This window comes from Panthera leo, chromosome B4 (genome assembly GCF_018350215.1).
Source record: "Panthera leo isolate Ple1 chromosome B4, P.leo_Ple1_pat1.1, whole genome shotgun sequence".
NCBI lineage: Eukaryota > Metazoa > Chordata > Mammalia > Carnivora > Felidae > Panthera > Panthera leo.
Genome location: NC_056685.1, coordinates 63,562,986 through 63,835,097, shown reverse-complemented (window position 1 = coordinate 63,835,097; position 272,112 = coordinate 63,562,986). Strand labels below are relative to the sequence as shown.

At 38.8% G+C, this 272,112-nt stretch overlaps 3 protein-coding genes and 1 long non-coding RNA gene across 22 annotated transcripts in view; 2 read left to right on the top strand and 2 right to left on the bottom strand.

Moving 5' to 3' along the window:
• Positions 1–35,143: 35,143 nt before the first annotated feature.
• Positions 35,144–127,873, bottom strand: LOC122224408. 6 transcript variants are annotated; one of them, XR_006204763.1, is made up of 9 exons: positions 127,319–127,873; positions 125,579–125,662; positions 123,934–124,084; positions 116,275–116,357; positions 111,193–111,261; positions 98,616–98,906; positions 82,239–82,342; positions 39,422–39,479; positions 35,144–35,380 (listed from the first exon to the last, which is right to left on the bottom strand). It is a non-coding gene; the product is annotated as an uncharacterized LOC122224408 (long non-coding RNA). The 6 variants fall into 6 exon arrangements; XR_006204766.1 differs by lacking the exon at positions 82,239–82,342 and having other exon boundaries at positions 98,616–98,725; positions 98,826–98,906; XR_006204762.1 differs by lacking the exon at positions 82,239–82,342.
• AMN1 (antagonist of mitotic exit network 1 homolog) lies at positions 127,846–183,533 on the top strand. Its single transcript, XM_042946214.1, has 7 exons — positions 127,846–127,958; positions 150,438–150,570; positions 154,105–154,249; positions 156,986–157,203; positions 157,528–157,584; positions 164,682–164,793; positions 183,318–183,533. The coding sequence occupies exons 1-7, from the start codon at positions 127,921–127,923 to the stop codon at positions 183,389–183,391; spliced, it is 777 nt and encodes a 258-aa protein (XP_042802148.1). The 5' UTR covers positions 127,846–127,920; the 3' UTR covers positions 183,392–183,533.
• A 4,092-nt stretch (positions 183,534–187,625) lies between these two features.
• ETFBKMT (electron transfer flavoprotein subunit beta lysine methyltransferase) lies at positions 187,626–193,969 on the bottom strand. Of its 10 annotated transcripts, XM_042946207.1 has the most exons (7): positions 193,837–193,969; positions 193,689–193,715; positions 193,407–193,559; positions 192,647–192,797; positions 191,883–192,325; positions 189,685–189,815; positions 187,626–188,878 (listed from the first exon to the last, which is right to left on the bottom strand). In XM_042946207.1, the coding sequence occupies exons 5-7, from the start codon at positions 192,206–192,208 to the stop codon at positions 188,535–188,537; spliced, it is 801 nt and encodes a 266-aa protein (XP_042802141.1). In that variant the 5' UTR covers positions 192,209–192,325; positions 192,647–192,797; positions 193,407–193,559; positions 193,689–193,715; positions 193,837–193,969; the 3' UTR covers positions 187,626–188,534. The 10 variants fall into 10 exon arrangements, with proteins under 10 accessions (XP_042802141.1, XP_042802137.1, XP_042802142.1 ...); XM_042946203.1 differs by having other exon boundaries at positions 193,689–193,969; XM_042946208.1 differs by having other exon boundaries at positions 193,407–193,544; positions 193,689–193,969.
• Positions 193,970–246,379: 52,410 nt separating this feature from the next.
• The window catches only part of DENND5B (DENN domain containing 5B), a 189,035-nt gene continuing 163,302 nt past the window's right edge, over positions 246,380–272,112 (top strand). For all 5 annotated transcript variants that reach the window (XR_006204761.1, XM_042946198.1, XM_042946197.1 and 2 more), the window contains exon 1: positions 246,380–246,778. Coding sequence is in view for 4 of the 5 variants with exons in the window: in XM_042946198.1 (XP_042802132.1) it covers positions 246,658–246,778 (121 nt within the window). In the remaining variant the exon portion in view is untranslated. The remainder of the gene's footprint in view (positions 246,779–272,112) is intronic.

Here is a 272,112-nt window from a genome sequence, read left to right as displayed (position 1 = left end):
TTTTTAATCATGGCTGAAGGACACTTCTCTAGAGACAGATTGCTTGGGATTACATCTCAGTTCTGTAACTTGATAACTGTGTGAACCTGGGCAATTTACATGAGCTTTCTCTTTCCTTATCTGTCCCTATTTCTTTACCTGTAAAATGGAGATAATAATTCTCATATTTTTTTGAATATTAAGTAAACTAATGCAAGAGTTGAAAAACATTAACCCACAGGCCAGATGTGGCTGTTGCTTGTTTTTATAAATAAGATTTTATTAGAACATAGTCACACTTGTTAGTTTATGTATTTTCTATAACTGGTGTCCTTCAGCAGGAGCAAAGATGGTGGTGTGGTAGGAGGACTGTAGACTTGCCTCATCCTTCAAACACAGCTAGATAACTACCAAATCATTATGAATATCCAAGAAATTGACCTGACCACTGACAGAACAAGCTGCACAACTAGAGGAAGAGAGGAGGCCACATTAAAGAAGATAGGAAGTATGGGGATGCGGTTTAGGAGAAAGGGATCAAGGGTGCTACTGAGGGGAGGGAGCCCTGGTCATGAAGAAAGGTAAGAGAGAGTGGAGCACGCAAGAATATAGACAAGAACACTTCTCCAAAGCCATTGGTGGGAAAATGAGAGGGGTTGCTTTTTGTGAGTTCTTGCAACCAGAGGGGTTTGAGGACTGGAGTTTTGGAGGTCCATGGGCTTGGCTGGGATAGAGACCTGAGGGTGTTGCCCTACTCCTTGAGAGAAAGAAAAGATTCTTTTATGAGAGAAAATCCATGCAAGGAGAGAAGACATGCAAGCCACCCCGGGCAGATGATGCAATCTGAGGATTGCCTAGAGCACATGGGTGAGATTTCCCTTCCTCTTAAATTTTTTTTATGTTTTATTTTTTATATTTGAGAGAGAGACAGAGAGACAGAGAGCGAGTAGGGGAGGGGCAGAGAGACAGAGTCAGAACCTAAAGCAGGCTCCAGGCTCTGAGCTGTCCACACAGAGCCCAACACAGGGCTTGAACTCACAAACTGTGAAATCATGACCTGAGCTGAAGTGGGACGCTTAACCAACTGAACCACCCAGGCACCCCTTCCTTCCTCTTGGAGCACATCTGTGAGAGGTTGCATTACCTCTCCATAGAAGAAGGAGCCAGGGGGCACCATTTCATTCCCTTGCCCCTCAGCATTGACAGAGAAACACGCTGCTGGGCGCAGCTAACTCAGACACTGGCTATTAAGCCTGCTTTCTCCAAATCCCAAGGCCCTGTGTTCTGGTGTGACCGCACTTCTGGCTCAAATCTGCATTGATCCTAGCACAGCAAAACCCTTAACCAGAAGACCAGTGCAGGTCCCCACCACAGCAGGTCCCTAAAGTTTGGAGTTTTAAAAGTCATCAGGCTTGGCTAGAATAGAACCCAGAATATACTGCACTGGTCCAAGCAGGCAAGCAACCTGGACACAGTGAGAAAACAGCAATTTGAAAAATGCCAAGGACACACGAGAGGAAATTATTTACTCTTCTGGGAGGGCTTCCCCAAGAGCAGCAGCATGGACTCCCCTCTACAGGGACAAAGGAGATAGCAGGCACCATTTCCCTCCCCACCCTTCAGCATAAACCAACTTCAGTAAACAGCACAGCAACCAACACTGGCTGCCTAAACTGGTTATACCAGGTCCTGCTCCCCTGTGCTCTGCTGGCTCTCCTTTTCTTGGGCAAGTGTGCTGTAGGACCAGTGCAGCAGGTCTCTTCCCCAGAAGATGAGCAGAAACCTCCACACACACCATATCCACTGACCACAGAGTTCTGCAAATCTTCAGGTTTTTATTTTTTTTTAATAAAATTTATTATTTATTTATTTATTTTTGAGAGAGACAGAGACAGAGACAGAGCACAAGTGGGGAAGGGAAAAGAGAGAGGGAGACACAGAATCTGAAGCAGGTTCTAAGCCATCAACACAGAGCCCAACCTGGGGCTCGAGCCCATGAACTGTGTGATCAGCCTAAGCCGAAGTTGGATGCTCAACCGACTGAGACACCCAGGCACCCCTGCAAAGCTTTAGGTCTAATGGAAATAGCATCAGGTCTCATTTAAATAGCAGACCAGAGCACATACAGTTAAAACTCACCACACCCTGGCCAAGGTCCAAACATTCTTCATTGCAGGCAAGGAGAGCCTCTGCAGATGAGCCTCTGACCTCAGGGGCAGAGCAGTCAAAATATAGAAGTAGAGTGCATGCAGCAAATACCGAGACACTTCCTGAAGTATCAGGCCCTAGACATTACATGACCTCTTCTTCATAAAGCAATTACTCACAGGAGCAAGAAACATAACAGGATTTTCTAACACAGACAGAGACCCACACAAAATACTAAGATGGAGGAATTCTTCCTAAAATGAACAAGAAAAGGTCATGGCCAGAGATCTAACTGAAACAGATACAATATGCCTGATACAGAATTTAAAGCAAAAGTCATACGGATACTCGCTGGGCTTGAGAAAAGCATGGAAGACTTCAGGGAGACACTTAATGCAGAAAAAAAGAGGTAAAAAACAATCAGGAAGAAATGAAAAATGCGATATCTGTGATTTGAAACCAACTGAAAGTAATGACCACAAGGATGGAAGAAGCAGAGGAATGAATAAGTTATATAGAAGATAGAATTATGTAAAATAATGAAGCTGAACAAAAGAGAGAAAGAACTGTGATCACAAGAATAGACTTAGAGAACTCACTGATTCCATCAAACATAATAACATTCATACATTGGAGTCTCAGAACAAGAAGAGGGAGAAAAGGGGGCAGAAGGTTTATTTGGGGAAATAACAGCTGAAAAGTTTCCGAATCTGGGGAAGGAAACAGACATCCAAATCCAGGAGGCACAGAGACCTCCATTCAAAATCAGAGAAGCAGGCAAACACCAAGACATATTGTGGTTAAATTTGCAAAATATAGTGATAAAGAAAAAATCCTAAAAGCAGCAAGAAAAAGTAAATTCCTAACTTACAAGGGAAGACTCATAAGGTTAGCAGCAGATCTCTTCACAGAAACTGGCAAGCCACCAGGGAGTGGCATGATATATTCAACGTTACTGAATGGGAAAAATAGGCATCCAAGAACACTCTATCCAGAAAGGCTATCATTCAGAATAGAAAGGTAGTTTTCCAGACAAACAAAAACTAAAGGAGTTCGTGAGCACTAAGCCAGCCCTGCAAGAAATATTAAAAGTGATTCTTTGAGTGGTAAGGAAAGACCAAAAGCGATAAAAACTAAAAAGGAACAAAGAAATAATGTTCCTTATTAAGGAACAGAAATAATTATAAAACAAGTAATAAAATGGCACTAAATATATATCAAAAATTACTTTGAATGTAAACAAACTAAATGTTCCAATCAAAAGACATAGATTGTCAGAATGTATTAAAAAAAGACCCATCTATATGCTGCCAATAAAAGAATCATTTTACACCTAAAGACACCTGCAGATTGAAAGTGAAGGGATGGAGAAACATTTATCATGCAAATAAATCAACATCAAATAAAGCCAGAGTAGCAATACTTATCAGACAAACCAGATTTTTTTTATTTGAGAGAGACAGAGAGAGAGCACGAGCTGTGGAGAGGGGCAGAAGTGTGTGTGTGGGAGAGAGAGAGAGAGAGAGAGAATCCAAGCAGGCTCCACATTCAGTACAGACCCCAACATGGGGATCAATCCTATGACCCTGGTATCATGACCTGAGTCAAAATCAAGGGTCAGATGCTTAACCAACTGAGGCATGCAGGCACACCAGACAAACTAGATTTTAAACCAAAGACTGTAACAAGAGATGAAGAAGGGCAATAATATCACAATAAAGGAGACTATCCAACAAGAAGATCTAACAATTGTAAACATTTATGTCCCTAACATAGAAATACCCAAATATATAAAACAATTAATAACAAACATAAAGGAACTCATTGATAATAATACAATAATAGTATGTGATTTTAAAACCCCCACTTATATCAGTGGACAGATCACTTCAGCAGAAAATCAACAAGGATACAATGGCTTTGAATGACACACTGCACCAGTTGGACTTAACAGATATATTCAGAACATTCCATCCTAAAGCAGCAGAATACACATTCTTTTTGAATGTATATGGAACATTCTCCAAAATAGATCACATACTAGATCACAAATCAGGGCTCAACAAATACCAAAAGACTGAGACCATACCATGCATATTTTCTGACCATGACACTATGAAAATTGAAGTCAACCACAAAAGAAAACATTTGGAAAGCCCACAAATACATGAAAGTTAAACAACATGCTACTAAAGAATGAATGGGTAAACCAGGAAATGAAAGAAGAAATTAAAAAAAAATACATGGAAACAAATGAAAATGAAAATAGGACAGTTCAAAACTTTTGGGAGGTAGCAAAAGTGGTCATACAAGGGAAGTATATAGGAATACAGGCCTACCTACAAAAAAAATCTCAAATAAACAACCTAACCTTACATATAAAGGAGCTAGAAAAAGAATAACAAATGAAGCCTAAATCCAACAGAAGAAGGGAAATAATAAAGATTCTAGCAGAAATAAATGATATAGAAACTAAAAAAAAAAAAAAAAAGTAGAAAAGATCAATGAAACTAGGAGCTGGTTGAATGAAAAAGTTAATAAAATTGATAAACCCCTAGCCAGACTTACCAAAAAGAAAAGAGAAAGGACCCAAATAAATAAAATCAGAAATGAGAGAGGAGGAATAACAACCAACACCACAGAAATACAAACAATTATATAAGATTATTATTAAAATTTATATGCCCCCAAATCAGAAAATATGAAAGAAATGGATAAATTCCTAGAAACATATAAACCACCAAAATGAAAACAGGAAGAAATAGAAAACTTGGGGCACCTGGGTGGCTCAGTAGGTTGGGCGTCCGACTTCGGCTCAGGTCATGATCTCACAGTCCGTGAGTTTGAGCCTCGCGTCGGGCTCTGTGCTGACAGCTCAGAGCCTGGAGCCTGCTTCGGATTCTGTGTCTCCCTCTCTCTCTGTTCCTCCCCTGCTCATGTTCTGTCTCTCCCTCTGTCTCAAAAATAAATAAAAACATTTAAAAAATTAAAAAAAGAAAAAGAAAAAAGAAAACTTGAACAGACTGATCACCAGCAAAGAAATTGAATCAGTAATCAAAAATCTCCCAACAAAAGTCCAGGGCCAGATGGCTTCACAGGCAAATTATACCAAACATTTAAGTAAGAGTTAGTACCTATTCTTCCCAAACTGCCCCCAAAAAATAGAACTGGAAGGAAAACTTCCAAATCATGGAAATGAGGCCAACATTCCCCTGATTCCACAACCAGACAAAGACTCCACTAAAAAGGAGAACTCCGGGGGCGCCTGGGTGGCTCAGTCAGTTGAGCCTCCAACTTCGGCTCAGGTCATGATCTCATGGTTCATGAGTTCAAGCCCCGCGTCGGGCTCTGTGCTGACAGCTCAGAGCCTGGAGCCTACTTCCAATTCTGTGTCTCCCTCTCTCTCTGACCCTCCCCCGTTCATGCTCTGTCTGTCTCTGTCTCAAAGATAAATAAACATTAAAAAAAAAAAGAGAACTCCAGTATCCCTGATGAATATGGATGCAAAAATTCTCAACAAGATACTAACAAATTGAATCCAACAGTATATTAAAAGAATCACTCACGGGTGCCTGAGTGGCTCAGTCGGTTAAGCATCCGACTTCGGCGCAGGTCATGATCTCACGGTTTGTGAGTTTGAGCCCTGCATCGGGCTCTGTGCTAACAGCTCAGAGCCTGGAGCCTGCTTTGGATTCTGTGTCTCGCTCTCTCACTCTCCCTCCCCTGCTTATGCTCTGTCTCAAAAATAAGTAAAACATTAAAAAAAAAATCACTCATCAGATCAAGGGGATTTATTCCTGGGTTACAAGGTTGTTCAGTATTAGCAAATCAATTGACATGACACACCACATTAATAAAAGAAAGGATAAGAATCATATGACCTTCTCAATAGATGCAGAAAAAGCATTTGACAAAGTACAGCATCCATTCTTGACAAAAACCCTCATCAAAGTAGGGATAAAGGGAACATAGCTCAACATAATAAAGGCCATATATGAAAGACCCACAGCTAATATCCTCAATGGGGAAAACCTAAGAGCTTTTCCTGTATGACCAGGAACAAGACAGGGATGTCCACTCTTATCATTATTAAGATCTTATCTTATCTTAACATTGTACTGGAAGTCCTAGCCTCAGCAATCAGACAACGAAAAGAAATAAAAGGCATCCAAATTGGCAAGGAAGAAGTCAAACTTTCATTATTTGCAGACAATCTGATACTCTATGTAGAAAACCCAAAAGACTCCACCAAAAAATTGCTGGAATTGACACACAAAGTTTCAGGTACAAAAATCAATGTACATAAATCTGTTGCATTTCTATATATCAATAATGAAGCAGCAGAAAGAGAAATCAAGGAGTCAGTCACATTTACAATTTCACCAAAAACCATAAGATACCTAGGAATAAAGCTAACAAAAGAGGTAAAAGATCTGTACACTGAAAACTACAGAAAGCTTATGAAAGAAATTGAAGAAGGCACAAAGAAATGGAAAAACAGGGGTGCCTGGGTGGCTCAGCTGGTTAAGTGTCCAACTTTGACTCAGGTCATGATCTCGCAGTCTATGAGTTTGAGCCCTGCGTTGGGCTCTGTGTTGACAGCTTATAGTCTGGAGCCTGCTTCTGATTCTTTCTCCCTCTTTCTCTACCCTTCCTCTGCTTGCGCTCTGTTTCTCTCTCTCTCTCAAAAATAAACATTAAAAAAAAAAGAAATGGAAAAACACTCCATGCTCATGGATTAGAAAAACAAACATTGTTTAAATGTCTGTACTACCCAAAGCAATCTACACATTTAATGTAATCCCTATCAAAATATCACCAGCATTTTTTCACAGAGCTAGAACAAACATTCCTAAAATTTGTATGGAACCACAAAAGACCCAAGCCAAAGCAATCTTGAAAAAGTAAAGCAAATCTGGGGACATCTTAATTCCAGACTTCAGGCTATATCACAAATCTGTACTGATCAAGACAGTAACAGTTTGGGGCTAGCACAAAAGGAGGCATATAGATCAATAGAACAACATAGACAATGCAGAAGTGGGGACACCTGGGTGGCTCATTCAGTTAAGGTTTAAACTCTTGGTTTCAGCTCAGGTCATGATCTCACAGGTTCATAAGTTTGAGCCCTGCACTGGGCTCCAGGCTGACAGTGTGGAGCCTGCCTGGGATTCTATCTCTCCCTCTCTCTCTGCCCCTCCCTCCCTCCCTCTTTCTCCTTCAAGATAAACAAACTTAAAAAAAAAGAAAAGAAAAGAAAACCCAGAAGTGAACTCACAACTGTATAGTCAGTTAATCTTTGACAAAGCAGGAAAAGAATACCCAATGGAAAAAAGACAGCCTCTTTAACAAATAGTGTTGAGAAAACTGGACAGCAACACTCAGAAAAATGAAACTAGACCATTTTCTTACACCATACATCAAAATACATTCAAAATGGATGACGACCTAAAGGAAACCATAAAAATCCTAGAGAAGAACACAAACAGTAACTTCTTTGACATCAGCTGTAGCAACTTCTTTCTAGATATGTCTTCTGAGGCAAGGGAAACAAAAGCAAAAATAAACTATTGGGACTTCATCAAGATAAAAAGCTTCTGCACAGTGAAGGAAACAATCAACAAAACTAAAAGGCAGCCTATGGAATAGGAGAAGATATTGGCAAATGACATAACTTATAAAGGGTTAATATCCAAAATCTATAAAGAAATTATCAAACTCAACACCCAAAAAACAAATAATCCAGTGAAGAAATGGGCAGAAGCCATGAATGACATTTTTCTAAAGAAGATGTCCAGATAGCTAAGAGACACATGAAAAGATGCTCAACATTATTCATCATTAGGTTAATACAAATCAAAACTACAATTAGACATCACCTCATACCACTCAGAATGATTAAAATTAACATCATGGGAAACAACTGATGTTGGCATGGATATGGAGAAAGGGGAAACCCCTTACACTGTTGGTGGGAATGCAAACTGGGGCAGCCAGTCTGGAAAACAGTATGGAGGTTCCTCAAACAGTTAAAAATAGGACTACTCTATCTTGCACTGCTAGGTGTTTACCCAAAGGATACAAAAATACTGATTCGAAGGGATATATTCACCCTGATGTTTATAGCAGCATTATCAACAATAGTCAAAGTATGGAAAGTGACCAACTGCCCATCAACTGATGAATGAATAAATAAGATGTGATATATATATATATATATATATGTGTGTGTGTGTGTGTGTGTGTGTGTGTGTGTGTGTGTGTATACATACATATATATGTGTATACATACATATATATGTGTATATATGTATATACACATATATATATGAAGAAAATACAGACAAATCAGAAAATAGACTTAACTATAGAGAACAAACTGAGGGTTACTGGAGGGGAGGTAGGCAGGAGCATGGGTTAAATGGGTGATGGGTATTAAGGACGCATTTGTTGTGATGAACACTTGGTGTTATATGTAAGTGATGAATCACTAAATTCTACCCTTGAAACTAATATTACACTGTATGCTAATGAATTGGAATATAAATAAATATTTTCTCTATAACTGCTTTCATTCTACAAGAGTTGAGTAGTTGCAACAGAGACTAAATGGCCCACAAAGCTTAAAACACTCTCTGACCTTCACAGAAAAGTTTTGCTGAGCCCTGAATTAAATTACCACCCAGCTGTAAGACAGGCATGATAAAAACTGCCTTACATTAATATGAGAGTTGAATGAAATAATGTGTCTAGATAGCAACTGGCCAGATATTATCAGTGTTATAGAATTTGAAATTACAGTTGACCCTGAACAATGCATGGGTTAGGAGCACCACTCTACCCTCGCACAGTCAAAAATCCAGATATAACTTTTGACTCCCCAAAACTTAACTACTAATAGCCTAGTGCTGACCAGAAACCTTACCAATGAACAGTCAATTAACACATATTTTGTATGTTATATGTATTACATACTGTATTCTTACAATAAAGTAAGTTAGAGAAAAGAAAATGTTATTAAGAAAATCATAAGGAAGAAAATATACAACACTGTACTATATTTATTTTAAAAATTCATCTATAAGTGAACCCATGCAGTTCAAACCTGTGTTATTCAATGGTCAACTGTAATGTTCTTTCACTTCAAGATAGGAAGGACTATTGGAGTCTCTGGGCTTCAGCATAAACACTAAAGTGTAGACGTTTTCATGTAATTAGTTTTGAAAGATACAAAGTTACTGGGGACACAGAGGCCCCTCTAGGATGGTTTGTCATATCCAGAGGTACATTTGAGGGCTGGTTCATTTGTAAGTTCATGGGAAGGCACAGATAACATGACTCAGCAGTTTTCCACAGCAACTTATCAAGGGTTTGTTTTTTTTTTTTTTTTCCTCCCATCTGTTTGGATGGGATACTTACAGCTCTATAGATGCTATTTAGAAGAATCTTACAAACAATGGGAAGAGAACCTTGCCTGGAAATCTTACTAAAATCATCTCTGTAGCCATTTTATTTATGCATTGCTGGATAATAAACTATCCCAAACTATTCATGGTTCTGTAGTCTGTACTGCAGGCAGGGTTTGACTACATGGTTGTTCTGCTCCATGTGGCCACAGCCATAGTCACTCACTAGGCTGATTCCAGCTAGCGGCTGGGCTAGGCTGGGAGGCACAGGAAGATGTCACTCTTATCTCTAGTGCCTCAGTGCTCCTCCACATTGCTTTTCTTTCTTCATGCGGTCTCTCCCTTCAATAGTCTTGCCTGACAAACCGTAATAGACTCTTAAATACAGAGAACAAACTGAGTGTTGATGGGGGAGGGAGGGGAAAATGGGTGATGGGCATTGAGGAGGGCACTTGGTGGGATGAGCACTGGGTGATGTATGTAAGCGATGAATCATGGGAATCTGTTCCTGAAGCCAAGGGCACACTGTATACACTGTATGTTAGCTAACTTCACAATAAATTATATTTAAAAAAAAATAGTCTTGCCTGAGCTTCTTTATACTGAAGGGGTTCAGGACAGGTTCTCCAAAATGTGCCACTTTGTCATGTGGACTATTTGAGCTGAAGGCAGTGAAGATGCTGTGGGTTCAAGATAAACTTTTCCCCTCCCTAACTACATAGAAGAATCTAAACTAGGGGTCTTACCCAGTATAAGGGTTATTGTCAGAGATAAATATTATCTGAGTGACCTACCTGTATGGCAGGGCAAACATCTAATTACCAAGCATCTGCTTTTCTTCTTACTGCCCTGTGAATTGCATCCCTTCCCTTTAAAGTCCCAGATCCCTACCACCTTCTACTTGGTTCAGGATGGCATATATACTTCATTTTGCTTGTCTTTGGAATTTCCATGTCTGTGTGAATTCCCTATAAGAATGAAATTAAATCTTATTTTCTCCTGGCATTTTGTCTCATGTCAATTTGATTCTTAGTCCAGCTAGAGAGACCTTGAAGGGGACAGGAAATGCTTTCTCTTTGACAATACCATGGAATGTATCTTCTTGAAAAAAAAAAATGGAAGCTTCTAGACTCCTGAAAAGCTAAGCCTAGAAATGGGCACAGCATCACTTTGTTGGAAGGAAAACTTTTCCTCTACCAGCTTAGATCTATTCATTGAGAGACTGCAAATTAATTGGCCATAGACAGATTAACAGGAAAAACAAAAACAAAAATAAGTTTTATTCACATGCATGCAGGAATGTCCAATAAAAGGGGCTCATTGAACAGTCAGGGGTAAAGGTGTATTAACAGGAGAATGATGAAGAGGTGTATATACAGGACTTCTATGGGAAAGAAATAGAATAAATGGAAGGTATTACAGTTTGTAATCATGATTCTTTATGCAATTTTTCATCCCAGAAGTCTCTGTATTAAGTCAGATAAGGGAAGCTCAGAGAAGGCTTCTTTCTGCATCTACTGTATCTCAAATGTCTTCATTTCAAAACAATATTTATATCATTTTGGTGGGTTGTGAGTCTCTTCAACTTCCACTTTATTCTACTAGTTAAGGCAAGTTACAGGTCAGACCAGTTGCTGGAAAAGGAAATAATCTCCACCTCCTAATGGCTAGAGCAGCACATGCATGCAGGGAGGAAGGGATTAATGGTGCTCATCTTTAAGAACTATCTGACACAGTATCTAAATCCAAAGGTCTTGAAAGGATGGTCCTGTATAGGCTTCCCTGACTGTGGCTCCAGGGACTGTTTTCTGCCTTAGACAGAAACAGGAAGCACCCAGAAAAGTAAAATGGCTGCTTCCCTGAGTCCCTCAAGTGCCACCCAACCATCACCCCACCAGCTACTCCAGATATATCATAAAGAGGCAAAAAGTCACAAAAACCCCAAATCAGAAGTCTCACCTCTGGCTCTTGTTAATGAATCAAGTTATTATTGAATGTGGACTGTTATGATGATGCAGCCAGCATGAAATAGAACTGGAGAAGATCCAAGAACAGTGGGCAGAGATTCATCAGAAAAATCTTTTTGAGAATGTAATAGGTATGTGCCATATTATTTAAGCTATATCATTCAATTCTACTATACAAAACTTAAGAAATACACAAGTGAGGATACACTGAATTGTTTAGAGGCAAGTAGTTTGTGAGACAGGTAGAATCTATAAGATGTGTTCATGAACATTGTATTCATGAACACTGAATATATATGAGGTATATGAAGCAACAAAAAACTGTAATGCATTAAATATACACAAGAAATACAAGTGCTCAGTGTCTGTAAAATCATAGATGAGCTGTTAGCAAGCCCTCTTGCTCAACTATAGGCCCCAACAGTTAAAACCAGAGACAAGACTATTTAACTCATGCTGGAACTAAAATCCATTGTTCTTGTTTCTTATTACACATTGAGACATTGATGAAGATGTTTTACAGTGCCCAGAACATTCCAACTGCCAGACCAGAAAAGCCCTGATAGCAAATAGAACACCCCACACAACCCCTTCCCTGACCACGACTCATGTGCTGAACACACCAACTCCTACCCATGATCACATGCTCCCTGTCTGCTCTCTTGCATGCACCACCCTCCCCCTGCAACCTCTCCTTATAGAACTTTAGGTGTCCATCTTTGGGACAGAGGTCACTTGGTAAGACTAGAGCCTGCCAGCTCCCTTGGCTGCCACCACCTGAAATAAATTTCTCTCTTTCTCTTTTCCAAACCCTGTCTCTTGAGTTACTGGCTTCTCTTGCAATGAGTTTATCTGACTGTTTTAGCAACAGTGTTGGCAAACCCAGCTGGGAGCTTCACTTTCAATTTGCCCAGCCTCTGAGGATTCACTGGAATAGAGCAGTAGGCCGTGTGCCAGGGCTCATGGATTAGTTTCTTGAGTTAGTGGCTCGGATAAATTGGTAACAGAGCCATCCCCATGCAAATAAAACGCAGGGTTGTTCAGCAGGCTAACTGGCAAATTACAATTGTGGCCAGGTACACTTACTCCTGGGTTTCTCCAATATGGAAAGTGTGTGTCATTGGACCCAAATACCTTTCCTCTAATTGAATCCTCTTGCTCATACTTCAAGTCTGGTCCCTGAAACCATGTGAGTAGCAGGGAAGGCTGCTGTAGCAGGGAAGGCTGCTGCAGCAGGGAGAGAGGCAGAACATACGGACATAATGTATCCTAGGATTCAGGTGATAAGGTCACTGTATCCTGTTTGCACCCTATCTTAATTGTATTAAACTTATGCTCTTTTCTCTTGCTACTTGTTTGTTTCAGATTTACATTAAACATGTGATTAGTGTACCTTAATTTGTCTGTAAGCCTTTCTGTACCATAGCCTTTGAGTTAGCTTTTTGTGTAGTATACTTGGCAATTATAACAGATAATGTCTCACCTAACAGAAATTTTCTCTTTTTTTTTTAATGTTCATTTATATTTGAGAGAGAGAGAGACAGAGACAGAGACAGAGTATAAGCAGGGGAGGGACAGAGAGACAGAGATAGAATCCAAAGCAGGTTCAAGGCTCTGAGCTGTCAGCACACAGCCTGACTTGGGGCTCAAACTCACAAGCATTGAGACCATGACCTGAGCTGAAGTCAGACGCTTAACTGACTGAGCCACCCAGGTGCCCCACAACAGAAAATTTCTTAAATTCAGATTGAGGGGTTGAGCTCCTGCTTCCATGATGTTAACATGCTAATAATCTTTTTCTTTTTTTAAGATTATGGGAATCAGTCTGGTGTTTGTTTTTTTCATTTATTCTGGGAACCTAAGGACCCAGGGTTTTATGAAGAGAGTCCTTGTAAGTTCTACAGTAGGTGTAAATGAAAAGCAGTGAGTGTTCCCTTGAAGAATTTATTTCTGGGATCTGCCCCTTTTATTCTTCTAGTATTTCCTTTTTTCTTTGTTAAACCTCTCAAGAGCAGTTTAAAATGTTGTTCTCTTTCTCCCCACCTACTCACCCTATAACCCACTGTGGTCTATCCTTCCCACTCACTAGCCACTGAAATTCATAAGTTGAATTTCCCAATGACTGTAATGAACAAATCCAAAAGTTCTCATTTCTTACTTACTTTGTCTTCATGTGTCATTTGACACTATTAATCACTCCCTACTTGACACACTATCTCTTTCTGGCTTCCCTGGTATTCCAAACCTTGTTTCTCACACTTTATCACCCCCCCCCCCTTTTTTCAATATATGAAATTTATTGTCAAATTGGTTTCCATACAACACCCAGTGCTCACGCCAAAAGATACCCTCTTCAATACCGATCACCCACCCTCCCCTCCCTCTCCCCCCCATCAGCCCTCAGTTTGTTCTCTTTTTTTTCTTTTGTTCTTTTTTTTGTTCTCATTTTTTAAGAGTCTCTTATGCTTTGGCTCTCTCTCACTCTAACCTCTCTCTCTCTCTCTCTTTTTTTTTTCCTTCTCCCCCAAGGGTTCCTGTTAAGTTTCTCAGGATCCACATAACCGTGAAAACATAAGATATCTGTCTCTCTCTGCATGGCTTATTTCACTTAGCATAACACTCTTCAGTTCCGTCCACGTTGCTACAAAGGGCCATGTTTCATTCTTTCTCATTGCCACGTAGTACTCCATTGTGTATATAAACCACAATTTCTTTATCCATTCATCAGTTGATGGACATTTAGGCTCTTTCCATAATTTCGCTATTGTTGAGAGTGCTGCTATAAACTTGGAGTACAGGTGCCCCTATGCATCAGAACTCCTGTATCCCTTGGGTAAATTCTTATCAGTTCTACTGCTGGGTCATAGGGTAGGTCTATTTTTAATTTTTTGAGGAACCTCCACACTATTTTCCAGAGTGGCTGCACCAGTTTGCATTCCCACCAACAGTGCAAGAGGGTTCCCGTTTCTCCACATCCTCTCCAGCATCTATAGTCTCCTGATTCGTTCATTTTGGCCACTCTGACTGGCGTGAGGTGATATCTCAGTGTGGTATGGATTTGTATTTCCCTGATGAGTGACATTGAGCATTTTTTCATGTGCCTATTGGCCATCCGGATGTCTTCTTTAGAGAGGTGTCTATTCATGCTTTCTGCCCATTTCTTCACTGGGTTGTTTGTTTTTCGGTGTGGAGTTTGGTGAGCTCTTTATAGATTTTGGATACTAGCCCTTTGTCCGATATGTCATTTGCAAATATCTTTTCGCATTCCGTTGGTTGCCTTTTAGTTTTGTTGATTGTTTCTTTTGCTGTGCAGAAGCTTCTTATCTTCATGAGGTCCCAATAGTTCATTTTTGCTTTTAATTCCCTTGCCTTTGGGGATGTGTCAAGTAAGACATTGCTGCGGCTGAGGTCAGAGAGGTCTTTTCCTGCTTTCTCCTCTAGGGTTTTGATGGTTTCCTGTCTCACATTCAGGTCCTTTATCCATTTTGAGTTTATTTTTGTGAATGGTGTGAGAAAGTGGTCTAGTTTCAACCTTTTGCATGTTGCTGTCCAGTTCTCCCAGCACCATTTGTTAAAGAGACTTTCTTTTTTCCATTGGATATTCTTTCCTGCTTTGCCAAAGATTAGTTGGCCATACTTTTGTGGGTCTAGTTCTGGGGTTTCTATTCTATGCCATTGGTCTATGTGTCTGTTTTTGTGCCAAGACCATGCTGTCTTGATGATGACAGCTTTGTAGTAGAGGCTAAAGTCTGGGATTGTGATGCCTCCTGCTTTGGTCTTCTTCTTCAAAATTACTTTGGCTATTTGGGGCCTTTTGTGGTTCCATATGAATTTTAGGATTGTTTGTTCTAGCTTCGAGAAGAATGCTGGTGCAATTTTGATTGGAAATGCATTGAATGTGTAGATAGCTTTGGGTGGTATTGACATTTTGACAATATTTATTCTTCCAACCCATGAGCACGGAATGTTTTTCCATTTCTTTATATCTTCAATTTCCTTCATAAGCTTTCTATGGTTTTCAGCATACAGATCTTTTACATCTTTGTTTAGATTTATCCCTAGGTATTTTATGCTTCTTGGTGCAATTGTGAATGGGATCAGTTTCTTTATTTGTCTTTCTGTTGCTTTGTTATTAGTGTATAAAAATGCAACTGGTTTCTGTACATTGATTTTGTATCCTACGACTTTGCTGAATTCATGTATCAGTTCTAGCAGACTTTTGGTGGAGTCTATCGGATTTTCCATGTATAATATCATGTCATCTGCAAAAAGCGAAAGCTTGACTTCATCTTTGCCAATTTGGATGCCTTTGATTTCCTTTTGTTGTCTGATTGCTAATGCTAGAACTTCCAGCACTATGTTAAACAACAGCAGTGAGAGTGGACATCCCTGTCGTGTTCCTGATCTCAGGGAGAAAGCTCTCAGTTTTTCCCCTTGGAGGATGATGTTAGCTGTGGGCTTTTCAGAAATGGCTTTTATGATGTTTAAGTATGTTCCTTCTATCCCAACTTTCTCGAGGGTTTTTATTAAGAAAGGATGCTGAATTTTGTCAAATGCCTTTTCTGCATCGATTGACAGGATCCTATGGTTCTTATCTTTTATTAATGTGATGTATCACGTTGATTGATTTGCGAATGTTGAACCAGCCCTGCATCCCAGGAATGGATCCCACTTGATCATGGTGAATAATTCTTTTTATATGCTGTTGAATTCAATTTGCTAGTATCTTACTGAGAATTTTTGCATCCATATTCATCAGGGATATTGGCCTGTAGTTCTTTTTTACTGGGTCTCTGTCTGGTTTAGGAATCAAAGTAATACTGGCTTCATAGAATGAGTCTGGAAGTTTTCCTTCCCTTTCTATTTTTTGAAACAGCTTGAGAAGGATAGGTATTATCTCTGCTTTAAACGTCTGGTAGAACTCCCCTGGGAAGCCATCTGGTCCTGGACTCTTATATGTTGGGAGGTTTTTGATAACTGATTCAACTTCTTCTCTGGTTATGGGTCTGTTCAAGCTATTTCCTCCTAATTGAGTTTGGGAAGTGTGTGGGTGTTTAGGAATTTGTCCATTTCTTCCAGGTTGTCCAGTTTGTTGGCATATAATGTTTCATAGTGTTCCCTGATAATTGCTTGTATCTCTGAGGGATTGGTTGTAATAATTCCATTTTCATTCATGATTGTATCTATTTGGGTCATCTCCCTTTTCTTTTTGAGAAGCCTGGCTAGAGGTTTGTCAATTTTGTTTATTTTCTCAAAAAACCAACTCTTGGTTTCATTGATCTGCTCTACAGTTTTTTTAGATTCTATATTGTTTATTTCTGCTCTGCTCTTTATTATTTCTCTTCTTCTGCTGGGTTTAAGGTGTCTTTGCTGTTCTGCTTTTATTTCCTTTAGGTGTTCTGTTAGATTTTGTATTTGGGCTTTTTCTTGTTTCTTGAGATAGGCCTGGATTGCAATGTATTTTCCTCTCAGGACAGCCTTCGCTGTATCCCAAAGTGTTTGGATTGTTGTATTTTCATTTTCGTTTGTTTCCATATATTTTTAAATTTCTTCTCTAATTGCCTGGTTGACCCATTCATTCTTTAGTAGGGTGTTCTTTAACCTCCATGCTTTTGGAGGATTTCCAGACTTTTTCCTGTGGTTGATTTCAAGTTTCATAGCATCGTGGTCTGAAAGTATGCATGGTATGATCTCAATTCTTGTATGCTTATGTAGGGCTGTTTTGTGACCCAGAATGTGATCTATCTTGGAGAATGTTCCATGTGCACTCAAGAAGAAAGTATATTCTGTTGCTTTGGGATGCAGAGTTCTAAATATATCTGTCAAGTCCATCTGATCCAATGTATCATTCAGGGCCCTTGTTTCTTTATTGACCTTGTGTCTAGATGATCTATCCATTGCTGTAAGTGGGGTGTTAAAGTCCCCTACAATTACCACATTCTTATCAATAAGGTTGCTTATGTTTGTGAGTAATTGTTTTATATATTTGGGGCTCCAGTATTTGGCGCATAGACATTTATAATTGTTAGCTCTTCCTGATGGATAGACCCTGTATTATTATATATTGCCCTTCTTCATCTCTTGTTACAGCCTTTAATTTAAAATCTAGTTTGTCTGATATAAGTATGGCTACTCCAGCTTTCTTTTGGGTTCCAGTAGCATGATAGATAGTTCTCCATCCCCTCACTTTCAATCTGAAGGTGTCCTCAGGTCTAAAATGAGTCTCTTGTAGACAGTTAATACATGGGTCTTGTTTTTTTATCCATTCTGATACCCTATGTCTTTTGGCTGGCGCATTTAGTCCATTTACATTCAGTGTTATTACTGAAAGATATGGGTTTAGAGTCATTGTGATGTCTGTAGGTTTCATGCTTGTAGTGGTGTCTCTGGTACTTTGTGGTCCTTGCAACATTTCACTCACAGAGTCCCCTTAGTATCTCTTGTAAGGCTGGTTTAGGGGTGATGAATTCCTTCAGTTTTTGTTTGTTTGGGAAAACCTTTATCTCTCATTCTACTCTGAATGACAGACTTGCTGGATAAAGGATTCTTGGCTGCATATTTTTTCTGTTCATCACATTGAAGATTTCTTGCCATTCCTTTATGGCTGGCCAAGTATCAGTAGATAGGTCTGCTATGACCTTTATGTGTCTACCTTTGTATGTTAGGGCCCATTTACCCCTAGCTGCTTTCAGAATTCTCTCTTTATCCTTGTATTTTGCCAGTTTCACTATGATATGTCGTACAGAAGATCGATTCAAGTTAGGTCTAAAGGGAGTTCTCTGTGCCTCTTGGATTTCAATGCCTTTTTCCTTCCCCAGATCAAGGAAGTTCTCAGCTATGATTAGTTCAAGTACACCTTCAGCCCCTTTCTCTCTCTCTTCTTCTGGAATTCCTATGATACGGATACTGTTCCATTTGATTGCATCACTTAGTTCTCTAATTCTCCCTTCATACTCCTGGATTTTTTTTTATCTTTTTCTCAGCTTCCTCTTTTTCCATAATTTTATCTTCTAATTCACCTATTCTCTCCTCTGCCTCTTCAGTCCGTGCTGTGGCTGCCTCCGTTTTTATTTTATACCTCATTTATAGCGTTTTTTAATTCATCATGACTACTTTTTAGTCCCTTGATCTCTGTAGCAATAGATTCTCTGCTAGCCTCTGCTTTTTTCAAGCCCAGTGATTAATTTTATGAATATTATTCTAAATTCTTATTCCATTATATTGCCTAAATCAGTTTTGTTCAATTTGTTAGCTGTCACTACTTCCTGGAGTTTCTTTTAAGGAGAATTCTTCTGTTTCATCATTTTGGCTAGTTTTCTGTTCCTTATGCATATTAAAAGCTTGTGTACTCTGCACCTGCGAGCACTGCTATATTAAAGGAGGGTCATACACTGTCCAGAGCCTGGCCCTGTTTTTTCAGGGATTGTTACTTGCTCTCTGTTGTTGTGACTTTAGTTATTTTATTACCCCACTCAAAGTAATACTTTGTACCCTCTATCAGGTGTGCTTTGATTTGTTCCTTGGAGTAGCCCTCTCTTTTTCCAACTTTCCCATTTTCTTCCTAGTAGATTCAGTCTCTTTTCCTCCCAGGCTCTGGTGTTCAAAGTCCTTTGGCTTCTACACTTCTTTGTTTGAGAGATGTGGGATGTATGGGCCACCCCCCCTACTTCTCTGCCATGTTGGTCCAGAATCAATTTTAACATTCCTTTATTCCACATAAATTTGTTGTTCTTTGATTTCTTTGAATAGATCATAACATCTTCTTGGTTTTTCTCATTTAATTAATGAAATAAGTAAAATCTTTAGCATTAACAACATAGATCTACACACTGAGATGTGATTTAGACTTTATGACTCTCCTACATCACTTCCTGTTAGTCTCTTCCAGCCACCAGAACAGACTGAGTATTTGTGATTCTTCTCCTTTTGCTTTTGTGGGTTTTTTTAGGCAGCTCTTGGGAACCCCAATAGATTGGATGGACACACACACACACACACACACACACACAAGGTCACAGAGAGAAAGGTCGCTGGCATGTTGATTTGGTCATTCACCCAGGAGCAGCTGGTAGCAATAATAAATCCTTATGGAATTCCAGCACTCAAATTTCCACTCTGAGGTTAAGGGCTCTGATTCTATTGTCAGCTTCTCATTTATATAAGATTGTCAGGTCTCTCTAAGACACAGAATGTGCTTTATTGACCATGCTACCATAACCCTGACCTCTCTTAAATACTCCAATCTCTGGGAGCATTTTGCTTAAAGGGTGGTAGTGTAGCAAGTCTGTTGGAGAGAGCACTTGGTGCTAGATCTTTGTTATATGTATCCTATCACTCCACATACACTGAGGTGCAGTTGCTGCCAGAAAACAAAAACCATTTACCAAGGGCCTCTCATCACCAGTGCCTACTTTGCCGGGCCTATTTCTATTCATTTACTCTATGGGACCAATGAAATGGAGATGGGAGGGATGCCAAGAGGAACAAGAAAAGGCACGACAGGGGAGGAAAACAAACTTTTCCTCTACCTTCCAAGGTTTTCTGCCTGGTGTCTTACAAATTAGGCTGATAAAAGACAAATTAATAAGAAATGAGCAACAGAATTTGTTAACATGCGCATTGTGCATATACACGAGAAGCTCAGTGATGAGTAATTCAAAGGGGGTAATTTGGACTTACATAACATCTTAACAAAGAACAATAAATTTGTAGAGAAGTGACAAGACAAGCAAGAAGGGTTTTAGGCTTCCAAGTGTTGCAAACTATGGGAAGGTAAATATATAGGGAGAAATAAGAAACATAAGGGTTATTTTAGTAAAGTTTATTGTGTAGATTCCTCTTGGTGCCATCTCTGGGCTAATAAAAAGCTCTAGTGATTACGAGTCTGAGAGTGTTTTCAGTGCTAGACCAAACAACTCTAAAATTTGCATGGAACCACAAAAGACCCTGATGCCAAAGCAACCTTGTAAAAGAAAAACAAAGCTGGAAGCATCACAATTATGGACTTCAAGTTATATCACAGAGCTGTAGTAATCAAAATAGTATGGTAGTGGCATAAAAATAGACACAGATCAATAGAACAGAATAAAAAATCCAGACATGAACCCACAATTATATGGTCAATTAATCTTCAACAAAACAGGAAAGAATATCCAATGGGAAAAAGACTGTCTCGTTTTTCCAAAGAAGACATACAGATGGCTAACAGACCCATGAAAATATGTTCAACATCACTCATCATCAGGGAAGTACAAATCATAACTAAAATGAGATATCAACTCACACCTGTCAGAATGGCTAAAATTAACAACATAGAAAACAACAGATGTTGGTGAGGATGTAGAGAAAGAGAAACGCTCTTGCATTATTGGTGGGAATGCACACTGGAACAGCTACTGTGTAAAACAGTGTGGGATTCCCCAAAAAGTTAAAAATAGAACTATCCTTCAATATAGCAAATGCACTACTAGGTATTTACCCAAAGAATGCAAAAATACTAATTCAAAAGGATACATGCACCCCAATGTTTATAGCAGCATTATCTACAATAGCCAAATTATGGAAACAGACCAAATGTCCATCAATTGATGAATGGATGAAGATGTGGTATATATATGTGTGTATATATATGTATATATGTATATACATATATATACACACATATATACATATGTATGTGTGTATATATACATATACATACACACACATATATGTATATGTATATACATATACATACATACATACATACAAATATGTATATACATATATATGTATATATATACATACAAATATGTATATACATATATATGTATATATATACATACATATATATGTGTATATATATACACACATATATATACACATATATATATACACACATATATGTATATGTATATATATGTATATATATATATATACATGTATATATAAATGATGTGATATTACTCAGCCATAAAAAAGAATGAAATCTTGCCCTTTATGACAACATGAATGGATCTAGAGAGTACTATGCTAAGTGAAATAAGTCAGTCAAAAAAAGACAAACAGCATATGATTTTACTCACATGTGTGATTTAAGAAACAAAACAAATGATCATGGAGAAAAAAAAGAAGAGAGAGAGGGAAACCGAGAAACAGATTCTAAACTACAGAGAGCCACAAGATGGTCACCATAGAGGAGGGAGATAGGAGGATAGGTTAAACAGATGATGGAGATTAAGGAGTGCACTTGTGATAAGCACCAAGTGTTGCATGGAAATGTTGAATCTCTATATTGTACACTGAAACTAGTACTACACTGTATGTTAACTAACTAGAATTTAAATGAAAACTTAGGGGTGCCTGCCTAGCTCAGTAGAGTGTGCAACTCTTGATCTCAGGGTCGTGAGTTCAAGCTCTACTTTGGGCATAGAGCTTACTCAAAAAAATAATAAAAAATAAAAACTTAAAAAAATAATCTAAGCATGTTTTTAGGCAAGGGGGGGTGGGCAGAGAACTTTTTTGGTATCTGATGTTTCTCAATTTTCTTCAGCTTAAAATAATTATTATGCCAAAGTAGTATATTTGGGAATGGCATATTTTGATCCTCTATACCACCCAATGAGATAGAGAAGGATTTTGAAAATATATCCCACAGTGGAGTAAAAGGGGTAAAGTGTGGTTTTGAGAAGAAGATGGCGGCGTAGGAGGACGCTGGGCTCACCGCGTCCTGCTAATCACTTAGATTCCACCTACACCTGCCTAAATAACCCAGAAAACCACCAGAAGTCTAGCAGAATGGAATCTCCAGAGCCAAATGTAGACAAGAGGCCCACGGGAGAGGGTAGGAAGGGCAGAGAGGCGGTGCGTGCTACGCGGACTGGCGGGAGGGAGCCGGGGCAGAGGGGCAGCCCGCTGGCCAAGCAGAGCCCCGAGTCTGGCTGGCAAAAGTGGAGGGGCCGGATAGAGTGTGTTCGGACAGCAAGCGGGACTTAACATCTGGAAGGTTATAAGCTAACAGCTCTGCTCAGAGAGCAGGAGGGCTGGAAGACAACGGGAGGGAGAGTGTTGAGCCCTGGACCACAGAGCTCAGCTTGGCGGGGAACAAAGGCACTGGTCAGCGCCATCTCCCTCACCCATTCCCCAGCCATACTCCCAAAGGGAACCAGTTTCTGCCAGGGAAATTACTTGCACTGCGCAAACACCCAACACTGTGCTTCTGCGGATCCATCCCTCCGGCAGTGGGTCTGACTCCCTCCTGGTGCCGCAGGGCCCCTCCTGAAGCAGATCACCGAAGGAAAAGCAAGCTGAGCCTGCCCCTCCTGCCCCTGTACACCTTGCCAATCCACCCCAGCTAATATGCCAGATCCCCAGCACAAGCCTGGCAGTGTGCAAGTAGCCCAGATGGGCCATGCCACCCCTCAGTGAATCCCGCTCTTAGGAGAGGGGAAGAGAAGGTACACACCAGTCTGACTGTGGCCCCGCCCACCCATGCAAGTTATTCAAGACAGCACAGGGGAGGTGCCCTGCAGTTCCACACCACTCCAGGGAATATCCAAAACGGCGAAACGGAAGAATTCCCCTCAAAAGAATCTCCAGGAAATAACAACAGCTAATGAAGTGATCAGAAAGGATTTAAATAATATAACAGAAAGTGAATTTAGAATAATAGTCATAAAATTAATCACTGGGCTTGAAAACAGTATAGAGGACAGCAGAGAATCTATTGCTACAGAGATCAAGGGACTAAGGAACAGCCAGGAGGAGCTAAAAAATGCTATAAATGAACTGCAAAATAAAATGGAGACAATCACAGATCGGATTGAAGAGGCAGAAGAGAGAATAGGTGAACTAGAAGACAAAATTATGCAAAAAGAAAAGCTGAGAAAAAGAGAGATAAAAAAAATCCAGGAGTATGAGGGGAAAATTAGAGAACTAAGTGATGCACTAAAGAGAAATAATCTACACATAATTGGTATTCCAGAGGAGGAAGAGAGAGGGAAAGGTACTGAAGGTGTACTTGAAGAAATAATAGCTGAGAACTTCCCTGATCTGGGGAAGGAAAAAGGCATTGAAATCCAAGAAGCACAGAGAACTCCCTTCAGATGTAACTTGAATCGATCTTCTGCACAACATATCACAGTGAAACTGGCAAAATACAAGGATAAAGAGAAAATTCTGAAAGCAGCTAGGGATAAACGTGCTCTAACATATAAAGGGACACTGATAAGACTCGTGACGGATCTTTCTACTGAAACTTGGCAGGCCAGAAAGGAATGGCATGAAATCTTCAATATGATGAACAGAAAAAATATGCACCCAAGAATCCTTTACCCAGCAAGTCTGTCATTCAGAGTAGAATGAGAGATAAAGGTTTTCCCAAACAAACAAAAACTGAAGGAATTCATCACCCCTAAACCAGCCCTACAAGATCCTAAAGGGGATCCTGTGAGACAAAGTACCAGAGACATCGCTACAAGCATGAAACGTACAGACATCACAATGACTCTAAACCCATATCTTTCTATAATAACACTGAATGTAAATGGACTAAATGCGCCAACCAAAAGACATAGGGTATCAGAATGGATAAAAAAAACAAGATGCATCTATTTGCTGTCTACAAGAGACTCATTTTAGACCTGAGGACACCTTCAGATTGAAAGTGAGGGGATGGAGAACTATTTATCATGCTACTGAAAGTCAAAAGAGAGCTGGAGTAGCCATACTTATATCAGACAAACTAGATTTTAAATTAAAGGCTGTAACAAGAGATGAAGAAGGGCATTACATAATAATTACAGGGTCTATCCATCAGGAAGAGCTAACAATTATAAATGTCTATGCGCCAAATACTGGAGCCCGCAAATATATAAAACAATTACTCACAAACATAAGCAACCGTATTGATAAGATGGGGGTAATTGCAGGGGACTTTAACACCCCACTTACAACAATGGACAGATCATCTAGACACACACGGTCAATAAAGAAACAAGGGCCCTGAATGATACATTGGATCAGATGGACTTGACAGATATATTTAGAACTTTGCATCCCAAAGCAACAGAATATACTTTCTTCTTGAGTGCACATGGAACATTCTCCAAGATAGATCACATTCTGGGTCACAAAACAGCCCTACATAAGTATACAAGAATTGAGATCATACCATGCATACTTTCAGACCACAATGCTATGAAGCTTGAAATCAACCACAGGAAAAAGTCTGGAAATCCTCCAAAAGCATGGAGGTTAAAGAACACCCTACTAAAGAATGAATGGGTCAACCAGGCAATTAGAGAAGAAATTAAAAAATATATGGAAACAAAAGAAAATGAAAATACAACAATCCAAACGCTTTGGGATACAGCGAAGGCAGTCCTGAGAGGAAAATACATTGCAATCCAGGCCTATCTCAAGAAACAAGAAATAGCCCAAATACAAAATCTAACAGAACACCTAAAGGAAATAAAAGCAGAACAGCAAAGACACCTTAAACCCAGCAGAAGAAGAGAAATAATAAAGATCAGAGCAGAAATAAACAATATAGAATCTAAAAAAACTGTAGAGCAGATCAATGAAACCAAGAGTTGGTTTTTTGAGAAAATAAACAAAATTGACAAACCTCTAGCCAGGCTTCTCAAAAAGAAAAGGGAGATGACCCAAATAGATACAATCATGAATGAAAATGGAATTATTACAACCAATCCCTCAGAGATACAAGCAATTATCAGGGAATACTATGAAAAACTATATGCCAACAAACTGGACAACCTGGAAGAAATGGACAAATTCCTAAGCACCCACACACTTCCAAAACTCAATCAGGAGGCAATAGAAAGCTTGAACAGACCCATGACAAGCAAAGAAATTGAATCAGTTATCAAAAATCTCCTGACAAATAAGAGTCCAGGACCAGATGGCTTCCCAGGGGAGTTCTACCAGACGTTTAAAGCAGAAATAATACCTATCCTTCTCAAGCTATTCCAAAAAATAGAAAGGGAAGGAAAACTTCCAGACTCATTCTATGAAGCCAGTATTACTTTGATTCCTAAACCAGACAGAGACCCAGTAAAAAAAGAGAACTACAGGCCAATATCCCTGATGAATATGGATGCAAAAATTCTCAATAAGGTACTAGCAAATCGAATTCAACAGCATACAAAAAGAATTATTCACCATGATTAAGTGGGATCCATTCCTGGGATGCAGGGCTGGTTCAACATTTGTAAATCAATCAACGTGATACATCACATTAATAAAAGAAAAGATAAGAACCATAGGATCCTGTCAATCGATTCAGAAAAGGTATTTGACAAAATTCAGCACCGTTTCTTAATAAAAACCCTCGAGAAAGTCGGGATAGAAGGAACATACTTAAACATCATAAAAGCCATTTCTGAAAAGCCCACAGCTAACATCACCCTCAGTGGGGAAAAACTGAGAGCTTTTTCCCTGAGATCAGGAACACGACAGGGATGCCCACTCTCACCGCTGTTGTTTAACATAGTGCTGGAAGTTCTAGCATCAGCAATCAGACAACAAAAGGAAATCAAAGGCATCAAATTGGCAAAGACGAAGTTAAGCTTTCACTTTTTGCAGATCACATGATATTATACATGGAAAGTCCGATAGACTCCACCAAAAGTCTGCTAGAACTGATACACGAATATAGCAAAATCGTAGGATACAAAATCAATGTACAGAAATCAGTTGTATTCTTATACACTAATAACGAAGCAACAGAAAGACAAAGAAACTGATCCCATTCACAATTGCACCAAGAAGCATAAAATACCTAGGGATAAATCTAAACAAAGATGTAAAAGATCTGTATGCTGAAAACCATAGAAAGCTTATGAAGGAAATTGAAGAAGATATTAAGAAATGGAAAAACATTCCGTGCTCATGGGTTGGAAGAATAAATATTGTCAAAATGTCAATACCACCCAAAGCTATCTACACATTCAATGCATTTCCAATCAAAATTGCACCAGCATTCTTCTCGAAGCTAGAACAAACAATCCTAAAATTCATATGGAACCACAAAAGGCCCCGAATAGCCAAAGTAATTTTGAAGAAGAAGACCAAAGCAGGAGGCATCACAATCCCAGACTTTAGCCTCTACTACAAAGCTGTCATCATCAAGACAGCATGGTCTTGGCACAAAAACAGACACATAGACCAATGGCATAGAATAGAAACCCCAGAACTAGACCCACAAAAGTATGGCCAACTAATCTTTGGCAAAGCAGGAAAGAATATCCAATGGAAAAAAGAAAGTCTCTTTAACAAATGGTGCTGGGAGAACTGGACAGCAACATGCAAAAAGTTGAAACTAGACCACTTTCTCACACCATTCACAAAAATAAACTCAAAATGGATGAAGGACCTGAATGTGAGACAGGAAGCCATCAAAACCCTAGAGGAGAAAGCAGGAAAAGACCTCTCTGACCTCTGCCACAGCAATTTCTTACTTGACACATCCCCAAAGGCAAGGGAATTAAAAGCAAAAATGAACTATTGGGACCTCATGAAGATAAAAAGTTTCTGCACAGCAAAGGAAACAATCAACAAAACTAAAAGGCAACCAACAGAATGCGAAAAGATATTTGCAAATGACATATCGGACAAAGGGCTAGTATCCAAAATCCATAAAGAACTCACCAAACTCCACACCCAAAAAACAAATAATCCAGTGAAGAAAAGGGCAGAAGACATGACTAGACACTTCTCTAAACAAGACATCCAGATGACCAACAGGCACATGAAAAGATGCTGAATGTCACTCCTAAACAGGGAAATACAAATCCAAACCATACTGAGATACCACCTCATGCTGGTGAGAGTGGCTAAAATGAACAAATCAGGAGACTATAGATGCTGGAGAGGATGTGGAGAAACGGGAACCCTCTTGCACTGTTGGTGGGAATGCAAATTGGTGCAGCCGCTCTGGAAAGCAGTGTGGAGGTTCCTCAAAAAATTAAAAATAGATCTATCCTATGACCCAGCAATAGCACTGCTAGGAATTTACCGAAGGTATACAGGAATGTTGATGCATAGGGGCACTTGTACCCCAATGTTTATAGTAGCACTCTCAACAATAGCCAAATTATGGAAAGAGCCTAAATGTCCAGCAACTGATGAATGGGTAAAGAAGTTGTGGTTTATATATACAATGGAATACTACTTGGCAATGAGAAAAAATGAAATCTGGACATTTGTAGCAACATGGATGAAACTGGAGAGTGTTATGCTAAGTGAAATAAGTCAGGCAGAGAAAGACAGACACCATATGTTTTCACTCTTATGTGGATCCTGAGAAACTTAACAGAAGTTAAGTGGGGGAGGGCAAGGGGGGAAAATGGTTACAGAGAGGGAAGGAGGCAAACCATAAGAGACTCTTAACAACTGAGAATAAACTGAGGGTTGATGTGGGGTGGGAGGGAGGGGAAAGTGGGTGATGGGCATTGAGACACCTTTTGGGATGAGCACTGGGTGTTGTATGGAAACCAATTTGACAATAAATTTCATATTTAAAAAAAAAGGAATGTTAAAATTAATGTGCAAATGAAAGCAAAATTGGTTTGGGGTGGAGCAAGTGGGTTGTCCTCCACTTGAACAGACTCCATTTGCATATCCACAGGCAAGCATTATTTTGCAATGTTTTTAATGCTTTGATGTATTAATCAATATTATTTAACATGGCTAACAAACTTACAGAGTTATAAAATAGCTCTCTTAGAATCAGCTAACCAAAGAAAGTGAGCTATAGATAATGGGGTTTTCCACTGAAGCAAAATTTTTGCTAAGTGTAAAGGTTTGGAAGGATACACAAGAAATATCTTTGCCCTACCAAAGGTTGAGAAGTGCTTCATGTTTTCTTTAAGACAGTTGTATACAATGGGGCTCTTTTATAAAAATGTATTGATGTAGAGTTTGTTCTAAAAAAAAGGGAAGTATTTAAAAGTTGACTTGAGTGCTATATAATTTAAAGGATAAATGCACAGCTCTGTAGTCAGTAACTGGGTTTGAATCCCAGATTCATCACTTATAGCTGTTTGATCTTGAACAAGGCACTTAGCCTCTCTATGTCAGTTTCTTAAGCTACAAAAAGAAATAACATTAATGCCACCCTTCATGGGATTATCCTGAAGGTTAAATGAGAAAATATATTTAAGGTACAACTATTAAACATCAATATTATTGCCTATTATTATTATTATTATTAATTGCTATGAAACTGAAGTAATGTGGAAGGGTAGGATCTGAAAAAGGGTACTCTGAGACCAAAAAATTTTAGAATCACTCTCTGAAAACCATCTTCAGAAGGGCCTTGATTTCAGACAATGTAAAGTTTAAATATATATTGGTAACTTTGGGGAAAGTTATGACTGGAACAGTTTGAAGTGTCTTGTATTAGCTAGCTCATAGAATCATAGAAATTTAGAGCTGGAAGTAATCTTAGTCCATTTTTTTTCTTTGCAGGCTAGGAAACAATTATGGACATGTTACTTGCTTTGATGTCACAGAAAAATGGAAAAGATGGTAATGGGAAGGCCCGAAGAAATGAAGGAGATCAGAATATGCTACCCAAAATACGCCAAAATATGTATTATTTCAAACTGAAGTAAATTGAGAATCAACAGATGCAGAAAAAAGTCTTCTTGGAGATTCCCTTATCTGATTAAAAGCAGAAACTTCTGAAAAATGATGACAGCCGTAAATCCCCTTTCCAGGAGAGTTCTAAGGCCATGAAGATGGAAAGTTGGCATTGAGAGGCGTCTATACAAAGAAATCTTGCTAAAAAAGTCCTTATCTTCCATAAATTTCCCCACATATTTACCTTCTCTAAAAGCCTCCTTTCCTTTATCTAGTACTTTCTACAATTTATTGACCTTTGTCAAAATGGTGTATAAGCTCTCCAGCTTGCCTTTTCAAGATTTCACTTCTTTTCTGTGAACTTGCTCTCATGCATGTAAAATTGAAAACATTAACATCAATAAGAATTTTTATGCTTTTCCTTCTGTTTTCTTTCTTTGCCAATTTAATTTGCATACTGTAGCTACAGAACTTAAGAGGGTAGAGGAAAGTTTTTCTTCTTCCACAGAAATAACTGGCAGTAAGACCAGATGCCACAATAATCTTAAAGGCCGAGGAATGGGAAAACTATCTGTGAAAAAACCTGAACAGCCAAGTTCCCTGTTCACCTCTCAACTACCCCACCCAACACTTTACTCTGATAAGCCATTTCCTATCTCTCTTCTCTTCTTTTTCCTTTCTCTTTGGCCTCACCTTGGAACAGACTGAAAATCAACCAAAGTTTAATGACTTTCTAGCAGAGACACTATGTTTTTACGAACATTTACTTCTTTGTCTTCTGATATGTAGCACAAATAGAATCCTTCCTTCAAAACCAAGCCAGTAAATAAAACAATAACTGACTTTAACCAATTTTAGACATATTTGGAGGATAATCTTTTTCTCTACTGACTTAGGTCTTATAGCCGTGGACCTGCAAATTAATTAATAATAGACAGATTAACAGAAGAAAACACATTTTATTCATACACCTGTAGGAGCATTCAGATGAAGAAGCTCCTTGAATAGCTAGGGATAAGGGTTTACATACCAATTTAATAAGGGAATGGGATAAGAGAGAGTTTCAAAGAGCAAATGGACTTTAATGGAAACAAATGGAAGGTAAGACAGTTTGTGATAATGTTTGTTTATGTAATTTCTCATCCCCCTGTGAGCAGTCAGTCTTCTCTCTAGAAGTGAGGCTTTCCTGAAGAGGGAATTTATGGCAGCTTCACTCTCTGCCTATTAGTCCGATAAGGGAAACTCTGAAAAGACTTCTTTCTCATCTGCTATATCTCAAATGTCTTCAGTTTAATCTTCATACCAACTCTGGGGATCTAAGTGGGTCTCCACAGAGAATTGTCTGATGTAAAGGTAAAGAAAGGCACTTCAAAGGAAATCACAGAAATTTAACAAATGTACGTATACATACAAAATTTCAGGCGACAACATTAAAACTTATTTTTTAGAAAAAATAATTAATATGAAAAATATAGTGATAATTATACTATAAGTTTCTATGAAAAGGGCTGCTGAACTCTGAATATTAAAGTCAGTGGCTGGTGTTATGAAGGGAAAGATAGGATAAAACAGGCAGAGAGGGAAAGGTTAGGACCTGAGGACCCTGGGTGGGGGAAAAACACATATTTTGGAACAACACTGGGAGTGGCTGACCACAGCAAACCCCCTCAGGTGTAAGGTTCCTCTTAGGAATGTAACAGACACCATTTACTCCCCCTCAGGTTCCCCTCAGGAATTTGACAAACAAAATACCTAACTAAAATAAGCAAACCATAAAACTTATGTTATATGAAGGATAGTACGACCATAGTCTGACTCCTCACATAGTGGAATTGAGCCAATCAGGAATGGACAACCCAGCACCTAGAGGTATCCAGTCAATAAGGGTAGAACCTGAGAAGGATCAAGGGAGAAGGGTAGGGGGCCAACCAAAACCCTAGAAAACAAAGTCCTTTGCCTATAGTTGGGGGTATTCAGTTTCGAATGCCCCCTCTCTGTAAAGAGAGCTTTCATACCATTCTTACTTTCTGATCTTATACTCTAATAAACCTTTGCCCGCTGCTCATTTTATTCTGTGTCCACCTCTTCTTCATTCTTCGAAGCAGTCAATGAACCCTGGGCCCTGAGATAAAGAATCCTAATACAGTGTGTTTAAAGAGCACAGAGCACATGTAATAATGACTTCCATACAACTGAACTTCCTATTCTACAGTGTGTAGTAAGTAGATAATTCAGTAGGTACCAAAACATTTAATTTCATTCAAATTTGTCACTTGTGATCCTAGGATAGGGGAGTAATGAGCACCTTGATATCCTGGGGATATGTCAGAAGTACCAATGTTTTGTGAGATTATTGAATATTTCATTTTTCCTCCATTGTGGCCACCCTAATGTTTAGGGCCACACTTTCCACGCCTCTATTTTGTGAGTTTGTTCCATATCTCAGTAATATGACATTTTCCAGTCTTAGGTACTGGGGCAATCTGATTATTTGGTGGTGTATAGTAGAACCACCAACCTACTCTCACAATATGTTTTTATTTGGCAATTGGCTGTCCCGAAACCCAGTGATTTAGGTTAAGTTTGTGGCATCATCAAGGCATATCTTCTGTCCTGACTTGCCCTGATCTCTCAAAGTCCCAGTGACTTTCTGAGGATTCTTTTTGGTAGATCCAAATCTATGTATTCCAATCAACAAATATGAGTTAAGCATTTATTATTTGCTAAGCAAGTTCCAGACATCTGGAAACATGAGAAAGAATATAATACATATGGGTTTTCATGGATCTCAGCCTAGTAAAAAAGAAAGACATATAAACAAAATCTTGAAATATAATGCAATACATGTTATAATAAAAGTGAGTACAAGAGAAACTTCTTTAAATGACTTCTTAACCTACTCCGTGAGTTAACCAATGCTCATGGTTCTTTTAGCAAGACTAAAAGAGGACTTGAACTACCTCCATTTTTACCTCCATCTGTACTTTCTATTCATTAAGTTCTACTTTCCAGCTTATCTCTGAAGCAAAAAACAAACAAACAAACAAACACAAAAAAACAAAAACCTACTCCCTCAAGCAATAGCAACTGCCCCAAGCCAGCAAGACCTCTGTAGTTGACTCCCAGACAACAATCAACCTGACCTTAATGCCTACCTGCAGGTACCCACCTACCTTCATCCCACATTTTCCTTATATAAACCTAGAAGTATTTTCAGCATTTCCGAGACAGTCTTTGAGAAGTTAGTCCATTGTCTTCCTGGTTTTGGCTTCACTGAAATAAATTTCTTGTGTTACTGACGCGCTTTGAAGTGCTGGTATGTGGAGCTGATGGCTAAGAAAGAATTCCTGAGATGGTTTTGGCACAAAAAAAGGTGGTTTTATTAAAGCATGGGGACAGGACTCAGGGGCAGAAAGAGCTGCACTGGGGTTGTGAGGAGTGACTGATCATATACTTGGGAATTGGGGGAGGTAAAAACAAAGGAAGTTTCCAAAAGGGCTTTCATATGCTAAAGAAGACTCACAAGATTCTAGAGGCCTGGTTATTGTCAAGCTAAGGCTGTTTTTCCCTCAAGCACATAGCATTAACATTAAGAGAGTTGGGAGTTCCTGGAAGAATGTCATACTCTGTCTATCTCAAGGATCTGTAAATGGTTGGGTTATATGTAGATTTAATATTATCTACAGTTCTTTCTGCCTTTGTTTCCCACATCATTATCACCTCTCTCTCTCTCTCTCTCTCTCTCTCCCTCTGCCTTTGGATATTGTCAGTGGTGACTGGTTGAACCTGTTTCGTTTGGAACCTGTTTTGTTTGTAGAGTCAGGTGCTTTTGCATTCCTGCACCCCAGTTGAGAAACATGGCTGATAGTTATAGCAGTTTGAACACTTTCAACCAGTGGGCTCATGTCTACAAACACAATCACTTCTGCTTTTAAACAGTCATATTGCATTCTTACTAATAATCAGACATTCAAGAAGAACAAAAGAGTGAAACTTGCTCAACTTCTATTTATTATAGAGATATAGTAATTAAAACAATGTGTGGTGTGTGGGGGTGGGAGAATTTTGATGTATGGAAGTGAAGCATGGTAAGTCAGTGGGGAAAAGAGGGACTATTCAAGTAATTGAGCTGGATAAATAATTATCCATAAAAAAAAAAAAAAAAAGGAGTTGGAGCACTAATTCACACCATGATAAAAATCAACCATAGAGAGATTAAGGGCTTGAAAATCAAAAGTAAAATTCTAAAACTTTTAGTAGAAAATATGGATAAGTATGTTTCTGGCTTTGGCGTAAATAAGTTCTTAAGACACAAACAAATATTAAACCTAGAGGGCATGAAAAGTCTGCCCATATAAAATTCAGAATGTGGGGCCACCTGGGTGGCTCAGTCAGTTAAGTGTCTGACTTTTGGTTTCAGCTCAAGTCATGATCTCACAATTTTGTGAGTTTGACCCCTGCATCTGGCTCTGTGCTGGCAGCACAAAGCCTGCTTGGGATTCTCTCTCTCCCTCTCTCTCTGCCCTTCCTCTGGTCATGGTGTCTCTATCTGTCTTGAAATAAATAAATAAAGTTAAAAAAATTTTTTTAAATTCATAATGTGTATTCATCAAAAACACCTTAAATAAAATGCAAAGTCAAGACATAAACTCAAAGAATATACATTCAACATACATAAGTGATCAAAGGATTAGTATCAAGACTATAAAAAGAACAACTATAAATGAAGGAAGGACCAACTCACTAGAAATAAACTGGACAAAGATCAAGAACAGGTTTATACCCAAAGAAATACCAGTTCAATAAAAATGAAGAGATATTCGACTTCAACAGTAATCAGGACCACAATCAAGACCATAATGGCATGCCATTTTCTACCAATCTGACTGTCAAATATAATGTCAAATATTGGAGAGGATATAAGTCAACAGATGTCTTAAACATAGAAAGGATAGAAGTCGATTTAGGCATTTTTGAGAGAAGTAACTCTACTCCCAGCTATATACCTAAAAGAATTATATATACCAGGACCCAAGTACAGGAATGCTTGCTATATTATTGCTTATCAGAGTAAAAACAAACACACAAAGCACCTAAATGCTCTTCAACAAGATAATGAATAGATAGAAAATATCATATAGTGGTGAAAATGAATAAATAAAATTGTACATATCAGGGCACCTGGGTGGTTCAGTCTCTTGATCTCGGCTGAGGTCATGATCTCATGGTTCATGAGTTTGAGCCCCACGTTGGCTCTGTGCTGATGGCCTGGAACCTGCTTGGGATTCTGTCTCTCCTTCTCTCTACCCTCAGAGTGCACACATGCACCTGCACACTCTCTCTCTCTCAAAATAAATAAATAAACTTAAAAAAAAAAAAACTTTAAAAAATGATAAATTCAAAAAATTGCACACATGAATATGGAAGAATCCTAGTAATGTTCCATTTGAATGAAAAAGCTGATACTGAAAACATTACATACAACGTGATATACATTTGTTAAAATTGATAAATTATAGAAGTTAAACAGCATATTTTGGGGCATCTCTCTCTCTCTCTCTCTCTCTCTCTCTATATATATATATATATATATATATATACACACACGTGTGTATATACATGTGTATATATATTCACACGTGTATATATATTGACAAAAACAACTTTAAATGATAAAGGGATACAATCAGACAAATGAATGTGAAATACTTTACAAGAAAAGTGTCTTGTATGGTCTTAAAGGATTAAACTAAATACTGCAGGGAGTAGAAAGTCATTTAAAGATAAGCAGAGGATAAACACTTTTAAATTTTCACTAAAAACTGGTAACTGTATGCAAATATATAGAGATAAATATATTTTACAAATATATAGAGACAAAAACCTCCCTGGTTAAAGTACAAGCATACCTCAGAAGTATTGTGGCTTTAGTTTTAGACTGTAACAATAACATGAATCAAATGAATTTTTTGGTTTCCTAGTACATATAAAGTTATATTTACATTATGCTACACCCCATTAAATGTGTAATAGCTTTGGGTCTAAAAAATGTACATGACATCAATAAAAAATACTTTATTGCTAAAAAATGCTAACCAACACTGAGATTTCAGTTATCACTTATCACAGATCACCACAACAAATACAGTAACAATAAAAAAGTTTGAAAGATTGTGAAAATTACCAAAATGTGACACAGAGACACAACATGAACAAATGCTACTGGAACAATGGCACCAATAGACTTGCTTGACTCAAAACTTGATGCAAAACTTCCATTTGTATAAAACGCAGTATCTGCAAAGCACAATAAAATGAGGTATGCCTGAATTAAACACAATTAAAGTATACAAATATATGCATGCACATTATTGAATATTTGACTATAATTGTGAAATATTGGAAATAACCTAAATGCCATACATGGGAGAGTGGTTGAATCAACCATTGCCACATCCACAAGATGGAGGACTATGCAACTGTACAAAAGAATGAGCAAGATCTCTATAAACCAGTATGGAGAGATTTCTAAAACATGTAGTTAAGTGACAAAAAGTCCGAAAGAATATCTATAGTATGCTCCCCTTAAAGTGAGAAAGAAGGGTATATAAGAAAACACACACATATCTGCTCCTTGACCAAAACAAATATAAGGAGGATGAACAAGAATCTAGACAAACTGGTTATAGGGGAGGAGTAGGAAGAGGTATAAGTAAATGAGGAGAATGAGACTATGTTAACACCGATGAAGAGGAAGTAAGAGAGCTAGGAGCATGACACTGGAGCCAGATGCCTAATCTTGGGCTCCAGCACCTACAATAGCAATGCATTGGTCTGGAACAGTACATCACACAAAGCAAATGCTCAACTAATGCTACTTACTACTAAATTTATCCCTAAATATTTTACAGTCTTTGTCAACTACTGGGACTAGACTATTTGCCCACTTTAATTTCTAGAAGTTTATTTCTGGAATTGTGAAAACATTGATTTTTGCAGCTTTTGTATATTTATCCTGAATCCAACTACCATATTAATACTTTCATTGATTCCAGTAGGTTTGTTTGTTTGTTTGTTTGTTTGTTTCTTACTAGAATCTTTGGGATCTCCAGGCATAAATCTTATAATCAGCCCAAACAGATAATTTTATCTTTTCTTTTCAGGCATATATGCCAGTTTCTTCACTTTTTAAAATCTTACTGAATTTATTAGATGATTTAAGATAATAAAAATTACAGTGATAGATAGCATCCCTATCTAGTTCTAAACTTTAATATTTCACCATTTAAAACAGGAAAAAGATAAAAATAATTTAAAGGAAAAGATCAATCAATTATATTATATTATAATTTTAAAACTCTGCTCACCAAAAAAACCCCATAAAGAAAATGAAAAATCAACCTACAAGCTGGAAGAAGATACTTGGCATGCACATATAATCCCAACAAAGGATCAGAAGGATTAGAATCCAGAAAATGTAAATAAGTAAAAAATACCTAACAACTCATGAGAAAAATGGAGGAAAGGTGTAGGGGGATGTTTTGACTTTGAGGGACAATAAATCATGCAAAAGTCTAGGAAAGCCAATGAAAGATAAGGGCTATCTTATTTTAGTAAGGGGTTTGTTTATGTAACCTCATCTTGGTGCTAGCTCTTCATCTCCATTGACAAGAGTTATTTTCCTCTTCCTGGTACAGGAGAAGTGGGGACACTTTCATAATGGGAAATTTACACCATGCTTTTAGGCAGTAAAGGGAAGGGCAGAGAACTGTTCCTGTATCTGTTGGTTTTCAGTTGCCTTTAGCTCAAAATATCTCTTATGCCAAACTGACATATTTTGGGGTGGCATATCCTGAACATCTTTGAAGGCATATAGACATGTCACAAATTAACAGCCAATAAGAAAATGAAAAGAAGCACAACCTCACTAGTAATCTGAGCAAGGTAAATTAAAACCGTAATGTAACATAATTTTGTACCTACCATACTGAAAAAAAAAAAAAGTAAGCACTGCCAAGGATGTGGAGCAATAAGCAATATTATACACTGCTGATGGGAGTCTGAATTGGTGTGTTCACTTTGAAATCAATTTGGCATCATCTGGAAAAGCTGTAATGGATGTGCCCTATGACTCAGCATTTCTACTTCCTGGCCATGTTCCCTGGAGATACTCTTGCATGTGGGCACAAGAAGACTATGAAAACGCTCATAGCAGGATTGCATATAATGGCAAAACATTAGAAACTGCCCATATGTCCTCAAATAGAATGAAAAAAAAAGTACAATATGATGATATAATAGAATATTCACATTATTGAAAGTAAACTACAGCTACATGAGTTAAAACACTCTATACATTTCATAGACATAATGTTAAGCAAGCTTCCTGTATATACACACAGTTGATTCTACTTATATTAAGTTAAAATGTAAAAGTAAAACTATATGTTTTTAGGATACATGCATATTTGGTTAACTATGAAGAAAATCAGGAGAATGAGGAAAACCATAATCAGGATGGAAATACTTTCAGGCAAAATGCAGTGGGATCCAGAAGGAGCCCATTCTGTATTTCTTAAAACCGAGTATTTTTTAAAGTGGGTGGTGGGTGCATTGGTATTCATTTGTCTGTTCATTCTCCGTAACATTGGCTATTAAACCCAGCTGCACATTGGGATCAGCAATGGAACTTTTAAGACACTGATACCCAGTTCCTACCTCAGGGATTCTTATTTAAGTAGTATGGGATCTGGAAAATATTATCCTAATGGAAACCTTATATTTTTCTTAAAATGTGTCACTGAAGATAATTGGTCTCATTCTTGATTTTTTTTAAATTTTATTTTGAAGTAATTTTAGATACCACAAAGCTAAAATAGCACAGAGTTCCCATATATTTTTTACTCAGCTTCCTCTAATGGTAACACCTTATATAACTATAGTAGAATGATCAAATCCAGGAAATTAACATTGATAAAATACTATGAACTATAATATAGCCCTTATTCAAATATTGCTAGCATACCCACTGATGTCCTTTCTGTGGTCCAGGATTTCATCCAGGATCCCACATTTTGTTTAGCTATCATATCTTCTTAGTCTGTTCTAATCTGTGACAGTTGCCCAGCTTTTCTTCGTTTTTCACAACTTTAATACTTCTGAGAGTGCTGAATTGGTTATTTTGTAAACTCAGTTTGGTGTGTCTGATATCTCTCATAATTAGACTGAGGTGATATATTTTTGGCAAGAATACCACAAAAGTTATGTCCTTCTTGGTGCATTACATGAGGGACTCCATAATGTCAAAATTTCTCATTACTGGTGATGTTAACTCAGATCACTTGATTAAGGTGATGTCTACCAATTCATCATGTTATCAAGCCTCTCTTTTTTCACTCTCAAAAAACTCATATATTATGAAGGATGCCTGACTATCACTCTAATGCACCAATAAAGAAGTGCTGGACCAAAATACGTAGCCATACAGATATGCAAGACACACACACATGCTAAATGAAAGATATATAAACCCCACTGCATTAGTCAATTATTATCACAATAATGCTGCCTAACACTCCTCCCTAAAATTCAGAGATTTATAACAAGCTTATGAGTCTGCATGGGCTGGAGCAATTTTGCCTTAAGCTGTAGGTTGCCTGGTCTTGGCTCTGTGCTTCTCCTTGGGTTCAGGTCTGTTTTACATGTTTCCTCAGTCTCTTTGGACCAGCATGGGTGCATGTCCTTCTTATAAAGAGATCACAGGAGCACACAGGGATGGTGTTATCTCTTGGAACAAGAACTGTCACACTGTCCCTTCAACTCACTTTATTAGTCAAAATAACTTTCAGATAATATAACCCATCTCTAGTGGGAAGAATTGCAAAGTCACACAGCAAAGAATGTAAAGGTAAAATTCAGGTACATGGAGGCATACAAAGAACTAAGAATAATGATCCCATCTACCTTACTGACTCTATGATTTTTTTTTTTTAAGTGGCATGATGTTCAACATACAATATTAGCCTGAACTAATTAGAGAAGACACATGTTAAATGTTTCTTCTGGATTAAATCATTACTATAGTTACTAGTAGTAAATAAGTTATGATAAAGAAGTAAATACATTGTGCTTTTTAAGAAGTAACTATTAACCATGGTATGAAAACAATTTTTCAGTAAATTGAAACATAATTAAAGATGGAACTAAGGGGCTATGACTGGATTGTAAGATTACCAAAATAACCCTCATATAATTAAATAGTGTTTGCATAATTCAGCCATCTCTTCCCTTCTCTCCATTGTACCAAGATAGTTAATATTAACTTGTGGGTGTTCTTACCTTTTCTTATTTGTGCCTAAAATGGTGTTGAAAAATAACTTCCTCAGCTACTTCTAACCTGTTTCAAAGAACATAATTTTGGACATAGTGTAAGTACTGATCTTTTAAAATAAAAATATGTATAACTTAATGCATCTAATGTTATCTAAATAAAATAGGATTTTGATATACACCATAGTCATCAAAAGCAAAGAAGAAGAAAGAGGAGAAGGAGGAAGAGGACAAGGAGGAGGAAGAGGAGGAGGAGGAGAAGGAGGAGGAGAAGGGGAAGAAGAAGAAGGAGAAGAAGGAGGAGGAGGAGATCTTCTTTAATGGACAGACATTTCATGTAATTTCTCTTTCCTCTTTGAACACATATTTCCATTCCTTTACCACACAAAATTTTATTCTAATATAACATATGTTTAAAAGTAATTTATTTATCATCCTATCATATTTTTCTGAATAAAAGTAATTTATTCATCATCCTGTTATATTTTTCTGAGCAAAAATATGTATATAAATTGAAATTTAACTTTTTATTTTCTATGATCTTAAAGTTCTAAGTGTTAAATGTTTCTTCTGGATTAAATCATTACTATAGTTACTAGTAATAAATAAGTGATGATAAAAAAAATAAATACATTGTGCTTTTTAAGAAATAATTCTGCTGGAAGCCGAGCTATCCAACCAGCCTGATGGCAGGGCCCAGGCGGTGGACGCATCGGGACTGCAGGGCAGCCCAACGACAGTGAAGCTTCTTGTACTCCCGCTTTTATGTAGTTTGGCTTTAATAAAAGTACCTGGGGAATTGTCTGTTGGGGAATTGCCCTCACCAGGCCCCCTGGGCAAAGAACCATTGGGGAAAGAAAATAAGGTTCCGCAAGGAAATTGTGCAGCCCTACATTAGCCCTTGCCACCCCCTATAAAGATTCCTCTACCTAAAGGAAGGATAGCCTCATACATTTGCCAGCAAAGGAGGAATAAATGGATTTGAAAGCCCCACTCCGGCGACAAAGGAGTGTATCTACGGGCACAAATTACTCCAAGCCCTAGGCCCACTTGGCCCCCAGGAGGCATTCCAGATGATGACTGAACCTAGTCGGTTAAGGTACAGAATGGTTCATTAGTTCCTAGATGCATTGTCTCTCTGGGAATGCATAAGGCGTGGGTCCCTAAGGCCCTCTTGGCCCCCTCCTGGCACCTCAGACCGAGGCGAACACTTTTGTTCCTCAAGCCACAAGTGGTTCAGGGAAACAACTAAGAGGTCATGTCCCTGTAACTGTTCCACTTGAGGTGTTGAGAGATAGATGAACTTTCATGAAAACGGCAAAGCAAATGCTCTATAGATTGTAGATAAACATAGATACATAATGAAAATAATGTAAGAAATTAATCAATAAGCAAAGGGCAGGAGGGAACGTTATGAGAAAATAACCATGTTATTCCTTAAAGGGTGGTTACACATAGGAACATTTTTAGAATTAGGTAATGCTAGAAAACGTAGATGACGTATGCTTGCTAACAAATATAATGCCACGTTTGCCACAATAAAGCGGCCAGTTCAACACACTGCTGTTGTCTGTGTCCATTTTTATTTTTGTTTTATTTTTTTTTTAACTTTTTCACCGACGCCGTTCATCCTTTGGGAACCCCTGGACCTGCTGGAGCTGGACTCAGGCATAATTCTTAAACATTGTATGAAAAAAATTGTCAGTAAATTGAAACTTGTTCTAGGCCCAGGAACACCTGGGGAAACTGACCCTGAATTTACCTTCTTGCAACATTAATTCTGGGAATGTTAAGATAAATATGGAATGGGGTACAGACTGCTTTTTCCACATGAAATGCATCTGGTTGTCCAGATTATTTGTTGTATAACCTATCGTTGATAAGATTCAACTGCCCTGAAGAATGTTAGTAAATTATACACACCTTGAGGGACAATATGACAAATAGGGTATAAAAAGTCAAGGAGCAGACAGTCGAATACCTTTCCCAGACCAACGTTGTCCACCCCACTTTACCTTCATCCCATACAATTTAGTATGACCCATGAAATTGGAGGTCTTGGAACCTGGCTGTGTCTGGGATATTGCAAAACTTTTTGCTAAAAGTGATGCTTGCTTGCCCGTTGAAGTATCCGTCCTGTTTCCTTTGAGTAAGATAAATAAACTGGCATTAGAAACACATTATGTTTTGTTAATCTTTCCATTAGTCCATATTTGTATCTGAAGTGACAAGTGATGTGAGGATCCCTAACTCCACATGGCAAAACTTTTATATAGTAAGAAATTAGACAGGGGATGAAGAATTTTGGTTATGTCAAATAACAAAGGAAACAATCAATAAAATGTAGCAGAATGGGAGAAATATTTGCAAACCATACATCTGCTATAGGGTAAATATCCAAAATTTAAGGAAATTCCTGCAGCTCAATAGTAAAAATAACCCAATTTTTAAAAATAGGCAAAGGAATTGAATAGACATTTCTCCAAAGAAGACAAATAGCTAACAAATATATGAAAAGGTGCACACATCATTAATCATCAGAAAATGCAAATTAAAACCACAATGAGATATCATCTCACAACTCTTAGGATGGCTTTATTAAAAAAAAAAAAAAAGTAACGTTGGAGAGGATACACAAAAGTTGGAATCCTAGTGCACTACTGGTGGGAATATAAATTGGAACAGTCATTATGGGAAACAGTAGGGAGGTCTTCAAATCACTAAAAATAGAGCTACCACATGGTCTAACAATCAGACTCCTGGGTATACATCCAAAGGAATTGAAATCAGGATCTCAAAAGAAATATCTGCACTGTCATATTCATTGCAGCATTATTCACAATATCAAAGACATGGAAGCAACCTAAATGCCCATCAACTGATGAATGGATAAAGAAAATGTGGTATATACATGCAATGGAAGATTATTCAGCTTTAAAAATGAAGGAAATCCTGCCATTTGTGACAACACAGATGAACCTGGAAGACATTATGCTAAATGAAATAAGCCAGACACAGAAAGACAAATACTGTATGATTTACTCACACGAGGAATCTAAAATAGACAAGCTCATGGAAGCAGAGTGGAATGGTGGTTGCCAGGGGTAGGGATAAGGGGAACAGGGAAGTATTAGTTAAAGGGTAATAAAAAGAAAAAAGAGATTTTTGATGCCTGAAAATTGATGACCCATCATGTTGTTTGATATGGGTACCATTTTATAATTCTGTCCAAGAATTGATATGATCAGTGGATGTAAAAACATTGACTCAAGTCACTAAGAACTGATGAAATGCCACCTGCTAGTGTTGACAAAGAGCAGCAGGTGGGGGGGCGGGGGGGGGGGGGAGGCTAAAAATAGCATCCCATAGTTGCTGCTTACAGCATTGTTGGATATGAAACCACTGACAGAGAGAAGGAAAAAGGAGAGCCAAGAACTCAAAAACCACTATTTGAAACAAAGGCTGACTCTTACAGCTTCCTTAAAGCCCTGTTGGGGGCATAAAAGGACACCACAATTATTTGCTTTGCCACCCCACAGAGATCCCTAACTAATCAAACTAACCAAGGTCTTTTTTTTTTTTAATTTTTTTAGTGTTTATTTTTGAGACAGAGAAAGACAGAGCATGAACGAGGGAAGGTCAGAGAGAGGGAGACACAGAATCCGAAGCAGGCTCCAGGCTCTGAGCTGTCAGCACAGAGCCCGACGTGGGGCTCAAACTCATGGAGTGTGAGATCATGACCTGAGCCCAAGTCAGACGCTTAACCGACTGAGCCACCCAGGCGCCCCTCAAACTAACCAAGGTCTTAATGGAGGTGTGCAATTCACTAGAGAAGCCCAGCATTGCACTATGAAGAAATTGGGCTATTTTGTCCGGGAAAAAAAACAAAAAACCAAAAACCAGCAACTGTTATCTTAGATCCTTAGATAAAATTATCAGGATGCCAACAATTTAATTCAGGATATTGCAGAATGGAGTAGTTTGCATGGAATAAGCTTTTATAATATGAGAACAAATTGAATCCAGAAAGTCTTTCTATCAGTGCTGAACCTAATACTCACCAATAGCTGAGTAAAGTAAAATTTTAATGGGAATGTATTAGTGAGATGGATGTTCTTTTGTTTCTTTGTTTTTCAGTTCATGTATCCATGGATGATTATGACTTAGTAAGAAAATGACTTAGGGTTCAGCATCAATTCTGTGTGAACCTTTGGCAATGTTGAACTTTACTTGAGTCTTGTCCTAGAAAACAGCTATAGTTTAAAAAGCCCCCCATTATTTTGGGTTTCAAGAAGTGGCCTACTTCCAAAAGCCAACCTGTCCTATATGACTTAGATAAGACTCATTGATGAGCCTGTCTACCTATGACAAAGCCAGGCATTTGTCCAAATTCCCATTCTCTGCCTCATAAATGATTAACTGAACTGTTTGCACTGACCAATCTAAACAAAATGCCACTAATCTGACTTGACCAAACTTTCATGAGGCTTCTCTCCTTCCCCCAGGCCCCCGAACTTTGGCCTACCCTTCTGCTTAAATGAGCACTGAAGTGTGGAACAACTTCTCTAATGGCCCTCACAGAAGTGCCTGGCCACAAAGAAAAACTGTCCACCATGCCAACTGCTCAGAGTGCCCTCTGCCAATCCCATTCCCCAGCACCCTGTTCCTTCTGACCTTGTTTACTACAATGACCTGTTCTCTTTTTTTGCAATATCTTCCTCCCCTTATCCCAATAGTCTTTTTGGGGGGAAAAAAATCTTCCTTCCTAAGTCTGGATTTGTTTTCATTTGACACTTTATAGCATAAAAAATTAGATGGGAATGGAAGGGGTTTTATTATAGTGATGTTCAATTGTATGAGCTTTTTCTCAGATATATGTCCCAAATTACATAGTTATCAATCATCAAATGCTCATTTTTAATGTAATTTTGGCTGTCATCTTCTTTAGATCTTCCTTCAATTTTGCTGAAAGCAAAGAACTGAGAAACATTTGACTTGCAAAGGATGTGTTACTATATCATTTGAGTCACTCACTTCCTCAGTAGCTGACACTGTGTTTCAAAGTATATCCATCCTGGGGTCCTGGAGTCTTCCTCTCCTCCAAGCATAGCAAGTTCATATAAGACAGTGGACACAAAAGGGGAGCTGGAAAGGAAGGACCTGTATAAAACCTGAAAACCAGCATGATGTCTTGACTATACAGCTGAATTCTTAGATCTGGTTTAAGAAAAAGTATATAGAAAAGTTGAAGATCTGGAAACTTATTTTCTTAAAACTAATTGCCCCCATTCTCTATCTTCACGAAAGCAGCCATTTTGCTATTGCCACCTGCTTGTATTGATGGAGTCTCTTGCTTCAGATTAAACAATAACATGAATCAAGAAAAGGTGGCCAGACTTAAAGGTCAGATCTGGAATGGAGACAGAGCTACACCTTACACTGCAGAAAGGTGATGTATAGAATAATAACAGCTGAAAACAAAAAAGCCTCTGAAGTTTCTTTTAAAAAAAAAATAGCAGTAAATAATATTACTGGGGTGGAGAGATAAACCTAATTAAAGATGAAGGGGGAATACCATGACCCAGCCTTTCCTCTCTAAAATCTTTATATACTTACTTATCGTGCAAGGCCAAAGCAGTTTCAGAAATGCTCCCTAGAATATGAAGGCAGCTGGGCACTGACAATGTTACACATCCTAGGATGTTAGCCAAACAGTCTTTCCCAGAGCGAGTGTTGAATAGCAAAAGATAAAAACTAGAAGATATTTCTGATGAAGATGGCAGAAACAAATGAAAACTACCCAAATGAGAATAAGGTAAGGCTTGTTTTCTCAGCTTGCTATAGCAAGAGAATCACCATCACTTGTGCTTGGCTTCAGTCAGGCAGAAGAGTAGAAAAGTTTCATAGTGGAGGAAAAGGGAAGGCTTTGGGTGGGGCTTAATTGAATTGGGTGGGGCTTTGTTGGTGTGGGGAAGCAGTAGGTGGACTGGGGAGAAGTGGAATATCCTATGTGATTGGTTACGTGATTTGGCTTTCTCTATTTGGCCCTACATTGGAATTGGGGAGGGAACTGGGAGGGGCAAAAATTAGAAAAGCTATCAGGTATTAACCAAGTCCTAGACATTTGGGGCTGATTATTACAGGGATTATTGTGTAACTGTTTGGCCTCCTGGACTGTTTGCTAGAGATGGTGGTCTGACTTCCTACAAGTCTGACTAATAGAGAGTGGGTTGACTTGTTGTGTTGGTTACTGTACATAATGGGTTAATTTCCTATGCTAGTTGCTGCAGATTGTGGGTCAGAGTTCTGTTTTTATGTACAGTCTGGCTATTGTCTGTTTGTATATTCAGCCTCTCAGTCTAAATACCCTAGAAATTTTTGATGTGACATCAAAGGATGACAGTAAAGTCTCATTGGTATTGGCACTCACATGGAGTATATTTAACAATCCAACTCTATAGTTCCAAAGTTGTAGAGAGGCAGGGAACATCATCCACTAATACTTATGTAATAGGAGTATTTTTGTATACTAATAATGCTGTTGATTCATCATCTTTCTTCCAATTAATTTGCATTTTGCATTTATTCCCAGGATCTTCATTTATTTGTTGAAATACAAACTGTAGATGTGGTTTGCAGCATTATTTCATGTTTCTTTTTTCTTTTCTCTCTTTTCCCCATTCCCACATGGCTACCCTTGTTATTAGTGTTTTAATTTTGATTTGGGGACTGAGCATATTTTTGGTTAGTGTGAGTTTGTGCAAGTGGGTATGTATGTGTATGCAGTGAGGAACAAATTAGAAAATATTTCCATCAATTGTCCTCCTTCCCCAGCAGAAACACATGTTCACATTTGTTATGTTTTTGCTGAACGATGCAGACAATTGCTGAAAAGTAAGTGCCTTATGTTTCAAATATGAAGACATTCAAGATTTGGTTTTAGTTTGCTCTGTTAACTTTTGTATTTGAGAAAATATTTTTCTTTAAGGTATCTTGCTGTCAGCTTTGTGCTCATACATGAATAGAATATCTTTGGTCCAATTGCCTTTGATTTAGTTATCCAGACAAAGAATTTCTCTCATTATTTTTCTTTATACTTTTCAACCTGTACATTGTCCTCTTCTTTTTGTTCTCAAAAAGCTTGGTCACCCTTTGGTAATTAATATGCTTTCCCAAGCAGGGAAGGGGTCTACAGACTTTTTTTTAATGTATAAAGAGCTAGATAGGGGGCGCCTGAGTGGCTCAGTCAGTTAAACATCCAACTCACGATTTTGGCTCAGGTCATGTTCTCACGATTCAGTAAGTTCGAGCCCTGCATCGGACTCTGTGCTGACAGCGTGCAGTCTGCTTGGGATTCTCTCTCTCCCTCTCTCTTTGCCCCTACCCTGCTTGCACTCTCTTTCTCTCTCTCAAAATAAATAAACATAAATAAATACATAAATAAATAGCTAGATAGTAAATACTTAGGCATGGGAGAACATATAGTCTCTGTTGCAACTACTCGGCTCTGTCCTTGTAGCATGAAAGCAGCCATAGAAATATGAATTAGTGTGGCATTGTCCCAATAAAACTATTTATGGACATTGAAATTTGATTTTCTTTTAATTTTCGTGTGTCACAAGGTATTATTCTTTTAATTTTTTCCAACTATTTAAAAAATGTAAAAACCTTTATCAGCTTATGAGTTGTACAAAAATAGGAAATGGACCAAATTTAGTTCACAGGCTGTAGTTTGCCAATCACTGCTCTAGACTAAGAAACAAATAGGGTGCAATGAATGCTTAGGCTTCTGTCTGTAACAATTGTTCACTTTTCCTGAGTAATAATTGAGACCACCTGCATCAACATAGTTTAAGTACTGGGACAGAGAACTAAAATATTTGCCTCAGGAAATCTTATCCAGAAAGATGGGATGATAAATCAATAACTTTACTATGCATTTGGGCAAATTTTTGCAAATCTGATTTTATCTAGGTAAGCAATTTGTTCATGTAGGCAAATGGCTTTTCTATTAGGACAATAGATCAACCATCTGGACCAAAAACCTACTTATCAAGTAATAGTTTACTTATCATGACTCACTTCAAGATCTTCATCTCACTATATCCACCAGTCCTCAACTTTTGTATCACAAACTTTGTCCAATCCCAACACTGAGAGACCCATCTAAGCCACTTGAACTCAAGGCTCTAAAACCCTACAAATAGCTTCCTCTGACTTCACTCTTCTGAAGCATTACTAAGACTCTATCAAAGTGGTTTTCTTCCTTACTGCAATTGGCCTAACAAAGTTTTGCCTGACGAACAGGGTTTTTTTAGTAGTGTGTTAGAAGATTTGACAACTGATCTGAGGAACAGCAGCTCTATCCTCAATTTCTAGTTCTGTATTTCCTTTTTTTTTTTTTTTTTTTTGGATTTCAAGATAGGCTAGCTTACATGCATTTATTAAACAATGATATGTCGGGGTGCCTGGGTGGTTCAGTCAGTTTAGTCTCCAGCTTCAGCTCAGGTCACCATCTTGCAATTCATGAGTTTGAGCCCCACATCGGGCTCACTACTGTCAGCCTTTCAGCCCAGAGCCCGCTTCAGATCCTCTGTCCCCCTCTCTCTGTCCCTCTCTTGTTTGCACTTTCCCCAAAATAAATAACTTAAAAAATAATAATAATAATGATATGTCAACCTTATCCTATGTGCAGACTGTTCTTACTAACATATACAGAGCTGTCTCTTTTTCAGTAAGTTTGAAATTGTGAATGCCCTTTTTTTTAAGGCAGATTTATTGGAGACAATTCACATACCATACAATTCACCTATTTATAAAATTCAGTGGCTTTTGGAATACTAAATTATTAATTTTTAAAAATGTTAGTTTGTATATGTAACATAAAATTTGCTATTTTAATCATTTTTAAGTATCATGGCATCAATCACATTCAAAATGTTGTTCTTTGGTTACCACTATCTATTTCCATAACTTTTTCATCACTTCAAACAGAAACTACAATGATTGAGTAGTAACTCTTCATCCCCATCCCTCCAGCCTCTGGTAACTTCTACTCTACTTTCTGTCCCTATGAATTTGCCCATTCTAGATATTTCATGTAACTAGAATCCTATAATATGTATCTTTTTGTGGTTGGCTTATTTTATTTATCATAATGTTTTCAAGGTTCATCCATGTTGTAGCATGTGTCAAAACACTATTCTCTTTTTATGGCTAAAAAATATTTAATTGCATGTATATGCCATATTTTGCTTGTCCATTCATCTGTTGATGGACATGTGGATTATTTCCACCTTTTGACTAATGTGAATAATGCTGTGGTGAAAACCAGCTTACAAGTATCTGGTTAAGTCCCTGCTTTCAGTTCCTTTGGGAATAGGCTTATTAGTGGAATTGCTGAGTCATATGGCAATTCTAGGTTTAACTTTTACAGGAATTGCCAGACTGGTTTTGTATTGCCTGCACTATTTTACATGCCCATCAGTAATATATAGTAATTTCTCCACAGTTTCACCAACACTTAATTTCAGGGTGGTTTTTTTCTTTTTTTTAAATCATAGCCAACCTAGTAAGTGTGAAGTAGTGTCATTTTGAACCCAAAAATAAAGTTTTAACTCATCTGTAGCACTAACTGGTGCAATTAATGAAAATGATTTTATTCTACCTTCACACTGCATTTTTCACTCAGCTAGGTACAGAATTTTATGTTGGAAATGAAATTCCCTCAGATTTTTGAAGACATCACCAAGATACTTCAAAAATATCCTTTTCACACTTGTACCCTCACTACTATCATCTTGGGTTCAAGAAAAGGAAGTGGAAAGACATGGATAAAAAGAAACCATTCAACAATATGAAAACTACCCTATCTCTATTCTGAATTATTTTAGCACATGTGCTTGACAGGATATATTTAAAATTTAAATAAATAAATATCTATTCACATGCTACAAAATGCAAAAATTACATTGATATCTATACACAAGAAATTGCATATGTATTCTTTCTTTACTCCCTTTTTAATAAAAATGGTACTATTCAATACAAATTCCTAATATCTAATATAATAGGCTATCTTTTAAACAAAATTTATTCAGTTTATTTATTTTGAGAGAGAGAGAAAGGTGGGAAGGAGCAGAGAGAGAGGGAGAGAGAGAGAATCCCAAGCAGGCTCTGCACTGTCAGCACAGAGCCTGACGTGGGGCCTGAAATCACAAACTGCAAGATCATGACTTGAGCTAAAATGAAGAGCTGGATGCTCAGCCAACTAAGCTACCCAGGCACCAGTATAATAGGCTATATTTAAAATAATTTGGCTTGGGGGCGCCTGGGTGGCTCAGTCAGTTGAGCATCCAACTTCAGCTCAGGTCATGATCTCACAGTTTGGAGTTTGAGCCCTGCATCAGGCTCTGTGCTGACAGCTCTGAGCCTGGAGCCTGCTTCAGATTCTGTGTCTCCCTCTCTCTGCCCCTCCTCTGCTTTCACTCTGTCTCTAAATAAATAAATACTTACATAAATAAAATAAGTAAAATAAATTTGGCTTGGAGTTTTCCTACCTCCTCTTTTAGCTCAAGATTATTGTCCCATACACCATTTATCATTGTGCTTTTTGCCAACATATTGTGATCAAACACTTTAAGTTTGTTGCCCACAGTGTTTTGATGATGAGGAAATTAGTAGCACTTAATTTAGGAGTCTTTGCAATTGAAATAGTTGGGAAAGGATGGGATTTTTTTTTTTTTTTTTTTTTAAGGCAAGTACAGTGGAATGTTCAAAAGCAGAACTTTGAAGGGGGCAATTTAAGAGATGTTAAAAGACAATTTTCCATAACCTGCAGCACTCCTACATGTTTAGCCCATGTGCTCCAGAACTAACTGTCTAGGAATGCTTGTACAGCCAGGCAACCCTGAAAAGGGAGAGACAGGGACTTACCCTGGAGCAAATGTAATTGCATTCCTAGATAAGTAAAGATCAAAATGGTGACTCCCTCTGTGAAATTTACAGATACCTTTCCCCTGGAACATTAACTTACATTCCAGGATAATAAAATAATGTCTTTCTCTAGAAGGTAGGACGGGTGGATTTGCCAGCAGCACTGTGTAAGATCAGAGTCTCCGAAGTTGGACGTCATCTTCTTTATTGTAACCAAAAGGCGTGTATAGGTACCATCTGGCCCTCTCTGTGTCACCCCACAAGGACCAGGGTTCAGGGAACTGAGCTATGATGTCACCTCGGCTGCTGCCTTTGCTGTGAGTACACAGTTTTTGTCTCTGACACAGAGGTTTCCTGTTTTCTGCCACTGTCTATATAAAAACCTATGGCAGGATCATTTATTAGCTTGCAAACAGCTTAAAATCTCATACCTTTCGTACTTTCTGACTTAGCAAGAAGAGGTTAGGAAAAGAAGAATCAGAAAAAAGTGAATATATGAGTGTCATTTAAATAAATGGGGTGTCGGTCATCAGTCCCCTCCTAGAGTGACAAGGTGACTTTCTTGATTTAAAAATAAGATTCATAGATATTGGTGCTGCTCATTAATATATGATTTTCCTCTTCTTTCTGACACATAGGATTAAATTGGAGTTGGGTTAGACCAAGTTAATATTCTGTCCAATGAGTTATGAACAAAAGTGACACATGTCTATTTTCTGCAGCTGTGTAAAGGCCAATCCTAAAATTTATATGGAATTGCAAGGGGCTGTGAAGAGGTAACACAGTATTCAAAAAGAACAAAGTTGGGGGACTCATGTTTCCCCATTTAAAAACTTACTACACAGAGATACAGTAATCAAAAGGGTGTGATACTGTCATAGAGATAGACATATTTACCAATGGAATAGAATTGAGAGTCCAGAAATAACCCATATATTTATGGCCAATCGATTTTCCACAAGGGTGCCAAGGCCATTCAATGGGGAAAAATGATCTCTTCAACAAATGGTTCTGGGACAGCTAGATATCCATTTGCAAAACAATGAAGCTGTAACCCCTACTACATGCCATATTTAAAACTTAACTTAAATTGGATCAATGACCTAAATATAAGAGCTAAATCTATAAAACTTAGAAGAAAACAGGGATAAATCTTCATGAACTCAAATTTGTCAGTGGATTCTTAGATCTGACACAAAAAGCCCAAATAACAAAAGAAAAATCAGATAAATTGTATTTCATTAAAAGTAAAAAAAAAAAAAAAAAAAAAAAAAAAACCAAAAACAAAACTTCTGTTCAGCAAAGGACATTATTCAATAAAGTGAAAAGACAACCCAGAGAATGGGAGAAAATGCTTGCAAATCATAAGGGTCTTATTCCCAGAATATATAAATAACTCTTACAACTCAACTACAAGAAGACAAACAATACAATTTAAACACGGGCAAAGGAATTGAATAGACATTTCTCCTCCAAAGATATACCAAATGGCCAGCGGCAAGCACAGTGAAAGATGCTCAACATCAGTAATCATTAGGGAAATGCAAATCAAAACCACAAAGAGATATCATACCATATCCATTAGGATGGCTATGATTTAAAAAGAAAGAAAGAAAAAAGAAAAATAACAAGTGTTGGTGAGGATGTGGAGAAATTGTAACCCTCATATATTGGTAGGAATATAAAATAGTTCAGCCATGTGGAAAACAGTTGGCAGTATCTGAAATAGTTGAACAGAGGATTATCATCTGATCCAGAAAGTCTACTCCTATATATATACTCAACAGAATTGAAGACAGAGATTCAATTACTTAGACACTAATGTTCATAGCAGCACTACTTACAATAGCCAAAATATCCAATCCAAATATCCATGAATGGATTTTAAAAAATGTGGCATACACATACAATGGGATATTACTCATCCACAAAGGGAAATGAATTATTATTACATTCTACAATCTGAATGAACCTTGAAAACATGCTAAGTGTAAGAAGCCAGACACAAAATGTCACATATTGCATGATTTCATTTCTATGAAATATCCAAAATAGGTAAACCCATAGAGACAGAAAGCAGATTGATGGTTACCAGAGACTAGAAGGTAGGAGAAATGCAGAGTAACTGCTTAATGGGTACATTAATGGGTACAGGGTTTTATTTTGGGGTATGAAAATTTTGGAACTAGATAGAGTTTGTGGTTGTACAACATTGTGAATGAGTTAAATGCCACTGAATTGTTCATTTTAAAATGGTTAAATTTATTTATGTGAATTTCTCTTCAATTTGTGAAAAAAGTGACATGGGTCATAGCCAGGATAAGTATTTAGGTGCCCAATGTGAGAAACTAAGGAGCTTTTCTCTCTAACATGGCAACTGCCAATGTTTAAGATGGTAAGTACATTGTCAGTACTAAATGACTAAGTGTCTAAAATGAACAAAATCTCTTGAAGAATCTTTGGGGACATGTGATTAGAAAGCAAAACCTTTGTTGTCGTAAACTACAGAGATTTGGGGATTATTTTTTCTGCAACATAATCTAACCTATCATAACTGATAAAGTGCTACGAAGAAGTATAGCATACTGTGGGGTTTATACAACAACGAGGGTTCTTTGAAAGGATTCCTTAGGGAAGTTATATTTGAGCTGAGTTGAGGCATCCATGTAAAAGACAAAGAAAACATTTCAAAAAGAGAGAACATTATGAGCCAAGTCTCTGAAGTGGATGAAAATGTGGCACATTAACAAATGTGGTTCATATTTTGAAAGCAAAAAGAAGAATGGTATGCAGTGAACATAATAAGGTAGAAAGGGAAAGACAGGGTCTTGCAGGCCTTATTAACAATTTTGGTTTACAGGTGCCTGGGTGGCTCAGTTGGTTGAGCATCCAACTCTCAGTTTTGGCTCAGGTCATGATCTCAAGGTTTCATGGGTTTGAGCTCCGTGTTGGGCTCTGCACTGACAGTGGGGAGCCTGCTTGGAATTCTCTGTCTCCCTCTCTCTCTGAGCCTCCCCTGCTCATGCTGTCTCTGTCTCTCTCAAAATAAATAAATAAATAAACTTTAAAAATAATTTAAAAAATAGATTTTGGTTTATATCATTTAAAAAAATTTTTAATGTTTATTTATTTTTGAGAGAGAGAGAGAAAGAGAAAGAGAGAGCATGCACACGAGCAGGAGAAGGGCAGAGGGAGTATCCACACTGACAGCAGAGAGCCCCATGTAGGGCTAGAACTCACAGAACCACAAGATCATGACCTGAGCCGAGGTCAGACACTTAACCAACTGAGCCACCCAAGTGCCCCAAGATTTTGGGTTTTATTATAATAACAATAGGAAGTCTGAATGGTGCTAATGAAAATAATGACAATACCTAATACCTCTACCTAATACCTAATACCTAATATCTCTTGAGCACTTATTCCATTAAACTCTATGAAGTATTATTATTATCTTCTATTTTACAGATTAAGATATTGAAACACAGAGAAGTTAGTGGGTTTTTTTGGCCTATTTTTCACAAAAATTAGCAAGTGGGAGAGTCATAATTTAAAACTAGGAAATCTAATCTCAGGGTCATAACAAGGTGTTCTATGCTTACGTTGTACTTCACTGCCTCAGATCTGGAATCACCCATTTTTTCAATTAAAAGCCAATGATTCCTTTTAGGGGGGAATAATATTTAGAAACTCTAATCTGGGCACTCAGTGTGTTCAATGCTACTGGAGTGTCATTGCTTCTTTAGTGAAGAAAATTAGCAAGTGATACAGTTTTAAAATAATGAGTTGATATTGATACTGTCAGATCAAATTTAACATTGCTGGTTTCTCTTCTTTTATTTTTGTATCTTATTTCTCTTATGGCTTACTCTTGATATATTTTCTAATTTGCTTTATCCTATGATATATGTAAAAATAGTTATGTATAGTTTCCAAAAGCCAATGTCATACAGAACAAAGAAAGAAGGTAGGGCCAATGTTCTAAGGTGAAAGTGACCCAAAGACCAGATGACCAAATTGAACCTTGATTGAATTTTGTGTAGAAGAGAAAAACAATCAAAGAACAAACAAACAAAAACCAGCAATAAAAGCCCATGTTGATGCTTGGAGAAATTTGAATATGGACTAGATGTCAGAAGGTATTATAGAATTATAGTTAATTATCTTGGGTGGGGTAACAGATTATAGTTATGAGAGAGGCTCCCCTTATTCCTAAAACATGCTTGTTGAGCTTTTTACAGGCGAAATGTCATGATATCTACAACCTCCTTTCAAATAGTTACTTTAAAAAAGCCTAAAACACACACAGAGACAATAAAAAAGTATACACTAAAAGGAATAATTTCCTTTTAAGTGGAAAAAACGGCAGATTCCAGGTCTGAGGCAGAGAAATGTCAAATAAAAACAAACCCAGACTTAGGTAGGAAGAGACTTTAATTAGAAATAAAGACTATTGTAGTAGGGAGAACATTCTTATCTCAGAAATCTGCAAGCATCTAAAAATCAAACAGAAAATGATTTTTCTTTTATAGGATAAAAGAAGAGAAACAGAGATGAGCAGAATCTTTTATGGAGAAACTGGATAAGCAAGAGGGGTCTGACAGGAAAAGGTCAGCCAACTTTCAGGAGAAGCTAATAAGGGGGTGCATGGTCAATTTTTTTTATGTGTATGCTGAAGCTTGGCACAAGCAGAGTTCAGAGGCCTTACGGGAAATCGAAGCCTGACTAGTTTGGTCAAGACAAAGCAGAAGGAAAGGAATAGGCAACTGTGAATACTTAGAAAACACAAAATTAGCTTAGAATGTCTTGATGTGACAATAAAATTAGATTTCCTAGTTTTAAATGATGACTTCACAAAGTTTGTGGAAATGGCACAACAAAACATTACACACACAGACATTAAATATGACAAAATTAACAGTGACTGAATCTAGGTGAAGGATATACAGATATTCATTATATTATTTCAATTTTCTTGTGTATTTGAAAGTTTTTCATAACAAAAATTTTGGGGAAATACCCCAAAAAAACACATTTTATAAAAATTTCAAGTGCTTAAGAATAAATTTGGGGGCATCTGGGTGGCTCAGCTGGCTAAGTGTCCAACTTTGGCTCAGGTCATGGTGTCACAGTTCATGAGCTCGAGCCCCACGTTGGGCTCTGTGCTGACAGCTTGGAGCCTGCAGGCTGCTTTGGATTCTGTGTCTCCCTCTCTCTCTGTCCCTCCCCCACTTGCACTCTGTCTCTCTCTCAAAAATAAATAAACATTAAAAAAAAAATAAATAAATTTAACAGTGCACAAAGCCTTTTGGGAGAAAATTATAAAACTTATTGAGATACAGTAAAGAAAACCTAAAAAGTAGTGATATATCATGCTTTTATATAAGAAGGATCAATATCTTAAACTCTCTAAGATTAATTTATAACTTGACAAACTGATTCTAAAGGTATTATTGAAGAACAAAGAGCCAACCATAGTCACATACTCCGGGTTTTTTTGTTTGTTTGTTTGTTTTTAATTTTTTTTTTTTTAACGTTTATTCATTTTTGAGACAGAGAGAGACAGAGCATGAACGGGGGAGGGGCAGAGAGAGAGAGGGAGACACAGAATCAGAAGCAGGCTCCAGGCTTTGAGCCACCAGCCCAGAGCCCCACGCGGGCTCGAACTCACAGACCAGGAGATCGTGACCTGAGTTGAAGTCGGACGCTTAACCGACTGAGCCACCCAGGTGCCCCAAATACTCCGTTTTTTAAAAAGGTATGTTAGCTTTGAGATTTTTTTAAATGGATCCATGGAGGGGCACCTGGGTAGCTCAGTTGGTTAAACATCTGACTTTGGCTCAGGTCATGATCTGGCTGTTCATGATTTCAAGCCCCTCATCGGGCTTTGTGCTGACAGCTCAGAGCCTGGAGTTTGCTTCAGATTCTGGCTCCCTCTCTCTCTGCCCCTCCCCCACTTGCAGTCTGTCTCTCCCTCTCTCAAAAATAAACATTAAAAAAATTTTTCAAATAATAATAAAATGGATCAATGAAATAAAAATAAGAACCCAGAAAAAGTTCCCTGCATATATAGAATCATTACTTATGAAAGAACAGCACTGCAAATCAGTGTAAAAAGCATGGCTCCTGAGAAAAGGGTGCTGAGACAAAAAAGAATTCTAAACAAATTATAGTCTTAAATATAAAAGGCAAAACTACAAAACTTTTGGAGGACAAAATAAGAAAATATTTTAAGAATTTAAAGTAAGCAAGTGTTTGTTAAACAACACAAACAACACTCAACAAAAATTGATTAATTGAATCACATTAGAATTAAGAACATCTATCAAAGCCATTATTAAGTGAAAGATAATGCATAAGGAAAAGGAAAATACCTGCAATCATACAACCGAAAGGATTAATACTCAGAATACATAAAGAATTTCTACAAATAAAAAAGAAAAATACACAGAAAAATGGGCAAAAAGCATTTCATAAAGTAGGAACCATAAACATATGAAAAAAATGTTCAACCTGTTTAGGAAAGAAGGAATGCAAATTAAAAACACAATGAGATAATATTTCCTAGGCACTGGATTTGCAAAAATGTTTTAATCTGATGATACCAAGTGTCGGTGAGGATATGGAATAAAAACATTCACACCGTGCTGGTGGGAATTGATATAACCACTTTGTAAAGTAGTTTTGCATCACAGAGTGAAGTTGAACATGCACATAACCTAAAGTCCTTGATCCACAGTTTGGCACATGAGCATCAGGACACAATCCCAAGAATATTCTAAACACTATAATAGCCCCCAACTAAAAACTGCCTTATGTCAACCAACTGAAAACTGCTTTATGTCAATCAACCACAGAATTGGTAAATTTTGTGTATTCATGAATGGAATACGGCAGAAAAATCTGAATGAACTACAGATATTTACATCACATGGATAAATCTCAAAAACACTGTCATATAAGAGAAACAAACACCAGAAAAATTTATGTGGTATGATTCAACTTATATTATGCTTAGAAACAGATAAAATGAAACAACCTTGTTTAGGAATACATACATACTATAAAGAAACAAAAATTAAGATAATATGAAATTCAGAGTAGAGGAGTATACAATTTGAGTGAGGCACACAGGAGGGCACAGGAGAGTGCCTGTGGTGACCATGTGTCCTGATTTGCCTGGGAGAGTACTGGTTTACACCTCTTGTCATTGCATCCTGACCATTTAGCACACCCTTTCACTCTTAAAAGTGAAAAGGTGAAAGTCACGCTTAGTTAAAGATACTGGTAATATTCTATTTCTTAAACAGAACGGTGGATATGTGGATGCTTTTTACTATTATGTATATGTTGTGTTTAAAGTTTTGTACAAATGATATTTCACAATAAAAAAAATTTTTTTAAACAACAGTGGGACAGAAATTCTATATCAAGATAAAGTAGAATTGCCAGGAAGTATGAAGCCCTCTTGGGTTTGCCAAACAGTCAAGTTTAGAGTTTATGAATTTAGAGGCACCCACCATACCTGGTTTCATTTTCTCCACCAGGGCTTGGAAAAAGCTAGCCAGGTATAAAAAAAGAGAAGGCAGAGGATCGGGTTTACCTCAAGTTAGAGCTAGTGAGATGCAATAAAACGAGCTTGATACTTGCAAGAAACCATTGCAGTAATTAATCATGGCATCTAATCTGGGCAGGTGTCAGTACAGTTAGGAGAGGACTGATGAATAGGGACAAAATATAGAATATTAGTGTCAGTAGAGTCTAGAGCCCTGTGAGTTTGGAAATTATTAAGAATGTTTATGTACTGGGGCACCTGGGTGGCTCAGTCGGTTGGTTGGGCGTCCGACTTCGGCTCAGGTTGTGATCTCGCAGTCCATGAGTTCGAGCCCCGCGTCGGGCTCTGTGCTGACAGCTCAGAGCCTGGAGCCTGCTTCAGATTCTGTGCCTCCTTCTTTCTCTGCCCCTCCTCCACTTGTGTTCTGTCTCACTCTGTCTCTCAAAAATAAATAAATGTAAAAAAAAAATTTTTTTTTAAGAATGTTTATGTACTTAAAATTTATCTTTTTGAATGTTTAGTATGGGCTAACTGCTTGGCTAGACACTGGGGAATTTCTGTTGGGTCAAAACATACAATTCACCCTCTTAGGGATTTTCCATTCTCTTGGAGGAACCAAACAACACTCAAATAATTGCACAAATAAATAAACAGAAAATTGTAACTATAACAAGGAAGAAGACAGAAAGAACTGAGTATACAATGTTTAAGGAATGCTATAATAGGGCCTGTGACCTAATCAGAGAAGTCAAGGAAGGCTTCTCTGAGGAAGTGACCATTAATTTGCCCCTAAATGATGAATAGGTGTTTATTAGGTGAACTGATGGATTGGGTGTCTCTGTGCATAAGTTGAGGAGCTGAGACCATTTTAGGAAAAATGCAAGGAAAGAGATTGTGTTTGGTGAGTGAGATGTTTGAGATTTTGAAGGCTAGAAAATTTCAGATAATGATAAGGTTCTGAGCAGCACTGTCCAGCAGAAATAGAATGTGAGCCACACGTGCAGTTTTCAATTTTCTAGTAATCACATCAAAGAAGATGAAAGAGCTGAAGTTAATTGAAATGAATTTTACTAATATATTTTACAGTCATATATGTCAAAATATTGTCACTTCAGCATGAAATCATGAGTAGATCTCAGAGATTGACAGCATGGTCTCTGGAATCTCATAAAACTGGGTTGAAATCCTTGTTCTACTATTCGCTTTGTTCTATCAAGTGCCAGCCAATATAAATAATCTAGTCCATATAACAATCCTAAGAGTAATATATTATTATCAACATTTCATAAATGAAGAAACTGAGGCACAAAAAGGTTAAATAACTTGCCCAGGGTTACAGAGTTAGGGTTACAGAGACTGGAATTAACCCAGTCAGTCTGGCTCCTGAGCCCCTACTAATGAACTAACATATATGGACTTTGTACAGTATCCCAGTGGAGATGCCCAGAAGGCTGTTGAGAATATAGAAATGGAGCTAGAAATGTGAATTTTAGAGTCATCAGCCAGTAAGCAGCTTATAAGAATCTCAATTCAGTGGGGTGCATATATGAAAAAAAATTTTTTTTCTCAAGTCAGTGCTTTCAATCATGCTCTGCTGAATTCCCTTTCTTTGTCTTGTAACAACATCATGGACAGAGTCCATGATCTCCATTTGGATTCCTCACTTTCAGTTATTAAAACTTAGTCCAGCCCACTTAAAAAATGCAATCATATATGTAATTCAAAACTTCCCTACCCTTCATTCTTCATTTCTTGCTAGAGTTTTGGCTTGAGGAACCGAAAGTAGCTGGGGGTGGGGGTGGGGTTGGGTCAGTAATATTCAGTTCCATGATTTCCTCCACTACACTGACATGAGATCAGGCTTTCACTTGACCTCTTCCACCTCATCCTACCCCTATTGCATTCCTCCAGCTTTTTACTGCTAGCGTCCCTTCACCTTACCAAAAGTGTTTTGGGACTAGCTAAAGGCCCAAGGAAACACATGTATTCCTGCCATTCCATCCAGTGAGAGTTGTGACGACTCCAAGGCTGTCTCTCACTATCCTGCTGACAACTCTAAGGTTCAACTGGAGAAGAAATGCCAGTCTCCGTGTTGTAGGCATCCCAAGCTCTCTCAGTATTTCTATTGGAGTCTTCTCCCTCATGTAGTTTTGTGAAGAAGCAAGGACCACTGGCTGTGGGCAACTCTGACCCTCACCCCTCCCTAGCCCTCTTCTGTAGATTGGAGTTGGAGACAGGGTGAAAGCTGGTTTGAGTAAAGCTCATCCTACTGTGTGTTGGTAAGCCCAGGGGTGGAATCTAGCCCCAAAATGGGTAACTCTCTTTATTTTTATTTATTTATTTTTTTAATATATGAAATTTATTGTCAAATTGGTTTCCATACAACACCCAGTGCTCATCCCAAAAGGTGCCCTCCTCAATACCCATCACCCACCCTCCCCTCCCTCCCACCCCCCATCAACCCTCACTTTGTTCTCAGTTTTTAAGAGTCTCTTATGCTTTGGCTCTCTCCCACTCTAACCTCTTTTTTTTTTTTTTTTCCTTCCCCTCCCCCATGGGTTTCTGTTAAGTTTCTCAGGATCCACATAAGAGTGAAACCATATGGTATCTGTCTTTCTCTGTATGGCTTATTTCACTTAGCATCACACTCTCCAGTTCCATCCACGTTGCTACAAAAGGCCATATTTCATTTTTTCTCATCGCCACGTAGTATTCCATTGTGTATATAAACCACAATTTCTTTATCCATTCATCAGTTGATGGACATTTAGGCTCTTTCCATAATTTGGCTATTGTTGAGAGTGCTGCTATAAACATTGGGGTACAAGTGCCCCTATGCATCAGTACTCCTGTATCCCTTGGGTAAATTCCTAGCAGTGCTATTGCTGGGTCATAGGGTAGGTCTATTTTTAGTTTTCTGAGGAACCTCCACACTGCTTTCCAGAGCGGCTGCACCAATTTGCATTCCCACCAACAGTGCAAGAGGGTTCCCGTTTCTCCACATCCTCTCCAGCATCTATAGTCTCCTGATTTGTTCATTTTGGCCACTCTGACTGGCGTGAGGTGATATCTGAGTGTGGTTTGGATTTGTATTTCCCTGATAAGGAGCGACGTTGAACATCTTTTCATGTGCCTGTTGGCCATCCGGATGTCTTCTTTAGAGAAGTGTCTATTCATGTTTTCTGCCCATTTCTTCACTGGATTATTTGTTTTTCGGGTGTGGAGTTTGGTGAGCTCTTTATAGATTTTGGATAGTAGCCCTTTGTCCGATATGTCATTTGCAAATATCTTTTCCCATTCTGTTGGTTGCCTTTTAGTTTTGTTGGTTGTTTCCTTTGCTGTGCAGAAGCTTTTTATCTTCATAAGGTCCCAGTAATTCACTTTTGCTTTTAATTCCCTTGCCTTTGGGGATGTGTCGAGTAAGAGATTGCTACGGCTGAGGTGAGAGAGGTCTTTTCCTGCTTTCTCCTCTAAGGTTTTGATGGTTTCCTGTCTCACATTCAGGTCCTTTATCCATTTTGAGTTTATTTTTGTGAATGGTGTGAGAAAGTGGTCTAGTTTCAACCTTCTGCATGTTGCTGTCCAGTTCTCCCAGCACCATTTGTTAAAGAGACTGTCTTTTTTCCATTGGATGTTCTTTCCTGCTTTGTCAAAGATGAGTTGGCCATACGTTTGTGGGTCTAGTTCTGGGGTTTCTATTCTGTTCCATTGGTCTATGTGTCTGTTTTTGTGCCAATACCATGCTGTCTTGATGATGACAGCTTTGTAGTAGAAAATGGGTAACTCTCTTTAAAACATCTCTCTTTTCTGGTTGTCTCAGCTTTCAACACCAGTCCCCAATTCTGATCTAGTGAAGAATCACTTTTAGCATCTTTGTTATAGATGCATAGATGGCAAGTGAAGCTATGAGAGTTGACCAAAACCTCAGGAACTGTAAAGATATCTGAGAATGAGTTCTACTTGTACCCTTTATTAAGAGTCGGCTTCCAAGTGGATTGAAGAGATTTTTTAAATGGTATAGTATATTTGAAACAATTTTTTTCCTTTTCCTTTTTTTTTTTTTTTGTATCTATGAGATGACGGGTGTTAATGTATTGTAGTGCTGTACGTCAATTATATCTCAAAAAAAAAACTAAAAAAAAGAAATTTTAAAAATGTGATTATGCACTGGCAGTGATAATAAAACATTAAATAGCTGGGGCGCCTGGGTGGCGCAGTCGGTTAAGCGTCCGACTTCAGCCAGGTCACGATCTTGCGGTCCGTGAGTTCGAGCCCCGCGTCAGGCTCTGGGCTGATGGCTCGGAGCCTGGAGCCTGTTTCCGATTCTGTGTCTCCCTCTCTCTCTGCCCCTCCCCCGTTCATGCTCTGTCTCTCTCTGTCCCAAAAATAAATAAAAAAAAAAAAAAAAAAAAAAAAACGTTGAAAAAAAAAAAAAACATTAAATAGCTATTGCAGAGTCATATTTGAAATGTCTTATGTTGGCTAAATGTATTGAGAGTTGCCATGCAAAACATACCATGAAGGGCAAAATATCCTATGTTGGGTAAATATGTATGAGGGAGAAAGAAACAATTAGAAGATCCACATTAACAAGCATAATAAAACAAAAGAATTCCAGGGGGAAAAAAGTTGTCAAAAACAACCAAGCAAGCTGACACCCATCTTCCATCTCTCAGAGAAAAAGAGCATCAAAGGCAGGGAGATGGATGGGGTGCCTGGGTGGCCCAATCGGATAAACGTCCAACTTTAGCTCAGGTCACGATCTTGTAGCTTGTGGGTTCCAGCCCCGCGTGCAGCTCTGTGCTGACAGCTCAGAGCCTGGGGCCTGTTTCAGATTCTGTGTCTCCCTCTCTCGCTACCCCTCCCTCACTTGCATTCTGTCTCTCTTTCTCTCAAAAATAAACACACATTGGAAAGAAAATTAAAAAAAAAAAAAAAAAGACAAGGAGATGGAGCCCATGCATAGATGTCTTCTATTGTCCCAGAAAACTCAACTGAGCCCAGATCCTGGTTTATGATGCCTTTCTAGATGTGATGATAGCTTGACAGTCAGCAACAGTGACCCACTGGAATCCTTTTCAAAAGTATTTATTTCATCACACTCACTGTTTCCTAGTATGGATTATTTCCCAACACAGCACAACATCTCCTCTTCAGTCTTCAAACTGGGATATGTTCCCTTTGGGGAATTTGAAGAATTTCCATGATGTGCATGAATATGAATAGCTTTAAAAGAACTAATTTCTGTCTCTCAGCTTCTATTTGCCCTCTCATAAAACCGATCTGCTTGGGAATGTGTTGTGGTGTACTAGTATTCCAATCACCCTTTTCCCAACTTAGAAAATAAGGCATACCTCTCACCCATTTCAAAATGTGTATAATGTGTGTAGTGTGTGGATGGGGAACTGCAAAAATGCTCTCTAAAGCAAGAAATAAAGATACTATTCATCACATTCAGCTTTATTTCATCCAGATACCCAAATGACCAACTCATGCCTTGATTAATTAGCTATTTATCTATTACTGTATAGAAATTACCTCAAAAGTTTAGTAGCTTAAAACAACAACAAAATAAAAAAGTTCCCCTGGTTCTTAAACTTAGGGAGGACTGAGGCTTTATCACCAATTTGAACCATAAAGATATGTGCAAGGAATCTTGGCTTCAGGAGAGGCTAGAACAGAAGTTTCCAGCAGGGTTTTTGTCCCTCTGGTCACATAATCAAACCAGGTAATCTAACTGGTTAGACTGGTTGAAAACCATTAGTAAAGAAAGTGACTTTGGGAGTTGCCGGGGGAGATTCAAATTTTAAATAGCACATCATAAATTCCACTGCCCTTACGTTAACCAAGAGTCAGAATCCAAACATCCAGGCTTCCCCAAAGCTATAAATCAATCTATTGTCTGTCCACACTTTCCCAGGAAAGGTCTTTCCTTTAAGAGCCCTCAGTGCAAATTCAACAAACCGAGGGGTTTAATGCACATTAGGAAAACATCTAGACACACGTGACTCAAGTTGATTTGAAAATCATTCATTCAGGGCACATTGTAAATTTTCTTCATGTTATACTACAGGTATTTTATAAATATTTGTTGAGAGAGAAGAGGAAGGAAGAAAAAGGAAGAGAAACAAAAAGCAACACTTGTGGTCCCATTTCCCTTCCTGCTTCTACTCTTTTCCCCTACTAAGCATTTTCACTTCCTCATCTACCCTGAAGTTTCACTTTTAGCTGTTTAAGCTTCCCTTTCCTAAAAGGGCCAGTGTGACCTTGCTATCTGGTCCAAACTTAACCTTCTGATACCCTGAATTTCTGTTTCCCCCTTCTGAAACGGATTATATGCTCTCTTATTCCTGCATGCCTACCTGCTGGACTCCTACTGAGCCATATTTCAGCTCATATCAAGATAGAAATTAGACTTCACGCTGTAGAAGGTAGAATAGACTTGATATGTCCATCCCAAGTTAAAAATAAATACCACATGTACACCTGAAACTAATACAACCCTGTATGTTAAATAACTGGAATTAAAGTAAAAATCTTAAAAAATAATAAAAAATTAATACCACAATGTTGATATCTAAGTTCTACTTACCAATCTTTTCTTTAAGCAAATATATTAAAACTGATTTATGTAATTGATTCTAGTCACTTCCTTATTATTTTCCTTGCAATCTAAGTTTTCTCCTCAATAAATTTGTTCCCCAGTCTTTGGGCATATTGGCTTTTTGTGTCTGAATCTTGTTAAAAAAGAATCTAGAATGATAAAAACTCTCTTTAAGAGACTATCCATGAGGAAAGCCAACACACCAGGTCTAGTCACTCAGTCCTCACATCTCTAAGGCAGGCTTGAACTATAGCTGACCCTTGGCCAGCCTCCAGCAATGTGGTCCTCAGAGTGTTTTTTACATCACTAATTAATTATTTTTATTATGTACATCCGAAGCAATGTACAATGCCATACCAGCTTGTCAATTTTCTTTGCACAAAATCCATACTGATGATATACACCTGGGCTCGCTGTTGAGGTCCTGAGTTGTGGTTGCTACCACTGGTAGCACAACAGCATGTGTCTGTGTGACAAGTCCTCCATAAAAACCTCATACTCTGAGTCCTGAATGGCCTTCTCTGAGTAAAGATATTCCTCCTATGTCCCTGTAATTTGCTTCTGGAGAGAAAGCATATCCTGTGTGGCTTCAGATAAGGCAGGATTTGTAATACGTATTAGACCTCTTTAGACACCACCTGATTCATGTCTTTTTCCTATTGCTTTTGCTCTGTAGCTTATGTTGTATAAAAAATCACCAATTGTGGGGTGATCTTGGGGTCCCCAAAACACCATCTATTCTAACCCATACTGCCTTTGTAATTAATGTCTCTGCTAACTAGTCATGCCGTATCTATTCAAATATGCCCAGTAATGGTGAATTCACCACTGTTTGGTGATATGTAAATTTAGAAATCATTTGACTTGAACAATTATATAACATAATATTCCCAACTAAAAACTGAACAGAAAAATTGAGTGATAAACAAGAAACTATTCTCTCAGAGCATTATCTTTTTTCAGAACTTAAGACAGTCTCAAGATGGTAATTATTGATTTTTCATCACAGATTATACCTGGAAGTATGAAAGAAAAAATCCACCTTGCATAGCAGTCATGAAAAGACAAATAATAAGTGTTGGGGAGGATGTGAAAAAATAGAAACCCTTATGCAATGCTGGAAGGAAGAGTTTAGAAGTTCCTCAAAACGTTAAACCTGGAACTCTCATATGACCCAGCAATTCCACTCCCAGCTATATATCCAAGAGAAATGAAAGTGTATGTTCAAATATAACCTGTACATGAATATTTTTTTTAGTTTTTTTAATGTTTATTTATTTTTGAGAGAGAAGGACAGAGTGTGAGCAGGCGAGGGGCAGAGAGAAAGGGAGACACAGAATCTGGAGCAGGCGCCAGGCTCTGAGCTGTCAGCACAAAGCCCAACGCGGGGCTCAAACTCATGAACCACAAGATCATGACCTGAGCCAAAGTCGGACATTTAACCAACTGAGCTCCCCCAGGCAACCCTGTACATGAGTGTTTATGGTAGCGCTATTCATCATAGCCAAAATGTAGAAACAAATTTCCATCAACTGATGAATGGATAAATTGAATGTGATATAGTTATACAAAGGAATATTATTCAACAATAAAAAGAAATGAAGTATTAATGCATGTTATAACATGAATGAATCTTGAAAGCATGCTAAGTCCAAACTCAACACCCAAAAAACAAATAATCCAGTGAAGAAATAGGCAAAAGACATGAATAGACACTTCTCCAAAAAAGACATCTAGATGGCCAACCGACACATGAAAAAATGCTCACATCACTCACCATCAGGAAAATACAAATCAAAACCACAGGGAGATACCACCTATACCTGTCAGAACGGCTAACATTAACAACTCAGGCAACAACAGATGTTGGCAAGGATGCAGAGAAAGAGGATCTCTTTTGCACTGTTGGTGGGAATGCAAACTGGTGCAGCCACTCTGGAAAACAGTATGGAGGTTCCTCAAAAAATTGAAAAAAGAACTACCCTACGACCCAGCAATTGCACTACTAGGTATTTATCCAAGGGATACAGGGATGCTGTTTTGAAGGGACACATACACCCCAATGTTTATAGCAGCACTGTCAACAATAGACAAAGCATGGAAAGAGTCCAAATGTCCATCGATGGATGAATGGATAAAGAAGAGATGGTATGGGGCGCCTGGGTGGCGCAGTCGGTTGAGCGTCCGACTTCAGCCAGGTCACGATCTTGCGGTCCGTGAGTTCGAGCCCCGCGTCAGGCTCTGGGCTGATGGCTCGGAGCCTGGAGCCTGTTTCCGATTCTGTGTCTCCCTCTCTCTCTGCCCCTCCCCCGTTCATGCTCTGTCTCTCTCTGTCCCAAAAATAAATAAAAAAAAAAAAAAAAAAAAAAAAAAAAAAAAACGTTGAAAAAAAAAAAAAAGAAGAGATGGTATATATATATATATATACACACACACACACACACACACACACACACACACACACTATGGAGTATTACTCAGCAATCAAAAAGAATGAAATCTTTCCATTTGCAACTACATGGATGGAACTAGAGGGTATTATGCTAAGCAAGATTATCCAGTCAGAGAAAGACAAATATCATATGACTTCACTCATGTGAGGACTTTAAGAGACAAAACAGATGAGAATAAGGGAAGGGAAGCAAAAATAATATAAAAACAGGGAGGGGGACAAAACATAAGAGACTCTTAAATATGGAGAACAAACAGAGGGTTGCTGGAGGGGTTGAGGGAGGGGGGATGGTTAAATGGGCAAGGGGCATTAAGGAATCTACTCCTGAAATCATTGTTGCACTATATGCTAACTAATTTGGATGTAAATTTAAACAATAAAATTAAAATAAAATACATAAATAAAAAGAAAAAAAAGAAAAGAAATACAGAGTTTCATTAAATAGAAAAAAATATATACTTTCCAGGACAGATTTATAATAACAAGAAATAAAACATGCTGAAAATAATTATGAATATTTACACTATCTCAATATTGTACAGAAAAAAATCGATATTTTTATGAATATGCACCATTTAACATTTTATAAAATCAAATATTTTGAACAAGGTTTATGTCACAGAAAGAGATCTCTTCCTCTGTGCTATAGGGAATGGGAGCATATCCTTTATAGCTTTCTGAGACATCTTTTATTCATTAGAAAGGTTTGCACTGATAAAACCAAGCTTTGTATTTTCACTAGTTAGCATTATAAGCTAAAAGCAGACCTATGGAGATCAATTTTAATGACATAAATACAGTTGAAAATGAGTAAGATCTTATAATAACAATTATATAAGGAACACATAGCATTACTTTTCCACACGGTATGGTCACATTTTTGTTGTTGTTGTTGTTGTTGTTGTTGTTGTTTATTTATTATTTATTTATTTATTTATTTATTTATTTATTTATTTATTTTTCAGAGAGACAGCATGAGAGTGGGCCAGGGGCAGAGAGAGAAGAGGACAGAGAATCCCAAAGCGGGGCTCTGCAGTTACAGCACAGAGCCTGACGTGGGGCTCAACTTACAGGCCTGGAGTTCATGACCTGCACCAAAGTCGGAGGCTCAACCAACTAAGCGACCAGTGCCCCAGTCACATATTTATAAATGTGACAATACAGGAAGTATCACTAGAATGTCACTTTATACAAATTTACAGCAACATAAGCAAATATACCCTAAATGCTGCTTTATTCTTTTTTACATATGCTTTTCTGTTAGGTCAAATTTTACTTTGATACAAAAGATAATATACCATTAGGTTAAAAGATAATAGATTTGGGTCATGGCCAGGGAATATAAACGTAAGTTGTTTTGTGTATATACAAAAAATATTTGTGTATATTATAACAGGACAAAAATTTCAGGTTACCCAGAATGCACAGTTATCTAAATTGTCTCTGAAATAGAAATTATTTAAATTTCTGAAAAAAAAATCCTTCTTTCTTGTCTAAACACAAATAAACAATAATAAATTAAAATAAGTGGCAGGTAAGTAAAATAAGAAGATTCCTGTGTTGTTTTCTTTTGCTTTAGTGTTAAAAATAAACCTTTCTGACAATCATCTCTCATGTAAGTATACCAGGTATGTATCTGAAACCTTATCACACAGAACAGAATAGCAACTCCCTGACTTCATGAAAATAAAACAAAACCAAAGCTAGTGAGACAATCCTCTATTATGAATCAGGAAATTGTTTCAAAGATCAGGAATGAGGAAGATTGTTTTTCTTCAAGTTCAAGTTTTTGATTTTTTATTATATTCAGGAACTCTTCCTATCTATCTATTCATTTATCTATCTATCTATCTATCTATCTTCCAGCTTTACTGAGATATAATTGACATGGGTTCTTACTATCTATATTGAAGTCATGTGTTTTGTTACCAGGTCAACTAGCCTACTCCTGTAGTGCTGACCCTGGGATAAAAGTTGGGGTTTTTTTTGTTTTTTGGGGTTTTTTTTGTTGTTTTTTTTTTTGCCTCCAACACCCAGAGGTATATCTCTGAGGACTCTGACCTCCTAAGTGTGACACAAAATCCCAAAGAGATCTTTTTACGTTTTTTTTTTTTAATTTTTTTTAACGTTTATTTATTTTTGAGACAGAGAGAGACAGAGCATGAATGGGGGAGGGTCAGAGAGAGAGGGAGACACAGAATCAGAAGCAGGCTCCAGGCTCTGAACTGTCAGCACAGAGCCCGACGCGGGGCTCGAACTCACGGAACGTGAGATCATGACCTGAGCCGAAGTCGGACGCTTAACCGACCAAGCCACCCAGGCGCCCCACCAAAGAGATCTTTTTAAATGACAAACTTGATTACTAAAAAAAAATTACACATGGCATAAGTCAAGAAAGTATTAACAAGGTCAAAAGGCAAATGAGAAACACCTATGATATAAGAATACCTAGAAACACACAAGATCCATTAAGGAGATTGGGATGTAAGACTATTGAGAAAGGACTAGAATGTGATTGTACCCAACATTGCCAAAATATCAATTTTACACTGTCCAAAGAAATTTTGCAGTAAAAGCAAAGTTTAGAGGAGATAATTGATGATAGCAAGAGAGCAAGATTTTGGCACTGATTACCTAATTACTAGAGTCCAGAGAAATTGACCATGGTGGACACATGTACTCTGTGCCATAGTTACAGACTCCTGGAGGATAAAGTTGGCTTACTTTACCTCATTATAATTTAGATCAAGAATTTCATAGTTTGGGGTGCCTGGGTGGCTCAGTCAGTTAAGCATCCAACTTCAGCTCAGGTCATGATTTCACAGTTCGTGAGTTTGAGCCCCGTGTTGAGCTCTGTGCCAACAGCTCAGAGCCTGGAGCCTGCTTCGGATTCTGTGTTTCCCTCTCTCTCTGCCCTTCCCCCACTCGTGCTCTCTCTCTCAAAAATAAATAAACATTAAAAACAAATTTAAAAAAAAAGAATTTCATAGTTTGGATAAACAATATACCTCCTATTGCTCTAATTCCATTTGCCTGTAAGTAAAGTGATTATATAAATGCTTTCCAGTCACCTAAACAGAGGAAATGAAAAAATATATAATTTTTACTATAATTTTTTCTGTTAGATGTCCTGGTTTATAAACCATTTCTTCTGAGTTTGGTTATCATCATATTCATGGAGTCTGATCAATGCTGGATTTATTAATGATTTTAAATTTGCACATCTGTGAGCTGAGAACCAGACTGTACATTGATGACTCTAATTAACAATTTCACCTCATGAGCCTTTACTCAAGCAGCCAATTGATCTCATATACACCTGTCTCAGTTAGCTTTTGTTGCATTACAAACCACCCCCAAAATTAGTAACCTAAAACAGCATCTATTTATTGCTCATAGTTTTGAGAATTGCAATTTGTTCAGCTGGGTGGTAGTTCTGCTGGTTTTCCCTGGAATTACTAATGTGGCTACAGTAATCTCTCCAAGATAGTCTCATACACACAAATGGCACTTGTGCTGGCTCTCAACTAGTGCTCCTTTGAAATAGAAATTGTTTACTTTCTGAAAAAAAAATCCTTCTTTCTTGTCTAGACACAAATAAACAATAATAAATTAAAGTTAAGTGGCACATAAGTAAAATAAGATGATTCTTATGTTTTCTTTTGCATTAAAAAAAAATTTTTTAACATATAGTTATTTTTTTTTAATTTTTTTATTAACATTTATTTATTTTTTGAGAGTCAGAAAGAGATAGAGCACAAGCAGGGGAGGTGAAGAGAGAGGGAGATACAGAATCAGAAGCAGGCTCCAGGCTCTGAGCTGTCAGCACAGAGCCCGATGTGGGGCTCGAACCTATGAACCATGAGATCATGACTTGAGCTGAAGTCAGATGCTTAACCAACTGAGCCACCCAGGCTCACAAAAAGGTGGGTTTTGTTGTTGTTGTTGTTGTTTTGGCTTTATGTGTAAAAATAAACCTTTCTGACAATCATCTCTCTTTTAACTATACCAGGTATGTATCTAAAACCTTAGCACACAGAATCACTCCCTGACTTCATGAAACTAAAACAATTTTAAATTTGTTTTATTTATTATTTATAGTCCAGTAACCTAGACTGAGCTTATTTACATGGTAGTCTCAGGGCAGCATTCTAAGAAAGCAAGAGCAAAAGCACAAGACCTTTGGAGGCCGAAATTCAGAAATCTATAATACTGTTTCTACTTTGACTGGGCAAAGTAAGTCATGAGACCAGCCCAAGATTCAAGAAGTAGGCATGATGGTTAATTTTATGTTGTCTGCTTAACTGAGATAAGGGATGCCCAGATAGCTGGTAAAACATGATTTCTGAGTGTGTCTGTGGGGATGTCTGCGGGAGGGATTAGCATTTGAAACAGCAGACTGAATAAAGAACAACACCCTCATCAGTGTGAGTGGGCGTCTTCCAGTCCTTCAAAGGCCTGAGTAGAACAAAAAGGAGGGACAAATTCACTCGGTCTGCTTGAACTCAGACATCCATCGCCTCCTGCCCTCAGACAATGGCACTCCTGGTTCTCAGGTGTTCAGACTCAGCTCAGGATACATGCCAACAATCCCAGATTCTCAGAACTTCAGACTTGGACTAACATACCACTGGCTATCTTGGTTCTTCAGCTTGCAGATGGCAGACATTGGGACTTCTTGGCCTCTGTAATCACATGAGCCAATCCTTCTTATCTATATATCTAGATCTGTTTTCATATCAATTCCATCGGTTCTCTTTTTCTAGAGAGCCCTGACTTATACAGTGGAGAAACAGTCTCCCCCTCTTTTCAGGAGAAGCTACAAACAAATCTGCACCTACATGTAATCCTCCACTATTTTTTTTTTAATGTTTCCTTATTTTTGAGAGAGAGTGTGTGCAAGCAGGGGAGGGGCAGAGAAGGAAGGAGAGAATCCCAGGCAGGCTCCATGCTATCAGACGAGACCCCAACACAGGGCTCAATCTCACAAACCATGAGATCACGACCTGAGTCGAAACCAAGAGTCAGATGCTCAACCAACTGAGCCACCCAGGCACCCCCTTCAATATTTCTAACATAAATTTATCAGCTGTTCCAATGATATCCTTTATCGACAAAGTAAAGATTCTCTATTCGAGGATCCAATTTGAGATCACACATTGCCTTTAGTTGTCATATCTCTTTAGTTTCCTTTAATTTGTAATAGTTCCTTAGCTTTTCTTCATCTATCATGACATCGACATTTTTGAATTTTGTTTTTTTAATTGATGTTTTGAAATTTTGAATTTTGCAGAATATCCCTCAATTTGTCTGATATTTCCTGGTAATTAGATTCAGATAATGTGTTTTGGGCATTAACATTGCATAACAGATGTTATGACCTTCTCATTATATTGCATCAGGAGGAAATAATATCAGTTTACCCCATTATTGGTGATGTTAACCTTGATCAACTGGTGTTTCCACTGCAAAGTTCTGTTTTTCTTTTATAATTAATTAGTAATTTGTGTAATAATATACTGTTCCTTATTAAACTTTTACTGACTAGTTTTAGTATCAATTAATTATTTCTAAATAAAATTTATAGAAGAAAAAAAATTTTTAACTTAGTTTCAAACTTTGGTTTGCTACATATCAGTTGTGTGATCTTAGGGCACTCACTGATGGCTCTGAGCTTCAGTTTCCTCATCTGTAAATTGTAGATAATACTAATTATTTCATAAAGTTGTAAAGAATAAAATATGATAATATATGCAAAGTACTTAGCAGAGTGATTACCATTCATTTATTTTAACTAGTTTTTATTGGAGTTCTTTAATTTTTAGTAGTGATCTAGGAAGACATAAGTAAAACAGATAGTATGCTTGCCTTAATAGAGATTATATTCTAGTCTACAGCAGATAATCAACAATTTTTTTCTGTAAAGAACCAGGATGTAAATATTTTAATTGTTTTTAAGTTTGTTTATTTATTTATCTTGAGAGAGAGTGAGAAAGCAGGGAGGGCAGACAGAGAATCCCAAGCAAGCTCTGCACTGTCAGCACGGAACCCAACGCGGGACTTGAACTCAAGAACTGCCAGATTATGACCTGAGCTGAAATCAAGAGTCGGCTACTTAACCTACTAAGCCACCCAGGCACCCAGAATGTAAATATTTTAGGAGCCATACAAGCAATACATAAATGAATAGGTGTTACAGTGTTCCAATAAATTTTATTTACAGAATAGGTTGTGGCTAGACTTGGCTCATTGGCCATAGCTTGCTGATCTCTAGTCTGTAGGAAACAGAGCAACAAATAAATATAATTACAAATTTTCATAAGTGCTATGAAGGAAAAATACAGGCATTAGGAGATTATATAACACTGACCTCATCTAGTCTAGAATATCAGGGATAATAAAGTTGAGGAAATAACATGTACAGTAAGACCTGAAAAACAGTAGCTGGTAACTAAAAATATGGTGGCAAGGAATTCTACAGGCAAAGCAAATAGGATGTGCTAAGGTGCTGAGGGAGAAAGTTGCCTGCATTTTTTTGAGAGCTCAAATAAAGCCAATGTGACCAGAGGACAAAAACATAAGAGTGATGTGAAAGTCTTTTAACAAATGTTTATTAATTTCTTCCTACATGCCAGACATTTTTCTAGATAAAAGGAATACAGTGGTGAATAAGACTGACAGGTCTCTGCCCTAATAGCGTGGACATGTGGGATAGAGGTGAATTTTAGAGACAGATAATAAACTCATAAATAAATACTGTATGTACGTATATGCATGTATAAATGAGTGTAACAACATATTGTGGTAAGTGCTATGAAGAAAATATAAAACAGCATGAAGGCACTTTAGATGCATAGTTAGAGAACAATTTTTGAGGAAGTAACACTTGATCTGAGACTTGAACACTGAGAAAAGGCCAAACACATGAAAGCACGAAAAATAACGTTAAAAACTTAAAACAACAAAAGTAGGTGAGACAATGAAGAGCCAGTATTGAGGACAGAACCCTGAGGGAGCCAAAGTGAGAATGCTTTGAAATGAGATTGAAGAGGTAGGCATAGCTCAGATCATGTTGTCTTGGAGTCCTTGGTGAGAAATTTAGATTTTATTTGAAACGCAATGAAAACCCATTGCAAAGTTTTATTGAAGGGAGGTACATTACATTGGATTGGATATGAGCATTAAAGGAGAAAGACAATCTCTAGTCTCCTGAAAGGAGAAATTGGGTCACTGGTGGTGCCATTCACTGGACATCCAAGAGGACATAGTAAATATGCATTTGAAAACAGGAGTTCAGGGGCGCCTGGGTGGCGCAGTCGGTTGGGCGTCCGACTTCAGCTCAGGTCACGATCTCGCGGTCTGTGAGTTCGAGCCCCGCGTCAGGCTCTGGGCGGATGGCTCGGAGCCTGGAGCCTGTTTCCGATTCTGTGTCTCCCTCTCTCTCTGCCCCTCCCCCGTTCATGCTCTGTCTCTCTCTGTCCCCAAAATAAATAAAAAACGTTGAAAAAAAAAATTTTTTTTTAAATAAATAAATAAATTAAAAAAAAAAAAAAGAAAGAAAACAGGAGTTCAGAGGAGATTTTATAAAATCAGGGATGCGTTTGTCCATAGATTGTCACTGAAGCCATGGATGTGGATAGTAATGCCTGAGAAAAGAGCACAAAGTAAGAAGGGAAGCCAGCCTAAGTCTGAGTCTTGAGAAATTTGGACATTTAAAGATGGCAGCAGCAGACAAACTGAGCAAGGAGGCTAGGAAGACATGGGTATAGTGTAGGCAGGATGCATATAGTGTATGCCAGGAGGCATAATGTCACAGAATGCTGTTGAGAGACAACAAAAATGAGGATTGAAAAACAGCTACTGGATTTAAAGACAAGGAGGTCATTGATAAGCTTATTAAGAGTTATCTTAGCAGAGAGGACAGACCTGTATGGTGACAGGATGTATATATGACTTTGAGAAATGCAGACATAAAAGGAGAAGACATAGGCCACAGAGTAATCTCTTAGTAAATAATAGTTTTCGTTACTACTATTTTATAGTCATTTAATAAATGTTACAGGTACTTGGGAGTTTTCACTTAAGTACCAAATTTACTTGCTTAGTCCACATTAATTTTTAATGTCAATTTTGCTTTATAAAATATTCAATACATCCAAATGGTTTCAAATTCAAAAGGAACAAACAGTACAGTGAAATGTTTACTTCTCACCCTGTTCCTCAACCCACAGTTTCTTTCCCAGAAGAACCAATATTACGAGTTTAGCTGCTTCATTCTTTTTAACCCTCGCATGGTAAGTATTCAATTATATATGTTACCATACTTTATTTAACCAGTATACTAATGATGGGCATTTAGCTTGTTAAGAGTCTTTTCCTATTACAAATAATAAAGCAATGGATAATCTTGTATGTGTCATTTCACATATGTGTGAGTGTCTTAGGTCTGTCTTTCCAGCTGCAGAGATTCTGGTGGAGATTCTTGTGCAAGTGTTTTATTAGAACACTCTCAGGAGTAAACCTAAGAGAATGAGGGAAGCAGAACAAGGAAGGAGAAGAAGTAAAGCAAGAATGTGGTTGCAGATGAAGTCTGGATTCAGTCTGTTCCTTCAGGGAGCTCTGAAGCATAAAGTACAAGCAGCTGCAGTCTGCCTTCAGACAAGGACCAGAACATTTGTACCCTCACTGTGGGAGTGCTGACAACACTGACTCCATCTTTGGCCCTCCACCTTGTTCATGCCTGCACAATGACCTCCCTCGGGACTATGTGTTCCAGACTATGTGTTCCCTGAACAGAATACAGGAAGGTTTGTTCTGACCTTCCCTAAATTGGCACGCAGAAGGCATCACTTTAGATAACCAGTAGAGATGACTGGCTCACAGATTGCACCCTTTTAGATAACTACTAGAGGTGACTTACAGACAAAAGTCACCACTTTAGATGACTACCCTTTGACCTCACCACAATGATCCCCTCGCTCTAAAAAAGCTGTAAGTTAAAGTCCAGACTGGGCAGAGAATAGCTGTGTGTTGCCTGGATCCTTGCCCACCTGATCTCCCCCATCAGTAGGTTGTTCACCCTAAAGAAATTCTGTGTATGGTATGGAGTGGCTTGCTCTGTTTTTTGGTCTCAAAGTGCGTTCTCAGTCTGGAGGATATTTTAGTGTCCCTCCCACCACCTTCCAACATCCAAATAGTCACTGGCTACTCCAGGATGGGGGTTGGGGGGGAGGTATGGGAAAACAGCACATAACTCCAGGCTCTTTAAGATTCAGGTGGCTCTAATCATCCAAGGGCAATCTTCTGGGGTTGTAGGTGGGAGCTATTCCCAGCAGCTCCCACAGCTGCTGGGGGGATGAGCACACCAAAATGGTAGCAGGGATGCCTGGGGCACCAACAGATTCTGCAACAGTGAGTAAAACTGTAGGATAAATTCCTAGAAGTAAAACTGTTATATGGGACTAACATTGCCAGTTGCCTATTCAAACAATACCCACCCCACCCCTGCCCAGTCCTTCTTCCTAATAGAGCACTGATTTTATTCAAAGTAGATGTGATTTAAAAAATACTCTTTCATCTTCCTTGGCATCTGGGCTGGTCAGGTGACAGTTTTCAAAATAAGATGAAGGTAGTGATGAGGGAGCATAAGGCAAACTGAGGGCAAATCACAAACTAGCACACACACCCCCACACTCTCCCCACCCCCACCCTTCACAACTCCCCCCACCATGGGATATGTGTGATATTCCTCAGGCATTCCTGGCTGCCCAAGAACAAAGGAAAGCAAAGCAAACAAATGGTTAACTGATAGAGATCACAGTCATGCCAGTCCTGAGTCTCCATCAGTTTACAAATATCTTAGTAAATTACAAGAAAAGGACAATCTTATCAATAGCCTAATCTCTAGAAACCTATAGACTCAGTTTCCTGGATCCCCTAATATCACCCTCTCCTTCATAGTGATATGGGAAACAAAGACAAGAAGGAAAGGGCAGGTATAATTAAATTTCTTTATAACCTGCAGCCCATTGACAAATACTTGAGGCAAATACAGAGTAGGAACCCCCTACTGTCATAATGTTAATGCCTTACTAGAGGGAAGACAACCTTAACTTGACAATAGCTAGAGCGCCAGTAATCTGAGTCTTCTTTAGCATATGGAAATCCCTTTAAGAAACTTCCTCTTGACTTTACCTCCCCCAACTCCATAATATATAACCAGACACTCTTCACAACCCCAGTGTAGTTCTTTCTGCCCACAGGTCCTGTCCCCGTGCTCTAATAAAATCATCTTTTTGCACCAAAGACATCTCCAAGAATTCTTTCTTGGCCGCCAGCTCCAAACCCCCACCACCACTTCAAAACCCCATCGGGTAGTAGTTTCTGGAGATAGTGTCTCTTTCTGAATAAAAAGACACAGCTTATTTTGTCCTCTTTGCTCTTTACTTCACATCCTTCTTTCTGCCAGGAATGTACACAAATGTGTCTGTAGATGCAGCAACCATCTTGTGGCCATGAGACGGAAAGCGGGAAAATGAATGCCTATGCACTAAAATGGCAGAAGTCAACACAAGCCATGAATGAAAATAGTGTCTTCTTGTACCCAGGCCTTAGTGCAGTAGCATTAGTAATTATTATTACACAAATTTGCGTTCATTTATATGGGATTTTACGAATCCCAAGTGTGCTTTCACAAAATTTACTTCATCTCATTCTTTCAATCCCTCCACCTCTACGTGATAGGTATCAGAACTCTGGGAGACAAAAATCCCCTGCAATATTGAGAGCACATGATTTGCTGATGGCTAATTTTGATGGTTAAACTTTAGCTTGCTCTCCTTCTAAGAAGCTAAGATCCACTACCCTAAAAGTATGGAACTTTTTAATTTGGGGACACAGGACAAAATAATCTTGTAGCATAGAGTATTTTGAAACGGATCTCATACCCCAAATTGAAGTGATAGGGTAGAGCCTCATGAGACTACCAAAGGTCAAAGGAAAGATGCACTAAATGAGAGGGAAAGAGTGCAGAAAGGACGTCCACGCATCACAAAATACAAATTTTGCCCATTCTGAAATTTTGCACTGTAGCCTAGGGAAGAGCAATTTTCCCTATATTCCTGTGTTTCTGCAGGACATTGAGCTATGGACATTGATCTACTATGAAGATGAGAATGTTTAAAGTCTTGCTTTCAAAGATGTTTGTTGCCCTTTAAAGGGTAATAAAACTTATCTTACCTGGAGTCAAAGCCTTACATTCCAGGACAGGGAACTTTCCCTCCTCCCCAGAGATGCCTAAGGAAGGATTTGGGGAACTATCTGCCTATGTGCTCACACATCAAAAGAACAGAAAACCCTGGCTGCAATCTCAAAGAGGCTGGTTTTATCTTCCCTCAGAGACAATTTAGATAATTTAGCTTCCAAAGGGTAACAATCCAAGAATTCTTCCCCTCTGTTCCTAAGGAGAATTAGTTTACACTAGAGGCAAAGACTTTTCTCCCTCTTTCAAGGAAGGGAAAGAAGAAAGGTTATTTCTCTTTCTATAAGGGAGCAGAGTCCCTCATCCCTCCCTACATGTAGGTCTAGCCACCTTGCTCTCATCAGTGTCTCCCTATGTGGGGTTTTAGGCCCGAGGGACTATGCAACAGTGTTAGTCCACCTGGCATTATTGCTGTGAGTAAATAAAAGTTCTAATCTCTCATCCAGAGACCTGTTTTTGCTAGCACCTCCCCCCAACCCCACCTTCCTATCTACCTATCTCTATGCAAACAGGGTAGCATCTAATATTCATCTTCGTTTCTGACTTGACATAATCTCCCTTTAAGAAATTAGTGAATTACTCTCTTTAATAATGATTCAACCAACATTGAGTTTCTAATATGTATACAATGTCACTTACACATTTTGCTGCCTAAAATGGAAGAAATCTAAACATGAAGAAACATTGGAAAAAATCTTAATTGGCTAACATTCTAAAAACATTGGTCTATGTGCTTCAAAAACATCAATGTCAAAAAAAGAAAAGTCAATGTCAAAGAAGACAAAGTCTGAGGAACTGTTCCAGATCAGAGGAGACTAAAGGGACACAGGAGCTGAATGAAAAGTGAGAAGGGGAAGGAGGGCATTACTGAAACAACTGGCAAAATTTGTACATGGATTGTATATTCACAGCAACAGTGTATTGATGTCAAAATTCCTGAATTTGGTAATTATACTGTGGTTTTGTATGACAATACCTTTTTCTTAAGGATGGATGCTAAATTACTTAGGTATGATACATCGTGATCTCTGTAACTTAGTTTCAAAGGGAGAAAGAAAAAGAATCAAATCTGGCAAAATGTTTACTAAACATTATTGACCTGGGTAAAGGGAGTTCCAGAGCTCATGATAGTATTCTTGTAACTTTTCTCTAATTTACAACTTTTTTCAAAATAAACAAAAGTAGGGGCACCTGGGTGGCTCAGTCAGTTAAGCGTCCAGCTTGAGCTCAGTTGATCTTACATTTCATGAGTTTGAGCCCTGAGTCAGGTTCTCTGCTGTCAGCACAGAGCCCACTTCAGATCTTCTGTCCCCCATTCTCTCTGCTCCTCCCGCACTGGTTCTCTCTGTCTCAAAAATAAATAAACGTTAAAAAAATTAAAAATTAAAAATAAATAAATAAATAAATAAATAAATACATGGAAAAGAAATCCCATCAAGAGAGTCTAATATGTGGAAGGCTCTGAGCTAACCAGAGCCCCAGAGAGAGAGTAATGGATGTGATAAATTCCCGGGCCTCAAAATCTGACATTTAGTGAAGAAGGCAAATGAGGAAACTGATATCATGTGATAAAATTAAAAAGCATATCATTTTAGAGTATGTTTATGACCATTTTCTTCATGTGGCTTATGTGATATTCCTCTGCCTTTCTTTAAAAGTTGATATATTTTGAGAGACAGAGAGAGAGCATGCAAGCGGGGGAAGACCTATCAGGGCAGACCCAGACTCAGGGCTTGATCCCACAAACCAGGAGATCATGATCTGAGCCAAAATCAAGAGTCAGCGGCTTAACCAACTGAGCCACCCATGCACCACATCACCCTTCTACCTCTTGATCCCCCTCCTATCTCCCTACTACGTGTCAGTATCCTTTGCTAATTCCTCTACATCTTCCCACAGAACTCACTCTTTGGAATTCTTCCCTTCTCTGTCTACTCTTGCTCAGGTGGACTTAACTAGTTACATGGCTTTAAAAACCATCTACAAGCTGATAACTCCCCAATTTATATATCTAGCCTGAGCCTCTCCTCTGAACTTCTACCTACTTCACACCCCCACTTGAATGTCAGGGATCACAAACTCAATTTCTCCAAAAACAAATTCCCGATTTTCTTTCAATCCTACCTTTCCTCAAAAATATTTGCAAACCATCTATCTGACAAAGGACTTGACTCCAGAATATGGAAAGAACTCTCAAAATGCAGAAATAAGAAAATAAATAGGCTTCTTTTTATTTTATTTTTTATTTTTTAAAAGTTTTATTTATTTATTTTGAGAGAGAGTGTGCATGCACACACATGAGCAGGGGAGGGGCAGAGAGAGACAGAGACAGAGACAGAGACAGAGACAGAGACAGATTTCCATGCAGGCTCCATGCTGTCAGCATGTCGGACTCAATTTCACAAACCATGAGATCGTGACCTGAGCTAAACCAAGAAATGGATGCTTAACCAACTGAGCCACCCAAATGCCCCAATAGCCTTCTTTTTAAAAGATTTAAACAATCACTTCACCAAATAGGATGTACGGATGGCAAATAAGCCTATGAAGAGATGTTCAACATCACTAGTCATTAGGGAAATGCAAATTAAAACTACAATGAAAATGAAATACTATGTACCTATTAACATGACTACACACACACAAAAACCTGACAATACCAAGTGCTGGTGAGGACTCAAAGTAACTGGCATCCTTATATTTTGCTGGTGAGACTGCAGAATAGGACAGCCAATTTAGAAAACTCTTTAGCAGTTTCTTTTAAAGTTAAACATACACTTTGCACATTTATCTGAAGGAATGAAAATCTATGTTCACACAAAAAACCTGTATGTGAATGTTTAAAGCAGCTTTATCAATAATCACCAAAACCTGGAAACAACCCAATATTCCCCAACTGGGAAAAACAAAAAAAAATCCTACCCTTCCTATAGCATTACCCAGCTCAGTGAAGAAAAACTTTTCTTGCATGTTTAGGGCAAAAATCTTGGAATCATCTTTAATGTCTTTCTCTCAAACTCTCCATGAATCCTTTAACAAATTACATCGGCTTTAAAATCAAAATGTACGATAACCATAACTGCCCATCCCATAGCACTTCACTGCTACCACCATGTTCCAAACCATCATCATTTCTTGCCCAGATTATTGCAATAACTTTCTAATTAATCTCTACATTTCTTTGTAGCTGTTCTTCATGCTGTTGAAAATTGACACCAGATCATGTCACATTTTGGCTCAAGGCCTCAATGACATTCTATCTCACTCATGATTTTACAAGCAACACCCAGCCCTCGCCTCCCTACTTCTCCTTTTATTCTTCCCATTGGTCCCTCAGCTCCAGCTACACTGGCTTCTTTTCGGTTTCCTGAACGCAAGCATGCTTCTATACCTCAGGACCTTGGCACTTACTTTTCCTTCTGTTTGGAAGACTATTTCATCGCATAACCATATGGCTTCCTCCCTTACATCCTTCAGGTCTCTATTTAGATGTCACCTTCACGGAGAAGCTCTCCCTGACCACCCTACAAACTATTTGGTATTTCTGCCACCCACCCCTAGAACAGCCTAACCCGCCTTGCTCTTATTTTTCTTCATAGCACCTATTACTATTTAATATATTATCTATTTATTTGTTGTTTTTGTGTTCCCCAATTGAACACAAACAAAAACTTCGTCTTCACACTGTATTATCTCTACACCTAAACCAATGCCTGTCATATACTAGGTGCCCAATAAACATTTGTTGAATGTACGAATAAATGAATCCTAACAGAATGCAAGAAACACACATAGAATTTACATAGAATTGTAAATAACTGTTATATTTGGTTAAAAGCCTTGGAAAATGGAAAACAAGGACATACAGATATGGGTATTTGGAGGGTTTTCAGTTCTATGGGAAAATTGCCCTGGTCAGCAATAAAGAAGAATGAAGTTGAATAGCTGGCTCTCAGACAAGAGATAAAAGAATGAAGATCAAATTGTGCTTCAGACTTGAGACAACCAGATCTTACTTACCGAGTAAGCCAAGAACACATTGGAAGCTGGCCCAGGGCGTAGGTAAAGGGCTCCACAAAGCAGGACTCCCCAGGCATGCACTGGTTACCAAAGAGATGAGCCTCCTCTTGAGGATAATATTATAATGAGAAATGAAGAAAATCATCACTAAGCATATTGATCTAATCAGTGCCACCTTGGAGGAAGACCTGGGGGAGATGTAACCATGGATCAAGGATAAGAATACCTGAGTACAGATTTTAGACTGTAAATAAAAATAAACTTGGGCTCAAGAACTTCATGGTTATTGAATATCCATGAACCTTTCTCCAGCTGGATTCACGACTGGGGTTTGTAGTTATAAATTTGACCTTTGAATCAACAACATTGATTCATATTATACTTCAATAAAAACAAGTTGGTTTTTTTGTTTTATTTTGTTTTGTTTTTCCTGAAATGAAACAGAACTTATTCCCCAGGTAGTTTGTGTGCCCTGGTAAGGAATGGATGCCTATGGCCTCTTACTGCTTGGTTTGCTTTCTCTGCCTCTTACTACAGTTACAAAGAGACTATCTAGACAGGGAGAGTATCAAAGAGAAAAGCAATGCAAATCAACATTTAATATACAGTGGATGATGTGCACTAGTCATTTTGCAATGTATATAAATAACAGATCATTAAATCATACACCTGAAACTAATATAATATTATATGTCAATTTTACCTCAATAAAAAATTATACATACATACATATGTATTCACATACTGTGTGATGGTGCAGGTAAGTAATATTAGTAATTATCATTATTAAAAGGTTATATTTATACAGTACTTTACAAAGTCAAGTGTGCGGTATACTCTTGTTTCATTCTCGCTACTGCCCCCTTGAGTTAGGTGTCAACACTCCCACTTACAGTGAAGAAATTGGGGCTCAAGCAGGCTAAGAGGCCTTGCTCAAAGTTATTCAGCTGTGACCTACACCTAGATGGAAGATATGTGCTGGCGTGTCCGGTATAGTCCCCATTTATGCCTGTTCTCCTAGTGTAATTATTAATAGCAACTCTTTCACCCTCCCAAGTCTCCTACTTGGACAATAAACTTTATGGTGACTCTGTCAAAACCTGCTTCTTTCATTCACTTAATTCCAATCTTTTATTTCATTATTGCTTTGTTTCTTCCACTTATAGCAGCTCAGGGTGGTTATAACATCCTAAAGAGCTGGCTTCAGACCATGGGATCACTTCTATGATAAGGATATTTCTATGAGAAAGGATATTTCAGGTTGCAAACAAATTCAACCAGTAACTTTTAAAATGGAGAATTATCAGTATAGTCTACTAAACGATCAGGGTCTAAATCCTAGCTCTACTACTTCCTAACTATGTGGCTTTGGGGAAAATAATATGGAAAAAATCAGTCAGAGCACCATTAGCATAAGACTTTATTTTAAAATATTGGTCCCAAGAAGTCTCTTGAAGGAGCTAGAGAACAGTTTATCTTCGGGAAGGAAGGGGCAAGAATCTCATAGAATTTTAGCTGGTGTTGAGTAGGAGACTATCAGCCAAAATTCAGCTAGTTTGGGGAATAGCTGGTCAGAAAAGTGTCTTGAAAGAAGAGGAAATTGTACTGCAGATTACCAGCCATTATTTGGGCAACTTGAATTTATCAACATAGATGGGAGAGACAGATAGGGACTAGGATCCTGTGCAAGAAGAATGGGAGAAACAATTCAGGCAAAGTAGACATACAGGGGCCACATGGAAAACTCTTGCATCCTCAGGGACTCTTACATAAATTTTCCTCTCTCCCAAACTCAAATGTCCTCACCACAAAACAAAAGGATATATAGTACATACCTCCCAAGTTGTTCAGAAGAGTAAATATGTTATTAAATATAAAGCAGGCAAAACAGTGACTGACACAATTCATTTGGAAGGGGGTCAGTAACAAAAGGAGGCTTGGATTGGCATTAGTGTCTACGTAATTTTTTTTTTTTTTTTTGAGAGAGAGAGAGAGGATGCAAGTGAGCAAGAGGCAGAGGAAGACAGAGAGAATCCCACGAGGGGCAGAGAGGGAGAGGGAGAGAAGCAGGGTTCATGTTCACCTGAAGCAGGGCTTGTGTTCACCCAAAAGGGGGCTTGTGGTCACCTGATGTGGGACTTAACTCACTAACTGTGAGATCATGACCTGAGCCAAAGTCAGATACATAACGACTGAGCCACCCAGGCGCCTGCTTCCATAATTTTAATAAACTCTTCCACATACATCCTCTGATGTGGAAAATGACTTGTTCTCAAAGAACTAGCTCAACACTAATCCCTATGACACTGTACCATTCGCCATCCTTCTCAACCCAACCAAGTTGCCATCTCTAAAAGCCAACATTCTGGATCTTTAAGGGAGAGCTAAGGGACTTTCCCAAGGCTTTCTTGTATTTGCATAATAAATTCATCATTTTCTACTTAGATTACATATTATAGGCCAATAAATAAAACACAATTTACTACAGAAGTTTTGATTCATAGTTTCCATAAGTTTGAGAAAAAATCAATTATTCATAATAAAGGATGAAAACTTCAAAAGCCATATGAGATGAGGGGTAGAGAGTATGCCTAGAGATTTTGGAGTCAGGGGACTTCCCAAGCTGTCGTTGGACCTCACCCACTCAATAGGTTGGAACACAGACCGGTGATTCATAGTAGTTTGAAGGTGTTTTATTTGGTACTCATTACTTAGAGGTTTTACTATATTTTCCTTGGGGGAAAGAAATTCCTTTTTTTCTTTCCTTTTTCCCTTTTTTTTTTTTTTTTGGCTCTTTGAAAATAAGGTAGATTTCTTCAGATGTCAAAAGTATTAATGACTAATCCAATAGCTTCTCTTTAGCACTAAGCCTAAAAGAATGGTGATTAATTCCCATCTGCTGTTTAGTAGTTTCATTCCCAGAAATCACAAATTTTCCATTATTTTCTTGCCAGAACTGTCCAAATTCTGTCCAGAACCAAAAGCTCTGGTGATATGAACAGTTTCTATTGTAAGTTTCAACATTCTACACATTTTTACCCTATCTGTACAACAGCACAAAGAGCTTTATAGAGATACATGCTGCTATTAATCAAGGTCTGAAAAGGCTGTCCATTTTTTCCTGTGTTCATGTAGAAAGGTAACTCTTTTACAAAGGAAATTATTGTTTCTAAATTCAAGGTTTATATTTTTGGCATCAGAATATCCCCATTTCATCCCAAGATTATACAAATATTCATTAGGGTTTCTTTTCCTTTGATATTTACTGTTTTATGACAAGTGTTTCATTTCATTTTGCTCCTTTATATTTTCTGTATTTTAAGTTGAACAAGTTTTACTTTTATAAGAAAAAAGATAGAAAATAATTTTAAGAAAAAAGATAAAAAATAATTTTTAAAAAATTCACATACATACAGGTTCACACAGCATCAAATAAATAAGGTTAAGACAATACGGGCATAAAGAGTTCCAAGAAAAACAGATGGAAACAAGAGCGGCAAAAGATGTTTCACAAAGGCAGTGGCATTGAAATGGCCTTAAGCAGAAGCAATGTAGGTTAAGAGAAGAAGGAAAGGAGGGCAGAGGATTAGGGGAAGGAGAAATGCAACAAAGCATTGTGAAGTTTATGTGAAGGGGGGAATTGGTTTGTCTCAAGTGTAATATTTATGCAAAAGAGAAAACTGTGGGGGATATAGGATCTACATTGTAAAGACTTTAGAATTAGGATTAAAGGAACTTTATTTTGCAAAACTCAGACACAAATTGAAGAACTGACTAGAGTTTTAACTTTCATTTGCAAAGGAGACAAGTTAATACAGAACTGGCTCACCTATTCAAGAAAATAGAAGTCTTTGAATTTTAAAAAATCGCAAGGTCAGGAGATAACTCCATTTGTTCCTTGGTAGTCAGTAATTCTGATTAGATAGCTTTGGGGTCCATTTTGATAAAAAAGAAAAACAAAATGTTTCTTTTGAATAAAAAATAACTTTATGGCTTATCTTAGAATTCAAGGCTTTTAGAATATTCCTGTTTTTTTAAGACTTGTCTTAGAGTGAAATGCTTTTAGAAATGTCAGCCTTTTTTAGGCTTTAGTACGTCATGGGCTTGATTAGTCGTTATTGTGGACAGGGTTAGACAACAGTTTTCTTTGCCATATTATATAAACTAGAGTGTAGAGCTTCAAACATCTGGAGGCTTCAAGATGGGCTGTGATCATATAGGTTGTGCACTGCACAACTGTAGGGGGTGCTATGTACATAGTGCCCCCTGGAATTATACAACGCAAAATCTGCTCAGCTATACTTGGAAACCTAGAAGCCAGGTGAGGAACATAAATCAGTGATGCATATGACCCACCTAAAGGATTCCAACTAATTAAACAATGTTCAGAACATTGGAGCAATAAAACAAATTTGCAGACTATATCCAGCCTTGGAGATCCACTTTGCCACCTCTGCTATAGAATGTAGAAACAGTCAATATTTTTGAGCAATGTAATGATGCATTAAAAAGGTCTATAAAATGAATTATAGAGCAAAAAGACTAGAAAGAAGGAGACCAGTAAGAAAACTTACTTCAATAATCTAGAATGGAGGAGAAAAGAGCCTGGCCTAGGGCTATGGTAATAGGATAGAAAGGAAAGAATTCTTAGGATTCAATGATAGAATTGATGACTTCCCACAAGGAAGAAAAAAAAAGGAGTCTGGAGTAATGCAAAGCTTTGAATGTAGGTCCTTAGGAAAATACTTGGAGAAAAAAATATTTACCTTTGAAATAATTTCAGATATTATTTTAAAAAGATTTTTAGGGGCGCCTGGGTGACTCAGTCTATTGAGTGAGCAACTCTTGGTTTCAGCTCAGGTCATGATCTCCCAATTCATGAGATCAAGCCCCATGTCTGGTTCTGCACTGAAGGCAAGGAGCCTGCTTGGGATTCTCTGCTGATTGTTCAGAGCCTGGAGCCTGCTTCAGATTCTGTGTCTCCCTCTCTCTCTGCCCCTCCCCAGCTCATGATCTCTCTTTCTCTTTTTCTCTCTCTCAAAAATAAACACTAAAAAAAAATTTTTTTTAATATGTGGAAAAGAAGCAGAAAAGAGGGAGAAAGGAATTGGAAAAACTATGCAAAAATGTTAACAGTGACTATCTTTAAGTAATGTGGTTACGAGTTATAATTCTCTTCTTCATACTTACATGCAGTTTCCAAATTTTCTTCAATGGATGTGTTACGTTTATAATTTTAAAAAAATTGTTTTAATACACTAAGGGTCTCACCTTTTATATAATCCCTAAATTAAATCTCCATTGTTTTCTTTTTGTGACAACTATTTGCAATAGCAAATGCTAACAGGTTAGCTTTTCAGTGTTGGGAAAACAGATCTTGTTCTAGGGTGCTAAATACAATCCTTGCAATCTCAAAGAACTAAATATGTGGGGTGCCTGGATGGCTCAGTCAGTTAAGCACCTGATTCAGCTCAGGTCATGATGTCACGGTTTGTGAGTTCAAGCCCTGCATCAGGCTCTGTGCTGACAGCTTGGAGCCTGGAGCCTGTGTCTCCCTCTTTGCCACTGCCCCACTCGCACTCTGTTCCTCTCTCACAAATAAATAAAACATAAAAAAAAAATTTAATAAAAGAAATAAATATTTAATATTTTCCAGTGATAAAGACTTGTTTTAGACGTTATTTTTTTACTCAAAAATTAATTTCAAATGTGTTAATAATTTTGTTTAAAAGACATGATTTTGTTTCCTTTTTTTTTTTAGCATTAGCTATTAGCCTTTCTCTAGTGCATTCAAGACTTAAAGACCATTCAAGCTTTTGCCAAGAACACAAAAATTCAAGGTAAGTAGAAACGATAATAGTATCAACAATAAAAATAATAATGTTTATAGATTTAAAAAATAGCTTCACAAATATTTCATACAGGGCTCATTTGACTTTTAAGAAAAAAATAGAATGTAATAATGGCAGGGTTTTTTTTAGCTCTACTTTGTGGGGGAGACACTGAGACTCAGAGAGGTGAATATCTTGCTCAGTATCATATAGCTACTAAATAGTAAAATCAGAATTCAAATCAAGATCTTCCATATCCAAGTACTGTAATTTTTCCTATAGAGTATTAATGGGAAACCATGAAAACTATGCCTTGTCCACCTTGTTAAACCCTTCTCTGTACTGACAGAAGGGCCGGTTAATCTTGTCACCTTTGCCTGGTCCCATGACCCGGCCAAGCTCCAGACTCTCACTGTGGTCCATCCTGCTCCAAACTAGGGAAACCCAAAATACAACAAAGGAGAATAGGTAGCAATAAAAAAATGAAAAACAAAAACAGAAACAAAAACAAAAAACACCTCTTTTGTTAAGGAAAAAACCCACTGTCTTTCATTTCTTTGAGGCATATTTGTCATTTTATTTTATTTTATTTTAATTTTATTTTTAAATTTTGTTAACTTTTTTTTTTTTTTTTTTTTTTTTTTTGAGACAGGGAGAGACAGAGCATGAATGGGGGAGGGTCAGAGAGAGGGAGACACAGAATCTGAAACAGGCTCCAGGCTCCGAGCTGTCAGCACAGAGCCCGACGCGGGGCTCGAACTCACGGACCGCGAGATCATGACCTGAGCCGAAGTGGGCTGCTCAACCGACTGAGCCACCCAGGCGCCCCCATATTTGTCATTTTAAAATTTGTACAATGGTTTGCATATAAATCCTTCCTAAAATGAATACAAGAGTAACGGTCTGAGACAAATAATGGAAATGACTGAAAATTCACAAGTTTATTAATGCAATAAGTCACATCCACCAGCAGAATAATTGTTTATGTATGAATCTTTTACTTAAAAGTTTTTTTAATGTTTATTTTTTTAATTTTTTTAATGTTTGTTTATTTTTGAGTGAGAGTAGGGGAGGGGAAAACAGAGAGGGAGACACAGAATCTGAAGCAGGCTCCAGACTGAGCTGTTAACACAGAGCCTGATGTGGGGCTGGAACCCACAAACTGTGAGATCATGCCTTGAGCCGAAGTCAGACGCTTAACCACTTAACTGACTGAGATACCCAGGCGCCCCTTTAATGTTTATTTTTGAGAGAGAGAGAGAGACTGAGCATGAGTAGGGGAGGGGCAGAGAGAGAGGGACACACAGAATCTAAAGCAGGCTCTAGGCTCCCAGCTGTCAACACAGAGCCCGACATGGGGCTCGAACTCACGATCCGTGAGATCATGACCTGAGCCGAAGTCTGATGCTTAACCAACTGAGCCACACAGGCGCTCCTGCATGAATCTTATACTTATCATTAATGGTTAAAAGCGGGGCACAACTCTCTTGGATGACCTGAAGCAGAACTTCAAGAATCAGCTTCAGTTCCACCTGGTTATATCCTCAAAATTAGTTTTCCCTTCATACTTCTTTTATATGATCCCATTTGGCAGTTACGCTCACTTGCTGGAAGAATTTCTCATTGTTCTGTGATCAAGGGTATCATTTGTCTTCACTGATACTCTACTGTTCGTCATGCAAACATGATTTTTGCTTTGAACACAACTTTGATTTGATACGTTCTCAGATTGTTCTTCAGGCATGCATGGGTTCTCTGTATGTATCATTTTTTTCTGCCTGAATTATTAACTTCGCAAATATACTATTTGGGTATTTGTTCATGCTTTTATGCTAACACCCATACCGCTTTGTTCAGTAAAGCCTTATTGTTGGATAATTTGGATATACTAGCAAATAGCTCATCTGTCACTCTACTATTTTAAAAGCAACCACTGCTTTCTCTAAAGTTTATAACATTATAACATTCTCTAAAGTTTAAACATTTTTCAGATGAATCATTAAATGGATACTAGCTAAGAGGTAGTATAGACAAATTCCAATGGGATGTTACAAAAAAGTAGGAGATTCTAATGTGGTTTTTTTGAGTAATAAAAATAGTTAAAGTCTAGTTGTAAGTTAGAATGTGAAATATTTTAAGATACCAAGTGTAAGCAATAAAAGATAAGCTTAAAGAATAAGAACTTGTAAAAATGACCAGACTTGATAACGTCTCAGAGAAAGCAAAGAACATCCTCCTGCCCAAAGCCAATCCCTCCTGTATTATTTATCTACTTATGCAGATGGGGTTCAGAACACGCCATCCCAAAATATGAGTCCTGAGTGTTTTAAGCTGAAGGAGTTTGAGAAAACAAGCAGAAGCAAGATCACTCTGACCTTCTTCCTACCCTTCTGCCTTGAAACGGGTCATAAAGCCCTCATGTGAGAGGCGCCTTCCCTAAATGTGGTGGAAAGGAGCATCTTTATCTCCAAAGACAAAAGGACACTAAGAAGAATCCGAGCAAACAGGCCTTGCTAAGTATGCTACTATAGTTACCTCATACTCCCTTCATCTATCGTATTCCTCCACAACAATCCACCCTCCAGCAAACCTAGCATCAAAATACTGAGGTCTGTTTCTTTGGGTCTTCATTTCCTTTTGAAGGCTCCTGTGTCACATAACACTTGTATTAAATTTGTATGCTTTTCTCTTGCTAATCTGTCTTTGCCGGTTTAATTTTCAGACCCAGGCAGGGACCTTAACAGGGTTGAAGAAAACTTTTTCCTCCCCTACACCGCATAGCAAATTACGGAGACTTAGCAGCTTAAAACAATAAACACTTATTATCTCACACCATTTCAAATGGTGAGGAATCTGGGAACAGCTTAGCTGAGTGTTGCTGCCTCAGAATATCTCATGAGGTTACAGCCAAACTGTCAGCCAGCGCCGCGGTCATATGAAGACTTAACGGAGCTGGAGGATCCCCTCCCAAGCCTGTCACTTGGTTGTCAGCAAGAAGCCTCAGCTTGTCACCATGTGTGCCCTCTCCATAGGACTGCTTATGCAATGGCAGCTGGCCTCCCCCAGAGCAAATGACAAGGGAGAGAGAAGGCACCAAGATGAAACTACAGTGTCTTTTATAACCTCATCTCAGAAGTGACATAGCACCATTTTTGTTGTATCCAATCGGTCACAAAGACCATCCCTGATACTATATGGGAGGAGGTGACACAAGGGTGTGAATGCGGGGATGCAGGGCTCAAGGGGGGACATCCTGGAACCTGGCTACCTCCCTTCCCTTGTATCCTTTATTCTCTTCTCCGGCTCCCATCACCCTTGTGCTCTTTCAACTTAAACTACTTTGTCCTTACTAGCTCTTCTTCTATCTTGGTTCTAGACACTCTGACACTATCCTCTGAAACTTCACTTGTATACCTTCTTGGGAAAAAAGAAAAAACAAAGTCCTTCCTAAACTGTTCTTCCTAGTTCAACTCTAGTTACCAGTCTCCATGGCTGAATTCCTGAAAGAGAAATCCACACACGCTTACACTTCTTCACCTGGTCCACAGAAATCTGACCTGCACCCCAACCTGTCCAATGGAACTGTAATCCCAGGTCACTGGAACATTGCTAGGAGTTCTTCATTTAAAATTCTAATACATTTGGGGCGCCTGGGTGGCTCAGTTGGTTAAGTATCTGACTTCGGCTCAGGCTGTGAATTCACTGCTCATGTGTTCAAGCCCTGCATCGGGCTCCGTGCTGACAGCTCAGAGCCTGGAGCCTGTTTCAGATTCTCTGTCTCCCTCTCTCTCTGCTCAAAAATAAATAAACATTTAAAAATGTAAATTCCAACACATTTTCAGTCCTTACTTAATCTCTGCGTCATTTGTTTTCCATGAATTTCTTTTCCCTTGGCTGCTGTGACACCATTCCTCCCTGGCTTTTGTTCTAATTTCATGACTATTTCTTACTTCCATGGCTGACCTTTTTCCTTTACCTCTCTGTAAGTATTGGTATTCTCTGCAATTCAACCCTCACCTCTTTTTCTTATTGTTTTAAACACTCTCCCTTTTTTCTATTCCAGTGGCTTTTGCTACCATCTGTATGCAGCTAACTGTCAAATCTAAATCTCCAGATTCCTTCTCTTTCTTGAACTTCACACCATTATAACCAACTCCTTGCTTAAGACTATGAAAGCCCCACAGGTTTCTCAATAGATAGATGTGTTGACTCAGTTTGAGGAGATCGGTTACTTCTGAGAACTTGTAATTGGGAGGGGAAACCTTAATAAAAAAAGAAAGTATTATATATATATATATATATATATATATATATATATATTTTTTTTTTTTTTTTTTTTTTTTTTTTTTTTTTGAGAGAGAGAGAGAGAGAGAGAGAGAGATGGAACACAAGTGGTGGAGGGGCACAGAGAGAAAGGGACAGAAGATTCAAAGCAGGCTCCCTGCTGACAGCAGCGACCCTGATGTGGGACTCGAACTCACAAACTGTGAGATCATGACCTGAGCTGAAGTCAGACACTCACCCAACTGAGTCACCCAGGCATCCAAAAAAAAGTATTCTAAAGGAAGCCTTATCTCCAAACAGAGTTTTATCCATTTGGCACAACCTTTAGTGCAAAGGCATGATGGAGTGTGATCCCAGCAAAGGGTTTCCCTGTCTTCCTAGGAGAAGCCACCAATTTATCCACCAAGCCATTATTCACCATTTTAGTTCAAGATAAAGAAGAGTCAGCAGCTCACTGTCAAAATCAGTTCATGCAGAGATTGGTAAAATCAAGAGCTGCATGCAGCTTCATAATCAACTCCTATTCGCCAGCACCACCTTCAGATACTTCACGGTGGCTGTGCCAAGGCTCCCAGGACCTTGCCACATTCTGTCCTCCTGGACAAATTGTCCAGCGAAGACCAGCTTCTCCCTGGAATTCTCAGGGTTTCAGACCTAAACTGCTCCCAAACTATTGTCACAAGACCACACTCTGAGTCACGTCCCACCGTGTGTTGTTAGCACAGACGCTGGGTCCACAACCCACAGCTGTTGTTACTGCAGCTACTCATGACGTCCTCACATCCTCACACTTCCACCATATAAATGTGCTGTGAGCAAGAGTTCATCATGTTCAATAACGTTGTGATGCCCAGACACATGGTCCCAGGCAGCAGCCTGCTGTTCATATGCCCACAGGGTCAGAAACATTGAACATTTCCACGTTGGTATGTGTTCCTCTCATGGGCAAAACTAGACGTCAGGTGCATAGGTGTTTCCTTTTATTCAAGCCACAAACCTTATTTTTGCCAGTGAAGTCACTGGCATTGAGACTGAGCACCCAGAATTTCTTCGTATCTTGGAGCCTCCAGAGCCTCATTCTAAGGCTAATGTAACCATCTCTGTGCTTTAAGCCCATCTAGTCAAGAGACTGCCAGAAACCAGCCAGCAAGTGCTACTGTGGTTCTAAGGTATAAAACTGATCAGGGATCACAAGAAAAACTCATGTTTCAGGGTGCCTGGGTGGCTCAGTCCATTAAGCATCCAACTCTTGAGTTTGGCTCAGGTCATGATCTCACAGTTCCTGAGTTCAAGCCCCACATCAGGCTCTGCACTGACAGCATGGATGGAGCTTGTTTGGGATTCTCTGTCTTCCTCTCTCTCTGACCCTCCCTGCTCATGTTCTTTCTCTCTCTCAAAAATAAATAAACATTTAAAAAAAGAAGAAAAATTATGTTTCATCCAGGGAAAAATATGAAAACATTGAAAAACTTTAGTAGTTGTGGGGGGAGAGAATTGTAAAATAAAACAAAATTTTAAATAGAAAAAATGTGATGGGGTGCCTGGTTGGCTCAATTTCAGCTCAGGTCATAATCCAGTGCCATGGGATCAAGCCCCATGTTTGGATCTATGCTCAGAATGAAGCATGCTTGATTCTATTCTCTCTCTCTCTCTCTCTCTCTTTCTCTCCCCGCCCCCCGCCCTTCTCCCCTGCTTGTGCATGCATACTCTCTCTCAAGTGGGAAAATAAATAAATAAATAAACAAACAAATAAATAGAATATTTGTAACATATGTACTGAGAAAATGCCATGTCTAACAAACTTAATGCTAGTCCTAGATTATTTACGGTGAAAAGGCAGAGAAGAAGAAAAGAAGGAAGGGAAGAGTAAGGAAAAGTGAGGGGGAAGGGAAGGAAAGAGAAAAGTATATACAAAAAGCTTCTTTATCTAGAAATTAATAAGAAAATACAAGGTTTGGCTCTAGATACTCTGAAACTACCTTTGGAAGTTAGTCGGGATTCCTTTCTCTTATAGCACTATTTTTTTACTTATTGAGATTGCATAAATTTATGGCTGATGTTATTTTACACTGATATGCTTGTATTTTTGTTATTTTGAGAATGCTTTATAGACTCTTGTAACCAAGACATAATTCACAGATGAAATATAAAATATGAAATATTAATAAGGGGATTAAGAGTATACTTATCTTGAGCACTGAGAAATGTACAGAACTGATGAATCATTATATTGTACACCTGAAACTAATACACCTCTGTATGTTAATTATACGTCAATTAAAAAAGACATAATTTGCGCCCTTTACTACATTAATTATTTAGAGCCACATGTAATCTTGATATTCTGATGTTTGGGAAAAAGGCACAAAAAGTTTCCAATAGTGTCTCTAGTACTGGAACAAACCAGGAGCATTCTGATCCTAACAGCTGTTCAAAGACTGAATAGTACTGACTTCCACACATACCAGAAGCCTACATTAGAAGGTAAGCTAGCAGATATGACCTTCAAGTCCACCATCATCAAATTAAGACAAAGAATTTCAACAGCAGAGCAACCCCACTCCATCCATCTGCCCAGTCTAAGTCTGCATATTGCACAGTGGTACCTATATGCCAAAGGAACCACTGAAGCGCTCCAAGTATTACTTATTATAGGATGTAGGTAATGGAAAGGAGACTCTTACCATTGTTGTCATCAACATTGTCAATCTGGGATGGCTTTGATCATATATGGTTTTTCAAAAGTTTATTCTCACGAGCTAGGTTTGAGACATCACAACACTGGCATGAATCACAAGATCAATAAAACCTTCCAAGATTCTGCAAACCTAGTACCTCTGTCTCCTTGACATTCTCCTGTTATGCTTAAGACAGGCTGTTGAGATTGAGTGGGAGGCTAAATGGGCAGCTTGAAGAAAATTATAAATGTTTGTAAAATCTGCTGAGGGAATTTTGGAGAAGCAGATGGCCCAGAACAAATAAAGATTGCCAAGCTCTGTTGGAGTTTCACCTGAATTTAGAGGTCACGGATTTATTGTGGCTCTTACATGCCAGAACCATTAGGTTTGTTTTCACATTTAATGCTCGTGACATCTATGTATGTATATGTAATTTGTCTTGATTTTACAGAATTTAAGGCACTAATATAAGCTTCTAAAGCTAGCACATTAGGGTCTCATGGTTGCAAACAACAGAAAATTACTCTGGCTAATAGAAGATAAAAAGCAATTTCATTGAAAGGATATGTGCAAGCTATCAAAACAAAGGGGAGGCTAATGAACCAGTATGTAAAGAACAAAATGTTTTCACAGGTCTTGGTAGTAGAAACAAATAGCTGTCTATGTGAATCACTTAATGCTTTGGATCACTCCATTCCAGAGTCCAGTTCCAGAGAGAGAGAAACTGTTTGTCCTAGCAAGGCTCATATGCTTAGGGGAGCTGCCTCCAAGCCTAGAGGGTTGGAAAGGTAATTCACTAAAGAATTGTGATGCTGTTGCCAAAAGAAAAGGGGTTGGATGATGGTGAGCAAAAATTAATAAATGTCTGCTGTAGATAAAAGAATAAAAGCTTCAGAATTAAGATCTGAATCTATATTTGTCACATGTAAAACCTAATACGGTATGTTCTTTGCCAAGTTGCCTCCTAACGGGAATGAAGAAGACAATTGTTTGGGGGTTACAGTACAGGTGGAACAGGAGAGTAAGAATGTGAGAGGGTCAGGAAGCCTGCAAATGATGATAGGTGGTAGGGCCTCCAAGCTAGGGATGAAAGTGAGGCCAGGGGTGCCTCGGTGGCTCAGTCAGTTAAGCATCTGACTTTTGATTTCGGCTCAGGTCATGATCTCACCATTCGTGGGTTCAAGCCACACATCGGACTCTCTGCTGGCAGCACGGAGCCTGCTTGGAATTTTCTCTCCCTCTCTCTCCCTTTCTCTCTGCCCCTCCCCTGCTCACATGGTTTCTCTCTCTCAAAATAAATAAATAAACTTAAAAAAAAAAAAAAAAAGAAAGAAATGTAAGGCCAGAAGGGGACTTCAAAACCAGGAGAACTGGAAGGACAGGGTGGTGAAACAGGTGAGGTGAGGGTATTTCTGGGAGTCTTCTGAAATGATTCCAGAAATTCTATGAAGTAAACCCAGTGAGAGACATGTCCTGAGAAACTGAGGTATGTCATGACAGGTCCACAAAGAACAAATAAAGTTCTAATTGTGTTTTAGTTTCTGATACAATCAAAGAACACTATTTAGCTATTGAAGACTTAAGCAGGAGGCAGACAGTTCATTTTCACAACCATCTTAAAAATAAAATCTGCTCCAGAGATTGAACAAAGGAAAAATGAAATCTATATTGATCATGGTATTTACAAACTTAGTGAAGAATGTCTGAAGGATATTTTATGAATGAACTTATTTTCCTACCCACACCTTTCCCCAGAGAAATGTTTTATGACTGTAGGTAATATGACTAGGTAATATGACTCTCAAACAAAAAGAGTGTTAACACAAGCCTAGAGGCAAAACGTTTTTGGTGACTAAAGATAGTCCTACTGATACAAAGAAATTGAAAGCAAGTGTCTTTATTTGCTGTGTATTAAAAGGAAGGAAAATACATCAGAGGAAATCTACCATTTATGAAAACAGTAGAGCGCATCAAACCAACCCTTTCTGGAGTGTGGGGGACAAGAAATGAGCATGGTTATAAAAGGGCAAAATGAAGGGTCCTTGTGTTGATGGAAATAATCTGTACCTTGACTGTATCAATGTCAATATGTTGGTTGTGATATTGTACTATGGTTTTGCAAAATGTTACCACCGGAGAAAGCTAGATGGGATCTCTCTGCATTATTTCTTACAACTGTATGTGAATCTACCATTATCTCAAAAAAAAAGTTTAATTAAAAAGAAAAACAACAGGGGCACCTGGGTGGCTCAGTCAGTTGAGCATCTTAGCTCAGGTCATGATCTCACAGTTCATGAGTTTGAGCCCTAAATCTGGCTCTCTGCTGTCAGCGAGGAACCAGCTTCAGATCTCAGATCCTCTGTCCCTCTTCTCTGCCCCTCCCCCACTCGTTCTCTCTCTCTCTCTCTCTCTCTCTCTCTCTCCTCTCTCTCTCCTCTCTCTCTCTCAGAAATAAACATTAGGAAAAAAGAAGAAAAACAACACACACACAAACACAAAATGAACTTTCCTAGCTATAGGGAAGAAGAGTTCTCTCCACCCCTTGTGTTTCCATATGCAGTAATTTGAACTAGACCAAAACGGTTTTCTAACCTGGCTGCTCATTTGTTCCCTGGTGACCTCAAACTTCCTGGAAAACTGAGAATTACTGAGCTTCTCTCCACCCCTCATTTACTCCTCCCTAGGGAAGCTGGGGAGAATAAACAGCTCAGCCCTTCCCCCACCCTCTCTAGTCCAGTGTTTTGCAGACAGCGTGTCAGCTTTCCTCTCCTGGGACTTTATTCCACTGGGAAGACCGTGTTGTTCAACTGCGCCAGTGACTACTGGATAACTCTGGGAAAAGTGTGAGAGTGCCCACTTGGCCGTGTCTTCCAGTCAGCTTTATGAAGCTGATAGTTTGACCTTCATTTGTCTGATTCTGTATCTCTTTCAACTGATTCTGAATTGGAAAGGAAGAAAGGGATGATTTTTTTTTTAGGTACTTGGTTCCTGCAAGAAAAGGAGTTTCAGCTGGTCTGAACTCCTACATCAGACCAAGGGACCCTGGGGATATGACCTTAGATTTGCCTTCTTGCCACTCAGCTCTCCAGAATGTAGCAAAGTAAGATAAACGTGGAATGTTACCAGGTCAGATTGCACCTGGTTTACAGAAGCATTCATTGTGAAATCTCACTGATGGGTTGCAGCTGCACTGGGAGGCATGTGACTTGGCATTTGCTCCTGAAGAGACTATGTAACAAGCAGGGATTACACACGGGTAACACGGGGAGGGAACAGATGGGGTGGCTGTCCTAAGGTGAAACTGTCTGCACCAGGTTTGCCCTCATCTCTTGTGACTCAGCCCTGAGGAGTGGAGGAGAGTGGAAGCCACACCTAACCTGTCACCAGGTATTACATAACACTTGTAGCAAGTCGTCCGCTAAAATTCTAGCACCTGGTCCCTGCCCTTCAGTAACCGGACAAAGTTCTTTGTTAAGTTCATCTAGTTCTTGCAGTCATTCTGGTAGGTTAGCGCATCTATCCCTTGTTCCAACACGGATCTCCATTTTCCTTCCCTTTTTAGAGATGTAAGAAAGCTAACTTACCTTCTCAGATGTCCTTGCCATTAGAGGTGGTCCTATAACTCAGTTCTGGCAAATGAAATGTAAGCTGAATACTATTTCTGGTACCGCCTCTTCCATTTCATGCTTCTTGCCTGGAACACATGCATGATTCTGGAGACTGACCGGTCATTGCCAAGTATGGTATACAGCAAGACAGAAGGGTCAGTTGGTGGTGGTGTTGAGCTACCATACCAGTCTTGGACCTCCCTTCAACCAGATTTGGGGAGAATGTCCTGGATTGTCCAGTTGGACGCAATGTGATCATAAAAGTCCCTATAAGGGAAAGAGAGAGGTAGAAGGAAGGATCAGAGAAATATGTGACAACAGAAGCAGAGTCAAAGGAATGCTATGTTGCTGGCTTTGGAGGAGGAGGAAGGGGGCGGTGAGGCAAGGAATGTAGGCAACCCCTAGAAGCTGGAAAACGAAACAGCATCTTCCCCTGAGACCAGAAGGAATGCAGCCTTTCCGACACCTTAGTTTTAGCCTAGTGAGGCCTGTGTCAGATTTCTAACCCACCGAACTATAAAACAGTAAATTCTTGTTGTTCAAACCACTAAATATGCAGTAATCTGTTACACTGGCAATAGGAAATGAATACACTATATTAAGACCTTTTAATAACAAATTATGGTTAGACTAAGGAAATTGTTTCCTTTTAGTGTAAGATAACCTCTAGTTTTTAAATCCAGGGCAGGTAAAAAGAGACATAACTTATTTTTTAAGAATAAAAAAATATCCCCAGGAACCTAGGAAAAGACGGATATTTTTATAGCCATGGTAACAAACACCAAAGCTGGTTTTAAAAACTATTTAACTGATAAGTGACAACTTCAGTAAACACACCTCAGGAACAGGAAACATGCTTCTATAACCCATGTCTCTAAGGCTGATTTTCAGCTACTCCTTCCTCAGTAACCAATACCTCCCCAAACAAAATTTCCCATAAAACCTGTATTTGCTTTGCTCAGTGAGACTGTGTCTGATCAGCATAGCCTTCCCTTACTTAAGTAAACAATAAATTCAGTGTCTAGGTTTCACATTTTGGTTGATGATCTCATCCGTTGAAATATTATACATTCTTCTTAAGACAAACTTATTCTTAATTTATCAAGGGTCAAGGAAAACACAAAGTGCCAAGTTTTGATACTGTTAAGTGAAGGTAGTTGGAAAAGCAGTATATAAGAATTTGTTTTCATTATGGGAAGAAATAATTTTATGTGTTTTTTTAATATTTATTTATTTTTGAGAGAGGGAGAGAGAGAGCAAGCACACGAATGCGGAAGGGGCAGACAGAGAGGAAGACAGAGGATCCAAAGTGGGCTTTGCAGAGAGCCCAATGTGGGACTTGAACCCACAAACCGCAAGATAATAACCTGAGCCAACATCAAGAGTTGGACTTTAAACTGACTGAGCCACCGAGGCACCCCTTCTATTTGTTTTTTTTAAAACTCTTGATTTGTTCCTATGTTTACATTTGAAAAACAAAAATCCTAAAACTAAATGAAATCACTCATGATCCCACCATCTTCATTTTCTTAATATTTAAAAACTTACAAGTCCTGATCTGCTTCCTACCCCCCCTAACCCCACCCAACAGAGGTAATTGCTAATAACAATTTTATGTATATCTTCTCAGATGTAAACTTAGGCACAGAGGTGTTATAAGAAGGCTATTTTAACCAGTTGCCATGGTGTTGCTAGGATCTTTGGAACGTATTTTATATGGCTAAGTATAGTTTGGTATTTTAGCACGGTTGTGGGCTTCTTAAGAATGGCAGCCATGATACATTCATCTCTCCATAACAAGTTACATTACATAATGGGTTTTCAACAAATATTTACTGAATTGAATTAAGAACTAAATTTCTCTAAATAAGATCCCATTTAATTTCTGGTATAAGAATATAATACTTAGTCCTAAGGCAATATAGACAGATCCTGAGTCCATCTGTGGTGGACTCTTTGGGATCTTAATGTTTAATGTTCTAGGACAGAATTGCTCAAAGAGTAGTCAACTAGTGGTGGTTTATCAAATATTCAAAAAAAGTTGGACATTTCAGGGGGAAAAAGCAAAGAGGTAATTTTGTTCACACATAGTTCATAAATGTGAGGTTAAGATTAATTACTTCTTGGGGGCACCTGGGTGGTTCAGTCAGTTAAGCGTCTGAGTTTGGCTCAGGTCATGATCTCATGGTTCGTGGGTTCTAGCCCCAAGTCAGGCTCCGTGCTAACAGCTTAGAGCCTGGAGCCTGACTGCTTCAGATTCTATGTCCCTCCCCACCCCACCTCTCCCCCTCCCCCATTCATGCTCTATCACACTCTCAAAAATGAACATTAAAAAAAATTTTTTTTAAAGATTCATTACTTATTTTTACAGAAATCCTCTTATATTCTTAGTTCATTATTTTAAAAATAGATTATGATTTTCATGATTCAAAATTGAAAACAGTTGGGGCACCTGGCTGGCTCAGTCGGTAGAGCACATGACCCTTGATCTCAGGGATTGTGAGTTTGAGACCCACCTTGGGTGTAGAGATTACTTAAAACATAAAATTGAAAAAGGTCAAAGGATAAACAGTAAAAAGTCTCACCACAACCACATCCCCTAGCCAATATTGGTCAGTTTGTTATGTATCCTTCCAGAGATACTTTATTTAAAAAAATTTTTTTTTTAATCTTTATCTATTTTTGAGAGAGAGATAGTGAGCAGGGGACGGGCAGAGAGAGGGAGACACAGAATCTGAAGCAGGCTCCAGGCTCTGAGCTGTCAGCACAGAGCCCAATGTGGAGCTCGAACTCATGAGCCACAAGATCATAACTTCAGCTGAAGTCAGACACTTAACCAACTGAGCCACCCAGGCGCCCCTATCTTACTTATTTTTATAACTGGAATATTGTGCTTCTTTTTCAAGATGTTTTAGCTCTATAAGGCCCCTTGCAATTGTATATGAACTTGAGGACCAGCTTCTCCATTTCTGCAAAAAGGCAATTGGAATTTTGACAGGCAATGTATTGTAGGTTAATGTGGGGGAGTAGTGTCATCTTAACATTAGGTATTCCAATCTATAAACATGACTGTTCAATTTCCAGTCTTCTTTAATTTCTTTCAATGATGTTTTATTTTTTAACTATGAGCCATTCACTTCTTTTGTTAAATTTATATTAACTTTCTTGTTCTTTTTAATACTATTGTAAATGGAAGTATTTTCTTCAATTTTGGATTGTTATTACTAATGCATAAAAATACAATTATCTTTGTATATTGATGCTGTATCTCTGAAACATTGCTATACTCATTTATTAGCCCCCATGGATTTGTAGATTCTCTAGGACTTTCTATATATATAAAACTATGTCATCTGCAGATAGAAATAGTTTTACTTCTTTTTTAATCTAGATGCCTTTTATTTTATTTTCTTGCCTAATTGCTTTGGCTGAAACCTCTAGTGCAATGTTGAATGGGAGCAGCATACTTATTTCCAATATTTTTTAACTTCTAAGTTTTCCCCAAATTATAAAGATAATTGCATTAGCTAGGAAAACGTTAGTGGAAATAGTAGTCATTATTTTTTAAACTTTTTGTTAATGGGAGTGCTTCTAATATTTTTCTATCAAACAGAAGCTGTCTTGGGCATTAAAATAGATTTATGTTAAGGTAGTATATTCTATTCTTATTCTTTTATAAACATTTTGATTCAAAAGTAGATTTTAAGTTTTTATCAAATCCTGTTTCAAAGTCTGTAGTTGATATTCTTTGTATCTATTCATAAAATGTATGTCCTAATATTTAATCACCTTTGTATTCCTGAAATAAACCCATTCTGTCATACTGTTCTTTTAAGATATTGCATGATTCCATGTCCTAATATTTTATTTAGTATTATTTCATCAATAAGTGAAATTAATGGGCATTTCCTTTCCTTATAGTCTTTGTCAGATTTAGTATCTAAATTATTGTTTCATATAAAGAACTTGGAAGGTTTCTTCTTTCTCTGTGTGCTGGAATACCTTAAATAATTTTGGAATTATCTATCCTTTAAGGTTGCAGTGTAACAGCCTATAAAAAGTGTTTTTTTGTGTGTGGGATAGCTCTTTATACTTTCTTTTAAGTAATTAATTTGTTTAGACTTTCAGTTTATTTTCAGATCAGTTTGGCATATTACAGCTACTTTCTTTTTTTTAAGGTTTATTTATTTATTTTGAGAGCAAGTGAGTGAGAGCATGGGGAGGGGCAGAGAGAGAGAGAGAGAGAGAGGACCCCAAGTAGGCTCCATGCTGTCAGTGCAGAGCCCAATGTGGGACTCAGTCTCATGAACCATGAGATGATAACCTGAGCCAAAACCAAGAGTCAGATGCTTAATTGATTGAGCCACTCAGGCACCCTGGGTATATTATAGTTTCTTAAAACAAACCCATTTTACCTAGAATTTCCAAATTATTGCATCATGTATATTTGTGCTTTTTTTCTTAATTAACATACTTAAAAGTTTTTTTTTTTCTTTTCAAGCAACCAGCTCTTGGGTTATTTAATTCTATCATTTTTATTTTATAATTAGGTAGTTGCTACTTTTATCTTTTTAATCTTCTCTGCTTTCTTAGATTTATTTTGCTGATCTTTAATTTCATTTGGATGCTTCATTCTTTCTTATTAGTTAATATGGTGAAATATTCTAGCTGCTTTGTAATTTAATGACCTGTGGATAAGACCTACTTTGGAACATTTATAGAGCTATAGTCTAGGATATGTTTGCATCCACATGACCTGATACATATGCAATTTATATCCACTTAAAAAACAAAATCATTTAAGCAGGCACTGATAGCCAGTGACAAAACTGGTCAAACTTAATGCTTGACATAACGTTAGTTTGCTAAAGGACAGTTAGACCCTGACCTTTATGCAAACTTTCTGCACTGTAATTGCTTGCTCCGTCTCAGATGTAAATTCCACCCCATGTGCCTAACCACCAACTAAAATTTCCTACCTTGATCTTTCTGCTTTTGCAATATTTGACACAGTTCATTAAGTTCAAGACCCACCCTCCTTGCAATTTTAGTGTCCCCCTTCCTCTTTCCACAGTCACCTGTCTCCTGGTCTGTGCATATAAAAGTTTTGCTTGCCCATGCCTTCTCAGAGATGTTTCTCGCTTAGGTTTTGAGTATCTCTCTATTGCAATAGTCCCCCTTAATAAATACTTGCCTTGTTAATATTTTTGTTTTGACCAGACCATATTTTTGTTTTGACATCATAAGAGTTTGAAAGACACTTTGATTTCTAGAACTCCATTGAGTTTTGGATTATAATTTTGTTGCCAGTGATTTTTGCTTATTAAATAGGATATTTATGTATGTAGTAGGTTTCTGAAATCCCCTAGTACAATCCCTAGCTATTCTAACCAAATTGTGATATACTATAAAAATATTTAAAATATTTTCCTCTGAACACTTGTTTAGCAGTAACACATAAATTCTGATATGTAATGTTTTTATTACTGTTTTATCCAAATAGTCTGCAATTCCATTTTTCCCTTGGGCCCAAGAGCTGTTTAACCCAAGATATTTTATTTTCCAAGTGGGGCTTTTGTTTCCTTGTTATGCTATTGCCTTCTAGTTTTATTTTATTGCTTCTAGAGAAAGTTGTCTGTACTGTTTGGCTTTTGTTTGTTTGTTTTTGGAATTTATTAAAGTTTCCTGTTTAATTGGGAAAATATGAGATATATTCTCTGTTTTCAGAATCACAAAATTGATTAATAACTCTACTATATTATGTTATTTAAGTCCATGATATCCTTATTTGTTTCTTTGTATATTTAATCTGTCATGGACTTGGGGGATGAATTGAAGTACCCTGCCATTAATGTGCTTCTGTCTACTTCTCTGTGTAGAACTTAACTTTTGCTTTAAGGACTATGCTTATACTGATGCTATGTCATATGTACATAGATATCCCTAACTCTTTTTTTTTTAATTTTTTTTAATCTTTATTTATTTTTGAGAGAGAGACGGAACATGAGCAGGAGAGGAGCAGAGAGAGAGAGGGAGACACAGAATCTGAAACAGGCTCCAGGCCCTGAGCTGTCAACACAGAGCCTGACATGAGGCTCGAACTCACGAACCGTGAGATCATGACCTGAGCTGAAGTCAGACGCCCAGCTGACTGAGCCACCCAGGCGCCCCTAGGTATCCCTAATTCTTATCTCTGTCAATTGCACCCTTTTGCATATGAAGTACACTTGTCTTATTTAATGCTTTTTTTCTTTCAGTTTTAAGTTTCTCTTTCTTTACAGTGGAGAATTACTTTTATTTTGTATCCAATCTGACTCTTCCCTTTTACTGGATGAGTTTAACTCATTTATAATTATTACAATTATTTACAATTATATTATAATTATAATTATCACAATTATTTAGTCATAAGAATGCCATGACTGTTTAGTTGTTATATTGTGATATCATTCATGCTTTTAAGGTTAAAAAATTATTTCCTGTGTGGTATTTTGCTTGGTTATACATGAAATTCTTCTTTTTTTTTTTCAATATATGAAGTTTATTGTCAAATTGGTTTCCATACAACATCCAGTGCTCATCCCAAAAGGTGCCCTCCTCAATACCCATCACCCACCCTTCCCTCCCTCCCACCCTCCATCAACCCTCAGTTTGTTCTCAGTTTTTAAGAGTCTCTTATGCTTTGGCTCTCTTCCACTCTAACCTCTTTTTTTTTTTCTTTCCCCTCCCCCATGGGTTTCTAAACACCCATTTCTAAACACCCTATTATGTTTAGTAAACATAATACCCATATTTGTTTTTTAGTTTTAATCCTATTTATCAGCATTCCTTAATGTTACCTACCTTATGCTTTCTAGTTATCTATTGTTTGATAAAAAATTGTTCACTGGCAGAATCTTCAAATGAGTCAACGGAAACATTATCCCTAGGATCTTGTGTTTTCAGAACTGTTTACCTTTATACTTCAGCAACAGTTTGACTGGATATATAATTCCTGGGTCACATCTCTTTCCTTGAGGATTTTGTCTGTATTGCTCTATCTACAATGTCTTCCAGGAATGAATATTGTGGAAAATGTGAAGTCAGCCTGTTTTCCTCATTATAAGTGATTTATTTTCTTTCACTTTCAAAGAATGCTAATTTTTGAAATCTAATAATTTTATGAGGACATATGTTGGTATTGACCATGTGGGACTATTTTTGTAAAATAGTATTTGCCCTTTTATATTTTCAGACTCCAGTATCTTTTTATTTCTGTGATTTTTTTCTTGAATTATATTTTTAATTTTTTCCCTTTGCTTTTAAGATCTGTGGATTTATGGTTTTTCATCAGTTCTAGAAAAAAATTCACAGCCATTATCTCTATATATTGCTTCTCCTCCTTTCTCATTCTTTCTATGTGGAACTCTAAATGTTAGATCTTATCATTCCATCTTCCATATCTTCTAACCTTTTTTTTTTTTTTTATTCACATTTTCCATTTCCTTGTTTCTCTTTACTACATTCAGGATCAGATCTTCAGACAGATCTTCTGGTTCATAAACTCCCACTTGAGTAATCTAGTTAATCTCTTCACAGTTTATTATTTGTTTGCTTATTTGTTTTTGCTGCCAACAACTGTATTTTTTATTTCTGGTTTCTTTTGAATTGTTCCCAAAATGTTTCTGTTCATTCCTGGATGTTTTTAATTGAATGATCACTTTTTAAATTACATGCTTTATTTAAACAGTTCACACAGCTGCTTTTTTAAAAATGTTTTATTTTTGAGAGAGCACGTGCACACAAGAACAAGGGAAGGGCAGAGAGAGGGGGACAGAGGATCTGAAACAGGCTCTGTGCTGACAGCAGAGAACCAATGCAGGGATCAAACTCATGACCGTGAGATCATGACCTGAGCTGAAGTCAGATGCTTAAAGGACTGAGCCACCCAGGTGCCCCTCAAAAATATACAAATACATATATTTTCTTTATACATATTTATATATATGTTTTATTTATACATATGTTTTATTTATACATTATATACATATATATATATATATATATATATATATATATATATATATATATATAACTATAATTCCAATACTTGAAATCTTCGGGGAATCTAAATTGATAGTTTGTTTCTGCTGACTCTTACTCATGGTTATTGCCTTCTTGTGTATTTGGTAATCTTGTTTCTGAGTTCAGTGCTTAGTCATAATCTGTGGGAGTCCTCTGAACTGAACTTGGAGAGCTCTCCTCCAGATAATGTTTGTTTCTATTTCTGTCAGTAGCCAAGACCACTTCAGCCTTCCTTGGGTTTTGGCTTAAGAGTGTCCCAGGTTCAGCTTGTCCACATAGCTGCCATTCCAAGGGTTGGTACGCACAACAATTGTGTTGCTATAGGAACACTTCCTCAGGCCTACACGGTTCTTCCTGACTTCCTGCCCATTCAGGCAGCTTCCTGTTACTCTGGCTTCCTGTTACTCTGTTTTCCAAACCAACAAGAATTTTGCTTATGACCCAGTATTTTGCTTGACCTTAACTTTTCCCCAGCAAATGGAGATAGGCTATATAGGGATGGATATTCACAGTGCAGTCTCTCTTCTCCCCAAGTGTCACAGACAAAGACTGTTTTCTGAAAGTACAACTTGTCTATGTGATACATATGTTGCTGCACTTTCTCTGATTCTTGAAGCCATGTGGATCCAGGGAAGCTCCTGCAACCAACCTGTGAATTGCATTCCTACCTTTGAAATGAAAGATTTAGGCTCTATACAAGAGATTTAAGCTATGTCCTTAACTTTTAAGTAGTATACTTTGCTATTTAACCCTAACCCTGACCCCAATCCAATCTGAAACCCTAAATCTAATAAAATCTTTCTAAAATCTGCACTCTTAACAACCTCCCATACTCTCACTCCCATCCACTTATTTTGTAACTTAAGGATTTGCCTCATAGTTTTTCTTATTCTGTTCTTTACTTTTGAGTGATTTACCCCCCAAAAGGAAAAATACTAACTTTATACTACTGTCTTCAAATAATAATAAGTCCTGCTACATTCTTTGTGATTATACCATTTTTGGCATACCACATGAACTATAAGAACTGTGTTTGGCAATTTGTCTCCACTAATATTCAGTTATCAGGTGCAGTTCATCTCGATTTAAAATATTTTCACACTTTAAGTTTTGTGTGGTTACTACTGTGTGGTCTGATATCGCCAATGTTTAAATAAATGTTATCAAGAACTCGGGAAGCACTAAAGCAAAAATTTAATGATGAAAATAGCAATGTAAATATTAAAGTTCATAATGGCATAAATATAAAAAATGAACAGGATGCCCATTTTTTAGAAGGACACCAATGTGGTAATTTCACAGAAACAAGTAAAAAAATATATGGATAGAAGTGTAAGGGTGAATATCTGAAAATCAGCAATGCAGTTATTTTTTTTGACACTGTGCTATCTATCTTCTAAGAAACTTTGTCAGGTTTTGGCATGAAGTAAATGATGCCTTCATTTCAATTTCTAGCATAACATTGTGACCTCCGCTTAACCAATTAAATTTTTTACTACTACAACAAAACAATTTAGTACAGAATTTAATAATTATTTTTGCTAAAGTCAGAAACAGACCAAAATTACCAATATTTCATTCAGAGCTGCATTCCTTATTTACTAAACCAGGTGGTTCTCACTGTTGTCAAAGGTTTGTAAAAGCCAGCTAGAAAGTTCTTGAAAATGTGCTCAGAGAAAGCAAAACAAGCTGCTGGCAAAATTCCATGTCAGTGCATTTGGCATCATATAATGTCAATGGCATTTAATGTGAAAGAGGAATTACTGCTCTGTGTTCATGCTAGCAAATATTCTATTTAGAGTTGTATGATGCCACTAATCACAAATGTCTAGAAAATGAGTCAGTTCTAGGCATATATGTGGTATAAGGAGAAGTACTAGAGGACTTTTTGTTCTGCTCATTATTAAAATCCAGTGCTTCAGGAGAACTCTTTTTTTTTTTTTTTTTTTTTTAGATTATCACTATTTTGTAACTCGGACTGGAAAGGGTATGATGGATTTAGTTCTGATACCAGCTAGCTACATGTAAGAAGGCATATGTGCACTGCATTATAAAGAATTGGTGGTCAACAATATGTCTCTTGATATTTTTTGAAACAAACCGTAAAAAAGAAGAAAGTGAACAAACTAATGGTGGCCCCTGAGCATTCAACTCCCCAGTGTGGCTGGGTAAAGTCAATCAGCTGCTTCCTCCACAAAACATCCCTTATCAAACCTGCCACCCATCTTCACCTTGCCAAATCTAATGATTTGTTCTCCATCTAAATCATAATTGATCTCTGAGCAGTATCTCTTTGAAACACTTTCCTCTCTAAGATTTCCTAAAGCCACACTCTTCTGTTCCCCTCCTTTCTCACTGGCTGCTCCTTCTCAATCTCCTTTTGAGGACCCACCCCTTCCTCTGTCTGGCTTTTAATTATGAACACTCTATCCTGAGTTCCTGGTGCTCTCCACGGTCTCCCTACATAATGTTTGCATTACTACTGTCAAAGCTCTTTGATAATATCAGATTCTTTTTTTCTACTTTTAACAATCTGGTGGCTTATATGGGTATTTGTGTGTGTGTGTGGTTTTAGCATATTTTCCTGGTTGATTAATGAGACTGAACATTTTTTACATGTTTATTGACCATCTGGATTTCCTCTTTGGGGAAACTGGTGACTCAGGTATTTTGCTGATTTTCCAATTGCATTTTTTGGCTTTTATCATATTTATCTTGTGGGAGTACTTTTTATACTCTAGATACTAGTCTTCTTCAGTTACTCATGTTGCAGGTATTTTACCCAAATTTATGGCTCTAAATAGATCTGTTTAAAATACCTTCCAGGTCTTGTCATGTCCTTGTTTCAAGACTTCCAGTGACTCCCAACTGCAGTTAGCTGTCAGGGCCCTAAATGATCCAGTCCCGCCTATCTCTTTGTCCCTGAACTCCAGCAACACTGGCCTTCTTTTTGTTCCTCAGTTATGTTTAGGAGATAGACTTGAGCTCCCTCTCTTGCACAGCTTTGGACAAATGCCAGTTCTTAGTAAATGCTCATTTGCACCTCTGCAGAGTGTTAGAAAAGGCCCAGCTGCAAGGTGCAAAGCACCGGCTCTGATAAAAATGCTTTCTTTTCGTATAGAATTGTTGAATCAGTGCGTTTTACACCTGAAACTAATACAACATTGTATGTCAACTATATTTCAATAATTTAAAAAAAAATTTTTTTTCAGATTCTCATGCTGCCATTTATTAAACACAAAGAACAGTTACATAACACTTGTATCAGCTTCCTCATCTGTACAAGGCACTGTACTCCTATCAATGGTGAGCACAGTGTTTTCAAAAAAAATTTTTTTTAACCTGTTTTATTTTTTTTAATTTACATCCAAATTTGTTAGCATATAGTGCAACAATGATTTCAGGAGTAGATTCCTTAGTGCCCCTTACCCATTTAGCCCATCCCCCCTCCCACAACCCCTCCCGTAACCCTCAGTTTGTTCTCCATATTTATGAGTCTCTTCTGTTTTGTCCCCCTCCCTGTTTTTATATTATTTTTGTTTCCCTTCCCTTTTATGTTCATCTGTTTTGTATCTTAAAGTCCTCATATGAGTGAAGTCAAACGATTTTTGTCTTTCTCTGACGGACTCATTTCACTTAGCATAATACCCTCCAGTTCCATCCACGTAGTTGCAAATGGCAAGACTTCATTCTTTTTGATTGCCAAGTAATACTCCATTGTGTACATATATATACCACATCTTCTTTATCCATTCATCCATCAGTGGACATTTGGGCTCTTTCCATACTTTGGCTATTGTCGATAGTGCTGCTATAAACATTGGGGTGCATGTGTCCCTTCGAAACAGCACACCTGTACCCCTTGGATAAATGCTTAGTAGTGCAATTGCTGGGTTGTAGGGTAGTTCTATTTTTAACTTTTTGAGGAACCTCCATACTGTTTTCCAGAATGGCTGTACCAGCTTGCATTCCGATTTAAAACTTTTTTTTTTAATGTTTATTTATTGTTGAGAGAAACAGAGCAGGAGTTGGGGAGGGGCAGAGAGAGAGAGGAAGACGCAGAATCAGAAGCAGGCTCCAGACTCTAAGCTGTCAGCACAGAGTCCAATGCGGGGCTCAAACTCACGAACCATGAGATCATGACCCAAGCCAAAGTCGGACACTCAACCGACTGAGCCACCCAGGCGTCCCTATATTTCAATAATGTTAAAGTGATTTTTTAAACATGTTTTCTTATAATTGTGTTAGGACCAAAAAAAACAAAAACAAAAACAAACAAACAAACAAAAACTAATCCCTGAACAGCAAAAATAATCTCAGCCACAAAAGAGAAAGACAGAAACTAAGCTGGGTAATATCTATCATTGAAGCTTGTATCCAATGGAAAATGATCATCTGAATTAGTAGACCAGATGTTACATGTAAGGAGAATGTAACATCTCCCTCTATAAGCCACAGAAGAAGCCCTTTGGATGAGACAAGATCCCACCTACTAGTGGCTGCAGGTCTGTTGGAGGCCATCCATGCTGAGTGGTTTGAAGCCTTGGAAAACTGCATTCTTGGGGAAAAACAAAAAATAAAAAACACCAACAGGGAATATCACATCTGAAAATACAGGGTATTTCTCTACCTTTTATTAAAAGTTCTGAGGCAGCTCTTCCAGCCCATGGGTCCTGTCCCCACGCTTTAATAAAATCACCTTTTCACACCAAAAAACATAATAATAATAAAATAAAAGTTCTGAAATTGAGTTTCATACCCTTTGTTAATGAATGAATTATAACTGAAGTTTGCTATGAGAATTCTCCACTGAATCTGGCCCAGTGAATCAAACAATTTTTGTGATTCATACCAAGTTTGTCTAGTCTCAAGGCATTGCATTTATTGTTCTTTTAGAAAATAACATCTTTGAGATATCATTCATAGGCCATATAATTCACCCACTTGAGGTATATAATTTAACACATTCTAGTATATTCACAGAATTGTGCAAAAATCACCACAATCAATTTCAGAACATTTTCATCACCCCAAAAAGAAACCCTATATTCAGTGCTAGTCCCCAGATTTCCTAAGACTAACAACTACTTCTTGACAAGACTCAAACAAGCATTACCATCTCTAGGGAGGTCACATTACCCTTTCTAATTATTCCCTGCCTCTTTGGATGACAGTGTTTGTTGCTTATGGTCATTCCCTCTCTCTTTAACAGAATCATCATTTTGTTCATGTATCCAATACCTACATGCTACAAGGGTGGTCAGGCCCATGTCCAACCCCAAGGGATAAATCATGACTGATCTACATCAAAGATGATGTCTCATTCCCCTTGGCAAGGATGGTTTAATAAGGATAGAGCTGGAGGGTTCTTCTAGGCAAAGATTTCTATGCCCTTAAAAGACAGATGTGAGAAAAAACAGATTTTCCCTGCCTACACCTTAGTGCGAGGAGGTATTGCTTAGACCTGTAGAATCATCTTACAAGCGTGAGAAGAAAACCTGAGAGTCACAGAGATGCTGAGCTGGAGCCATGATGTCATCGAGCCACCGAATAACCAACTGTGGAACAATCCTACTCTGAGTTTTCCCATGACATAAAACCCTTAACGTTCACGCCATTCTGAATTGGGTTTTCAGCCAAATATATCCTACCTAATAACCTGTTACATTGTCCTCTTTTGTCTTCTTAGCACTTAACATTCTTTGTAATATCTTGCTTGTTTATTGCTTGCCTCCATCAATCAGAACATGAGCTCTTTAACATCTTGTTTGCTCTGCACCTAAAGCATCTTAAATAGTACCTAGTATCTAGTCAATAGCCAATAATTATCAGTTGAAAATGAATGAATGAACAATGCCTTGATTTCTCTCTTTCCCTCATTTCCAATACTTCAGCAAGTCTATTGGTTAAACCCTCAAAATATATCCAAATTTGACTATTCTGACCATACCTGGGACTATCAACAGCGAGTGTCCAGGTTGAAAGTGTCTTACCCTTCTGTTCACCTGGTAATCTCCTTACTTCTTTTCCTGTTTTCATTGATTCCATGTTTACTGAGGTGCATGCAGGGCACTGGACTGCCCTCATGAACCCACAGTCTAGTGGAGGAAGTAGAGAGAGATCCTGTACAGGTCATAACTGCAAAAGAAATAAGGGATGCAGGGGTGCTGGGTGGCTCAGCCAGTTACACATCCGATTCTTGATTTCGGCTCAGACCACGGTCTCACCGTTCATGAGTTCAAGCTCTGCACTAACGGCGTGGAGCCTGCTTGGGATTCTCCCTCTCCCTCTCTCTCTGCCCTTCCCTCACTCGCATGTGCTCTCTCTCTCTCTCAAAATAAATAAATAAACAAACTTAAAAAAATATAGGCGATGCAAAGGTAGGTATGGTGATCTGAGCAGGTAGAGACCTGTAGTCCCCATTCACATTGCACAGAAGACTAGGCAAAAAACAAGGAGCCACTCCTCTGTGCTCTGCACAGGGATGAAGGTGAGGTTTTGTATTGGGGTTGGGAGCATTTCCTTTGTGTATATAAGAAAAGGTCAGGCACAACTTGCATATGTTCTTCCCCTTTCCAAATGACATTAAAAACAAAAATAATCCTTCAGTCTAAAGGACACTTGTCATACCTCTCCTCTCACATATTTAGGTGGGAGGGATCAGCTAGCCCCATCTGAGAGATCAAGAAATTGAGACTCAGGGGTGCCTGGGTGGCTCAGTTGGTTAGGTGTCCAACTCTTGATCTCAGTTCAGGTCTCCAAGTTCCTGAGATTGAGTCTGTATCAAGCTCTGTGCTGACAGTGGAGCCTGCTTGGGGTTCTCTCTCTACCTCTCTCTTCCCCTCCCCAACTCATGCACTCATGCACCTGCACACTCTCTCACTCTCAAAATAAAAAACTTAAAAAATAATAATAAAATTAAAAAAAAAAGAAATTGAGACTCAGCAAGAAGCCATTTCCCTAGGGTTGTGCACCTCTTCAGCAGTAAGGCCACAAGCAGACCCTATGTCTTTTCACTCACAAGCAATTCACATTATAGCTCGCTCAACACCCAGCCCAAACCTCCCCAGAACAGGGGCTCAATAAACAGAAGTTATTCCCCCAACTCTCTTTCTGGTCTCCGCTAAGAAGCCCTCCTGTTAGAAATGGGGAAACTTGAGAAGCAACTTGCAAGGAATAACAGCAGAGAGGCTGACCTGTCCCAGGAGCTCTGATTCTAATCATAATAATAGTCAATCATAGTTTATGGAATACTTCTTATGTGCTAAGTCCTGTTCCAAAACCCTTAACACAGTATTTTTTTCCATCGCCCAGCAACCCTATAAGGTTATATGGTACAAGTCTAAGATCTCTTATCTTAATTTGGAAGCCCAAAAGACCCTGAAAACCAACAGACTTTTCCTATATTTGCTGCCCAAACTCTCCTGGTAGCAAAATTTGTCCTGAACAGATGTGAGGCTATTTAGATTACTTATAATGTTTTTTATTTTAAAAATTAAAAATCAGGAAAAAAGTATGAATATCCATAACTTTATTAGTTTTCTATTGCTATGGAACAATATTACTACAAATTTAGTGACTTAGACCAACACATTTACTATCTCTAAGTTTTAAATTTTTTTTATTTTATTAAAAAAGTTTTTTTTTTTTTTTTACATTTATTTGTTTTTTGAGAGACAGAGAGAGAGAGAGAGCACAAGTTGGGGAGGGGCAAAGAGAGAAGAGACACAGAATCCGAAGCAGGCTCCAGGCTGCGAGCTGTCAGCACAGAGCCTGATGCAAGGGCTCGAACTCATAAACTGTGAGATCATGACCTGAGCTGAAGTCGGACGCTTAACCGACTGAGCGACCCAGGCGCCCCTAATTTTTTTTTTAATGTTTATTTATTTTTGAGAGATGGAGGAAGACAGAGTGTGAGTGGGGGAGGGTCAGAGAGAGAGGGAGTACCAGAATCTAAAGCAGGCTCCAGGCTCTGAGCTGTCAGCATAGAGACCCACACGGGGCTTAAACTCACCAACCGCGAGATCACGACCTGAGCCGAAGTTAGACACTTAACCGACTAAATCACCCAGGCGCCCCTACTATCTCTAAGTTTCCATTGGTCAGGAGTCCAAGCTGGGTTCTCTGCTGAGGATCTCACAAGGCTTCTATCAAGGTCAGCTGGGGCTGCAGTCTCTACTGGGTTCAAACAGGGAAGTAAACTTCCAAGTTTACTCATGTTATTGGCAGAATTCAGTTCCCTGAGGTGGTAGGACTGAGGGCTTCAGTTTGGTGTGTGTGTGTGTGTGTGTGTGTGTGTGTGTGTGTGTGTGTGTTTTGTTTTGTTTGCTGCCTGTAAGTCGGAGGCTGCCCTCAGCTTAGAAGTCATATTCATTGCTGTGTGGCATCCCGGGACTACCATGGCCATTTGCTTCCTCAAAGCCAGCAAGGATGAGTGGTAGGGAGAAGAAAAGACGGAGACTGACACTCCAGCAAGACGGATACTACAATCCTATGTAACGTAATCACATAATCATGCACTTGCAATCATATACATCTTATCATCTTTGCCATATTCTTTCAGTTAGAAGCAAGTCACAGGTCCTACCCACACTTGAAGGGACAGGATCATATAAGGGAGTAAACACCAGGAAGTGGAGAGTGTGGGGTCACTTTAAGAGTCTGTCCACCATAATACATTTCAATGCAGAAATATTAATGTTTGATTTGCCCTAGAGCCCCGTGAGGGTGTGTCATAATATCTGGTATATGTACCATGACAGCATTCTAAAATCTTAAAATTTAGAAATTCTCAGATATATCTGTCCTCATGGATTTTGGATAAGATACTATATTACTATCCTCATTTTAAAAGTGAAGAAACTGAATTACCAAGGAGTTAAGTGACTCAATTTAAGGAAAACTCACTTCCATGTGTTTCTCCTCTAGTCTCAATATTCTGCTACTATGTATCTTCCTTAACTTATGATGGAGTTACACCTTGATAAAGCTACATATGCTGAAAATACCATGTCAAAAATGAATTTAATACACCTAAACTACTGAGCATCATAGCTTAGCTTAGCCTACTTATTATTATTTTAATGTTTATTTATCTTGTGTGAGAGAGAGAATGCAGGGGAGGGGGGGAGAGGGAGAGGGAGAGGGAGAGGGAGAGGGAGAGGGAGGGAGAGAGGGAGAGAGAGAGAGAGAGAGGGGGGGGGGGGGGGAGAGGGAGAGGGAGAGGGAGAGGGAGAGGGAGGGAGAGAGGGAGAGAGAGAGAGAGAGAGAGAGAGAGAGAGAGAATCCCATGCAGGCTCTGTGCTGACAGCACAGAGCCTAATACAGGGCTCAATCCTATGAACTTTGAGATCATGACCTGAGCTGAAATCAAGAGTCAAACGCTCAACTGACTGAGCCACCCAGGCGCCCCCTAGCCTAGCCTACCTTAAACATGGTCAGATCACTTACATTGGGCAAATCATCTAACACAGAGCCTGTTCTATAATGAAGTGTTGAATATCTATGTAATTTATTGAATACTGTACTGAAAGTGAAAAACAGAATGGTTATAAGTGTATTGGTTGTTTACCTTTGCAATCATGGCTGGCTAGAAGCTGTGGCTCATTGCCACTACCCACATCACAAAAGAGGATCCTGCCACATACTGCTAGCCTGGGAAAAGAACAAAATTCAAAATTTGAAGTACAGTTTACAGTGAATGCATATTAATCTCATACCACCATAAAGTCAAAAAATCATCAGTTAAACACTGTAAGTTGGGGACCATCTGCACACTACTTTACTTCTGACAGCAGATGTGTGAGTTTTCTTCACATCAAGCAATTCTGCAGCACCAGCTGGGTGTCCTACAATTTCACTCAGATCTGACACTATCTACCTGGGGATAGCACAGGATCTCACAAGTTAAAGGCTCACAAATCCCCTCCCACACTCACATATGATGCCAGTCACAAGTCCAGGTTGTCACCTGTGTTTCTGACCTACTGGCTATAAATTGGAAATTCCACGAACCCCTTCTCCAGTTTAATTACTTTGCTAAAGCGGCTCACAGAAGTCAGGAAAACATTTTACTTATTAGATTACCAATTTATTATTAAGAAATGTAACTCAGGAACAGCCATATGTAAGAAATGCATAGGGCAGGTTTTGGGAGAAGGAGCATGGAGCTTCCATGTTCTCTCTGGGGTGCAACACCCTCCCCAAATCTCCGTGTGTTTGCCAACCCAGGAAGCTCTCCAAACCTGTTCTTTTGAGTTTTTATGGAGCCTTCATACACAGGCATGACAGACTAAATCATTGGCCACTGGTGACCTCCAGCCCTTCTCCCCTCCCCAGAGATGGGGGGTGGGACTAAAAATTCCAACCTTCTAATCCAGTAGCTTCCCCTGGCAACCAGCCCCCATCCTTAGAGCCTTTTCAAAAATTACCACATTAACATAAACTCAGGTGTGGTTGAAAGGGGCTTGTTATGAATAACAAGACACTCCTTTCACCTTTAAGGATCTGGAGCTATTTCAGGAACAAAGGACAAAAGACCAAATATTGTAACAAAGGCTACTCCCATTGCTCTTAAGAAATTCCAAGGGTTAGGGCATCTGGGTGGCTTAGCAGGTTAAGCACAGGACTCTTGATTTCTGCTCAGATCTCACAGTTCCTGAGTTTCAGCCCCAAATCAGGCTCTTCAGAGACTGCTTGGGATTCTCTCTCTCCCTCTTTCTCTGCCCCTCCCACATGCACGTACATTCTCTCTCTCTAAATAAATAAATGTAAAAAAAAAAAAATCCAAGGGTTTTAGGAGCTCTGCCAGAAACAAGATGAAGACCAAATATATGTGTCCTATTGATGAGGAAGCTTGAGGCAAACTGAGGGCAAAGTACAAGTTAGCCCACACCCCCTCCCGAGGTAGGAAATATATGATATTCCTTGGATACTCCCAGCCACACCAAAACAGGAAAGGACAAAAAAACAAAAACAAAAACAAATGGTTAAACTGATAAGAGTCTCCACCAGTTTACCAGAAAAAGGCAACCACATCACAGCCTAACGTCCAGGAACTCCCTACTGTCTTAATGTTAATGACTTGAGAGAGAGAAGAGGGGGGCGGGGAACCTTACCTTGCTAATAGCTAGGCCTCCAGTAAGTCTTTAGTATATGAAAGTCTCTTTGGAAACTCCCTCTTGACTTTATCTCCCCTCTTAACTTCATCTCCCCCAACTCCATAAAATGGTCACTCCCCACAACCCCAGGGCAGCTCTTCCTGCCCATGGGTCCTGTCCCCATGCTTTAATAATCACCTTTTTTGCCCCCTAAGATGTCTTCAAGAATTATTTCTGGGCCATTGGCTCCAGACCTCATGAATCGCCCATCACCCCAAAACTTCACCATTGTTACAAATCACATTACATTCACTGTGGAAAAAATAAGCGTTCCAACTCTGAGGTTACAGCCCAAGCTCTTCCCATGCAAGCTTCATGGCTCTGAGATTTAACAGTCTCAGATTCTAAATGCTCTCATCAACACCATGACCCCAACCCAGAATTGAAATCCCAGAAGTCCCAGGCATGAAGGTCCTATGGATGTACATGCTCACTATCACCACAGTTCTTCTCTTTCCCTGGGGCACCTTCCACCTGGCTCCTTCAATCCTTCGAACTTTACCGAGCACATTTTTTGCTTCAGAGCCTTTCTTTTCCTTCTGTCCCCAGATCCCTTCATGGTTAGCTCCTTTCATCCTTCAAGTCTGTTAAACTAATTAAACAAGGAGGCCATTAGACTGAGGTGGCTCTAATGCCATGGTGGCCTACGTATGCAAGCCAAAATCTAAGCCTGTAAATGCCTCAAGGTTCCAATATCAAAACACTAAGGATAACCAATCACAAAAAGCCAACTAGACTTTAATATATAGCCAATCAAATAATTTCCTTTCTTTGCTTCTGCACTTTCTCTATACAAGTCTTTCTTCTGAATTGTTGGCTCAGCACTCATAACTGCTTTTGGTTTGGCACTGCCCAATTCCAATCCATCTTTGCTCAAATAAAATTTTTAATACCCCTCAGTTTATCTTTTAACAAATCTCAGCAAAAATGTTACAGCCTTAAAGATGCCTTCCTTGACCACCAGAGTAAAACTAATCCCTCTCTTTCTGTCTCTCCCCCTTCTCCCCCATCTCTCCCCCATTCTATCTTTATAGTTCTTTATAGCCCTTATCTCCATATACTGCTTTGTTTGTGTGCCTGTTTTGTAGCTCTCACACTAATGTGTAAACTCCAAGAGAGACATTTGTTTACTGATAAACTGCCTGGCAAATAATAGGTATTAAACAGTTATTAGAATAAATGTAATTAATGGATTTGTAAAGTCTATCTGACAGAAATAACAGGCATTAGATTCTATTGCAAATGACTAATAAATGTAGTTACGAATTGTATAGTTTTATAAAAATAATGAAGCTAACTAGGAAAAGGCAAAACTTAAGCTGCTGTTGCACTGGCTCTCAGCATCATGATTAAAGACCACGATTGCCATCCCTCTCACTGTTATAAAACTACAACAATTATTACTTCGGCTCAGACTAAGCTATTACTTATTAATTTTCAAAATGTTTGTGATATTTAATTATTTTATATAAAAATCAGTGGCTTATGAATCCGTTATTTTCCACTCTATCCTTCTCTACTTTGGTCTCTAAGAGGCTGACTTTTGTAGACTGCACCTCTAATTTCTGGGTGTGTTGAAACTATGCACAGAAGCACCAGGAGATCTAAAGGGGGATGAAGAATGGGGTTAGAGCATTTACTCTTCCAGGATCCCTGCCAGCTGTGTTGCCATAGGCTGACTACATCCCTTTACTGGCCCAAAAGCCATAGCTGCTTCTAGATGGCCTCACCTATGGCCACTCTCTCTGGTTTTGGTAACTGTTCCCTTCCTGGCTTTCAGGACTAGGAGAGGTAAGGGCTTCCTGCTATTGCTAGTCTAGGTATTGAACCACCCTTATCCCTGCTTTCCCTACATTCTGCCCACATCTTTATAAACAGCCTCTTTATTAATATCTCCTTGCCTATCCTGTTTGAACTTCTGCAGCTGTTTCCTGCAAGAATCCTGAGTCATACATTTTATGCCTCAAACTCCTGAGAATTTGAAAGACCTGGGTCTATAGCCTATCTACAAATTAAATCAAGGGTTCAGTCAATGGAAAATTTTAACAATGCACAAGAATTCATGAGCATGGGCACTGTTGTTTCCAATTTAGAGTAAGACACAGTATGAGATACAAAAAGAAATTAAATACTTTCACATTGGCACCAATTAAGGACATTCCTACCTGGAAATAACCTGCACATGGTAGGATAATAAAGTAGTCACTCATCTGGCTTCTCTTTATTCTGTTTGTTTTCAGCCCCCTTTAGAGTTACAACCTAAAGATCTGAGAAATAGAAAATGTACTGGGCAAGGAATTAGCAAACATATTCTAGTTCCATCTTTGCTCAGAAATCTTGAGAAATCAGTCAACTTTCCTGAAACTACAAAATTAAGATGATGGAATGAGTTATAGCTAAGATACCTTTTAGTTCTAAATCTCTGATAACTATATTTTATAATTATGAAGAACTATCAAGAGTTTTTATTTTAAAGAGGTAGAGGCAACAATATAGTATTGTTTAAGAACCCAGCTCTGCAGCCTAATTGTTTGGCTTCAAATCCCAGCTCTACCACTGACTAGCCACATGGACTTGGGCATGTTTCTTAATCTCTTTGGGCCTCAGTTTCCTCAAGTGGAAAATCGGTATGATAACAGTAAAAATACCTGCCAATGAGGATTTCTTTGAGGGTCAAATGAGTTTGACCCTGTAAAATATTCACTGTGTGCAAGGCACTATTCTAGCCACCCAGTAAGTATTCACAATTATCACTGATACTGTTAACAGAGTTTTTTCCATAATTTAATGATCTAGTAGGCTTTTATTCAGCAACTCATACATGGGGCAACATCCAGTCTAGCAGATAGAAAGGAGCTCTAAAGAGCTGTACAAGGCAAGAAATATTTACAGACCAAAATGAGAAGGAACAAGGAAGCTGTACTAGGCATTTGCTGATTGGTTAAAGCAGGATTACTTCCCTTATATGGAGCAAAGGAGAGTCTTGGAGCCAGGTTAGATAACTTGTGTGGACAGGCAAGCACTGATTGGTTGGCCTAGGCCCACTTTTTCTGGGAGAGCCAAGCATAGAAATTTAGTTAAATTCCAGTTTGCTGATGTGGGCTTAGCATAAGTGGTTCCATCTTGCACCTGGTCTGGACACTAACACCCAACTGAAGATTTGGAGTTAACAGTGGATGATGAAGTATAGGTTATACTGAGCTGAAAATTAACTTTAGAAGAGCAATTGCTATTTTGAATCTATATATAAGCAATATGGGGCACCCGGGTGGTTCAGTCAGTTGAGCATCTGACTTCAGCTCAGGTCATGATCTCACCATTCGTGGGTTCGAGCCCCGCATTAGGCTCTGTGCTAACAGCTCAGAGCCTGGAGCCTGCTTTGGATTTTGTGTCTCCCTCTCTCTCTGCCCCTCACCTGCTCACACTCTGTGTGTGTCTCTCTCTCAAGGATGGATAAACATTAAAAAAAAATTTTAATTAAAAAAATAAATATAATATGGTTTAAGAGTGAAGACCCTAACTCATAGCCTGTTCTTATATTTTGATATGACATGTAAAGATGATTTGAACAACAATTTATTTCTATCTACTTGTATGCCTATACGTTCTTATAAATGACCCAAGATTTACTACATACATGCACACACATGCACACACACAAAAACACACATATACAGTTGACCCTTGAACAACGTGGGGGTTACATGCCCCTACCCATTATGCAGTCGAAAATCCACATATAACTTTTGACTCCCCCAAAACTCAATTACTAATAGTCTACTGTTGACCAGAAGGAAGGCTTACCAAAACATAAAGTCAATTAACACATATTTTATATGTTATATGTATTATATACTGTATTCTTATAATAAAGTAAGCTAGAGAGAAGAAAATATTATAAGTGAAGAAAAACATAAAGAAAATACATTTGCAGTACTGGAAAAAACCCACATATAAGTAGACTTGCATAGTTCGAATCCATGTTGTTCAAGGGTCAACTGTGTGTGTACATATATACACATACATACATAGCATAAGGTATACTTAATCATTTTATCTGTATACATTTATTATATATTTTTCTTTACATACACAAACACACTAGGAATAAATAGCATAATTTAAGGAAAGTAATGTTGCTTAGTATTCTTATATAACCTGCCCAGAGAAACATATAACCTGCCCAGAGAAACATATAAAGTTTTCTTTATATGGTAGCTAGGGTAGGAAATGGAAGAGGTTTCGAGCTAGAGGAAACTATAGCAAAGTGGGCACAGCAAGCAAAGAGGGGAGAATGGGAAAATGACATCCTGCCCTTAGCCTAGCACTGTCCACAAATCACTTACCATGCACCAGAAAAGACTTATTCCTAACAACCTTGCATTCCAAGATAAACCATGAATAACAGGAACCTCCCAAAAGCATTTACTAACAGGAAATCCTGAAATCTTTGCCTCTTGAGATAAGCCACAAAAATAAGAACATCCTGTTTTCCTTTCAAAAAGACAGGAACATCTTGTTCTTATCCAATCTGAACTGTCAACTGCCATATCTGAGCTATAAATATCCACCATATCATCAGAGCTATAAATTCCTCCTATTCTATGAGATGAGCCACTATTTCTGAAGGCCTGGTTCGCTTATTTATTAGCAAATAAAAGGCAAAATAGGTAAAGGGGATAAAGAGGTAGAAACCTGCAGTTATAAAACATAAAATAAAATAAGTCACAGGGATGAAAAGTACTGCATAGAGAATATAGTCAATAATATTATAATAACTTTGTATAATGACAACTTATGATGAGCATTGCGTAATGTACATAACTGTCAACTCACCATGTTGTACACCTGAAACTAATATGTCAACTGTACTTCAACTTTTTAAAGAAGTTTCCCTGTGTTCACATTTCTTTCTGAATTTTATTCTGACAAAGAGTTACTGGATAGACAGTAGTTGGAACTGATTTTCTTGGTAAGTACTGGATATACCAAGGCCAGCTTCATGGGCAAACTAATGATGCAGTCGTACAAGGCCCAGCCTTGGTTTAATGCTCTGCTGTCACCATCTTGAAATTCCTAATAACCTTTTGAAAAGGAGTTTTGCAAGTTATATTGATGGTATTGGATGCATCATAAACCTCTCTCCTGGGGTTCCTGGGTGGTTCAGTTGGTTAAGCGTCCGACTCAGGCTCAGGTCATGATCTCATGGTTTATAAGTTTGAGCCCCGCGTTGGGCTCTCCACTCTCAATGAAGAGCCTGCTTTAGATCCTCTGGCTCCCTCTCTCTCTGCCCCTCCCCAGTTTTCTCTCTCTGTCTCTCAAAAATAAAATAAACCTCTCCTGAGCACCCAAATAAAGTAGGAAGAGCATGGTCTTTGGAGTCTGACACGGCTATTTATTTAGGTAAGGCTCACCTTCATCTATAAGATAGCATGATATCTCAGACTTGGTTGATGACTGACTACATGAGATCATGTAAGTATTTACCATGTTTGACACCTAGAAGGTCCATAAATCATCCTGAATTATCCCATTTTACCTTCTTTGAAAAAGAGGTCTATGGGGCACCTGGGTGGCTCAGTTGGTTAAGCGTCCAACTTCGGCTCAGGTCATGATCTCATGGTTCGTGGGTTCGAGTCCTGCATCAGGCTCTGTGCTGACAGCTCAGAGCCTGGAGCCTGTTTCAGATTCTGTGTCTCCCTCTCTCTCTGCCCTTCCCCCACTCACGCTCTGTCTCCCTCTGTCTCAAAAATAAACATTAAAAAAAAATTCAAAGAGCTCTACCTTTATACAATCTCCTTTTCTTCTCAGCATGAGTCTTAATAGAAGCAGCAATTCATTTGAACAAGTATGTATTGTGAGAGCTGGGCTACTTGTGTGTTTATTTCTTCTCTTCCCCTTCATTCCTCCCATTACATCAGACTACATCCTTTACCATCACCTCAAGGACCCTCAATGACCTTCCTGTGGCTGAACTACCTTCAAGTGTTATTCCACTTGACATCTCTTCAGCATGTGACAATTTTGCTCATGTTTATCTTCTGTAGCACCCCACTGTTTTTTTCCCCTACCTTTTTGGCTGTTCCTTCTCAGTGTCAATTGCCAGTCAATGGCTGTTCTCAGCTGCCTCTCCAAGGACTTGTTGTTCTCACTCTATATACATCTGATAGGTGAGCTCATCAATTCCCATACCTTCAATTTCCATTTATATGCTGGTGACTCCTGTTATGGATACATAATTGTTAGGATGTTTTGGCAGCAAGAAACAGAAAATTCAACTCCACTAATTTTATCAACAACAAAGGGAATTAACTGAATTGTGTGACAGCACAAAATAAAGCCACCCCTGCCCAAGTTGCCACATCAGCAAAACAAAACTTGGATTCTAACTTTCATGTTTCTGTAAATGCTCTGCTTCACCAGAGTTTGGTATATCCAGTCAGCCAATCCCCAACTGCTAAGAATCTGCAATGATTTATTTGTTCTCAGATATGCAACTCCAGCCAATCAGCTTAAGCCAAATATTCTTTCTTTATTCCCTGATTAACATACTGGCCTTATAAGGAAATCCCTGACCCCCTAGCCAATCATTCCCTGTTTCCTTGTTGCTGCTTCAAACACTATAAACTCATTCTTGCCCAAACATCCCATGGGAAGAGTGCTCCACTGCTTGTGGGGCACTGATTCCCTCAATCTATGGATGTTTTTCCCTCGAGTAAAGAACATCAAACTTGATGCTAAATTGTTTTATTTTTGTCATTTCATAATAGAGAGGAAGGGTGGTGTTCAGGCACGGTTCAATCAGGACCCTAGCTGCTCTCCCTTGATTCTCTTAATCTGTCTTCCTCTATATAACTTCATTCAACGTGACAATGCTGAGAATGTTGATTCATGAAGCATTATCATAAATTTGAGAAAACTTCTTTCTCAAAAATCTGCAGCAAAAGTTTTCCTGCTTCTTATTGGTCCCAAATAGGTCACATGCCCCTGGGCCTATTTTTGAATCCAACTCTGTGGCTGAGGGAATATGGTGATTTCTTGATTAAGGTCTGCTTATCCCTGAATCAATTACTGCAGCAATCACTGATTAGCCTAATCTAGACCCACCTCTGAAGATGGGGTCAGTTCTCCAAACCACATGGCTGCCATAATAAAAAGAAGAAAAAGAAGAAGAAGAAGAAGAAGAAGAAGAAGAAGAAGAAGAAGAAGAAGGAGAAAAGAGAAAAGAAAAGAAAAGAAAAGAGGAAAGGATGAAATAAAACTGTCAAGGCAATCACAATGTATATCAGATCTATCTTATTCAGTGGAGACTCAAAATAAATTCTTGATACAGTATGCTAAATACCGGAGAGGCTGGTTTGTAGATACCACAGGTCCTAAAAGCTGCAGGAAATCATAATCAAAATAGTTCTAATAATTTTCATATCATGAGGGCTTACACATCTTTGACCTTTAAAATAACTGGCTAGAAACAACTAGAACTTTGTCATCCTATCTCATTATATAATTATTTTCTTAAAAGAAAAAAACAAAAAAACAGCTGTGATGACTTCCTTTGACCACTGAGAACAATTCAGGCACCCAAGGCTGAACATCTCATAATGATGGGGACGTGGCCTATATTTCCCTGGGCTTGAAGAATCAAGTAATCAGTGGGAAGACCTAGATGGACAGATGTGCAGCACTCAACAGACAGAAAAGACCATGAAGTCCTACCTTATCTGCTCTGTCAAGCTCTCCTATTGTCTTCCAAAGTGTAATTGGCTCCCAGAACAGCAGAGAATTCTTCCAAAAAAATTACTGTATTAATAAGTAAATGGATGTATTGTCATTGCTATTCAATCTCATCTTTATTTTGTTTTTAATTTTTTTCAACGTTTATTTATTTTTGACAGAGACAGAGCGTGAGTGGGGGAGGGGCAGAGAGAGAGAGAGGGAGACACAGAGTCCAAAGCAGGCTCCAGGCTGAGCTGTCAGCACTGAGCCCGACACAGGGCCCGAATCCACGGAACCATGAGATCATGATCTGAGCCGAAGTCAGAGGCTTAACCAATTGAGCCACCCAGGCACCCCTCAATCTCGTCTTTATAAGCAAACCAGCACAATTTGCAGACCTAAAGCTCCATGCCTACATTTTCCATAGATACTTCAAAATCCACATGTCCAACATTTAAATACCCTCCTCTTCAAAAAGCTCCTATAATCCTCTCAGCTCAATAAATAGCACCACCATATGCCACATAATTCTCCAATCCCAAAGCCTAGAAATTAGCCTTGAGTCTTCACTTTCCCTCATCCCCACCAATCTCTGTATCCTATCAGTTCTCCTTCTATTACCTTTCAAATCTGTCCATCCATTCCACTGTTACTACTTTAACTTAAGCTGTCATCAAAAGACTCCTATCTGGTCTCCACCTGTGACCTCTACAGTTCTTTTAATGCTTAACAGCTAGAGTTCTTTCTAAAACTCATTTTACCTATGCATGCCCTGTCCTTGCTTAAAACTTATCTATGACTCCACCCAAAGCCTAAATTGTTTAATATAACACAGATCATCAGGCCCCAGTTTAGCTTTCGGATCAGGAGAGGACATACTACCAACCAGCCAAATCCAGCCCACTGCCCATTTTTGTTTCCAATGTAAAGCCTTTACATTTTTTAACAGTTGGAAAAATCAAAATATGATGTGGCGGCTGAGTGGCTCAGTTGGTTAAGCATCTGACCCTCAGTTCTGGCTCAGGTAATGATCTCACAGTTTCTTGAGTTTCAAGCCCTGTGACCGGCTCCGCCCTGGCAGCGAGGAGCCTGTTTGGTATTATCTCTCTCCCCCTCTCTCTCTGCCTCTCCCCAACTCATGCTATCTCTGTCTCTCTCAAAATAAACAAAACTTTTATATATACATACATATATATATGAAAATTCAAAATATTAATATTTCATGACAGCGAAAACTACATGAAATTCAAACTTCAGCATCCATAAAAAAAACTTTACTGGAACACAACTCTACCCATTCATACTGTCTATGGCTTCTTTTCAGCTAAAAGTTGAGTAGCTGCGACCAAGGCAGTATGGCCCACAAAACCCTAAAATCTTTACTGTCTGGCCCTTAAAGTTTGCCAAACCCTGCTCTACTCATCTTTCACCACTCCCCTTCGTAGCTGCCACCCTGAACTGTCTGCAGTCCCTAACAGACCACCATTTTCCCTCCTACCTGCCTGTTCTCCCTACTCTTCCATGGGTGCTCATATAGAACCAACTTCATATCAGCGTTTAACAGTTATTCTGATTGTCCTTCTACTTGTGTGGTGCATATTTTCACCACTGAATCCTCAGCACCAACACGATCTCTACTCTCCTTCAGTGCTTGATAAATGAAGGGTGTCCCTCTGGAATTCCTTCTGATTTTAACATAAGCGCCCCCCCCCCCCCCAACCACCATGATGGAATTCTTACTGAGCTTTTTTGTTGGCCTGTAGTGTCATCTGTAAAATAAGACTAAATAATTCCGACTTCATAGGATTAAATGAATGTGGCTAATTATTGAGAGCACGTAGCGCAGTGCGTGCTTCAGAGAAAGTGCTCGGTAAACAGTGGTCACTCTTGGTTGCTCTAAAACTCTCCGTTTGACGTTAATGGTGTCCGTATCCAAGAGAGTCTCCAGGGTGTGTCGCCAAATGCATGGACCAGCATCAAACACATCCCTACAGTAACAGCAGCAACCTCCAAGCAAAGCGCCGCCGGAGGCGTACTAGGCCAGGCTGCACGCAGGGCTAAAACTACTGGGAAACCACCCGGAAACGGAGCCCGCGAGGTGGAAGAACTACAACTCCCGTCGTGCCTCACCGAGTTTAGGGCTACTCTACATTTTATCACCTCCAGCCACTTCTCTTCTTTCCCTCTGTAGTCCCGAGGGTGGCTGCGTCCTGGTCACCGGAAGAAGCCGTGTGACGTCACGAGGGCCTACGCGTCGCGCGGGTGGAAGGAGTTGACGGACGGTCTCTGGCTGCGTTTGGGCGGCCCCGGGACCACGGAAGAGGCTTCCCTGGTCGGCCGCGATGCCTAGCTCGCGGCGGGTCAGTCAGCTCCTGGATCTGTGAGTTCACCCGGTCCCCGCCTCCCCTTCGCCCCGCCCTGTGCTCGCTCTCCCTCCCCGCCCGCTTTCCACCTCTGGACCTCTGAAGAGGGCTCGCTGGTGTTTCTGTTGCTGGGTTCCTGACTTGTCGTCTCCTCGTAGATGACAGTTGTGCCAAGTGTGCTGCTGGGGAGGCTTGCCCCTCTGTCCTCCGCCCCGGGCGCCGCCAGATGGGTGGTGGTCCGAACTCTGTCAGCCTTGACCCTCGATGCTCTGGTAGTTGCTGGCAGTGACCTGTTTCTGAGGAGAGCTGAAAGCCTTGGTAGAACAATAACAACAAAAACACTACATGTGGCTCTCAAAAGCCTTCGGCAGAGTTCCCCCAGTTCCTGTAACTGGGATAGATATTGATTCTTTGAGGCAGCACGGCTCCGTGATTGCTTGACCGCGATTGCTGGGTTCAGCGCCCAGTCTGCCGTTCACCAGCTGCGTGACCACGGAGAGTAACTTAACCTCTGTGCCTGAGTTCTTGATTTATCGAATTAGTGTAACAGCAGTACGTATCTCATAGAATTGCAGTAAGGAATAAATTTAACGGATGTAAAGTCCTTTGAAGGATGCCTAGTGTCAAAAGAAATTTCAAAGAACTTTACTTGATAAAAATCTTTTAGTGAGGGAGAAACAATCTCAGAGGCATGTCGTTGCAGAATGACTTATACACTGAGAATGACTATATTGTTTATCCTTCGCAGTGATTGGTTATTACAATGGTTGGTTACTACAATTTAAAAAAACCTCAAGGGATTGGTTAAAAGTGGTCGTCTTACACTATTTTAGGGGGATGATTTAAACTTTGTTTATGATTGGGGTGCCTGGGTGGCTCAATCGGTTGAGCCTCCCGACTTCGGCTCAGGTCGTGATCTCACAGTTGGTGGGTTCCAGCCCTGCATCTTGATCTGTGCTGACCGCTTGCTCAGAGCCTGGAGCCTGCTTCAGATTCTGGGTCTCCTTCTCTCTCTGCCCCTCCCCTGCTCACACTTTGTCTCACTCTGTTTCTCAAAAATAAATGTTTAAAAAAAATTTTTTTTAAATAAACTTTGTTTATGATTATCAGAGGGATTTACAAGAAATAACCTGCTAAGTTTCACTTTGTTCGTGAAATAAACCAGATTTAGCTTCACTTATGTGACCTAACTGGTTGGGTCTGCTTAGGGGATTTTCAAGCATGGTCTCCATTTTATTTTATTTTAAAAATTATCCCCTTGGGGTCATTCCCTCAGAAAGCTGAAAGTGTGAGCCGATATACTGTTACTGTATACCCATTGATGTATACCCAATATACTGTATACCCATTGATGTAGTCATTGGGCTGTATGGTCATGTAGTTGCCATTACCAACAGTTGCATGGTCATTGAAGACATGGGCAGTGGGACTGTTGAGTTCTTTGAGTTGTGTAATCCTGATGGCTATCATTTGGTGTGTGAGTGGCTGCCGAAAGGCATTTAAAACTCTTGAGAGGATATAGTGCACTAGTGTTAAAAGGTGGGGGAGGGACAGTAAAGTATCCTCCAGACTGACTGGCACTTGGAAGCAGAAAAATGAAGCCAGCCTCTCCATTACTGTTTACACAGACCTTTATTCAGGATGACCTACTGACAAAGGGGAGCCAGTGGATAGATGATCCTGTGGTAGAGCCCCTCCCTAAGGAATGTGGTGAAAACCTCAAGGGAAGGCAACCTGGCTATGTGTGTGTACGTGACATTCCTCACGACTTTGTAACTTAGACCACCCAATCAGTCTGTATGTCTATGTCACCATTTATGGGAGACAAAGAAGTAGAAATTGCCTAAAAGTCTACCCCCCCGCTGTGCTCGGTGCTCAGTTTCTCAGGTACAAACCCATTGAGCCCATGCCGGCACAATGAATAAAGTTGCTCCCTGGAAAGAAAAGCCTGAGTGTCTTGACTCTCTCTGTGGACCTCGGTCCCATTACGCAGCTATTCTCCACCCAGTCCAAACCTTAACTTACAGCTTTCATAGAGCAAAGGGCATTATGGTGCAAAGTGTAGTTATCTAAAGTGGCGCCATCTATTCGCGGTCATCTCTCCTGGTTATCTAAAGTGGTGCCTTTTGTGCATCAGTCATCTCTACTAGTTATCTAAAGTGGTACCTTCTGTGCACCACTTTAGAGAAGATCAGAGCAAGCCTTTCTGCATTCCAGTCAGGGCATACTTTAACCTCCAAGGGGCTTGGAACTTACAGCTCCAAGGGAGGTCATTGCAAGAGCAGAAACAAGATGGAGGGCCAAAGATGGAGTCAGTGTTGTCAGCGCTGCTACAGCTAGGGATGTTAATATGATGACTATGAGATGGAAATTCAAAAATTCTGGGAGAGATTCCCAGGAGCCAAGGTTTAACCAACTAAGTAAATCAGTGGAAGAAGCATCACCTATCTGATGAAAGATTGACATCGGATCTTTAAGATCTTTTAAATTAGGGGTAATAATTCCTAATTTATTAACGTGGAAACGGGGCACCTGGATAGCTCAATCAGTTAAGTGTCCGACTCTTGATCTCAAGTCAGGTCTTGATCTTGGGGTTGTGAGTTGGAGTCCTGTGTTGGGCTCCACAGTAGGCACGAAGCCTACTTAAAAAAAATTTTTTTAATCCATGGAACCTTTTTTTTTTTTTTAACCAGTTACAGCATATGCATCTCCTTGTTAAGTGGTTAGGGTGTCTATGGCTGTGCAAGAGTTTACAGATTCTTGCTGTAATGGTAGGGATTTTGCAGAAGATAAGATCTCTCCTGAAGAGATTTAACTATAGTCTTTTGTGAGTATCCTTTCCAATAAACTAAGTCTCTAGGAATGTTTTCTTTTGGAATGGATCACATTTTAAAATCTGGTGGAAAGTACATTTCTTAATATTGCATTAGTGCCTTGCCCTATTGAATCATGTTATGATCACCAAAGATAAACATGAGGATGTCTTATTTCAGGAGTGTTATAGGTGCGCTTCCATCTAAGTTACGCCTCTGTATGGTGTGAGCAATTAGGCATTTCTATGGAAACTAAAAAAAGATACAAATTAACACTTGGAGCAAATTACAAACTCAGTTTCTGAATCTGGAGAGCAACCAGTCAAGAAAATTTCTAGATTTGAGCTCAAAACATCTTTATTTTATTTTGTTTTATTTTCATTTTTTTCAAAACGTCTTTAGATAATGGAGTCAGGAGGAAATTTCTATCTGTTGGATTTTCCTGGTTTACAGTTTGAATGATTTTGATGACATCATTGAGTATTTTGGTGAACTCTCTTGAGTGGCCTGAAATAGAAGTAGGCAGGAAGGTTGTCTGTACATGATCTGTTGTGATGATTTCTCTGAAGTTTATATCAAGTTGTCTGACTTTAGGTTGTAGGACTTGAGGAAAAGGGTAGTTTTAGTTTTTATTCCAAGTTAGAAGGGTAAGAGAAAATTGGAAAAGTTAGGTTGGAAAGTTGTAGCCAGATGTTGGAGGGAACTAGAAGAATTCAGGATCCAGTCCAGTTTATAGAAAGATAACAAAGCCTCAAAGATAATGAACAGGACTAGAATATAATAACAGGTACACTATAGTTTTCTATTGAAACATAATTTTTCTCTCTATAGCCACTTTGTTTTCACCAAAGATAATCATAATAAGACCAATTTATTTGTAAAATGAATCTGGTCCCATTAAATTCAGCTCATTATTTATATAAGTGCAGCAGAATAGTTACTTTATGCACCTTTTCAAAAATGATATTCAAGTCCAAGCTTTGGTAATCCAAGGGTCTTTGTTTGCTCCACAAATCCAATGTTAGTTTCTTAAAAACTGTCTGGTAATAAGAAATCTCATATTAGATCTTTAAACACCCCTTTAGGCCAAGAAGTCAAGCCAATGGGTTGTCCAATTGTGTTCTGTTACAAAGAGAGCAAATTCTGATTGAGTTTGTCCTAATACCTACACTGCCATGAAATTAAGAATACTCAATAAGAGTTATTTTGTCTTAACTCTGAAGGGATCAGGTAGAGAGAACAAGATAAATGTTTAATTTTTGTTCTCAAAAGTTTACCACATTGTTATGTTATATAGTTTTTATTTTATTTTATTTTATTTTGTTTTATTTTATTATTTTATTTTATTTATTTTATTTTATTATTTTATTTCATTTCATTTTATTTTATTTTATTTTATTTTATTATTTTATTTTATTTTATTTTTATTACTTTTTTTTTTTTTTTCATTTGAGAGAGGTAGAGGAAAAGAGAGAGAGAGAGAATCTTAGGTTCCATGCTCAGCAAAGAGCCTGACACAAGGCTCCCTCCCAAGACCCTGGGATCATGACCTGAGCCAAAATCAGGAATCAGATGCTCAACCACCTGAGCCACCCAGGCTCCCCAGTTATATAGTAGTTTAAAAGAAAACAGAAAGGGGGTTCTTTAAATTTGGAAAGCAAAACATTAAAGAACCAGTAATGCTTCAAACAATGTCATAAAAATGATAATCATCTCTATTAGTTGGTTTAGTCCCATGTAATCAATTATTCTTTTCTTGCTCTTGGATTAGCAGTTTTATGAATCAATCAGTTTCTCCATTAGCATGCTAGAAATTCTTACCCAGTTAAGTGGTATGATCTTAAAATTATCAGAAACTTGTATTCTAGAGTATTTGTCAGGGTCTTTTCCATGAATTTCCTTGAAGACAAAGCATTTTGGCCTGCAGTTGGTTATAAATGCTTTCATAGATGATTCAGTGTATAATAATAGCTGTTTCTAAATGACAAAAGATAAAAATAGCCTTTGTTACAGCTCACTACAAAAAAAAAATGATATGATTGACTGCTAAGTTTGGCTATTTTTGTGGTATACAACATTTAAAAATGATTAGAACTATGACTGATAACATTATATCAGGGCATATCAGATTCCTAGGAATTTCATGCAATTTCTGGAACACTTATATTAATAACATGTATCCATACAAATACAACCTAAGAAGGTTAAGCATCTGCTTTACTTGATAATGTTTTCCATGCAATTTCACATTTAAAAAGTCTATAGTTTAATGTCTCCCTTTTTATAAGAAGAGAAGAAAAACTTCAAGATCTTTAGGAACCCTGAAAGTTAGCTCAAAGTCAAAAAGACTTAATTTAGAATTTGATTTTGCGAAGTTTGTAAAAAATGCCAAAAGGTTTAAAACACTTGATTAAATAGGATCACAAGTCATTGTGAAATAATACTTAGTTATCTATTCAACCAAAGTGACAAAAAGATTTCAAAAGCAAATATAGAAAGTACATAGTTTTAAAAAAGTACCTTAGCTCTTTTAATATTGAAAAGACTGTTTTCCTAAGCAATCAAAAACCTGATAAAGACCAAATGAAACACAGGAAATTACTTTAATAAGACACAGAATCTTTGTTTCCTAGACAAAATACACAAAGGTAAAGAAAAACCTTTCATAATCCCTTATTAGGAGCAGACTAACAACCTAAGAAAATTTGTTCTTTTAACAGAGAAAATTAAACTGTGGTTTTGTGTCAGTATATTATTCAGCTCAGTTTTGGAAATCTTTGTAAATAAATCCATTGAATTTTAGCTAACTTTGACCATGCAACATGAAATTTCTTCACAAGCTTTTTGCAACTTTCTGTATTCATTTAGATTTTTGTTTTATTCCTTTTTTCTTTCTCATTTTACTTGAAGACAAAATTACTTTTTTTCCTAATAAAAACACATCCTATATTCTTTGCTTACTCTTATAAAAAACACATCCCATTCTCCTCTCATACTTTGTATACAAAGTTGTTTTCTTTCACTCTTGTTTTTAGGAGGCTTATTTTTATATATGGATTATAAGTTTTAACCATTATTAATCTTTATTTTCCAGTGAAAACTAGGACAGGCAGTTGTGAACTGTCTGGCGTATATCAGCATCCTGTAGTAGATTAGCAAATTTATCAATATTTAATTATAAAAAAATATACTTTTTAGAGACATGTGCTTCTTCATAGTACATTTTTTTAATGCAGCAAAAGGCCACATTAAAATAGTTCCAAATATATTTTGTCTCATAAAAATTAAGCAGCCAAAAGTAAATAAACTTAAACATATGTTTAGCAATTAATATTTCAGTATATTAGCTTGTTATTGAATGATCTACATATTTAACAAATACCCATCATCTAATGTAATCTACTTAATTTGTTTTTAATAATTATATTTGTATTAAACATTAAACACTTAACTAGCATCTTAAGTTTTTCTTGCTTACAAATTTAAAACTATTTTAAAGTTTGTTTATTTACTTTGAGAGAGAGAGAGAGCAAGGAAGGGACAGAGAGAGAGGGAAAGAGAGACAATCCCAAGCAGGCTCCTCACTCTCAGCCCAGAGCCCAACGTGGGGCTTGAACCCACAAACCATGAAATCTTGACCTGAGCCGAAATCAAGAGTCAAACCCTTAACCAACTGAGCCACCCAGGCACCCCTTGCTTACAAACTTTATACAGAGATAGCACCAGCGTATTTGACTAGTAAACTCAGGTAGAAAAGATTGTATATTTGCATTGTGTTTAATGTTGACTACTGTGAAGACATGCCTATTTTTATTAAACCAATACATTTAAATCATTTCTTTTTTTTTTAACTTTATTTATTTTGAGAGAAAGAGAGGGGGGAGGGGCAGAGAGTAGGGGGGAGAGAATTCCAAGGAGGCTCTACGCTATCAGTGCAGACCCAATGTGGGGCTTGATCCTACAAACTGTGAGATCATGACCTGAGCTGAAACCAAGAGTCAGATGCCTAACCAACTGAGCCACCCAGGCACCCCTAAACTATTTCTGAAGCTTTTATAATTCAAGATTCTCCAGATCATATGAACTTGAAAAGCATTTCAGTTAGTTTATATTTCTGAGAGTTTTAAGAATCCTTAAACTTATATAAGTACTTATTTTTCTTTAACCTTAATTAAATAGAGCTCTTTTTGAAATCACATATACATAACATACATACATATATATACATACATATACATTAGTATACAGACAGTTGTAAACAGATCTTGTAGCTTTCATTTAAAAATTTTAGCTGTATGTCAGGTACAACAATACAAAACTCAAAAGAATAGTTGGACCCAAATTGTGTTTCTGGCTGATGGGATAAGGTTATTTGCTACAATGACGTAAGCTTTTACCACACATTTTTCATTTGCTGTAAGAATTCTCTAGAGAAGCTATTTTTGGAATGATTTTGTCTTTTAGAAGCTTTGACATACCAACCAATGAATGCATTTATTGCCTTTAAGAAATTTGGGATCCTCTTTTTTTAAAGATGCCCCTAAGGTGGGCTATTTTATCTAAATTAAAGATTTTCCCAAAATGGTCACTGCAGTTCCAATTATTCTTCATAAAGTTTACCCATTTTTCTAAAAAGGTATAAGATCCTGATCTGAGCTTTGGACCAGATGGAACCCATCTTTGCCTTAGATTCCCTAAGAAAACTTAATTATCAGGGCTCCTGTTTTTCAACAGTTATTCCAAAGTAGAGGGAATCACACATTCCCCCCTCTTTTGAACAGAATATCATCACTTACTGAAAAGCTTCAACAAGCATTGCTCGGTAAAATCAGAGGAGTCAACACAAAGGGAGTGGAGTTTAGATCTGAGGAAGATTTGCCCTGGAATCCCGTGGTTGGTAAGAAAGCATTGTGCATTGGGCTCCATGGATGCTGGCACCTAGTTACTCACTGGCCTTGGAGCTCATCAGGAGTCATCTTTGGATCCCACTTTTGACACCAAAAACTTTCAAAAGAAAATTCAGAGATTTTTAGTTGATATGAATGTTTTACAGAGTGAGAAACAAACTGTTAGTGAACAGGGAGACTTAAAACCAAAAATGGTTAGAATCTCGAGATGTGGTCATAGGATGGCTCATAAAGTGAGAATGAGGAAGTTGTTTAATCTTTACAATGATTGGTTATTACAAGGGGAGTTTACACAGTATGGAGGTTTTTCAAAAAATTAAAAGCAGGATTGCTGGATGATCCAATAATTTCACTACTGAGTATTTCCCTGAAGAATACGAAAACGCTAATTCAAAAAGATATATACACCCCTATGTTTATTGCAGTACTATTTACAATAGCCAAATTATAGAAGCAACCCAAGTGTCTATTGAGAGGTGAATAGACAAAGAAGATGTGATACGCGCGCGCACACACACACACACACACACACACACACTGGAATATTATTCAGCCATAAAAATGAATGAAATCTTGCCATTTGCAACAACATGAGTGAAGCTAGAAAATATAATACTTAGTGAAAGAAGTCAGAGAAAGACAAATAACGTATCATTTCACTCACGTGTAATTTAATAAACAAAACAAGCAAAATAAGAGAGAGAGAGAGAAGGAGAGACAAACCAAGTATCAGACTCTTAACTATAGAGAACAAACTGATGATTACCAGAAGGGAGGTGGGTGTAGAGATGGGTGAAATAGGTAATGGAGATTAAAGAGTGCACTTAACATGATGAGCACTGAGCAATGCATAGAATTATTGAATCATTATATTATACACTTGAAGCTAATATTACACTGTATGTTATGTATACTGGAATTAAAATTTTTAAAAATGAGAGTTTACATATAGCAGGGGATTGGTTAAAAGTGATTCTTTATACCATTTTAGAAAGGTGATTTATTTATGATTATCAGAGACATTTACAAGAAATAACCTAGGTTAAGTTTCTCTTACATTCATGATATAAGCTGGATTAAGTTTCACTTATATGACCTGACTGGTTTTGTCTGCTTGAAGAATTTTTGAGCCTGGTCTGCATGTTATTTTAACCCTAGCAAGTAGTAAACACTACTAAGTGTTATTTATTGTTATTAATTATTTCACTGAAATATATGCTGGAAGTTGTAGTTACAATAGCAATTATTTCTCTCTGGGAGTTTTCAGTCTGTTAATATTACATAAAAAAATTGCCATGTAAAAATTAAGGCTGAGGAGAACAATTATCTTTATCTGCTGAATGCTTTTGAAATCAATGCTTTTGAATTGATATTTACATTACATCTCATAAACTTCTGTCCCTCAATCCACAGTCACTTTTTTTAAATGTTTTTTTAAATGTTTATTTATTTTTGAGAGAGACAGAGCATGAGAGGGGGAGGGGCAGACAGAGAAGGAGACACAGAATCCAAAGCAGGCTCCAGGCTCTGAGCTGTCAGCACAGAGTCCAACACAGGACCCAAACTCACAAACCATGAGATCATGATTTCAGCTGAAGTTGGACGCTTAACCAGCTAAGCCACACAAGCACCCCTCACAGTCACTTTTTGTAAAAGAGAAATCTGTTGACTCTCCTTTGTATAACTCAGGCTTGTGTAGAGTCCTGAGAAAAGTATTTTGCTTTCATTCTTGGCTTTAACTTTATACCTGATCCAAATAAGATTTTGTTTCTGTCAGTAAAGACAGAGAAATAGTTAAGAGTGCAAGTTACGAAGACAGATGAAAGCCTAGCTATCTTCCTGTCTTTTAATTCCTGCCTTTGTATTGAAGATTCCCTGAGGCATCCATATAAATGATCCTCTGAACTTCTGTGGCCAGAATCAAGTCTTTTATCTATTCACAGCCACAGTTCCTTATTTTTAGGAGTTGTTCAATATTCAGTTAAGCATGTATTTAGCATATGAAACACTATGCTGATGATTATGACAAATATCTAGCATAAAGGAGGTACAGTTTTATGGGGCAAGCATAAGGCAAGTATATAAATAACTATAATATTGGTAGAATAATAGCACAAAAGAGAGATTGACAAAGTATTTTGAAATTTCTGATGAGAAGAATATACAAGACTAGGAGAAGGCTTTGTAAAGAGGGTTGTATTTGAAGGTTGGTAGCATCTGACATTTGCAAATGGGAGGAAAAACATCTAAGGAGTGGAATAATAAGGGCAAAGGCTTGACAAGCAGGAGTTAGAAATATGTGAGAAGACCAGACAGTAGTATTTCAATTTGGCTAGAGAATACAATGTGAATAGCAGAGCAGTAAGACATAAAGCTGATAATTAGAAGTGGAACTTTGGGGATCAAAATGATATTATATTAGACTGTTTAATTTTGTAGCAGTAGGGGTCTATAAAAGGTTTTGTAACTGTAGTGGGTGTAAAGAGAGATTTGCATTAGGGAGAAGTTGGGAATAAAGAGACAATTAGGAAACTGTTGCAAAATCTTGGAAAGAGGTAAGGAGTGCCCAAACTAGGAGACATGTATGAAGATGTTCATTGCGGAATTCCATTGTGGAGAATTGGAATGTCCATTGCTGGGAGAGGTGCCTTCAAGTATTATGCAGCTGTTAGGAAAGTGAAGAATAGATGATATATATTCAAATGGATGGAGCTTTAAAATGTAGTGCTTAGTGAGCAAAGAGGAAACAATAAAACATGGTAAGAAAAACTATCTAGGGGCACCTGGGTGGCTCAGTTGGTTGAATGTCCGACTTCACCTCAGGTCATGATCTCACGGTTTGTGAGTTCACGCCCTGCATCAGGCTCTCAGCTGTCAGCACAGAGCCCGCCTCAGATCCTCTGTCCCCACCTCTCTCTCTTTCTCTCTAAATATAAAATACAAAAAGAAAAATCATCTAGAACTTGGAAGTAAAGTAAAAAGATGACCACATGACCTTCACTGTCATACTAGGGTGTTGTCCCCCATGTAAGGGTCCATATATGCCTTGAGAATCATATTTGCAAATCCTTTTGGGACAAGGTATGTTCAGGCTGGCACTTGGTCAGCAGTAAGCTATTTCTGGATTGTAACAAGGTAAGGAGCTTGATCCAGAATAGCAATCAACCCTTTTACTAAGTGCACTGTTTGTCCAGAGGATGGGACTTCTCCATGAAGGAAACTGCTTGGTTACATCCTTGCATGAGCTCCTAATCTCACTGACTAGCATTTTGAACAGCACTGCCTTAGAGAATCCTTTGGATCTGGGAAGTGGTGAATAATTTTGAATAGAAGGACCAAGAAAAAAGAAAAAGCAAAAATTACTCTAAAGTTTTCAGCTTTCTTGACCAGGAGAATCGTGATATCATTAGATAACTGTGGAGAAGTAGGTATCTTATGAGAAAAATGAATCCAAATATCCAGTAGAAATATCAAACAAGCAGACTGAAATATTAGGACTAAATTTCTAATAAATGGTAGATGAAGCCATATTAAATTTATGAGAGAGAATATGGGGAGAAGAAAAGGCTAAGGACCAAATTTTGTGCAACACTCATATCAGTAGACCATTTTGCTAAAAATCATTTCTTTGTTACATTACTTCACCATATAACTGATGGTTATATTAATAAGTTTCTTTTAAGTATAAAATTTAGAGCAATTCATATTGAATGAGAGATCTATCCACCGCCCCCCCCCCCCTTTTTGTCTATAACTTTTAAGGATTTTGTTAAGTTTTCGCTGGCCAGTTTTCATTTTGTCTTGAGAACTTAGACCACCTATGTCAACTGTTGGGACTGAGAACTGAGATCGCTTAATGTCAATATAACTTTTTGCTCCAGGAAATTTTTGCAATCAGTTTATCTAAACAAATGTTTGGTTATTAGGGCAAACATTTTGATCGTTAGAGCAAAGATTATATTTATCAGGATATATTGTTTCATCAGGGCTTACTTTGAGACCCTGTGTCGTGTCCATCAGTCTTATACTATTATGTTACAAATTTTGTCTCATCCTAACCCGTTCCCCATCTTGGAGGGAGAATCCCAAGTGTACTCTAACATAGCTTTCCCCTATTGAGACATTACCCAAACCCTGTTAAACCCTTGCTGCAGTAAATTTAATAAACTTTCTTTGTTTGACCAACAGACTTTTAGATAGTTTTTGTGAGCCATTTAGTAATTCTCATAGCAGCATTTTTCAAAATACTAAATTGTTTCTGTCCCAACTCCCTTATGTTGCTGCTGGAGGGAACTGGAGCAGAAAGAGTAAACCGTTTACTGTGGGGAATACATGGCACAGGCTGCACAGCTAAGCTCAAAGAAGAGGACCCTAAAGGCCAAGGTGACAAAGACTGAGGAAGAGACATGGGGGAGCAAAAAAGATGGCACCATGGAAAAAAGTAAACATTTAAAATATAGCTGAAATCTGCATAAAGGAAAATATAAGAGGAGTGACTGTCAGTGTAGAATTTGATTTTACGTGTCTTATATATAAACAAATACATTTTTAGCCTGGTCTTGTTTCGTGGATACTGGTAGAAGAACAAAGTCTCCTGGGTCAAAGGCACAAAGGACTTTATTATTCATTGCACAGCAAGCAACATGAGCATTCGCATGTTTATGTCACTTCCTCTTGACCTCCAAGACGCACAGATGCAACACGAAGGGCTCAGATGGATGCCAACACAAACAATGGGTTGCATTCCAGGAGAGAAACACAGCCCAGATGAATGTCTACTCAAGCAACGAGTTGCATTACAGAAAAGAAACACTGAATTTAGGGACTCTGCCAATGTATAGTAAGCAGTAAGCAACCTCTTTGTCCTGGAAGGAGACATTACTTTATGGCACAGGGCTGCTTATTATAAACACAACTCTGTGAATGGCCCGGATAAAGCATATCAGGGCTGTGTATTCTTGTCATTCCCAGCAAGACTGGTAAGATGATGAAAAACCCATAAAGAACTGCCTTTCCTAACATTCCACTTTTTGGTCCTACCATCTTGGCTTCTGACAAATTAATCACATGAGTATGATACTTTTTCAGCCACACTGATTAATTTGATCAGCAGAGGCTAGGACCAAATGTAATGAGTTTGTAAAATACAACATTTAACTGAGGCTATTAATAGAGCTCCAAGAAGCAGGGTGAGGTCAACCTGCAATATTGACCTCAACTGTGTTCCCAGGAGCCCAGACTCAGCTGTGAATAAATCCCAAGAGAAACCGGTAGGTCTTAGGCAAGAGGTAGTATAAGCCCAGGATAGTATCCATTATGACCTGCACAAGGAAATTGAAGCTTACCTGTTAATCTTTAGTGATATGGTCAGTAATTATCGGGATAGTAGATGGGCCAAAAAGAAACCCTCAACCCAACTGAGGGATATTCCATGGCCTTTTCTTCTCTACATACAACCATATAAACCAAAGAGACACAGGTCACTCTAGTCTGGATTTATTGTTAAACTCGATTTGGATCACTATGACATTGTTTTGCTTCTGCCATCTGGGCAGTGTCACTGAGTAACTGCAACCTTCCTTATAATACACAGAAGTTCAGGGCCACCCATATCCACAGACATTTTTCTGTTACTGCACATGGACAGAGATAAGAAACCCAGCAGCAGATCAAATTGACAGCTACAGCTGCTGCTTGCCTCAGGTGGATCATAAAATTGCTTTGGCTGGAGGTGGAGAAAGCAACAATTTTTTAAAAATATTATTTTGGGTGACAGCACAGATTGCTGTAAATGGGGAGAACATTTGCTACCAGATCGCAAGGAGTCTTCTCATATCTCCAGACCAGGCCCACAGAACCTTTCTTCTTCCTCTTCCATAAAACTATGTTTCCATCAGTATCCAATTCTCATCACAATATTGTTAGATCTAGGATTTGATTTTACTTGATTAGACTATTACTGTTTCGTGGATACTGGCAGAAGACCTACGATTTCTGGGCTAGAGACAAAGGACTGTGTTACAGCACAGCAAGCAGCACAAGCAGTTTGCCTCAGTTACCCTTCTCCCCCTAATCCCATGAGGATGACACAGAGGTCTCAGATGGATACCTGCACAGTGGGTGTATTACAGGAAGAAAAACACTGAGTGTTTTTTGTATCACACAAAAACAATTGTGTGATACAATTTTGTAACAAGCAGTAAGCAAGCTTTCCTTTGGGTTGGAGGGAGATGATACCTCATCTCTCAGTTTAGTTTGCTGCAAACACAACCCACTTGAGAAATGCTCCAAATAAAGAGCGGTTGGGACCTTACATTCATGGCATACCTATGGAAGTATGAAAGATTGAACTGTGAACACCAGCCACAAGTAGGAAAACTATCTCTCACCTCAATTTTTAACACAATTTAGCAAATTTATATATTTTTAAAAATACATGAATGTCTCTCTCTCTCTCTCTCTCTCTCTCTCTCTCTCTTGCACACACACACACCATTTCTTTCCAAGAATTGTTGTAGAATTAATGGAGATAGAAAGAACTTTTACTGAAAAGTAAGCAAACTTAAAGTGAACAGTTTATTTTAAAAGAACCCAAGTACATTTTTAAAAGAAAAGGAGTCACCATATTTCTTATTAATGGCATACAGGTATTTGTTAAATGGATGTGAACATTGATGATATTTGGAAGACTTACAAAAGGCAGCATGAGAAGCTCCAAGAATATGTCCCCCAGTAAAATAAGCATAAAAGTTGAAAATTATAAAAACAACTGCCTCAAGTCTCCAGACAGCTTCCTAAGGGTATACAGCAAATGAAGAAACATTCATTCAAGATAATCTTTTAAAACTCAGTAAGAACAAGAGTCTGGCATTGGAACTATAACTCCACTCCAGGTGGGTATGGCCAAGGTGATGGGGTTACCTCTCCCCCCAGCTCCTACTCAGAGGCCTCAGTGTTTTCCTGGGAAGGACAGGATGCCAGCATTTATCATCACACTCCACCCCAGATACTTGTGCACAGGCTAAATTATGGGTGAGTTTGGTCAGTGATTGGGGGATTGCTACCTCCACCTAGCCCCCACTTATCGGGCAGCTCATTTGTGGGTGGAGGTTCCATCCTAAATAAGACAAGCCAGGAAGACCAGAAGCTACTTCCCAGCACCCTGCTCCTAAAGTAGGGGTTTCACTCAGAGGAAAGCATATCATCATCCTTGTTCCCAGTTCTGAAATTCTGGCTTAAAGATTTTTCCCAGGAAGAAAGACAGACTGCAAAACACAGAACTCCAAAGCTGTCAAGAAAATGACTTTACTTGAAACAGAGGGTGGGGGGAGTTTAAATAAAAGTAATTACAAAGAGCCTGAGAGCTTCATGTGAGATGCAAGCTAAACCATAGGCCAGGAAGTTTACCAGAGAGAACCGGGGAAAGGAACATATAACAAGAGCCTTCCTGGGGTCAGAACAAGCCTTAAACACTGACCTCTGAAACTAATCCTACAAAGGAGTCCAAAATGAATTGGATGACATTATGGAGCAATTTATACCCCACGCATTGTTGAAAACATTAGAGCAATCGATCTGTAATGAGTGAAGGCTGACAGCGGGTGTGATACTAATACAGACTTAACAAAATAATCAGAGAAAGAGATAGTCAAAGAGACCCCTACTACAACCGCTGACATCCCAGGGTAACAATGCTTACGTCCAAGTCGTGCCCACTAAGGAGCAAATCAGAGGTTGCATACAGTCAGGAAAATAGCCTTAGTCCAGTCATGTCACTAAACAAACAAGTAAATAATCACAAATCTGTGGCATCAATATCCAGAGTTACTGTATTATAGTATCTAGACTATGCTGTTTTTGAAAAAAAAAAAAAAACTGCAAGACAAAGAAACAGAAACTGTGACCCATACACAGAGAAAAAAAATAGGCAAAAGAAACTGCCTTTGAGAGGACCCAGGTGTTGGACTTAGCGAGGGCTTCAGAGAAAGTATTATAAATGTGTTCAAAGAACTAAGGGAAGTCATGTTAAGGAGTAAAGGAGAAAACTACTTGGCAGTTCCTCAAGAAGTTAAACATAGAATTACCATATTACCCAGCTTCCACTCCTAGGTATATACCTAATAATACTGAAACTAGGTACTCAAACAAATACTTATACACATATATTCATAGTAGCAGTATTCACAATAGCCAAAAAGTGGAAACAACTAAATGTCCATCACCAATGAATCAATAAACAAAATGTGGGGATGCCTAGCTCATTCAGTAGGGCACAGGACTCTCAATCTTGGGACTGTAAATTCTCTACCCACGATGGTGTAGAGATTACTTAAAAATAAAATCTTAAAAAAAAAACAAACAAGCAATCCCTATCAAAATAACACCAGCATTCTTCACAGAGGTAGAACAAACAATCCTAAAGTTTGTATGGAACCAGAAAAGACCCCAAATAGCCAAAGCAATCTTGAAAAAGAAAACCAAAGCTGGAGGCATCACAATCCCAGACTTCACATTGTATTGCAAAGCTGTAATCATCAAGGCAGTATGGTATTGGCACAAAAATAGACACTCAGGTCAATGGAACAGAATAGAGAACCCAGAAATGGACCCACAAACATATGGCCAACTAATCTTTGACAAAGCAGGAAAGAATATCCAATGGAATAAGACAGTCTCTTCAAGTGGTGCTGGGAAAACCGGACAGTGACATGCAGAAGAATGAACCTGGACTACTTTCTCACACCATACACAAAAATAAACTCAAAATGGATGAAAGAACTAAATGTAAGACAGGAAGCCATCAAAATCCTCAAGGAGAAAGCAAGCAAAAACCTCTTTGATCTTGGCCAACTTCTTACTCAACATGTCTCCAGAAGCAAGGGAAACAAAAGCAAAAATGAACTATTGGGACCTCATCAAAATAAAAAACTGACAGCAAAGGAAACAATAAGCAAAAACAACAAACTAAAAGGCAAACAACGGAATGGGAGAAGATATTTGCAAACGACATATCCGATAAAGGGTCAGTATCCAAAATCTATAAAGAACTTATCCAACTCAACACCCAAAAAACAAATAATCCAGTGAAGAAATGGGCAAAAGACATGAATAGACACTTCTCCAAAGAAGACATCCAGATGGCCAACCGACACATGAAAACATGCTCAACCTCACTCATCATCAGGGAAATACAAATCAAAACCACAATGAGATACCACCTTACACCTGTCAGAATGGCTAACATTAACAACTCAGGGAACAACAGATATTGGTGAGGATGCAAAGAAAGAGGATCTCTTTTGCATTGCTGGTGGGAAGGCAAACTGGTGCAGCCACTCTGGAAAACAGTATGGAGGTTCCTCAAAAACTTAAAAGTAGAACTACCCTACAACCCAGCAATTTCACTGCTAGGCATTTATCCAAGGGATACAGGTGTGCTGTTTTGAAGGGGCACATGTGCCCCAATGTTTATAGCAGGTCTATCGACAATAGCCAAAATATGGAAAGAGCCCAAATGTCCATCGATGGATGAATGGGTAAAGAAGATGTGGTATATATATATATATATACCATGGAGTATTACTCAGCAATCAAAAAGAATGAGATCTTGTCATTTGCAACTACGTGGATGGAACTAGAGGGTATCATGCTAAGCAAAATTAGTCAGTCTGAGAAAGACAAATATCATATGACTTCACTCATATGAGGACTTTAAGATACAAAACAGATGGACGTAAGGGAAGGGAAGCAAAAATAAAAAAATAAAAAACAGGGAGGGGGACAAAACATAAGAGACTCTTAAATATAGAGAACAGAAGGTTGCTGGAGGGGTCGTGGGAGGGGGGATGGGCTAAATGGGTAAAGGGCATTAAGGAATCCTCAGATTGAATAACAATCTAAATTCCTTTTCATGTTTCATAATAGCTGATATATTGGACTACATCCTGTCTGTCTAAATGAGACTGACTAGTCCTCCTCCCCCCCCTCCATACTTATTGACAGTTAGCTGAGTCTGGGACTCTGGGGGGCACTGTTGAGGTCATTACTGCAGATTGGCCTTATCTTACTATTTAGAATACTATTGATAGTAGCCTTAATTAAATGCTTTAAGAGACAAATTGAACAGATTTGGTTTCTCCCTTTGTTGGTCAAATTAGAGTAGCTGACTGAGTGGTGTACTTAAATAAATATTTGAGTTCAGCCAAGAACATGTCGGGTGGATGTTGGGAGAGGCAATCTGCCATGAACCTACTGGTTATGCCAAGAATGTAAGGCTTTGACTACTCTTTACCTAGGGCATTTCTCAAATGTGTTTTTGCAGCAAATACTGTCTCCTTCCAAAAAAGAAAAGCAAACTTGCTTCAGTTTACCATAAAAGTTGTGAATCACCCAAGCTCGTTGTTTTTCTCAAGCATTCATCTGGGCCCTACCTATATTACACGGTAGGACTTAGAGGGCATGAAGAGCCAGCATAAATGTGAAGCTCTGACTACTGCTCTTGTCATGTATAATAAAGTCCTTCTTCTTTGACTCGGGAATCTATCTTCTGCTAGCATTCATGAAATGGTAGTAGGCTAACTTGCAAGCTTGTAAGTGGGAGAAATTCTCAGACTCTGCATAGTTCTTGACAACTGCAAAATTCAATTCCAGGTAGTTTTTAAGTCAAAAAGTGAAAAGCCGGGGTGCCTGGCTGGCTCACTCAGCAGAGCATGATCTCAGGGTTGTGAGTTCAAGCCCCACATTGGGCACAGAGATTATTTAATTAAAAAAAAATTTTTTAAGTGAAAGATAAAACAACACATTTAGTTAATTTTTCCTAGAAGAAAGCATAGCAGATTAGCTTCATGAACTTAGGACAGTGAAAGAGTTCATAAACAGAATGCAAAAGAAACTTGCCATAAAGAAAACATTAGACTATACTTCAACATAAGACATGGGAAAGAGAGTGAAAAGGCAGTCCACAGAATGGGAGAATATAATTGCCACATATATAACCAACAGAAAGCTCATGTCCAGAATAGAAGAGGAACTCCTACATGTCGGTAAGTAAAATGTAGACCCTAAAGAAAACTGGGCAGGCTACTTGAACAGATACTCCACAAGAGACTATCCAAATGAACAATAAAGAAATGAAAACATGCTCAAATTAATTCATAATAAGGGGTTGCAATTTTTTAAATGTTTTTTTATTTATTTTTGACCGAGAGAGAGAGAGAGAGAGCATGAGCAGGGGAGGGGCAGAGAGAGAGGGAGACACAGAATCCAAAGCAAACCCCAGGCTCTGAGCTGTCAGCACAGAGCCCAACGCAGGGCTCGAACTCAGACTGCGAGATCATGACTTGAGCCAAAGTTGGATGCTCAACCAACTGAGCCACCCAGGCGCCCCAATAAGGGGTTGCAATTTAAAGTCACATTGCATTGCTGCCATATATTCATAAATTGGCTACAATTAAAAAGACTGATAATGCCATGCTGACAAAGATATGGATTCCAGGAACTTTCACCAATTGAAGATAGGAATCAGTACAATCACTTCCGAAGACTGTTTGGCATGAAGCTAAACATATGCATACCCTATGAGCCAGCAATTCCACTTGTAGACATATACTTGATTAAAACAGGCACACGTGCACCAAAAGACCTGTCCAAGAGCATTCATATGAATATAATTTATAATAGTAAATTATAAACCACCCAAATGTTCGCTGACAATAGAAAAGACAAATTGTTCAAACAATGGAATATTATACAGTATTGAAAATGGACTTGAACAAACTCAAAATTAAAATCAACTTGGGACACCTGGGTGGCTCAGTCAGTTGAGCGTCCAACTTCAGCTCGGGTCATGATCTCACAGTCCATGAGTTCGAGCCCCACGTCGGGCTCTGTGCTGACAGCTCAGAGCCTGGAGCCTGTTTGAGATTCTGTGTCTCCCTCTCTCTGCCCCTTCGCCGCTCATGCTCTGTCTCTCTCTGTGTCTCAAAAATGAATAAACTTTAAGAAACAATTTTTTTACATCAACTATAGCTACCTGCAACAATGCAGATGAATCTTGTAAACTTGTTAGCCAAAGAAGCCAAAGAAAAATGGTAGAACAACGTTAAAACTAGACTGAATACAATCTAATGTGAAAAACATTAATGTGGATAGAGAAATTACTTACTGAGGAAAGGAATATTCTACAAGAAGAAATAATGATCATGAATTTGCAACTAACGCCAAAGTCTTATTAAAAGGAATGTTGTCACATACAAAGACAATTGACACATTCAGCCATGGTAGGAAATTTAATATACTACATTTTACAATTATAGAAAACAATATTCTGTTATTTACACACATATACTTTAGTAGTAAAAATATAATAAAATCATGGACAGAAACTGTTTTAAAAGCTGTTTAAAAAAAGAAAAAAAAACTTCATGGTTGTGGTTGCCTCTACCAAGGGCAATAAAGAGAGTAAACCTATGTAGGTGTACAAAGGAGGCTTTAATTTTATCTGAAATGTTTTATGTCTTAAAGATATTTGACACAATATGATAAATAATAAATTTTAAAATTCTAGATTTATGATGCAAGGATTTTATGTCATTCTATTTTAATTTTATGTATTTAAATTTTTTCATTATAAAATAGTAATGTACAAAAAGCAAAAACTAGTAGAAATGAAAGTAACTTCATAGGGGATTAATCACTGGATTCTATTCCTGAAATAGTTATTGTACTATATGCTAACTAACTTGGATGTAAATTACAAAATAAATAAATAAAATAAAATATTCCCCCCCCCAAAAAAAGAAATGAAAGTAACTTGATTTCAAAATACAAGTATTGTATTGTAAACTAAGAATTCTACAAATTTAGTAGAAAAAATAAGAACATAGATGAGTTGGGGTGGCTGGGTGGCTCAGTTGGTTAGGCGTCATGCTCGGCTCAGGTCATGATCTCATGGTTCGCGGGTTTCAGCCCCACATCGGGCTCCGTGCTGACAGCTCAGAGCCTGCATCCTGCTTCAGATTTTGTGTCTACCTCTCTCTCTGCTCCTCCCCCACTCATGCTCTGTTTCTCTCTGTCTTAAAAATAAAAATAAACATTAAAAAAAGAACATAGAAGAATTAATACTATCCATAAACAATCATATATATCCACATAATATATTTGTGTGCATACACATACATACATGGAGAGATATAGTTAGACAAACATGCATAATGGAGAGAACATTACATCTCTTAGAGAACATACATTCTCTAAATGTTTATAGAGCAAATACAAATTCAGTCATATATTTGGCCACAAAAACAACTCTTACAAATTTAAGTCAAAAAATAGTAAAATAGGCAAAGGATATGAATAGACAATTTAGAGAAATAGGCTATCCAGATAGCCAATAGGTTCATGAAAAGATGTCAAGTTTACAGTAAATAGAGAAATGCAAATTAAAGTAATAATGTACCACTTTTCACACATAAGATTTTCCAACATTCAAGAGTAGGTAGACTTTTAAAGCAGTGGTGAGTGAAAAACTAGATAAATCTATGACAAATACCACATATATAAATTAGAAATACAAGCATGTTAAAAGGACACATACATCAAAAGGGTACATACTAGACATTAGATTCCTGGATGATGGAGGATGTGATTGGGAAATGGAGATAATGGAAATGAAAAATTAAGTAAAATAAACCTATTGCCTGAGGGATGTAAAGAAATAGGGTAGATATAATAAATATGAAGTGTTATAGACTTTCTAGAAAACAATCTGACAGCATATGTTAACATGTCCTAGAAGCAGTGGAATATCATATATAGACTGACTAAATAAATCATCCACACTGTGAAATGTTATATAGCCATGAAAGGAGCATTAGAACTATACTTGATGCTTTGAAGAATTTTGTAAGATATTATTGAGTTAAAGAGGGTATAGAAAAGAGTACACAGTGATGCCATTTTAGGAAACAATGATCATCCACCCCCCACAACCCTTTAAATGTGTATGTGTGTATATTTGTGTGTGCGTATGTGTGTGTGTAAAAGCATAGAAAAAAATAAGAAAGAACATACACTAGATATTAGTGGGAGGAAGGAAGGAGAAAGGATCAGAGAGGGAAATTCATGAATGTAAAATTATATATATGTGGGGATATTTGTAGTCAGAAATTTAAGGAAGATTTATATTTATTTGTTTTAAGTATGAGGTTCTCAGTTGGAATTTCAGGCCACATATGAGATATGTTGGTCATATGGGTCTTGGTTATTGCCTGCTCTGATAACCCTACTCTAGGCATATACAACCCTGGTTGTTATCTCCATGATTTGTACTATTTGTGCAGTCTTTATGGTCATAGTTCTTTCATGATTTCATTACACAAATAATTTTTAAGAAAAATCATGAAAAGTTTGCTGCATGAATAGATAAAACTTGTCAATTAACAGGCCCTAGCTCACTGTTTATTTAGGAATATGTAACAGAAATGTTAGTAGTATGTCTTAGGAATTAGAGAAAAACTTAGGACTTAGGAAAAACTTTTTTTGACATTTAGAATGCATTTTAGTAAATGAGGTATGCTGAGAAAAAAAATGTGAGGGAAGAGCCTCTGGTCCACAACTGAGTACACGCTAGGCTTTTAAATCTTACCAAGCTTATGTTGCAAATATTTATATTAAATGTACACCCTATTTATGAAAGGACTAAGTGCTAACAAACAGCATCAAATATTAGGAATCAGTATAGGTACCATGTAATTTACTGTATTGTTTTGTATTTCAGATGCCTTTGGTGCTTCATGAAGAATATTTCCAGATATATCACAGACATTAAGCCTTTGCCTCCAAACATAAAAGACAGACTGATTAAAATAATGAGTACCCAGGGGCAGATAACAGATTCAAATATAAGTGAGGTAAGAGTATGTATATTTGTAAAGCAAGCATATTATATTTTACTATTTAGATATGGTTTCAGATTTTTAGAGCAATGGCATATAGTAGGTTTAGTAATAATGGTTTTTTTTAGGTTTAGTAATAATTTCAAAATATAATAAAACATTGGGGTTCTTTTTTTCTCTGCATATAACCAAATGTTTATGTGTAATAGTTACTTAAAAATCTTCTCCCACCATTCTTTCATCTGCTTCCCTTGTCTTCATTATACCAGCACCCTTGATCTCTACATTTTTTTAAAGTTTTAAGCTTTTTGAACTATTATAGCTCAATAAGTCTGGAAAAAATTTAAATGCAGAGTGAATACACAAATGGCAAAAAAAAAAAAAAAAAAAAAAAAAAAAAAACCACAGTAAGAAATATATGTTCTATTATGCCTCTGGTACACAAACCACATTTACATGTAACATACTGTGTGCAGTACACTTGGATATTTTCTATTTTGTTCTATTATGTCTTATTTCAATTTACAAAAATGTTGATCAGAGTCCACTAAGTTGATTTTATCCACTCATGGCTAACAATCAGCAGTTAAAAGCCACTCCTGTAAACTCATTCTTCCGGATACCTCCCTCCTGCTAACTAATACTCACTCTCCCTCCTTACAGCTAAGCTAAAATTGGCTATTCTATAAGGCAATAAGTATAGTAAAGGCCTCCAACCTGATTTGAAATCCTAGCTTTGCCACTCTCTAACATTGAGCGTCAGTGCCCTTAACTATAAAATGGGTTTGTAGCCATCATCACTGTCTTCAGAGACTCTAGTCTAGACTAGACTAGTCTACTATAGAAACTCTGGTTCTAACTACCAACTGCTGACTTTAGTACACATTCTGCCCAAAGCCCGGAATCAAAAGGGAACAAACTGTGGTGATAGCACTCCAGCATATGACTGTCCCTGTGACCTCTCTTTGTAATTGCACTTACATGTGCCATTAGTGTTTCTTTTAACAGCCTGAGGTACCTGTAGTGCTTTGATTTCTTCATGTTAGCTTGCACTGGAACATAGACATTTTAGTGTTGCAGTCTGCTTGACTCAATGGAGGTAGAATAATATCCCCAGGTTCTTACTGCCAGTGGTTCTGTGGATATATATGGTTTGTGTATGGCTCACAGAAGAAACATTATGAAACTACAGAAAATTGATGCTTTTCCTCATTTCCCCACTATCCCCATTTTGTTCTAACCCTTTAGCTTATATTGGAGTGGCTTAAATGTTCATTTTATGACAATCCTTAATATTCATTTAAACTTCATTTTACCTGAATAGGAAAGGGCTAAGGGGTGAATGAGATAGAGAAAAAACAGAAGTATGCTTTCTTTAGTGCTCTCTCTCAAATCCCTGTCCTATAAAATGGAGTCCTGCTTATGAAATTATTCAAAAAGCCAGATCTAACATCTGTTGCAAAGTTGAATGCATCATTGGATGGCTCTTTTTGAAATATTTCCTAAATCTTTTTATAGTTAGATGGAGGAGGCCTTTCTAAACATGACACCAAAGTTAGAAACCAAGAAGAAAACTATTGATGGATTTGATTACATAATAATATGAAATTTCTTACTGCAAGAAGAAAAAAAAAGAAAGTCAAGTAACAAACTAGGAAAAATATTTGCAATACACATGTAATTCTATAGGTTTGTTATCTTGATAACAAACCAATAAGAAAAATCAAAACAAATACTAAAACAGAAGAATCAGGAAATACTCAAAGGAAAAAATATAAATCACTATCAGTGTATAAAAGTATATTTATCCTCATTAGTAATAAAAGTCACAGTTTGTCTTTCAGTTTGGCATTGCCAGAGACTTAAAAAATAATAATACCCAGTGTTGACAATAGTGTGGGCAACAGTCACTTTTGTCTCCTGTTGGTGGGAGTGTGAATTTATAAAAACCTTTTAGGAGGACAGTCTGGCATTAACTATCAAAAGTCCTAAAAATGTACTTACTGTGGACTCAAAAATTTTAGTCCTAGTATTTTTTCCAGTTTTATTGAGATATGATTGACATATAACATTGTGTAGGTTTACAGCCTACAACATAATGTGATGATTTGATACATTTACATATTGCAAAATGATTACCACAATAGGGTTATTTAGCATCTGCATTTACCATTTACTTCTGACATGAATCCCAAGAAATAATAATCAGGAAAGTACATAGGTATGCTCATCATAATACCATTTATCATAATAGTTGACAGTTACATATAACACATAAGCGAGACACCTTTGTCACAAAATATTCTACCAATTTTAATAAAGAGGGTATTGAGGCACATACACACACACACACACACACACACACACACACACACACAAAAACCAGAATTGGATCACACTCAAAGGGTTCAAACTCAGGCAGTCTGCCTCCAGAGGACATGTTCTTAATCACTATACTATATTGCCTCCTAACTCAACCTAAATGTTCAACTGAAGTGTTTTTCAGTGTAGGATGCATTTAATACATTATGGTGCATTCATAAAATGGAATCATATGTAACCACAATAAGTTGTTTTTGTAAAAAGTGCTCATCTTATATATAATCTGATCCCATTTTTCTTCAAAGTTGTTGTTTTTTTTTTTTTTTAAGTCAAAAAACACCAAAACTAAAATGCTTTTCTCTGGGCATTGGTATGATGGGTAATTTTAGTTATAGTGGATAAAATCATAGCCTTTGGAATTGGAAAGACCTGGTTTTCAATCTTAGCTCTGCTTCTTTTTTGCTGTGTACTTTGTGTTACTATTTAAGCTCTGGATGCCTCAGTTCCCTCCTTTATAATATGGTAATGACGAATCTCTCAAGAGTGTTTGTGTGTTTGAGAAAGAGAGAATACTAAATGGCATCATGTATATAATGTACTTAGTACTCTTCTTATTTTTATAATTTTTCTATATTGTCTAAATCTTTTCAGTAATAATACATTACTTTTACATTCAGAAAAGTAAAGTTAGTTCTACTTTGGAAAAAATAAAGTAAAAAGAACGCCCAAGAAAAGAGCTCAAAACCCTTTGAAATTGATTTGCTATATTTCTTGCTTTCAAGTAAACATTCAGAAATACTGGGTCTGCTTGTACTAGCTCCCAATAAGAATGAAGGAGGTAAATGTTGTAGATAAGTAATATTCATATCCTATAACCATTCAGTGTCTAAGTGATTAAAGACTCATACCTGCTGAGCAGAGGCATGTAGCCAGGATCTCTAATAATAGTCAGGATCTACTGAAAAAAGATAAGCACATGCCACCACCTCGATCCTGCTTCTCAGGTCCCAGCAAAGACTTTGGGGATGCTAAAAGCTGCACCTCCAGTTAGATGTGGGCTTGTATTTTTCCTGCCTTACATATGTGTCTCCACACAGATATGTCTTTGTATTCTTTGCTACATTTTCCATCCACCATTTATCTGATGGGACCACCAAAACACTGAATATGGAATAAACATTTATATTCATAGGAAAAATTAATTTTTAAATCATGTATTTTTTATAGATTTTACATCCTGAAGTCCAAACTCTAGATCTACGGAGCTGTGATATTTCAGATACTGCTCTCCTGCACCTGTGCAACTGCAGAAAGCTGAGGAAATTAAATTTAAGTTCCTCAAAAGAAAACAGAATTTCCATAACTTCAAAAGGTCTGTTTGTTAACACTGAATAAATTGGTAGACTACTATTCCTCATCTAGTATAATTTTGGAACAAAGAACGGGAAGGAGGGGTAGTAAATTTGTCAAAAGTGAGTACAAAGATATCAAAGAAACAGAAACTGTATTTATCAATAAAAATATTCAACCTAAGGGTGCCTGGGTGGCTCAGTCAGTTATATGTCTGACTTCAGCTCGGGTCATGATCTCACGGCTCATGGATTCAAGCCCCATGTTGGACTCTGTGTTGGCAGCTCCGGGCCTGGACCTTGTTTCAGATTCTGTGTCTCCCTTGCTCTCTGCCCCTCCCCCACTCATGTATATATATGTCTGTGTGTGTGTGTGTGTGTATATATATATATATATGTATATATATATATATATATATATATATATATATACATATATATATATACACACTCTCTCTCTCTCTCAAAAATAAATAAACATTAAAAAAAATGTTTAATATTCAAACCAAGCGAAAGAATCCAAATTAGAGTTCCTGCTTATAATCTTTTCTGAAAGTTAAGAATACACTAAGTCACTACTTGCAATTTAAACATATTTTTTTTAATTTTTTTTTTTAACGTTTATTTTATTTTTGAAACAGAGCATGAATGGGGGAGGGGCAGAGAGAGAGGGAGACACAGAATCAGAAGCAGGCTCCAGGCTCTGAGCCATCAGCCCAGAGCCCGACACAGGGCTCGAACTCATGGACCGTGAGATCGTGACCTGAGCTGAAGTCGGACGCTTAACCGACTGAGCCACCCAGGCGCCCCTAAACATATATAAAATAAACATGGATGGACACCTCTGTATTTTAAATATTTTTCCTGGTATAATAGAATAAGAAATGACCAGTTCATACTTTAAGGCTTTCTTGAGGCTTACTTTAAGCCTTAAGGCTTAAGCCTTTAAGCCTTAAGGCTTACTTTAAGGCAAAATTACAACAGAAAGTTAAATCATCATCAGAGTAAGGTTACTAAGCACTCTGCTATCAGTCTGTACAATGCATAGTTTATTTTTTGTTTTTATGTCTTTTGATTAAAAAAATTTTTTTATTGGAGTAGGGTTGACATACAATGTTACAATAGTTTCAGTGGTACAAACTTAGTGATTAGACAAGCCTGTACATTATGCGAAGCTCACCACAAGTGTTGCTTCCCTCTGTCACCATGCAAGACCATTACAATACCATCAACTATATTCCCTACGCTGTACCTTTCATCCCCTACAATGGATAGTTTTTAATAGCCAGTCAGACTGCATTTTTCAGTGTCACTATTGCATGAATTACAGAGTTTTGGCCCTTTTTTTCTATCAATATAGAATTTTAACCTTTCCCTTCAATATAAGAAAGAGAGACTATCAATGGACGAATGGATAAAGAAGATGTGATACACACACACACACACACACACACACACACACACACACACAGTGGTATTACTCAGCAATCAAAAAGAATGAAATCTTGCCATTCACAGCTACGTGGATGGAGCTAGAGGGTATTATGCTAAGCAAAATTAGAGAAAAACAAATATCATGATTTCATTCATATGAGGACTTTAAGACACAGAACAGATGAACATAAGGGAAGGGAAGCAAAAATAATATAAAAACAGGGAGGGGATAAAAGCATAAGAGACTCTTAAATATGGAGAACAAACAGAAGGTTACTAGAGGGGTTGTGGGAGGGGGTAGGGGCATTAAGGAATCTATTCCTGAAATCATTGTTGCACTATATGCTAACTTGGATGTAAATTTTAAAAATAAATTAAATTAAAAAACAAAAAGAGGGACTGATTTGTCTAGCTAGGTTTCTGGAAAGTTTTGTGAGTAGTTGGCTATATTTTGCAGTCATCTTGGTTAGCAAGTTAGGCTACCTATAATATTACAAAGAAGCTTAAGTTTTTTAAATGTTTACACAAATAGTAACTCACTAAAAAGAACTTTCATGCTGGACACTGATAAATAAAATAAAAGTTCTTTTGGGGGGTAAAAAAAAGAAAAAATCAAAGATCTTAAGATACAGAGAACAGTAAAAATGACCTACATATGAATTTCCCATCTTCCCTTTTGTGTATTTTGATCATAAAGCTATCTTTTAACACTGTTGTAATGTGTGTGCATGATTAAAAGGCCCAGGATTCCCAAAGTACTCTCATTTATGTGGCTCATTATCATGTACCAGTCTCCAATGTGCATTTACATCAGTTTAATTGGATTTAAGAGTCAAAGGGGGAAGAGAGAGTGCAGAAACATATGTATGATTCCTAAGGATAACAATGAAAACTATTACCTAAGACATTGGGGCGATTTAACTTTTGATTTCCCTTCAGAGTCCACAAGAAAATTAACTTTATTACTTTAAAACTTTTGTTTTAACAAAAAGATTTATCTACTATTTAATTGCCTAATTTGGTTCTGAATAACTTTTGGCTGTTTCCTAAAGGCAAATCTACTTGTCAACAGTAAAGCCTTGCCATTCATTACAGATATTCTGAATGATATACTACAGACTCTGTAGAGAATTCCTGAAACTTTCCAAAAGAGTTTTAATAATGGCAGCATCACTGGAAAATAAGTGTATCCTCACAGACGCTTTGCAAAAGGCTAACATACAGTTGGATACATCAATACTGGTGACTGCTAAAATGAAAATCAGTCACATTTCTCATATATATGTATATATAGCTCATTGATACATAATTATGTTTCCCCTCAGGAATAAAAGCAGTGGCTTCCTCCTGTTCATACCTGCATGAAGCTTCTTTGAAAAGATGCTGCAATCTCACTGATGAAGGAGTCCTTGCTCTTGCACGTAACTGCCGGCTACTAAAGATCATTGATTTAGGTGGCTGTTTAGGTATTACTGATGTGTCCTTACATGCATTAGGAGAAAACTGCCCATTTTTGCAGTGTGTTGATTTCTCAGCTACGCAGGTAAATGAAATACAGACTTACTATATAGAGACTGTATGTGTTTGCCCAGTGAACTTCCATGACTCATCAGAAGAACATAATTAATTCTTTTGGTTGTTGTTGAATTTGTTGACTACCTCATGCTTCACTGTTTATATAATTGCAATATAATTTGGCACATTTCCCTCAATTATTTTAAGTAAGGGTCAAAAAGATAAGTGTGGCTAAAACACATGTTTGCTAAACGGGAGGCGATAAAACTATACATAAATGATTAATAATATTTAGAAAATTTAATTCCATCTTTCCCATTTGTGTGCTGTGTTGCTTTTTCTCTTTGCTTAGGTGTCAGATGATGGGGTGGTTGCACTTGTTAATGGACCTTGTGCCAAGAAATTAGAGGTAATTTTTGAATATCTATGAAGTTGGTGCTGACTAAATTCTTTATATTATCGTCAGAAATTATTTTTTGAATGTAGCAAACAACCAATGCCTTATAAATTAGGTGTTTCCATGGCATTATTTTGATTGGGTTTGCTTTGGGGTTTTGCCTCCACCTCTTTATTTCCAGAGTGAAGAAAAACAGTAAAGTTAGATAAAGCATGCTTCAAATAAAAACCCATTCTGCTTCTAACAAAAGGTCTCCTTTTCCATAAGTTTTAGTTTCTAACACATTTAAGGATACTCTTATTATGGGTAAAGATTATGAAAGTTTATCAGTGTAAAAATTACATTCTTTAGAATCTTCATTGCCAGGACTACTTAGTCCCGTACTATTCTATTTTCTTAATATACATGAAGGGATTCAGAATATGCCAGTCACATAAAACTTATTTTGAGCTAAAGATGTTTAAAAATCAACAGATGCAGGCGCCTGGGTGGCTTAGTCAGTTAAGCATCCGGCTCTAGATTTCGGTTCAGGTTGTGATCTCATGGTTAGTGAGTTCGAGCCTCACATCAGGCTCTGTGCTCGCGGTGTGGAGCCTGCTTGTGATTCTCTCTCTCTTTCTCTCTCTCTCTCTCTCTCTCTCTCTAACCCTCCCCAGCTTGCTCTCTTCTTTCTCTCAAAGTAAATAAACTTTAAAAAAATCTACAGATGCAAAAAGAGGCTTTGTCTGAAACACACACACACACACACACACACACACACACACACCCCATCTGCCTAAAAACAGAGACTTCCAAAAGCATTCAACTGCCTCGAACCCCTTTCAAGGAAGACTACCCAAAACCAGGAAGATTGCTTCCATCACTGGAGGAATCAAATGAGAAATTAATAAACAAACATTGTCACAAGACTATCATACCTCCTTTACTCTCTAAAGGCCCATTTTGTTTTCCCTAAAAGTCATCTATTTTTCTCTAAGTGTCCTATCTCCCCCTCCCTTTCTCCTGTTAAGATGATATATAAACTCAAAATCATAGCCATTTCTTTGAGCCACTTTCTTTGTGAGCTAGTGTGTGAATAAACTTTGTCTTTTCTCTTGTTAGTCTGTCTTTGTCAGTTTAATTCACAAGCTCCCAAAGATAGAACATAATAGAATAGAGAAAAAGTTTTCCTCCCCAACAGCTGCATTGTACAGCTATTTAAAAAACTCCTAAATTAATGTGCAGCCCTTCCATTCAGTGACTGATGTGGCACCTATAACCTGTTTCTAAATATATTAAGAAGCCTTTTATCCCAGGATTTTGGTTTCTGCCTTTCCCAGTTTATAGTGGGGGTTTTTAAGTCTTATTAATAAGCCACATCAAATGTTTTTTGGAAGTAAACAGGCTGTAAATGAATTATAAATGTTAATACTATCATAATAGAATAGCAGTGCCATGCTTTTGCCCAAATATTTCTCCTTGAGTTATTGCCCTGAGATAATTTTTTTGTTTTTATATCTGCATGCTGCTTGTATGTATGTGTGTTTGCATGTGTATGTGTATATATACATACATATAGCATATATATTTTTACAAATCCTTTGATTAGCAAATTACCATATTTTCTTATACCAAGTTCCAAATTCCAAATTGCATCCTAACTGTAGGGGTAATAAACTCTGCCATAACGTTTACTGTTTGAAATACTAACATTTGTTGAGCACTTACTATATATTACATACTGTTGCCTTATATTCATTAGGTTATCTAATTCTTATAACAACATTATCCTATAATCATCATAATTTTTTTTAAGTTTAGAGAGAGAGAGCATGAGCAGGGGAGGGGATAGAGGGGGGCGGGGAGGGAGAGAGAAAGGGAGAGAGAGAGAATCTCAGTCAGGCTCTATACTCAGCACAGAGCCTAATGCAGGGCTTGATCCCATGACCCGGGGATCATGACCTGAGCCACAATCAAGAGTCAACACTCAACCAACTGAGCTACCCAGGAGCCCCCATCATCATTTTTAATAAAGTTCCCAAACAGTTAACACAGTTTACCATTCCCAAATAAAACTACCAGGAAATTAGATGTTATGCAGTGATAGGAAACATACCGGCATATTTACTTCAGTGTTACAAAACTAGGAGCACCAACCTAAGCAGACTTAGGAAGAGATTCAGGAACCAATAAGTGTTGGCAATTATACTGCCATATCATTCAATTTTTCATATTTTCAATCTTACAAATCTTATTTCTTTAAGTGCCAAAATATTTCAATGGAAATATTTCTAAACTTCATTAGAAGTTGGGTCACCTGGGTGGCTCAGTCAGTTAAGCCTCTGACTGCAGCTCAGGTCATAATCTCACCGTTCAAGCCTCACATTGGGCTCTGTGCTGACAACTCAGAGCCTCGAACCCACTTCAGATTCTGTGTCTCCCTCTCTCTGCCTCACCCCGACTCACACTCTGTCTCTCTCTATCTCTTAAGAATGAATAAACATTAAAAAAAATTTTTTAAAGAAGGGGCACCTGGGTGGCTTAGTCGGTTAAGCATCCAACTTTGGCTCAGGTCATGATCTTGCAGTTCATGAGTTCGAGCTCTGAGTCGGGCTCTGTGCTGACAGCTCAGAGCCTGGAGCCTGCTTCAGATTCTGTGTCTCCCTCTCTCTCTGTTCCTCCCCTGCTCATGCTCTGTCTCTCTGTCTCTCTGTCTCTCTCTCTCTCAAAAATAAACATTGAAGAACTTAAGTCCTTCCTTAAAGTAAATATACTTTGACTTTTGTCTGATAGCATCTAGTATTTATGTGACCACAATTTCTGGCTCATTGAAACACAAACTTTTTCATCTTTTTTACTGATTTTTCTCTTGTGGGCAATATGTATTCCTACCTTTTATCACATGCTCTGTTTTAATCTCTTGCTTTTTATATGTTCTCTTCCTGGAAATTATATTATCAATGTTACTGAATTGTTTATAACTTGAAAATAAATTTGGGGATGCCTGGGTGGCTCAGTCAGTTGGGCATCCATCCTGCCCTTGATTTCAGCTCAGGTCATGATCTCATGGTTTGTGGGATTGAGCCCAGCATTGGGCTGTGGGCTGATAGCATGGCTCCTTCTTGGGATTCTCTTTCTCCCTCTCTCTCTCTGCCTCTCCCCTGCTCATGCTCTCTCTCTCTCTCGCTCTTAAAATAAATAAATAAGCTTTAAAAAAGAAATAAAGACAAGAAATTTGATTAAAAATCTAAGGACTTCAGGTACCTGGCTGGCTCAGTCAGTAGAGTATGCAACTCTTGATCTTAGTGTTATGAGTTCAAGCCCCACATTGGGAATAGAGCTTACTTGAAAGAAAGAAAGAAAGAAAGAAAGAAAGAAAGAAAGAAAGAAAGAAAAAAGTCTAACAACCTTTCCTAAAGACTGAGAAACAGTTATACAAACTTATGTTACAACATTTATTGAATGTCATGATTGTTTTTGAAATTTCCGTTGATTTAAGTTCCCAGTGGCAGAGACCATTTTGTTCATCATTTTATCATCATTTTATCCCTATGTATTACTGCAGTTCCAGGCACATGATAGTACCTCAATAAATGTTATCATATTGACTTTATATTACAGTCATTTTGTAAGTTTCTACAGTCTTCATTGTTAAAAGTTTTTTTCCTGTAAAATTTCATTTATTCAACAATTATTTATTAAGCACTTGCTATGTTCTAGGCATTGGTATATCAGAGAACAAAATCTGTTCATACAATGTATCATTCCTTAGTTTAATCATTTTTTTCTGTTATTGGTAATCCAGATTATTTCCAGTTTTTAACTGTTAGAAATAGTCATATGTTGGGGCTTACAAATTTTTTCTTCCATTGCTGTAACAAACTCCAAAAAATGGAATCAGTGGGTCAATAGGTATAGATATTTTAATGCTCCTAAATTCATATTGTAAGATTGTTTCCTATAAAGGTTATGTTGTGAATTCACAATTTTGCCAAGACCCCAGTTTGCAACATTGAATCTTTTTTTTTAAATGCCTTAATATATTTTAAATGGTACCTGGGTGGAGCGCTGTTCCTTCCATCTGTTCTCAAATTGTATTTCTTTGTCCGTATCCTTTGCCAATTTATATCATAGGCTACCTTTGCCAGTTTATAACAGAAAATGTTTTTTTTCCTCAATTTTATGAGTTTTCGGTATACGCAGGTTTCCTTTACTTACAAGATATGATTGATTATAATATGCACACCAACTTAATATCAACTTTTTGGAAGGAAAAAATATTAATGCCGTAAATAAATGTGTCAACCATTATATAACCTTACTTCCAAAATTCTTTTTTTTAAGTTTGTTTGTTTGTTTGTTTAGAAAGAGAGACAGCATGAATGAGGGAGGGCAGAGAGAGACAGAGGGAGAGAGAGAATCCCAAGCAGGCTCTGCACTGTCAGCGCAGAGCCCAATGAGGGGCTCAGACTCACAAACTGTGAGATCATGACCTGAGCGGAAATCCAGAGTCAGGCAGTCATCCGACTGAGCCACCAGGGTGCCCCCTTACTTCCAAAATTCTTAAAATATTTTTTGCTGTGGTCAAATATACACAATGCAAACTTTACCACTTTAACCATTTTTAGTGTACAATTCAGTGGAATTAAGCACATTCACATTATTGTGCTGCCAACACCACTATCCATTCCCAGATATTTTTCCTCATCCTACAGTGAAACTCGTTACCCATTAAAACAGTAATTCCCCATTACCCCTTACGCCCAGCCTCTAACTATCTCTATTCTACTTTCTGTCTCGATGAATTGCCTATTCCAGATAACTCATATATAAGTGGATCATACAATATGTGTCCTTTTGTGTCTGACTTATTTCATTTAGCACAATGTTTGCAAGGTTTATCTCTGTTGTTGCACATATCAGAATTTCGTTCCTTTTAAGACTGAATAATATTTCATTGTAGATATATGGTATATTCATATATATATGCAGAAACATGTGCATGCTTATATATGAATATATTTATATATGTATGCTTATGGGTGTGTATATATAAGTACATAAACATTTTGTTTATCCATTCACCTATCAATATTTGTTTCTACCTTTTCACTATTATGAATACTGCTGCTATGAGCATAGGTATACAAAAATATGTTCGAGTCTTTGCTTTCAATTCTTTGGGCATTTACCTAGAAGTGAAATAGCTGGATTATATGGTAATGCTATGTTTAATTTTTTTAACGAACTGTCATACTATTTTCATAGTGGCTGTACTATTTTATATTCCCACCACCAATGCAGAAGGATTCCAAATTAAAACATCAAACAAGGGGTATATAATATTTCAAACATATGAAAAAGTATAGAAAGTAATATAACATAAACCTGTGGACCAAACACTTGAATTTTAACATTTTTTTTTAATTTATTTATTTATTTTGGAAGAGAGAGCATGAGCAGGGGAGGGGCAGAGAGAGAGGGAGAGAAGAATCCCAAGCAGGCTTCATGCTGTCAGCACAGAGCCCGACGTGGGGATCGATCCCATGAACCATGAGATCATGACCTGGGCTAAAATCAAGAGCTGGATGCTTAACCGACTGAGCCACCCAGGCACTCCTTGAATTTTAACATTTTCTGCACTTACTTCAGTTCCTTGTTAAAAATTATACGTTACCTGTAAAGTTCCCATGACATTCATTCTCCCTTTCTTCCTGCAGAAGTAACCACTATTCTAAAGATGCCTGTGTATTTATCCTTGTGTGTTTGCATACTTTATCTATATATGGATAGAAACATATAGATATAGATCTATAAACAAGATAGAGTATTGTCTTATGTTATAAATTTTCAAATGATAGCTTCATAATATATGTGTTCTATTACAATTTGCTTTTTTATTCAAAATTGTTTAATTTTTCAAGCTTTATAATTTGCATACAATAAAATTTACCCATTTTAAGTGTAATGAAGTTTGATGAATTTTGGTAATTGTTATACAGCCTTGTAACCACCACAATTATATATAAAACATTCCATCATCCTAAAAGTTTTCTCCCATCCCTTTGTAATCGTTCCCTGCCATGCCTCCATCCCCAGGCAACCAGTGATTTACTTTGTCATTATAGTTTTGCCTTTCAAGAATTTTATATAAATGGAGTCATGAAATACTGTTCTTTGTTTTTTACCTTTTTATTTTACTTCTTTCACTTAGCATAATGTTTTTGAGATTCATCCGTGTTGTTGCATGTATTACTATTTCATTCCTTTTATTTATTCATTTTGCTGAGTAGTATTCCATAGTGTGGATATGACACAGTTTGTTCGGATATTCACCATTTGAGGGATATTTGGGTTGTTCTAATTTTGGACTGTTATGAATACTGCTATGAAGATTTGCATACAAATCTTTGTGTAGACATACATTTTCATTTTTCTTGGGTAAACACCTAGGAATGGAATTGCTAGATATAGAAAGTACACATTTGGCTTTAAAAAACACAACCATACAGGTTTCCAAAGTTTCTGAACTAACATTCTGTTTGAGATTTATGCCTATTAATACAAGGAGATATTTTTTATTTTAACTCTTTTTTCTGCTCCATTAATAAACCACCATTTGTTTATTCATTACTCACTTCTTTACTATTACAAATAATATTAAAATGAGCACATTTATAAGTTATTTCCTTGGGCACATATACAAGAGTAACTCTATGTATAATGGACACTTGCAGTTAGTACTGCTGGGTTCTGGGGTATACTTGTCTTCAGCCTTAACAGATTTTGCCATATTGATTTATAAAATGGTCGGGCACTTAACTTTTAAGTCGTCTATACTTTCCAAATTACTCCATACTTACATTAGTCCTTTCTATAGGATTTTTCTTGCAAGTAGATATTCCGTTCTTTTTGTTTGTTTGCTGTTTAAGTTTTATTTATTTGAGTAATCTCTACACCCAACATGGGGCTCAAACTCATGACCAAGAGATCAAGATGTGCATGCTCCTCCAACTGAGCCAGCCAGGCGCCCCTGGTTCTTTTTGTATCAGAGTATTTCCCACGCTTTTTCATACTGTCATCATAAATTTGTTTTTTCTTTTAACTGTCCTTTCTTTATTTTTAAATAGGAGATTCATATGGGACATTGTGTGAATCTGACTGATGAAGCTGTAGAAGCTGTCCTCACTTGCTGTCCTCAGATACGTATATTACTCTTCCATGGATGCCCCCTAATAACAGGTTAGTATGATAGACTGCTTGGGTTCAAATCCTGGCTTCATCTTTTAATAACTGTGACCTTGAATAAATTACTCAACTCATTCCATTATTCAGTTTCCTCATCTGTAAATGGACATGATAGTAGTAAACTTGATCGTGAAAATTATCTGACAGCACTTTATATGGTGGCTAGCACATAGTAAAGGCTCAATAAATGTTAGTCACGATGCTGGTGGTGCTGGTAATGCTAAGTGTCCAATAAATGTTAACTATGGGGGCGCCTGGGTGGCTCAGTCAGTTGAGCATCTGACTTCAGCTCAGGTCATGATCTCGCAGTGCATGGGATCGAGCCCCACATTGGGCTTTGTGCTGACCATGCTTTAGATTCTCTATCCCCCTCTCTGTCTGTCCCTCTACTGCTCACACTCTCTTTCTAAAATAAATAAACATTTTTAAAAATTAAAAAAATGTTAACTATGATGAGGATGATAATGGTGGTACTAGTGTTGACATTAAACATGATGTTTTATGTAGACACAAAAAATTCAAGCTTGTAATATTACGTCTATTAAATATGCTAAATGACCTGTTGACTATAATCTCATCAAACTATAGCCAATGAGATTCAGAGCAATTTGGACTCAGGCTAATGTGATAGATACTTCGCTGAAGGAGAACAAAGTAGTCACAGTCCATTTGGCCTGTGGCTGGAAGCCATGACACTGGAAATAAAAGGTACAGCATAGGGAATATAGCCAATGATGTTGTATGATGACAGATGGTAGCTGCACTTGTGGTGAGCAGAGCAGAGCATAACGTATTCAGAACAATTTGGATTCTTAGGCTAATGTGATACATCACTGAAGGAGAACAAAGTAGTCACAGCCCATTTGGCCTGTATAAGAGCCATGATACTGGAAATAAAAGGTATAGCACAGGGAATATAACCAATGATATTGTTGTGTGGTGACAGATGGTAGCCACATTTGTGGTGAGGATAGTATAACATGCAGAGATGTTGAATCACTATGTTGTACACCTGAAACTAATGTCACATTGTGTGTCAACTCCATTCAAATAAAAAAGAGATTTTTTAAGAAAAAAGAAATGACTACTAAAGATAGTAAAATATAAAGATTTTACCTTTAAGAATATTTTATTGTTTATAAAATATAATCACAATAATAGTAATATATAAGAACATAAATTTTTAAATGGCAAAATGTCATTTTGGTATCACAATTTATATAAAGTAATGAATAAAATATTTTGTTATTGTGAAAAAAAAAAAAGAGCCATGATAATATACATGACCATGTCTTGAAACCTTAGCACCTCAGCCATTTTGCATCACCTCTGCAATGGCCCACATACTACAATATAACCTGGACTTCACTTGTAAGTCAGCATTGATGCCCAGTCCTTCCACGTCATTTCTCTAGTTACAGTCTAAACAGTTATTCTCTGGGTTGAGTTATGATCCTAGAAATCCTTTTAGAAACTTCTGTTCTTATGTTTGGACTGTCAATGTAAACCTAGCCGACAACAGGTTGTATGTGGTATCAGTGACATCTATAATGAAGACTAAGTCTTTTTTTGGCCAAGACATTTGTCAAAAAACTAAGGCCAAAAAGGACATCGGGAAGTGTTAACAGGGGCACCTGGGTGACTGAATTGGTTGAGCATCTGACTCAGTTTCAGCTCAGGTCATGATCCCAGGGTTGTGGGATCTAGTCCCACATCAGGTTCTGTGCTGACAGCATGGAGCCTGCTTGGGATTCTCTCTGCCTCTGCCCTACTTCCCTGCTGACACTTGCTCTCTCTCTCTCTCTCTCTCTCCCAAATTAAAAAAAAGAAAGAAAGAAAGTGTTAACAGTGCTTACCTCCAGGGAAAGTTGTGGAGGGACAAGAGCAAGAAAAAGCCTAGGGGCGCCTGGGTGGCTTGGTCGGTTAAGCATCCGACTTCGGCTCAGGTCATGATCTCACGGTCCGTGAGTTCGAGCCCCGCGTCGGGCTCTGGGCTGATGGCTCGGAGCCTGGAGCCTGTTTCAGATTCTGTCTCTCCCTCTCTCTCTGCCCCTCCCCTGTTCATGCTCTGTCTCTCTCTGTCTCAAAAATAAATAAACGTTAAAAAAAAAGAAAAAGAAAAAGCCTATACTATATACCCTTTGTACCTTTTGAATTTTGTATCATGTGGATGGTTATATCTATTAAAATTAGTAATAATAATTTTTAAAAAATCACTTAGAACAAGAAAAACTCATGGGACTGAGTGCAGGGGATTGGTACCTGCGTACATTATCCTGGGGGTTGTGAGAAGGCAAACAGAGGTTCTCTGGTTATCAAATAAGGCAAAAAAATGTATTCTAACAAGTAGGCTCTTATTTTAAGGTAGAGAAGACCACAGAATATGGAATGTAATAACAGCAATCTTTGATAATCTTTCCAGAATAACAATCTAAGTGTGTAAATCTACCCCCTGAGCTATGTGTGCATTTGATCAATAGATTGAATAAGCAAGGGGTATTCAAAAATCTGCTCAAAAGAGCAGATTTTCCCTACTGCCAGATGAAATCCCAGGTGCCATTGACTTTTCTTATTCTCAGAGAGTTAAAATGCCTTGTCATTTCTTATCACTGAAACCTCTCATTTCGGTAACTAAAACGTCTTCAATCCATGCAGTACTCCAAACAAGTTCAAGTGAAAGCTTTTGCTCCTCTGGTCAACTCAGATTTGGCCTGCAGTGGATAAGCAGACATTGTTAGTTCCTCTCTTTTACCAGCCCTCAGTTTTCTTCCTACCCCCAGCTTGCCCACTGCAGTTTCTGATCCCACCAATGTTAGTACAGGGTGGGCCTGGGATAAGCAGGAACAGAGGGAAGGGAAAGAAAAGGCTTACTTATCAGTGCTACTGTGATTGAATATCAGCACTCCAGGCCTGTGGTGAGCTGATCTGTCCTCTGTCAACAGTGGGGCACTTTTGAGGTTCTGCAGGGCCCACTTCCTACTACCCACCCCCATCACTGCATATATCTTCTATCTGCAGTTCTCTTGATTCAAGCCATGGTGCCTCTTCTGGCTAGTAGCTACTGTTTTCTTTCTCTATCCCCAGGAATCCAGCATATACCTTCAGTCTTTCTCTGTTTCAGGTTTCCTAACTTATCTCAGTTGCTTTCATGAGCAGAATGCAAGGCAAACCCATGGCAGCCCACCTCTGTCCACAGGAAACACATACTTTCAGCAATGAGAGTGTGGGTACTTCCCAACCCAGTCTTCTCTTTAGCTGTATAGACTCTCACCATAGCTTTTTGTCCTTTATTTTTCTCAGATGTGGGTCTGATATTGGTGTTCTGTGTCCCCCAAGCTCCAAGGGACATATCAGACTCACCAACTGATCTCCTTAGAATTTCCTCTCACTAGGCTTGAAGGGAAAAGCAAGCACCTCCAGGCTTCTTTCTAGAACTCCAGTCACCGCTGTCTTCAAAGAAATCCTTTCTTCAATTTCCTACTCTCCATCCCTTCTAACTTTAACACTTTCGTATCTTGGAATGGATGAAGTGCCATGGATTCCAAAATCAGATTTTAGCCAAGCATTTTCAAGTCATGTATACGTGGTCTGGAATCTCACCAGAATCAGAGAGTAGCTGGTAACTCTAGTCCTGGAACATTAGCTGAAATAGTTCTATTTTAATGTTCTGTTATATTTGTCTCAGGATAACTTGGCTAGACAACATGTCATAAAATCAACTGTTGCTCATTTTACCCTCATTATCTTTCTGGTTACCCTGTGGATGCTCTTCTTTGATATTACCCCAAAACTCAGTAACTGGTAGTTTCTTAAAGGTTAATTGCAGTGTAGGAAATGAAAACATATTAATGAAATTTTTATATACTTACATTACAATCCATTGGTCTGTCTTGCATTTGATTAGATCTTTGGATCTTTTACCCATACATGATTTTGTAATGTCATGCATTGGCAGTTTAGACAATATTGGTTCTGTTAGTAATACAGATCTTCCAATGTTGACACATTTCATCAGACAAAAAAAGTCACATTTGTTAATATCACCATTGGGTGGTTGTCAAGATCATAGTGGCAGCTACAAATTTTCCAAAATTCACTTGGATGCTAAAATTTTTCATTGCCAACAAATTCTGTCACTTGTTTTCTTTGAAGTGACAGGTTCATTTTGCTCTTTTTCAAGAAATCGTCTGAGAAGCGCCCAAGTCTGAATAACCTTAGGCTAACAGTCATTCTTTCAAATAAAAATGGTGCGCCATGAATAAAATGACTAGTTTAGTTCACAACCCTAAAAAGGTCTGACTGGAGGATCTGCAGACCACACTTTGAGAACCATTGCTTTACAGTAAAAAAAACAGTTATCAGTTAACTTCAGCATTTGGAGCAGGAACAAATATCCCTTTCAAATCACTTCTTATATTTTCATGTGACTACTGGAAGTGAAAGTAGACATTAAAATGACAGAAGTTCAAAATACTTGGGATAAAATAACTATAGTTTGACCTGGAAGATTATCTAGGCCAGCATTTACCAACTATGTTACTGTTATGTAAATGAACCAAAGATGACTTCTATGTTGTTTACTTCTTCACATCAAATTGGGACTGTTAGTTCAAAAGCTCACCAGCACTGAATCTTTGTTTATCTAATGGTTTTAAATACAGGCTAAGAAAGCAGATCTTGGGGGGGCCTGGGTAGCTCAGTTGGTTGAGTGTCTGACTCTTGATTTCAGCTCAGGTCATGATCCCAGGGTCATAGGATCAAGCCCCTCATTGGGCTACACGCTGAATGAGGAGACTGCTTGGGATTCTTTCTCTCCCTCTGTCCTTCTCCCCAACTCACACACTCTCTCTAAAATAAAAAAAAATAAAGGGGTACATGGGTGGTGCAGTCAGTTAAGCATCTGACTTTTTTTTTTATTGTTTTAACATTTATTTATTTTTGAGAGAGATACAGAATGTGAGCAAGGGAGGGGCAGAGAGAGAGGGAGACACAGAATCTGAAGCAGGCTCCTGACTCTGAGCTGTCAGCACAGAGCCCAACGCAGGACTCAAATTCAGGCATTGTGAGATTGTGACCTGAGCCGAAGTTGGATGCCTAACTGACTGAGCCACACAGGCGCCCCAAGTGTGCCTCTTGATCTCAGCTCAGGTCATGATTTCACAGTTCGTGAGTTTAAGCCCCACATCAGATTCTGTGCTGATGGTGTAGAGCCTGCGTAGGATTCTGTCTCTCCTTCTCTCTTCCCCTTCCCCTGCTTGTGCTACCTAATCTTTCTCAAAATAAATAAATAAACTTAAATTTTAAAACAATTAAAAAATTAATAAATAAAATAAAATAAATTTTTAAAAGAAGAAGCAGATTTTTAGCCATCCAGAGCTTGCCTGCTTTGCATACCCTGAAAAACTTCATTCAACATCTACCACCATAGATAAGATGAAACCTAGGGGTGTGAAAGACCCCCTTGCCTTTTGGAGCTCTCTGACCCAGAGACTCCTTACCTTGATGCTGAGCAACATCATGAGACCTAAACCTCCTCTCCTGTCCTCTGAGAGTTGCCTTACCCTCCTTCCCTTCTCAGTAGTGCCCCCCCACCACCACACACACACACACACACACTGTTGTCTTTGGAAGGTCTCATGTTGTGAGGGACTTCTGCGAACAAATCTGTCAAAGCACTGCCCAAATAAAGCTCGTTGTGTCCTACTGCCACCGTGTGGTCATATCTTTTTCCTTGCTCTGCCCTGAAATCCCTTAAACTTACTACAGTGACCTGGTATAGTATGGTGTTCTAGAAAATACCATAAGTATAGTGTTGGGCTCAGGGCAGGCCACCCAAAAATATGCCCTGGAGTGTATTTATTATTTTGAATTAAAGTTACTTAAGAGGGGCACCTGGATGGCTCAGTCAGTTAAGTATTCAACTTCAGCTCAGGTCATGGTCTCACAGTTCATGACTTTGAGCCCTGCATCCGGCTCTCTGCTATCAGCACAGAGCCCACTTCACATCCTCTGATTCCCTGTCTCTCTGCCCCTCTACCCCTTGAGCTCTCTCTTTTTTTCTCTCTCTCTCTCAAAAATAAATAAAAGTTTTAAAAAATAAAAATAAAAAGTAAAGTTACTTAAGAAACAGCCCGTGCAAGAACACTCTGACCGTCTTTTGTCTCTAGAAAGCAGGAAACAAATCTCCCATGTGAAAGGTACCCTCCCTGTACCAGGAGATAGAAAGACATCCTTATCATCAGAGATGCGGAATTCAGGACCTAAGAAGCCTATGTAAACAAACCTTGTTTTTTTACTTATTTACTACCCCAGCCCAAATTCTGTTTAGAATTCCTTACTAATTCAAGCTCCCAAACAAAAGTTTTCTTTTTCCTGTCAGTTCCCCACAAATTTATTGTTTCTCTGTCAAAAAAGTATAAAAGCTGCCTGTCTTGGTCACTTGTTAGGTCCCATATCTATGAGACCTCCATACATGGAAATTAAATTTGATTTTCTCCTGTTAATCTATCTCATGTCAATTTAATTCATAGATCAGCCAGAAAAATCTTGAAGGGTAGAGGGAAATTTTTATTCTCCAACAATAGCATAGAACTAAAAGTGTTTATATGTCCAAAAAGTTTGAGAAATACAGTATGCCACTATAATGAATTTTAATTTATCAAAGACTCTGAGAAACAATATAGCTAAGAATCTTATTTAACTTTCTTTATCCAGGCATTTCCCAAGATTTTTTTAGCACAGAACATTTTTGTGGACCTCAGCTTTCCCTTGCATATAATTGTCAGACATAAAATTGGGAGATCTGATAATAATGCAAAAGATTTCATATACCATGGTTTTATTAATAAAGGTTTATAAAGAGAAGAAGCGAAGTTTTTCAGCTACCCAGATCATCTCTACTCTTCCCCCTTTCCTGTCAGCACTACAACCATTGTATATTTTTGCTGCTGTCATTGAATGAGAATAAACTGAGGTAATATTCACTTTATATTTAATTTTTATTTATTTTTTCTCCAAAGAATTTCTTGGCCTGGTAAATGAAAGTTTTTTGTCTTTCATGTGACACATTATATAACATTTTTTCTTCATGTTCATATATCTATGTGGTTGCTTATATATGAATATATAAGATAATATGATTTATTTTCCATAAAAACACATATGCACATGTATGTTCAATTATAATGTTAACCTCAAACTAAGCAGACCCCAAAATTGGCAGTGTCTGCTGTAGTTTCTCGTCAAATTCCCTCAATTAATAGGTTTATCTTCTCTACTACAATTCTTAGTATATTTAAATTTTCTTAATCTTACGGTCAGACTATAAACAGAACTCCACATTATAAATTGGGTCTTGAAACTTAGAAACACGCTGATTTTATCACTGCAGAAGAGAAAAGAAAAAAACTATGCTGTTATTTAAAATATCGTAAATTATGATTGTTAGAAAGCCACAGGCCAAAGGTAGAGTCACTTGCCCCAGTACAGCAAACTAAGACTTAACTGAAGTTTCAACTTGTCCAAGAGTGAAATTTTAAGCCGATCAATGTGAGTTTTCTGGTCAGCACCACTGAGGTAATCTGTCATATGGGCCCTCTTCATCCCCCAAAGAAGGATGAGATAATCCACCTAATAATACCCCTTCCTTGCCTTTCCTCCTATGAGAAGGTGAACTTGCCTGAACCAATCCTTTCTTTTCTTTTGTAATAAGTTCTTGCCTTACTCTCCTTCCTATAAAAATCTTCCATTTTGTACAACTCCTTAGAACTCCCCTCTACTTGCTAGATGAGATGCAGCCTGATTAATGAACCGATTAATAAAGCCAATAATTTACTCAGTTGAATTTTGTTCTTTCACATAATATATATATATATATATTTTTTTTTTTTTTTAACGTTTATTTATTTTTGAGACAGAGAGAGACAGAGCATGAACGGGGAGGGTCAGAGAGAGGGAGACACAGAATCTGAAACCGGCTCCAGGCTCTGAGCTGTCAGCACAGAGCCCGACGCGGGGCTCGAACTCATGGACCGCGAGATCATGACCTGAGCCGAAGTCGGCCGCTTAACCAACTGAGCCACCCAGGCGCCCCCACATATTTTTTATACATGTTATGGAGGCAGGAAAATAATTTTACAACTTATTAAACCATTTTTAATTCAATTATGTCTGCAATGATTATCAGTAAGTTCAACTCATACACCTTTACTAATCTACAACAGACATGCAATTCAGTTTCACAGTATTTGCAGGCATGGAGGTTTAGATTTTAGAAGGGCAATAAAGCAATGAGACGGCACTAGATTAATTTATGTATTACACTGAAAGACAGGAAAATCCAACAGGAAATCTGCCACTTTTTATTGAACTGACCCAAATTTTAGTCACATGTGAGAATATGTTTCATCCTGATTACTATGCAAGGAAGTTCTTTACTTCAATTCCTGGATCATAAATATGTCACGATTTACCACATAGAGCCCAAAACAAAAGTATTTTAAGGGGCACCTGTGTGGATCAGTCGGTTAAGCAACCAACTCTTGGTTTCAGCTCAGGTCATTATCTCCTAATTCATGAGTTCCAGCCTCTCATCAGACTCTGCTGACAGCATGGAGCCTGCTTGGGATTCTCTGTCTCCCTCTCTTTCGGCCCCTCCCCAGCTCATACTCGCTTGCCCTCTCTCTCTCTCAATCTCTCTAAAAATAAATAAACTTAAAAAAAATATATTTTAAGACCCAAGTGTTTTGCTTCAGAGTTTCCTTTAATTAAAGTTGATTCCTTGCTTAAAGGACAACTCTTTTTTTATTTTGTATTTTACTTTTTCTAAACCCTATATAATTGTTTCCTTCTCCTTATTTATTCATCCATTACCAATCCCACATGATAGAACTTTTTTTTTAATGTTTTTAAAATGTTTTTATTATTTATTTTGAAAGAGAGAGAGAGTGTGTGTGTGTGTGTGTGCAGGGGAGGGGCAGAGAGAGGGAGACACAGAATCCAAAGCAGGCTCCAGGCTGTCAGCACAGAGCCTGACAGGGGGTTTGAACTCCCTGAGATCACCTGAGCCTGAGTTCACCTGAGCTGAAGTCTGATGCTTAAGGGCTTAACTGACTGAGCCACCCGGGGCGATCCCCACCCGCCCCACGCATGACAGAACTTCTTGCTGCCAGACACAAATGAAGCGTTAGAACCTTGAAGCATTAGAACTATTGTTTGTAAAAATCTGCCAGCCTCACCTTTTTCACTGTGTATTCTACAAAAATATCTAAATTACATCTTCCTTGATCATTTGAAAACATTCATTAATTTATATTTCCCACAGTTTCTTCTTTTTCTTGGTGCTTTAAAAGCCCCTGCCATGCATCTCTTTCAAAAAGTGGCCTCCATCTATGTTAGTCATAGATTTTGAGATGGTAGAAGCTTCCTTAGACTTCATCTATACAACACCCTTGTTTTAAGGATAAGGGAACAGAGAATGAATTTAAGTGGAAACACTTGATAGTAGAACTGGGAGTAAAAACCTAGGTCACCTGATTCAGTCTCTAATTCTTTCCCCAACAGAGCAATTTCCTGAGCCGACAGTGTCAAGAGGCTTAACTGTTACTAGAAAGGGGAGGGAAATAGGAGAGTGACATCAAGCAACAGCAGTGGGATTGGTTTGATGACGTTTTGAGTCTTTTTCAATGTTGAGAGTTTGTGTTTTAAAGGGTGGCAGAACATGCCACCCCAAAATACGCTTCTTTAGGATAAGGATTTTTTTTTTTTTTTTTTGAGCTGATTGTGTCTGAGAAACAGCAGACAACCAGAGAGCTCTGAAAATGGAGAAGTTATCCTTTTGTAAGAGAAACTTGCATTTATAAAGGAAATCTCCATCTGTAAGGATCTCCCCCTCTACACCAGGAAGGAAAAGGGTAACTCTAAATCCAAGAGAATCTTACCAATGGAGGAGACACCAACCTAAATGTGTATAGCAAATCTTACCTTTTACTCCTTACTGTGCTTTTTCTAGTAACTTCCTATAATTGGCCTGCCCACTCCACCCCAATATCTTTCTTTTGTCTTTAGCTGAAGATGGGATTTGAGGTGGTGGCTAGGGCTGTCTCAGGGAGTTTACTTATTTTCCCTCGGTATCTCTCATGCATACATGAAATAAGTAAACATATTAATAAACTGGTTTTTTTTTCTGGTTAATTGCCTTTTTTTTTTTTACAAGAGTGTCTCAGCCAAGAACTTAGAGGATAGAGGGGAAATTGTTTTTCCTCCCCTACAGTTTCTACAGTGTTCTGGCAAGGGATCACTAAATACTTAGAGAATCCACAGTTTCTCCATATAGCATAATAAACTCATAGGCACCAAATACTCCTCCTGTTCAAACTCACAGTCCTAAATACTCTATTTTCTCAGGAAAAAGGTGCCTGGGGAGACTTTGAGTAATATAATACTGCCATCTAGCCTCAAAATCTTTAAATTACATAAAAATATATTGTATGGTTACTATTGGAGGGAAAAGTGTCCTCTTATTTATGTGCAGTAATAAATTTCTATAGAAGAATGACTCAAATAGAGTTAGAAAACAAATATGTATGTTTGATAACATATTCCTAACTAGTAAAAATGCCAAAATAATCCTAAAAACAACTAAAATGAAATTGGGAAGTATAGTTTCCAATTTTGTTCTTCTTTTCAAAATTGTACTGACTGTTCTGGGTCCCTTGAATTCCCATGTACATATTAGTGATGAAGTTTTAGGGTTTGGAGCTGACGGCCAAGAAAGAATTCTTGAAGACATCTTTGGTGCAAAAAGGTGATTTTATTAAAGCACAGGGACAGGACCCATGGGCAGAAAGAGCTGCACTGGGGTTGTGACCAGTAACTCATTATATACCCTCAGGTTGGGAGAGGGTCAGGGACAGTGTAAGTCTCTAAGAAATTTTGGAAGCAAGGTTTCCAGGACCTGGCAGGGGGGTGGCTAACTGTTGTTAGGAAAACACCATTTATTACCGTTTAGTAAAGCCTCAGTCATGAGACCCTTCAGATGTATATGAGGAGGCCATAATCTTTTTTTTTAATATATGAAATTTATTGTCAAATTGGTTTCCATACAACACCCAGTGCTCATCCCAAAAGGTGCCCTCCTCAATACCCATCACCCACCCTCCCCTCCCTCCCACCCCCCATCAACCCTCAGTTTGTTCTCAGTTTTTAACAGTCTCTTATGCTTTGGCTCTCTCCCACTCTAACCTCTTTTTTTTTTTTTTTTTCCCTTCCCCTCCCCCATGGGTTTCTGTTAAGTTTCTCAGGATCCACATAAGAGTGAAACCATATGGTATCTGTCTTTCTCTGTATGGCTTATTTCACTTAGCATCACACTCTCCAGTTCCATCCACGTTGCTACAAAAGGCCATATTTCATTCTTTCTCATTGCCACGTAGTATTCCATTGTGTATATAAACCACAATTTCTTTATCCATTCATCAGTTGATGGACATTTAGGCTCTTTCCATAATTTGGCTATTGTTGAGAGTGCTGCTATAAACATTGGGGTACAAGTGCCCCTATGCATCAGTACTCCTGTATCCCTTGGATAAATTCCTAGCAGTGCTATTGCTGGGTCATAGGGTAGGTCTATTTTTAGTTTTCTGAGGAACCTCCACACTGCTTTCCAGAGCAGCTGCACCAATTTGCATTCCCACCAACAGTGCAAGAGGGTTCCCGTTTCTCCACATCCTCTCCAGCATCTATAGTCTCCTGATTTGTTCATTTTGGCCACTCTGACTGGCGTGAGGTGATATCTGAGTGTGGTTTGGATTTGTATTTCCCTGATAAGGAGCGATGTTGAACATCTTTTCATGTGCCTGTTGGCCATCCGGATGTCTTCTTTAGAGAAGTGTCTGTTCATGTTTTCTGCCCATTTCTTCACTGGGTTATTTGTTTTTCAGGTGTGGAGTTTGGTGAGCTCTTTATAGATTTTGGATAGTAGCCCTTTGTCCGATATGTCATTTGCAAATATCTTTTCCCATTCTGTTGGTTGCCTTTTAGTTTTGTTGGTTGTTTCCTTTGCTGTGCAGAAGCTTTTTATCTTCATAAGGTCCCAGTAATTCACTTTTGCTTTTAATTCCCTTGCCTTTGGGGATGTGTCGAGTAAGAGATTGCTATGGCTGAGGTCAGAGAGGTCTTTTCCTGCTTTCTCCTCTAAGGTTTTGATGGTTTCCTGTCTCACATTCAGGTCCTTTATCCATTTTAGGTTTATTTTTGTGAATGGTGTGAGAAAGTGGTCTAGTTTCAACCTTCTGCATGTTGCTGTCCAGTTCTCCCAGCACCATTTGTTAAAGAGACTGTCTTTTTTCCATTGGATGTTCTTTCCTGCTTTGTCAAAGATGAGTTGGCCATACGTTTGTGGGTCTAGTTCTGGGGTTTCTATTCTATGTGTCTGTTTTTGTGCCAATACCATGCTGTCTTGATGATTACAGCTTTGTAGTAGAGGCTAAAGTCTGGGATTGTGATGCCTCCTGCTTTGGTCTTCTTCTTCAAAATTACTTTGGCTATTCGGGGCCTTTTGTGGTTCCATATGAATTTTAGGATTGCTTGTTCTAGTTTCGAGAAGAATGCTGGTGCAATTTTGATTGGGATTGCATTGAATGTGTAGATAGCTTTGGGTAGTATTGACATTTTGACAATATTTATTCTTCCAAACCATGAGCAGGGAATGTTTTTCCATTTCTTTATATCTTCTTCAATTACCTTCATAAGCTTTCTATAGTTTTCAGCATACCGATCTTTTACATCTTTGGTTAGATTTATTCCTAGGTATTTTATGCTTCTTGGTGCAATTGTGAATGGGATCAGTTTCTTTATTTGTCTTTCTGTTGCTTCATTGTTAGTGTATAAGAATGCAACTGATTTCTGTACATTGATTTTGTATCCTGCAACTTTGCTGAATTCATGTATCAGTTCTAGCAGACTTTTGGTGGAGTCTATCGGATTTTCCATGTATAATATCATGTCATCTGCAAAAAGCGAAAGCTTGACTTCATCTTTGCCAATTTGGATGCCTTTGATTTCCTTTTGTTGTCTGATTGCTGATGCTAGAACTTCCAGCACTATGTTAAACAACAGCGGTGAGAGTGGGCATCCCTGTCGTGTTCCTGATCTCAGGGAAAAAGCTCTCAGTTTTTCCCCATTGAGGATGATGTTAGCTGTGGGCTTTTCATAAATGGCTTTTATGATCTTTTAGTATGTTCCTTCTATCCCAACTTTCTCAAGGGTTTTTATTAAGAAAGGGTGCTGGATTTTGTCAAAGGCCTTTTCTGCATCGATTGACAGGATCATATGGTTCTTCTCTTTTCTTTTGTTAATGTGATGTATCACGTTGATTGATTTGCGAATGTTGAACCAGCCCTGCATCCCAGGAATGAATCCCCCTTGATCATGGTGAATAATTCTTTTTATATGCCGTTGAATTCGATTTGCTAGTATCTTATTGAGAATTTTTGCATCCATATTCATCAGGGATATTGGCCTGTAGTTCTCTTTTTTTACTGGGTCTCTGTCTGGTTTAGGAATCAAAGTTATACTGGCTTCATAGAATGAGTCTGGAAGTTTTCCTTCCCTTTCTATTTCTTGGAATAGCTTGAGAAGGATAGGTATTATCTCTGCTTTAAACGTCTGGTAGAACTCCCCTGGGAAGCCATCTGGTCCTGGACTCTTATTTGTTGGGAGATTTTTGATAACCGATTCAATTTCTTCGCTGGTTATGGGTCTGTTCAAGCTTTCTATTTCCTCCTGATTGAGTTTTGGAAGGGTGTGGGTGTTTAGGAATTTGTCCATTTCTTCCAAGTTGTCCAATTTGTTGGCATATAATTTTTCATAGTGTTCCCTGATAATTGCTTGTATCTCTGAGGGATTGGTTGTAATCATTCCATTTTCATTCATGATTTTATCTATTTGGGTCATCTCCCTTTTCTTTTTGAGAAGCCTGGCTAGAGGTTTGTCAATTTTGTTTATTTTTTCAAAAAACCAACTCTTGGTTTCGTTGATCTGCTCTACAGTTTTTTTAGATTCTATATTGTTTATTCCTGCTCTGCTCTTTATTATTTCTCTTCTTCTGCTGGGTTTAGGCTGCCTTTGCTGTTCTGCTTCTATTTCCTTTAGGTGTGCTGTTAGATTTTGTATTTGGGATTTTTCTTGTTTCTTGAGATAGGCCTGGATTGCAATGTATTTTCCTCTCAGGACTGAGGAGGCCATAATCTTGAAGTATGATTGACAGCATATATGTTCGGGCAGTTGAGATAAAGGAAGTAGACTTACAGGATCCTTGAGGTTGGGATAATGTTCAGCTAAGATTCTCTTTTGCCCCCAGCAAAGTGTCATCTTAGAGGCAGCTGAGCTCGTAGTGGGAGGTCACTCTGCTGGTTTCAAGGATTTGTCAGTGGGCTGTAGGCCGTAAGAGAGTTTAATTTTTCATTTGCCTCAGTTTCCCACATCACCATGGCAAGCACTTAAATCCCTTTCCTTTTGTTCTTGGATAGCCAGGAGTGTCCAAGGAATATCACACGTATTCCACCCCGGGGGGGGGGGGGGGGGGGCGGAGGGGGGGCAGAGTGTGCTGTTAGCCTATACCTTGCCCTCAGTGTGCCCCATGCTCCCTCATCTTCTTAATTTTTTTTAAAGATTTTATTATTTTTAAGTAATCTCTACATCCAACGTGGAGCTCAAACTTACAACCCTGAGATCAAGAGTCACATGCCCTACCTACTGAGCCAGCCAGGCATCCCTTGTCAATTTCTTAAAAAAAAAAAAAAAGGCAACCGGGATTCTGGGAGAGATTGCATTGAATCTGCAATCAGTTTAGGGAGTATTGCCGTGTTAATATTATCTTCTGATCTGTGAACACAGCTATCTTTCCATTTATTTAAATCTTGAATTTCTCTCAACAATGTTTTATAGTTCTCAGACTTTTTCACTTCTTTTGTTAAATTTATCTCTAAGTATTTTATTCTTTTTGATGGTAACATAAATGGAATTCTTAATTTCATTTTTGGATTGTTCCTTGCTAGTGTATATAAATCATTTGATTTTTGTATATTGATCTTGTATGTGGAGCCTTGTTGAACTCATTTACTAGTTCTAATTTTTTAGTGTATTCCTTAGGACATTCTGTATACAGTATTATATAATGTACAGGTAATGATAGTTTTACTTTCTTACCAATATGGATGCCTTTTATTTCTTTTTCTTCCCTAATTTCCTTGGCTAGAACCTCCACTGCAATGCTGAACAGAAGTGGAAAGAGCAGACATCCTTATCTTGTTTCTCATCTTAGTGGGGAAACATTAGTGTCTCATCATTAAGTATTAGCTTTTTCCTAGATGTTCTTTATCAGGTTGAGGAAGTTCCCTTCTATTCCCAGTTTGTTGAATGTTTTTACCATTAGTGTTGTAAAATGCTTTTTCTGCGTCTATTGAAATGATAATGTGGTTTTTGTCCTTTAGTCTATTGATATGGTGTATGTCATAGGCAGAATGATGCCCCCACCCAAAGATGTCCACATTTTAATGCACAGGACCTGAGTATGCTATGTTACATAAGATTGCAAATGGAACTAAAGTTGCTAATCAGTTGACCTTAAAATAGAGATTATCCTGGATTATCTAGGTGGGTTCAGTGTAATCATAAATCTTTATAAGTGGAAGAGGGAGGCAGAAGGAGAATCATAGAGGTGGCAGCATGAGGACTCTGTCCCATGTTGTTCCATTTGAATATGGAGGAATGCAAGGAATGTGGTGGCCTCTAGAAGCTGGAAAAGTCAAAGGTAAATCCTCTCCCTTGAGCCTCCAAAAAGGAATGCTGATCCATTTTAGCCCAATGAGACTTAATTTGGAATTCTGACTATATAATATAAATTTGTGTTGCTTTAAGCCAGTAAGGTTGTAGTAATTTATTATATTAGTAATAAGAAAATAATACAGTGTATTACATTAATTGATTTTCAGATGTTAAGCCAACCTTTCATTCCTGGGATAGATCCCAGTTGATCATGGCATATGAGCTTTTTTATATGTTGCTAGATTTGATTTGCTAGTGTATTGTTGAGGATTTTTGAGTACATATTTACTAGAGATATGGGTCTGTAGCTTTGTGTGTATGTGATATCTTTATTTGGCATCAGGGCATCAGGGTAATACTGGTCTTCAGAATGAGTTAGGAAGTATTCCCCATTTCGGCTCTTAGTAAAACCACTCCAGCTTTGTTAATAGTTACTGTTTTCATGATACAGCCTTGTCCATCTTTTTGCTTTCAAACTATTTAAAGCCTGCCTTTAATCTAGATTTCCTCTATAATAAATGATATTTTTAAAATTTACATTAGGGGTGCCTGGGTGGCTCAGTTGTTTGGGCATCTGACTTCAGCTGAGGTCATAATCTCACGGTTTGTGGGTTTGAGCCCTGCATCAGGCTCTGTGCTGACAGCTTGGAGCCTGGAATCTGCTTCAGATTCTGTGTCTCTGCCCCTCCCTCACTCACATTCTGCCTTTCTCGCTCTCTCTCTCAAAAAATAAATAAACGTTGGGGCACCTGGCTGGCTCAGTTGGTTAAGTGTCGGACTTTGGCTCTGGTCATGATCTCACAGTTCATGGGTTCAAGCCCCATGTCGGGCTCTATGCTGATAGCTCAGAGCCTGGAGACTGCTTCAGATTCTGTGTCTCCCTCTCTCTGTGCCCCTCTCACACTCGCACACGCTCTCTCTCTAAAAAAAAATAATAGTAATTAAAAATAAATAAATAAACGTTGAAAATTTTTTTTTCTAAATTTACATTAGAGAGAGCAAGGGGAAGAGGCAGAGGAAGAGAGAGAGAGAGGAAGAATCTCACTCTGAGCATGGAGCCTGACATGGGGCTTGATCCCACCACCCTGAGATCATGACCTGAGCTGAAATCAAGAAGAGCTGGACATACCTGAGCCAGCCACCCAGGCGCCCTGATACATTTTTTAAATGTTTATTTAGTTTTGAGAGAGAGAGAGAGAGGGAAAGAGAGAGCACAAGTGGGGGAGGAGCAGACAGAGAGGGAGACATAGAATCTGAAGCAGACTCTGAGCTGTCAGCACAGAGCCCGACGCAGGGCTCAAACTCAGGAATGTGAGATCAGGACCTGAGCTGAAGTTGGTCGCTTAACTGACTGAGCCACCTAGGACCCCCACCCCTGATATTTATATGACAAAATAACTACATTTGTTCACTTACAAGCTGCTTTTAATTTTTTTTTTTTTTTAACGTTTTATTTATTTTTGAGACAGAGAGAGACAGAGCATGAACGGGGGAGGGGCAGAGAGAGAGGGAGACACAGAATCGGAAGCAGGCTCCAGGCTCTGAGCCATCAGCCCAGCGCCCGACGCGGGGCTCGAACTCACGGACCGCGAGATCGTGACCCGAGCCGAAGTCGGACGCCCAACCGACTGAGCCACCCAGGCGCCCCTACAAGCTGCTTTTAAAAAAAAATAGCTGCTGATATAAACCTTTGTTTTTTGAACTATAATTCTCATTTCATACAATCTGATTCTCTTGCTTGCACTAAATCTTGGCATTTTGGCTTATTTTTGTATTGCTTAAAATCAAATTTAGGGACCATATATTGGGCCCAATTTTTTTTCTATTGGTTTGTGAAATCTGTAACTAACAACCACTAACCTAGAAACTTTCCAAGACTAGTTTGGAGATCTGTTGTATATACAACATAGGCTGTATCTATGGAACAAGTTTGGTAAACTTGTGAATAATTTTTAAAGCAGTAACATTTTATCAGTATTTTTGCTTTAATTCATATTTTTAAAAGATCTTATAAAATCAATTTTGCAAAAGAAATGTAAACCATATTAAAACTGCTGCTATACATTATGAATAACTGAGAACATCTAAATGTCCAATAATATAGATTGGTTAAATCATAATGAATTCATATAATAGTTATCGATTAAAAATCATGCTTTATAATAATATTGTATGATGTGGAAAATGTTTACCTACCGGTCAAATTGTTCTAGTAACTGCTCCTTCCCCTAACCATTTATATTGCAGCTTTCCAAGGTGCTTTACCACACCTATAGGTTTTCTTTAATCCTGCTCACTCCTTTGTAAATAGTTGTTTCGTTAAACCCTGTTCAAGCACACCACTTTAGTATGTCTGTTTCCCACCAGGACCCTGGGAAAGTTCAAACACAGACTAATGGTGAAATTATACCATTACTCTCTGGTTGGTGAAATTAAGATGAAATTACAGAGAAAATAATGAATACCCATTTTTAAAAAGTATTACTATGACATGTGCACTGCAGCTAATAAATGAAGGTTACCATTAATTAAATGTTTTTAGTTGTATGCTATTCTTTGTATATCATGCCCTTTAATCTTTTAAATACCCCTATGAGATATAATAGTTATTATCACCCCTAGTTTATATTGAGGACATAATAAATATTTCTGATTATTGTGAGTTAATATATTGTCATTGTTTTCTTTTGTAGATCATTCACGAGAAGTCCTGGAGCAATTAGTAGGCCCAAACAAACTAAAGCAAGTGACTTGGACTGTTTATTGATGCTTATTGAAGCTTATCAAAGCAATGATCTTCATACTACATTCCCAGGAAACAATGGTTTTTGAGATTGGCTTTCCAATAATGTGGTTTTTGCTTTGAAGTTAACCAGACTCTTAAACATTTTAATAGTGGTATTATTCTATGTTTGTTTGAGGAGTCATTGTTTTTGACATGGTAAGCCTAGCATGCCCTCTGATGTATTCGGGGTCGGGGTGGGGGAGTATTGTGTTTGTTTCTTAAATAACAAAGTTTTAAATTACCAGTTTTCCCTGGAGATTTCCTTCTCCTACTGACATATTTGAGCCATTATAAGAGAAATTTTACCAATATGAATAACCATTAGAATTCTAAGTATCTCTAAAGGCATAATTACCTTCCTAACTATTTTCTGGCCCCTACCTTCCTGAAGTATTTAAGTGCTCATTGGCTAAAAGGAAAGCTGAACATCAGGCCTTTAAATCTTCCCAGAATTCAATATTTCAATAAAACAAAGAAATAGTTTAATGCCATAAACCCATGACATCATACACCTCAGCCATTCAGCATATGAATGTTACTGAGGCCCTTGCCCAGCCACTTACTTTTTATGGCTACTTTTTCCAAATACGTGCTATGCATCTATGAAATTTCTTCCTTAAAAACTGCATTCAGGAATGTGTAAGAATGAGTAGCTACAACATATCATTATAGAGGCTGTTTCTAAAGCTCTGTTGGTTTCACATTGTGAAACAAATAGCACAGGTCTTAGTTTTCAAACGAATTGCTCTTTTATGATCACACATATACAGTGAAATATAGTGTTTAAACTACCCCCAAATTCAGAATATTCCCTGTGCCATGAGCCTGTCTCAGTGGGACTTTCCTAAAGATTTTCTATTTTAACTCTGATGTAGTGCAAAAGAAGGGAAGTATAGCATAGGCAAAATTCTTCTACATGTTTAGAAGGAGGGTTTACACAGTCAACTCTATTTCTTGACCTTACTATTAATTACTTTATAAATATGGTATGTTTATAGTATGGATATATATATTGCCCCTCAAAGGTGGTACATATGTATATGTGTAAAATGGGTAAAGCCTGTTTTACCTGTGAATTTTCTTTTAAGTAGGTTCCACCAATGTGGGGCTTGAACTCATAACTCTAAAATTAAGACTCACCTCCTCTACGAACTGAGCCGGCCAGTTACCCCTAAAGACAAATTCAATAAAATTTAATAGTAAACATCAAACAAAGTAGCTTTTTCCTCTCTTGGGGAAACAAGTTTTAAGATCTAAAGATCAGCTTTTTAGGGTCTGTAAAGGATTATCTTCCTAAAGCACTTTGCAGTTTAATATTCTTGACTTTTTATATTGCTGGTTGTATTAGCTATTTCTATTTAAAATTTCAGGGCCCCATGCCTATCTATCTCTATCATCCTCACCTGTTACCTTTATCTCTATTTTTCTCCTTACCATCTATCACCATCTGATATCTTGTCTATTTTTTGTTTACTCTCTGTCTCCCCACCCTAGAATATAAGCTTCACGAAGGCAGAAAAAATTTTTTTGCCGTTGCTGTATTCCCAGTATCTAGAACAGTATCTGGTACATAACAAGCACCCAATATTTGTTGAATTGATGGACACAGAAAAAAATAAAGGACAAAAATAAATAAATAAAAATAATACCCGTACTTCCAGTTTCCAGTCCGATGTTATAAAGAGATTGGAAGTCATCACTCCTGTCCTCAAAAGATAAAAGCTGAACAAACTGAAAGTCATTAAGTGCTACAATACTGCTTGTACTATAAGTGGACTCGGCCTAGTTATAAATGTATACCACTAAAAAAAATTTTTTTTAGTATGTATAATTGATATCCTAAGGGAAGAGAGAGAATCATAGAAAATGCTCAGTTAAAAGCAGAGAAGGCACAGGGCACCTGGGTGGCTCAGTCAGTTAAGCGTCTGACTTTGGGTCAGGTCATTATCTTGCAGTTTGTGAGTTTGAGCCCCACTTCACGTTCTGTGCTCACAACTCAGAGCCTGGAGCCTGCTTCGGATTCTTTGTCTCCCTCTCTCTCTGCCCCTCCCCTCCTCTCTCTCTCTCTCTCTCTCTCTCAAAAATAAACATTTAAAAAAATTTTTTTTTTTAAAGCAGAGAAGGCAGGGGGCACCTGGGTGGCTCAGTCAGTTACGCGCCCGGCTTCGGCTCAGGTCATGATCTCACAGTACATGAGTTCGAGCCCTGCATCAGGCTCTGTGCTGACAGCGCAAAGCCTGAAACCTGCTTCAGAGTCTGTGTTTCCCTCTCTCTGCCCCTCCCCTGCTCACACTCTGTCTCTCGCTCCATCTCTCTCTCAAAAATAAATAAACATTAAACAAAAAAAACTTTAAAGCAGAGAAGGCAGGACAAGAGTAGAACACCAAAAGGAAACCAGGAACTCGGGCAACAAATAGGAGACAGTTACAAATATGGAAGATATTAATCCAACTATATCAATAACCATTTTAAAATTGAATGGTCCTTTTTTATTATTATTTTTAATGTTTATTTTTGGGGCACCTGGGTGGCTCAGTTGGTTAGGTGTCCAACTTCAGCTCAGGTCATGACCTCACAGCTCGTGGGTTTGAGCCCCGCATCCGGCTCTGCACTGACAGCTCAGAGGCTGGAGCCTGCTTCGGATTCTGTGTCTCCCTCTGTGTCTGTCCCTCCCCTGCTCATGCTCAGTCTCTCTCTCTCTCTCTCTCAAAAATAAACATTAAAAAACATTTTAAAAATTTAAAAATAAATGTTTATTTTTGAGAGAGAGTACACGCAAGCAGGGGAGGGGCAGAAAGAGGGAGACACAGAATCTGAAGCAGGCTCCAGGCTCTGAGCTGTCAGCACAGAGCCCGATGCGGGGCTTGAACCCATGAACCGTGAAATCATGACCTGAGCCGAAGTTGGACACTTAACCGACTGAGCCACCCAGGCGCTCCCTGAATGGTCCTTTTTTAAAAAAAAGGATTTTTTTAAGTAATGTCTACACTCAACGTGGGGTGAGATCAAGAGTCCCATGCTCCACTAATTGAGCCAGCCAGGCACCACTAAATGTGAATAGTCTTAATACAAACCTGTTTGTTAAACTATGAAGTCATTCACGGCTCACCATTATATACATGGGAGATTTTAAAATAAGTAACATTTGGATACCTCAACGACCTTCTTGTGCCCTCCAAATAAATCATCAAGAGAGGATAATAGAAGCAGGGTTCGTAGATATTTAAGCTTAAATCTTCTCTTTGTCTCAGGTTAATTTCCACAGTGCTCCAGAGTGTAATTTTCTCCAATTTTCTCTTTCTTATCTTGCTAAGAAGGGCAATAACCAGCAGAATACTCTGAATCTTCAAAGGATATGTCAACAAAACTCTTTCCTCTCAAATATCATCCTATGCCATTGTAGCCTATAATTTCTATTAATTTTAACCAAGGCTGAATAAAAATGTACAGTTGATAATGTTTGAGACCCAGTAAACCAGCAGGAATTAGATGCACAAGAGTTGTTTCAGTAGGCTGGAATAAACTCTAACATCCAAGTTCAAGAATCCCAAGTTCCTCTGCAGCCCCAGCTCCAAAATTCCCATCTAATTATCCTATTTTCCTATCTAAGCAACAACTTGTTCTTTACTGCTTTCTGCACATTTCTGCTGTATGACTATAACTGATCACATCTCCTTGGTACCCTAATCCCAGTGGCATGCATGTATTATTAGAAAGCTTACATATAATGCGTATGTTATAAACAATTCCTAAGCAGTGTATAAGAATGTGAGAGCACATTAGAAAGGCTGCATCTTCTACTTCACTTGTAACATATATGATGCTGGTGTTTAGTTTTAAATTAGAGAATAGAAAATATAGTACATAGGGGCACCTGGGAGGCTCAGTAGGTTGAGCGTCCGATATCAGTTCAGGTCATGATCTCATAGTTCATGAGTTCAAGCCCTGCGTTGCCTTGCTGCTGTCAGGGTGGAGCCTGCTTCAGATTTTCTGTCCCCCTCTCTCTGCCCTTTCCCCGCTCGTGCTCACTGTCTCAAAACTAAACATTTAAAAAAAAGTAAAAAAAAAAAAAAAAAAAAGGAAAAGAAAGAAAATGTAGTACATATAATTAGTACAAAATTATAAGACCCAAAGGTAAAACCTAGGTCTCCCTCCCACCCCAGTCTACCAGCTATCTGGTACCCTACCCCGAACGCAACCACTGTTACCAGTTACTTATTTATCTTTTCAGGGATAGTCTATGTATGTTGCAAGCAAATACGTATTTTATATGTGAACATATATGTAAGTACATATGTATATCTTTTCTATATAAATAGTGGTATACTGTACATATTCTTCTTTACATTCTCACTTATGTCATAGGGTTTTTTCTGATTTATCAGATCCTGACAACCTGGGACATGTAGTGGTAGCATAACCAATTTCTAGCTAACCTTAGAGAGACATAAAGAGGCATCATAAGGTGTCACAGTACAGAGTATGTAGGAAATTCTAGAATCCTTATTTTTATGCATGACTGTCCATTGAGATCCTATTATATATTATGTACTTTATGCTTTCATTTAATATAATAGCCTTTGAGGTGAGGTTTACCAAGTTTTGTTACAATTTTATAGATGAGGAAATTAGAGCTCAGAGAGCTTAACTACCTGAAAATCCCAACTAGAAAGTGACAGAGTTGCCTGACTCCAAAGCCCGTGTACTCTGTACCATACTAACTGCATCTTTGATCTTTACAGGTAATTTTTTGGAAATACAGCATTCTTATATATTTTGTATTGTGTTTAATTCAAAGATATATCATATAGTTGTCCTCAACTACACGAACAGACTTTGCCACACTTTCTCATTTCTCTCCACTACTTAAATTACATGTTGCTACCATTTTGGTACTGTCTTTTATAGTTCTATCCCTACAGCAGTAAAACTAGAAAATTGTAGGTAGAGATTTGTACATTTGGCATAATGCAGAACTACGTGACAACGGCTGACAAAACTTTAAGCCTTCACATTTTGGAAACAAGATTTGCCATTTAACAGGAACTGCATGCTCTAAACTGGCAGGTCTCTTAGGAGTAAACCCAAACATAGCTATGTCCATCTTAGAAGCACTTGGGACAACTCAAGGCCGAAAATCCCATACTGTGCTTGTTGTCAATCCATTGTTTTCCTTCCTAGTAGGCTCTGGAAGTGAATATTCTACCACTTTGTGCAGCTGATGTTGAATGCTATGTCCACTGAACTGGGGTCGCCCAGGGTCACCAATCAGTACTCGAGTTCTGTGAGCCCAAAAGCAATTCTTCAGCCATTGATGAAGACTGTCTGCAAGGTCTTCATCATAAAACATGTCTCCAAGCACAACAAGGTCCCACTTATCTTGTTCCAAATCCAAAATGTTTTTAGTTAAAACTGGAAAAGGATTCAGTTGGTTCAATTCACAATTCAGTGTGATAGCCATTCCTGCAACTTTAAAAAGAACATAATGCATTGGTATATGCTGGGCAGTTTTAATTCCCTATTGATTAATTTAAGTGATTCAGAAAATCTCCTAACAATATTTTTTCCCTTTTGTTGTAAGTTGTTTTTTAGGTAAAGCAGTTTATACCAATAGAAACCATTTACTGCTTCAGATATATGAATGGATATCCTGAAAACAAAACAAAACAACACAAAACACCTAAAACTGTGGAGGTTTTAACGAACATTTGCTGACCTAGAAACCAAGAGGTTTGGTTTGTTAGTCTAGGAGACAGGGAAACAAACCTTGGGCTTGAGCAACGTGGCAAGTTAGAACTGAGACCCCTGTATAAAACAGGATCTTCAAGAGCTAAATCCTCGGTAAAACTGAAAACTAAAAGAAACTCAGATGAAATTAAAACTTACCTGTCTCATCTTGGGTTTTAATGGACTAAAATCTCCCTTAAGAACCCAAGGCCTCTCCTCACTTCGGTTTGGGGTCAAATACACACAACCTACATATTTCAGGAAATTCGCAGCCCAGAAATTAACAGTGAGTACTCCCAGGCTCCCAAGTGGTATCGCCTTGGGATATCTGACAGACATAAATATAAATCCTGTTAAGAAAAATTTACTTCAGTTTAGGCCTCACAGGATCCTCACAGATAATATCAATATCCCACTGAACATAAGTTCACGATATCAGATTACAAAATACGCATGGAAATAAGCTATCACATTGAGGCATCTATAGATATTTATCCTGAAAGAAAATAAAGTTGAGTTTTAAATAATTTTAAATATGAAATCCTTACTAGGGTCTATGTCGTTGGCCAAGATCTTCGATGCCCCGCCCATCTTAGCAGCAATAGCTGTAGCTCCACATCCACTCCCAAGATCCAATACAGACCTTCCTCTGACAACATCAGGATTATCCAAAAGATACCTAAATAGAAAGAAAGAAAAAAACACTAAGATGGGAGAAGGTCAGTAAGAAGTAGAAAAGAAAAAGCCTTTTTTTTTTTTTTTTAAGCTCTACACCAACATGGGGCTTGAACTCATGACCCTAAGATGAAAAGTCACATGCTCTACTAACTGAGCCAGCCAAGCACCCACCAAAAATGTGTCGTTTTAAAGTACTGAGCACTTTACTAGGATCCAGAAACTGTTACGCACCAAGAATATAAGCAGACAAAATACTGCTACAATCAGGACTCAGTAAGTGAGATCCGAAATTCACAGTCTCCTCTTGATTGTTCATCCTAGAATGGTTTTACCTACTGCTAACATTATAATGACCTCTCTGGTAAGGCACAAAGTCCAGTTCAACTAAAGAATTTGGACCAGGGGTAAATAGTTATCAAACAATGAAGATGGATGAGAAACCCTGAAATAATAAATATCAACTGACACTCGACCTTACTAGTGGAAAGTGAAGAACAGCAGGGACTATGGCAAAGTAGGGGTGTCCATGGCCAGGCTAAAGGGAGAGCTGCTACCCCATCTTCAGCTCACTGTTGCCACACAAAATCCCATGTTATCACATAGTCCTGTTTTTCAAGTCAGAGTAGATTTTTACATGAAGTTTTCCAAGTTTTAAAATGTTAGCAACTGATTTTTTGTTTTAAGCTTACAAGGCCAAACAAAACACATCTGTGGGTGCACCGATGTACAGCCTCTGATTCAGTCTGTTAAGGAATTCGTATTTGAAGTTGATAAACAATCACTTTAATAGATGTCATTTAAAATGTCAATATTTTTAAGGTAGGATGTAAGTGAAGAAAGCTTGAAAATTTGCCAACAATGACCAGAAAATCAGAATTGTTTAACACCTAGAAAGCTTTCCAATCTTCATTCTCTGAAAAGCCCTATATTTACATTTATTTAATTTACATTTAAAACTATAAGCAACATTAATTCTGTTAGGCCATATGATACCTGTGAATGAGAAGTCCTTATCCTTTTCATTTCAGAGCTCTAGAACCTCAAGACATAAACAGGTTTAATCACTTACCAATCCAAGAGCAAAGACCAGATTGAAATGCTCCAAGGTCTTGCCTTTGTTTCAGCAGCTGTGTTTTAATAAAAAGCATAGTGTGAATGTGTGAGAAAATGTTCTAAAGAACACCTTTGTGGGTGCCTGGGTGGCTCAGTCGGTTAAGCCTCCGACTCTAGATTTTGGTTCCCGTCATGATATTGAGGTTCATTCATGATCTTGAGGTTCGTGGGATGGAGCCCCAGGACTTGAGCTGACAGCACAGAGCCTGCTTGGGATTTTTTCTCTCCCTCTTTCTCTGCCCCTCTTCTGCTCGAATGTGCTCTCTCACTCTAAAAATAAATAAATACACTTAAAAAAAAAAAAGAACACTTTTGCAGTCTGGGGAATTAGGAGACCTTAAAAAATGCAGATTCAGGGGCGCCTGTCTGGTTCAGTCAGTAGAGGTGCAACCCTTGGTCTTGGGGACATGAGTTTAAGCCCCACAATGGGCATATGGCTTACTTTAAAAAAAAAAAAAAAAAGCTGATTCAAGTCCAGAGTTCACTTGAGGCATCAATAAGCCACTACAGAAGAGGGAACCTTTGTGGGGCCCACTCATATCTCTTGTTCTTTGAGAGACTGAGAAGATGCAATGATGGAGGGAGTGTGAGGCTCGAGGAGCAATATTTATGAAATTAAACGGAAAGCTGAAGGACTGGGGCTTTAGTTTCCATCTAGGAACTCTGCACTGGCCATATAATATGAACCATGAACCTGAGAATAGTGTGAAATTTCCAGATCATTTATAGCTGGCAATGGTTTTGACAGCTGACCCTAGGGTTTCTCTTGGAGAGAGAACTGTATATGGGGAATTACCTTGATAAGCCTGAAGTAAACTGTTCCAAATTAAACAAACAAGAATTTAGGGATTTGCTCTGGTTTTTTGTGAGAAGGAGAATGCAGAAAAAAGGATCTGTAGAAAACAGAAAGGATCTGAATGGTCCTTAAAGATTCCCATTTCAATTAGGGCAGTACCTAGACACGGCTTGGCCTCCTGGCCAGTAGACTGCCCAGTAAGGATCGCTGTAGGGCCACAGGTCTGCTCTTTGCCACCAGAACTTGCATCTTGGCGTCAAAAGCCGCAACCGGATTTCAGGAGTGAGGCTGCCTCTGTTGGTGACTTCAGTGTTCTCTTCCAGGAAAGCTTTCATCTCAGGATCCAAAACGTTTCCAGTTCTTCTCCAGGGGCTGTGTCTCCAGGGAAACAAGGGAAGACCATTGCTTCTCACAGCTTTCAGAAAGACACCAGAGTGGTTCACAGGAAATGGTGCAAATGTTCTCCCACCCAGGCTCAAAGCCATCAGTCCTTTTCCAAAACACAGGTTCTGTCAGTGATGCTGTTGACAAGAGCTGCTGCTCCTCATGAGGAAGGAAGGGTCTGGCTGCCACACTGATCTCAACTGGAAATCTGTGCGTCTCTAAAAACAGAAATAAAGCTGAAAATTCCAAGGCTCACTGACACATCCAAATCCCATTACACAGTGAGAAAATATTACAGTGTAAGCTCTGTAGCAGATGATTCACAAGTGTAAGTTCATTTCAGATGGAAGTGTTGGTGCATCAATTTAGGAAAATACAACCTTTCAAAAAGGAAGCCTTTTCACAACAAAAGCCTTTTAATAATTTAGAACAACAAATATACATGCATTTGAATCTGAGAGAAATCCTTGGGAACATGCCTGTTACATAAAGTAAGGTTTACCTTTAAAGTGATTTCACACATTGAATAAATCCCTTACCTTTAAGCACGCACCCTGAACAAAATAAAAGTCTGCGGCTTCAGGAAGCTTAGATTCTAGTGGGTGAGGCAGAGTTATTACCAGGGCAAACACTGGTCTTGCTTTTATGAAGCCTTGCCAAGAGTTGTGGAGGTTAACAAACTATAACTGCCTGTGGACAAAGACATATAAATCATACTGAGTACACTCTATTTCAATAAAAATTGTTGTAGCATAAAACATCAATGTAATCAAGATTCAGATGTTTTCCTTAAAAGAAAACTTTGTGGATTTAATTGTCACAAAAGAATATCAACTCCCAAATATCTTTCTGTAAATATCTCTGATGACTCATCTTTCACAAGCCTGGGCCAAAAACGCTTGTTCCAACAGAAAAACACCTTGAATGAGAATAAGCGAGAGTAAGGAACAGCAGTTTAAACACGAACTATACACCCAGTTACTTGGGACCTCTGATCTGTTCTACATAAATGTTTTAAATAGTCATATATCCATCCACTCCAGTATTTAGAGGAGGGGCCCCAAACTCAAACCCTTACTAGGGTCCAGACTGGTGATGAGTGATGCCAATGGTTGTAACAGAAAGACTGTAGCGAACTGGAGATCGTTTCTCAATAGTCCAAAGAGGCCAGCAAACTGGTTCCAGGGAAGAACACTGCCAGATCTTCCCAAGATAATAACCCAGATATTTACACATAAACTCCCACTTGTAAATGCAAGCGATCAATTAAAATATCAAAACACATGCAGGCTAAAATACCTGTCAGGCCACTTGTGTGAACTCGGGACAGACTTCCAGCGGGTGTTAATCATCTCCGGATCGTGCCCTCGGGATCCCAGGGTCTCTAACAGCCTGCCTTCTCACTGGACTCCTTCTATTAGAAGTATCGGGTCAGCCCTTGAATCGCACAAGCTTAAGATTAAAAATACAGCAGAACAAGCGTAAAACTGATTTTGGTTTGGGACACCATGTCTTTTAGACCGACGCTTCCCCCTCCCACTCCAGCACCAATGAAGCATCTGTTATGAACACGCGACTTACGTAGAGGACACTTGGTACCTGTATGCACTGTTAAGGAAAGAAGGGGAAGTTCAAAAGGGTAAGTCCCAACTGTGTGTGTGACCACGTTATTTCCCTCCAAGGAGAACAGGAGTCAGCCTTAAAGGGACAGGCACAGTCCTCTTCTTACCAGGCTGGGCTAACAGGGCCCAAGGAAGCTAAGCCCCCGGACCCAGTGCGTCTTTTCCTGCGTGTTTTAGAAGCGCCCCTGGCGCTTGCGAGCCCCCGCGTGGAGGTTGACGCGCTGCTCCGGGTGGCAGAGGGCCCGCCCTCCTTCCCAGCAGCCTCTCTCTCCCTTTTCCTACCTTTCTTAAAGGGACAGGGCTTCCGGAGGAGGTGGCGCTCGACCTCCCTCTGGGAACAGGGGACAGCCAAACCCTGATTTCTACAAAATCCAGTCAGACTGGAGCATCTGCTTTGTGCCGGGCACGTGTTGGAGAGGAAACAGGTTTCTCTTCGTTTCCTCTACCCTTCAAAGCTTCTTCCAGCTGATCTTAGTCTTAAATTGACATTAAATACATTAACAGAAGAAGACCAAATTGAATTTTGTACCTATGGGGAATGCCAGGTACAGGAGAAATGAAAAGGCAGGAAGATAAAATGAGGATATATGTCATCCTGAACTGAGGAGAAGGGAGTTTGGGACTTCAAAGGGACGGAAAGCAATTCACAGAAGATGAAAAGGAGTAAATGTTTCGTAAACAAATGTTTGCTGCCCCATAGGAAACAATGGGACGTAGAGAGGAATTTTAAGACTGCTAAATTCCTCCCTAATCACATCTAATTCATCTTATACTATAGTCATCTATGGTGATAGCTCTCTTCTGGAGCAGGTTCTCTTTTTAAATTCTTTTAGGCAGTTAGGGGAGGTCAGTTTCTTCCTGAGTCTTTTTTGTACCTTGATTGTTTTCAGCTCAGAAATAATCTGCAGGCCAAAGTGGCATACCTTGGGGCAATTCCTTCTGAGCCCCTTCACACACTTCTAGGCACCCTGCATAGAATGGTGAGCAAAATAGACACAGTATAAGCCTTTTATGACACTTACCTTCAACTGAGATTAAATCATGATGTATGTCTTCCCTTTTACAATAATTTTCATAAATGTACAATGTAAATCTGTTTGCAACCTATATCACTCGAGTTCTGGACCCATATGTCCATCTTCCAACCTTCAACTAAATATAGTCCAAAATCAACTCACCATCCCTCCTGACAACAATTAAAACCTGCTCTGGTGTGCCAAAGGAAAGGAAAATTGACCCCAAATGAAAAAACAGGCAAACCATGTTTCTTCGTCTTAGTTTGCAGTATCTGGCAGCCACCTTTCAAAATTAGAGCTCGTTGCTTCTGTTTTCCATTTCTGCCCTCGGTTTATGGGGTTTCCCATTTTCCCTGTAAACTGGAACTTCTAGGATCTACTAGAAGGGAATGAAACTGTTACCCCAGTTAACAACCCCAGATGCATCCTTATCGTTTCCTTCTTGCGTGAATAGCTATACTTATTTTAAATTGGTAGGCTACACACCTAGCATTTCTGAGTCATTCTGCCCTAGATTTCCTCTATAAAACTAATGACTGTGAATAAAACTCTATTTATTAACTAGCTACTTTTTTAAAAATTAGCTGTTGATGTAAACCTTTGTTTTCTCAACTATAACTTCTTATTTCCACATGCTCTCCCATTCCCTCACTGGCAATAAACCTTAATACATGTTCAAGATCAATTTGTCAAAGAATTATTTTTAACTAGCTTCTGTGTTCTATCCCAGTGAATAGCATGAACAACCCAATTGTTGCCCAAGACACCAGGGAGAAGAAGCAAGCCTAATGTTGCTACAAAAGAGGATTTGTAGTAAAAATCTAAGTGCTCAAGGGGCGCGTGGGTGGCTCAGTCAGTTTAGCATCAGATTCTTGGTTTCAGCTCAGGTCACCATCTCCCGGTTTCAAGAGTTTGAGCTCTGCGTAGGGCTCTGAACTGACAGTGCCGAGGAAACTGCTTGGGATTCTCTCTCTCCCTGTCTCTCTGCCCCTCCCCAACTCATGTTGTCCCTGTCTCTCTCAAAAATAAATAAATAAACTTTAAAGAGAAAATCTAAGTGCTCATCACTGAAGATGCATTTAGTAATGTGAAGCTACTTTAACCAACACTTGGAACTAGGTAAAGGGACTGCTCAATGTCCTTTTCCCACCTTAATATTTTTTTTAAATGTTTATTTATTTTTGAGAGAGCTAGCGCATGCGAGTGGGGGAGGGGAAATGACAGGGAGACAGAGGATCCAAAACTGGCTCCGTGCTGACAGCAGAGAGCCTGATGTGGGGCTCCCAACTCATGAACCCTGAGATCATGACCTGAGCCGAAATCAAGAGCTGGTAGCTTAACCCACTTAGCCACCCAGCTGCCCCAGCCCACCTTAATAATTTTAAAATTGATCCACTTTCTATTCTTAGAACTAGTCTCTCTCCAATCCTGCCTTCCTCTCTTTCTCTATAGTACAACTTAAATGTTTTTTCCTGGGCTATTGTATATTCTATAGTCCAGAAAAGGCCTTACATTCCTGTAAGATAAGATAGACCAGATAAGTCATGAAAAACAGACATGAATTTTTCTTTCTGTTGTTGCTTGGTGTTGATGTATTATTATTTCTTGGTTAAAAGAAAGAACTGTCTTGTTTTTATTAAAATTGACCCAAATGCTACCAAGCAGACTTGCCAAGTGTCTAATAACAATTGAGCTGTCATTTGACTTTATGATATTTACCTCTAAATATCTGCCTACATTTTTCTTTTTCTTCAGAGAGCCAGCTCTCTAATAAGCGACTCTCTTGCAAGTGCAAGTAAAAAATCTTGTTCTGTACTGAAATTTGTCTTCAAGGGTTTTTTTAGTCAATTATACTTATTAGCTAAATGACCTCAGGTACGTTAAAAACCTCCTTAATGAGGAGAACCAGGATATGCCACCCCAAAATATGCTACTTCAGCATAAGAATTCTTTTGAGCTGAAGGGATCTGACTTCCCGAAACCCCTTATCTGTCCGAAGCAGAACATCCCAAAAGAACTCAACTGTCATAAACCCCTTCCTGGGAGCAACTAATCCTCTTACACTTGAGAAATCAATACCACACCCAAACAGACATTGTCTCAAAATTATCTCCTACCTATTCTCCTAAAGAACCACTGATGTTTCCAAAAAGTCATTCCTGTCAGTGCCCTCTCTACTCTTGCCCATCACCTACTGAGTTAGATGTAGGAGTGCCAAATTCTAACCACCCCCTTTGAGTTACTCATGAGTGAGTTCTGTATGTGTTGCATGTTTACGTTCTATTTTTTTCCGTTCATTTATCTTCTCTCAGTTAAATATGAAGATCCCATAAGAGGTAGAGGAAAGCTTTCCCTCCCCTACACTAAGAATCAGTTTTCTCAGCTGTAAAACAGTGATGATGATAATAATAATAATGAATTGGGAGGATTTAATGCAAAAAAGTAAAGTGCTTAGCACAGTTCTTGGCATATTGTAAATGCTTGATAAGTACACTGAAACTGATTATCGTTGGAAATGTGGAGATAGTGTTGGGAAGGCGCAAGACTGGAGGCTGAAGATCAGGTTTTCAGTTAAGACTGAGAGGATCAGATTGAGTTTCAGAACAATGTTTTAAGCTTCAGGTAGAGCATAGAGGCAGGACAGGGGACAAGGAGACCCCTATCGGAGGATGTAGTGGTAATCCAAGCAAGCAATAATGAGGACAGAACTAAGGCAGTTGTGCCAAGGATGGAATTGGACACATCTGAACAGATTCAGGAAAAGTTCCTAGCAGGACTTGGAGGCTAGTTAAATATACTTGTGTAACCATAATGATGGAAAAACCTGAGGGCAAGAATGTTGGTGTTTCTTTCTCAGCTTGACCTGTCCATGTTCTTTAACCCATGCTATTTGATCATGTTCTCCCTTGCTTAAAATCCTCCCTGACTCCCCAGACCTTCCCTATCAGAGTCCAGTTCCTGCTCACAGCTTCCCAGGGTCTTAGGGATCAGTCCCTATCTCTCTATCCTGCCTGGTTTCAAAACGCTCCTTCTCTCTCCTACAGTTTGCTCCCCTGCCTCTGGGCCTTGTCTTCTCACCCTAAGCCTTGATGAAGACAGCAAGCTAGGGCCACCCCCACATAGACAACCCATCTTCACTGTCTCTAACCACCTCCTCATCCTTCAGAACTCAGCTCAGGGTCGAGGCCCTTTGAAATGCCTTCCCCAACACACATACACACTAATCTGGACATTTTCTTAGCTTCTTACGGGTCTATCCGACAAGAATATCATGCAGCACTGTCACTGCCTGGCTCCTCTACTAGACTGAGAGGCAGACCATCTCTTTCCTCTTTTATCTTTTGGCACGGTTAAGATAGTCAATAAATTCTGCTACATGAAAGAGAAAGCAAATAAATGAGTAAATTAACAAACATTACACATCGGTGTCTCATTTTTAAATTTTAACAATTTTACTGAGGTATAATTAACATGCAATAAACTTTACATATTTCAAGTGTACAATTTGATGTTTTGATGTATGTATACACTCATGAAACCATCACCAAAATCAAGATAGTGAACATATTCGGTGTCCCTGTGTTCTCTCACCCCCCACCCCGTCCCTGCCCACATCCCCTCCTCCATCCCCATGAAGCCACTGATCTGCTTTCTGTCACCATAGATTAATTTGTATTTTCTAGATTTTTATATGAAAGCAATCATACAGTATGTACTCTTTTTCATCTTTATTTTCACTCAACATGATTATTTTGAGATTCATCTATGTTGTTTGAGCATCTTTTCATATGCTTATTTGCCATCCATTCATCTTCTATTCAAATCGTCTCATTTTATTTTTTAAATAGTTTTAAAGTTTATTTATTTATTTTGACGGGGGGGGGGGGGGGAGCAGAAAGAGAGGGAGAGAGAGGATCAGTACAGAGCCCAGTCAGTACAGAGCCCAACGTGGAGCTCCATCTCATGAACTGTGAGATCATGACCTGAGCCAAAACCAAGAGGTGGATGCTTAACTGATTGAGCCTTGTGGCTTATTTTAAATCGAAATTGTTGCATTGTTTTCTGTTCTTACACAATTCAGGTACACCAAAAATAGGGGCTTTCTATCTTTGTTTTTCCTCAGTGCCGGGAGAACAATAAAGCTAATGGAATTATATGGAATGATAAGAAAAACATAACTTCTTTTGCCACATTGGGAGAATATTGTTTATAAGTATAATATAATTTTTAAAATTTTTTTAAGTTTATTTATTTATTTGAGAGATAGTGTGAGTGGGGGAGGGGGAGAGAGAGAGAGAGAGAGAGAGAGAGAGAGAGAATCCCAAGCAAGCTCTGCACTGCCAGTATAGAGCCTGATGCAGGGCTCAAACTCACGAAACTGTGAGATCATGACCTGAGCTGAAACCAAGAGTTGGACTCTTAACCTACTGAGCCACCCAGGTGCCCCAACATAACATAATTTTTAAGTGTTTATAAATACAAATTAGAAATAAGTTTGTAAATATATTTCTAATAAAATATTGACACTTCAGTTTTGTTCTAAAAACAGCCTCAAGATGCAAAGAACATAAATTGCACCCAAGGAGGGGTGCCTGGCTGGCTCAGTCTGTAGGGCATGTGACTCTTGATATCAGGGTCTTGAGTTCAAGCCCCATGTTGGGTGTAAAGCTTACTTGCAAAAAAAATTGCATGCAAGGAAGTGTGATTTGCCTCTGCCATCCCAGAATGTGCTTCTCCCCAGACGTTTGAAGTGTGAAGTTAGGGGGTTTCTAGAGCTTAAGCTTCCTTCTAGGTTCTCTCCACCAAACTATCCTTGCAACCATTGTGTAGGACCATGTCGGTGTGAATGTGTAGGTTTTTTCTTTTCAGTTCCTCATCTGAGGTTGCTGCTCCTTCAGGAGGCAAACTTACAAACCCAGGTCACTTAGTCACGCCTAAAAATCCTGACAGCTGGCCCTTTAAAACCAGTTTGCAATGAAAGGGATTGAGCTGTTACTGAAACATGCAATCTTCTGCCAACTAAAGCTACGGTGCCATCTAGTGATAAGCAAGCTTAACATCAGCCAGGTGTGTCAGCTAAATGGTCAAAGAAAAACAAAAGCCAACAAACCCTGCAACTGTGACATAGGCTTAATTCTGTGTAAAGAGCAGATTCTCACTCACAATGTTACCATACACTCGTTCAGTTGTAAAATACGGCAGAAACACTTATCACCGATGATAGCTAAATCCTAAAGTTTAAGAAAGATTTGGTGTCACCCATGACACATTCTCTGCCTGCTTTCTCTCTCACTGCTCTCTTCTCTCCTGCTTTCTCCTTCTCTCCCTCCCTCTCCCTCTCCATCTGTCTCCCTCTCTCCCTCTCAGCATCACCTCTCTCTCTCTCTCTCTCTCTCTCTCACACACACACACACACACACACACACACACACTCCCCACAACTAATCCACCACCAAATCCTACAGACTCTACCTTCAAAAATATACCCAGAATCAGGGACACCTGGGTGCCTCAGCGGTTAAACCTCCAACTTTGGCTCAGGTCATGATCTTGTGAGTTCGTGAGTTCGAATTCTGTGACGGTCTCTGTGCTGACAGCTCAGAGCCTGGAGCCTGCTTCAGATTCTGTGCCTCCCTGTCCCTCTGCCCCTCCCCACTGACAACTCTGTCTCTCTGAAAAATAAATACACATTAAAAACTTTTTACATAAATAAACATTAAAAAATATATGCCCAGAATCTTACCACTTCTCACCACCGGCACTGCTTCTCTCTAGTACAAGTCGCCATCACCTACCATCTGGATTATTGCACTAGCCCTCCTAACCTCTCCATTTCCACCCTTGCTCCTTGTGGTCTGTTCCCAACAGAAAAAGCCAGAGGGATCCTTTGAAAAGGAAGTCAGATCATGTGAATGCCCCCCTGTATGCCCTCCAGTAGCACTGCACCCACCGTGCCTTCCCATCACACAAGCCTGGCCCCTTCTCTGACTTCCACTCCTATCATCTGCCCCCTTCAACACCTTTTCAAATATGCCAGACCCATCATCTTGCTGTTTTCAAATACATTTGCTGTTTCCTGCTTCAGGGTCCTTACACTTGCTATACCACAAATGGTCTTCCATTGGACCACGTGGAATGGTCTTCCCTCGGACCACAAGCACAACTAACCCCTCAGTTGTCAAATGCTTTTTCTGTATCAATTAAGATGATTGAGTGGTTTTCCCCCCTCATTCTGTTAATGTGGTGTATGACATCGATCAATTTTTGTATGTTGAAGCTTTCCAGCAATGACTACCTGCCCAGGAGAACACGCTCCTCACGAAGGACCTCCCGCACCCGTCCCCAGAAGAGGAGAAGAGAAAGCACAAGAAGGAGCACCTGGCGCAGAGCCCCAGCTCCTACATCATGGACAGTGGTTTTGTATGTGGGCTGCTCCACTGTCCTGTACCAACCCACAGGAGGAACAGCAAAGCTTACAGAAGGATGCTCCTTTAGTACCAAAATCACCCCGAATCATCATGCATGGAAACTATTCCAATAAACAGATTTTATATTAAAAAAAATTTTTTTGTATGTTGAATCATCCTTGTATTGCAGGGGTAAATCATGCCTAGTCATGGTGCATGATCCTTTTACTATGCTGTCCAATTCAGTTCTCTAGTATTTTGTTGGAGATTTTTACCCCTCCTCTCTTTTAAGTCTGCTCAAATGCTACCATCTCCATAAGGTCTTACCAGTCTACTTAAAATTGCAATCCTTCCTAAATAAATAAATACATAAATCATAAAATAAAACAGTAATCCTTCCTTTCCCTGTTTTGCTTTTCTCCATAGGTATTCATCCCTTATTTTGCTTATTGAACTGAGGACAGGGACTTGCCATGAGGACGAGGATTTGTTTCCCTTTTCTCCCCCTCTGGTTGAGGCCTAATTCACATTCTCTGAAATGCACAAATCTTAAGCGAACAGTCTGATGAGAGATCTTTTTTTTTTAAGATTTTATTTTTAAGTAATCTTCACAACTGACGTGGAGCTTGAACTTACAACCCCGAGATCAAGACTCACATGCTCACCGACTGAGCCAGCCAGGCACCCCTGATGAGAGTTTTAATAAATATATGCATGCATGTAACCCACGCCTGTCAAATATAAAACATTCCCATTGCCCCGGAAAGTTCCTCCTGCCCCTTCTCATCCAATCTCATCCATCCACCCACCCACTTCTAGGCAGCCACTGTTTTGATATCTATCACCATAGGTAACTATTACTTGTTCTAAAGTTTCACATAAATGGAATTACGCCGTGTGTAGGCTTTTGCATCTGGCTTCTTTTACTCAGCATAACTTTGAGATTTGCCATGTTGTCACTGATATTGGTACTCCGTTCCTTTTGTCACCCAGTAGCATTCCATTGTATGAACATACTTTATCACTTTCTCTGTTTATTGACATTTGTGTTGTTTCCAGTTTGAGATCATTACCGATAAAGCAGCTGCTCTGAATATTCCTATAGGACTCTTCTTGTGGACATGTGTTTTCATTTCTCAGGTAAATACCTAGGAGTGGAGTTGCTAGACTATAGGTTAAGTGATAGGGTTCAGGGCAAGCCGCCTCAAAAGGTGCCTCTTTGGCACGTAGATTATTTCCAGCTGAAGACAACTGAGGCCCAACAGACTCAAAAAAGAGCTTTTAACCTCCCCGCTTAACTGCCTAAAAGAATTTAGATAGGGGGCCTGTACCAGAAAGAGAGCTATTACCAGAGAGAATTTTTACATCGGAAAGACTTCTCTGCGTAGCATGGCAACATTTATTTGCTAAACATTTGATCTTCCCTTTTCCCTGTGAATTGTCTTCCTTCTCCTTGAAACCTGGACCCCAGACTGATATGAAATCCAACAGAAAAGCTTTAGGACAGCCAACAAGAGAGTTGAATTTTTTTTTTATGTTTATTTATTTTGGGGAGACAGGGGTGGCAAAGGGAGATGGAGACACAGAATGCGAAGCAGGCTCCAGGCTCTGAGCTGGCAACCCACAGCCTGACACGGGGCTCGAACTCACAAACCATGAGATCATGACCTGAGCCAAAGTAGGATGCTTAACCGACTGAGCCACCCAGGCACCCTGAGTCGAATTCTGAGACCAGTCTTTTTTGTTTTAAATAATAGTATTACAAACGAAACATTAAACGTGAACTGTTTTTAATGTTCAGTACGGGAAAACAAGTCTCTTCTTCCCAGTTTCTCAATCATAAAGCTGAAAGGAATTTGTCCCTTGCCAAAGTCCTCATTGCTCAGCAGAAGTTCAAATTCAGATCTTAAGAAGATAAAGTGGTCTTCCTGAGAGTGGTGGGGTCCCCAGGGCTAACCTGAGTCTCTTCAGCCATGAACCCCTCCCAGCAGCCTCACATTAACATATACCCTAAGAAGAAAGTTTGCAAATGCACTTTCGACACAGCCCCCAGCATTCCTTCTCACCATATTGTAACTCCTACACTCTGAACCCCAAGCCTCGCTCACACACAACCCCGTTTCTTCCACAGCAGCACTTCCCTTTGCCTATTTCCAATTTCCTCATCAGCAAAACCTGTTTTCAAAACAAATATTACCCAGAACCCAAAAGGTATGCTGGGCTCCTTCTCACACGTGGCTTGGTGGCTCCTCTCTGGACGGAGGCCTGTGCTGTCCCACATAAAGTTGGGAATGAAATACCTGCCCCTCCAAGTACCCCAGGGCAGTGCTTCTCAAACCTCGATATGCATACCAACCACCTAGGAATCTTGTTAAAGGTCAGATGCTGGCTCACCACGGAGGCACCTGAAAGTCTGCATTTCTAACAAGTTCCCAGGGAAGACAGCACCATCAGTGGGTATCACCTAAAACGAATTTTAAATTACACACGCACTCTTCTCCTCACTATACATTTAGGTGCAAAATCCTCAGAATGGAATCTGGGAGCTGCAACTTTTAAAGCTCCCAAAGCCAATTCTATTTACAAACACAATTCTAAAACAATGTATTTCAAACTCCCTCATGATAAGACCCACCTGAGACACTTTATTAAATTCCAGTCCCCAGACTCTGGCCCAGAGATGCTGACTTAGCAGGTTTGGGGTAGAATTCAGAAATCTATTTTATAACAGACACAAATGATTAGGAGGCCAGAAGTTTGGCAGACAGTGGGCCTCAAACATGATTTTAAAACCATTCAATTCTGGGGGCTCCTGGGTGGCTTAGTCGGTTAAGTGATTGCCTTCCGCTCAGGTCATGATCTCACAGCTCCTGGGTTCAAGCTCTCATCAGGCTCTGTCGTGACAGATCAGAGCCTAGAGCCTGCTTCGGATTCTGTGTCTCCCTCTCTCTCTGCCCCCCTCCACTTGCTCTCTGACTCAAAAATATAAACGTTAAAAAAAAAATTTTTTTTTAATAAAACCATTCTGTGTTCTAGTTCTCAGATTTCTCCATTCTTTCATTGTCATTGTTAACTTCTGAATTATCTCCTACAGGTGTTGATAAGCTGCTCCCTTTCTTTATATTTACCTTAATCAGACTTTCCAATGCTGAGTCTAAAAGGAGCCCAAGCATTCCCAGAGGGCAGTTTAGAACGTTTAATTATTGTTTATGTAGGAAAAAAAATAACCCAAACATTTCAGCATGAGCTTTTATTAGAGAATGCCTGGCATGAGAAATCTCAAGAGGAGCAGTCAATTTAGAAGAAAAGAGTAGAATGCTTTATAGGACTTGAGCAAGAGGGGTCTGTCAACGCTCAGATTGTTTTGGGAATGGAGAGGAATTGTTCTAGAGACTTAGCAGCCATACCTTGAGCAATCTGGATTTTACCTGGAGTGATGGAGAGGATCAAAAGCGGCTAAAGTCCTGTACAAGAAGGCAGAAGAGCTGCAGAACAGACACCTGCCAGGTCCTCAAGGGAAAATGTACAGTCTTTCAGTGTCTCGAAAGCTCTCGTCTTGGTCAACAGGGACACCAAGTTTCATATCTTGGTCTGACCACATCTAAGTTTGCTTAGTTCACGAGGTCTACACTACTCCTAAAGACTGCTATCTCAGACTCTGGTAAGAATGAGCATCAAGGCTCCCCATGACTTTTACCTTTGTGGTGAAATTCTAATCATTTGTCAAGTGAGTGGTTGCCCAAAGGAGAAAATAGAGAATGACTGTGGAGACAAATATTAGCATGAGACTTATCTGAAGGTCTTGAACAGTGCCTCTAAGTCACGTTAGTACTGACTGTATGGTTTGCATGTTTATATCCCCCCAAAATTCATATAGTGAAACCCTAATTCCCCATGTGATGGTATTTGAAGATGGTGCCCTTGGGAGGTAATTATGTCATCAGGGTGGAGGCCTCATGATGGAATTAGCGCCCTTATAAGAAGAGATAGGAGACAGCTTGCTTCTCTTTCTATTTACCACCATGTGAAGATAAAGCAAGACGGTGGTCATGTGTAAAACAGGAAGAGGGACTTCACCAAGAACCCAACCATGAGGCTCCCTGCTCTTAGACTTCCAGTCTCCAAAACTGTGAGAAACATGTGTTTGTTGTTTAAGCCATCCAGTCAATGGTATTCTGTTAATTCTGAACTAGCCCACCTGGGGTTAGGAGGGAAACTAAATCTCATTCCCATCCTAAGTCTGTAGAGAAATGAAATTTGATATTAACAGTTTTGTGTAACCCTTTCTTTATCTTCCATATTTACCCAAAGTACCGTATATTAGGGAAGGAAACCTTAAGTATTTAATTTTAACAATAAAAGCTCTAAACTAACAGAGAGAAAAGAAAGCCAAGAAATGGAAGGGAAAGAGACTAAGAAGGATGTGACAGTCAATGACTCCCGGTTTGCCTAGGCCCTGTTTTCACGATCTTGGGTAGAATTTGTTCATGTCTAGCCACTTGCTGTGTAGTCTCAGGCTCTTGGAAAAACCATCTCCTTCATGATGTTTTCTGTTTCTGATAAAGTTCCTCCTGGTGCTGTTAGAGAACAGTCTTACATTGATATGCTTTTCAATATGCCCAAGTCTCTGGGATGAAGGTTTATGAAGGGATTCTTGTGGTTTATCTTTTGGATTTGATTAGAGAACATACCGGGGCACTTGGGTGGCTCAGTCGGTTCAACGCCTGACTTTGGCTTAGGTCATGATCTCACGGCTCGTGAGTTTGGCTCATGAGTTTGAGCCCTGCATCATGCTCTGTGCTGACAGCTCAGAGCCTGGAGCCTGCTTCAGACTCTGTCTCTGTCTCTCTCTCTCAAAAATCAGTAAACATTAAAAAGAGTCTCTGATTACAGAACTTAATTTGTATGATTTTAATACTTTTAAACCTATCAAGACTTATTTTTTCCCTTAGCATATTGTCTATCCTGGAGAATGTTCCATGTGTATTTGATAGGAATGTATATTCTGCTGTCACTGGACGTAGTGTTCTATCACTACCTGTTAGATGTAGTTGGTTTGTACTGTAGTTTGTCTTCTGTTTTCTTGTTGATCTTCCATCCAGTTGTTTTATTATCAAAAGTGGGGTATTAAAGTCTCCATTTATTAAATTTTCTATATCTCCTTTCAATGCTGTCAGTTTTTGCTTTATGTATTTTGTGGCTTCATTGTTAAGTGTGTATAAGTTTATAATTATAATACATTCTTGATGGATTGGCCCTTTTGTGATTATGTAATATCCTTCTTTGTTGCTCATAACTATTTTTGTCTTCATTGTCTGTTTTGTCTAATACTGTTTTAGCCACTCCAGCTCTCTTCTGTTTACTCTTTTCATGACAATTTTCTGTTGTTTACTTTCAGTTGATTTATGTCTTTGAATCTAAAGTGAGTTTCTTGTAAACAGCATGTACTTAGATCATGTTTTTTTTTTTAATCCATTCTATCCATCTCTGCCTTTTAATTGGAGTTTTAATCAATTTATATTGCATATATACTGATAAGGAAGGACCTCTACCATTTTGCTACTTTTTTTCTGTCTCGTGTCTCTTTTGTTCTTTCATTCTTCCATTGCTGCCTTCCTTTGTGTAAAGTAAATATTTTAATTCCCTATCATTTGTAATAGTATATATTTTTTGAGTAACAGCAGTCCCCCCATTATCCAGGATTTCATTTTCCATGGTTTCAGTTACCTGTGGTCAATCTTGGCACCTATTTTGAGAACAAAATCTTTGTCCTAATTGAGTCTTCTTTTTTCATGGAGTACACAGATAAAATAAATAAAGGCATATAATAGCTATTGATAATTTCTAAAGGGAAAAAAACAGAATAAAGGGATTAGGGAAAAATAGGTCGAGGTCAATAATGTTTTATATGGAGTGTCAAAGGAGGCCTCACTGGTAAAATGATGTCACTGAGGAAACGCATGGTAAGTGGCACAGGATGGAAAAGGAAGGAGAGAAAGGTGAGAAAAAAATCAGAAACAGTCATGTCCTAGAAACTAAGGAGAAAGAGAATTAATAGTTGCAAATGCTGCAGAGCGGCCAAGGAAGAGAAATGTTTTAAAGTGTCTAATGATGACCTTGACCAGGGCAGTTTCAGCAGAGCTGTGTGGGAGAAGCCATCCTGCTGATGCCAGACCCAGGCAGCATTTTACCATAAGTTTTCAAGGCCCTTGCTGTGCAAATCGAAGGGCAAAATAGTGTGACTGCTGGATGAGGAATACAAACCAGAGGACAACATTCTCAAATTGGTAACTGCACTTTAATTTGTTTCAAATTGAGGAGAAGTGAAGAACAGCATAGACAGGAAAGCTAAAGTTACAGGGATTGACTGATGGAGATAGTACCCAGGACAAAAAGACATGTCTGTAGGAATTACTTTTCTTCTCAGAAAAAAGCCAAAGTCCTTACAATGGGTTTTAAGGGCCGTCCCTGATGTCACCCCCAACCCCCTTGCCCTTACCCTGTTGAGGATTTAGTCACCCTGGGCTTCTTTAGTCTCCCTTCACCCTGGCTGCTCCTCACATGAGCTAAGCCAGCATTTCCACTGCCCTTTCGCTCCCCACCCCAGACAGCTGAGACTCTCCCTTGCTTCCATCAGGGCTCGGCTTACCTTTTCATGGAGTGTCCTTGAACACCCTCGATAATGTAGCAACACCACCATGCCCACCCCAGCATACCCAACCCCTCCCCTAATTTTTCCCCTTGTATTTATTACCATCTGACAAACTCTATGTCTTGCTTATTTCATTGTCCACTGCTTATGTCCCCTCACTAGAATATAAGCTCCACGAAGACACGGACTTCGCCTTGTTTACAACACTGAGGACATTGTGTGGCACATAATAGGCACCCCACAAATATTTGTGGAATTAATGAATGTGCAAAGAAGCAGCAGAGACAATATATGAATTTAGAAAAAAGAGTCGTCATTGTGAAAAGGCTCAGGTCAGAGAAGGCAACATGGATAACAGCTGAGCGGACATGCTTTGGTCACACTAACCAGTGGATAATGGTCTAAGTACTTTACTCGAATCGTCTCCTTTAAGCTTCAAAATAAGTCTAGACTTACTTGACTTCTGCTTTACAGGTAATGGAATGGAGTTACGGGGAAATTAAGTACCACGCTCCCTCGAGGTCTCATAACTAATTCGCAGGGGAGCTAGGATGACCGACCCAGCCAGTCTGGTTTTGGAGCTGGGCCCGTGTAGCTGTGCACCAGGCTTTATCCCCTCAGCCTTCTAGGATCTAGACTTGGTAACGAGAAAGAAGAAAGGTGTTTTAAGCACTGAGTGAAGGGCAAGAATTTACATGTTTGTTTGTTTGTTTTCTGGAGAGAATAAAAGCTCAGGCCAGCTAGAAGGGAGCATCCCTGCACCAGGGACTAGGAGATGAAATGAGGAGAAGGTGGGGGCCAGCTGGTGGAGGGTCTCAATGGCTGGGCTTAGAAGCTTGGATTCCATCAGAAATTTTAACTGGGAATCCCGGTAGGTGTGTGATCAGAGGAGTAATAAAATGAAGACGGCAGCTTTGTACCTTGTCAACCTGTTAATGGCCTCGGAAGATAAAGTACACAAAATAAGGAACGTTGGGAAGGTGAAGGAAAAGCTTTCTCATCACCAAGCTCAAACTACTCTGTATTTTAATTACGCATTATAAAAAGACGGAAATATAGCCAGGTGTCCTTACCAACTTTCCCTGTCTCTAAAAGACAGACTCAGACGTACAAGTCAATAGCCAGTGTTAATGGTGGTGACGGAGTCGTGACCTGGCATCACCCATGTTACTTCATTTCACGTCCTTTACATCAAGTATTTCATTTAATCTGTGCAGCAGTCGGTTCAGAAGAGGAACACAATGCTCAGTTCTAGAATCTCAGGCTGTTAGAACAGAAAAGAAACTTTCATGTCACCCACACTAATGCTCAGGTTTTTTTTCTGCAACATCTGAAGATCAGTAGAGTCACTATGATGGAGCTTTGGCATGGTGGGGGTGCGGAGCCAATGGCCAAGGAAGAATTCTTGAGACATCTCCGGTGCAAAAAAAGTGATTTTATTAAAGCAGGAGGACAGGACCTGTGGGCAGAAAGAGCTGCACTGGGGTTGTGAAGAGTGACTGGTTATATACCATGGAGCTGGGGGAGGTAAAGTCAAAAGGGAGGCTTCCAGAAGGACTTTCATATGTTAAAGGAGACTCCTAAGATACCTGAGGCCTAGCTATTGTCAAGCTAAGGTTGTTTTCCCTCTAGTAAAGCATTAACATTATGACAGTAGGGGGTTCCTGGAAAAAACTCTACACTCTGTATTTGCCTCAAATAGCTATCAATGGGCTGCAGGTTATAAGGAAATTTAATTTTATCTGCCATCTCCTTCTCGCTTTGTTTACCACATCACTAGGGAGGGGAGGGTGATGTTGGGGCTCCAACATCCTTAGTCCAAGAAACTAAGTCTCTAGGTTTCTGGAGACTAGGTTATTGATAAGATTGCCTTCTTATAATTTACTAAGATATGTGTAAACTGATAGAGACTCCTGTCTTGCACGATTGTGATCTCTATCAGTTAACCATATGTTTTCGCTCCTTTTTTTTGTTCTTGGGCAGCCAGGCGTGACTGAGGAATGTCACACACATCCCACCTGGGGTGGGGGAGGGGGGCGGGTGTTGTTAGCTTGTGCTTTGTCCTCCATTGCCCTATGCTCCCTCATCAACTAGACTCTAGTGTTCTGCCTAGTGAGCCATGTCTGCCTTCTGAGGCAGCATTTCACAGACTGTCCCCAACCCTCAGCCTGCAGTGATCCTCAGAAGCTGAGGGTTGGGGACAGTGCCCGTTCCCCTTTGATTAAATCAACATGTATGGCACTGAGTAGGGCATGTCCTTCAGGTGCATATGGCAAACATAGAAACCTTGTGTATGATGGCTAATAATAACCATTAGAGAGATGCCCCAGCTAGCTCAGTTGTCAAAACTCTACTGAGAATCTGCTAGGGGTAGACACTGTAGGAGAAGCAAAATGGATGAGACTTGGTCCCTGCCTTCAAGGAGCTTTAATATGAATCTCAGAAGTAAACTGAGATTTTGAAATATGCCTATGTTCCAAAACAAGTTCTGTAAAAAAGCAGAGCACAGCAGCTCTAAAGTCAAACTAGTCCACCACCTAATAGCTCTGTGAGCTTATGATGAAGTGACTTGGCCTCTCTCTGTTCCAACATTCTTGTCCATAAAATGAGACAGTGAGAGGTAGGTACCTGTGTCGTAGGATTGAGGTGCAGATTGAATGAGTCAATGCATACAAACTTTTGAAAGCAGGGCTTGCCCATAGAAAACATTCAGTAAATGTTTATGATTATTATTATTATTTAAACTACCAATGAGTATTCTATCCCTGCATGAGTCAAATGAGCTAGAATTTTTATGAACTCAGCACAAGAAGTCCTTGTCTGTTTGTTATTTCAGGAGTCGGAGTATATCTTTACACAGAAACATTGTAATAGATGATGCTTAATTCCCAGGCCCTGAACAAAAGGCTCATTAACCCCACGCTATCACTTAAGACTTGCGTGGTTGTAGCTTAAAAACAAATTTAAGACCATTCTGTTGTAATAGCAGAAAATAAATGGAACAATGATTAAAAATATAAACTGTCGCTTTTTATTTATCTTGTAAGTTGGCACTTGAAGAAAATCAGGGTAGAATTTTAAAAGGATGAAAAGTGTGGAAATTTGTGACATGAGGAAAAGAAATATCTGAGTACTTGAAAGGTTTTAGAGGTTGACACTCTAGTTTTTTAGAAAGTCTTATTTTATTCACTAGTTCTATGGCTTTTGTTTTTCACCACGATTAGAAGTGGTTTTGCACCTGTACATGGAATTTAAAAGGACAGAAGAGGACTAAAAGAAGTTATATTTCCCTTATACCTATGTGTATACACATGGGAGAAAAAAAACCTATCTGGAATGGAATTAAGAAATAGGGCAGGCAGGAACCTGGGTGGCTCAGTGGGTTGACCTTCTGGCTTTGGCTCAGGTCATGATCTCAAGGTTCCTGAGTTTGAGCCCCGCGTTAGGCTCACTGCTGTCAGCGCAGAGCAGGCTTCAGATCCTTTGTCCCTCTCTCTGCCCCTCCCCCATTTGTGCTCCCTCTCTCTCTCCCTCAAAAATAAATAAACATTAGAAAGAAAGAAAGGAAGGAAGGAAGGAAGATGGGCTAGAGTTCCCCAAAAGAAAACATATATATCAGCAGCTCTTGTCTTTCATAATTTCAACCACTGCATGTTTCAAACCTGTACTTTTACGTTGTAAATATTGGGACCCAGCAAATGATGGAGTTAAGCCCTTCTGCAGAGGTTTCTGCTGGTCAACAGTACAGTCGCCATCTTTGTTTGGCATTGTTTGCCATGTGATTTCATACCCTATTTTGTTTTCCCTTGTTTGAATTTTAAAAATGTGAAGAAAACATTAAAAAATGTGAGAACACTTAAAAATAAAGAAAATATGTAGACCACATAAGTAGAACACAATTGAGATAGAGAGGACTCTCAAAGGAACAAATCCTAAGTCTCAGTCAAATATCCACTGATCTACCTGTGAAGGAAAAGAAAAAAAATTAAAGAACATGTGCCCACTAGTAGAAATATATATTTGAAGATTGTGAAATAAAAGTGAGAATTCGACTACCATTTGGCTCTCTGGAAATCAAAACTCCCATAACATATAAATTGATACAGATTACATAAATCCAACTTTTTTTACTCTTAATTATAAGAAATGCTGCGTATAGGCACAAGAGTAAAGAGATTACAAACACAAAGCGAGGAGGCGCGCTCTGCCCGGTGATTCCCTGTGCTGGCCACCAGGGGGCTCCATCAGCTCAGAACTGCCTGGCACTGGGAGCTATGAGTGGGAAGGGCTGTTTCCAGGGCAGTTAAAGAAGGAAAAAAATCAACTTGCTTTTCATGCATTCATTCAGCTGAGATTTTTACAAATTAGCATTTGTAACCTAGAGACTGCCAAAGATTTGGGATGTAATTAGGTTTTTGCTGTGTCACTAAGATACCTTGTATACATGTTTTTAAATGTAGTCTTGGGGGTAACTGACTTCATTTCTCCGTTCTCTCCAGAGCCTGTAGAAATATTCCAGTTCTGACATGGCCCGGTAGCTTTTATCTGCCAGAGTAGATAATCTCATCTCTATGAACTCTGAAACACCAAATCTAAGTAAGAATCTGACCTTAGATTTGTATGTCTTTAAATTAGATAAATTAGTGAGTAAGTACTATTTATGTCAAGAAGGGAGTTAGATTCTAGACCAAACCAAACCTCCAGTCAAGAAAATGGCAGCCATCCAGCCCCACTCCGTTTCCATGGCTCTGCTCCTCATGAAGATACGTACTGTTACTGCACAATAGGTATGGGGACCCCTTTTCTTGCATTAATGCTGTTCAGTAGTTTGCTTTTGCCTTTCAGCTGTTTCCTCTTGCTGATGATCTGCCTTTTTAAGGCCTAAGTTCCTTTAAACCACTTAAAAGACAACTGGGCTGCATGAGAAATTGTAGCTGGTAAGCCTCGCTGGCTGCTAACGTAGGACGTGCTGGAAAGCAGAAAGCTGGTGGGGACCTCACATTCCAGGGTCTGGCCCTCCTTGACACACAGTCTAAAAATCAACTTAGACAGGGCATGATGGTTGAGTCTTACACTACCACATTCTCAAGAGATTGTTACACAAAAAACAATAAGTTGCAATTTATTAAGTCATCATGAACAACTAGGGCATAGGAATAATGACAGAGGCACAGAGTTTAATGGAAAGAGCTCTTGGGTTATTAAAGTTGGGTTGCTGAAGTTACTTTAACAGATGGCAGTTTAATCTATTAAATGTGAGTTTTGTTGGTTGATTTCCCAGTGGGTACATTATTTACAAGTATGGGGAATACATTTACCTGTAATATACCATATATACTACAATATGAATGTGTCTTATTTTATAGTCACTTACCACACTGTATATCCCTGAACTTTCAGGATCTTAACACCATAAAGGTTTATTTCTCATGCATGTTGGTGTTCTGGGTCAGAGGGTTCACCAGGCAGCTGTTCTCTAAGCAGCAAATTAAGGGACTGATGCTTCTCTATCATGTGCCTCCGCCATCCTGGAACCTTCACTTCCAGCCATGCACAAGGAAAGAAAGCCAGCCTGAGAGATTGAGAGGTGTTTTATGCAAGTGGTGCTGGGAAATGTAGTCTTCCTCAGAGCTCAAAAGGACAATGAAATGGTTCCATGAACACATGGAACTGCCTTTGCCACAATTGTTAATCATTATTTTTTAACAAAGGAATTTCCTATAAACATCAATTTCATCTTTCTGTGTCAATTCCACCTTCCGGATTCTGCAAAATTTCTAGTGACTTTTTTTTTTTAATTCCTTTTTTTTTTTTTTTTTTAAGATTTAAGATTTAAGACATTTTTAATTTTTATCTTTTTACAGATTGTATTTTTAAGTAATCTCTGTACCCAATGTGGAGCTCAAACTCACCTCCCCAAGATCAAGAGTCTCTCACTATTCTGACTGAGCCAACCAGGCACCCCCTTGGATTCTGTAAAATTTCTAATTAACAGAGAGAAGTTAAATAAAACTTTCATGTTCTTGTGACATTATCAAAGACATGTTAACCTACATACTTAACCTGGAGGAACATTTTAATTATAAACCACTCTCCATAGACAGAAGAACCCTCCCCCACCATTCTTACCTTTAGGCTTCAGGCCATGTTACGGTTAGAACCTAGAAATCACTGGTAAGTTCTTGCTTCTCTGCAGTTGTAAAGCCTTAACCCTCCTACACATAGCTAAGAACATTAAACTAGAGTCATGTTTCCAAATTCCTGACAGATACTGTCTTTGGGATTCAGGCATGAGAAATCAGAGTTCCCAGGAATTCCAGAAACCTTAAGTTCTTCTTAAAGTACTGCCAACATTCTTCCTATTCTTTATGCATTGTTATGGATATCTGACAAAATTTAATAATTAATAGACAATAAGTTTACTAATATTACGAAGAATTGCAGCCTATAGCAAAGAGTCAAACACTGAAGAACGATGAGCGAACATTAGTATTTGCATAATGTGACATCAAGACCTGTAATAGCAGTACCCAGGCACCTGGCTGGCTCAGTCGGTAAAGCATGTGACTCTTCATCTCAGGGTTGTGAGTCCGTGCCCCACATTTGGTGTAGAAATTACCGAAAAATAAAATCTAATAGCACTACCCAAATCACATGTGGAAATTGTCAACTTAAACATTTATTTTGCTTCCTAAATGTGTTATTTCTGTGACACCACTCATAGGATTTGCGTAAGGTATACCATGCACATAAACATGTTAATATTTACTTTATATGCAAGGATGACTTCCTGTTAGCAGCAGATAGGGTCATGAATATGCACAATAACATGGAAAGAGCTACAAGCAACACCGAGTGGTTCCATGGAGACCACCTCTAAGTGCTGACGTCAACCGTTGGCTCCATGTGTCAGCAAAACCTTCCCAAGCAAAGCTGGAAAGGAATTCTGACTCAGACACAGTAAATCGGGGCAAGGGCAGCTAACACCTGCACCAGGACTAGCAATGGTAACCCGGTTGCCAGTTCACTCCCATTGACTGCCAGGCTCCTGCACTGAGGCTGATCTTTTGAAGAGTTCTTTGCCTCTCATCCTCTTCCCTGTATTTATTAAGTAGTTCCTATTCACTTTCTGAGTCTCCCAGCTCCGAATGCTCTTCCAAGTCAGGTTCTCTACTTGTTCCTTCTCACGCTTCATACACACTTCTCCCTGCCCTACATAAGGAGCCTTGGTTCCCCCCACCTACCTCCCAGACCTGAGGACTGCCAGCTCCCATCGACACACTCATGTTGACAATTCACCTTACTTGTGTGGCCCTTAATGGGAAATACATATATAAAAATATCTTAGGGGCCCTTGGCTGGCTCAGTCAGTAGAGCATGAGACTCTTGATCTTGGGGTTGTGAGTTTGAGCTCCACATTGGGTGTAGGGATTACTTAAAATTACAATCTTTAAAAATAAATAAATAAAAATTAAAAATGTCTTAAATCCGGAGCACCTGGGTGGCTCAGTAGGTTAAGCCGACTTCATCTCAGGTTACGCTCTCGTGGTCAGTGAGTTTGAGCCCCGTGTCGAGGTCTGTGCTGACAGCTTGGGGCCCGGAGCCTGCTTTGGATTCTGTGTCTCCCTCTGTCTCTGCCCCTCCCCCACTCACACTCTGTCTCTCAAAAATGAATAAGTGTTAAAAAAAAATTTTTTTAATGTCTTAAATCTATACATTGAGATAAAATACCTAATATATGATCTTAGTCTCATGACATCTCTGAGAGGCTGAAAAGAGGGGGGACGCTATTCTCTCTTAAGATGAGAAAAACACGCATACGGGAAGTGTGATAAGTTTAAATAAATGTCTCAACGTGTAACAGAGCTGGACTGGGACTAATGTTTCCTTTTTATTCTTTGAATAGGTATTTGAATGCCTACTGTGTGCCAGGCACCTAATGCAGCTTTTACTTTACTGCTCTGCACTCCTTAGAAGGGAATGCACTCAGAGTAGCAGAGAAGCATAGCATTCTACCATTACAGTATTTCAGCCAGATATTCATAACAAGAGGTTACAGAGGTAGCGTCTGTGATGTTTGAATGTTCCGTAGAAAGCACTGATCATCTCTGATCACTTTCATTCATTATTTCATAATAATTGAAGCACAGAGCTAATTCATCCATCTTCACAGCCCGAGAGGAATTCACAGGGGCACAAGTCAGAGATAGTGGCTTGGAGTTCTTCCCAGTTGATAAAGTGCCTTCAATTAAATGTCCTCTAATATCATCTTCACAATTTTCTGAAGGAACAGGGCCAGGATGATTCTCACCACATAGATGAAACCGGGATGTGGCTGCTAAAAGGATTCGAAGACAAATCTACTCTTTCACTCTTGATGAATTGGAACAGTATCTGAAGAACCCAGTTGGGTGTCAGGAATGCGGCAAGAAAGTGGTTGTGATGAACTATTCCCAAATTTAATTTTACCCAACCGACAAATTGTGACAGTTAAATAAATCTTGCAGTTTCATTCAGAAAGTCACCGAGTTTTTGATAACACATACAGGCTTAGATTGGCTGCATTTGTAGCTTCAAGCTAGCAGCACTTTATTATTTTTTTTTAATTCCAGTATAGTGAACAGTGTTACATTAGTTTCAGGTGTACAATATAGTGATTCAACAATTCCATATATTCCTCAGTGCCCATCAAAACAAGTATTCTCCCAATCCCCATCACCTATTTCTCTCATCCCCCCTACCCATCTCCCCTCCAGTAACCCTCTGTTGGCTCTAAAGTTAAAGTCTAGTTTTTGGTTTGTTTCATTTTTTCCTCTTTTGCTCATTTGTTTTGTTTCTTAATTCCACATATGAGTGAAATCATATGGTATTTGTCTTTCTCTGACTGACTTATTTCTCTTAACATGGTATTCTCTAGCTCTATCCATGCTGTTGCAAATGGAAAGATCCCATTATTTTTTCTTTATCTATTTATTTATTACTAGACACTTGGGCTGTTCCCATAATTTGGCTATTGTAAATAATCCTGCAATGAACATAGGGGTCCATATATCCCTTCGAATTACTGTTTTTGTGTTCTTTGGATAAATACCCAGTAGTGTGATTACTGGATCATAACATAGTTCTATTTCTAACTTTTTGAGGAACCTCCCTACTGTCTTCTATGGTGACTATACCAGTTTGCATTCCCACCAAGAGGGCATGAGGGTTCCTTTTTCCCACATCCTCACCAACATCTGTTGTTTCTTTTTGATTTTAACTTATTCTGTCAGGTGTGAGTGGTATCTCATTGTGGTTTTGATCTGCATTTCCCTGATGAGTAGTGATGTTAAGCATATTTTCATGTGTCTGTTGGCCATCTGGATGTCTTCTTTGGAAAAATGTCTGTTTATGTCTTCTGCCCATTTTTTAATTGGATTATTTGGTGTTTTGGGTGTTGACTTGTATAAGTTCTTTATATGTTTTGGATACTAACCCTTTATCACATATGTCATTTGCAAATATCTTCTTCCATTCCATAGATTGTCTTTTAGTTTTGCTGGTTGTTTCCTTTGTTGTGCAGGTTTTTATTTTTTATGTAATCCCAATAGTTAACTTTTGCTTTTGTTTCTCTTACTTTAGGAGATAGATCTAGAAAAATGTTGCTATGGCTGATGTCAGAGAAATTACTGCCTGTGCTCTCTTCTAGGATTTTTATGGTTTTAGTCCTTAATCCATTTAGTCTAATGGATAGACTAATCCTGAATTTAGTCCTTAATCCATTCTGAGTTTATTTGTGTGTGTGGCGTAAAAAGTGGTCTAGTTTCATTCTTTTGCATGTAGCTGTCCAGTTTGCCCAACACCATTTGTTGAAGAGACTCTTTTTCCAATTGCATATTCTTATCTCCTTTGTCAAAGCTTAATAGACCATGTATAATTGTGGTTTTTTTCTGCATTTTTTTATTACGTTTCACTGATCTATGTGTCTATTCTTGTGCTGGTACCATACTGTTTTCATTGCCGTAGCTTTGTAATATAACTCGAAGTCTGGGATTGTGATGCCTCCAGTTTTGTTTTTCTTTTTCAGGATTGCTTTGGCTATTTGGGGTCTTTTGTGGTTCCACACAAATTTTAGGATTGTTTGTTCTAGCTCTGTGAAAAATTTCTCTTGGTATTTTGATAGAGATTGCATTAAATGTGTAGATTGCTTTGGGTAGCAGACATTTTAACAATATTTGTTCTTTTAGCCCATGAGCATGGAATGTCTTTCCATTTGTTTGTGTCTTCTTCAGTTTATTTCAGTTTTATGGTTTTCAGGGTACAGATCTTTTGCCTCATTGGTTAAGTTTATTGCCAGGTATTTTATTCTTTTTGGTGCAATTGTAGCTAGCAGCACTTGCAAAATAGTTCCTCTTGTGTTTATTACTGCAGGGAAGTGTCCCAACAGTTCTGATTCAGCTGCACGAAGTTGCCCAGTAGTTACCAGTGCACTGAATATCTACACAGAACTTGCCTATAGTCAACTCAACTCCTCTGACTAGCAAACCAAACAGTAGCTGGGATGATACTGAACTTGCCATTGGGAGGCAGCACAATGTAGTGGTTGAGAGTTTGTGACACTGAACAGACAGCTTGATTTCAACATCTGGCTTCATTATTTACAGTGGTACAACTTGAACAATGTAGTTACCTCCTCTGTGATTTGAGCTCCTCAGCTGTAAATGAATAAACAATGGCCCCGGCCTCAAGGTTGTTGCAAAGATGAAGGGTGTTATGGAGATGAAGCGTGGCATAATATGCCACCCCAAAATAGGCCACTTTGGCATAAAGATTATTTTGAGCTAAAGGCACTTAAAACCAAGGTGGGTGCAAGGATCGCTGTCTCTCCTTTTTCTTCCTAATGGCAGAAGATAAAACCCCCATGTGGATGATGTCCTCCTTATACCGCAGAAAGTTGAAAGCAAAAGAATTTTGTACAGACCTTGTTCAAATAATTCTATCTTCATTTAACCTCCTGTATATTTAGTTGCTTTTCCACAATTGCTTCTTTTTGTCCAACTTGGTATAAACGCATTTAGGTCTTGCCACTTCTTTGGGTCTTCATTTCCTTATGAGGGCTCCCATGTCACATAAACCTTCTATTAAATAAATGTGTGCTTTTCCCCTGTTAATGTCTTTGTCTAGTTAATTCTCAGGCCCAGGTGAACACTCTAAGAGGAGAGAGGTAAAATTTTGCCTCCCCAACATGGATTAAATAAGATAACAATGTATCTGAAACAATAGTACAGAAGAAATGTTTACTATTGTTACCTACCAAATATGTGCATATACATGGATATAAATGCAAAACACATGATCTGGAAGGAAGCATGCAAAACTAGAAATAGTGGTGATTCTAGGGAAGTGAGATTTTGGGGGAAGGGGTCCAGAATGATGACTGACTTTAACCATTTACTCCATATATTTCTGAATTTTACTTTTTTACAATGAGAATTTATTTATCAATGAATTATTTGTGGAACTTTAAAAGTGATGTGTAGATATGCATGGTCATTGCAACACTGTTAGAAAACATCACATCACATACTAAAAATATCCATCATTTCATTAAGTAATACAGGTTTTCTATTTTCTAAAATTACCTGAAAATATCTGGAAAAAAATACAAATGCGTTTAAAAATTGTATTGATTCAGGGGCACCTGAGTGGTTCAGTCGGTTAAGTGTCTCACTTTGGCTCAGGTCATGATCTCATTGCTTGTGAATTTGGGCCCCACATTGGGCTCTGTGCTGACAGCTCAGAGCCTGGAGCCTGCTTCAGATTCTGTGTCTCCCTTGCTCTCTGCCCCTCCCCCACTCACACCCTCTCTTTCTCTCTCTCTCAAAAATAAATAAATATTTTAAAAAATCATACTGGGGTCGCCTGGGTGGCTCAGTCGGTTAAGCGTCCGACTTCGGCTCAGGTCATGATCTCACAGTTCGTGAGTTTGAGCCCCACATTGGGCTCTGTGCCGACAGCTCAGAGCCTGGAGCCTGCTTCAGATTCTGTGTCTCCCTCTCTCTCTGCCCCTTCCCTGCTCATGCTCTGTCTCTCTCTGTCTCAAAAATAAATAAACATTAAAAAAAATTAAAAAAAAATCATACTGATTTTACCATAAGGGATTGCTTTAGGAAATATCTAAAGCAGTGTCATAGAAACCTGCATTAACATGTTCAATCACATCACTTTAGAATTCTCATGTAGTATAATTATAACAGAAGCCAAGTGCATGACAATGTTATCCATTTTCCTTACCATGTTCCTGCATAAAGTCTTCAGTCTACTACAGCCATACCATGTGTATTTGAGTTTCGGCGTCATAAACTTACATTCATGTGATACAAAGCGTTATAGATATGTGTTTCTGTCATTATTTCGTATGGGCCACAGCTATGAGTTTTTACATAGGACATTATCTACAGATAATAAAAGAGTTTCAACAAAAATAAAACGTTTTAATTTAGAGCCAATGTCCTGCCCCTTAAACAAAAAATTTTTGTGATTCTTATGATCAGTATTTGGGAATATTAGTAAGAACAATAATTGAGGTGTTCAAATGGTTTTCTCCCTCACCTCAAGGGCCCAACTTAATTTAAGTTACATAATTCAAGAAGTAAACTGGGAAGCGATGCTTCTGGAGTTCCTATTGCACAGATGGAATCTGAATACACCAACAGAGGTCTCTGTTGACGCCTCTCCTTCATTTTCGGATGTGTCAAGAAACCGCAGGGAGACTTAGCGTTCTCCAGCTGGCAAAAGTGAGTTGAAGATAACCAAGTTAGACCTCTTCAGTATGGTAAACCATTTGCAGGATCTCAAAGGAAATAAAGCCTTTTCCGGAGGTAGCTGAAGGGGAAGATGGCGGGGGTGGTGTTGGAGGGGATGGTTAAGAAAAAAAGAGAAGAGGAGGAGTGCTAAGCAGAAAGGAGCAAGCAACCCCAGGGGTGGCCTTTCCGGAACCAGCCCAGGTAGAAGCTCCTGCCATTACAAGATGTAACCACCAGGTGGAGCCTAGGGAAACATCAAATCTGAGCCCTTACAGAACTCCAGGTTTGTGCTAAAGCCCACCAGCCTACCAGGTTCACACCTGCAATCACATAAAGTAGGGTTTATTACTTGCTGTAGCAAAGATAATTATAAATCTTGGGGCCTGAGCAGCATCTAGATAAGAGGGAATTAGGAGGGGTTTATATTAGGACTTGGGTTTCTGTTAGATGGTTTGGGGGATGATTCAGGAGAGTGAAGTTTGTTCTGAATTGGGAGCTGTCAGAAAATAGGGGTACTATCGAGATTGAGTATCTTGATTTTTATCAAGGAGGTGGCAGGAGTGGGATCAAGATAACACTGACATTGATAAAGAAGTAGCAGGTGCTCATGTTAGCCAGGAGAGTGAGATGTTTTGTTGTTTCTATGGTTCACACAAGGATCTTGTTTTTGTGCTAAAGGCATGATTGTGGAGTGGGCTGTTTTGTGTCACTCTATGACAGCCACAGAGGGACCTTACTAGACATGCTGCTATGTGAAATGGTTTGTGTTTGCTAAGTATTGAACCAGTTCCCAGCTGTTGATGCCAGGCCAGTTCCCAGCTTACACTTGTCAGGACTCTTTTTTTTTTCTTTTCACATGCTTTCTATCCACAGATAGAAAGGAGCAACCATGAGAAGGAGCATCCCCATGAGTCCATCCCTGAGGAAAGCTGGGGACGTGGTGGTTAAATGCCAAGCTGTGGCCTTGGACCAACCTGACTTTGTGTCCCAGCTCTGCCACTCATTGGCTATGTGACCTTGAGTAAGTTATTTAACTTCTCTGTGCCTCAGTTTCTGCTTTTGTTTTTTTTTTTTTCTTTTAAGACTTATTTTATTTTTAAAGAGAGAGAAAGAGAGCATGTGAGCAAGGGAGACGGGCAAAGGGAGAGAGAGAAAGAGAAAGAGAATCTTAAAGCAGATTCCATACTCCACACAGAGCTTGATGTGAAGCTCAACCCCATGACCCTCAGATCATGACCTGAGCTGAAATGAGGAGTCAGTCACTCAATGGACTGAGCCACCCAGGCACCCCCCACCCCCGCCCCGCTTTTAAAGAGTTTCTGCTTTTGTAAACAGAACTAAAAACAATACCTAACTCTTATGGAATTTGGGAAAATTAAGTGAGATAACACATATAAGCACTTAAAACAAGTGCCCAGCACATGAAAAGCATTTAACTTAGATTATTTACCCTTTTCATCATTTGTCAGAGGTCACCTTCCCTTGGTAAGGCACAGTCACTCTGGAAACCCATTCAGGTGGCTGAAGAACCAAAGAATATTAGGTTTCTATAAACTTCTATAGATAGAAGGAGCTCAGAAAGGGAGTTGATGGGTTGTCTTCCACATCTGGTTTAACAAATTAAAAAAAAAAAATTGCCTGACTTAGTAAGAGATTGTATCCAAAAAGACTATTGCAAAACAACAACAGCAACCAAAAACCAAAAGGATTTGCAAGAGGGGAGGAGGAAAGGGACCACTGCAATAGGAGAATGCTGTGAACATGTCTGCCAGCAGCTTAAGAGTCAGGTAAAAAGAGTTTTTCTGTTATAGAGAAGAGTAAACAAGGCTAAGAAGAATCCATGCGGAAGTGAGATGTAAGAGTGGCATGATTGGATAGTAAGCCAGAGAGTGTTTGATCCTAAGGCCTACCCGTTCTCACAAGGGGCTGTGTGCGGGGGCTCAGGCTGACAGTGGGCCAAAGTTCAAGCGCCCAGAGGTAGAGAAGCTTAACCAAAATTTGGTTAACAGCATTTAGTTGCAATTGATCAGAGAGGACAAACAGTTCAGCTAATCATTTATGAAGCAAACAAAGGGAATTTAAAATCCGTGTCCAGCCTTGTCACAGATAAACAAGGGGACATTAGTGACTCTTATTTAAGTCATATGGGGAAGGGTGGTTCTTTGCAGTAGGCCCTTTTCCAGAACATAAAGGGTTGGGGATTTCTTAATCCCCATTACTCTTTTCCAGGAACACAGGGCTCAGGTCAAATTCAACATGTTTCCTAATTCTCAACGTGTTCTATTCCAGATAAAAGACAACATTTGGGCTTTGATATGACCTGAGACATTCTGGGTCCTTATGCAGAGGCACAGTTCTGTAAGCGAGAGGGCTTGGAGAGAGGACTTGTTTATTTGTGATGCCCTTGGCAAACTAAACTGTTTGGAACATACTCGCTTGTTGCACAGCTTGTGTGGCTCTGCACTTCTTCTGACCCCCCAGAGGATCCATGGGAAATAAAACTTCAAATGAGGCAACATCAGCACAAGTGCTGAAACTGTACTTGAGTTCAACCCATATTGAGGGAACAGCTCTCTCTCCGTCGCTTTAACCCATTCTCTGCCTGTAACTCAGCATTGAAATGCTGCTCACCGGCAGACTTCCCCTGCACTCCCTCTGCCTCTGCCACATGGCTGAATGTTTTCCTGTGTTGCTTACTGTGCTTCCCTTGTAGGAATGCAAACATTTCACTTGCAAGTTGGGGCTTTCTCGACCACTTTGCCCCTATAACTTCTCCCCTCTCACTCTTTCCTTTTCATTGCTTTTGTTAAAAGTGACACGGCTTGAGGGCTGATCATTCATTCTGCAGTAGAGCCTGGCCATCTTGCAATTCCTACAACTTGCTGTATTTTTCTGGAAGCCAGCCTGGATGGGAAGTAGGGCCTGAGAGATGACTGCAGATCCTCAAGCCTGCCCCCACCTCCCATGAACATCTTTATTAAGATTTCCAGTCAGGTTCTGAGCAGTCAAGCTCTGATTTACTTTCCCCTTCAAGAGCCAAGGGAATAAAGCTGTCAAGTAAGCAGCTGATGATTTGAACTAATTCTGAGGATTTGTGGAAAGGCTCAAAATCCATGTAGGAGGGAGGAGCAGCCTGACAGCTACAAATGGAAAATGGGTCAAGTGTGTCTATCTGCACTCACCCTTCCCTTCCTGCCCCTTCCCTCTTTCCTGAAGAGACTCCTTCCTCTCCACCAGTCTCCACTTCAGGAGCCAATGCCCTCTACCTTTCTTCTTCTCCTTCTTTTTTCTTTTTATTTAAAGTAGACTCCACACCCATGGTGGGGCTTGAACTCACCACCTCCCAGATCAAGAGTCCCATGCTCTCTGGACTGAGCCAGCTAGGTGCTCCCGCCTTTTCCCCTTCTTAAAAACAATACCCCCAAACTGACTGTTCTGAAAGAAGGGCTGTGAATCATAGACCCCTATCCGGAGGAGGAACTCTAGAGAGTTGTCTAATCCAACGCCTTCCTTTTGTAAAATACTTCTCACTCCACATTCGGAAATCTAGCTGTACCCTTTTTCTTCACATCTTGGAAAATTTTAATTATGTATTTTCCTGGGAGCGGAAGGAAAGTAGCTTTTCATCCGCTGGCTTCCTTCCTTCCCCTGGAGGCTGCTTCTCCTAGGAAAGAAGGGCATTTTGTGGCACCTCAAAGGAGAAGTGGCTGAACTTTTAGAACTATCCTTGCATCAGTACACTAAAACAAAGCTGAGGCACTGTGAATCCCTGGTCCAGAGATAGCACTTTTAGAGACATTGATTAAACTGGGGCTGGGGGTAGTATTTAATCAAACAAGGTTGGAAGTCAATGCTCAGTGACACCATAGTGTCTGCAGAAAACTCCTGTATAAGAGGAAGAGAAGCCAGATGTGTTCTTCTGCAGCTACATCCGGGACCTCTTACTCCCTCTTACTTCCCCTCTCCCGCTCTCAGTAAGAAAGTTTGGGAAGAGGGGCGCCTGGGTGGCTCAGTCAGTTGAGCCACCGACTTCGGCTCAGGTCATGATCTCACGGTCCGTGAGTTCAAGCCCCGCGTCGGGCTCTGTGCTGACAGCTCAGAGCCTGGAGCCTGTTTCGGATTCTGTGTCTCCCTCTCTCTGACCCTCCCCCGTTCACGCTCTGTCTCTCTCTGTCTCAAAAATAAATAAACGTTAAAAAAAAAAAAAAAAAAAAAAAAAAAAAAAAAAAAGAAAGTTCGGGAAGAGGAGGACTCAGGGCCAGGATGGAACATGTGGCCCAGCCTAAGCCAATCAGTGCATCCTGAACCACGTTCCCCACACCCCCACCCCCCATGTGGCTGTCAGACGTGGGCGTAGGATCTGAGATGTTAACAATCCTTGAATGCCAGGGCATGTGCAGCAGCTCCATGGAAGAATCTCTCTCTCTTTCACTGAACTGGAGCCCACGAGGCTGTGCGTTGGAGCTGCTGTCTGAAGCAACCACTCAGAGCCTGAGAAAAGCACCAGCGCACAGAGGGGAGCAGAGTCAGCCACGAAACGGAGAAATCCGTTTTGCTTGAGCCCCGAGTCAGGCTTCTCCTGAAACCAGTCCTCAATTCCCTGTGCCAATCAATTCCCACTCGCCTTAATCTGGTTTAAAGTAGTTTCTATCACTAGATACTCAGAGTCCTACCTGAGAGAATCAATGTGCTTGACACATAGTAGCTGCTCCAAGAGGTTTTGGAATGAGTTTATGAATCAAGCATATGTTTGCCTTTAATGTACTGTACTGGTATCCACACCCACTTCAGCCCTTCTTGGTTTCTTTCTTAAAGGAAGTTCAAATTGCTTTATATGTTTCAATTCAAACTGGGTGAGTGGCAGGTATTATTTGGGGGGGCGGGGGATGAGCAGAACTTAAAATGGGGGGGGGGGGGCGGTGTGGACAAGAAGGAAGAAGGACATAAACCAGAGATGGTGAGGGTGAGATAATCAGCGGAGGGCTTCCAAAGAGAGCAGTTAGTTGCCTTCTCAGAATAGAGACAAAAATAAAATCCCTTCCGAAGAGTTTAATGCTATTGCTCTCCCTTAAATGAAGTAATTCCAAAACAGGGCAGACAACAAAATCCTTCTAAGGCTTGCACCTTGAAAAGTATAGACTTTTTAAGGCATTATTCATTGTATAAACTGGTTCAGTCCCGTTAGAAATGCTTTTGCCAGCATTTGTATTTTTTTTTTTTTTTTTTAATCTTTTGACCCATGTCAGGAAGGAAGAATTTCCTCTGCCCTTCAAGGTCCTCCTAGCTGGACTAAGAATTAAATTGACATGAGACAGATTAACAGGAGAAAATCAAATTTAATTTCATGTGTAGAAGGAATCCATACAGAAGACAGACAAAAAAAGGTATGCGTGTCATTCTGAATTAAGGAAAAGTGGGTGAGGATCTTGGACTTCGAAGGGAAGGAATACAATTCACAGGAAGGTGAAACGGAGTAAATATTTGGTAAACAAATATTTGCTGGGCCCCTCAGCAACAATGCAATATAGGAGACTTTGATCTAACCCATCTTGCTAGGTTCCTCCCTGTCTGCCGTAGTAGACCCTCTCAAAACGTAATTATCTACGGTGATAACTCTCTTCCTAGAGCAGGTTGCCCATCTAAATTCTTTTTAGGCAATTGAGGCAGAAGAAAAGAACTTTTCCCGGATCTGCTGGGTTTTAATTGCTTTGCTTTTTAAATCAAAATAATCATGCCAAAGTGGCCCATCTTCAGACAGCCTGCCCTTGGCCCATACACTCATGTTTCAAATACCTATGACTAAGTAACTATCGCAAAATTTAGTAGCTTAATACAACCATTTATTTTGCATGCAGGTCTGTGGGAAGGGCTCTGCTGGGAAGTTTGCCTGGCTCCAGTTTGTGAGGTCTGTATGATACATTTCCAAGGTTGTATCTTTGTCCACATGTCTGATGTCTCACTGCTGCTGGGATTTTCTTATTGTCACCTGGCATCTCAGAAACCAGGGATTCTTCATGTCACTTGGGTCTCTCACATCATGGTACTGTCAGGATAATTGTACTTTCTAGAAGCAGGAAATAGATGTTAGGGGGCCAATTAAGGGCTACACTTGAAACAGGTGCAGTGTTACTAATACATTTTTTTTTAAGCTAGGGGGAACCTTTTATTTTTTTCTCTTTACAAATATATATATACATATATGTATATATATATATATATATATATATATATATATATATATATTTTTTTTTTTTTTTTTTTTTTTTTTAAATTTACATCCAAGTTAGCATATAGTGCAACAATGATGTCAGGAGTAAATTCCTAACACCCTTTACCCAATCCCCTCCCACCCACAACCCCTCCAACAACCCTCAGTTTGTTCTCCATATTTAAGAGTCTCTTATGTTTTGTCCTCCTCCCTGTTTTTATATTATTTTTGCTTCCCTTCCCTTATGTTCATCTGTTTTGTATCTTAAAGTCCTCCTATGAGTGAAGTCATATGATATTTGTCTTTCTCTGACTAATTTTGCTTAGCATAATACCCTCCAGTTCCATCCACGTAGTTGCCAATGACAAGACTTCATTCTTTTTCATTGCTGAGTAATACTCCAGTGACAGACATGGTATTCTATTGGTCAAAGCAGTCACAGAGCCCACCCATGTTAAACGGGGAGTGTCAAGGTTGCATTGTGGAAGAGCAATGGGATTGGGAGATATTGTTGTGGCCATCTATAGAACATAAAATCTGCCACAACTTATAATCTTAGGAATTTATCACATGGAGAATATGCCAAAGAAGGTATAAAAACAGAGATGTTCATTATAACTTTTGTATCCCAAAAAAGTGAAAACAACATACTTGTCTACTAATAGATTAATGACTAAGTAAATTATCACACATCATCTGATAGGAAAATGAAGCCATGATAATTAAGAAGATTATGAAACAACATGGACAAATGTTGCTATAAAAGGAGAAAAGTAAAAAATGAAAAGCATGTGCACTATGATGGTAATTATATAAAAACCGGCATGTGTCTGGACAAAGTCTGTAAGAAAATATGTAGAATTGAAAATAATTGCATTGAGGTGGTAAGATTATACATGCCTTGCATTTCCTCCTTTATTGTTATAGCTTCAAAAATGAGAAGAAAAGAAGAGGATTAAAGCTTTAATTGTCAGTGCTCAGAACTTGAAAAGTACATGGAGGTCCAGGAAAGACAAAGGGAACCCACTGTCTCCACACATATTCTTACTTATACCCTTCTGCATTGACCTCTCATCCTTGGAATGCTGATTGTCACGAAAGCAATAATTATTATATTAGTCTTGCTATGTTTCCTCAGCTGTTTATGATATAAGACTGAAAATGCTTTAAAAAGCTTCTATGACACATAAACCTAAGGTAATATTTTCATCTTTCTCATAAATGAATCCATCTTATCTAGGGTTTCTAAAATAGTTAGTGGCAATTTGGCCTGCACATTTACCCTAGAATGCTCTGGTGAGAACTAGATTAACTCTAGTCCCCCTTTTTACAGCTTTTGTTGGCTTGGGGACTCAAGGAAGAGGCTGTGGAGTCTGGAATATTCTATGCTAATGAAGCTGTAAGCGAAATTCCTGGAGTGGCCCTGAATTAACCTGAGTCTCAAGAGACCAGGGACCAGCTCTCCTGGGACTATGACACTCATAGCTATGAGTGACTTCCAACCCTGCACAATCAAAACCGACCTTTGAACGAGCACTGCTGTCCAATATTACTTCAATTTGCCAGTCATTATTGTGGGGTTTTTTTTTGAAGGCCTTTAAAAAGAGTTATTAAGGAAGGTGAAAGAAAATGCAACAAAGGTCAAAGTCTTAAAGTCTGATTAAGTATTGCAAAAACATATTTTAAAAAAGAACTGATTAGTTGGCATGTGTTTATATAGTTAATGATTGGAGAAAACTTGGAGGAGAGAAGGGTTTCTATTACATCCTGGTAAACTATTTTGATTTAGTTCAATTGCCTTTTGGAAAGTAAAAAAAAAAAAAAAAAAGATTATCTACTGTTTGATTAATGTAAGTACTGATGTTCTTAGAATTCACATTTTAGGGTTTTTTTTTCCTGAAATTTGTGTTCCATTTAACAAATGCTTACATACCAGTCACTACGTGGCATTATCCTGTACTTTACAGATAGTAACCAACTTAATTCTCAATAACCCATAATGTAGTTACTATTATTACTATCCTCATTTTACAGATAAGGAAACTGAAACATGAAGAGGTTAAGAAACTCGTGTGAGATCACCAGCTAGTAAGCTGTCTAGCCAGGACCCAAATCCAGGCAGTCAGGCCCCAGAGACCTGTACTGAACTATTACGCTATGCTCCTTAGATAAGGATTCCATTAGAATTCCATTTTAACGATATAACTACAAAGTGTCTATAATAAAACACATCCATCTCCAGGTGTGTGCTTTCTGACCAAGTTGTAGCAAAGACTCCTAAACTCGAAATAGTTAATCATCTTTCTCTTATTCTTATTCATATAGGAAATATGCTCTTATTCATATAGGAAAGATGCTCTAATATGCAATGCAGGCAACTCTTCAGGGAATTTCCTCCTTCAGCTACTGGGTAGTTATAATAACAATAAGTAAAATATACTGAGCCTTTGCATAGAGTGCTTGCCAATTTCATTGGCTACCCCCCTGCCCAACCATCCCCATGAAACATTCCTGGTGTTCATGTCCCCGTGTAATCCCTTGAATCTGGGCTGTCTTTGTTGACTCTGTTAGCCAACAGAATATGGCAGAAGTGATGCTGTGCTAGTTTCCAGGCTTAAGTCTTGAAAGGACAGCAGCTTCCACTTTTTCCCTCTTGGGAACCCTGAAGTGCTATGTAGGAAATCCAACTACCTTGATGTAGAGACCATATGCAGAGGCCATGTGGTGAGGGTGGGGGAGGGGGAGGTCCAGCTGAGCCCAGCCTCCAGTCAATCTGTTGCAGCTACACAAGTGACTATTGGCAAGACCAATAGAAAAATCACTCAGCTGAGTCTAACCAAAATAAACAGTTGTTTTAAATCACTAAGTTTTGGGATAGTTTGTTTTGCAGTGATAAATAACTGGAACACTCGGTGCCTTTGCCTTTTATTGCACTCATACAAATATTGAATCTCTAGGAACTGGATATAATGTTGAAAATTAAACAGATAAGTCAACGATGTAAGTACTCTGAATAAGATATAGTCAGATAAAAGGATAAAGAGTGATTGGTAGGAGTGGTTATTTTAGATGGGGAGGCCAAGGAAGGCTCTTCCAAGGACATTACTTTCAAGTAGAGATCTGAATGTAGATTAGAAGGACCAACCACACAAAGATTAGTAGGAAGCAAGTTCCAGATGAAGGGGGTAAGTTAAAAGGCACTGAGGTGGGAGGGGCTTGGCCTGTTTGAAAAGCAGAAGTCCTGGGGCGCCTGGGTGGCTTGGTCGGTTGAGCGTCCGACTTCAGCTCAGGTCATGATCTCACGGTCCGTGAGTTCGAGCCCCACGTCGGGCTCTGTGCTGACAGCTCAGAGCCTGGAGCCTGTTTCAGATTCTTTGTCTCCCTCTCTCTCTGCCCCTCCCTTGTTCATGCTCTGTCTCTGTCTCAAAAATAAATAAACATTAAAAAAAAAAAAAAAAAGAAAAGCAGAAGTCCCTGGGCTGGCCCACAGTGAGTGAGGGTGGAGTGGTGGGGGGACACAAAGAGGTGAAGTGGGACTAGATCATGTTCCAGTTCTGGTAGAGTTGGGATTCTATTCCACGTGTAAAAGACCATGGGAGGTTTTTACACAGTAAAGTGATATGCTCTAATGTGAGCTCTCAGAAACATGGCTCTGGCAGCTGTGTGAAATAAAAACTTCAAGGACACCAGGCGGGAGCAGGGAAATTAGTTAGGCAAGTCTTGCAATAGTCCAGACATAAGTGAGAGTGGCAGAGACGAGGGAAGTGGTTCTCAGACTGTGGCGTCTAGTTTGGTGGTTCCTCAAAAAGTTAAGTGTAGGGTTGCCATGTGACGTAGCAGCTCTGCCTCCAGGTATGTACCCAAGAGAATTGAAAACATGTCTACACAAAAAATTGTACACTAATGTTCATAGCAACGTTACTGATAATAGCCAAAAAGCAGAAGCAAAACCAAATGCCCATCAAACGATGAATGATTAAGATGTAATATATCCAGAAGCACCTGGGTGTCTCAGTTGGTGAAGCACCCAACTCTTGATCTTGGCTCAGGTCATGATCTCACAGTTTGTGGGTTCGAGCCCCATGTCTGGCTCTGTGCTGAGCATGGAGCCTGCTTGGGATTCTCTCTCTCCCTCTCTGCCCCTCCCCTGCTGTCTCTCTTTTTCTCTCAAAATAAATAAATAAAGTTAAAAAAAAAAATAGAGGCACCTGGGTAACTCGGTTGAGTGTCTGACTTCAGCTCAGGTCATGATCTTGTGGTTTGTGAGTTCAAGCCCCACATCAGGTTCACCGGTGTCAGCCTATTAGCACAGAGACTGCTTTGGATCCTCTGTCCCCCTCTCTGTGCCCCTCCCCCACTTTCATTCTCCAAAAATAAATAAATATTTTTTAAAATTAAAAATAAATAAATACATACATAAATAAATAAAATAGAATGGGCTATATCCATACAATGGAATAGTATTCAGCCTTACAAAGAATTAAGTATGATAAATGCTACAACATGGATGAACTTTGAAAATATTATGTTCAGTAAAAGAAACCAGAAAGAAAAGATCATATATTATATATGGGTTAAACTTTTGTGATGTGTCTAGAATTAGCAAATTCATAGAAACAGAAAAATTAGTGGTTACTAGGTAGTAACAGGTGATGGTATTGGGGGAATGGGCAATGACTGCTAATGGAATGATGAAAACGTTCTGGAATAAGATAATAGTGATTGTCGTACAACTTTGTGAATATACTGAAAACCGTTAAACTGTATAGCTTATAAGGGTGAAGTTTATGGTATGTAAATTATTTTTCAAGTTAAAAAAATATTAAAAAGTGTAGCCTGAGGACCTCTAGGAATCCCTGAGACATACTAATGGGTCTGCTATTTTCAGGTCAAAACTATTTTCATAATAACACTAAGACATTATTAGCCTTTCCTATTCTCATTCTTTCATGAATATAGTTTTCCAGAGGCTATATGACATGATATTGAAGCAGAAGTTATTGAATGCAGAAGTAGATATGAAAATCCCCCCCCCCCTTTTTTTAAACTAGATATTAAGGGGATTGGCAAAAAACTAAAGCAATGCCACTCTTCTCACTTAATTTTTTTGGAAAATATGGATGCATTACATACACATATATAATTTATATTAACATGATATGGACTTTTTATATTTTATTTTATTTTTATTTTTTAATAGATTTTTTAAATGTTTATTTTATTTATTTTTAAGAGTGTGAGCAGGGAGGGGCAGAGAAAGAGGGGCAGAGAAAGAGGGAGACAGAGAATCCCAAGCAGGCTCTGCACTGTCAGCACAGAGCCCAATGTGGGGCTCAAACCCATGAACTGTGAGATCATGACCTGAGCTGAAATCAAGAGTCTGACACTCAACTGACTTGAGCCACCAGCCTCTTCTTTTTAAGAAGAATTTTAGTATTTTATTTATTTATTATTATTATTTACAGTTATTTCTTTTTGAGAGACAGAGAGAGACTGTGAGCGGGGGAGGTACAGAGAAAGAGGGAGACACAGAATCAGAAGCAGGCTCCAGGCTCCGAGCTGTCAGCACAGAGCCCAACGCAGGGCTCAAACCCACGAACTATGAGATCATGACCTGAGCTGAAGTCAGACGCTTAACCAACTGAGCCACCCAGGCACCCCAAGAATTTTAGCATTTTAAAGCTGAGTGCAACATAGCAGTGTAAACAAACTGAAAGTCAGCCATGGCATTAGGAAAGATGTCAAGATATTTCTCTTTCCATTCTGGACTCAGAGAAATTATTTTCAAAAGCAGAGAGGTTGGATTTCAGTTTTGCTCTGTTTGTTTTGTCTTACAAATAATCAACTTTCTCCATTTCTAGTTCTTGTATAAAATAAATCAACCAACCAATCTATCAAATACAGGAATGTGATTTATAAGATATATTCATTTAACATACTTTCAACACAACAAAACAATGCAAGTATTGCATAGAAATTCTTAAACTCAAAAATTCAGATTCCTATAAAGTTCAATCTGAAAAAAATGTTGTATTACTACTAAATATTATTGAAATTAGATGACTATAAGTAAAACTTGACATTACTGACTGTATATTATTTATAATAAGGTGTTCATTTTTTTAATGTTTGAAAATGGCAGTATGATGATGCTTTTAAAGAAGTCTTTATCTCTTAGATATATATACTACAGTATTTTCTGGTGAAATAATATGCTACCTGACAGTTTATTTCATTTTATTGTTGAGGGCTTTTTTTTTTTTAATTGAAATATAGTTGGCACACAATGTTACACTACCTTCAGTTCTGACAGTTGCTGTTAAATAATCTAGTGTGGTTGGGGTCAGGGGACAGCAGGGTTATAAACAAAATTGGTCATATGCTGATAAATGTTGAATCCAGGTAATAGATACATGAGGACTCATTATCCTATTCTTTCTACTTTGTGTATGTTTGGAAATTTCCATAACAAAAAGTTTAAGAAAAGAGCTCAATATTTATCCAATGTTTGGAGACTGTGGCTGCTGTTCAAAAAAGAACACACAAGATCCGAGACTGTAAATTGTTCTATATTTTACTCACTTGAAGTTTTTTTTTCTTGAAAGGATTTTGTGCAATTGTACGTTTCAAGACAAATATAAAAAGTAGTGTGTATTTATCCATAACCTCCTTTATAGTAAATCCTGGTACCTCCTATACACTTCCAAGCATAGCAATGAGAGTAAATAATTCCCCCTAATTTGGTCTTCTCACTCAACTGCTGTCACATTAATTGCTACTTTTGTGTAGCTACTGCCTGCCTGTAGCCACTGATAACATTTTAAAATATATCACTAGACAAGACAGATATTTTAGTGTCCAAATTCACATGTTAATTTAGCAAGCTTTCCATTTTTCAGTAATTATCTTTAAGTTAGAATTTTTAAATTCTGTTATTGACTTAGTTCTTTATTATAATCCAATCGTATTTTGCCTTAGAGGAGTCTTCAAAACTCACTTTTTACCCACCAGTGTTGAAAAGGTCACTCCATAATATTTTAACATTCCTATATATAAATTATATAATATACACGTATGTCAGTAAATAAGATATTCTGAACCCTTTACACTGCTTCTCCACCCCCTCGTGAGGACATAATGCAAAGATGGCCGACTGCAAACCAGGAAGAGGGCTCTCTCCAGACACGCAATCTGTTGGCACCATAATCTTGGAATTCCCAGATTTCAGAATAGTCAGAAATAAATTTCTATTGTTTAAGCCACCCAGTCTATGGTAATTTGTGACAGCAGCCCAAACTAAGACAAAGAATTTCTGTTTTATAAGCCTGGATAGTCAACAATTTTGTGTAATGATAAAGAGGTAAGCAAAACCAAATTTAAGGACAGAGCAGCTAAATACAAGGAGTTGAAGTTATTTAATTCAACTCAAACCTTGAAGAAATGAGAATATACATTTTAAAAGGTTTCAAGCTCCTGTTTTTTCACTACTAGATAATGCTCTTTCCTACTCTTAGTTAATAACATGCATGTCTAAAATTAAGCCTCTTGTGTTGCCTTGGATTCTGTTACTTTAAATAGGCACCCACCAGATTATAATTTTTACTTGTTTGAAGATTGTTGGAGTCTGATATTAATTTTTTTCCTGCCAAAAAAAAAAAAATATCACAATGGGCAAGCTGGAAGTCAGAAACAATTATTCAGCATAGTACAATTAAATTGGCTTTTCTCCCGGCATCTTTCTTGCTACCTTTAATTATTGTTTGAGTCTGAAGTTCAAGGAAATCGTCATAGGACAAGAATTCTTTAAAAGAGAGAGAGAGACCATTGTTTTTCTAAGACAGAATAGATACTTTTCACAGTGTATTCCAAAAAAACTATTATGTAAGCTAAAATTGCTCCCTGGAAATGATGCCTACTGAGGGGGCTATCAGCTTGAAGGGTAACAGTTGCTTCGATGTGAGCTAGGGTGAATAAACATCCTGACATTTCTCTCTAGGACCTGAAGCCTAATTCAATGATGGGATTATGTCTAAATTGCTAAACTGAAAATAATTACCTCAGGAATAGTTATATTGATTATGACTGAAAAGCACAGAGGATCCGCCTTCTATTTTTAGTTTAAATGTACATTCTTTGTTGAGGAAGCTGAGGGATGCATTTAGTCAACCAAATTTCTGAAAGAATAAACTGTGGTGTATGATTGTGAGGAAAGAGAAAACAGTTTGTGACCTCCAGAAGCTCTCAGCTACACAAGTTAGAAAGAAAAGATTTATATACCTGAATTAATTAATATTGGAATACTAAATTGTATGGGACTAATTACAAGTGCCTCTGAATTCAGAGTGGGAGCAAATGAATGAGTATGATAACCATGATTTAAAAGAGGTGTTAGAAATTGTATGTTAAGTCTGGAACTGAAAACTCAGTTTCAAATTCTGGCATGTGGTAAGGGTCTAAAGATACTGCATCCAAAATATTCTAGTTAGCTATCCAATTCAGTGCTTTCAACTATAAAGTTTATAGATGAAATTGGGAAAGATTACAAATTTATAACAGGAAATCAAGTTCATCATTGATTAACCAAATTAAATGTTTCTGATAATTGAAAATTACACATACATAAACGTACATATTTTGCTTCATTTCAATATTTATTTACATTCTTGAGACTATTTTGGACCTACATATGTGCAGAACAATATATCTATAGGACTTTTACTCGTTTATAGTAAGCACACAGTAAGAATTGTTGAATAATGATCATGCATACATGTGTATATATGCATATATGAATAGATATAGTCATTTGAATTAGTCTCAATAAGTCAATAAAATAATTACAAGTTTGAGTTATTTATATACAATGGCCATGATTCACAATATTGATGATCTTTTCTCACAGAAAAATACATACATACACTTTAAAAAGAAAGGTTTTGAATTAAAAAAGCGATAGATACCTTTTGTATCTATTGTAAAAATTTTCAACAATACTGAAATATGAGAAAAAAGGTGGAAGACTTTCATGTTTTTCTAAAGCGCAGACATGTATACAGCTTATTTTCAACACAATAAGATCATACTATATGTTTTTCTTTCTTGATTTTTCCATTCAATTATATATTACATAATTGTTTCCTATCAGGGCAACCTCATCGCTAGATTGCATTGTATAGATATACCAGAATTTTTTTAGAATGTTTATTTATTTTTGATAGAACGCACACGAGAGCAGGGGAGGGGCAGAGAGAGAGGGACACAGAGGATCCGAAGGGGGCTCTGTGCTCACAGCAGAGAGCCAGATGTGGAGCTCTGGCCTATGAACCGTGAGATCATGGCCTGAGCTGAAGTTGGACACTTAACCTACTGAGCCACTCAGACGCCCCTAGATATACCAGAATTTATGCAACCATTTCCTCCTGGTGGATATAGAATTGTCTCTCCTTTTTAAATATCACGAATAGCGTTTCAGGGAATATCACTGCACGTATATCGTTTGTGTGTTTTTATAGGAGAGATTCTGAGAAGCAGAATTGATGAATCAGAAGGTATGAGTGCTCTAAATTTTGATAAAAACTACACATTTGAATTCTTGTATTCTTGTATTCTCAACCTTCGGTTAGTAAGAAGGAATACAGCCAACCAAGGAAAATGTTTTCTATAGAAAACATCTTACTAAAATATCTTACTCATCCAATGGACCCTGATTCTAGGGGACAGCCTGCCTTGCCCCCCTGAGGCTCTAGTGGCATAACACTGTCACCTCCTTAAGAGACGGCCCTGGGATTTTTTCCAGAATATGGAATTATATATTTCTTTCCTATTAAATTTAGGATATGGTTTGTGTTTTTTTTAAGTGAAAGGGAACTTAGAGATTAATCCCCTAATACTTGGGGCATACTTTTATTTGCAAGTAAAAGAAATAACTCCAACTGGCTAAAACAATAAAAGGAGTGTAATTGGCTTACATTCACTGACAAATGACAGATATTGGGCAGGCTTCCTGTGTGATTTGATCCAGGGTTCACGATATGATTTGCTTTTTAGAATTTCTCTTGGCTCTGCCCTATTCTGTATGTTGGCTTCATCCTTGGCCTGGCCTTCCTTACAGGGAGGGCGACCAGCAATTCTAGGGACTGAATACTTCCTTATTTCTATCCTGAATCCCACACTAATTAGACCAACTTGGGATAACTGTCCATCCCCGAATCAATATCTCTTACAAGGGAAATAGGTCCACAAACCCTCAACCTAGAACTAAGTGTAAGGCCAATCCCACCCAAACAATATGAATGCTACGTAGTAAGGGAGGAGGGGAATGGATGCTGATTAAACAACCACTTCTTAGGGAGGAACTTCCTTTCCTCTTGCCTCAGGTTTCTACAGAGAGGAACTTCTAAAGAAGTAACCCCTTCCTTACTCCTCCCCTGACTGGTGGATACTAAATTCTGGCATTCATGTTCATTTCTCCACTGGATAGAGCTAATCTAATGAAAGGTTGCAAGCACTGGAGATTTAGCTATTTTTTTTTCTTCCTGGAGTTTAAATGGGACAGCAATACTGGGATAAATGTGGATCCTTTGCAGGCTCAAATATCCCCTGCTGTGTGCTGTGCTAGGGTCTGGCATAGGGGAGGAGGAGGTTAGAGGGACAGGGAGTAAATTAGCAGCAAGGCTTTTTGTCCACAGGTCTAAATTTCTCTCTTCTAATCAGCTTTATTGATAATAGAGTCTGTATTTTGTTCTCTACCTCTTGGTGTCCTGTGTCTTTACTTCTCAATTGGTTCTGATCTTGAGGCAGAGAGACAAAGTTGCTTATTGACCTTTTAAAACCCAATATTGCACCATTTCAGGTTCTGGTCTTTTCGAGGCTTTTCCTTCCCATGGATGGAAACACCTGAATGTGATTTTCCAGGCCTATTCTTACCCCATTTTCTGCTTCAAATCTAGACCTTCTACCCAATCTAGTCCCTGCATTTTCTATGTAGAATTTGTTATTATGCTTATGTTATTGGAATTGGGCTTCTGTCTTATATGCGAAGTCACTCTCTCTTGATGAGCCCTAGGTCCCATGTATGTTGGGTCCAACTTTGGTAACCTAGGTCTCCAGTTCCTTTTTCAGACTGGACCTTGGCCAGTTCCCCTCTATGTTATTTTCCTAGGGCTGCTGCAACAGATTACCGTAAACTTGGTTACTTAAAAGAACAGAAATTGATTTCCTCAGTTCTTGAGGCCAGAAGGTCAAAATTAAGGTACCAGCAGTGTTGGTCCTTTTGGGAGGCTGTGAGGGAGAATCCAGTTCATGACTCTCTCCTGGCTTCAGGGGTCTCCAGGGAAATCTTGGCATTCCTTGGTTTGTGGCAATATCACTCCAATCTCTGCCTCTGACTTCACATGGTCTTCCCTTCTGTGTCTATAAGGACATCAGAATTGGATTTAGGGTCTACACTGAATCCAGAAGCCCTCATCTTGAATCCTTAACTTTTTTTTTTTTTTTTAAGAGAGCTCCATGCCCAATGTGGGGTGGGGCCTGAATTTACAACCCTGAGATTAAGAGTCAGATGCTTCAGGGCACCTGGCTGGCTCAGTCAGAAGAGCATGCAACTTTTGACCTTGAGGTCGTGTCCCCATGTTGGATATAAAGATGACTCAAATAAATAAAAACTTAAAAAAAGAAAAAGGTGCTTGTGGATCGGTTGGTTAAGTGTCTGACTCTTGGTTTTGGCTCAGGTCATGATCTCTCAGTTTGTGAGACTGAGCCCCATGTCAGGCTCCACGCTGATAGTACAGAGCCTGCTTGGAATTCTCTCTCTCCCAATCTCTCTGCCCCGCCCTCCTCACTTGCAGTCTCTTTCCTTCTCCCTCTCAAAATAAATAAATAAACTTAAAAAAAAAAAAAAAAGAGTCAGATACTCCACTGACTGGGCCAGCCAGGCACCCTGAGATCTTTGAATTCATTACATCAGCAAAGACCCTATCTCCAAATAAGGTTATACTCACAAGTAACAGAGATTAGGACTTGGACATATCTTTTGGGAAGACACAATTCAACCCATACACCCTCTTCACTTTTTAGTCCACCTGGAGAAACTGACTCCTGTGACTTCCTGAAGCTCACTGCTTGCACAGACTTCTGAATGCTGCCTGCATTGGAGCCTCCCTTCCGCTCTCCTTTTCAACAACTAAATCTTATGACCCCTTTTGTTTACTGTCTAGACACCATCTAGGGATGTGGCTCACCTTGAATGCCAAGTTTGACGGCCAAACTCCAACTATCCTATTATCTGAGCACAGACTCATGGTCCACCCCACCCCATCACTCCGCTATTTATCATACATCACTGAGTGTGTCCATGGCTAGGGTCTAAAATCCCCACTGCTGCATATGATTATAATTGGTCATGTCCTGCTGTATTCTGAGGTGCTACCCAAGAAGCACTAGACCTCTTAGAAATCTCATTAAGAATTTCAAATATTTAGTGGGGTGCCTGGGTAGCTCAGTCAGATAAATGTCCAACTTTGGCTCAGGTCATGATCTCACAGTTTGTGGGTTCGAGCCCCGTGTTGGGCTCTGTGCTGACAGCTCAGAGCATGGAGCCTGCTTCAGATTCTGTGTCTTCCTCTCTCTCTGCCCTTCCCCCACGCATGCTCTGTCTCTGTCTCTGTCTCTGTCTCTCTCTCTCTCAAAAAATAAGCATTAAAAAAGTAAAAAAAAAAAAGAAAAAGAGAAAAAAGAATTTCAAATATTTACAATAATATCCAAGCACTAGTTTTCTGATGCCATAAATTCTGTTGAAGTAAACTAATGAGGTATTGTACATTAAAATATTTAGCTCAATGCCTGGCACATAGAAACACCTTCCATCTATTCTATAGTTTCTGTGTACCATGCACGAGGCTAAGCATGTATCTTATCTCCTTTAAACTTTACAACAACCCTATTTTGATCTCTATTGTACAAATAAGAAAATTAAAACTTAATAACCTTAAGCAAGTTGTCTTACAGGCAAGGAAGGAAGAAGTGAGATCGGAACACAGGCAGTGTGACTCTGGAGGCTGTCCCCTTCACCAGCACACCTAACTGCCTCAAAAAAAGCCAGCTGAAAAATGAAAATTGAACAAGATTTTTGCAAGAGTTTAAATCAGTTCTTGTCAGTCAACTAAAATGATTGGAGCTTTGGAATTGCAACATTTTGAAACATAGAATGCAATTAAAAATTGCCATATATATTTTGGCTATTTTTTCTTTTTAAATAGACTTTATTGAAGTATAATTTACATATATGAAAATGCACCCATCTTAAGAGGATAATTCAATGAGTTTTGACAAATGTATGTATCTGTGAAATGACCACCATAATCAAGATATAAGATTTTTCCTGGGTGCCTGGGTGGCTCAGTAGGTTAAGCGTCTGACTTCAGCACAGGTCATGATCTCATGGTTCGTGGGTTCCAGCCCTGCATCGGGCTCTGTGCTGATAGCTTGGAGCTTGGAGCCTGCTTCAGATTCTGTCTCCTTCTCTCTCTGCCCCTCCCCCGCTTGTACTCTGTCTCTCTCTCTCAAAAATAAACATTAAACACATATATATTATATGTATATGTCTATATATATATAGACATATACATATAATATATATAGACATATACATATAATATATATATAAGATTTTTGCATCCTCCAAAAACTTCCCTTGTGCTCTTTTGTGGTCAATTCCCTACCCCACCCTACCCCTGACCCCAGGCTGCCATTGATCTGCTTTCTGCCCATTTTAGAACTTCATATAAATTCACGAATGCACTATGGACTCGTCTGGATCTGGCACCTTTTGTTCAGCATATTTTTGACAATCGGCACCTGGTTGCATGTACCAGTAGTTCATTCCTCGTTACTAATGAGTAGTAACTAATGGTGTGAGTATATCACACCATATTTATCCATTCACCTGATGATGGACATCTGGATTATACATCTGTCAAAAGACAAAAACCAGTCATTTGAGCAGGAAAATGTAATATAATTGTTGACTAGTAAAAGGTGGTTAATGATGTAAAGGGGTAAAAGAGGAACTAGAAGTAGTAAGCAGGGTGAAGGACAGCAGACTCAGGAGAAGCCAAAAACTTACAAGAGGATGTCCTGCCCCTCACAAGGCTTTGATTCTGACCTCTTTGAAAACAGGGTGCCTGATTCTTCCTATTGATATTCCCCCAAATCACATTTACATATATGCTCTTTTGGCTGCAAGTGCCAGAATTCTAATTTAAATTAGCTTAGGCAAAAAAGTCAAATTCATGATAACAATACAGGATGCTTGCTCTGTCTTCTGTGTTCTGGCAGCCTCATTCTTCTCTCTTACCATCTTTCTTCATATAATAGAAATGTGACCACTGATACCTCCTGAGATGTTCAGCTTACAACATTGGTCACCTGCAGAGAGACCACTTCAACTCTCTGGGCCCCAAGCCCAAGATCAATGGCAAATGGCTCATTGGCCCAGGTTAGGCCACAAGCCTTCTAGATCAGTAAGCTGTTGTAGAGAGGAGGGAGAAATGTGTATGTGAAGTTATATCATATCATTGTAGCTTCTGAGAGAACAATTTGGATGGAATGAAGGAAAAGGGCTCTCGGAAGAAGAAGGCAATCCTGAGGAAACAATTACATATAAATCTACTATCGTATTATTGGGGGAAAAAAGTGTGAAAATACGACTAGATGATGAATAGGAACTAATGTTGTATATTTTATGTGAGGTAAAGGGAGAAAAGAAGTTCTGGCGATTTCACCGAGAAAGTAAGGAGACATTCATGTGAAACTTCAGATAAACAGACATAATCAAAATGTCAACAAATATGCCTCATTTACTTTCAGTACTTCAGTAAAAAAAAATAAATGAAGCAAAATGACAATGTTAATATTAAAACTAGGTGATAAGTATATAGAAGTTCATTATTCTCAGGGCGCCTGGGTGGCTCAGTCAGTTAAGCGGCCGACTTCAGCTCAGGTCACGATCTCGCGGTCCGTGAGTTCGAACCCCGCATCGGGCTCTGTGCTGACCGCTCAGAGCCTGGAGCCTGTTTCAGATTCTGTGTCTCCCTCTCTCTCTGACCCTCCCCCGTCCATGTTCTGTCTCTCTCTGTCTCAAAAATAAATAAACGTTAAAAAAAATTTTTTTTTAAAGAAGTTCATTATTCTAGTCTGGTTATATTTGAAAATTTTTCATTATATAAAAAGAAGAAAAAATTATCAAATTCCAAAGTGGATCACTAAAAAGAAGTAAGCAGCATACAAGAGAAAGATTAGTCAACTCAGATAAAGAGATTTCAGAGCACTATAGATATTAGAAGTGAAAAGGCCTTTAAGATCCTACAGCGCAGTCTTTCAGGCTTCGCTCCTAGTTCTGCCACTAACAATGTATGTTTTGGGTAAATCACCAAAATTCTGTAAGAGTCACATATTTTTATTCGTAAAATGAGAAGACTGGCTTAGCTGATCTCAAATATTCTGTGTCAAACCCACTCAAAGCTAGGTAAACTAGCATTCAGGCATCAATCCATGTGGTAACTAGAAGAGTGTAAAAACGTGAATCAACCCTACTCCCCTGGCATTCAGGGTTCTTCATGCTCTGGAGCCAAGTGAACTACGGTCCTCTAGACACTCCCTCCCCCCCTTAACATACTTACACATTTTTTACCCCAGTCATTTCTTCTGTGCCTGGAATGTCCCCCTTCCCATCTCTAACTCATAACATCCTATTGCTTTTGTAAGACCCATCTCAAATATTATCACTTTCATAATAATATCTTATTGAATTCCTTAATAAGATTTGACATTTCTGCTCAGTAAATCCTATGTTGCTTCTTGAACTTGTCATGTGGAATATACCATATTTTACTTTTTATCTATTTTTGGTTATTTATTTGAGAGAGAGAAAGAGAGAGCATGGTGGGGGGAGGGGGGGACAGAGAGGGGCAGAGAGAGAGGGTGAGAGAGAATTTTAAGCAGACTCCACACTGTCAGCTCAGAGCCCAATGGGGGGCTCAATCTCACCACTGTGAGATCAGGACCTGAGTGGAAATCAAGAGTCGGAGACTTAACTCACTGAGTCACTCAGGTACTCCTCTATTTTTGGTCTTTTAATTATTTTTGAAAATTATTTTCCTTTCTACTAGACTATAAACTCCTGAAGAGGAGGGATTATGTCTTTTTAAATTTCATATTCTCAAAGCATTAGCACAATAACTTACACAAAAGGAAAATTAATAATATCGAATTCATTATAAAAGGTAAAAACAGATTTATGCAAAATTGTGAGTCAGCTATTTTCCTACCAAGCTCTTATTGGCATAAACTACCCTTTTTCTAAAACTATGATGAGAGAATATGATTACCAATTTTCCAAATCAACTTCTGCAGTGATAAGATTTTCCCAGAAAGCAAAAACCCCGACAGAAGAAAATGGCACTCAGGATTTCCTTTTGTTGGAATTGTGATTATTTGGCATGTTTTGTGCTACTTAAAGGTTAAAGTTGGGATTATTGCCTCTACTGCAGGTTCTTAATTCAGGCAGCAAATACGCAAGAGACAATGGCAGAATGGAAGGCAATGCTCTAAGTATCTGGGTAATGATTTGTTATCTCCGATGGATTCTGGTAATTCCTTAAATGGAGGGCATGATTTATGCTTGGAGTAGCTGAACTCCACTAAGGTCCGCTGTCCGCAGAAAGCTAAAGAATGAGTAATTGAGCACTGCTAACCTGGTGGTGTAGAGTGATTCTGGTTATTAGTAAAATGCGGTCCAATGAATGTCTGCGGCTCTGAAGTTACTTTAGCAATTCCTTCTGTTTTGGTTTTGTGTATGTGTGGATGGCCTGGTGGAGGTGAAGAAAGGTACTGACAAGGGTTGTCTCAGCATGGGAAGAGGTATACGATCCCTCTCCTCCTCAATACAACTTAAATATTTTGGATGACTTATTTCAAGTCATTTTTATTTGTTTAGTGAAATTATATCTATGTCATTATTTTACAGGAAAATATGTATGCAATGATATATAGTTATTCTTGATTATCCTTTTATTTCATTGCAAGTTAATGCAGAATATACCTACACAGTGTAATTCTGAAGTGGTAATTAGGAATGCATGCAGGTAGGGGCACCTGGGTGGCCTAGTTGGTTAAGCGCCTGACTTTGCTCAGGTCATGATCTCACAGTTCATGGGTTCCAGCCCCCGTCAGGCTCTGTGCTGACAGCTTGGAACCTGGAGCCTGCTTCGGATTCTGTCTCCCTCCCTCTCTGCCCCTCGTCTGCTCACACTATGTCTCTCTCTCTCAAAAATAAACATTAAAAAAAATGTCTTAAGAAAGGAATGCATGCAGGTATTTTCAAATTAGAGTTTAATTTTGTAATGTGTGACTCTTGGAAGCTTTGGGAAAGATTTTAGAGATTTTGTCTATTTTGATGGGATCTATATATCATAATTGAATAAATTCTGTTCGGATTTCTATTTTTTCATCTTAAAGATATTAATGCAGGGCTTACAAGCTCCTAAATCCATTGCTTTTCTTTCTTTTTTTTTTTTTCTAAGCAGGCTTCACACCCAGCCTGTAGCCTAACATGGGGCTTGAACTCACCACCCTGAGATCAAGAGCTGGGTTAAGATCAAGTCCGATATTTAACCAAATGAGCCACTCAGGTGCCCCTACTTGCTTTTCAAGTGAACAAAAAATGACATCTCTCTTGGCTAGTGGAAATGGTAAATTCGTTTTCTCTCTTTCTTTCTTTTTTAATGTTTATTTATTTATTGTTGAAAGAGAACGGGGGAGGGGCAGAGAGAGAGGGAGAGAGGATCCCAAGCAGGTTCTATGCTGTCAGTGCAAAGCCCAATGCAAGGCTTGAACTCACGAACTGGGAGATCATGACCTGAGCAGAAATCAAGAGTCGGATGCTTAACTGAGCCATCCAAGTGCCCCGGTAAATTAATTTTCTATTGTGCTTTGTTTGATTAGTCTAGAATCTAATATTCTGTAAGAAGCTATCACCAAAAATAGGAGAAACACACATCCCAGTGACTCCCTCTCTTTCTTATTAGTGAAATTGTTTTATGTATTTCAGTACTCTCTGTAGGAGGAAAAGCAATAATTGTATAACACCAAATTAGCATATGTTCACAAATGTTACAGATACTAAAGTTTGTATATTTTCTCATAGCATCAACAAGTTTTTTACTATCTGAATAACCTTTCTTTCATTCATTCATTTAATAAAAATAAATTAAGGGGCTTAATGGGACCAGGGTTCTTCTAGATACCAGAAATACGATGAAACACAGAGCATGACTTCTGCTCTCTGGAGCTTACAATCCAGCTAAGAAACAGAAAAAGTCATTACAAGTGCTTTGAAGAAAGTACAGGGTGCATTAGGAGCAAAAGGTCAATTACCCAGGCTGTGGTTCATTCTGATTTCTTGATTTTTCTTACATTTAAAAATTGAACAGAGAAAGTGAAGATACAGGAAAGTGAAGAAAGAAGCTATAGTAAATGATGGTATTCATGCATACATATCTTTCAGAAAAAACATTAGTCAGTCAAATAATTGAGGTCCATTCTCTCAGTCTACCTCCCTGGAAGGGAGTGGTATTCATGATGCCCCCCACCTCTCACTATGCCCACCTTATACCCAAACCCTTAGAGTAGGGATTGGTACGGAAGGAATGACAATGTGGAAATGGAATCCACTGGGTTTTTCACCTTTCAAAGGAATAAAACCCGGTTAGTGAACTCCTGAGTGGAAAATCAGAGGGAAGAGCAGGGTAAGAAAGCCATGGCCTTGTGAGGAGCAGAGTTCAGGGTCTAATTCTTGTTGCCTTATCAGTCGCTGATTATACCTGCAGGGAGAGCTGATTATATCAACTGAGTACAGCGCTGGGGAACTGGAGTGCCTTGGCTACTTTACATTGACCTGGAAAATGTCAGGGTAAATTACAGAAGGGGAGCGGAGAGTAGGTAATCGTCCTTTTAGAAGTCTCAACGCTTTGTGGATATTAAGTTGTCACCAATTCACTAAGGATGGCTTGTGGATGGGGTGAGAGCTGAGGGAAAGATTCAAGGATTAAGGTCTTAAAACGAGACAGGCATCTGCACACGCCGCAGTTTAAAAGATGTTAATGGTCCAGGCCGTTGTGGGAAATGATCTCAGACCAGCTGGAACCTTCCCCAAAGCCGCATTGTTTTTTTCTTTTTAATTAGGATAGGTAGCATCTCCTTTAGAAGACAGAATCCTGCTCTGCGGCTAACCCCTCCAGTTGGCGGGCGGAGGCCAGCAGGCGTGTGTGCGGCCGCCCCCAGCGCCGCGGCCCCGGCTGGCGGGCATGAATCCTGCGCGCGCCAAGCGCTCCCTTGGAGTCCACGGGGCGCGCGCGCGCACACGGCCGAAGCGCGCGCTCCTGCACCTCGCGAGCGCGCTCCCCCCTCCTTCCCTTCCCCCCCCACGCGCAGGTCTTCGGCGCCCCCGCCCTCCCCGCGCTCCCACAGCCAGAACGCCGCTCAGCTGACCGGCGGGCGCCAGACGCCTCGGCTTCCAGTTCGCAAGCGCAGCTACGGCGGCGCGAGCCTCTCACGCCGACACTCCCCCTGCGCGCCCCTCCCCCACCCTGGACCGGCTTCGGGACCGACTGAGCGCGAGCTCGCGGCCGCTTCTCGGGCGCCGAGCGTGGAGCGAGGCTGCGGTGACGAGCGGCGGCTGCGCGGCCATGGGCGCGCCGGTGTCGCCCTAGGACAGGCGCGCGGAGACCGCAGCCTAGGCAGCGAGCCTTCCCGAGCGGCGGCGGCGGCGGCAGCAGCGGTAGCGGCAGGAGCAGCTCGGCCGGGATGAGCGGCGCGGCGCCCGGCCCCGGCTCGGGCTCCTCCCCGGCCGCCTGCCGCTTCGCGCACTACTTCGTGCTCTGCGGGATCGACGCAGACAGTGGGCTGGAGCCCGACGAGCTGGCGGGTAAGGCCGGGCTGCGGCGGCGCGGGGGTCCCCTCAGGGACGCGAGGGACGCTGCGGGGACGCGCGGGAGGCGGGTTCTAGACAAAGTCGGCTCCCGGCGGCGCCCGCTCTCCATCCGGACTGGCGCTCGGGCGGCGATTTAATGACATTGTTATTTATTCCTCGTGCAGGGTGCGCTGCTGAGCCCGCGGGCGTCCTGCTGCTGAGGGCGCTCGCCTAGGGCTTTCGCCTCCCAGGCGCGGGGTTATTAATAACGGGGGCGGGGGCGGCCCCTAGGGCACGGCCCCCACCCCGCACGCAGGCCCCCTCACCCGCAGCTGCTCGCGGAGGCGGCGGGTGAGTCACCGGGCGCACTAACTCCCCGGCCTTGCTGCGATCCCGTGCATCCTACCTCCCTCCGCCTGGCTGCGAAGTTTCAGCCCTGGCACGTGACGCGGCGCTCAGACCCCTTCGGGGGAGGCGGCGACAGAGACCGCTGGGCGGCGGGCGTCGCGTCCACTGAGGCGGTGATGGCCCGCTGGGCGAGTGCAGGCAGGAGGCTGGTTGGACTTAACATCCTTGACTGTGCCGGGTCTGCGCCGCTTCCCGCCTCGCGTTCTGCGATGACGGTCGACTCACCTTTTGGAATCCTGTCTATTTGGCAGTGTCACGGGAGCTGGCGAGGACCTTTGGACGCTCGGGACTCGGCACGACGCTTTGTTGACACTGCCTACGCTGTTTCTGAGTTTAGTAGTTGGACATTCTCCCCTCAGTTGGGTGCACCGTGTGTTACTGCCTGGCTTTTCTTGGAGGAGCACCGTTGCCTTCTTTTTACTTATTTGATGGCGCAGTGCAGGGCTGAGCTGGGAACCGATGCTGGGAAAGGGGCCGTTAAAGGATGATTGTGTTGAGGGGGGGCGGGAGGGATGAGTGCGCAGTGTTGAGAGGAGGCTGTGGAGGAATGACCGATTTCATTTTTCACGCTCCTTTATGCTTGCCTTCTTGGGATCTAAATCTTGGTTTTTTGTTGTTGTTGTTGCTAATGGGTGACACAAGTGACATCTATCGCCTGAACTTTATCTGTGTCAGTGTCAAACACTTAGCTCATAGCCTTTCAGAACAGCTTGCTTTGGACATAGCATGCCTTATTGATTGCACTAATGTGTATTTTTGTTTTCTCTTTTACTTTTTTGGGAGTAGGAGAGGGGATTCAGAACAATGTATTAAATAATAAACAAACTAGACAAAAGTGTTCAGCTGTAAGGTCCACTACTGATCAACTCGTGTCTTAGCTAAGACAGTATCTTTTAAAGCCAGGCTCACAACAAAACATTTTCAACAAAAACTCTAAGTCTAGTTTTAGTTAAAGATATTTTGGAAAAGAGGGATGAGTACCAGGTTTTTCTGTATGTGTAATTATATAGTCATGTTGTTTCTTCAATTAAAATTTCATGTACATATTAAGAATGGCTTTGTTAAGTGATAATGAAGTTAGAAAACATGTCTGCAGAGAGATTTGGAGAGATTCCTCTTTTGGGATTGAAGGGATTATTTTATTTTTCTAGAATCTTTTCTTCCCTAAACTTCGTAATCGTTTGTGGTACTGGATCACTTGGAGGCCTTTTGTCAGTAGTGATGATGAAAGGAAAAAGCCTGTATTTTTTCCTTATCTGTTTCCAATCTATATGCCTAGTAAAGCTAAAACACCTGTAGATGGGGCCTGGGACTCTTCAGGCACAGTGCAGACGGCTTTAATAAAATTAAGTAGTAAAAAATTAATTTTTAATTCATTTTTTAGACACCAACTGGCTTCTCATTTTGGAGTATTATTCATGAGTGTGGATGATTGAGATTTCTGCCCCTCATAATATTTGGCGTTTTGAAGTACTAATCACTTCTGCCTGATAATATTTCAGTACAATGATTCATTCACCAAATAGTTTTGAAAGCCTTAAGGTGTGGATTGTGTTATAGGCACTGGGGACAGCTATGAACAAAGCAGTCAAAAATCCCTGCCGTCATAGTGCTTACATTCTAGTGTAAACAAAGAATGAAAATACAGAGTGCCAGATGTCAGTGAGTGCTATGAGGAAAAATACAGCAGGGAAGTGAGACTAGGGTAGTGCCAGCACAATGGTGGGATGGTGGGGTTGCAGACTTTAAATAAGATGGTTAGGGAAGGCCTCAGAAAAGGTGATCTTAGAACAGAGCCATGAGGGAGATGAGGAAGCAAGCCATGAGGATTGTCTTGGGGAACAGCATTGCAGACAGTACATGCAAAGATGAGGTGGGAGAGTGCCTAGTTTGTGCAGGTAACTGTAGGGATGCCAGGGTGGTTGGAGCTAAGTGGGGAGGAAAGTAGTAGATATGATCATAGAGAAAGGGTAGGGAGATTGTGTAGGGTCTAACAGACAATTGTTGAGCTTTTACTCTGAGATGGAAAACTACCAGGAGGTTTTGAGCAGTGGAAAGATAAGATTGGAAAGATTTGATGCACTCTCTGAAAGGATTGCGATGGCTCTCTTGTTGATTAGACTATGTCAAGGGCAAGGTTAGAAGCAGACCAGTTAGGAGGCTCTTTTTCATTATTTGAGGTGGGAGGTGTTGGTGGCTTGGATCAAAGCAGTAGCAGTGAAGTGGTAAGAAACTGGATATATTTTGGAGGTAGAGCCAGCAGGACTTGCTGATGAATTGGATATGGTATTCATAGTCAAAGAAAGAGATCAAAGATGATTCTAAGATTTTTGGCCTAAACAATTTTAAACATCTCTATTTACTGAAATAGAAAGATGGATGGAGAAGCAGGCTGGAGATTAGCTCAGTTTTGGACGTGTTAAGTTTGAGGTACCCATTAGACATTCAAATGGAGATGTCAGGTAGGCAAGGCATCTCTCCCGCAGTCAAAATTTATATATAGACATGAGCTGAAAGCCATGAAATTGGATGACCCAAGGAGTGAGTATAGATAGAAAAGAGAAGAGGCTCAAGGACTGAATCCTGGAGATACTCCAACATTCAGAGGTGAGGAGGATGAAGAGGAAACAACCAAAAAGTGCGGCCAGTAAGATGAGAGGTAAACAAGAGAAGGTAGTATCATGTTCTCAACTAACAATCTTCTTGACTGTTTCCACAGAGCTGCATTTGAGGATGAGGAAACAAGGCCAGTGAGTTAGGCAAATTAGTCAGGAGGTTATTTTCTGTTTTGCTGCATTAATTTCAAAGTTAAATATAGTTAAGTTTCTATTTTACTTTTATGGAACTGATCTATTTTTATCACACTGTTTCTTAGCAAGTTGTCACCCTGCCTGTAGAAGGTCTAAGTTGACTTCTATTAAACATAAATTTTACTCATTGCTTTACAGATTTTTTTTCTTAACATATACATGTCCCTAGGATTCATGCTTTGCAGGTGGTGGGGCATTGAAATAAAATTAAGAACACAAATCATATGATGAAGTAATAGATAAAGACCTTATGATAGAGTTATCAGGGCTTTAGATCGATTTTTAGACACTCCTCCCAGTAAAGGTTAGCTTTACCGACAGTGGGAAAGATTTCTTATATATATATGTGTGTGTATACATATATACATATACACACACACACATATATATAATTATATATATACGTATATACACACATACAGATATACTGGTATTTCCTATTGTCCTTTCTTTAGCTCATCGTAGCTGTTGTGCTTTTCCTATTCACTGCATATTTTTAAAATGCACTGTATCCATAAAAAAGTCCTTTTGATATTAAAGTAGAAATATTTAAATTTTATTTAAGTATTAAATATATGAAAAGGATTTCAAATTGGTTATTGCATAAGACGAAAGGAGGTGTAAATAGAAGTTGTTAGAATTAGTTGACATGAAGGCAGACGACATTTTGAAATTTTCTTTTATGTCTCTTACTCCCTCTAAGACCTAGCTGTAGGAATTTACATGGCTTGATTTACAGCAACAAATCTTTTAGGCAATTAGAAAAATGAAGGACCTTTATTTGAGTAACATAAATACGCAAGCCCCCGGAGGGGCCTTACGGTCTTTGCCCTCTCTCTTTCATAGAACCGTATACACAGTGTTTAATAAGTGAATGAGTATAAAGTTTACATATGAGTCCACAAATTGTGTGGTGACCAGAATATTTTAAAGCATTTCAGCGGTGGGGCGCCTGGGTGGCTCAGTCGGTTGAGTGTCCAACTTTGGCTCAGGTCAGGAGCTCACAGTCTGTGAGTTTGAGTCCTGCGTCGGGCTCTGTGCTGACAGCTCAGAGCCTGGAGCCTGTTTCAGATGCTGTGTCTCCCTCTCTCTCTGCGCCTTCCCTGCTCACACTCTCTGTCTCGCTCTCTCTCTCGCTCTCTCTCTCTCTCTCAAAAATAAATAAACGTTAAAAAAAATAAAACATTCCAATGGTAGCATAGATTCAGTTCTGCTGAGGGATACTGAAGTATGACGGGTGCAATCCCTGTCACAGGCCTTTGTTTAGATATCTTCCTTGGTGCCTCTATTTATTTTTAGCTTTGGTTGTCTTGGGTGTGGTTTCCAGAAGAGCTTTGAGGCAGTGAAGACTATGGTCTAAATTCAAATACAGTTAACCCTTGGTTAGGAGGGCTGAACCCCCCTACACAGTTGAAAACCCACATATTATCTTTTGACTCCTCTAAAACTCGAGAAAACTTACCGATAACATAGTCAACACACATTTTGTACATTACATATATTATGTAGTGTATTCTAACAATAAAATAAGAAAGAAAAAATGTTATTAAGAAATGTTATTGTAAGGAAGAGAAAATACATTTGCAGTACTATGCTGTATTTGTTTTTTAAAATCTGCACGTAAGTGGACCTTCACAGTTCAATCATGTGTTGTTCAAAGGTCAACTGTACAAAATTTAGTTGAGACTGACAGTATGATGCCATAATAGTCCTGGAAGGGACCTCGGACATCATTTATCAGGGAAGAAACCAAGGCTAAGAGATTAAGGACCCTCTCAAAGAACACATTTGACTGGCAGCAGACAGACAACTAGAGCCTGGTTCTTGTAGTACACTACTAGGCTCCATAGTTATTTTATTTAAGTTCAGAAAAAAGATGAGCTTGACTTGAGTTTAGCAAGCATTTCAGGCTTGCCTTTATTCCAGACTACATGTCATAGTTAAGACTGCTAAAGTATGACTTTAAAAGCAATGGCCTCATGTACAGGCTTGGGTGGGTTAGAGCTGCCCTGATATGACCACCATTGGAGGTATCTTGGTTGTTATCTGTGTTGACATTATTAATCTTAAAAATAAAGCCGCCAAGTTATTTTACCAGGAAAAATGGGTTTATTCAGGAATAGCAGAGAATTGCAATTCAGGACATGCAAGCCACAGCAAAACCATAGGCAAGTCTGGAGAAGAAAGTAGAGTACTCCTCTTTTACAAAGGAAAGAGGGGAGTCGGGGAGGGCCTCTTATAAACACAAAGTCCATTGGAGTAAACTGGGAATTCAAAATGTGGTGGCTTTGCAGTGTCACTGAATTGTAACAGTCTCTTATTGGGTGGGCTGTTGCCAGGCGAGGAGAAAACCTTTCTTCCTTCTGCTGAGGCAGTATTTTAGACTTGCAAGATCTCTTTCTGTTGGTTCTGCAATCGAAAAAGTGTGGACAAAGGAAGGTATGATTGTTTGTGAAACCATAATTAGAGCTGGATGCACAGGCAGAAGCCAGAGTCCAATCCTGGCCTGATACTTAGGACATCTGTGGGCTTCAGTGTTTTCATCTATTTTGAATGGGTAAATGAAGTGACTGATTTCTGAACGTACCACCCCTCTCTTTCATGAGCCTGAACTTGTTTTTGAGTGAAAAAACTAAATATATCTATTTAAAAAAAATTAATTCTAGATGACATAGAGTAGACTTCACATAGTCAGTGAAGCAACTGCCTTCAGATCAGGTCATGATCTCATGGTCCATGAGTTTGAGCCCAGCATTGGGCTCTGTGCTGACAGCTCAGAGCCTGGAGCTGCATCGGATTCTCTGTGTCTCCTTCTCTCTCAGCCCCTCCCCTGCTCCCACTCTGTCTCTCTCAAAAATAAATAAACATTAAAAAAAATTTTTTTTAATGGCATAGTGTACAAGAACTGATATATACCACATATGCCACATGAGGACCGATTGAGAAATTAAAATTTCAGCCACAGGGGTGCCTGGGTGGCTCATTCGGTTAAGCACCAGACTTCAGCTCAGGTCATGATCTCACGGTTTGTGGGTTTGATCCCCTCGTGGGGTTCTGTGCTGACAGCTCAGAGCCTGGAGCCTGCTTCAGATTTTGTGTCTCCCTCTCTCTCTGCCCCTCTGCCATTTGCACGTGCATGTGTGTGTGCTCTCTCTCAAAAATAAACATTAAAGAAAAATTTTAAAAATTTCAGCCACAAGGAAAGGGAAAAAAAGGTCTATGCAGTTCCCTTTATAGGAAAGATGCAGTTTTTTTTTTAATTTTTTTTAACGTTTATTTATTTTTGAGACAGAGACAGAGCATGAATGGGGGAGGGGCAGAGAGAGAGAGGGAGACACAGAATCGGAAGCGGGCGCCATCAGCACAGAGCCCGACGCGGGGCTCGAACTCACGGACCGTGAGATCGTGACCTGAGCTGAAGGCGGACGCTTAACCGACTGAGCCACCCAGGCGCCCTGGAAAGGTGCAGTTCTTAATAAGCTTTTTGAAATATTATATCAGTTCACAGACTCTCAATTACTATCTATATTGGTTCTTAGGGAGCCAGGGACCCCTGTTTGAAATCACTGTATTAGATAATCTCTAGAAGTCTGTACTAGTAGTATACGTGACACTGCCAGTTATCCACAAAATAGGCAGTGGGATCTAAGAATAATTTTTTCGGCTTAAAATTCTTCAGTAGCTTCCTTTGTATTTGGATTAAGATTCAAACTCTTTACCCTGTGTCTCAGTTTGTTCAGGCTGCTATAACAATACTATAGACTGGGTGGCTTGTAAATAACAGACATTTATATCTCACAGTTCTGGAGGCTGGGAGTCCAAGTTCAAGGTGCTAACAGATCCTGTGTCTGGGGAGGGCCCTCTTCCTGGTTCATAGATGGCCCTCTTATGTGGAAGGGCTGAGAGAGCTCTCTGGGATCTCTTTTATAAGGGCATGAGTCCCATTCATGGGGGCTCCACCCTCATGACCTAACCATTTCTCACAGGCCCCATCTCCAGATACCATCACATTGGTATTAAATTTCAACACACGAATTTTGGGAGACACACAGATATACAGCACCCTGGTTTGCAAAGCTCTTCATGATCTGGTCTTTACCTACCTTTCCAGCTTTTTCTGACTGGATCATTCTTCCTGCTGTGTTGTTTTTCTTGAAGGTCCTTAAAAACAGCAAGCTGTTCTTGTCTCATGGCCTGTTCATCTTCTCTCCTCTCCCAGGAATCCTCTTCCCCTAGACCAGTATTGTCCATTATAAATATAATATGAGACACATATGTAGTTTAAAATTTTTAATAGCCACATTCAAAAAAAGGTAAAAAGAAACAGGTGATATTAATTTTAATGGTGTATTTTATTTATCTATCTAGGATATTATTTGAGCATATAATCAACATGAAAATTATTGAGATATTTAACATTCTTTTTTTTCTTACTAAATCTTAAAAATCTCAAAATCCAGTGTATATTTTACCTCATATCTCAGTTTGGACTAGCCATGTTTCAAGTGTTTAATAGCCACTAGTGGCTGGCTACCCTCTTGGACAGTGTAGCCCGACATCTTGGCAAGATGTGCTGCTTCTCCTCATTCAGGTCTCTGCACAAGTATTACCTCCTCAGAGTTGCCTTCTCAGGCCATCCTGTATAAGATAGTGTCCTCCTTTCCCCTGCTTGCCCCACTCTTGCCAGTAACCCTGCTTTATTTTCCTCATAGCACTAATGGTTCCTGGCAATATATTGTAAATGCATTTATTTACTTCACCTTCTTTCTCCTTTTGATGTTTTTATTTTTGAGAGCAAGAGAGACAGAGCGTGAGCGGGGAGGGGCAGAGAGAGAGGGAGACACAGGATCCCAAGCAGGCTCCATGCTGTCAGGGCAGAGGCTGACCTGGGGCTCGAACTCAAGGACTGTGAGATCATGACCTAACCTGAAATGAAAAGTTGGATGCTTAACTGACAGCCACCCGGGTGCCCCATGATTAATTCTTCAAAAAGGTATTTTTCAGTTTTGGGGTGAGCTACTAAAGTTTCTTCTTTTTTAAACAATATTTATTTAGGGTACCTGGGTGGCTCAGTCAAACATCTGACTTCAGCTCAGGTCATGATCTTGGGGTTCGGGAGTTCGAGCCCCACATTGGGCTCTGTGCTGACAGCTCAGAGCCTGAAGCCTGCTTCAGATTCTGTGTCTCCCTCTCTCTCTCTCTCTCTGCCCCTCCCCCACTCACACTCTGTCTCTTTCTCTCTCTCTCTTTCAAGAAAATGAATGAACATTAAAAACAATTTTTTTTAAATTTTTTTTTTAACGTTTATTTATTTTTGAGACAGAGAGAGACAGAGCATGAACAGGGGAGGGGCAGAGAGAGAGGGAGACACAGAATCTGAAACAGGCTCCTCCAGGCTCTGAGCTGTCAGCACAGAGCCCGACGCGGGGCTCGAACCCACGGACCGTGAGATCATGACCTGAGCCGAAGTTGGACGCTTAACCGACCAAGCCACCCAGGCGCCCCCAAAAAAATTTTTTTTAAAGTATTTATTTATTTTGAGAGAGAAGGAGCTCAAGCAGGGGGAGGAGCAGAGAGAGAGGGGAGAGAGAATCCCAAGCAGGCTCCAGGCTCTGAGCTTTCAGCACAGAGTCCAGTATGGGGTTTAGTCCCTCAAATCATGAGATCATGACCTGAGCTGAAATCAAGAGTCAGATGCTTAACTGACTGAGCTACCCAGGCGCCCCTAGAATTTGTTAGCCTATTACTTCTCTCTTGACATAAACTGTGATGAATAAATGAATAACCTTTTTTTAAAAAACAGCTTTATACAAACAAGTATGCAGGTATTAGCAAGGTTTTTTTGCTCGTTTTTGTTTTTTAAGCATATAACATGTCTTATTTATTTAAAAACTAATGCCAGGTGATGAGCACATAAATGGTGGCTAGTGTTTATGAAATTTTAGAAAGTGGTTGTACTAAAGATCAGTTGTAGCTTCCATTGTGATTTTAGAGGAATATCTTAGGAAATTGCATTCATAGTTTCCTTCTTCACGAGCATCCCATATCAGTTTTGGATATGGTCAGCCAGGACAGTTTCTTTGTTTCTCTAAAGTTTTTGTCTTTATTGTAACCTGCATAATGTTCTGTTCCATCTAAGACTTGACTTGTTGAAATGGCACCATGTAATGACCAAAAACTTTCAGTAAGACTGTCTTTTCCTCTTTACTTTTCAAACAAAATGAGTGTAAGGAGCTAAGAAGTGAGAATTCTAGGAATAAAAGTGGAAGTATTTTATATGCTGCTGGAATAGCACATCATGAGGATAAAAACATGAAGCAGTTGCTTTCTTAGACATCCCTGAGCCTTTTCCAAGAATCCGTGACTTCGACTAACTTTATTCTAAATTAAATATTATAACTGTTCTAGTTAACATGAACATTTTGAGTTAATACCTTACATTTTTTTTTATAAACTTCTATATGTCACTGGTACAAAGCTATTTTTGAAATAATGTTTTCTCTAAATGACTTTCAAAGATATGTGTTAGCATTAAGTCAGAAGGCGCTCTAGGAAGTCACCTTTATACAATGAAGCTATGAAAATAGCTAACATTTATGGAGTCATGAATTGTGGTTGGTGATTTCTAAGCATTATTTTTAGTCTTCGTGATAACCTGAAGGTATCATTTCCCTCATTTTATAGATGAGGAGGCTGAGGTTCAGTGAGGTGTTCCCCAAACTCCCAGAGACCAAAAACTGGGATTGTATCCCAGCCTCTCTGACTCCAGCATATGCCTCTTCCACTGTGCCTTGCTGCTTCTCCAAATCATCTAGACCAGCTATCCTCAACTCCTAGGTGGTGACATATTAGTGGGCCTGTCTTTTCTGAGCTGAGTCACAGTAATTATTAACAGTAGTTGAAATACTGAGGCTGTAAATGATACGTTTAAAAATAAGTGGAATGAAAAAAAAATAAGTGGAATGGATTCAAGGTCTTCCCTCTAATGACGCCATTCTCTCTCAGTTCCATTCTTATGTGCTTTTTTGGCTGGAAGAGAAAGAGGTGGCATTTTATGCACCACGACAGTCATTGTGTATAGCCAACACATAATGGGAAATATGTGTAGTTAATGCTGCTGCTAAGCTACTGTTACTGATGAGCTGTGAATAGTTTTCACATGTTCGTACTCTCTTAGGAATACCACTACAAAAGTATTCTTACTTGCTTCCCTTCCCTGTAGATTAAAAAAAATTTTTTTTGTTCATAATCTGAGGACATACATGGGAGTATGTTTTTCAACACTTAGGCTGATCTAGACTACTAGATACTTGTAATTTCAGCTCTGCTGTGAGGACCAGCATGCTGAATACTTCGGTATTGGTCTAAACTGTGAAACCCAGTTTAAAGATATTTTTCAGTAGTCTGTCTAGATCTCAGAGGCCTTGTGATGTCAATCCATCTGTTTTATGTAATTTTCTCCTGGTCAAACCTGGAGAATCGGGTTTCTGCTTTGAAGAGCATGTTTTCTTGCCCTTTCCTGTCGTCCTTTTTTCTGAGTACAGTACATTCTTATAGTCATTTATTAACACAGGGAATTTTTCTATAGTTTGAGGAAACATGGTAGAAGTGATACATAAGGTTCTGAGAGTCTTAATTCTTCTGTACAGTTTGGCATAAATTTGCTCAGACCAGGCTTTTTGTACCTTCCCCGCACACCCCCCCCCCCCCCCCCCCCCGTCCTTTCTACAAAGATCGCCCTTTCACCTTAGTCCTTATGAAGTCACTACCTATTGCTTTTTTGGTTGTCTCTTTATATGAAGAAGAAGAAATATTCTTTTTTTTTTTTTAATTTTAATGTTTTTAAAAAATTTTTTTTAATTTTTAATTTTTTAATTTTTTTTTATTTTTGAGACAGAGAGAGACAGAGCATGAGCAGGGGAGGGGAAGAGAGAGGGAGACACAGAATCCGAAGCAGGCTCCAGGCTCTGAGCTGTCAGCACAGAGCCTGACGCGGGGCTTGAACTCACAGACCGTGAGATCATGACCTGAGCCAAAGTCAGACGCTCAACGGATTGAGCCACCCAGGCACCCCAGAAATATTCTTTTGATCAAAATCTCCAGTGTCATCTTGGTGAAGAGTTGTTAATGTCTAAGTAGATCTTCCAGTTACTTCATCCCAGCAGAAACTGGGCAGAGTTTCTGATTTCCCCTGGCTTTTCAGGTTTAATACTTTGTTTCTAGTATACCTTTAGTTTCTTTCCTTTGTCTTTTCTCATCCTTCTTTGAGGAAACAGGGACAATTTGCTAAACAGTATTCTTTCTGTATGCTAAATTTATATCATTCTTTTTTTTTTTTTTTCCCTTTTTGCTGTAGTTTGGGACTAAAATAGCAAGGAGGGATTATTACCTCCTAGGCAGATAAGACAGGAATTGTTTTGAAGGGGAGTGAGCATCTTGGACTCCTGTATGATTCCGTGACATGGAAGTCTTCCCTGTCACAAGACTTGGCATTAGCGTGTCAAATGGAATTTGATGAGAATCAGCTACAGACTTGGGTTGGAATAATTTGAGCAGCAGAAATTTAGGACCAGTTATAGGCTTAAAGTTTATGGATGATTCGCTTCCAGGACCACAGTGTTTTGTTTTATTTTCTAGGTTACTTTCTCTTCACTTCAACTTTAACCCTAACCTTTGAAGAAATTTAAATGGCTGGGGTAATAAGATAACAGATTGTTTAAGAATGTTCCCCATCTCCTGTCTCAAGTGTATTCTTTTTCTTAATAAACTTTTGTCTGGCTTTTAAAATGTTCTGGCTGAGCTCCAGGGAAATGAGCTTTCCAACTTGACTTCATTTGCTTTGTGCCATTGTTCACAAGAACAATGACTGATTTCACAGTTTATTAAAACACAAGCATTGGTACCATTGAGGTGAGTATGCCAAAATAGGTTATTTTGTTTAGTTGTTCTCACTCCTGTCTGGCAGTGCTTATTTTTTCCATTGGCAGTTCTAGCTACCATTTGATTTAAAATAAATATAAGAAAGCTGTGTGTGCTCAAATGTAATATTTTGTGTACTCCTCACAGTGAAGGATGGACGGGCTTCAATGTACTGTGAACCACTTGTAAACTAACCACTTGTAAACTGTCTTGTCCCTGGTGGAAGGGGTCAGTGGGGAGAGAGTATGGGAGGGTGGAAGGCCGTCGAAAACCCCACCTCTTATTCCAAAAGTCCTCTTTTCCTGATCTTTTGATCTCTCTCTCTCTCTCTCTCTCTCTCTCTCTCTCTCTCTTTTGTACTTGGAACACAGATTTTATGGTTAGAGTGTGAGAAATTGTGCAGAGATATCCAGACAAATGTCCTAGAACTTGGAGCCCTCAGATTTAATAGCCTGCTGGAGGAGTCAGTATAAAGTCTCCAGCACAAATGCTGCACTGACTGAAAGTTTAACAAAATCACATTCATTCTTCCCTGGAAGAGTGAAAATTTAGATTTTTCTGAATGTGGCCTAGGACCACAAGAAGTAGACATACTTTGTTGAATCATTAGGGGGCAGAGGCCTTGATGTGAAATGTCTGTTGACATGTATGCACATTTAGTATTTATTTCTCTGCCCCATTGAACTCCGTTGAATTCGTCAGGTGACAGCTTTTAACTGAAAGTCAGTCTTTGATGGACAGCTGAAGCATTGGTGTATGTGTGTGAGAGATTTGGGTTTTTTTTTCTTTTTTAATATGTAGGGGAAAGAAGTAACTTCTTAAATTCCTTGCTTTTAAAAATAAGAAATTCTTTTTGAAATACAGATTCGCTTTGGGACTTAAAGGAGAATGTAAATGGTTGTATTATTTTAGTAAATACAACTGAATAGCTTTTGACCATCTCCTGAAATGAGATATAGTCTCCTCTCAAGTGTGGGAACTGTTTTTCACCCTGTTCCCCTGTTCCCTGACCTCTGCCTTTTGACCCTGCTGCTTTGTGATGAGATTATGGGCCTTTGAGCTTTTCCTCAATGTACCCAAGTTTCCTTACACAGCAACATTAAACCTTTATGCTTTCTTAAAAGATGTTCTTAGAATTGAGGAGAACATTCAGATTTAGTTGTAGACATGCGTTTTTTCTTTAAATTTTTTTCTTTAAGAAGTCTATTTTTTTCTTAACATTTTCCAGAGTATCTATATATTCTCTAATATATAGAACTTTGAAGTTTTGTGGGTGTGTGTATGACTAAATATGTTTTTTATTTGGAATAAAACTTTGTAAAGTAATGTTGCTTATTTAGGGAGAGGCCAAAAATTACAGCTTTCTAGGATAAGGAAACCCAAGAGAGACCCTATTTACTCCCCATTGTTGTCTGTTTGGAATGAAAAGTTAAAATCTGGATTCAGAGGGTATCATGCAAGAATAACAAATTGAATATTTTCAGAGAAAATCAACCCTTTAACCTGCTTATTTGATACTAAATGCTTTTTAGACACCTTATTAGATGCCTAAAATAGAGTAGGAAGAGCATCAGGGATAGACAAAAGGAGATCATTTGATTTTGCTACTTGTTGGTAGAGCATATAAGTTTGTTTGTTTTTTGTTTGCTTTTTTAGACAGGATAAAATTAGTGTCAAAAATAAAATGTTGGGGATGATCTATTTTATTATTGTTTTGCATACTATCTTTAGGTTTACCCAGAAAACTAAGCATTTGCTGTTTCAGACATTTTAGTAGAACTTTCTGAGGAATGTCTGTTTTACACACTGAAATGTTCCACCAGAGGTGAAGATAAATAAAATAATTGGTTTGAATTAATAAAAGGCAGTAAGTGCTTTTTAAAAAGTTGTGGCATTAGAGGGCGCCTGGGTCGCTCAGTCAGTTGAATATCTGACTCTTGATTTTGACTCATGATCTCACAGTCGTGGGATCAAGCCCATGTCAGGCTGAGCATGGAGCCTGCTTGGGATTCTCTTTCTCCTTTTCTCTCTGCCCCTACCCCACTCGCACTCCCTCTCTCTCAAAATAAATAAATACACCTTTAAAAAAATTAAAAAGTTGTGGCTTTTAAATTATAGAAGTAATATATGCTCATTTTAATGAGAACAATAAAAACAAAAATAAATAAAAACTAGAGAATACAGGATTACATTAAAGAAAACAATGAACACCTGTTATCCCAGAGGGGTAGAATTTAAAATAAAAATAGAAGTTCTGATTTCTGGTCACTAATTAGATGCCAGAGTGACCATTTAACTGAAGTGATGTGGCTAAATGAGCTGAGCAATAATCCGAGAAACACAGTAGCATTTTTTTAGGTTGAAGTCATTGCAGCTGATTTAGTATATGACATCTTTAAAGATCTCTGTAAATAATTATTGATTGAAAGAGTGAATAAATAAATGAAATGGAGTTCTCTACCTCAGGTGTTTAATTTGAGGGATAAACATTAAATCCTTAGTACTTGACAACGCTTTCTTTTAACCAAAATGCTTTATACCACCAGGAATTAAAGTGAAATGGGAAAAGAAAGTAGCTTTGAACCCCAGGAGTTTAATGCTAAAATAATCTATTTTTTTTTCCTTTATGGAAAAGAAAGGGGAAAGTGCCGATGACAAATGAGATGGGAAGACAGAGGAAAGAAGCTAATAAGAAAAAGAGGCAGTTAGTTCAGTGACAGATAAGATAAACTCTGGATTTTTGTCTTAGTGGGAATCTGATTTATTTGTAGTTATATAGCAGAATGGAAATATGTTTAGGTGGTATGAGATACCTCTGATGGAAAATCTGATTGTCTCCCTTCAGGTTGCTGGGAGAGAATCATTTTAGGGAGGCTGAATCTAGAAGCAGCAGCAGATTTGACACTTATCCCTCACAGCTCCCTGCCTGCCTCGTTGTAGAGGCTGTGTAAACATTTCATGGTTAATGCTGGCACTAGCTGCAGAGAACACAGTGAATGTCTGCAGTTTTTCTTTTCATGTAGTGGAGTAATAATAAGAACAACGACAGTCTTTGATTGTCTGGCAGTGTTTTGGCTGTTGGTGCTTTTAGATCCCTTCTGTAAATGACTTTCCTCCTAAAATCCATTTATCGTGAACATATAAAACATCAAAAACATATGAAATATGTTTAAACTAAATGAAGACCTTAAGAAAGCAAAGGAGGGGTATTTATCATAGTAATTGGAAGAACTTACACAAGGGCAGATGTGCCTCTTTTTCTTTATTTTTTTAATTTTTTTGCCTCTTTTTCTTTAAACTGTCAATTTACTGTTATGAATAGGACTTCTGTCAGTAATGACAGTGCATTCTAAAATTTTTTTGAGTAAATGAAACAAACTCTTCTAAAAAAGAAAAAAACTCAAAAAAGAAAGCACAAGAAAGAGAGAGAACCCTAGTTAGTTTTTATCTGGAGAGTTATTATTTGCATTTTTGTTTCTGTTTAGTTATTTTTTAGGATGAGCCAAATTGAGGTGGATTTTAGTTGCTTTAAGTACTGTGACTGGCATTGATCCTTGAAAACATTTTTGGAGCATATAGCATAGTAACTAAAGAAAGTAGAGGGGCACTGTGGAGAAGAAGGGGCTTATTTTTTCCCACATCTGTGTTCCTACATTTTGTTTCTGGGACCAAATGTACATGTTAGTCACTCAGAACAGATGTGTAGATTAGCCTGCTTTAAGTATTTCATGGAGTGGGAGATGAGTTGGGAAGACAGGCTGAATCTAGCTTTTGGATGATTTTTCTGTCAGAATGCTTCTTGTTATAGGTCAGAGAGGACCTAAGAAATAAAGGAATTTGGCTGGTTCACATAAGTTTTTTTAGGGGGTGGGATGTTCAGGTATAATTTGAACAGAGCTCTAGCTTCATTTCATTGCAGTTCTTTACGCTCTATCACCAATGCTGACTTCCTTTACAGGGTGCCTTCATTCCTTCATGGTTATAAAATGGTAGGGGTGCCTGGGTGGCTCAGTTGGTTAAGTGTCCGACTTCAGCTCAGGTCATGATCTTGTAGTCTGTGAGTTCAAGCCCTGTGTCAGGCTCTGTGCTGAGAGCCTGTTTCAGATTCTGTGTCTCCCTCTCTCTCTGACCCTCCCCCACTGATGCTCTGTCTCTCTCTATCTCAAAAATAAACAAACGCTAAAAAAAAATTTTTTTTAAATGGTGACAGTACTTCACACTTCACATTTGCACATCACACCTTCCTTAGATTTAACTTTCCTCCTCCGCTCCCCAGTCACATCATGAAACAAAAATCTGGGCTTTGCTATGATTAGACCCCTTTAGGTGACACTTCCCTGAGGCCCATTCTTAAAATATTGGTGTGGTGAGGAAGATGGGATTAAATGGACTGTTTAGAGACCAGTTTAGGATGAAAACTAGGGCTGCTTCACAATGGAAGGGGAAGGGAAATGGCTGTTAGGAACCAACCGGACTGAATGCCAGACTATGAACAATGCCCTTTGAGAGACAGAAAAGAGCCCCTAAAAGGTTTTGAACAAAGGGAATGTCATGCTCAAAGCTGTGCTTTAGGAATATTACTCTGGATGAGGGGTGTAGAGTGGAATTAAACTGGGGAGAAACTAAAAGTGCAGATACCAGTTAGGAAATTGTTATTTTGCAATTTTACTGAATTCATTTATTCTAATAATTTTTTGTTGGAGTCTTTAGGATTTTCTGTGTATCCTATGCCATCTGCAAATAGTGACAGTTTAACTTCTTTAGTGATTTGGATGTCTTTTTCTTGTCTGATTGCTGTGGCTAGGACTTCTAGTATTATGCTAAATAAAAGTGGTGAGAGTGGGCATCCTTGTCTTGTTCCTGGTCTTACAGGAAAAGCTCTTAGTTTTCCACCATTGAGTATGATGCTAACTGTGAATTTTTCTTATATAATAGCCTGTATTATATTGAGGTGTGTTTCCTCAAATACACTTTGTTTATTGTGAATAGATGTGGAATTTTGTGAAATGTAGAAGACAGTTCTACAAAACAAACTAGAGGGGAAGGGCTTGAATTAGGATAGTGGCAGTGGGAATAAAGAAGAGAGGATGGATACAAGACGTAGGAGAAACATTAGATGAATTGACGTGACAGCTTTATTGTATGTGAGGTTAAAGGGGAGATGAGACGCACATGACTGAGATTTTGGGCCCAGACAGCAGGGATATGATAGTGCCATTCATAGAAGGGAAGAACACAGGAGAAAATAAGTCTCAGAGGATGTTTAGGTCAGTTTTGAATTTGTGATAGTGATAATGCTGGTATAACTTTATTTTCCTTTACAGGAAGGAGAATTAAAACTGCTTTTTTTTGCATCTAGCCATGGTAGTAGTGATTAAATGTTAAAGGGCATTTGTACAACAAATGGTGGAGCTAGAACTTGAATTCAAGGCTTCAGACCAGGAGTTCTGTGTTCTTTCCATAACATGACACTTACCTCTATTTGTAGACATAACTCATGAATTCTTTCCCTCCCTTCTTCTCGCCCTCCCTTCCTTTTATTGAAGGAACCAAGAATGGGTGCATGTTAATTTACACGAAGTGTAAAAATTCTGTAATTAAGAAAAATATAGAAACTGGCCAGATACAAGCTGAGACTTATTTTTGAATTAGGATAATTTGCTGGGCATTAATTAGTAAATAATTTACCTTCTTTTCTGCAATGCTTCAGTTTGTAGCTAAAATGCACATTTGTTCTGTGACAAGTTTTAGCAGCGCATTTGGAATGCATCTGTATTCTTCAGCTATGAGGCAGTAAACCATATGCTCTTTAACATTTTGGAGTTTGTACGGCAAACAACCATCTAACCAGTTGGAATGATTGCAGGTGCTTGCATCATAGTGGGTTCTAGGCATTCCCACCTAGAATGTCCAGGTCATCTGTTACTGCTCTAGAACTGTGTGTGCCAATTAGCTGATAATGCATATATAGTGTTTACTATAGAGCCTGACTGGATGTAATTGCTCCATAAACATTAGCTATTATCCTCATAAACATAATTGATTAGAGGAAGCCTCAGATACTTTGATGAGATTTAAGGGGTTGATGGAACTAACTCTATTTCAGATGTTCCAAGACAATCCTTGGGGTTGTGTCCTTTTTTACTGACAGATAATTTTATCCATTTAAAATAAAATAGATAATACATTTATGTGGTATCATTTTCAGAAGGTAGAAAAAAATTATATTAAAAAGTGTATCTCATCCTTTTCCCTAGCCTTCCAGTTCCTTTCCCCAGACACACTTATAGTTATCACTTTCTTTGTGGATGTTTCTAGAGGTATTCTTTGTGTTCCGATATGTTTTTTTTTATTAATCTTAGATTATACTCTTTGAACTTTGATGTATTTCTCTTACCCATGTTACTGCCTTTTTACTTCACTTTATTTGATGATAATAATAATGAAGGTATTGCTCAAATTATATTTTTTATTTAAAGCAAGTCAGGGGCGCCTGAGTGGCTCAGTCATTTAAGCGTCTGACTTCAGCTGAGGTCATGATCTCACGGTTCGTGAGTTTGAGCCCCACGTCGGGCTCTGGGCTGACAGCTCAGAGCCTGGAACCCGCTTCAGATTCTGTGTCTCCCTCTGTCTGCCCCTCCGCTGCTTGCACACATCTGTCTCTTGCATTATCTCAAAAATAAATAAACATTAAAAAAATTTTTTTAAAGCAAGTCAGATACAGTCCCTAGTTTGCAGTCATGTTCAGAGATGTTAAATGAATTGTATAAGTTTACATTGCTAGTGGCAGAATTAGAACCAGAAGGAAGGTTCTTCTGCACCCAAATCCAGGCTCCTTATTCATTACAGAGGAACTTAGCCATTCTCTTATGTGAAAGAGCCCACCTCCCTAATTTGATGGAAAGCAGTGCACTTATACTTAAAACGAATAATAGTAAACCTGTTATATGTTGACTTAAATCACATTCTAAATGCAAACAGGATTAACTTTGGGCCATTTTACATGGGAATCACAAATTTTGTTGACTGCCCATCTGTTTCCAGAGTAGGTTTTCTACATGTAGTTGACTAAAGGCATCCACATAAGTAAGACATATAAATTAGTCAAGAGGGCTCAACCACATAAATGTAAGAGGACTCCATAGATACACTCTTCTTTTTAGTAGGTAGTTGAAGGTTATACACATGTTGAATTAATAAAAGTTTTACTTAGAAAAAAACTTTATTGGGGGGGGGGTGCCTTGGCAGCTCAGTGGGTTAAGCGTCTGGCTTCAGCTCAGGTCATCATCTCACAGTTCATGAGTTCGAGCCCTTGATCAGGCTCTGTGCTGATAGCGTGGAGCCTACTTTGGATTCTTTCCTCCTCCCTCCCCCCCTTGCCCCTCCCCCCCTTGCCCCTCCCCTGCTCATGTGCACACGCTGTCTCTCTCTCTCTCTCAAAATAAATAAACTTCTAAAAAAAAGTCTCTTTCTCTTAACACCTTCATTATAAATAGGCTTGTCAATAGAACTACTTGATTATGTTAGTTAACTATTCCTATGGGACAAAGTATCCTAACATACAGTGCTCAAAACAGATGTTTATTATCTTGCATACTTTGTGAGGGTCAGGAAACCAGAAGCAGCTTAGCTGGGTGGTTCCAGCTCAGGGTTTCTCTTATAAGTTTACAGTCAAGCTGTTGGAAGGGGCTGCAGCCCTCCTAGGGCCTGGCCCAAGTGTGGCTGAAGCATCAGAGTCACAACCTGTGTGATTGTGGGCAGGCCTCTCTGTTCCTCACCACTTGGGCCTCTCCATAGGCTGCCTGCATGTCCTAATGGCATGGCTGCTGGTTTCCTTCAGAGCAAGTGCCCAGAGACAGAGAGAGGTCCGTGACGGAAGCCAACATCTTTTACAACCTAATCTCAGAAGTGGCATACCATCATTTCTGCCTTATGCTTTTGGTCACACAGACCACCCCTGCTTGGTATACTGTGAGAGGGAACTCCACAAGACTGTGAGTTACCAGAGGCAAGGTCGTTGAGAGCCATCTTGGGGGCTAGCTACCACACTGATTTGGGCAATGTTAAGGCTCTTAAACTTCTGATTTAGAACCTACAAACTTTAGGAACAATTTTTAAATAGAGTATACAAGAGCTGTAGTGGTGTGCAGGATTTTAAAGCAATTTGTATTTGCAGTAAATAATACAGATCTGTTTTAGAGAAGCAGTACTGCAGAGTTTGAGCTTGGTCTCTGAAGCCAGACTGCTGTGGACAAGTTACTTCAATTCTCTTTACCTAATAGTAATAGTACTCTTTTTTTTTTAAAAATTTTTTTTTTTCAACGTTTTTTATTTATTTTTGGGACAGAGAGAGACAGAGCATGAACGGGGGAGGGGCAGAGAGGGAGGGAGACACAGAATCGGAAACAGGCTCCAGGCTCCGAGCCATCAGCCCAGAGCCTGATGCGGGGCTCGAACTCACGGACCGCGAGATCGTGACCTGGCTGAAGTCGGACGCTTAACCGACTGCGCCACCCAGGCGCCCCAATAGTAATAGTACTCTTAACTGCTCTTTGGATATGCTGGTCAAATGCTTAGAATAGTGCCAGGCACATAGGGGGTGCTCAGATGTGATGTTTATTATTTTTATTGTTAAAAGAACTTGAGAATACACGTGCACTCAGCTGCTTTTGTGTCTGGAATATATGGTACAACATTGGAAGTTGAGTCTGGAGAGCTAGGCAGGAACAGTGTGCTCTGGGAAGGATGGGCCTTCACCTCTGCTGGCTATGCATAGTTGATTTGTGTTTTTGCTGTTGCTTACCCTTGGCAATTAGTGTTTATTTTAAACTACTTTGTTTAAAAAGAAGTGGTTAGCTTTTGTAGCACTTTGTCCATTTCTGCTTCAGTAGTAACACCTGGATTTATGCTTCAGCCTCAGCAGTTCATGGCACACAGGTGTTCCTTTCTTTTCTCTTTTAAAAATTTTATGTAATAGTCCTAATTTGAAAGAGAAGTTATGATGGTATTGCTCTTTAAAAAAGAAAACGAAAATGAGAAAAAAAGGAATGAAAAGCGTTGTAGTGGAGGGGAACAGAAAAGTGCTTGATAAATTATGTAAGGAAGCATTTGGCTTTGGTCAGAAATTTAGTTGTTAGCCAGCTGTAAGCAAACCCATCTGGCACACTTTTCATTTATTCTTCTGAAATATTCATGGACTCCAGCAGTCCCTGCCTTGTTTCCATTAGATCCTCACATATTCTCATCTTCTGGTAGCCAGTCTGGAGTTACAGTGGGTTGCCCTTGTTTTGTTTCCTTGTTGCTGTCGGTGTAATCAATAAAGAATAGGCACTCAAGGAAAAGTTTATATATACTCAGGTTTCTTACAAAATAAGTTGTGGAGCAAATGAAATAATGTAAGATTTGAGAACAGTCAGTCACTACAGTGCATTATGCTTTAAAGTATTTGTGGTACTTTGAACATCTCTGAATTATGAATCTCTCCTGATTAGTAAGCAGTACCCTTCATTTTTATTAAAGATATTTTATTTTGATTTAGAGACCATGTGATTAGTAAACGTAAATTTTTTAATTTATAAAAGACATTTGCATGTTTCTTGTTAAATCCTGGAGATCTTTTGAAATCAAATGATTGTAGATCAAGGAGATCATAAGTAATCCTTTTTTATATTTTAAAATTAACTTTTATTTTGGATCATTGATACTAGGATTATTATTTGGCATTCAAAAACAAGTTCTGAAAATTTGTCATATAAATTATTCTCAAAGCTCATGAAACTGCTGTTTTACTGAATAGTAACTTGAGATTCACCTGGTTATTCCTACTTCTTTTTTTAAGAAGAAACTTGGCTACTATTTAGGAATGTCGTCGATGTTTAAATATGATTTCCTTCCATTAGCTCCCTGTTTTACATGAGAAGACAGCCCTCATTTTTTTTTAAAGGAGGTTGGCAGTTGTGTTCATACCAACTGCTGAGATTTTACCTAGTTGAGTGATAGATTAAGATTTTAAAAACAGTGGGGTCAGTCTTTTCATTTTTGTAGGTTAACATTGTGACAGCAATGTTGAAAACTAGGGGCTGTTTGTGTCAAATTTGTATGATACGGATTTTAATGTTTAAGTCGAATCTTCCTTTGGTTTATCTTTTTTTTTAGCTTTGGCTCTTTTGTCTGCTCTGGCTTTGCAAGATGAAGAAACATAATGTCTTTTTTGGGGTCAGTGCTTCCCAGAAACCTGGCTGACTCTAATGGTCAATAGGACCCATTTACCACCTTTTGAACAAAGGATTTGAAGGCCTTGCAGGCTGCCCGTCTGTCTTGGGAAGCTTTGTGCAGCCAGTGTGCGAAAAGAAGTTTTATTGGCAGAAGCAAGCCTTTTCTACATAAGTGCTAAGAGTGTGTAAGATACAGTTTCTCTGTAAATACTTAAAGTGTATTTAGTTTTGTGCTGTGTTATAAGTCATCTGATTTTGTTCCCATGTTTAGGAAGAGATGAGTTGGACAGAATTAGAATTGAAGTTATTATGCAGTTTTTTTAGAGTTGAAAGAAGATGAAAATTAGTTGCTTGTATCACCTATTATTTCATTCATTTTATTTTTCTTGTAAAATTATCATTTCCCAAATCATATACAAGCCATTTTTTTTTTTTTTAAATTAAATTTGGGAGTCATTCTGTAGTATAAAATGTGTGAACTCTTTACCCATGAGTACTTAATTTGCTATTTTGTCAGGTAGACTTTTGGGCACTGATGAGGTAGGGCTGGTCAGGTGTATTAACATTATTTCTAAGCATATCTTTCTGCCCTCTAATCTTAAAGCTATTTGAGGGAACCAGGTTAGCATGGTAGTTAAGAGCATGCGTTCTGGAGTTTAAAGTGCCTGAGATTAAATGTTTATTTATTTTTGAGAGAAAGAGAGAGAGAGAGAGGGAGCAAGCGAACACGGGGCGGAGAAGCTCCGACGAGGGCTCCGCTCTGTTAGCAGAGAGCCATCAGGAACTGTGAGATCATGACCTGAGCTGAAGTGGGACACTCAGCCAACTGAGCCACCCACACATCCTAAAGTACCTGAGATTACATCACAGTTCTGCCACTTGTTGTGTTGCCCCTTAAACATTCTTCTTTTTTTTTTTTTTTTAAAGTTTATTTATCTATTTCAAGAGAAAGGGAGAATTCCAAGCAGGCTCCACACAGGTAGCCCAGACCCTGAAACAGGGTTCCATCCCAAGAACCATGAAATCATGACCTGAGCCAAGATCAGGGGTCAGGCGCTCAACCAACTAAGCCGCCCAGGTGCCCTGTCCCTTAAATTTTCTGGGCCTTACTTTATTATTATTTCTAAAACAGGGACGGGGGCACCTGGGTGGCTCAGTCGGTTGAGCATACAAATTTAGCTCAGGTCATGATCTTGAGGTTCGTGAGTTCAAGCCCCGCATGGACTCTGTGTGATAGCTCAGAGCCCGGAGGCTGCTTCAGATTCTGTGACTCCTCTCTCTTTCTGCCCCTCCCCCACTCGTGCTCTGTGTCTCTCTCTCTTTAAAAAATAAATACACGGGGCACCTGGGTGGCTCAGTCGGTTAAGTGTCCGACTTCGGCTCAGGTCATGATCTCACGGTCCGTGGGTTTGAGCCCCGCATCGGACTCTGTGCTGACAGCTCAAAGCCTGGAGCCTGCTTTGGATTCTGTGCCTCCCTCTCTCTCTGACCCTCCCTCATTCATGCTCTGTCTCTCTCTGTCTCAAAAATAAACACTTAAAAAAAAAAGTAAATAAATACACATTAAAAATAAAACAGGGATGTATTTAACTATAAAGTTGGTAGGTTGATAAGTAAGATAATGTACAATATCTGGGATACATAGGAAACAATACATATAACCTATTATTCTTAGCACCTTGTACAGTGCCATGCACATAATAGATGCTCGCTGCACATTTTTTGAAATGGGAAACTTCCAGAATATGTAGCCAGTGTGGTCAATATATTTGATAAATTTACTGAAAAGAAAAAATTCTCATGTATTTGATATTTATACCTCATTTTAAGCACAGTCACCATACTTGAGGCCACATCTGCTCCTATCATGGGCCTATATAACATTAGGTGCTCAGTACATGATTAAATAAATTACTGATTTTTCATTTCCCCATTGAAATGTAAGTTTTTCCAGAAGAGACTCATAAATATGGAGAACAAACTGAGTAGGTTACTGGAGGGGGTGTGGGGGGGGGGATGGGCTAAATGGGTAAGGGGCACTAAGGAATCTGCTCCTGAAATCATTGTTAAACTATATGCTAACTAATTTGGATGTAAACTTAAAAAAATGAAAAATAAAACAAGTTAAAAAAAAATAAATGTAAGTTTTTCTGTTTGTCACTTTATGCTAAACTGATTGTTTTTAGGTGTCTTTTTTTTTTTTTAATGTTTATTTTTTGAGAGAGAGAGAAAGCAGGAGCGGGAGAGGGGATGAGAGGGAGACACAGAATCCAAAGAAGGCTCCAGGCTCTGAGCTGTCATGAGGGCACTGAGCCTGACGTGGGGCTCGAACCCATGGTCCGTGAGATCATGACCTGAGCTGAAGTCTGACGCTTAAGCAACTGAGCCACCTGGGTGCCCTTTAGGTGTCTTTTTTGAAAACTGAAACTGTGAATTCAGGAAGTCAGATGTTGGCTAATCGGATTTAAATGATGAGATTCTTTTTTTTAAAAAAATTTTAAACTAAGCATCAAGTCTCAGGTAAGGATCTTAGAGACAAACTGTTAAGGGTATATGGATCAGAAATTATTATTTAATATATTTGCATATGCCTGGAATTAGGGTATATTTTCTTGCTATTTCTCTGTTGCCATGTGTAGGTAAGGAAATGCTTTGCTATGCTTTAAATTGTGTTTTGTTTTCCCCCCATGACACTCTCACATTAGTGTGTAGCAGCTGTATGTTTATGACTCAGATAGAACCTCTGAGTATATACAGATTCTTTTTTGGTAACTGACCTCTTTTCTTCATCCTTTGTATATGGAGTTATCTTTTCAAGTCCCTAAACTTGAAACTTTGTCAAGTAGGGTCTTGACAAAAGGTTCTAGCTAATCCCTTACTCCATTTTCTCGTGGGAATATTCCCTGTAATTCTAGTTTTTGGTTTATTTCTTTCTGCAGTCTTTGTTAGGTGAGATGAGGTCACCAAAGGTAAGTTCCGTGTGTGTGTGTGTGTGTGT

What these genes read in the sequence shown, in the direction of transcription:
- ETFBKMT (XM_042946203.1), bottom strand. Translation starts at nt 192,208, where the DNA reads ATGGCTTTGAGCCTGGGTGGGAGAACATTTGCACCATTTCCTGTGAAC. An exon ending in GGAGGCCAAGCCGTGTCTAG is followed by an intron (nt 189,816 to 191,882) that starts GTACTGCCCTAA and finishes CTTTCTATTTAG; the next exon opens with GTATCTTTTGGATAATCCTG. An exon ending in GGCCAACGACATAGACCCTA is followed by an intron (nt 188,879 to 189,684) that starts GTAAGGATTTCA and finishes TTCTTTTTAAAG; the next exon opens with TTGCAGGAATGGCTATCACA.
- AMN1 (XM_042946214.1), top strand. Translation starts at nt 127,921, where the DNA reads ATGCCTAGCTCGCGGCGGGTCAGTCAGCTCCTGGATCT. An exon ending in AATTTCCATAACTTCAAAAG is followed by an intron (nt 154,250 to 156,985) that starts GTCTGTTTGTTA and finishes GTTTCCCCTCAG; the next exon opens with GAATAAAAGCAGTGGCTTCC. An exon ending in TTGATTTCTCAGCTACGCAG is followed by an intron (nt 157,204 to 157,527) that starts GTAAATGAAATA and finishes CTCTTTGCTTAG; the next exon opens with GTGTCAGATGATGGGGTGGT.